Source organism: Centroberyx affinis, unplaced genomic scaffold, assembly GCF_046629955.1.
Source record: "Centroberyx affinis isolate AG114_WGS23_722 - 3 ecotype Tasmania unplaced genomic scaffold, CSIRO-AGI_Caff_v1 ptg000045l_1, whole genome shotgun sequence".
Classification (NCBI taxonomy): domain Eukaryota; kingdom Metazoa; phylum Chordata; class Actinopteri; order Beryciformes; family Berycidae; genus Centroberyx; species Centroberyx affinis.
Genome location: NW_027278758.1, coordinates 4,102 through 292,459, shown reverse-complemented (window position 1 = coordinate 292,459; position 288,358 = coordinate 4,102). Strand labels below are relative to the sequence as shown.

The 288,358-nt window shown below is 42.3% G+C and overlaps 10 protein-coding genes across 15 annotated transcripts in view; 4 read left to right on the top strand and 6 right to left on the bottom strand.

Moving 5' to 3' along the window:
* fam49bb (family with sequence similarity 49 member Bb) overlaps positions 1 to 11,708 on the top strand; it is a 22,316-nt gene extending 10,608 nt beyond the window's left edge. The window contains exons 3-11 of the mRNA XM_071517304.1: positions 1,106 to 1,227; positions 2,655 to 2,760; positions 5,280 to 5,419; positions 7,137 to 7,214; positions 9,512 to 9,628; positions 9,749 to 9,828; positions 9,956 to 10,082; positions 10,161 to 10,231; positions 10,959 to 11,708. Of these exons, the coding sequence (XP_071373405.1) occupies positions 1,106 to 1,227; positions 2,655 to 2,760; positions 5,280 to 5,419; positions 7,137 to 7,214; positions 9,512 to 9,628; positions 9,749 to 9,828; positions 9,956 to 10,082; positions 10,161 to 10,231; positions 10,959 to 11,022 (905 nt within the window). The 3' untranslated portion in view covers positions 11,023 to 11,708. The remainder of the gene's footprint in view (positions 1 to 1,105; positions 1,228 to 2,654; positions 2,761 to 5,279; positions 5,420 to 7,136; positions 7,215 to 9,511; positions 9,629 to 9,748; positions 9,829 to 9,955; positions 10,083 to 10,160; positions 10,232 to 10,958) is intronic.
* Positions 11,709 to 93,912: 82,204 nt separating this feature from the next.
* myca (MYC proto-oncogene, bHLH transcription factor a) lies at positions 93,913 to 96,542 on the bottom strand. Of its 2 annotated transcripts, none has more exons than XM_071517384.1 (3): positions 96,343 to 96,542; positions 95,340 to 96,005; positions 93,913 to 94,901 (listed from the first exon to the last, which is right to left on the bottom strand). In XM_071517384.1, exons 2-3 carry the CDS (start codon positions 95,980 to 95,982, stop codon positions 94,276 to 94,278), a joined length of 1,269 nt encoding a protein of 422 aa, XP_071373485.1. In that variant the 5' UTR covers positions 95,983 to 96,005; positions 96,343 to 96,542; the 3' UTR covers positions 93,913 to 94,275. The 2 variants fall into 2 exon arrangements, with proteins under 2 accessions (XP_071373485.1, XP_071373494.1); XM_071517393.1 differs by having other exon boundaries at positions 93,913 to 94,898.
* Positions 96,543 to 109,482: 12,940 nt separating this feature from the next.
* On the top strand, positions 109,483 to 118,923 carry ankha (ANKH inorganic pyrophosphate transport regulator a). Of its 2 annotated transcripts, none has more exons than XM_071517365.1 (12): positions 109,483 to 109,992; positions 111,221 to 111,437; positions 111,730 to 111,848; positions 112,161 to 112,244; positions 112,603 to 112,773; positions 113,057 to 113,191; positions 113,988 to 114,080; positions 114,179 to 114,271; positions 116,707 to 116,836; positions 116,996 to 117,119; positions 117,520 to 117,640; positions 117,993 to 118,923. In XM_071517365.1, exons 1-12 carry the CDS (start codon positions 109,897 to 109,899, stop codon positions 118,095 to 118,097), a joined length of 1,488 nt encoding a protein of 495 aa, XP_071373466.1. In that variant the 5' UTR covers positions 109,483 to 109,896; the 3' UTR covers positions 118,098 to 118,923. The 2 variants fall into 2 exon arrangements, with proteins under 2 accessions (XP_071373466.1, XP_071373458.1); XM_071517357.1 differs by having other exon boundaries at positions 117,520 to 117,619; positions 117,969 to 118,921.
* Positions 118,924 to 118,959: 36 nt separating this feature from the next.
* Positions 118,960 to 126,724, bottom strand: LOC139642473 (enolase-phosphatase E1). 4 transcript variants are annotated; one of them, XM_071517317.1, is made up of 11 exons: positions 126,421 to 126,724; positions 125,783 to 126,100; positions 124,499 to 125,185; positions 123,985 to 124,185; positions 123,110 to 123,445; positions 122,483 to 122,556; positions 122,232 to 122,338; positions 121,989 to 122,132; positions 121,712 to 121,843; positions 120,859 to 121,128; positions 118,960 to 120,169 (listed from the first exon to the last, which is right to left on the bottom strand). In XM_071517317.1, the coding sequence occupies exons 2-11, from the start codon at positions 125,935 to 125,937 to the stop codon at positions 119,960 to 119,962; spliced, it is 2,316 nt and encodes a 771-aa protein (XP_071373418.1). In that variant the 5' UTR covers positions 125,938 to 126,100; positions 126,421 to 126,724; the 3' UTR covers positions 118,960 to 119,959. The 4 variants fall into 4 exon arrangements, with proteins under 4 accessions (XP_071373418.1, XP_071373435.1, XP_071373427.1 ...); XM_071517334.1 differs by having other exon boundaries at positions 125,783 to 126,009; XM_071517326.1 differs by having other exon boundaries at positions 126,545 to 126,724.
* Positions 126,725 to 127,878: 1,154 nt separating this feature from the next.
* otulina (OTU deubiquitinase with linear linkage specificity a) lies at positions 127,879 to 130,069 on the bottom strand. Its single transcript, XM_071517416.1, has 3 exons — positions 129,880 to 130,069; positions 129,475 to 129,596; positions 127,879 to 128,892 (listed from the first exon to the last, which is right to left on the bottom strand). The coding sequence occupies exons 1-3, from the start codon at positions 129,988 to 129,990 to the stop codon at positions 128,466 to 128,468; spliced, it is 660 nt and encodes a 219-aa protein (XP_071373517.1). The 5' UTR covers positions 129,991 to 130,069; the 3' UTR covers positions 127,879 to 128,465.
* A 10,060-nt stretch (positions 130,070 to 140,129) lies between these two features.
* Positions 140,130 to 204,469, bottom strand: pou6f2 (POU class 6 homeobox 2). The gene is made up of 10 exons (XM_071517439.1): positions 204,298 to 204,469; positions 189,156 to 189,253; positions 188,082 to 188,096; positions 184,779 to 184,998; positions 167,168 to 167,508; positions 154,371 to 154,508; positions 149,207 to 149,416; positions 147,068 to 147,221; positions 144,662 to 144,830; positions 140,130 to 140,637 (listed from the first exon to the last, which is right to left on the bottom strand). Exons 1-10 carry the CDS (start codon positions 204,467 to 204,469, stop codon positions 140,130 to 140,132), a joined length of 2,025 nt encoding a protein of 674 aa, XP_071373540.1.
* Positions 204,470 to 210,938: 6,469 nt separating this feature from the next.
* vps41 (VPS41 subunit of HOPS complex) lies at positions 210,939 to 228,249 on the top strand. Its single transcript, XM_071517294.1, has 28 exons — positions 210,939 to 211,125; positions 211,509 to 211,547; positions 214,747 to 214,854; positions 216,289 to 216,366; positions 218,714 to 218,788; positions 219,815 to 219,877; positions 220,038 to 220,103; positions 221,810 to 221,929; positions 222,054 to 222,200; positions 222,302 to 222,368; positions 222,935 to 223,032; positions 223,141 to 223,270; positions 223,405 to 223,520; positions 223,654 to 223,772; positions 224,108 to 224,189; positions 224,421 to 224,513; positions 224,624 to 224,751; positions 224,857 to 225,001; positions 225,505 to 225,546; positions 225,637 to 225,687; positions 225,776 to 225,913; positions 226,049 to 226,103; positions 226,188 to 226,328; positions 226,437 to 226,573; positions 227,207 to 227,306; positions 227,400 to 227,444; positions 227,537 to 227,616; positions 227,846 to 228,249. The coding sequence occupies exons 1-28, from the start codon at positions 211,105 to 211,107 to the stop codon at positions 227,924 to 227,926; spliced, it is 2,565 nt and encodes an 854-aa protein (XP_071373395.1). The 5' UTR covers positions 210,939 to 211,104; the 3' UTR covers positions 227,927 to 228,249.
* Positions 228,250 to 228,997: 748 nt separating this feature from the next.
* Positions 228,998 to 242,875, top strand: LOC139642530 (uro-adherence factor A-like). The gene is made up of 10 exons (XM_071517405.1): positions 228,998 to 229,037; positions 229,798 to 235,630; positions 235,751 to 235,853; positions 236,295 to 236,376; positions 236,473 to 236,581; positions 237,237 to 237,368; positions 237,748 to 237,837; positions 240,313 to 240,456; positions 240,580 to 240,764; positions 241,269 to 242,875. The coding sequence occupies exons 2-10, from the start codon at positions 229,799 to 229,801 to the stop codon at positions 241,435 to 241,437; spliced, it is 6,846 nt and encodes a 2,281-aa protein (XP_071373506.1). The 5' UTR covers positions 228,998 to 229,037; position 229,798; the 3' UTR covers positions 241,438 to 242,875.
* A 6,703-nt stretch (positions 242,876 to 249,578) lies between these two features.
* Positions 249,579 to 253,342, bottom strand: LOC139642449 (oxygen-regulated protein 1-like). The gene is made up of 4 exons (XM_071517282.1): positions 252,701 to 253,342; positions 251,694 to 251,850; positions 250,069 to 251,198; positions 249,579 to 249,602 (listed from the first exon to the last, which is right to left on the bottom strand). The coding sequence occupies exons 1-4, from the start codon at positions 253,340 to 253,342 to the stop codon at positions 249,579 to 249,581; spliced, it is 1,953 nt and encodes a 650-aa protein (XP_071373383.1).
* Positions 253,343 to 268,210: 14,868 nt separating this feature from the next.
* On the bottom strand, positions 268,211 to 270,277 carry sox17 (SRY-box transcription factor 17). The gene is made up of 2 exons (XM_071517375.1): positions 269,829 to 270,277; positions 268,211 to 269,359 (listed from the first exon to the last, which is right to left on the bottom strand). Exons 1-2 carry the CDS (start codon positions 270,124 to 270,126, stop codon positions 268,452 to 268,454), a joined length of 1,206 nt encoding a protein of 401 aa, XP_071373476.1. The 5' UTR covers positions 270,127 to 270,277; the 3' UTR covers positions 268,211 to 268,451.
* Between the last annotated feature and the right edge of the window lie 18,081 nt (positions 270,278 to 288,358).

Genomic DNA, 288,358 nt, shown 5'->3' with positions numbered 1-288,358 from the left:
ACATGAATATCTTACCATAATATTACAAACTCCAATCTCTAAGTCTTTTCACCCCCCGCTCTCATCTTTTACACTGTGTTCTTCCCAGAGGCGCAGGAATCAAATCCAGTAGTAGAGCCTCGGCGCTTTCCATCTTCCTGCCTCTCCATGCCGGAGTGTGTGTGTAGAATATCAATCAGGGCAGAGTTGCACCAGAGCCCCCTCCTCAAATATAAAGCACTGAAGTTCAGGCTCTGTGTAGCCTAAGGCCCCTCACCGCAGCTTGATCCTATGCCGTGGTATTCTCTCACTCAGCAGACAGTGGGCCCTAGAGAGTCAATCATACCTTCAGCAGAAAGAATAGTCTCATACTAGTTCTGGGTGATATGTTTTTAAAAGTGATATCGCAATATTTATGGACCAAACTTTAATATTCAATGAATATTCCTTGATATTGTAACATTTTCTCCAAACTATTCAACAATGCACCTTCATGTTATTTTCAGCATGTCATCATTTACTGAAATCAGACTTCAGAGTAACTCATACGAAATCTCAAATGAAAAATACTACTGTTACTTTCATACGGTTTGCAACAAAAAAAAAGGAGCATAGCTGCCAATGTGAGTTGTTTTTGCAGGGCTTTGGTTTAGCTGGGGAGCAGGAGTTTGGTGCAGCCCCCCTCATACTTGGCAACATGCTTTTGCTTGAGGCGGTGGAAGGGGTTTGCAGTATTGCAGCTCTTCAAGCAAACTTTACAAACAACTTGGGTTTGTTTTGTATCTGACACTCCGAAACCAAACTCCACACAACATTTGTCTCCTCTCATCTCGCTCCATCTTTCTTCCACACAGCCAGGAAAGTGGGCGGGGTCAAGGCTGAATGGGAAGCAATGGAGAGATGATTTCAGTGAATTATTTTCACTTACATAGTTGAAACATACATTAAAAATAACATTCTTGATATTGGATTTTTCATATTGTTCATTGAAAATAATCATATCATAGCACTAGGCAATATATCAAATTCTATCTCACACTGTAAATTGAGGCAGAGAATATGGATTAGATGCCTCCTCCCAGCAGATGTGCCCCGTTGACCTTGGTCTTGCTTGTGTCCACTGCAGACGCCCAGCCCACAGAAGCAGAGCGAGAGGTGTGGGAGCAGGTGGACGTGGTGCTGAAGGACGCCAAGGGGATCCTGGATGAGCTGCAGGCGTACAAGGGAGCAGGCCAGGAGATCCGAGAGGTAAACCAACAGCTACCTCGCCTTCAGAAGTGGCCACTGTTGGGAATAGTTAACTAGGATAGTACAATTAATCAACAGAATATTAAACCGTGATATTAACTAATTTTGTGCACCAGCCCTGAAATGAATTAAGCTTGATGCTAGAGAAAGTTTTTCATTTTATTGAGGAACTGAGGAAGTATTGCCGTCTCATTTTTTGTTTCCAGTGTTTAAGTATTGAACAAGAAATTATATATTGCAATTCATGCGGACACAGCCTTTTCTTAAAGGGATCAGATAAAATAAAGGAAAACACCCATAGTATTCTCTCTCTAACGCTTTAATTTTGAAGTAACAAAATCACAAATACACAGGCAGCTGCACATACAAGTCATATTAAGTTGAATGCCAGTTAGCAGTATGTGTCAGCCTTAAAGGTGTCTGACATTCAGAACTTTTGTATGAGTTTTCAAAGCAACATGAGACAACTAACCAAATAGCCAAAAAAAAAGCCAAATAGTTGGTGGCTGAATTTCAGGTGCGTCGGTCACAAAAACAGCAAAATAATTTATTGTGATAAGGGGAACAGTCTTGTCATGCATGAACAAACTGCACTGACAAAGAGGAACAGTGGTTCAAAGTCGAAGCTCATCAACAGGATAGATGGACTTAACAGCAAGTTGCTAAACACCACAAACTACGGCCTGAAATTAATCAACGCCTCTTTGATGCTGTTTCAACAAAAACCGTACATCATAAGCTTCACAGAGAAGGTATTTATGGCAGGACTGCCCATCAGAACCTACTTGTATCCAAGGTCAGTGCACAAAGATGTGTGACTTGGTGTGAGGAACACAAAACCTTAACACCTGAGCGATGGAGAAAAGTAATATGGTTTGAAGAGTCGTCTTTCACCCTTTTTCCTACATTGGACAGACTTGCATTTGGAGAAAGCCAATGGATGCCTTCAATCCACAATGTCTGTTGCCAACTGTTAAACATGGTGGTGGATCTGTTATGGTATAGTCGGCCACCTCATTGCTTGGCACGGTCGTGTAACAGCCAATAATTATGAGGCCATTTCACAGGACCAGCTGCACCCTATGGTGCACACAATGATGTTCCCATATTCCAAGATGATAATCCCCCCATACACACTGCTACAAAAATGTGAAAATAGTTTCATGAATACCAGGATGAAGTCAAACGCCTTCCACCGCCTTCACAATCACCAGATCATTGAACCTTTATGGGACGTTCTGGAGTGCAGTGTGCAAATAGATTTCCACCTCCTTCATCTCTTCTTGAAGGAGGGTCAAATATCCGACTACATACAGTTCAGGACATTTGAAGCTGTTGTGAATCTGTCCAATCCAATATCATGACTTGGAGAGCTGTCATGTATTATCAGACTGAACTGATGGCCTTTCTGCTATTTGAATTCCCAGGCGATCCAGAATCCGAACGATGAGGCGTTACAGGAGCAGTCTTGGGCGGCTGTGGTCCCCTTGGTGGGGAAACTGAAGAAGTTCTATGAGTTCTCCCAGAGATTAGGTATGTATCTGGCTGTACCACATATAAAGGAACACTATTATGTATGCTGGGTATGTATCCTTTAGGCCACGAAAAATGATATCAGTGGTTCTCAAGCTGTGGCACACTGGTTTCCTGTGGAGTGAGCTCAGGTGCGCTGTGAGATTTTCCTCAAATGCAGACAAGGCATTTCCAAGAAGTAGTTTAATGTTCCTTTTTATATATAGCATACTTGCCAAAGTGTCAGCCTTGATGCCATAAAGGATGAGAGCCATCGTCCTTCATGCAAAAGGTCATTTATGTGGCCGAAGTACTACTACACTCTACATGAGACAATATAGACACAACCTCCTTTCATGACCTTAATTGTTTGCATGTGCATCTGCAGTATTGGTTGCTGAGCTGCAAAAATTAACACACATGCTCACACACACATACATGCACCCCACGCTTATACAAACATACTTGAACACCCCCACAGCCTTGCATTTATCAGCATGCTGCTTGCTTTGCACTCTGCGCTGACCTCTATGTAGTATGGGGCTATAGGCTGTTTCATTAGGATGGAGATGGGAAGGGGGGGTGGGCAGGGGGGTGTAAGCTTCGTGCTCCCTGATCTTCTTATGACCCTGAGGCTGGGGGTGTGTATCCCGCCATGCCTCAGTGACCTCAACCCCGTAATCCCAGTGGCGGCGGAGAAGGTAGTCAATGGAAGCAGTGGGCGCCAGCCTGCCATGGCTGTTATGTAACGAAGTAGGTCGCCTCCCAGCCAGGCTGCTGCTCTGCTTCGCTGCCCTGACTTTAGGCTCCAGGGGCCACGATGGCCTCCGCAACCTCCTGTCCTGCCTGATACGCACGGAGCTCAAGGACCTTTACTACAGGCTGGTTGAGATGTCTGCAGAGCATGGCTACCATCCCCTGGATGGAAGATGGGCGATGTTGTGGAGAGTAGCTTAGGCAATTATCTTTGCATATGAAATACTGGGAAAGTTTCTTCTGCTGTGTTGTCTTCCTCCTGTTCTTGCTTCAACTATTACTTGATTTATTTACACCCAAATGGGACTTAGTTTTAACATTATTGACTCAACAGGATTGATTTTCTACCTATAGATGAACATTAGAATTCTTATTAATATTCAACACTGTAAGGATGCAAAACATTCAAAACAACCTTTTTTATTAGTATGCTGCAAGGTACAAATCTGAATTTGAGAGTCTGGTGCTTCGTTGATGGAAGGTCCTAGAGTAGATTCCCGCCATGCTCTGACCCTCCCCTCTCTAACGGAGGCGCGCCTACATGCCCGCATTCTGCTTGCCTGCTCTGCCGTGACCTGATGAGATCAGACATCCCCCCTCCTCCCCCGACTTCAGACATACTAGAGTGGCTCATTTCTGAGGGTCTGAAAGCAGCTCCATCTTAACTTCTGTTTTGACTGGGACAGGGGAAAAAAAATGCACTACTAAGGCCATTTTTAATCAGGCACTTCGCTGCAAACGCTGGCCCAAGCAGATGGGAGTCATTACTGAATGGCAAACGTGCTCAATTTACCGCACTGCACTGCCAGCTCTCTGTCCGTCTTCCAAAAACTCCCTCTACGATTATCTTAAGTAGACAGCAGGCTGAATCTGTCTTTTTCTTGGTTGTGTTGACATGCTCTTCCTCATATGTAATCAGCAAGAATTGTAAAATACACTTGGAATAAATATGTCTGAAGTACTCATTTGGAAGTTAGTGATGCCAAGCAGCCTCGTTGCATCAGATGTTTACAGGGTTATGTCATTATTGAAGCCTCTCTTCAGCGTCTAGACTCTGAATTCTAAATACTGTCTGCATCTATAAATAAAAATTCCCTCTGGGCTTTAAAGGTTTTCTTTTTTTTCTTCTTTTTTTTAACTGGATATTTTGAACAAGGCATGGCAATGGAATAATGTTACTTGCATGGAAGGTGTTCAGTACATTTTTCTTAATCTGTTCCTCGTTTCTCTGCCTGTGCTCTTTCTGCATGCTTAATTATGGGGTCTATAGGTATACCATGTCAAGCCATGGCACAGGCTTTGTATTTACTCACTGTCAAAACAATAAGTGTAATCCTGCATGAATGCAACCCCAGTCCCCTACCCCTCTATTTTATGCCAATGAGATAATTAGGCTCATGTCTCATCTCCATCTGAGTAGGAAAGCCTCTCAGCACCCCAAATCCCCCCCACCCCCGCCCCCCTGACTGGCACTGGGCCCTGGGCAGTTTGGGCACCCCACTGCCCCATTATCTGCTCCTGCCTTAATCAGGGCATTTCAGCTGGCTGACATTTTGAAGAAATGAGGAAGTGCAGTACAACATTCACACATGTAGCTGTGGTAGTGATCCATATTAAGAGTGATACTTAAGCCTTATAGCTGTATGAATACTGTATCCTTTCCTTGTACTGTAGAGGGTTGACTGTGCCACGCTGGTACGGATCAAATGCTTAAGTCTGATAAAAATATTGCCAGATGTGTGCTATATTGGTAACCTGTGTGTGTGTGTGTCACTTCCTGACAGAGGCGGCGCTGCACAGCCTCCTGGGAGCTCTGACCAGCGAGACGTATGACGACCCCACTCAGCACCTGGAGCGGGAGCAGGCGCTGGCCAGGCAGTTCGCCGAGATCCTGCACTTCACACTGCGCTTTGACGAGCTTAAAGTAAGATACTCTCTCTACTCCTCAAACATATCCCAAGTTTTCCTCCGTTCAGCTTCCTCCATTTAGCCCTAGCCTCACCCTTGCTGTAAACTTTTGATCTCGATGTGCACTTGTGCACTTTTTCCTGTGATTCGAGTCAAACCTCTTAGTAGCCCAAGAAGCTGCTGATGCCCTCTAATTAGGTTTTAGTGCTGTGCGATGTTAAGTTACAGCCAATGAGCAGATAATTAGCATGTAATTGTAACCTTGATACTGTCTCGGTGTGTATAATGCAGTGGATTGTCAGTAGAATGGACAATAAGATTTATTGTGGGGAAAGAAGTCCGCAGATTGTCATCGTCCTTCGCTGAGGTTGCCGACTCCTATACGAAGTGGCAGGTTTTATAGATGATGGAGGGAAGAAACTCCTAGAATGCATGTTTGTCTGGCGTGAGCACAGCATCTCCCACTCCCCAGAAATTGCTGACGGGCATTCATCTGACACCCATATATTAATCCCTGGTGTTTGCTAGATTACTCATTGTCAAAAACATAATTGTATGAGCACTCGTCTTGTTAGACAGTGGATGAACTGGTTCCCCTAAATCCCCGCTACACCCTCAAGTCCTCAGAAACACGCACTTAAAGCGCACCCCGACGCCCCCAGGCACTCCGCCGCGACGCCCCAATTAGTGCCCACTACCCAGGCTGGCAAGATAAAAGCACGAAGGTAGGGGGTACAAGGTGGCATGCCAGGCCTATTCATCAATCTTTCACTCCATCCATGGGCTTCTGACCTAGTTAAAGTGTCTGCGCAGCTTACAGCCCCTCCCTGGTGGAGCAGCCTGTCTCTCCTGACATTAAGTGGACACAGACTGAGTACCAGTCTATTGTGGCAGGATTACCCTGCTGCCAGTATAGCTTTCACTACAACAGGCTAATGTACTGCAGGAATGAGGATAATTAGCCAGATGATGAACCGTCATTGGTGGAGCTTGTTGGTGACATGCGAAGGAGGTTTTTTTTTCCGGTTGGCCAGTTTCTGTTGGAGGGGTCGGTTTGGCTCCAGGTTGAAATCAGTTGATTTATATTTTATACGAAGCCGTGTCAAAGCAATTAACTGACTCCTGTGGCTTTCTGTCTGAGGCTTTGAGTGTGTGTGTAAATGATATGGGAGAGCCACTGTCTGCTCCAGCCAGCGAGGGGAAGCCCACGCTTGTCCCCTGACCCGACTCTGTGAGCCCGTCTCTCTCTCTCTGCTGATCTCCCTCCTGCTCTGTTCTCTATACCCTCGCCTGTATGTTTAACGAGAGCCTGTATCCCCCTTTGTCAGCCTGATAGTTGTTGACCCTCTTGTCACAAAATATACTGATGCGCAGCCCTACTGTATCAGGAAAACAACCAAAATTTCTCTGACAAGGGAGCAGGGATGTGGATGTAAAGGGGATGAGTGTCAGTGGATTCGAATCCAGTTCAGCAAATGAAATTGTAATCGTATCAGTGTTCTTTTGATGTCAGTTCCCCCCCGAGCTATGTTTCTGCCTTGTTTGCTAAAACATTGTCATGATGATGGCGTGTTTGATCCAGAACTGAATGTCCTGCTGCAGGCTGTGCCACCTACAAACACACTGGGAAAGAATCTCTCTGCCTCTCTCTGTCTCTCTCACTGTCTCTCTCTCTCTCTCATATCCTGAGTGTCTCTGTATTAAGATGCATATTTTAATGCTTTTCTTTGCAGATGACAAATCCTGCCATTCAGAATGACTTCAGCTACTATAGGAGAACCCTGAGCCGCATGCGGATCAACAACGTACCGGTGAGCACATCAAGTCCCTCTCTTCTCTGGGGGGGGGGCGGGGTGGGGGGTGATGTAATGAATGAAAACAGTCACATAACTTTGGCAGTATGTGCTAACTGTCCAAAATTGAGGAGTTCACCAGAACAATCTCTATAGAAAATTCAGTCCTGTGCACATAATCAGTGTACAGAGTGGTTTGTCATTAATAATGTAATTGTGTAATGTTGACTTTGACTGTCTTTTCATTATTAGATAAAGCAGACTAGTGTCCTTGGATCTATTTGTGATGCCAAGCTATGTTATTAATCCTGAGATGTTGCACTCAACTAAGAGAAAATCACTGCAGCCAGCAGATTTTGTCGACGTAGTTACAAGTTAACAAGGACTGTAAATCCATTAATCATTTTTACTGTCTGACATGTCTAATGAATTAATGTATATGTTAAATCAATGAGTTAAAAATGTATTAATTTAACATGGATAGCAAACAAGGGTAGCATGCGCATCACATCAAACTATATACTGCAAGCAGAGATGATAGCAGAGATCATTTTAGTACCATCATCTTAATATGGGTGTTCAACACGAGTGTAATTTTATATTCCTGTAACTTTTTTATGGCTCTGGCCCTCATCAATTTCTAAGAAAGTGCGTCATCATGACCCGTCTCCCTTAAGGACATTTATGGTCTGATCTGATGTTGATTAAAGCCATCAGTTCTCATTATTATCCTTCCACATTTTGGACCGCATCTCGGGGAAAAGCAGGAATGATGGATGAAGTTTTTACATTGTTGGAGCGCCTCTTGAGTCAGGGGGAGAGTGCGGCAGGCAGCGTCTCACACCAGGAAGTCAGAGTCCCACGGGGAGTTTCAGGGAGTCTGAAGCACAAACTGGAGTGCAGCGGTGCGTAGCGGCAGAACCTGATCCCAAATCAGTAGCGCGGCCCGAATCCTCCAGGGATACAGCTCTTTGCGGGAACAAGACCTTATTTCGGGTCAATGTGGGTTCCATACAGTAGATAACAACCTCAGGGATTAACAGAGGGAAAACCCCTACACCCCTCCTCGCTATCTGCAAGTAGCCACAACAGCGGTTCATGTTACAGATATGCCCATTTCATCCTTTTGTTTTGCACAGTTGCTCTGTAATGGACATTTACAAAAGCACCGTATAAAAGCCATAGAGCTGCCAGTGGGCTTTTACTACAGAAATAATAGTTTTAATCAAATGACATAAAATGGAGGCAGCTCACTCAATGCTGTTCTTGTGTTTACTATAGGGATTGCCCGGACAATAACTTCTGACATATTATGAAATTCAAGGACCCATTTATTCTCCTATGTAGTGCAGGCCACACTTCACCAGGCATATACTGTACAGTACTGTGCAAAAGTCTTAGGCATATGTCAAAGAAATCCATAAAGCGAAGATGCTTTCAAAACTAATGAAATGAAAAGTTTCTGAATATCAAAAATGTACAATAAACAGCAGTCTGACACACTAATGCAGAAAACAAACATCTAAGACTTCTAAGAAATTTATATAAAAAAACTAGGGTGCCTAAGACTTTTGCACAGTACTGTATATGTTCAAGTATACATACTTTTTTCCAATGGCTTTAAGGACATCAAAGAGATACTTGGTGTAGGAGAATGTTACATTTTCCAATATGCATTGTATGAGCAGAATGAGCTGAAACTGCCTGATGTCCTCAAGATGCACGTCTCTTAGTTTTGACCTCTCTGACAGGAGGTTTTATTCCTCATACCAGAATATTCCATTAGGCAAATGGGCCCAGACACCTCGCTGTTGAGACCTGTCACTGATAAAGGATTCTCCAGCCCTTCCTCCGTGTAGCTTAGTACAAGAGCGTTTTAGTCGCAGCTCAGACAATTGAATCATTGAGACATTTTAGATGAAACACATCTGTCCCTGCGGTAAACAGTCTTTCAGTTCATGTGTCAACAGTTTTTTAAAATGTGGGAGATTATTCATATTCATTTTGTGTTCTCTTTATAAAATAAAGGCCAACTCGAGGCAGGGAATGTTCCTGCTATTATTTAAATATGTAGACAAATTTAGAACATGTTGTTCAGGAGGCACCTTGTTCCTCATTATCCGCCCAGTGTGTTCAGTGTCTCGTTCATTCTGAATCGGTAATGGAAGTGTCCTTGAGCGAGACACTGGATCCCTTTCAGCTCCTGTAGTGCTGTTCTGTAACTGACCTCTGACCTCTCTGGAGGGGGGGCAAGAGAAAATGATATTTCCCTATGGGGATCAATAAAGTATCATATTATTATCAATGATTTTCAGGCGGAAGGTGAGAATGAAGTCAACAATGAGCTGGCCAATCGGATATCTCTCTTCTACGCTGATGCCACACCCATGCTGAAGACATTAAGTGACGGCACAACAAAGTTTGTATCGGAGGTGAGAACAAAGAAAGGTGTCACATACATATACATACAGAATATACTATAACAATGGACCATTTGAACAGCTATACAAAAGCATGCTCTCACTCTCTTTTCTTTCTTTTTTTACTTAAAGAATAAGAACTTACCTATCGAGAACACGACAGACTGCTTAAGCACAATGGCGAGTGTCTGCAAAGTCATGTTGGAAACACCGTAAGTGGCACCCTGTTGAAATCACACTGGCAGAGCTGCTTCAGTTGTTCAATACCTTCATGTGTGTGTAATGCTTGGTGTGTGTGTGTGTGTGTGTGTGTGTGTGTGTGTGTGTGTGTCCTGCCAGAGAGTACCGTAGTCGTTTCACCAGTGAGGAGACGGTGTCTTTCTGCCTCCGGGTGATGGTAGGGGTCATCATCCTGTACGACTACGTCCATCCTGTAGGAGCATTCGCCAAGTCCTCCAAAATCGACGTGAGTACCGCCATGTTGGCTCCATGACCCCGGTCCACGGGTTTGCTCTGAATCTAACAGGCTGTTTCTGCTCTACAGATGAAAGGCTGCATCAAAGTCCTCAAAGAACAGCCTCCAAACAGTGTAGAAGGCCTTCTCAACGCTCTCAGGTAAAGCCAGTCTGCCTTTTGTTTCCACTAACCACAATTGAAATTTAATTGTGTATTCCTTCACTAAAGCCCAGCGTGGGTCCATGTAATGTGATTTTAGCTGCAATCTGCCAGCAAGCACACTTTTTTATCTCACCAATTGTGGCTTTTAGTGAAAGGGAGAAAGATGTGGTATTGGTTGATTGATGGTAGCTGCTGTTTGTGAGCAGGGGACCTATCGGTTCATTTTGTCACAGCATCCCTCTGCATCGCCTCTTTGCATCCATTTCAGCACGGTGACTCATTGTTTGCACAGTCCAGTAGGAATTTGGTCATCTGTGTTCAGTGTTGCACATTGAACCCTCTGTTCTAGATTTGGGTTGGGTGCTGAAACCCCCTCAGAAGAGGCTATTGCATCTGACACCTTGTCCCCTTACCATCTCCCAAATTTAAGCGGCTCGCCTTGCGCTCACAGCTGCTCGAGCTGACAAGGCCATTTCCGTGGCAACCTCACATCTGTATCTCTGTATCTCTGTACCGGGGGCCCGAGGCGCGCCGGCGCTCCCCAGCCGCGTGAGGTCACTTGCATGCTAAAGCCCCCAGATCTTCTTTCGGTGCAGTGGCGTTGTGCAAACGATGATGCGTGGACCTGACAGATGATGACAAAATATTTTAGATGTATGGAAAGATGTGTCACATTCACGGATCCGGTCACTGATGTCGGTCTCTGCCCGTCTATCACCTGCAGGTACACAACCAAGCATCTGAATGATGAATCAACCAACAAGACTATCAAGAGCATGCTGCAGTAGGACTGAGCTGCTACAACTGCTTGCCTCACACCCTGCTAGGGAGACGCCACTCTCCCGAATGATGTCGGTGCACAGAATGTTTTTGCTTTTTTAACGGAATAAGAGCTGCAGCTCCGCCCTCTTTTCTAATGCAAAATGCTACTGCCATTATGAACGTCTTTTTCTGTGCCAAAAAGATGTTGCTGAGATGTAATGTTTTCGATAAACGCCATACAACAATGGCAGCTATGAAAGCATTGTGGATTCTGTTTTTAACATGTCTTGTTTTTCCCTATATAAGGGACGGGAGTGCTTTGACTTGAAAATTTAAAAAAGAGAGATATATAGAGAAGTATATATTATTTTTGTTTGATTCGTTATTTAATATTACATCTTCTGCATGATGAAAATGATGTCTTTTCCTCTATTTAAAAACTAATGGTTCAGTTTAATTTGTCTGCTCAATTGTGCATTAAATGTTTTGTTATTGAAATGGTACTTGTCAAAATGAGATTAAGAGTACTGTTTGTTTTATATTTTTTATAGGTTTTAATTTGTGCATTATGTCTTTTTCATAGTTGTGTTGTATTTTTCATTTGAAAACTTTAAACTGTGATGTGTGCAAATCAAATTAAAATTGGGAGTCTGTACTGTAAATGGACAGTATGTTGCGGCTGGAAAAATTAAAACGAGAACTCTTGTTTTCTACAACCGACTCTTCACGTTTGATCTCCTATCTCACATCATCTCAGTGCGGCAGTAAGGAGGTTTTATTGCAGAGGTTTTGTTTTCCCTCGTCTCCTGTGAAAGCAGAGAGACGCACCCTCTCATGCACCAGCATGCAGACTGGCAGTGAGGCAGAGCCAGAAGAGGTCGCCATTTCTTTAAGCTCACAGCTTGATTCAATGAACTCCATGACACATGCATGGCTCCTTACGGGCAAATTTTAAGTCTTTAAATGAGATCAGCATCCCTAAGCAAATAAGCAGTCAACGTTAATATAGCCAGTGTAGAACTGATTCAATCCAGTCTCACGCCAGATGGTTAAATACAGTTCTTTAGTTAAATGAGTTTAGTTAAATGTCCCTCTAATCCTTTGATGTACCTGATGTACACCAGCTTACATTAGCTGCTTTTTCTTCTTATTCCTGCAAGCAAACATGTTATACAAACATCTCCCCGTGCATTTGTCATGCCCTCTTTGCTTTTATGACTGTCTAGTCAAGTTAATGGCTCATTAGGAATCATTAGGGCATGATCAAAATGACAAGTGTTCATCTTTCCTTATAGAAAGCTTTTCCGGATCCATTAATCATTCCTCTGCATCCTCCCTTTTAGGTTTTACTCCTACTCTCATCCCTCAATAAGAATGAATGAAAGACACCAACGGAAACATCCTTGCAATTTACCTTCAATCTCCTAGCACCCATCTATTCTATTTTTTATTTTTTTTTCCCTCCTTTCAATAGTGCTTTAGAGTGAGAAGGCAAGTGGGAAGGGGGCTACTCTTGGGTGGGCACTGCAGCACTGCAGTGTGTTGGAGAACTTCTCAGGGTCAAAGAGAGAGAGTGAGAGGAAGCAGAGTGTGGATGGGTGTGTCCCTTGGCTCTGCAGCATCACTGCACTAACAGACTTGGAAAAGGAAGGAAACGGGAGGGAATGGAGAAGGGAGACGGGAGCATAAAGGAAATAAAGTGGTCTAGTCTTGGGTGGGTTTGAAAGTCCTTGAGGGAGAGAGAGTGGGGGAGAGGGAGGGAGAAAATGGAGCGTGCTGCCCATAGCTGGTCTTGTCTATTTTTTTTGTTTTTTTTGAATGAGTGCAGCTCAGATGCAAAATGTATGACATAGTAGTAGAGCATGCAACACACTCATAGAAAAGCTGCTCGTCACCCTGACAACCTTTCAGTGGGCAGTGGCACGCTCGCTCTGCTCCGGCTGCTCTCCCACTGTGACCCTCAATGCAGAAGCTCCCTGCTCACTCATCCTGTATCTTCAGCCTGTGCGGGGACAGAGGGGAACTATCATATCTGGATGAATGAGTCCTTTCTCGGCGGGGCGTTGCATTTAATCTAACATCGTATTAACCTTTCCCCTCTGGCGTTTCGATCCGCCAGTACCGCTTTGGAGGTGGAGGCGTGGCCCGGAGCCTAAAATTGAGATAAGCAGTTTTGTGACTGGAAAAGTTGCCAGTTTGAATTCTTTAGCTAGGAAAAAAAACTGAGCAGGTAAAAGTGGGCGATGAACGATCTCGCCTTCCTCAGCATCTATCATCGACTTGCCCATGAGCAAGGCACTCGCCTGCCAGCTGTTCCAATGGGGCTGACCAGAAGAAGCAGCAGCTGTTTTACCATTTGGTGTAATGAATTTAATGTTATAATCATTGATCCTGGGAGGGAAATTCTCTTTTCTCTTGCCCCACCTTCCACAGAGAGGTCAGAGGTCAGGCTCAGCTACAGAGCAGCATCTTTTGAAGCTGGTAGAGATTCAATGTTTTGCTCAAGGACACTGCAGCCTGAACCTGAATCCTCTGGTTGAAGGAAGGGTGTGGATAGGAACTATAGGAAGGAATATAGGAATCAGGGCCTTGCTGAGACAGTGTGTGCATGCAGAGCGAACCTTCCCAGGATAAATAAAGGTTCAAAATTTTTTTCTGAGCTTTTGGATTCTCCGTACTTCATGCAAACAAGCCCGGAAACATGAGCTGGAGCGTCCCACCAGAGGGAAAAACACACACCGACACACACAGAGGTGCAGATCCAGACTCCCCCCACCCCCCCGCCCTTCCTTCCCAAAAGGATGAAAGCCCCCCGAGAGGTAAATTATGATGTTGGTCACACCTCGCAGCTAGGAACATCTCCTTCTCATGACCCCGGTGGCTCAGAGGGCGTCGTGAGACTTGTCACCATGTGGCTTACATTGTCACAGCTCTGGTAGAAAGGATCAGATCGAGCTGCTGTGGAATATATTTCACTATGACTGAAAGGCTGTATGACAGACAGTGAAAGGATTAGCCGGGGTCAAAAGGAGCGTTGCCTTTATGCTTTTAAACTGTACGAGAAAACATCCACATTAAAGTCTGCATTTTGCTTTGCAACATGGTTTGCAACATTGAACTGACAGAGTTTTTGGAGGATAAATCTATTTTCTGCACTATGAGATGCACTTTCTACTGTAGCGTAAGAAATCCCTTTCTCAATACACATTCTATTTCAGTGATATATCTGCCAAGTTTCTCGACAATTCAACATTTGGACTAATATGTGCCAAACTGAACTGGCACAACTGTCAGTTATTTCTGAGTAAAGAGTTTCTTCTTTTATTCCAGCGAAAACCCCCAGCACCCTGAGAACTGTGTTCTGTCCATAAACCACAAGGCCCTAACACATTGCTCATCTGTCTCTTGGGTGAGACAAGTTCACTTTTTCTAAGAAAGACAACGGCTATCCCCTGAGACCACCCCGCCCCCCCCCCCGCCCCGCCCCCTCGCACACACAAACACACTCACACAGATGCGGAGCCCCCCCAAATCCCACTTCCTTCTGCACGTTGCTTTAATCGGAGAGTCTTAGTTAATCAGTCGTGTCAAAACATTAACGGCTCATTGAGGATCACATTTCATGCCAGCAAAACTGAACCGTGGGTGCTGTAATCTCGGTCCGTTGGGCAGATAGGGCTATTTGCTTGGGCAAAGCATCGCTGCCTTATCAGGAACTTAGTGTAAGAGAAATTATTGCTACACTCCAGAAAGAGGACAAAAGCCCATGCCAAGTTCCTCTAAAATACTGTCAAAGAAAATGAAAATCTCACTCCAGTAAATGTATTTTTTTGGATGTTTGTTTTGTTGTGGTGGATTCCTGCAGACAAATATCCTTCAGAAACTGGGAAAATAGATATATCACATTTTATTTGTAGTTAGATTTACATTAGCTAGATGTGTTCAGCCACATCAGCATGACGCATTGATATTCTGTGCAACAAAGTAATCTGACCTTGCCATAATCAGATAAAAAACGATCACATGCCACGAAACACTCGATTTTAATGTCCAGCACTTAAAGGAGAATAGGTTCGGACAGCTCAGGTCATTGTGAATGATTATTGCTGCGAGTCTCGATCTCTGCAGCGAGGGAGGTGTTTATATTTTACACGCACACACGTTCATATTTCACACCTTGGTCGGAAGCTGTGTGAGCGCAAAACGCGTGACAGGCTTTTTTTTTATTTATTTTTTTATCAGTGGCTGGTTGAGGGAAGAAACCGTGTTCTGCTTTTCGGACTTGGACGCCGCTGACCTCACGCTGAAGGTCGCCACACCAGCGGTTCACACATGGCAAAACTACAAACAGCAGCCTGTCAGGATGCGAGGGCATGCCACTTAGATTTAGGTCAAAATCCACAGCAGCTTTTGCTCTTCTCTTGCGATCAAATCAAAGACGAGGAAGAAGCGAGTCTCCCTTTGCTCAGTTTTCCATATTTTATAGACCGGCTCTTTATTCTTGTATCTCCATTTTATTTAAAATTTTTGTAATTGTGTTTCTTGTTTTATTACTTGTTTTTTTTGCGTAGTTATTTATTACTGTCTCTTTAGGGGACAACTTGTATTGACTGGGCATTCATGGGGTTAGACACACTTTTATGTAAAATTCTATCTGTTATTAGTTGTACCTCGTGTTTGTTTTCTAGTTGTATCTGTGTATCTCTTGTATTACCTTATTATTTCTATTTCTTATTTATTTTATCAACTTTATTTTAGTTAATAGTGGTACTTTTACATCACTGTCTCTTTGGGTTTTATTGTATGTAAAGCACTTTATAAACTTTGTTTTTAAAAAAAGTGCTACAGGTTACACTTTACAACAAGGGCCACTAAGTTAAGGGTTAGTTAATGCTTAATAAGCATTAACTAACCCTTAATTAATGGTTAACTAATGTGTCTGATAACTCATGTTCATGTTAACTAAGGTATTAATTTATACATTATTCAATAGTCATCTTTATAAACTATTAAATTATGTATAAATTAATATCTTAGTTAACATGAACACCATTAGTAAATTACACATTAGTTAGCTGTTAATTAAGGGTTAGTTAATGCTTATTAAGCATTAACTAACTAATGCTTATTAAGCATTAACTAACTCTTATTAAGCATTAACTAACCATTAACTTAGTGACCCTTATTGTAAAGTGTTACAAATAAATAATAATAATCATTATTATAATGATTATTATTATTTTCAATTGCCCCACTGTTACATTTTCACGATAAAACCTATACTGGAATCTGTTTAAATCAAATAAAGAAAAATATCATCTGACAACTTAATGTAAATGTTGACAGTTGGTTTTTCCCCCAATTGGCGAGCCAGTCACTTGTTCCCTGCAGCTGAAGTGTTGTGATTCAAAGCGTTACGATAAGCTAATCATGACTTCAAAGCTCGGCTAGCATCAGTTTAGATCGACGCCTGGCCGAGGCATTTTTTGTGTGTGTATACAAAACTGTCATGGCCACGTTCATTTCCACTTGCAGTTTTGATAGACCCTGTCTCTTGCAATTTCCTCAGAGGGAGGTCCTGAAGGGAGGCAACCGTTTTCTGTCTGTCTGTGGGGCCATAAATCACGGGTCTGAGTCCTGATGACGGTGCAACTGTGGTTATAGTCTCCAGAATTGAGGTTTGTCTCCCTCCATCCTGTCACTGAGTAATGCCCGACAGAACGGCAGCACATCCGAATGAGAAGTCTGGGCGTGTGAAATCTCCTGGTGTGGTCTAAACCAGGCCAATATGATTATGTTTCACAAAGTTATTCTGTTTCAGTGGTTGTCCCTGTAGAGAAAAAAAAAAAATTGTGAAACAGTTACAGTTTCTTTTATTCTTAGAAACCGAGAAGTCTTGGCTACCGCATTGTGGAAGTGTTGAATACCCTTGTACCTTTTAGTTTAAGGTCAGATGTTCTGTGCGCTGTACTGTGATATGCGATGTGAGTCTGCATGAAAGTGGATGGGTTTGTCATAATTTGCTCATAAGATGCCTTATCTATGATGGTGATTATAGTCAAAGTCAGTTTTGTCTGTGAGATTCTTTGGGGTTTTTTATTCTATCATCTTTGGTGCTCAGCGTTCATTGTTGTGGTGTTTCTGCACTGCACTTCCCACAGATCACCTGTCAATCAAACAGCGTGTCCAGTACTTTGACGTCTTTTTCTTTGGATTTTCTGTTGATGCAGTTTGAGTTTCTCTTTTCTTTGTCTGTTCAGCCATGGTGGCTATCGCTGCTCATGATAACTACCACAGTTCTTCTTCTACCACTCTTCTTCTGTCTTTCTTCTTCTGTCTTAACACGTCACTTCATGTGCACCAGAGGATTATTACCAGGAAAGACCTACCAGACACCGGGTGCTTATCATTAATTGGGTATAGGTTGAACCAAGTCAAGTTGATTTGTACAACGTTTATTCACAGTTGCAGTCTCAAAGGGCTTCACAACACCCACATTTTGCAACAATCATTGAAAATCACTATTGCATCAATTGGTACTAGAGTAGTAAAACTGACATTTATTCACATGAAAATGTTGCAGATTATTATTTTAGGATCACAGATTCTGTCAGATAATTAAGATATTTAGTCTTGTGTAGAAAAGGCGATTTTGGAATACAATGTTCCTGTTAAAGGCTGATGGAGTGTATTTATCTCAAAATAGAAACCGAGCATAGTGTGTATTGGTCTGCTCTCTCTCTGTGTGTGTGTGTGTGTGTGGGTGTGGGATGGGGGTGGGGGGTGCCCCTGACTGTGTGCCAGTCAGCCAGTGCGGTGCGCTGACTTTAGCTGAGCCGAGCGCTCCAGCTGCTCCTGAGCGTTCACATTACTGTAATCAAGCCCTGGCACTAGTAATCTAGCACCAGCAACACTGTTCCCTTTCACCTGCAGTCTTAATACCATGCTTCTCCCCCGTTTAGACTCATCTTACATTACTAGAGAGGAACAGCACGCTGCAAAATATGTCCATCTTGACAAGACTTTTGAGGGAAAAATCCTGCCAGTGGGGTGAGATGGTTCCACTTGATTCCAAGGCAGTTTCAGGAATTTTCTAGGCTCAATATTTTGAAAAAAAAAAGGTACAATAAGGCAGATTTCTCCACTAGCATCAAGCAAAAGAAAATTCTTGAAACAAGTTGATTTCCATCAGAAACAAGCAAAATCATCTCACCCTATTGGCAGATTTTTTTCCACCTTGTTTTAAAAAAAAATACGATTTTAAGGACTAAGTACTAGACTGACTGACTTGTTAAGATGCAGATGTTTTTTTGCAGTGCGCAGCCTTCAGCAGCAGCACTCACATCACTGACCTATTGCTCTGCAGGGCGTGTCACTCCGTACATTTACTCTATCGAGGAAACATCTACTGCTGCTGTTTTCCCATGAATTCGTGTAGGCATTTGACCGACTTAGTAGTCATCGCACAGCCTTTTTAATTGTGAGTAAACATGTCATCATGACGGTGCAGAAATCCACCTCCTCTGTAGCGGCTAAGCAAGGTCGTACCTACAAAGAAAATAAATGATAATTTCACTGACACATCTTTGGCATAATATCCTTTTGACTGATAATCGTGCGCTTGAGAGAGAGAGAGAGAAGGTGTAAAGAACTTTCCAATGTCAAGATCCATTTCACTTATTCACACCCACTGCATAACACTTACACGCCTTCAGAAACACTCACACACTCGGACACACACACACACACACACTTGATCTAGTCGTGGGCCTGCAGGTGGTGCAGTAGCATCAGCTTTGGCTTGCAGCTCTCTGTTGGCCTCTCCCTGACTGGAAGAAGAGGTGCTGACTGTAACACATTTCCTCTGGCTGCTCCTCTGCTCTGCTCTGCTCTGCTCCCCGCTGCATAGGGAAAACACTGATTCAGCTCTTACGGGAGCGCCCATCTCTGGGGGGTTAGCGGGGGCAGGATAACACTGCCACTGCTAAAGACACCCACCCCCCTCCTCCTCATCGCTCTCTGACACACTACAGCACACAGCCACAGAAGAATTTCAGATTTTTATATATTAAATGTATTGATTTTCCATTTAACATGGCTAGACCCATTAATCTGCTTTACACGATCTAGGGCGGCTTCTGGTGACACTGAATATTTTGTTTGCTTACATGTTTTCGAGCATCTCTTCAAAGAAATCTATAATAACAAAGTTATATTTGACATTTCTTTGCACTTAAAAAAAAAAAAGAGAAGAAAATGAATGATTCCTTTGAACTTCCTCAGCCCATAAAAACTCTTTGATATAAAACAGGCTGATCTTCAGACTGCTCCAATGTGTCAGAGCCACAGATTGCTATTCAGTGTGAATGTTTCAGCATTCTGCAGTAGTTGGGAGGGAGATTGTTGTGACTTTGTGAGATCGGGCCTCGGGGTGACGATAACCGACCGAGTCCTGTTGCTGCCAGGAGGACCGTCTCTTCTCTTTACAGCCGGGCAACACCCTGACACCTTCACATCGGTCCCCCTTCCTCCCTTTCCTCTCCTTCCCCTTTTACAACGCCCCTGCCCCCCCCCCACCCCCACCCCCACCCCTGCTCCCCCTCCTCCTCCTCCATCCCTACCCTACCCCTCGTCCTCGCCTGCTACTCTACATGAATAATGCAGGGAGGCCTCCTCGATCGTCGCTACCAACATGCCACGGCATGTTTTATTCACGCCGGAGTCAGACGCTGCCGCACAAAGATCTCCTCTCGCTGCTGCCCGCGTCCGTGAGCCGCTCGCTCGCCGGCCTCAAAGACATCAGCATCCGCTCACTGTGCCTATTCTGTCTCCTTGACCCGCTCATCCCCGTTAAGGGAGAACAACCCCGGTTTTCAATGGGAGCAGGGAATTGGAAGTAAATATTTGCATTCCATTCTGGAAACCCTGTCACATCATGCTGAAAATAAACGCTCTTGATTCAGTCTTCCATTTTCCATTCCATTTAGCCGCTGTTTTTTTTTGTAGCCTTTCAAGGTGAACGGCATTATTTTCTGTGCTCTGCAGTCACACTTTAACAAAGAACATGCAACAATATACTGTATGTCTGGACCGTTGGCCAGGAGTTGAGACGATGTGTGTGCCCCAAACCCGACTGTTTATGTGTATCATTTGCACATGCATGTACCCATGAGTAACCACCTGTGTTCCTGTTTTGAAAATAACACGCTTCCCTTCCTCTAACAGACTGTGTTGCCATATCAGAGTTTTTCACCCTTATCTGACGTCCCAATCACCACCGCTCATTATCTTATGGCGAGTCCGAGGGGGGGCGGGGGGGGCGCCGGTCACACGTTACCGACCCTCCATAGACGTCATCATAGGGGATGACGGCACTTTGATGACCCATTTGTTACCCTGCATGACACATAATGTCTTTGCACCGGTCTGAAGTACTTGATTTATTATTCATTCGTGTGTGTTTGCACGGTGGCTCAGTGGTTAGCGCTGTCGTTTCACATTAAGAAGGTCCTGGGTTGATTCCTGGCCTTTCTGTGAGGAGTTTGCATGTTCTCTCCATGTTCATGTTCATGTGGGTTTCCAGTCATAGTCCAAAGACTATGAGTGAGCTGGACTGGAGAAATTGCCCATAGGTGTGAATGGGAGAGTGAGTGATCGTCTCTCTTATTTGTTTTAGCCCTGCCTTCCGCCCAATGCAAGCCCGTGAAACCTGAATGGGTATACGTGGGTGAAGAAAATTAATGAATGAGCGTGTTTTTTTCGCACTGTGTTTTCAACAAACACGATTATGTTAACCTTCTCCTCCACTGAAGCAGATGAAGCAATCAGGCTTCAGGCAGGTGGTAAAAACACACGCCCAGCTCCATGTCTGTTAAGTTTTTGTTTTGACCAACAATAAACTGCGTCATCCAGTCTCTCCGGTGTACGTTCCCCTAAAATGATCCCTTACCTTTAAATGGTGCAGGGTCCGGATGGCCAGCCAATGGCAGCATCACTGAGAGCTGTGATTGGCTGTTGCTGAGGGGAAATCATTGTTGGATCATTTATTTTACTAAGAAATACAAGCACTTTGGTGAAGTGGAATAACAAAAGCTTTGCTTCATCATCTGTTCTAGTTTTCAGGTGAAATGAAAACACAATTCACTGATGAGGGAAATAGGGAACTTAAGTTTGAATGAATGTCACTGAGGTTAATGGAATATTTTCAATCATGTTTCTCTTTGTAAATCTGTCCTACTCACAAAGACGGTCTCCTTGGCCCACATACAGGTAATTCTTTGTTTTGTGTTGCAACAAAGGCTTCCAGCAATATACAGTGGAGTAAGATTTCTGTGATGAGTTGCTTCTGATAACAAAAATTAGTCAAAAGTGATGTGTTTACATGACTGACTTACAGTGAAGATAGGTGTGTTTATTTTTGTGATACTGAGTTGCAGCCTCTTTTGCACAGTCCACGTCTCAAACGTCTCAAACCATAAAAATCCCCCTTCTGCTTCTTTTTATCTACATCTCCTCCTTTGTGATTGCTTCAGATTTAATAAGGGAAATCAATAAGGGATAATGGCTTTTACCTGGATTCACCTCATCAATGGACTTCATGAAAACAATAAATGTCCCTAACACTTAGTATATTCAGTGTATATCTATTATATTAGGTCATTCAAAACTCTATACAGGTACACCATTAAACGTATGACACTCATACTCATTTAGAGGCTCTTAAAGAACACTTTTACGTCCAACATGCCTCCTTTTATGGCTTGTGGATGCTGAAGTGCCCTCGTGACCCAACAAGCAGGCTCATGGGAGTCGCAGCATCTGCTCCAGCAGCAGTCCATTGGGGTGGGGGGGCGGGGGTGGGGGGCATCCTAAGTTTAGTAAATACAGCCTGAAAACTAATGGTGCTGCTCAGATAGCTATCAGGAGGAAGGAGGAAGGATGGAGGGCCCAGCGGAGCGGTCCTGCCTGACAGAGGTCATGTTCTGCGGTGGGAGAGAAACCGAACACATCAGTGAGCGCTCAGCTTGACCCTCAGTGAGTTATTGGGTTGAGGTGGTCTGGTCCGCAGGGAGGCCCTATACTCAGATCACTTACACCCCCCTTTACCTGTAGAGCATCAGTATACTGTCTAGAGAGGGCAGTACGTCTAATGTCTGTGGGCAGTAACACGGCTATCAAGAGAGAAGCCATTTTTGTTTCATCCACGGGTCAGTTTTGCCTTTTTCTCAAGCCAATTTCATAAAAAAAATAGACCTGCTGTATACGTCAAACTCCTGCCTTTTTCCCCCTGTATGAAGTGTTCCCATCATTCACTCAAAGCTTACTTAACCAGCGGAGTGGAGATGAAAGCTTGAACATTTGAGTACCTCAAGATCCTTTGATGCCCAACCATGAAGTATGTCTTAGTGCTTTTAGCATTCCTGACTCTGGAAATGAGTCAAAAAGATTTCTTTTCTTCCCACCGACAAACACAGGAGAGCAGGGGGTCCTCATGGTGAACGGTTTTCCTGAATTGAATGTATGTTGTTAGACTGTTGAACCGGAATGCACAGAGTCTGGTACTGCAGCGAGGCTCAGTCTAATCTTACCATGCTACCATGCTTGTTGCTGCAGATAGCACAAACTGGACATGCTGGATATCTGCTTTGCAACTGCAAACCGTTGTTAAGCGTTACGGCTGAAATAGACAGAGAACCGCTCGTTTGTGATAATGCACAGCAGTTGTGCATTGTTTGTTTCAGATACAGAGGCTGCTATCACTGCTCTTCTATTCCGAGTACAGCTGTCTCAAACGTTACTAACTGAGTGCTTGTGCCTGTATTTGGATCCGCAACCTGTTGAATAGATATTCAAGACTGTAAGCCAATTTTTTTTCCCTCTCAGAGCTGCTGTTAATTCTGTGGAGATTTGGGTAATGGCTTCCGCTCAGCTTAAGGAACAGCTCTAAGTCTGCAGAGAGACCGCATCTCCTCTCCTCCAGAGGCTTTCCCCATCAAAGCTGAGTCCCAGCGGCGGCTCTGCCTGCCTGGGCCTGGTCTCAGCTGTTCAGGCCCCGGAGAACATCAGGCCCAGTCAGCTGTCTGTTCCCGTCCCCCTGCCCCCCGCCCCCCACTAACTATCGGCAGTATAACCCCCACTAGGATGGGCAGCATCTGTCAGCGTCACTCATTCAGCAGCCTTTTGATGTTTGACCTTTTGAGAGGGGTGTCTACTAGAATTGTAAACACTGTTTGTTTTATCATTATTACCCACTGTTCAGGTGCTACAAAAAATATTACCTCTTGACACGGCCATAAATAACCTCAGTTTGCCCTATCTCATGACTTACTGTATACCGATATATTGCATATGAGTGCATAATAAAAGAAATCACCTGCAGCATCCTTTCTCCTCGCTGAGCCGACCTATCAGATGGGAAAGCAGAGACAGGCAGAGAGAGGGAGCCACAGGGCCGGAGCTCAGCTTATAAAGTGTGAAAGCTTTATGATGCCGGTGGATAAGATCACGCCTTCGCCCCTTTATTAGAGGCATTCACTGATCCGCAGGCTCCTTTTTCCCTTGTGGGGGGAAGTCGTTTGTCAAAGGCAGATCCCCTCAGGAGCTCTGCTGGATTTAGGGGTTTCCTCTGCTGTTCACGGGGCACATTTCCCAGAATTACACTCATTCATGACGAGTGAAAGCATCCAGAGAAAAAAGAACTGCCTCTCGCCTCCATTCACCGGCCCAGGCCCCTAATCTCTGCTGGGACGGCCCACGATGTGAAAAGGAAGGACAGCACTCACTATCAAGCACCAGCCTCTGTAATAATAGCACAATAACAATGGATAACATTTCATGGTATAACATGGAGTGCCCAGTCTGTATGTGATGATAGAAACTTGCTGCTACATTTAAAACAGTTCATGTGCGTCAGATGATTTTACACTGATCTGATCCCTTTGTAATACAGTGGTAATTACTGTATATGTTTGACTTGAGCATAGTACACTCTGTACTACTGTATATGCTATACTATACAATGTACTTATATACGTAAAAAGTACAATATGTGTCATTTTCAGCAAATTTGTGTGTCTAGTACACAGGGGGACAGTACACATTTACTTACTCAACACAACATATGCTATTTACAACATACTGTATATGTTGTCAGTATGTGTTGCTATTTACACATTGCTGTCGTCATGTGAAAACCCTGTGACTCCAATCTTGGTCATTTTCATGTTTTTACTTCACTTGAAGGATCTCTATGGGAATTTCCAAAGAATTTCCACCCTGGTCATAAGAAACCCTTTGAAAACCCATTGGATAATCTCAAAAATGCATTGTGGTTTTTCTTGATTTTTCTTGGTTTGAAAGGCTGACAAAGACCCATGGTAGTGTTGAAAATGACACATCCTTGTTAAGAATGCAGTTGCTTTGGTTCAGTAGAAATCTGAATAGAATTGGATATTTAAAATTCCTAAAATAAAATGATAATGATATAGATCTGCACTTGATTCATAAGTAATTGATTGGTGTTGCAATGTTGCTACTGCACATCAATATTGGTGAACTTCAGCATTCCTGGATATTTTGTTTTTAAAATATGCTCTGGATTAGTTTGGCAAACAGCATGAAAAAAATCAAAACAGCAGCCGGGGAAAAACAAATATTGTCATGATCCAGCACGTGTGCTGGTTGCATAATGAGGTGCATTAACAGATCAGCCAGGGGAAGCCTGTAGGAAATCTGTCCCACACAAATTTAACCCAGTGGCTCAATGACCTGGCTGACACCAGGCTCTCTCTCTCTCTCTCTCTCTCTCTCTCTCTCTCTCTCTCTCTCTCTCTCTTTCTCCTTCTCTCTCTCATTCCTACCACACCTGCTGCAAAACACAAACACATACTTACTTGTTTGTTCTCTCTCCTCTCTCTCTCTTTCTCCCTCTCTCTTTCTCTCTGTCTCTCCCTCTCTCATTCATACCACACCTGCTGCAAAACACAAACACATACATACTCATTTGTTCTTTCTCTCACTGTCTCTCTCTGCATTTTACTCTCTCTGTCTCTTACTCTTACTCTCTCTCTCTCTCTCTCCCCCCTCTCTCTGTCTCTTACTCTTACTCTTACTCTCTCTCTCTCCCCCCTCTCTCTCTCTCTCTCTCTCTCCCTCTCTCTCCACCCTCTTTCTGTCTCTCTCTCTGTCTCTTACTCTGTCCCCCCCCCGCCCTCTCTCTGTCTCATCACCACCAGTTCGGTCTAGTGCACCAGAACTGGTGGCCTAGTTTCTACCAAACAGCCAAACAAAGCCGGAGGAGGATCTGGTAAATAGCAGTAGCCCTCCTAACTGGTGGGGCTCTCCTCTACTGGTGTTGTTGCTAGGAGACAGTGGGTCTAAAATCTGGCTTCGATGAGATGCACCTGCTTCACGGGGTCTGCATGGCACAGGAGGAAAAACTGATTTGAGTTTTGTTTCTGCAGCGTTTTTTTTTTTCTGCTGCGATGTTTTCAGCAATTTGAATCTTGGGGGTTTTCCCTGTTTTCAGTGCATCTCGTGATTGGATAATGATTCTAAGTCGAGTAAATCTCGGGGGACAGATACGTGTGAGTGCAGGTGTTTTGCGCTCTTGTTCCCATACAGTAGAGTTGAACACGTTGTCCAAAAACTACGAGACGTCCTTCCGCTGTCTTTTACGTGACAGTAAACACGGCGTGAGTGAGCTCAGAGTCAATTAAGGACAAAGGGATTTAAAAATCGTGCAGCTTCCGTGACTTTGCAGCTCTTTCAAAGGCGTTGCAGCCGCTAAGCCCCGTTTGCACTTGATCTCTAATAAGTCTGTAAATATGGAACAGATACTACTTTTCTGTGTGAAAATAGGTCAGTTTTTCCCCCCAAATACTGACTTTCAGAAACATCTCATGTGGGATGTGAGCAGAAGTGGCAGGATATAAAAAAAACCCCAAAAAGGACGTGTCATTATATAACCAGGGGTTTATAAGGCTTTGGGGGAATCTCCACTTGCTTTAGTGTTAACCAGTCAGCTGGGACTCAACAGCTGCCTGCTGTGACCCTGTGAGCATCGAGGGAACTCATACTGTACACAGCATCATGAGGGAAAACTGACACTGTGGCACAATCACTGCATCAGCAACCCGCCTGTCCAACTAACCTCAATATCATATAATATATATCTATATCTATATATATCGTATAATTTACAACTGAATCTTAACGTCATTTGGAGTTTATTTGAAAACTTAAAATTAGCCAGACTGTTTCCAGGAATCGGAGGAAAGTGATACTTCTCGCTGTGTATCAAGCGAAGGTGAAAATAGCACTTCGGAAACACTTTGTGCTGCTGCTTCCCCTCGCCGGCGTTTCATTGGTCCCTCTGTGCTGCTATGTGTGTCAGGCTTCTTCTTTGGTTGCTGGGCTCCGCTGCACCGCATGTGTCAGACTGGACCACCTCCAGCTCCAATCTGGAAGATGATCAGCTGGGCATGACAGGGTCTGCGAGGGAACCGAAGCCGACAGCCAACAAATACTCCCAGATCCCCACGCTGACCTGCTAAGCTGCAGAGTGTTAATTGTGGTGCGGGTCATTAGGCGGAGCGTGGGCATATTTCAGACCTGGCCTCTTCGCAGGCTTTGACCTACTGCTGGGCATCCTGGGTAATGCTGGATGTTGCCGCCAGTATCGAACGGACTGGTGTGATGGAGCCACCACGCTAAAAATATCACTTTCCTCATTAATAATAATGAGGACAATTAATAATGATGACCTGTATACCCTTCTGTAATAAGTCATAGTTTGTTTTTCTTTCACTTCACTCTTTTGCTGTTTCTGCACAGCAAGCCACACCCAGAAAATATTTCAGGAACTGTTTGTCATTTACTGGCCATCCGACTCCATTGCTGAAAAAAAACACCTCAAACAAGGGTCAAAGAGAAAGTCAAGATGACGTCATTTTCAAATAAACTTCAATTAATCATCCAACACATCTAAAATACAGAGGATGCATGCTTTAAAAGTGTTATCTTTCTGTCAACCAAAAACCAATTGGTTTGAATCTTGTGCTTTTAATCATTTTGTAGGGGTAAGTGTCACATTTCAACACCTTTTGGACAAGCTCCCTATCCACTACCTCAACCACTTGCAATGTGCAAGTCATGCCAATATTCATTTTGAGATTCCATATTCAGTCAGTATATTCCTCTTGACATCTGGACTGAGACGATTCAATTTGGAAGGTGTCTGACTTTGGAGGTTGAAATACTGACAGTTTATGTCCTGCGCTGATGTGACGTTTATTAGAAGTGACTGGGGTAGATATCAGTCAAGCCAGTGTTTGCTGGGCATGACACACTTACTATAATCTGGTTTCTTTAGGACAGACACACTCCAGTGTTTGTTTTTATTGTGTGGTTTTTGTTTGCACGTGCAAGTAAAGGTTAAGGATGTTGGTTTTCATTGGAGAATCAATGCACTAATAGTCTTTAAACACACACACACACACAGTTGACTCACGACAGTAAACAAAAACACGCTTACTCATAGGTGCAAATATTCACACATACAGTATCCCTGTCTACCCACTTCCCAGTACGCACACACACACACACACACACACACACACACACACACACACACACACAGCTCATAATAGCAGTGGAAGCACCCGTAACTACAGTATGAGAATACTCCAAATTGATGATAATAAATCAGTCAGTTTTATTATTGCAATCTTCAAAGTTATACAGGTATTTACTATCCTGCGCTGTCATTCAGTACCATCCCCCAGATGAATGGGGTATAATTTACTTTACAAGTTCAAGGTAATTCAACACTGTTGCCAAACACTTAGGAATACTACACACTGTTAACCATTGCCAAACCCTATAATTTGTAGACTTACCGTCCAGCACTTTTTTCCATCTAGTCAGAAATGTTGACAGGATACAGTAGCATTCCCTTCTCACATTGTGAAAAAAAGAAAAACATCCAGTTGTGACCCCTTTACCTTGCAGAGAATCCATCTCTGGAAGCCATCACTGTGATTTATGACCCTACTCAGGTCAATGGGCAGCTCCATTTAAGAGGCTCAGTCAGGCAGATGGGGGAAGAGTAGAGTAAAAGACTTTAGGGAAGGCAGGACTCATCCACTCTGGTCGTTTGATGTGTCTGTCTGGGGCAGGGCAGATGATACTTTAGGGAAGTGCGTTTGATGGGTGCTGTACATGCCGCTGGCATTGTCTTCACCATCACCCAATTCTGGGAATATCAACCTGGACCTTTTGTGTTCAAATGCTCAATGAGTCTGAGGGGGGTGGAGTAAAGTATGGCATGAGAAGGATATGGGCCTGAAGTCTCAGTCTTCTTTCATCCAATATCTATACCTCTCCAGGGCTTTGCTCTGTAATGGGCTGGTGGTGGTGGTTTTGTGTGTGTGTGGGTGTGTGTGTGGGTGTGTGGGTGTGTGGGGGTGGGTGGGTGAGTGGGATGGGGATCTGAGCTAAGCTATGATACTGGCTCTGATAAACTTGTGTACGGATACAGAACGGTTAGCAATATTTAATGCAGTTTTTCTATATCATCACACACATTTTACATACTGCTGTGTTAGTGTCTTATTATAAATCAACATCAGCATAGTAAATTGTTCTACAAAAGCAGCTGGTAAGGCTAACGTGTTAAAATTCAGTTTATGTCCTACAAATTCCACTTGACATTTCCGTTCATGGTTTGAACCTCTGGGGTAATACTTAGTAAATGACAGATCAGCAATGTCAGAGACGGTGTCTGTGTTTCTTTTGTCTGAGAGACACTGAGGAGGCTTATTGTCAAGTGCCACTCCCCCTTTTTCTGTTCCCACTGTGGCACAAGCCTTTTAACCTTGACTTCCTCCACACTAAACAGTATTTCCATTAGACAGCGATGAGGACCCTGGTGGTTTGCACTGATGTCACAATCAATCTCCTTCTGCCAGCCAACAGGGACCTTTCACAGCAAAGCACATAGAAATCAAAGACTAAGTAGCTACCTTGAATCCCATCATGCTGAGAGGCTCGTTCAGTTTCACTTCAACATCACATTTAGTATTCACAAATTCTTGTTTTTTGTTTTAACCTGCTAGGAGAACCAAATGGGATATATAGCACATAGTACAATATGATGAGCACCAGAAAATCACAGTAAAATATTGTTGTGGTCATGTGAAAATGTATCGGCAATTTTGATGATTTTCATGTTCTAGCTTCAGTTGATGGATTACATGGTCGTATATGGGTTGGGAAAATTGTCCAACCTCTTTTTCCTAAATTTTAAACCCATTGGATAAACTCAAAAGTGCATGTTTGTCAAGCTAAGATCAAGACAGTTTTTACTGAAGTTGACATTTTTGAGATACAAGGTTTTCACCCGACAGTGAAGATAATTAAAATGTGTTTAGTATATAATCCTGTGATTAACAACTTTCTTAATACTAAGCTACAAAGCTACAAAGCTACAGTAATTGCCTTCTGCAATCTTTTTTTTTTCCTTTTAAATATGTATATATATATATATATATATGTATATATTATTATTATTATTACTACCCAATTTTATTTTATTTTTTCTCCCCTTTCCCCCAATTTCCCATCAAGAGGCATTTGCCTCTTGTCAGGCCTTCAGTGTAAAGAAGAGTTTGTTCTTCATTTACTTGCCTGGTTAAATAAAGATTAAATTTTAAACAAGTCACTCCTGGGTTGGATCAGAAACACTGTCACCTCCTCCCAGCCTTTTTCTGCGAAGATAAATTCTTGATCAGGATGGTCTATAAGGGGCACGTTTCAGGTTACGCCCCTGAGCAGGGTATGTTATGGTTGCACATTCCTTCTTGACTTTTGGGCTTTCTGCCAGAAGGCTGGCATGGAGACCGACCGCTGCCCCATATCCAGGATTCATATATCGCCCGGCTCCTTCTCCTCACCTGCCAACCAACTCTCCATTCCACAGCTTCCATGGAGGTCAGTGCAAGGATCCAATGGTGGTCTTGGTTCACTAAGTCAATAATGACTGTGAGGTAAGCGAGTGTCCGCTGGCTGAGCGGGACGGAGCGCACATGACCTTCGTTGGGTGTCGTAGCCTCTTCCACAGTGAGTAGGGAGACCGACCTTCAACTGGAGGATCAAGGTTCAAATCCACGTGTGACGTGTCGGCAAGTTTCCACCTGCTGAAGTGTCCTTGAGCAACACACTCAATCCCTACCAGCTCCAAGGGTGCTGTACTAGCTGAGCCTGACCTCTGACCTCCCTGTGGAGGGGGGAAGCAAAAAATATATGGGTATAGAGGCTTTGCGTCACAAAAATCCTAGCACCACGTCTGGCGCCATCATGGAGGTGCGGCGGCAAAATTGGCTGTGTGCAAATAATGGCTAAAATATGTAACAACCTGGCTAGAAAAAGAAAACCTGAAAAATGTTGTGATGATGAGTGTAGTAGCTCAATTCAGTAATATTATAAGTAAAAGTGAATGGTCCGATAAGGTAGATTTGTTTCCAAATTTACATTGCTGTGACACAGGAAATTTTAGCTCTTGTCGTCTTGTCCTAGTCTACTCCAAAACACTCATACACTCAAACACTCATACTCAAACACACATATCAGCTCAGTTAAACCTGAACAAACAGCTGGTTTTGGCTTTGTTAGCTAGCTAACTAGCCAGCTAGCTAATTTAGCAAAACAGTTACTGCAACACGCAACTACTAGCCACTTTTAGCGCTAATGTTTACTACGTTAGCTAGTGCGTAAATCAGATGTGTTTACAAGAAGACAGTGATGGGGTATAGCTGCTAGCTAACAAGCTGACATTTAAACACAAAACCGATTGTATCAGTGGGGTAATGATCACTTCCCTGTCAAAAACAGCACGGAAATTAATCATGTCTATTTCAATTATTTTGAGAAGGCCAAGTTGTATGTTTAGAAACGCAACCAACTGTTCTCAGCTGCTGTTGCCCAAGAACTGAGGATCTCCATGTTGACCACCAGAAGGTGTTAAAGCCCTCTGTAGAGGAAGTATTATTAGGATTTTTTCCTGCCAGTCTCCTCATAATATCTGTGCACTGTTATATAAAGCAGGGAAGCAGAGATATGTCCAAAAAGCGAGCCAGAGGTGCACATGTCATGTGCTGGAAACATCTTGGGTTTGGATGCCTGAGTGCCTCTGAACCTGCTGCCATGTGTCGCTCCTTCTCTCTCGTCTGCTCCTCCTGTCATCTGACTGCATTCTGTCTAGTGAGACAGTACCACAATACCAGAGAAAATAAACTTTCAAAATTTGGTGTGAAGTCCAACACCTCTGTGAGGTACAACCATATCCACACCCATGTGTACAAACGGCGTGGTGTGTCAAGTTCTTCTGAATGGCATGCAAGCTGTATGTAAAATATCCTTGGACTGGAGCCAGTGAGAGTTTTACCTGATGTGAAGGTCAGGCAAATTGAGCTGAGCTTTGGAGAAGTAACCTCTGCTTTATTATAGGTCAGTGGGCATGACTCTGCTAAGTTTATTATAGACTCCTTAGAGAAATGCCATGGTTGTGTTAATGTCTTTTCAGAGAAAGCTGTGACGCTTGCTGCACCTTGGATGTCACTGAAAACATTTACTTTAACACTTGAGTGTCCAACTTCATCACGAGTAACAACTGAACACTACTATCTTCTTTTTCAAAGAAAATTGAACTACTAAAAATTGGCCTGTTTGGACAGTTTTTCAACTGCCAACCCATCCCCAATTCCCCTGTTTGTTGTATTTTTTGGAAAGGTTGTCCTGATAACTGTGATAAACTAGCAATAAAGAACAAGTACAAACGTCATCCCCCACAAATGATGCAGGCACCCTGTGGGCCAATTAGCAACAAGATGCATCATTGCTCCAAGTTTTGTTCGAATTGGACCGGTGTTAAGAGTAAGAGTAAAACATTTTGACCTTTAATTATAGCATGCCCATTAGCCCAATCAGTGTAATTTTTTAAACACCAGAACACATGCAGTGCCAAAATGCGTCATCTGGCTAGTTCTGTCTGAAATCTCACATTTTGAGTAAAAAATTCTAACCTTTAATTATAGCGGCCCCATTAGGCCATCATTTGTAAAGATACTGTAGCATGTTTCATGTTAGTCAGGCTTACGGTACAAGTTGGGGCCTTTCAAAGATAGAAATTGTAGCGCCCCCATCAGGCCTATCAGTGTAATTTTTCAAACGGTGGAACACAGTGTGAGGAAGCATCATCCCTCCAAGTTTTGTCAGAATCAGACCCGTGGAGTCTGAGATCTCACCATAGCCTCCCACCCCTCGATCTCATCGCATGGGGGGAAAATATGAGTGGAAAGGTGGCTCGATGTTTGGGTGTTTGGACCACCACACTACAGGCCGGTGACACCAGGAGGTGGTGTGGTACCTCGGCTAATTATCCCAGCATGCCGTAGGAGGTGAATGGCTCCTGTGATTAGTCTAATGTAGCGGAACAGTTGTTACAAGCTCAACAGGGCGTCTGACTCAAACTCTCCTCACACCGGTGCCGTAATGTGAACCATTGTTATTCAGATAATCAGATAAATAAGTCAATATAAGCACCTTATTAGCTTTTCCGGTTTGCTAGAGCTTTTTTTTCCCTGAGTGCAAAACCCTTTGTTGAAATGTCCTGATTGTAGAGTATCCCAGTTAAAGTTGATAGTTGAACTGCTCTTGTGGCTGATTGGGAAGCTTGTGACTCATTGGAACAAACTTAACTTAATCATAACATTTATTTATTTAATGAGGGAGAATAGGCCATACCATTGATCGGAAATGCTTTCCGGTCCGCGTCTTCCAGGCTGTCGCGGGACAAGATGCCAACACGCTCTGCTGAAGGCTTTGACGCCGCCTGTAAATCACATGCCTGTACCACCAGCCACATGTAGACATCTCAGAGCTATTCCGATAATAGGAGTTAATAAGCACAACAACCTAATTAAACTTCACAATGGAGATGACTAGCATGTCTCAATGACACCAAGGGGGGTCCCGCATGAACAATAGGGTGCAAAGCCAGCGGGGTGGAGACCTCCTGACTGATGCCCTGACACATTCACCCACATCAAATCCCTATAGACAAACATACAGACTATACAGCCCTTCCTATACACATATAAGCTTTTAGTGTTTTGTTTTGTTTTTTTTATAAAGGAGAAGCCACTTCCCCCGATATCTTGTCTTTACTGAGACAATGGGCAGGCTGAGGAAGCTACAGAATATTTTTTCAGCCCTTATTTAACCAGGCAAGTTGACTAGGAACACAATCGTATTTACTGGGAAAAAAGCCTGGGGCGGTATAGTTACAAATTGTCTGACGTAAAAGCAAACAGTAAACATAAGTGAATTATGAAATACTATACATCAGTGATCCAAGGAGAGTATGTCTGTTGCTGCTGCTTCTCCATCTTGTCCACATATGGCAAACTAACATTATAGTCCACATTGCAGCATCTGTTGGGGAGGAATTTTTACTGTCCAAATGCTTCATATAGGTGGATAATTTGCAACACACCAGCGGCTAATGGTCCTCTATTTTCCAAAGTTACATACCAACATCTACAGCACTGTGATGCCAGACCAACAGAGAACTGGAACAAGAAATCAAACTGTTTTGACAACCATATTGCCAATCTCTGACTCATGAGGTGTTTGTATGTGAATAAGTGCCACAGGTTTGACCCAAATATATTCCCTAGGCTTCGTCAAGGCGGCAGAACAAATAACAGCCGGTGATCCCAACCTGTTGTAGTGCACTCTGGCCACTCTGCCTAAGGCCATGGTTAACAATGTGCCGTTTCATGTCAGGAACAAAAGAGCCAAACTAAATCCTCCTCATGTGTTCAGGTTGTGGGAATTCCAAGCCCTTAACCTGGCTATTAAAGTTGGCTCGTAATGAAACTCAAGCCTCACCTTGAGTCGGGGATAGTCGCACTAAAAGAGCCAGGACTTGGTTAGAAAATGTGTTTGTGTGTGTGTGTGTGTGTGTGTGTGTGTGTGTGTGTGTGTGTGGATGCACACTGTATGCATGCAGAAATATTTCTATAGATGTTGACATGTTTCAGGAATGCATTCTCAGAGTGCTACCAAGGACAAGTATGCCTTCCATGCATTTGTCAGGCTGTAAGTAGTTTGTGTGTGTGTTTGTGTGTGTGTGTGTGTGTATGTGGGCGTGTGTGTATGTATGTATTTTCTTTTTCCTGTGGCTAGTTCTACTTCAGGATACCCGGCTTTGTACCTGGCCCTATTCTCAGCCACTGTGCAGTCCAGCATGTTTCCTAACTAGCTGATTTATTGGCCTATATGAGCATCATACAAACCCAAACCTCATGTGAGTTAACCCCCTTCTTTCCTCGGGGCTACTCTTTTCCGGCCTCTCATGCCCCTTATAGAAATATGCAAAGGGCTGTGGGGTCAGCAAATTCATTGCACTGAAGGTGCTACGAGTGAGCGCGACCCGTTTGATCTCAGCATGGTGCTTGTCTCCAATAAATTAACCAGCAATCGAGGCTATTTACTTTGGTTGGGGGCCATTTGCGCAGGCATCATTAACTGGCTAAATTCAAGTATTTATGGGAAAACGTGTGCTTTGTCCTCATTTAAAGGATTGAAGCTCTTTGTAGAGTCTGAATGTGCAATGCAGGGGTTCTGGTTAAGATTGCTGTGACTCAATCCCCGGATGATGAACTTTCAGGAGAGAAGTATAATAACTTTTTTTATGAACGCATTGTGGAGGTAGTGTTCTTTCACTTCAAAGCCGTCCCTCCCCATATAAATGAGAAAGTCGAAGGCGCTTATTGCAAACAGAAGTCTGTGCATTATGGTTGTCTCAATACATCCGTCACATTGCAGTCAATAAAGGACTTGAGTTGAGCTGCTATGTCATCATTCGGTCCAGATGCTTGCGGGGATCGTAGCTTTTCATTAAATATAACCTTGTTAATCTTTAGGATGGGAAAACCTATGGGAAAACAGTCCTGTGACCCACATGACCACACAGGGTTAGAGTAAAGAAAATTGCACTTTTATACACATCCAGATTTAAGATGAATTAGGATTGCAGCTGTTAACCCTTTATGATATCCACTACACCCACCACAGACCCACCACTGTCACCTGAGAAGATGCTTCCTCTCTCCGCCGGTTCAGTAATGATCAGAGTGGGAAGCTTCGACACCCTTCTTTTACTGTGCGGTCTCAGGATGTGAGCGGCTTTCATTTGCCGCCAAACCAGCATTTCTGTGGTTTGCCGTCAATGGATTTCACATGGGTTCCTCCGAGAGCTGCCGCGAAGCCGTCCGCCAACACTCCATTACAGGTGGTCGAAGCGTCTACTCGCCCACGTCACACAGCGGCGGCATGCGGCCTTATAGATTCTGTGTGCTCGACGACAGGGTTTCCATTAGGAGGGAGGCTTACTGTAGCGCTGAAATGTCATCATCTGGCCAGACTTCCTTCCTGGTTATCCATGTGTTTAATGTGAGAATACGAGAGGATGCTGGTGTCGAATGCACAGATTTAATTATTTGCTTGTTTGTTTGTTTCTTGCTCTTGAATGGTTTTCCTTAGGTAATGTGGCCATTTGTTTTTAGACAGTTTTGTTAATTAAATAGGAAGAATTAAATGGTTGCTGACTCTTCTAGTTAAGGGCTACTATCAGGATTGGGCCATTTTAAAAAATCTGTAGCAGTTGCGTGCTAAACTATTGAACGGTCAAATACCTTTCTTTGAGTAATTAGAGTAATTACTGAATATATGTGTGATTAAAAACATTGCAGATCAAACAAACTTTATTTATCCATCATAGTGTGATATTTAAACAGTGCAATACTTACAGTGCAATACTTGCAGTGCAATACCTATATTCTGTATTTGATTCTTATCTTTTTTCTGCTACGTTTTCTATTTGTTTTGTTTGTTTATATTACTGTTTTTATTGGTTTACATTGTTTTCTGTCTTTTAACAAAGTACACAAGCAGCCACTAAGCTAAATTCCTTGTATGTGCAAATTCTGATTCTGATTCTGATGGTAGTGTATCAGCAGGGGACAATAGCCTAACTGGTTGACTAAATGAACACTTATGCCTGAATCCTGACACCCTGATTGCCGCTCCCTGCAGACTTCCACCCTCGATGATGAATATGTGTTATATTTGGCCATCTGACGCAGCCTGACGGCCCGCACAGCGATATGAGTTGGAGCTTCTCTGTGCCGGGGTCATGTGTCCAGGAAGAGGCCGCCTGTTGAGCATGCCACGGTCATTCACAACTCAAGCCCTGCGGCCCCAAGGGATGTTTGTCTTTCATCCGTCAAAACCCATATTTTCACAGCACTGGCTGCGGCTGCTTGTCTTTGTCTGTGTAACTGTCTCCCGCTCAGTGGGACCTGCTGATGCTGTGGCGGCAGCCTGGGACGGAGAGTTCCCTTAACGGGTCGCACTAATGATTTACAGTAGTCAGGAAGGACTTAAACGGGACACCACAGGGGCTGACACGTGAGGGGGGGGGATATGTGTGGCTAATGGGTGTGTATGAGAGAGAGAGGGAGAGATGTTACTTGTTCTGATGAACATACATGTCCCACACCTATAAATACCCATACACGCTTAGTTGTGTGTGCTACCGTATATCTGAAACCAGGTCTAATATGTCTACTTATAGGCGGTACAAGCATATCCATGTATATTTGTCACTGTGTGTGTGTGTGTGTGTGTGTACTATGTACTGTAACTCTAGCCAACAGAGCGTCTCCAGATTCATTCTAAAAATGGGGAGAAGTGAGGGACGTACGGTTTCTTGGAAACAGGAGTTGCTGCGCAGTGTAGTTTGCTAAGTTAGGACACATCTGTCTGCGTTCACACACACACACACAGCAGAGATTTATGAAGCTGTTTTTGTGGAATGTGGAGCTGGCTCAACAATTCCTCACACAACTCACATTGCAACCTAAATAAGTTCCAAAAATACCAAGGGGCCAAAACTCAATTTGTGTCATATTTTAGCCTTAGGTTAAGTAGAGTCAAAGGTCGGTGGAAAGTAAACAGTGAAGTACACGTGTGTTTGAGTGCAGAACAACATGGTAAAATGATGGGTTAATTAAAATCGAAATAATTTATATTCCCACATAAAAACATCCATACTCCATTAAGTATATCCAATAAAATGTGTTAATGACTTAAATGACAGTAATTACTAAGCCAAACAGGTTCGGAGAGTCACCAGTCAAAAGATGTATTGCAGATACAATGTATTTTTACAATCATTTACTCACAGATTGGCTATTGATCTAACCCAAATATGGGGGACTGTTCGGTTACTGTATCATGTTGCATATGATTGGTGTCTTAGGCAAGCAGGTCACACATTTGTGGCAACCGACATGGTCGTGTATTGCACAACACAAAGATTTTGCAACATGTGTAACATGTGGATGGGCAGTCAGTTATGTGGGAACTGAAATGACACAGCTCCGATAAATATAGGACTTCATATCCACATGGCAGAGTCAGGAAAGACCACTTTCACCTTTTACGTTCCTAATAGATGGAATAGGCTTCAGGACTCACTCAAATTGGACCGTCTTGTCTCCATAGAGACGTTCAGGGTGCTGCTGGATGATGCATTATATAGGGATTGCTCTTGCTTCTCTTAGTTTTCTTATTTTGTCTGCATGTGGATTGTCTGGAAATAACTTGTCGTGAATTTTGTTTGTTTTGTTTTCTTCTTGTTGTGTACACAAGGCTCTCTTGAAAATGAGATCTCGATCTCAACAGGACTTACCTGTTTAAATAAATAAAGGAATTGACATGGGCAGCTGCACTTTCATGGCACTGACGGTAATTTAATACGACTGGAAGTTTGCCGGAGTGACACACAACATAAGAAACATGACATATATGCATCGTTTGTAGGGCTTTGAATTTCCAATGGCAGATTTAGGCTATTTGAGTTTCAAAACAATTTAAATTTATGTCTCTCCGACTCAGTTTTCAGTCTTGAACTTCAAACCCGTTGAAGGTGCGTTGGTGGGTTCAGGGTGAGACGTGGGGGCCCGGGGGCCAGCGGAGCGGACGGTCACACTGCGTCCCATCCTGCCCCTCTCCTGCAGTGAGGGCCTGCTTGCTGACAGGGGAATGACATCACCAGGGGGGCCCTTTGTCCCCTTTTTGGGAGCGTTGAAATTTTGCACACAAAGGCCGTGTGGTGCTCTATCTCCAGATCTGAGTGGACACAGCACTTTTGAAAATCCCTAACAAGATTAAACCATAGGGCAATCAGCTGTCAGTCCACACACACTAGCTGCTTCTCAGAACTCACATAGGATCTAAGCCCTGCTGTTCAAACTCTCTATTCTTATACACGCAAAGGCAGCATCCATGACCGTGCCGGGATGGATGGGAGGAATTGACTGCAGCTCTTTGAATCTGCTGTCACTGCTAATTGTAACTTATCTTTTTTATTTGGCTCCTAAACCTTTCCTCCCAAGACAATTACAATTTGAATCTCCTCCAAATAATCTGACTTGCTTTCGCCTCATGTTTTTAGCTGTCTTGATATACTGTAATAAGTGTCTGTCTGTGTTTGTATTGCTGTGTTGGCTGTGGTTTCTTGTGGCCTGCAGCACCTCTAGGTGCATATCCATCCTATTACATCACTGGCAAGCAGCCCAGTGCCCATGAGAGCTGCTGACTACACATAAATCAAGGCCATGCAAGTGGGATCCCTCATTCTCTTTAATTTCAAAGAAATGTCTTTCCTGTCCTGGTACACTTAACCCTTGTGCTGGTCTTTATAAACAGATGAGTTGTTGCTGTTGTCCAGATGTGGTCCTATCTCAGCATTTCTCAGATTGCAACATGATTCTGAGAAGGAGACACATGATGTAAATGAATTTCAGTGTCGCAGGTTTCTGTGTAACACAGCACAGTTATGTCATGTTTTCTTGTGAAACTGCTGTGTTAGACTCTCTCCGGACTAACATGCTGTTGGCATTTTGCCACAATGCAAACAGCTAATAACTGAGAAAATGGTCTTCACTTGTACAGCTCATGTTGTCTCTTCATGTGAATTCCAGTTTTACAAGCTTTGACTTCTCAGAAAGCCATGTGAAGAGCTGTGTGGTGCAACTTTCAACAACAACAGCCCTAAATATAGACAGATGACAATGCAGACCTGGCCTAGAATGTACGGTACAATACAGTGGGTGTTGGTGTGAAACTCACCTGGTTGCTATGACGACCCGCCACTAGCAGTGAATTCTTCAATCTACCATTACTATGTTTATTGCCAAACTGTGTAAATATTCTACTCACATGACTGATGTCCCTAACAGCTGATAAAAAAGGCAGCTGTCATCTGAGTTTTGAGTTTCATAATATAAAATATGGCAGATTTAATTGAAAATATTTAAAGTTGTCTTCCAGCTTGTAAACTCCCAGGGCCTAAAACCTCCCAGGCTGTTTTTAATTAAAAGTGTCTTTTTCGAAAGAGTTTTTAAAGAGTGCCTATAACAGTCTGCTCCAAGGGAAGCTGATTGCCATGATTGCTGTTCAATGCTCGTTTGTTTCCAGACGACCCGCTTTGTGTGTGTGCTCTGACCGTAAACACTGAGCATCCGACGACATGTGCATGTACATATTTACATGTGAATTCAATAGACTGAAAAATGCTTTGAGTAGATATCAGGATATCAGTGGTAATGACACGAGTCTGGCTTTGTTCATCTTTGAACACTGAGACAATTTCTTTTAAGGATCTCTCAAGAAGAAGATGCATTCTTTGAGTTGATTTAATATGAAGCTGAATCACTAATGAGCATGCCGCTACACTTGATTGGAGACAAATGTTTTTAATAACATGTTTATGGCTGTATGTGGTTGACTTATACAGTTCGAACTCTCATTTCATTACACTTTCACTATATTGTATGATTATGATGTGTTGGAGTAGTAAGCTCAAGTTATTTGCTACTGCATTTAAAAGGTAAAAATCTATTCACTAATAATAAAACAACTGTGATACTCATTTGGCTTATGAGAGGGTAATTATGAATGTGTTTTGGGTGTATAAAACTATATTTTGCTGTAGAGTAAAAATTGAACGACTTTTAATGAGTTGATAACTGAATATGTACTGTGATTGATTTTTTTTTTTTCTTCACCAAATTACTTGAAAAATGTGACACTTTCTCTTATAAAATGATAGCAAAACATTTAAAACAACTTTTGGTACTGTAGAAAAGATGTTAATTATCTCAATGCCTTGTTTGAAAAATCTGTATTTTAGAATTATTGAAGGATGAGTTTCAGGTAATGATTTTGGAGTCTGTTCTGTCATTTAGGACCTGAGACACTGTGAGGAGACGAGCTGATGTGAAGACCTTAATGAGGCAGACAAAACAATAGCAACACAAATAGGTCAGCTTTCCTTAATGAAGATTAAGGGCTTCCTTTATTAGCGAGGGCATTTACATCGCTGACAAAAGGGTGTCATTGGTCTATTAGTTTGAAATGTACACACATGCAGCATGTGAGATGTTTGGAATCTAAACAGAAACACCAGCATTTTAGATGTCTCATTAAGTGTTCAATTACTAAACATTAGTGTTTCAAAAATCATCACCAAATTGATATAAAGACTATTCAAGGTCCAGCATCCCATTAAATCAGCATTATCTGAACATCTATGGAGCAGCATGTGCAAAATTACAGGGTTTATTACACAAAAAGGGTTCGAGGATGAGCCACTACACTCCCATTGACAAAAGTACCAGGCTCCGGTGCTTCTAGTGAAGGGTTTAACCTCTGCTGTCTGGAGGTTAACACCATATGCTTAACACAGATGATGGCAGGATCAGACCTGGCTGGGACTTTGCATAGATAAAAAGGCAATTAATGCGGAACACTTTAGGATTATTATCTAGCTAAGTACTCTTTTTTTTATTTTGGTATTCATGTGTGCTTAAAAAGTGTGAAAGATTTGTGTGTGTTTAACCTCTAAACACAATAACATACAATGAAAAGTGATCTGAACCTAAGCACTTCTTTCTTAAATTGCTGCTCTTAATTTTTTTTTATAGTTTGCATATAGAAAAACATCACACAGATATAGACTTTACTGGCAGAATTTAAAATGGTAATGCACAATCTTGCTTGCATCGCAAATGCTGTCTAAAAACATTTAACTGAGAATAAATCTAATGAGTAAACGTCTGTCAAATCACTGGAAACACAAAGTCTTTCACGAATCAAAGACATAAAGTAAGGGTGACTTCCTCGCCCCCGACAGCCTTCTATAGATTGAGCAGAGCAGGTCAGGCGAGTGTCATGCCCTCCGGGTCAAAGGTGATAAGAAGACCAGTGCCATCCTGGAAATTAGACCAAACTAATTGTCCTTCAGTCCACTTTAATTACAGCAGAACCAAGAGCAGTCTCCTTCACCCATACCAAGGCCATGACACCAGTCATGGGAGGGGGACGGGGGTTATTATGGATGGAAAATTAAATTATGTATGCTACAGTGCCCTGGACACAAAAGCAAATTCGCAATTTAATTAACAAACAAAGACCCTTAAACATGAAGCATGCACTGTAGTTGGGTTATGATGCAAATACTGTACAGCCTTTTTCAAAAACAGATTTTCCCTGAAGTAGTTTGCTGTTTCTGCTAGCGTAGTGTGTAGTATTTCCTTAAAAAATAGATAAATACCATTTCAGGTTACCCAGAAAATGAATTCAATCAACTACAAAACTGCATCAGAGTCTGTGTATCATCCAAAAGTGTAAATCACCCACTGATCCTTGTTACTCTGCACACAATATATGGTAAACACAGCTTTACATCAGGTTGAAAGACCTTTCCATGTATTTCCAGTCTGACTTTCAGCCTCATTTCTTGATCTGAACAGATTCACCTTACTGTCTGTATCAATCAATAAAGCTTAACGTCAGCCATGTTTATCATCCATGCCTATTCCAGAGGTGAAACATGACCTGTGTTAAATTGCTCATTGGCTGGGCTAAATCCCTGTTGCCACCAGGGAAATGATGATTAGCATATTAACATTAGCATATTAGCATGCTTAATGCAAGTTAAGAGTCCAGCAGATCCTCCAGTTACTCCCACTGCGGTCTGTTTAACTCGGTCAGCAGCAGGAATCTCCATCTGTAGACAGTGAGCGCTCCCTTGTTGAGGGGTTTAGTGCACTTGCTTTGATCGGATAAATCCTCATGCCAAAGGGTGCGCCACGCCTTCCTCTGTCTCGGCCGCGTTTCCAACACATGCTGGGTGAAAAGGCCGTTATGGCATAACCTCACACTCATTACCGCAAATTACACACAGACACACACACACACACTGTAAATCTAGAAATGCTTTGCCATCTTATCTTATCATTCGCAGCGTGTTTCTGAGGCAACAACATGTAAAGCACTTAACCATAGAGATGTCACAAGTGCTCTTCAATCTGTAGAGCTTTTTCTCTTGAAAGTGCAAGGGGACTAAGTAGTAGAATAGTGTGTGTGTGTGTGTAAGTGGCTTTGACATGCACGCAGGCTCGTGCTTGGTTGTTTTGTTGACCCCAATCCATAGATATGCTACAGTATACTCTAACTTTGTTGTGCTCATATAGCCAGTGGGCTGCATTCCTTATCTCTGGTCAAAGTTTGCCCACCAAGATTTGAGCCACGTGCGGTTCTGGAGAGCTGCTATAGAATATCATCCTGCAAGCAATTCCTCACAGTGTGGAATGCCTATTTTTGGCTGGACCAATGCATATTTCTGCATGGAAAAAAAAAATGCTGGGGTTTTTTCAGAGCCCTCTTGACAGCACAGACTCGAGCAGTCACAGCCAGCTGTGGAGTGTTGCTTTAAAGCACTCTGAAACATGTGGCCGCCTTCTTTAAAACAGGCTATTTGGGTCTACGTAATTACAGTCTAGACATGCTTCTGCTTTATACACTGGATCTGGAGTAACATCTGAATCTACAGATAACACACACAGGCTTTGTGCAGTAAAAATACAGACTCTTGTGCCTCGAGACTGTGGAGACTGTGCTTTGTCACTCAGATAGGGGAATAAGGGGAAAAAAGCCCATTGGCTCTAAATGGAAAGCCCCAAGAGATTAAGAAACGGTGTGTATTGATGTGCACAAATATTCTGTGGCTGTTTGTCAAGGGGTTCAAATCATGATTGCTTTTCATGTAAAGGTTCCAGATCTCATGGATTAATATCGTTTTCCTTTTATTGTAAAGGTGTTAGTGGCCCAAGATGGATGAAGCTCTAAGAAATCCTCGGCATGCAGTCAATGTGTAATAAAATTTAAGACATGAAAAGAAAAAAGATGAATCAATAGCGTTTCCTCTTAAGGATGCCTTTGAACTGACTGCCATCCTGAATCATTTACATTTGAATTTTGGCATTTAGCTGATGCTCTTACAAAAAAACATCACATGAAAACCCACATGTGAATTCAAAGCACATGTGCTTTTTGGACACATTTTCATATGTGAACATGTGAAATTTCCCACCCCATCATATTTTCACCTGTGAATTGTCTCTTTACGTGTGAAATTGAGTTTTCATACGTGAAATTTTCACATCTGAAGTAAAAACTGACACATGATGGCAGAATAAATTGTTCACATATGATAACCAACACGTGTCCAAGAAGCACATGTGCTTTGAATTCACATGTGGGTTTTCACATGTGACTCTTTTATCCTGAGCAATTTACAATGTGTGCAACCGTATAATAAACTTAAATTCCTAGATTACAAACATTGCAAGCAATCAATAGTTAGGAATGCAAGGACAAAGCAACAGCATACAGCCACCAGATGAAACAAAATTCCTGCGTGCCCAGAGTATTCATGAAGAATAGAAAAGTGTCTGGTGAAGAAATAAGAGACAGACAGAAAAAGTTTTATTTCTACATCACAGGAGCAGGATCAAGTCCAAGTAAAGAATGAAGGTAGTGGAGAGAAGTATGTGAAGTGTTTCTTGAAGAAATGAGTTCTCAATTCACAGCGGAAGAGACGGGATTGGAAAAACTCATCAAATGCATGATGAAAATTCACACTCTGAGGAGCTCGAACATCGCTCAGACGTACAACAACGTTCTCCATAATCTTCTACTGATGTAGTAGTCAGGTAAAGAATCATAGCATGTCATCACTCAAGTTGTGATCTCGGTTTTACACATTAGCTACCAATATTGCATCTATTAAAAACATATGGCGACGTTTAATGGCTAGCAATTACATCTGAAAGTTAAATCTTCACAATAATAAATCTGTCTATAAAAGAAGGCTTGAACATGCACCCGAGGGAACCAGGGAACAGTAGGTACACTCAATGCCAAGGATAAATCAGTAACATATGGTGGTGATATAATCTAAGTGTAGACACCTAAATAAATCTGCTTGAACACTCCTATTTTCACATGTGGAATGACTGTACTTTGCCATAATCAAGATATTCAGCTAATTCTCTTGTCCTAGAATATACTGACAAGTTACTGTACTGTACATGTAGTTCTGTGGGCTTCATAGTAGTGCAATGCTAACAGAATAGTGCAATGGATGGAAACTCAGGGCCATCATTAACAAGTTGAGCATGTTTGCCTTTATAAATCAATTGAAAGGAAAAAGCTCCCACACACTGTCCACTTCACCTGCAAATAAATAGATTTTATTAGGAATAATGTTTCAGTGCAAAGACCTTCCTCAGTCGCTGCATTTCAGTCCTCTCCTACGCACCTGCCTTTGAAACATTCAGGTGTGCAAAAGTTTTGTTTGCCTTATAATTCAAAAAAAGGAAGATCCTTCATTGGGACAAAGTGAACCAAAGGGAGACAATTTGAATCGCCAATACCAATTAGAAGTGTATCCATTATCTCTGAAGAAACGCCCCACACTCACACTGGAGCCACGAACACTATGATGAACCACATCCTCTTGTACACCCGTGTAAAAGGGAAAGTCCATCAATCAAAGTGTCCTTTAGGGAAGCTATGAAAGGCTTGACGTTACGCAAACAGTAATTTGACTCGTCCTACCTCTGAGGGGCCCGAGTGGTGTCACGTTGTCCCCCTGTGCTGAGGTTCACAGCGGGGGGCTATAGAGGGATGACCAGGATTCCTGCATCAATTTGGAATTGTCTCCTCGTTCGGAGAAGAGAGGCCTAATGGGAAAAAATGTACCACCTCATCACCACCTCCCAGGGTTGCCATAATGGAGCATCCATGGTCATTAATGGAGCGTACCTCCCACCTCAAGAGTCTCTATTCACTCTCTGTCATCATTCACGGCCATCACTTCCTCAGAATTTAATGGTTTCAGAGGTCCCTTTTATCCCATTGTCTCTACGCCTCTGTGTCCCTTTTCCCATTTGGAAGCCCAAACTAGAGGACGGGCCTGTTAGTGGGGCGTTGGGGCTGACCTCTGCACCCCTTCAGTGGAGACTCCTTCAGCTTTGTTTTGGGGCTCTGTCCCCCTTGCCAAGGCAAATCAGACCCCAGGCGGGTCATGGAGAGAGGGAGCCACTGGGGGTCTCATTGTCTTCCCATTCACAACATAGACAAGTGGCCCAGAGTGGACATTAGACGCTCCCTATAGCCACACACACTCAAGGGACAATGTCCACACAAAGTGACAGCTCCTATTGGGAGAGGAATGCATGTGAATTGAGAAGGTTCAAAGAAGCACGCCAGTAAACCAACGACATGGGAATATTTGATTGCCAAGCGCTATTTCTCCCTCTTCTATCACCTTATGGCGTTCAGAGTCCTTCATCTAACAATGAAAAAGATTACAGTCAAAACGGTTTACTGTAATGTAATGTTCATCATATAGCATAGTTAATGTAATTTTCCATACCTATGTGAAATGCTGAGCAGGTTGCAGGTGGCACTATGAATGTAAAGAGTTTAAAAAGCATCCAGCGTTGCCCTGATTTTTACTTTAAAGCTGAAAGGCTGGATGTAAAATATGGGAATGGGCACATTTGCCTCAAAGTCACATGCTTTATTCAATATAAACGCTTCTGCGAATTGGACACCCAGCGATCCACCAGGACTGACCCTTACCAAGGGGGCAGTCTGGCTGGTTTCTCCTACTGGCTTCGTGCTTTAGGGGGCAGGAGAGAACCAGGGGAAAGATTGGCCGGACCGCACAGGCAGGGCCGTGGGGTTAGAGCGAGCCTGTGTAAAGCAGGCTGGGGGGAAGATTAGGAGGCAGCTGAGCGAGGGCACGCGGCCGTCCTCCTGTACACATTCCCGCCATGGCCCGCAGCCAGGAACTGGGGATTAATAAAGAATAAAGGCAAGGTCGGGAGTTGGCAATCATTTCCATGTATTTTCAATCGCCTCTCTGATTACATGTATGCAAATTGGGGTGCAAGGATTAATTTAGAAGACTGTGACAAAACTCATGCTTTGCTCATTTAATTACAAATTCATTCCATTATCCTCTTGGCTACTTGCAGGTTTTGCACACTTGCAGATCCATATGAAATATTGGATATGCTGCTATTCTGTGTATTCTAATTTACTTTACTGGTTAAAAGACATCAGTTCTTTACTGAGTGCGTCACAGCAAAGCGTACTGAAGTCTGCCGCCGACAGATACATTTTCTCATTACTCTTTTTCTCATCTAATCTCAAGTAGGAGTGTAGGAAGATTAGAGTGCCAAAGCCTCCTGTAGATCTATTGACAAACAGAGTCATCGGCTCATCAGAGGACATATTGCTGTTTTGTTAGCCTTGTGAAAAGCAGCTTAAGAGGTTCATCCTTGGTGATACCTGCTGAGGGTTAGGGCTGGACCTGAATGGCGGTGTCTGTAATAGTCTTCCCAATGCCTGGAAGAGGCGCCTTCAATGTAAGTGTAATCACATCTACAGAGCAGGAAACTATAAATCTGTGTTTGAGTGCCAGGTAAGTGGGAATTAGTTTCTTTTGGGTCTGCTTCCTATTATCTCCTTTTTGATGATAAACAGGGTTGAGACTGGTGATGAAGAAGAGGCTGGGGGGTGTGAAGCCAGAATTACTCTTACATTACATTTTGTTTTCCTCTATAATTTTAGGCTATCATTTAAAATATTGATCAATTTAAGGGAAAACTCTTCTAACATAAAGGGTTAATGTTTTAACAGTGAGAAAAATAGCAAAGATTTTTTAACAAAAATGGTTGAGAAGCTGTCGAAATGCTTACTTGTCTTCCTCAGTGATTTATCATATCTACTTGATATAATATGACAAGTAGTAGTTACTTTGCATCGATGCCATAGTCTCACCGAAAGTATCAAGCTCATATCAGCTGTGTAGTAACAGTAATGATATGACTGCTGATTGAATCAGATCAACAGAAGCCTGAATAATTAGATCTTAACACACTCCATTCATGCAGGAGGCACACACTGGTCCTGGTCAAACACTTCTGCCTATCCAGTGAGACACAGGGAAGATAACCAGAGAAATGGCCTCCTGTAATTAGAAACCAGGCTGTTTTGAGGAATCAAATGCAGGAGGCAATGATGGATTTGAAGCATGATTCCATGTAACATGTTCTGGCCTGAAGGTTAACAAGGAGGACTACTTTCGGATACATTTGCTCTCTTGAAGCGATATTTCATTTTGGTCAAACATTTCAAAATATTTACACCCTGATGTAAATTGATCATCAGTTTGCTTCTGACATCAGCTGCACTTCAGATCGATAGTCACCATCAAAGTCAGAGCGTTCAGGCTTTTCCCTGACTCCTGTCTCCCTGCTTAGGCCACAAGATTGATTTACTCACATTCATTTTTTTTGAAAAGCTAGTCTGCAAAACATACAGTGAGTGGAACTTTTTGGATGATTTTTTGTCTTCACAGTCATAATTTTCAATCTTAATGGAATTAGCACAACACTTGTATTTGTATTTGGTTTGTTTACATGTCATGCATCCATGTTTGTTTGACCACAGGGGACATGTCATTTATTCATGGCATGAAATCTAGATCTAGCTCTTTATGAACTACTGTGTGATCAAACCCCAAACTTTTCATTCCTGCTATATCAGCATCTGCATCCTTATAGGTTATATATGAATTAAATGTGTTTTTAGCCTTGGGTTTAAAGCAAGTGAGGGGAAAGTCAGCTGATGTTTGTCCAGCTGATGTTGACAGTTGACTGTTCGTGAACCCAGACAGGGGGTATGTGTGCTTAATAAATGGGAAACTTCATCACATCAAAATGAAAAATTGATTTTATGTGACTTGTTTTCCTTTATTTAATTCCCCTTGCGATTCTCCGCTGCCTGGAGAGGATCAATTGAACACACAAAGCACAAATGATACTGCGGTCTCTGAGTCCGCCCCCTCACTGCTGCCTTTTCACTGTTGCCATTTCACCGTCATGGAATGTATGATGTCATCACCAGAACACACAGAGCACACACTTTCACCTGGTTTCCGCGGCAACGAAACCACAGCAGTTTCCTCCCTGCCTATGTCGCAAGATACATTCAGTGAAAGGCCTCATGCATACCTGGAAAAAGAGTCTGAGCGAGGAGAAAGTCATGGTGTTGTACATGTTACATGGACAATCGCTTCCCTTTGATCTTGTCTCTTTTGTCTCAAACTCGTGAGAACTCTGCCTGCCAGCGTGATTGACAACTGCTTCAAATTACTTCAAATTCAAAACCGGTGTCAGAGCAGTTACTTGAGAGTCAGCTATGTTTTATGTAGCGTTTGATTTCTTTAGTACAACTGCACATAAACAACAAGAAACCTAGAATTTTTGTTGCATGCATCCAACATTTTGAAGCCTTTTAATACCTTTTGATGACTTTTGAATTAAAATCAATACCAATACTGACAATCTATACTGCTAATACCCAGCTGTAACGACATGCTTTTGACATGCTTTTGACTTAATAATCATGCTATTTTTATCAAAGCAAACATTTCTCTCAAAGTCGATATTTCAACTAACTTTTCCAACTTTTCCATTGCACAAACCTCCTTAATTCCCTCCATAAATCCCAACAGCAGCCATAGCCGGAGAGCTGGGCTCAATTGTGCGATCCGAGCCACGGCACAAATGTCACAGGTGTCATTTATGTCAGCGAAGACTATACAGTAGCTTCATCTTGGAGTGAGCCTTTGTCCTGCCTGGAGCCCCATAAGTCCTGTGCCTGCAGGCGGGATCGAGGGCTGCACTGCTGATTGAGACCAAAACAGCATGTTCTTGAATTAGACAAAGGGGGACAAAGTTTAACTGACTTTCGCAAACTCTGTTAAACACACTATGTACAGACGCTCACACACACACACACACACCGACAAATACTGCACCCTGCTTAAAACCACTTGTATGAACTGGCTCTGACTTACAAACAGCTGGTAATGGCAGTTAATCAAGAACCTTTTCTTTCTTTGGCAGTTGACAGACCACACGGTTTGACTTTTTTCTCTCTAATAATACAGACGCACACATTAACATGCACACACACACACACCCACACACACCATACACACACACACACACAGGCATGCACATGCTCACTACACACTGCCTTCTTGGCACAGTGCCAGGCCTTATGTGTAACTGGCATGACTGGTTATCTCCATGGCAACGGGAATGTTGGCCCTGGCAGTGCCAAGAGAGCAGCTGGTAGGTAGTGGCAGATTAGTCTCCAAACAGATTTACAGCCAGTCAAGTACTGCATGCCCTTTGAATAGAGGAAGAAATTATAAAGAAGCTATTAGATTGAAAGAAAACAAAGAGGGGCTTGTAATACAACTGACTGAGTCTACTGAGCGAAGGCAAACCCTTTTCCTAGTCAATCTGCCAATTCGCTGGAGGTGTTGAGTGCGAGTGAGGAGCATGAAGCTAAAACCAAACAATCAAAGACAAGCCCCGGCTTTCTGTGAAAATAATCCAAGAGAGTTTGCTTAGCTTCCCGCTGTGATTCGGTAGTGCGAGGTCTGCTACTGTGGGGAGATCTCAGACCAACTGATTATATTAAGTTGGGATACTACTCAATTATGTTTCAGGCAATTTGCAATTCAGATTAAATTTATACCTGTTCTCATGCTTGTAGATGAGTCATGCACCTTGGCTGTTATATTTCAGCTTTAATTTCTTATTAATTTCTTATTATTGTTATTGCTTGCTGTAGCATTCTGCAGCTCTAGCAAGAAGTTTGAAACTGATGCTACTCATGTTTTAACATTAAGTCCAGACTCAGTACATTTCATTGACGGTTTAAATGCGACTTTTAGTATTTGATCACATCTAGATATATTAGGTGACAGGTCTGGGCGCACAAAAATCAGATTTTTTGCTCATATTGCTATCAAATCTTCAAAACCAGATACTGAGGTGGTCAGGTTTGCGTTGTGATTGGAATTATACGTAGTTTGAATGTAATCCAGCCACAATGTGCATACAGTACAAGCAATGTAAAGAGATGCAGAGGGAAAGTGGGAAAAAGGCACATAATTAAATGAATGCAGCCACAGGAGATGATAACAGCAGTGTGAACGCATTTGAACTCTTAAAAACTTTAGATTCAGATCTCAAAAGTCACAACAAAAATGACAAGTGTAACCGTTGTCAGCATCATGAAAACAATCCAAAGAAACCTATTTTGACCATTTCAACCTGTGCAGTTGCTGCTGACTTCAGTTCAAGCAGGAAGTTTAAGGCTGGTGTTTTGTGTCGTGTTTTGTTTGCGAAAAACTAAACGTATTAATTTAGAATTCAAGCCAATGCAGCATGTAATAATGTTATAATGCCATCTCAGGTTCGTATACTTTTACATATGCAGTTGTTTTTATGACTTGAAGAAGTCTCATACTGGCCTCAGATGAGACAGGCTGATTCAAATTCAGACAGAGTGAGCCTGTCTCGGAGGGGTTGGTGTCCATTAGAGTGTTTTATGTCTGCTGCTGTCATGATTTACTGATTTTTATAGCATCCTCACAAAAACGTCTTAGGGTATGTGCTATAGTCACCATAATATTGAGGATTGCTGTTACAGAGTTAATGAAATCCTTAAATGTGCTGATAGGAAGGATAAAGGTTTTAAATTGATGATGTGCCCATTGTAAGGTGTCACAGACAGCAGACAGCAGCAGGTTTTGGGTTTGACTGGATCCGTGTTAAGTTGTCCATATTATCTGACACCTCTATTTTATCAGCAACGACATGCATAACTGAGAGTTATTGCCCGGTGAAGGCGTTCATGTAAGACAAGACTAATACTTACTGGAATATCATTTTCTATTTACTGCCACAGAACAGTTTTAAATCACAGCGGAGGAATTACCTCAGTCATGCAAATTACTCCGATTGTGTCCACCCACTTTAGCATTAATGATCTAAGGAAACATATTAATTAAAAAGCAGTGGCAGCCCTTGAGCTCTTGACTCGTTTTTATTTTTTTAATTCATTCTTATTATGAATATCACACCAAATAAAAATGTCTGATGCAGCTACTATCGCCAAGCCCTCCTTAACCAATTAGGATAGGGCTGATGTTTTGGTGATTAAACTGATTCGGTGAGACTTGGGACCGGGCCGCAGTATTCCCATCCAGTCTGACTCAGGAATATCTCTCCTCACTAACGAGACTCCATTTCTGCCGAGCTCATCATGTTAACACTCCGCTGCACGCCCAAACAGCTTGTCGCCCACAGAACAGATAAAAGGGAGCATAACCAACAATGAAGGCGGCGATTAACATGTGATGTAAGCCCTTGTTTAGCAGTCAGAGTTCGTTTGTGCAACTTTTATGCTCGTGTGGAAATGATGGTTAATAATGTGTGTCAGTGGGTATCAGGCCAAAAACACTTCGCAGCCCAAACTCCTGAAATGCACTTGACATTCCCTCCAGTTGATCTTGACTTGACATCGTTGGTGACCTCATGTCCGCTTAGCAAAAGGTAATCGCCTTTTTGCCGAGCAGCGACACACACCAGTGTCTGCTCACCGATGGGAGACAGAGGAAAAATGGATAAGGATTAAGCAGGATTGGAACCCCCCAATGCACAATTAGGAACAAGTCCAGGCACGTCCAGCGGGCGCCCCACTGCCATCCCATCAGTGGGTGAGTGCAGCATGAAGCCACTGACTGTTGGGAGTTTAGACTCTTTCTACAGACCAGCAGCTGCCTTGTGCAGCTGTCTGGGGATGCAGCCGCGATAGATGCAACGAAATCGGTCAAAACAAGACACCAAGAAATCAGAACAGGTGATAAAAAAGTGGTATTTTGCCACCACAAGGAGGCTCGCTGGCCAGATCCATCCAAGCGACCAGTAACTGAAAGTATACTGTACTTGCAAAGGGAGTGCCAGTTTCTTATTAAGCATAACAGGATCAACAATGAAGCCATTTAGCTTGAGTTCATTTCATGAGCCTTAGCCTCAAGACTCCTCTGCACAGTACTCATCATGTATCAATCATGAATCAAACTGTAAAATGAAAAATTTACAACACGGAAAAACACACACAGAAAAACAGCCACTGACTCTTAAACCCTCTCTTATGTAATTCTATAGCTTGTAAATTGGCTCAGTGCTTCCAAACCTTATGAAAGAGCTTACAGAGGAGTTTGGTCATCATGTAAAGAAAGCGCTAAAGCCACACTTTGCATGCTTTTAACTTAAACTAACTTAAAACTAAACCTCAGAGGAGCAGGAACAATTGACTTTCATTTGAAATGGATTCATACAGAGCATTTCAGAGAGGGATAAGTGAGGTAATGTCAAGCTCTTGCTATTTCTATACTCTGGCAGAACTGCTGTATATGAGGAGGGCTGGCACCTTGTCAAATATTTGATAAAAAAGGAAAGAGCTTGACACTCACATACTGTAGTGTGACCAGGGGACCATGGCAAAACTAAGTTGTCCTATTGGTATATAGAGTATCAGTCACCCAAAAAAAAAGACTTTCAAGACTGTGTGGCCGTCCTCTGCTGGAAAGATCCTGCTGTTGCTGTAAGTTTCAGGAAAGTGAGTCATGTTCCTCTTGAATTCATAATAGGGTGAAAAGCCAGAATGGTGTTGTTTGATTTTATTTGATCTGACACCTTTATTTCATTATTCCAGTCCGCTTGTCGAATTCCCCCGTAAAAATGTTCCCTTTTGTAAGAATACTCTGTGAACAAGTTGGAAAAAAATAAAGGTTATTACTTTCTGTACGATACAAAATATATTTCAAGAGGGGGGGAAAACACGAAGGAACACATTTTACTCTAAAGTGCTCAAACAATCGCTCTAAACAGTGGCTCTAAATGGGACAAGTGAATCAAATTTAATAGTTTCTTGTAATTTGTTCCGTTTGGTAGAAGCTGACAGTCAATTGCTTGCAGAATTTCCACATTTAGATATTCGTTCATACTATGAATCAGTTTAGGGGTTGCAATATGAAGAAGTATAACACCACGGTTTCAGTTTGCAGTAGTGGTTAATAGATGAACAATAGACAGCATTCTGCTCTCTCCCTCCTCTCCTCTCCTTCCTTTTCTTTTTATAGCTCTCTTTCTTTCTTTTTAATGCCTTTCTGGCTTCTCCTTTGACAGGGTTTTAAACCAAGCCATATCATTAGGGAGTCAAGAGCATCTCTGCTGTGCCTGTGAGGTTTCCCCTCTCGGTTATATAATGATCTTCCCGTAGGCCTCTTCTCATGTTGGCGGCACTCCCTGCTAACCCGGCCCAGCTTGGCCCGGCTCCAGTCCAAACAGAACCCACTTTGTCCTCGACTCTGTTTTTGGCACCAGCTGTTGGTGCACGACTCCAGCAGCTGACTCCTTTGTTTTACTTACAGCCGGCTTTTTATTCTTACATCACCTTTTTTCCAGTTTGATGTGTTTTTCAGGCCTGCTGTCCCCCCTCTCTCTGCCTTTCTCTCCCTCTCTCTCTGTTTCTTTTTTTCTCATTTCTATTGACATTTTTTCCAGCTCTTGCCCCAAGCCTTTCCCCCCACTGTCTGCAGAAGAGGCTGTTAGCGCTGTGATGTATGAGGGCAGCTGACGCCCACCTGCTTCCCAGCAGTCAGTCTGGAGGGTGTTTCTAAGCTCCACCATTGGCTATTGGCTATTCACTCAGCTCTGTGGATGAATCAATACCAACTGTCACACCTGTCACAGCTCCTGGTAAACACTGGCCACGCTCACTGCAGCTCCAGCCATTAGCAAAAATGAGTAATGAAGATATAATTATATACTTTGGCGCTGTGAACAAATTGTCATAATTGGTTACTCTTTTACAACTGTGTAATAGTCCACTAATGCTGGATTAAGATGCGTTATGAGGAGGAACGACGGCAGCCTCATTATGAATGATTTGTAGCCTCAGTAAATGCTCCTCACTGCTTATATTGTGGTTAATTTGAAATGGTAAAATTCATATTCAGTGAATAATTGAGAGTCACTGAGAGAGGAGATTTAGTGGATTCACTCTCCTGTCATTGGCAGAATAACTGATCGTCTTCCTCATTGTTATCTCAGCATTGCACAGGTAAAAGAAGCGGCTGGTGACCTTCTCCTCACGGTGAATAAATGACTGGTGCTGACTGGTCCGTCTCCGCAGCTGGCGATGAGCGGTCCTAATAACGCCCCCGATTCAATTACTAGAAATATTAATTGTTCACCCAGTTTCTGTCTTACAAATACAGCTAACAAAGGCATTTCAATGGGAAGCTCTTCGTCTCGCCCGGTGGATCCGGCGAGCAAGTCGTCTGGTCGCTGCACGAGACTCGCAGAAAAGAATCAATTATCATAATAGTTAAGCAGCACTTTACAGAGCCGGGAACAATGTGCAATTAGAGTCGGCGCTTCTTAGCCTCAGAAGCTGCCAGAAGCTCATTTCCACTTTATCTCGGGGGCAGAAAAAGCAGCCCGGGCTGATCGACGGCACAATATCAACACAGAGGTCAGGTGTCACCCCCATGATGACTTTATTATTTCCTCTGTACATGTTTGGACAAAATGTTGACATCCTTCAAGGGGTAATTGAACAGAAGGATATTGATTTGATGTCCAGGCTAATTCTGTGTCGGTGCTGAATAGCTGCGTAACTGCCGGGCTTGACAGGTTTATTATGGGGCAGTGATGTATAAAGTTTGAGTAGTATATAGGTCTGTCAGATCAGGCTGTAAGACGAACGGTCAGCTATCCTTTCTGTAAGAAGTCAATATGTTCCATTGATTTGTGCTCCAGGCGTCTGTCGTTCCTGATTGATATTTACGTACTGCAACTGCATGTTTTATGCAGACGACACCGTTATTTACTGTTATGCATCTCAATCGACCTGCAGCTTGCTTTGGTTTCGATATTGCACAGTCCCAACTTTATTAATGGACGCGGGTCTTAAATGCAGACAAAACAATACTGTTTGTCAACTGTTGAAAGAAACAATCAAATCTCTAAGGGATTATGGATCGATTCGTGTCTGTCTGTCTGTCTGTCTGTCGAATGTGAAATCTCAGGTGATATCTCAGACCCCACTGGTCCGATTTTGACGAAACTTGGAGGGATGATGCGTCTTCACGCTGTGTTTCAGCGTTCGAAAAAAAATACAGCGATTGGCATGATGGGGGCGCTATAATTGAAGGTCAAAATTTCAAACTCAAACGAAATATCTCAGACACCACTGGTGCGATTTTGAAGAAATTTGGAGGAATGACCCGTTTTGGTGTTGTGTTCTGGTGTTTAAAAACATAACACTGATTGGCCTGATGGGGGCGCTGTAATTAACTCAGAGGGATGATGCATCTTTTTACTGATTGGCCCAAGGAGTGTCTATATCATTCGTGGGGGACAACATGTTTACTTCTTTATGTTTCTTTGATTACATGGATCTGTTGTATGTGAATGCATTGCTTAGTGTTGCTATTTGCTGGATATAGTTTAGCATTGTGCTCTGAGATTTATTTCTGCCACATATAATTGGAAATTGTATTGCAGGGCTGGCTGGCTGTCTCTGTGCATGTGCAGACTTAGTCACTGGTACTACGTATATATATATTTACAAGGCCATTAGTGGGAAAGCTTTTTTAAAGGACGTGTTTATAGAGCACAGAAATGTATGTGTTAATCATACAGTTAGGGTCTGTAGCTTTCCCAGGAATTAGATTTTCTCGCAAAGTTTAAAGCCTTAATGCCACGGAGGATAAATCAATTAGAGGTAGCTGTTGGTTTGAAATACACTGATTTCTCTCTCTCTCTCTCTCTCTCTCTGCCTGTTGCTGAGTGTGACATAGACTACCGCTGCTATTTTAATGAGTTCAGTTCAACCTTTTGACAAACGTGTTTCCATAGCTCTATCCTTGTTCAGCGCACCAGCAACAGGCTCCAAGCATTTCATTTGCGCAGGGGGATGCGGTGCGTTGCCAGTCTACCCTCGGTCGCGGATAGATGTCACTTAACGATTCGGCGGGGCACTCAGACCACTCAAAGAGATTACGGTGAAAAGGAAACTCAAACACCGACACCCTCCGCTTTGTGGAGACACAGTTATTCCCAAGATGTTGCACTAATGGCTGCCTCTCCCCTCTGTGTCTGTTTGAACGACGCAGCCTCTGCCCGCCCTTGTCTCACTCAGCAGCTCTACTTAGAGACGGAGGAGGAAATGGCCTCTTCCTGATGCACCTTGACAGGAAGAGGGAAAGTGTCTAAGTGTGTGTGTGTGGGAGAGAGAGCGAGAGAGACAGAGAGAGAGAGAGTGTATTTTACGAACATCCACACTCAGCTGCCTGTGGGGAGAATTTTGCTGTGTAATTACAGAGGAGAGAAAATGAGAGAGAGAGAGTGATAGGGAGAAACAGAAAGTGTGTGAAAGAGAGAGTGTGAGGGAGAGGAATGTGCTGATTAATGGGCGATCGAAGGCAGCGTCCCTAAGCAGCTAGCCTCATTACCGGGCAGTTTGACCCAACACTCCCTTCATTAGGCCTTAAAACAGCCCGTTAAAATACTGCCCGTGTGTGGTATCCTCATTAAAGCTGCAGATGATAATGAAACAAAGGCCAGATTCTCTTTGTCAGTTCAGGCTGCTGTGTTTCAGCCAAAAGAATAAAAATAGGCTGCTTTGTGTTGGACCACATAAATGGTTTGGTTTTAGTTTGTTTTTTTGTTTCATGACTGGGTTTGTTTTGGCAATTTTATGACTGGATTTGTTTGGGGCAATACTGAGAAGAGATTCAGCTGATACCTAATTTCACTGCATTTGTAGGGGAATGTTTAAGTGTTTCAGGATGGTTTATTGTACTTTTGAAGGGACCAAGGAGGATATAATACAGCAGAGGTCAAAATGACATTACTGGGGGTTTGTCAATGATGATGCAACACCTGTGACACAGCATGTCTCCTGCTTAGTCATGCCGGAGTAATATAGGTACTTACTGGATTCCTGACCTGATTCCGTGAAAATGATCAAGGATTTGGGGTGAAAGGGACATTTTGGCTGAAGCTGAGTGTTATATATCATTGGAAAGCTCCTGCTGAGCTCTATCTGATCAGGTCTGATCTGGTCAAAAGAATGCATATGTAATCATGAACATAAGTAGAATAAAAGGGAAAATCCAAAAGACTCATGTGAAAACCCTGGATTAAATTTGGTGTAAAAAAAGGTGTAACTGCACTAAATAAAGAATATACATTTCCTAAATCTTAATCTCTGTAAAAGTATGACTGTCTCCTATGTCATGTTGTTTTTTGAATAAAAAAACATGCAATCATTTAAAGTTTTGTTTTTGCTCTGCTCTAAAACTAGGAAAAGGTCTTGCTGCTTTCGCTCTAAACCCTCCTGATCTTTATGAAGATGTTTCTGTAGGTGATGGTGGCAAACTGAATAGCTAAACTGTGAAAGAGGGGTCCAGAGTTTAGGGTTCAGAAAACTTTGGGACTGTCCAGTGACGTGTGCCTGGCACGTAACCAAAACGTCACAGACTCAGTCCCTGCATCAGGCAGTGTGTCACTGAACCTCTACCTGCTCAGTCATTGCAAGTCACTGCGGTTCAGAGCGTCAGCTGAATGCGTAAAATGAAAATGTAAAAACTGTGTCTGGTACCATCGCCACGTCACATCGACCATTTGATCAATCCTGCTGCGGATACTGTCTGGAGGATATATCGCCGTGGTAACAGAGTCGGCTGTACTGGACAGCAGAGGGGGAAAGAGTGACTCATCGCGCTCAATAAAACAAAGAGCAAACAACAAGTGCGTCAGGGATGGATGTGCTGCAGCTATAAATGTCAAAAGCATCATTTCCCATGGAGCGAGGCGGTCAGATCACAACAGAGCTCTCCAGGCGGGACGCTGTGACAAAGAATACGTTACATCAGGTTGACTTCATTTTCATTTTCCATACCTGAAAAAAACGTATCCACTGTGGTGAGAACAGGTAGATGGGGAGAAGACATTCACATGCTACAATGTGATTGATTAGCTCTAAGATACTGACCTTCAGGAATTAGAGATCACAGTGGAGTTTAGAAAGATCATGAACCAGTCAAGATACTGTGTGCATCTTTTCAGCAACTTAATCATATCACTGTATTTCCCCAGAGCAGCTCCCAAACAAACTATCTTGAGTTTCCACACTACAAAAATTATCGTTATATTGAGTGTTAAAATCAAATTTTTCTTGAAACAAGTGCAAATATATGCCAGTGGGTGCCATTAGGTGTGTGATTTAATTTACAGCTTGTTTCATTCCAAATTCCAAGAATCACATTATCTCAAAATAAGGAAAACCACTCCACCTATTTCAAGATAATGTCACTTGCTTCTTCAGATTCTTCAAACAAGCTGAATTGTATTTGAACAGAGGGAAAGTATCTCACTCCATTGGGTTGTTTTTCGAAAAATCAGATTTAGGACTCAAGAGTCTGAGTCATGATCAAATTACTTGTTAGGAGGAAGAGGTTTGAGGTTTTTTTTCACCAGCGAGATGATATGACTGTTTTTCTTAGACTCTGACAGCTATCGAAAGTATTTCTCCAAAAGCATTAGGTGTGGCTGAGCATCAGTCAGAGAGCTGGTGGAGCCAAACAGACCTTCAGTGAGAGTCTTATGCAGCCTCTTTCTCTTTCTCTTTTGGGTTTGGTAGATAGAGGGAGCTGCTCCCCTGTAGTTAGCCTGACTCTGATTGAACCTTTAAGTGTGACAGTTTGATGACATTTCATAGATCAGCCTGTTCTCTTGAGGGTCAGTTATGTCCCAATCACACAGTATTCACTCTCGCCTGCCCTGTATGAAATACTGCGTAGCTCTAACAATGGAGAACCTTATCTTTTAAAAGCATTCTGAATTGGTTTTAGAGTTAATATTCCAGATGTTAAACCAGCTTTCCTTATGTTGAAGAATTTTTAATGACAGAAAATTTGATGGTCAGTCCAAGCTCTTGTACACCCTGTCCTATTACAAGTACTGATATTGCCTTTACTTGACTTGAGGACAGTTCAAATGAATGCTCTGTGCGCTGAATGGCCATCTGCTCTAACCTTGTTTCATCGACCATAAACAGGCCGGCTCCATCAGTGAAAAAAGGTCTTGGCCAAATATTTGCTGCTCTTCGACCCCATTTGGTTTAGTGTGTTCTCTGTTTGCATTTCAATGACCCACGTTCAGTGTCAGAACGATGGCACGTGTGTCCCTGACGAGCTGTCCCCTGATAAGACACCGGCGGAAGAGAAAGGCACTGAGGCCTTGTGGGATAAGAGCAGGGTGAAGGATGGAGCAAATGCAGACAGGCTGCTGGTTCACACACATACACACACACACACACACACACACACACACACACACACTACTCCGGTATCAATCTCCACACAGACATCACACACCCTGCTCCACCACCAACCAGCACTCCGATATCTTCTGATGTCCTGCTTCTCTTGTCCTGCTTTTCCCACCTTTAACAGCTTGTATAATATCCTTGGTTGAGTGTGAAGAAAATGAATTGGGGAGCAATTGTTATTCATTGCTTTATTATCTAAGCGGCACTTGCCGTTTAAGTAACACCTCCCACTGCGCGCCTCTTCAGTCAAGCATACTGCCCTTAATCCCCAAACCTACTAATTATTGCTCATGCAAATCAGAGATCAATGCCCACAAAATATTTTGGGAGAGAGAGAGGGAGGGAGAGCGGATGTGAGGGTGTGTGTGTTTGTGAGAGGATAAGGGAATGCGTAAGCACATGTGTGTATGTGACAGTGTGTGTATGTGTGTGCATGGGTGTGTATGTGTGCATTTGCTGTAGCACTTTTTGAATTGCTGTAGATATGGAATTAGCTGAGGAGGACGGGATTGTGTGGATTAGGCAGAGAGATTTTACCTAATGCGGACCCTACTCCTATGTGTAATTCACTTTGGCGTCCTTGAAATTGCTACTGTGAGAAATTCAGCAGCTGCAACAGCAGCACAGAGAGTCCCCAAATAGGCAGAATCCAGTCCCCCCCCCACCTCCTCCCTCCAAGTTCCTCTGAAACAAGATTGCATGGAAACCGGTGGCAGTGTGAATGCTTGGCTTGGGCTTTGTAAATGTTGCAGCTCCCAAAAATATTTGAGTCTGTGAGCGGCATCAGAGTGTGATATGTCATCCGTTCCCCAGGCTGTTCTCTCCTAATCCTGTGTAAGTGTGTTAAAAGGCTGCTGGACTCCAAACACAGCTCCTCCTGCAGTGTATCTTCATAGTACAGAATGTGGATTTACACTGGCAGGCCTCACGCACACCACCTGAAATATAAAAAGACGATGTCAAACAGAAAGGTTAGTAGCATCAGGCAGCACCGATACACAGCTTAGGGAGTCAGGTGTTCGTAAAACTGTAACATGTGCTCATAAAACATCATTGCATGGCAGTCACAAGATAAAGACTCTTGTATTCCCGGCCAAGGCCACTTACAGAAAAAATTACAGCAATCCTTTTTCTGAGTCCATGCATGGAGCAGCATCTGAACACACATTGGTCCCACGTATTGCTTCCAAGCAGCTTTAAAACACAGAGATGGATGAAGAGGAGTGGCATAACTCATCGTCAACATGGTGCTGACCGCCGCGCCGGTTGACGGGGAATCATAAACTTCCCAGCTGCTGCCGTCCATTCAGTAAAGAATAAAACTGAGAACAAAGTGTCTCAGGCTGTGTGATGAGTAAATTCTGAGGTTACAAACTGCCTGTCTTCCCCGTCTCGATCCCCTCCGCTGTGGCTCTGCGGGACAGCCGAGCCGGGAGAGGCGTAACTGAAGCTCACCTAACCCGTTACAGCAGTCAGCGTACAGTAAGAGGATTATATCACAGATCCTCTGATGTCACCGTCTTAGGGCTTACGTCATGGTGACACCCCCCCCCACCCCCCACCCCCCACCCCCCGTGCAGTCTATCACGATCTGGCAGTGGTGATCGTGATCAATCCATGGGTTCAAACCATTTAGTCTCTGGCGATGACAGGAGCTTCTGCACGCGCTCAGATGCTGGTCTCGTTCTCTGGCTGTCTGAGCGTCAGAACGTTGACTAACTGCCCACAGGAAACAAAAGGCCATATGGTGTGAGCAAAGGTGCCGTATAAAGCCATCAGGCCATTTGTTCTTTCACCAGATTGACACGGAGATGCTTCTGTTTGGGTTGTAAAGCATTTTCCCTGCTGACGCCCGTCATGTGCTCCAATCATTCACGCCGCACCGTCCGATCCCTCACCGGAAGACTTTCTTACTGATCATCAGCTGTGCTCTTGTGCTCTATAGCTACAGCGTGGTTCACTGTTATTGTCAATGTCAAAGACAACAAGGAAGCCCAAAGTCATTCTCATTGGCTCACCTTGAACTGTGAACTACCGTCCAAGACCCAGCTTTAGCCCCCCGTCCAATCCGGTCCTCTTAAGCACAGATGGCACTTAAGAATGAAGTCTGCCCGGTGACTAAGGCCCTTCAGGGTTTGCAAACTCAGCGTTTTGGTTGAGGTTAAGTGAAGGCTGTTCATTGTACATTGGGTCCCAGCGTCTGACTTTTACCTGGGATTATCTCCTCCATTAGTTAATAACCCTCACACTAAACCTCCTAAGCCCACCGCGCCAACAATAGAAAACATCTAACGCAATCAATCAGCATTTTACTGTGGTACTCAGGGAGATCACTGTGCCGGGCTCCACTGTATATGTATGGGCATTAAATTGGTCCTCTCTGCTGTGACATCTGCTGAGTTTTATCACACGCACTCAGAATGATGTCTGGCATCCACATGGCGGACGTTTTAAGCAAATTACAAAACATATTCCCCCCCCTGGTGTGATCACTTTATTGTCATTAAAATGGTTTGTCACTTTGCTGTCTGAGGCTGTGATGCGGTATTACTCAATAAATGTCCAGACGTGGCAGTTGTATGATTACATAGGTTGGGATAAGAGTTTCAGGTTAGGATAAGACTTTCAGCTCTTTCGAGATAACAGGCCTGAATCACTCTCCCCCAGGTTTGACCTATTGCTCAATTGCTCAGGTCTACTGCCAGTGGGTCATTCTGACCAGATGGGGTGGATACACGAAAAGGACAGGCGAAATTCTGAAAACATCACATCATCATGACCTCATCTTATTCGGCAATGATTAATGGAGCTTGCCCAGATATCATGACACATTCACCCCGGAGGTTCACTTTTCCCCTTGTTCACTTTTGTCACAGTCACCCAGACAGACGGCACCTAGCAAAACGTTTACAGTAAAATGTCAGAAGTGGCGATGACACATCAGTCATTTCTGATTAATTACTTTTGTATGACACAACAAAAACTACAAATTGACTGAAACATTTCCTGTCAGAGAGCCGCTAAAGTTTAACAACACCGAGCTCTGTCTCATTCCTGCTGTGCTTTTCCAAAGTGAGAAAAAAATGAGCATGGGAGAGCGTTAACTGTCTTCAGTAGAGCCATTCATAGTCTCTACCGCTGGAAATGCTGGTGAGGAATTCGGGGAATGCGACTTCTCGGCAGAGATCAAAGGGGTTGAACATTAACTGTGCTGAACTCCTCAGCCCTCCAGCGCTGCTCCCAGGGACTGACTCTCAAGTTCAAGGGTCCCGCAGGAGCCCGCGAATGCTCAGTGTCAATAACAGGTACGTCACATGGAGCAGTTACACGTGAAGCCTCAGGTCCCCCCACCCACCCACCCACCCAACCTCCTTACCCACACATGCATATATAGTGGCAGACACACAAACGATTGGGCGTACACACACACACACACACCTGCCACTGCCACTATAGGGAAGCCTAGGGGTAGCGTTTGACACTTCTAGAGTGATAAACACGAACGCTTTCACTCGTACACACACGCACCCGCGCACATGCACACATACCCTGCTCAAATTTCTGGAAACAGTCAATAGCACTACTTTTTCTCTGATGGAAACTAGTACAGGACGGACAGACACAGGCAGACACACACAATCTCTCAGAGATGAAAGACCACCGGCGCGCTTACGCAACTTTGTGGGAATAAATGACATTCTCAGGGTCAAACACAACACACCGTTTTTCCACAGTTACCTAAGCGTTTGTCGTTTTGCAATAGTTGGAACAGTACATGGATTTTGCAAGAGCAGCCAGGCCCTTAACCTGAGGTGACAACTGTTCTCCAGATGAACGCTCAACACCAGTCCAACACCTGCAGGATTTGAGGCCCCTGGGGATTGGTTTGAGAAATTCAGCGTGATTCTCATGGGTTGTCTCCCTCGGACGCTTTGAATAACCTGAACGGGTGCCCCCCATATCTAAGAACTGTCAGAGCGGCCTGCAAATGAGTAGGCCTGAAGATAAATCATCTAGATAGGAACCATAAATAAGTGCTCTTTGTACTGAGATGCCTCTAGTCTTTTCGTCCCACCTGCTGATGGCAGTTAAGAGCAGTCGTTCAAACCTCATTAGTTAATTAGCCAATCAGCGAGACAGCAGCGGTTGATTGATCCGAACAACATCAACTCAAGTCGTGCATCTGCTTGCATGCATGTATACACACACACACACACACACACACACACATGCACGCACAATATAGCGCAGTAGGGATTAGTGCCAACGCTACAACTATTGTACATACAGTATCTCTTTGCGGAGGCCTTGGCAGCTGTCCCAGGTAGTAAGCAGCTACTACCGAACAGGACTTTGGGTGGGTGCCATGTTTTGACAGTGAGGGATGGGGACAACCATGCAGCAGCTGTGGGTCTCTGTCACAGGGTTGGAATGGGAGGTAAGAGGGTTCACTGGGTGATGGTGCTGCGGGGGCACCCTGTCCTGTCAGGGGCTCAACCAGCTTCCTGCAGGGGGCCGGGGCAGATTTATGACCCGGCAATGAAATGCAAAGGTCCTGGCTGTGCCAAGGAACCGGAAGCTCGGGCGTCGGTGTGTGTTTGTGTGTGTGTGTGTGTTTGTGTGTATGTGTATGTGTATGTGTATGTATGTGAAGGGTGCGATATTAACTTTTTTGTCACAGGGCTTTTTTGGCCTCTGTTTTTAGAGGCATTTTGGGGGGCAATTTCATTCAACTATGAAATAATACATTTGAATTGCATATTGGTAAACAAACACCCAAATTACACCTCTTAGATTTGCTTTATTTTAAATCATAATATACCGTCACATAAGCAGAGTAGCAATCCGAGATATTTTCTACTGCGCTGTGCTGTGTACTTTGTTGTTTTCTGATTAAGAAACGCTCAATTTTTCTCACCCAGAATGAACTGGAAAGAACTACCCACTCACAGCCTCCCACGAATCACCTATGGCAGCCCCAGGGGACAGCAGTCACATTCAGGTGTGAATATTTGACAACTTGTCAAAGAAACATGTGAACAGGATGAAATGCAAAAAAAGGGCATTCCTAATTATCAGGGGTGATTTCTGCCCCTTCATTTTTAATTACACATTTTTTGAACTTTCAAGGGCATTTTTGCCCTGAGTCGCTGTTAATTACTCATCTTGTTGTGTATGTGTGTGTGTGTGTGTGTGTGTGTGTGTGTGTGTGTGTTAGTCTGTCTGCTTTATTCAGTTATCATTCAATCAGCTGATAACTGGCTAAGAGCATCACAATTGTTCTGACAAAGTCTCAGACAATGGGCAGAGACTGCAGGAAACATCTTGCTGACAACTACAGGTTTTCACTCAGCATGTACTTTGCCCAATCTCTCTCAATCTGTCTGAGGAGTTTGTACTGCGTTTGCACTCTGTACTGCGAGTTTCAGCACAGGAGAGCGCAGTGTGACGTTGGAGGGTCAAGTTTGTGGACAGCGCAGGTCAGGGCTCAGCTGAGGCAGCCTCAGGCCCGAAGCCCGAAGAGTTATTTCAGTCCAGCGTCAGTAATGAGATGCATACTTGTGTGCACAGCAGAGACACAGAGGGCCCTTCATGTACACAGCATCCCCGAGTCTCCTCCTCAATGAGCTAACACAGCCAGCCATTCACGGTCATGGAGCCCGGCATTCACTGTCTGTCACACTGCAGCACATGATCCTCACACCCACAGCCGGCCTAATCAGCCTATTTATGAATGTGGTGACATATAAAAAAGACATTTCGTCTCGCGGCTCCGGCTGCTCACAAAGACAATAATTGATTTATTCAGTTTCTGTAGTAAAAGCTTTTTCATGAGGTCAAGGGCGTTGTTCCCCCAGAGTCATCATTCCGGAGGAAGTACTTTTCTAAGCATTCTCTGTTGAATCATCATTAGTTGACCTTTTTTAGCCGTGTGTGTGATGTTGCTGTATCCTATCATCAGATAGTAAAGGAAGAAACAGTGAATTGATTTCTCCTTTCTGACGGCAGGGAGAAGCACTCTGTGAACTTTGTTGAGCGTGTGGCTTTTTTTTTTTAGTTGAACTGTCATTTGTGGATGCACATGATTCTACGCTGCTTCTGCAGCACTATACTCATCCTGAACAACAGGCACTATATTAGATGGGAGATGCCTAACGCCAATGCGCAGCAAATTATAAGCCTTGATCCAATTGTGGTTTCTCTGCGCGCGCGCGAGAGAGAGGGTTTGAGACCAGATCTGTTCTGGGTCTAACGTCACAAGGTCTCTGCCCATAAGATCACTAACCCACATACTGGGTGGAAAGTGGAGCTGGCTTTCTGTATACTTGTTGGCTCCACAATGTCTCAGACTCCAGAAGTCAAATGAGAATGCCTTATTTAATAAATGGCCCATTAAAATGGATGGATTTATGGGAGTGACTGTAGCTATTATTAAATCAGGAAGTCCTGTAATGTCATGTTGAATGAACAGTACCTTGAAATCTGGGGATCTCTCATTGGTTATCAGCATTGTCCACATTCAGAAAGGTCAATGGATTATTTCAGGAATTTAGTTTGAGGCACGCTGTCTGAATCACAAAAGGCTTCTCAGACAAGAACTTTAGTATCACTGAAATTGAGATAGATGTGACAGATGCTTGTGTGACCTGCAAAATCCACACATCCTCACTCCCTAGAAAATATATTTTTTTATATTGAGCTTCTCCCACAATTCATCTGAAAATGTATCAGATCTTTCTGATATTTTTTGAAATTCACAAATATGTTTCCCAGGCTGCCCTATAATGTAGAAACGAAGCCCACAAAGCTAAATAGTTCCATGTTCATCGGTGAAGTAAATCCTCCTCAAATAAACTTCAAAGAGCTCGGTCATTAATAATTCTGATTTAGAAATCGGTCCGCTTGACATTTGCAATTCTAATGACCAATGCGTGAACTGAAGCAGTGAACAGGAGGTGAGTGGGGTAAAAAAGGAGGGGGGAGGGGGAATCTCCTACACCAACTTTTCCCAATTAATATCCCAAAATGCTGACACCCCCCAGAGCATCCCATCCACATGGGAGTCTGCTTGAGCCAAATATCCGTACATGGCTCTGAATTATTCTTAAACAAATTGGACTATGCGTTTTGTTAATGCATATTTCATGCACATGTCTGACCTTATTTTCATCAGGGTTAATCCTCTATATCAACCTTTGGCTCATTATGTTTGTCTGTTAATTAGTCTGAACGCCTGCCTAGAAATACAAATGCTGGCGTCTCAAAAAACCTAATGCACTTCAACTGAGCTTAAAGCAAAGCAAAGAGGAAACGGTTGCTTTATTTTAGGAGCAGGCTACAAAGAACATGCTTGACATTCTATGAAGAGGTGACAACCTTCATTCCTAGAAATGTCACTATGGTGACAACCATGCAAGGACGCTGACAAAGTCGACACACATACAGACTATGTCCTGCATTGATATATAGACACACATTAGACAAAGTTGCAGAGACACACTGTATATAGTTGCAGAGCGGTTTACCACAACAGAATAATGCAGGTTGGTTTCCTTCTGAATGGTTTCTGATGCAACCCCCTTTTATGCAATTGAATGCTGATGCTTTACTCTGTAGCACTTTTCAGCAATAAAGATAACCCAAAGGTAATGTGCTTTTCATGAAGGTCCAGCAGAGCTCAATTTGTCAGATTTTTCAATTGTGGAAAAAAAAGTGAAGCTGTGCTTTTTCCTACACGTCCAAGATTCCATCAGCTGTAAATACCGGCGTCAGAAAGCAGCTTTGAGTGATGTTAGTTTGCTTAACCAACATTCACACACCCTTACCGACTGAGAGAGACCCACCGGTGGGAGGGGGGGGGGGGGGGGGGGGGGGGGGGGGGGGGGGTAAAGAGCAACAGTGTCACCCACTAACACAAACCCAGCAGGTAAACAGACCGGTGAGATGTCCCGTCCTCCCTCAGCCACTGTGTTAGCCTTAACAACACATTCTACTATAAACACAGAGAATGTCAGGCGTACACCTTCAGATTCACTGCTGCAACCTGATCCCTCTGTCTTTCCCCTTTCTCATGGCCCCCGTCTAAATGTCAGCATCTGTGTAAACGCAAAGGTAATTCACTTGTTGCCCCCCCCCCCCCCCCCCCCCCCCACTGTTAGCATGGGAAGACCGCTGACCGTTCTCCTCCTGCTCAATGCAGATAGCAGGCTTCTCCCTGGATCAGCTGTCTGCCACGGGCTCTGGTGTTAATTGCTGTTAAAGGATAGTTCCTGTCATATTTAAATGTTTTCTGGCTTGTGAGTATAGACTTAAGCATCAGGTGAAAACTGAATGCAAGGCTTGGTTACTAATACTTATTCAGCTCTAGAATGCACATTTCTGGTATGTGCATTTGCTGCATAATTTAAGAGAAGTCTTGAGTCAGACATGATACTTCTGCCCCTACAGTAGTGCAGAAGTTCATTGAGGTTAACGGTGTGATGGAGAGTGGATGCACACTGAGCTTAGCAGAACTGAGAGCCTGGGTGACCGGGGGCGGCCCCGAGGCAGAGTATGATTTCTACACCTCAGAAGGCAGCACTACTTTTCACAACCAGCAGATATGCATAAAGAGAGTGCCAACTTCCCCTAACGGTGACTCAGAGTGAAGATGCTGAACAAAATAGATTAAGCAAAAATTTTCAATACCCATATTGCTGTACATTTTCCACATTCATCAATAGCATCTTAGTGTTTTCTCTGGAATCTGAAAATAAGGTCTTTAGAGTTTTATGCGACACTCATTATGTGATAGTGTGAAATGAGTTCCATACAGACCGTTTGACAGTTATGATGGAGGCATTTTGTGAACAAGCGGTGGCATTTGGGTCAGAGTTTTACTTTAGGAAAACAGAAACAAATACAAATGCATCCTGAGAGTTACCGGCGGTGAATGGAAAATATTTACACAATGGTGAAAGCAAGTCAGTGCAGTAGCAACACGAACAACGTCTACGAACGGATTGTTTTTTTAGGTCCAGACGGCATTTCGGCTAATCTCTATAAACAGATATCTGCATATGAGACGTCTTCTCTCAACTCCAACTCCATTCTCGCGTCTCAAGTTGCTAATCGGACTGTAAACAATGACCAGCGCACGGAAGAGGAAGTCTTGGCCTGGATGTCCACTGGCTACACTGGAAACCCCGAAATATTGGCCGTCAGAGTCCCCCAGAGTCTAATTCACTAACAAAGACCACGCCACTATGAGATGTATTTAGATGGCTTATTGAGGGAAAGAGGGGTCGAGAATGGAGGGATGAAATAAGGGTGGAGGGTGGAGGGATGAATCAGGGGTCGAGATGAAGGGATGAATCGAGGGGGTCGGATGAGTTGGGGTCGATGGATAGCTCGAGGAACCAGGGAATTGAGACTCAGGGTGGGGGCCACTGTCTCGCTGATGGGGGAGTCTTCTTGGCTCCATCATATCCTCCTGTGGTTCCTGTACTAGAGAGAGAAGAGCAAGGGGTTGGGGGGGGAGGGGGGGGGGATGAGAGAACTGAGACATACGAGAGAGAGAAAAGGTCATGGTTAGGCGCGTATAAATAGGGTGGAGCAGGAAATTGAATGTGTGGATTGGTAATGTTTAGGCTGTTGGTCTACAGTAAGCTATATGGCTGCACTGAGCACCACCGTGCCTCCAATGCGCTTGTTGTCTTGATATGATCCGGAACCTTTTCCCTCCAGACCGACTCGCGGGAACACCGACCCCTTGGCGTTCCGGGACCTCATCATTTACAAATTAAGCAGTGAGTAGCAACACTAATAGTATACAGAGATTCCACATTACAAATGTCAGGCGTCTGCTGGGAGACATTTTTTATTTTTTAAGTTCAATTAGAGCCATACATAGCACTGACTGACAGTGTTCTGGGATAAATTCCATCTAATACTCCGTCATAGTTCCACGTTCAAATGCAACCTCAGCCGTCATGGCAGTGCCAGAGCCTATATTTCAATGCCAGGAATGGGGTGGGCTAAACAGCGAAGCCTTTTGATATAGTGCGTTGGAAATGCACAGTGGTTAAAGTCTATACAATCTGTGACAGCTCTGTATACTGTGGCTTGTTCAGCAGTATAGGGTGCGCTGGCAGCATTAAGATCACTTTCGGTTGTATCATCGTTATTTGTGACTCCGAGCCAAGCCTTTGATTAAAGACTGCTGTTTAAATTTACATTGGAACTTTATAGCCTTTTACTGTGCCTTACTGTGCAGAATGTTATTTTAAGGAATCTTTTTAACCCAAACAAAGTGATGGGTTTAAATGAAATAAAAGTGCCTGGCCGGGCATGGGGACCGGTGGAGCATGATTCCTGGAAAGAGCTTTCCACGTGTGGGCGGGCAGATCAGTTGGACAGGAGCAAGTAGCAGCCTGTGCTAGTGTTTGACTCAGGAGAGGGCATACTTTGGAACACACTCCTGCCAAGTTACAGGCACTGAGAGACCTCCCACAGCTGTCTGACTATTTTTTACACCGGGCCTGGGAACGCCAAGTCAGCTGCTCACCTGCAGCACGCCTGGACATTTTTTTTTTTAATATAGAGATTCACACTCACCACTTCAGGGAGCCCGGGCCGACGAGTACTGTATATCTAGGATCTGCACAAAATGGAAAAAAACACAAAGATCACGGGTGAGATAGTCTGTAGTGGGGGCTGTATAATATTTCCTGATGGCGAGATAACAAGATGCTTTCACACACAAACATGCAAGTGCGCACGCCCACGTGCACTCAAGGCACACACACACACACACACATGCATACACATCAGTCTAGTCAACCTGAACCAGATCCATTAGATAAAGGGATTAAGTGACTGACGGTCTGAGCAGTTATTTTAATTGAAGATTAGCTGATGAAGACATATTAATGCTTAATGGGCCCGTTCTATTTATAACTCACTGTGTACCCTCAGCGACCTATAGAAGTAAAGATACTAGTCTGTTCAGTCACAGCAGACCGGTACTCTCTTTAACAGCTGGGATCCATTGGGAAATTAAGTCAGCTGCTTTGAGAATAATTCTTTAAGCCCTACACATAAAACATGCAGATTTGTTCATTACTGGCCCAGTCTTTTCCTCTGTCATCATTTTGTATGTGAAATCTGATCGATGTTGCTCATTGTTACTCAAAATATAGCGGTGTGTGGATACTGTGCGTCAAATCACTCTCTTTCAAATTTAAACACGCCTTTAAACACACACACACACACACACACACACACAAAACAACACTACATATAAGGGAATTTAATGTTAGCTACAAACCAGTGCCACAGTACTATGTAGCTGATGGCTTGTGAACGTCGACACAATGAGGCAGCTAAAAGGGTTTCACTGTCAACTAATATGTGTCAGCATTAGAAAATAAACCCTTTATACTCAGAATGTGTGACTACAGATCAAAGGCAAAAATTTTGTGGGGAGGGAACTCAACATTTTTTTGCGCGGATTTTGAAGGAATGTATTAGAAAAATCCATGGTTCAACACAATATTTTGCCCATTATTTGGATGTATGTACATTATGGCGTAATTCTGCAAAGTACCACAGTAAAGTAGTGAAATAGTGCTGTTCCGCCTTTAAGATGTGTGCATGCATGTGTTTGCCAGTCCCCTCTGCTGCGACAAGTTGCAAGTCATCCGCTATTCTTGATAGTAGAGGTCCTGCTGGGTACTGTGGGTTCACAGAGTGCAAATTTGTGAATGAAGCTCTCTTCCATTTATGGTGTTCGTATAGAAGTGTCAAGACAGGAGGAACTTGGGAGTATAGTTTTGGTTTCCCCTCTTCAGTTTCAGCTCTAACGTATTCATGACAATGAATTGTAAAGCCACTGAAGCATGTTGCTCAGTTCAGCTCACAACATATTTCTATTTCTATTGTATATAAGTATTTCAGTGTCTGCTTGTAGTTAAGCAAACAAAATACTAAAAGTTTCTGTAAATATTGAATAACTTAATCTTCAATTAAGTTGTTGCCATGCAGTCTGGGATACTTATTAATGAGTAACCAAGCAATCCTTTTAATGTAACCGCTACATCTCTTCAGTAGTTTTTGTCAACAATGATTCATACATTTTTTTGTTTCCTGACTTCAGTGGAAACTCTGTTTCCACTTAGGTTAACTGTTAATTGATATTCTTTTAATGTTAGTTTCCAGACTCCAGAAGCCAGTTAGCATCATGCCATGCCACTTACAAAGCCATGATTATGACTCATTATGAGTTTTTACTATTACCTGAATGATTTTAAAACTAGAATGTATGTAGGACAATGCATCACTAGTCAGTGATTCATGGTTTCAGGTAGCAGACAGAGGTCCTACTTGGTTAGCGGTGCCATTCTGACAGCAGAGCGCCAGGTGTCTGATAGTGAGAGTCCATGTTGAATTTGAAACGTTTGAGTGCAGGTGTGAAGTCACACCTGATTCCTAGTCTGAGCAGAATGGACCCTGCAGCCGAGACTGGGATTCGTGAGGTGTGAATGAGACCGCATGTTTCACACCTCCTAGTGTAAAACGCAAACAATGCTGCTGCTGCCAGGCCAGTGTGAGGGATTTAGCAAGTGGCACGTTGTTGAATGGGAGAGAGCAGACCGCTGGCGCGGGTGAACAAACAGAGCAGCCACATCAAAAGGCAGAGGGCGTGAACTGGGGCTGGACCATGGACTATAAGGTCAGACAGTCAAGCCGCTTTCCTAAATGGAAAAGCTCTACCCAGTTCGTATGTGGAAATGAACCAAACAACAGCGATGATGAAGGGTGTGGGAACTCATTATAATGCAGCTTTAATCAGCTTTACTTATCTATGTTAATACATTGTTCCATGGCAAATCTACAGCCAACTGATTAGTATTTTGCACTGGTTCACCCACTTACTGTATATTCAAACTGAAAATGGGCTGAAAAAAGACCACGGTAACTTCTCATTGAAAACACTGAAACATATACTGATTTCATTTCTTTAGTAATGATTTGGATGATGGATGTGTTACTTTCAATGACTGTTGCAGATGTACAGCTGTACCAGAAAACATTCAGTGTCAACCAAAATTTGCATTATGCACATATACTGTATACCTATACACACAAATACTCTTCACTGTTTTGTGAATGAGATGACCCTGCTGTACTCCTCACACTCCCCTCTTTAGGATCCTTGTGAACATAATGACACGTAAAACATGACAGGTTTACATGGGAGCATGAGATGGCACCACAACATCCCATCATAATATTTCTTTCTCCAAGTAGCTTCCCTTTGTTGCACCGCAAAAAGTGCTTAGATGTTTCATTAAACAAATTTGGAGCTATATAAAACTTGAATTGAAACAAAAAGTGCATCAGAAGCTAAAGGAAGGTGATTTCCCCATTTGAAGCTGAAGTACTTCAGCTTGCATGTATGAGTATGACAGAAATGAATAATTAAGATGTAAAAAATTCCAGGTCAAATGTTCTATCTGGTGTGTGCAGACACCAAAGAGCTGCCTGAGGCCACAAAAATCCCCTGCAATCTATACCACTGTAACAAAGAACCAATGACGAGGGCATTTTGAGTGTATCGGGTGTGTGTACACATGCCACTGTATGTCAAGTGTATGTTTGTGTGTGTTAAACCATCTGTGGCCACCTCCGGTATGATGAGATGGCACGATGGTGGGAAACTCAGTCATCCCTTACCAAGCTGGGAGTCAGGTTGGCCCGAATCGCAGTTTTCTTTGTTTCTTGGTTGCTGGGTGGGCATTCCCAGTTCATTCATTACCTGAAGTCCTGCAGCAGCTCTGAGTGGGCGGCGACGCTTGACGGTGCATTCCTGTACTTCAGAACAGGGAGTGGGAGTTGACAGAGGTTTATTTTAATGAGGTTTCTGTTTGTTTTAACCTTCTCTCTTTCCCTCCAGATCTAACCAAGCCTCAAATGAGAGCGAACAATGAGAGAAAGCGAGACATCTTAACCTGCCGTAGATTGCGGTCGCCCACCAGGTGTTTGTTCTCACTTGTAACAGTTGTCTTATGAGGATACTAAAACAGCTGTGAGTGACCTTTAAAGTGAAAGCTGAAACAGGGAAATTCGAGTGTAGGAGGGACAGGTTGCAAAAGATGTTGTTAGTCAAGGATGATAAACAAAAAGACATGGACTAGTTAGAGGGGGGATATCCAGTTCAGGCACCATGACAAACATGACCGAATCCAATGTTTTCTGCTGGGCAGACAGAACCGGCAAGAGGAATGTAATGTGAAGTTTATGAAACTGACTAACACCTGCTCAGGAGTGATACCTGGAGACACCAACTGAACTGGAACTGACTGTTCTGCTGCTACATCACACGCGCCCCTGAGCAAGGCACTGCTCCCCCACCTGCTCCAGCTGAACCAGCTTTTGATGCTGTGCTGCTGCCAAAATACTGTCATGTGCGCTATATGTACTGATGTATATATGTGCAGATGTATGTATAGGTGTGCAGAATTTAATGACATGATTGATATGACTGGTCCAAGTCGGCAATACAAAAAAACAGTGTATTCAACCTAATCCTTTGAGAGCCATGTTTGAACCGAACAATTTGCATTAATTTCTCTCCTTTGAACAGCAGGGCAACACATGTGTGTATGTATGTAGCTCTCTTTGTTATGGTTAGGATGTTGTAATAGCAGAGATACAGTATGTGTCTTGTGTGTTTGTGTAAATGACCCTTGTGAACCGTGTGAGAAGCACATACTACACAGAGTCAATGCTTTCACTCTTTGTAAAGTTGGGAGGTAGTGATGCGGAAAATCCTGGCTTCAGTGTGTGGTGGAGTGTAATGAGCGCTCTTCACTTGCTTGTTGGGGAAATAAGAAACACTTTCAATAAACATCTGCCAAACTGAAGGATTTATTCAGACAATTGCACAGCTTTTTGAACACACTCAATCGTGCAAAATGCAAAAATGCAAAAAAAATGTTTTACAGGAAGGAAAATAATAAATAAACAGATGACACACAAATGTGCCCAAAGTATGCAAGTCAACATGTATTCATTTAACATTCCTAAGTCTTGCAAAATTACATCTTCTGTCACCTCTACATGTTTGGAAATCTGACTTTGTACTGTTTACTATAATGGTCCTCCTTAATTCACACCATACAGTACAGAAAAAGCCCGGACTATAGATAGACACGGTGCTCACTCAATACAAAGATTTTACTGTATTGCCCCTGATGAATGCTACAGAAAAGACCTAGAAGGGAGAATGCAGTGCACAAATGAATGAATTGGACTGTACTCAGACTGTTCCTTTAAGCCGACCAGCATGACAGTTGTAACACTAGGTACTTCCCAACCACAGTGCAGAGCACCACAGGGGCCCGTTCAGGGTGGGACTGAGAAAAAAGGGAAGTTGATAGTATGTAAATCTATGCAGCCATGTGCCTCCCCGGCCAGGTTATGAGTGTGTGTGTTTTCCATTAAGACACATAAAATTGAATCCTTCACTGCTTCCACCTTTGCATCCTTCCCATTCAGATCCATATCTTCAGTCTTCTCTGGCGGCTGCAGTAAGGCAGAAGGCTGCATGAGGGTCTGCAGCAATCCCCCTGCAAAACAGAGAAAGGGGAGAACGTGTCAGAGTGCTGATATGACTGTTCAAGATCACACTTGCTTCCACAGCGGGACACATGTTAACATAACTGCCATGTCGTTTCACACTCCCAAGTTCTGATGAAAGTACTTTCAGCTCCATTTATGAACCACTCCTCTCACTTTGAGTCTGAGGTCCACTAAACAGCAGTTGTAAAACAAATGAGCTTTTTTGCCTGTTATCTCTATTGATAACATAGGCAAAAGAGTTTTTTGCAGATAGAGAACACACACATAGAACATAAATATTCATTTTCCTCCCCCCCCGCCCCCAACCCACCTTGAGACCATAAATGTGCACAACGTTCTGTCTATGTGATAAACACCTGAAAAGATAGAAGAACAGAAAGAAAGGAAAGAAAAACCAAAAAACAAAGGGACGACTGTATAGATTCTTTTTAATATGATTCATGATTGCTCTCAAGAAAGATCAGCAAATCAAGTTTTCAATAAGTACGAGATCATACAGCCCCAAATAAAGTAGAATTTGCTGGATGACCCGCTAAATCGTGTATTTTATCTTTTCTAGTGACAAGTAAAACAACAAATCATTTAGCCAGAATGATGAATTTGGTGAAAACTATGCTCATTTTCATAGGTATGCAGCTCACATGATAGTTTGGAATAGCGTTCAGCTCTAATGCTAAGGGCGATTTTGGTTAACGACTCAAAACGGCGGCGTTGACGTTGTCTTGAAACGCTCTGCTTTGAAGAGACAAGGAGACATCATCTGGAATGATCTTTACTTTCTCTTTGATTGCTCAGTTCACGTTCGTGCACTTCCTTTCACAGCACCTGATGTTGTGTATGGCTTAAGGGGAAAGTCACTTTGGTATGTGTGTATGCAAAACATGTCATACGATGACGGTGATGAGTCCCCACACGTTTCAATAGGTTGTTTAAAAAAAAAAGAAAAAAAATCACTCCGATGTCTGAGGATGTCACCTTGTTTGCTTGTAAATGGAAAAGTTTTTTGCTAATAACGTAACCAAACATCATGTAAAAAGATTTGATGATCTAGTATATGTCCTCAGAAGGTGTTGGAAGTGAAACAGGCTATTTCTGCATGGAACGTAATCTTTGGGTTCCTGCCTATTCTCTGTGAATCACTACAGTGTCAAGACATCCTGACATTTCCTCAAAGACTATCCTAGACATTTGTCATGCACAATAGCCTGGAGATACTCCAAAAAAGACCTTATGTTCCTCCACACTTAAACCTAATACCAGGATCCGGTGTCATCTTCTTGGTAACCGATGCACCGCTTAATCGGCTGTGTTGAGCGAAAGAAAAAAAGAGCAAGGTTTGGTTGCTGGTGTTGGATGTGAACACGGCTAGAGGGTAGAGATATCACCCAAGGGTGCCATATACAGTAGCTATAAACAGTTGTCTAAATGAACCTTTCAATGACGGAGAGACTCCTGCTACGTATCGTTTTACTACTGACATATTGCCTCCATCATTGTCCAGGGCATTATATGGTTCACACAGGGGTTGGGCTGCTTGGGCAGCAGAATGGCTGTAAAAGTAGGGAGGCCATGCGTCAGTCAAAATGTATTTCCAGGGGGCTGACAGAGCACTGAGAGGAATGTGTGTGGCGAAGGGAGGGGTCGAAAAAGAACAGGACCCAACTGGCACAGTGCCCCACGGCCTCTCACGTGATCTCGCCCTATTTCTGGAGGTTTGGTATCTGAGTGCGGGCCTGGCTAAAACTGGCACTGAGATTAAATCTGCTGTGCAGTAACACAGTATGCCGCTCTCATAAAGTGCACACCATGGACAGGCGGGCGCTGCACACTCATATCTAAACTGATCATGTACTGCACTTTCATTTATGTACCACAGCTATTCATACATGGCAAGCGGTAAACTAAACTTCTTGCTAAAACACTGAGGTATGCAAGAGATTGCAGTGACAAATAAACAGCGACTTTCCTCCACTGTGGGAATTCCCATTTCATTGTAAGCTGATTAAACCAGGTCAGTCACTTGATAACAACGGCGCTGCAGGGATAGTCTCATTTACAGTAGGTCACACAGGGAAGCGTTTGGCTGCAGCCCACGCAGTCTAATTAACAGCTCTAAGGCCACGATATCAGCATGGTATCTCAATGTCAGAAGGTGCCAGAAACACTTGGGAAAAGGATGACCATCAAACATTGAGGCCACCGCCAAGCATCAATAAATTCCAATTTCTTGTTCATCTTTTCATTTAGTATAAGTTCTCATTCATGCCAATAAAACCACCTCATTCGGTAATAGCTCAGTATTTACATTCTTAAGAACATTATTCCCAGTCTAACCACATTCAGAGCCTGGGAGGGGCTGGAGGGAGTGGGATCTCGATCTGCTGTGAGCTGCCTCTAACTAGTTGAATGAAAGCAACGTCAGCCCCTTTAGGTCACCAGTTACTAAACTCGTCAAACTCCAGGTGCTTCATATCTCTGCTGTAATGTGAACCAGGAGGAATGTGCAACAGTATCATGCAGGCAGTGGCCAGCAGGCCGCTCAGGCAGGGCACCACTGATGATCTGCTGCCCATCTTTCATCGACAACAAGCTCATTACCCATAAGCCACTTGACCAGATTAACACCCACGGGGACAACTGCCAGCAGACATGATCCTACAGTGAGGTTAAAGGTCTGACCTGGACCGCGCTGGTTTGGAGGACCTCCCCGGGACGGCGACCACTGTGGTCAGTTCTGGACTGCGGAAACACTCGGTCCTCAGTCCGATCACATTATGAGGAAACGGCGAGGCCGGGACGCCGGGACGCCAGACAACTCGAGCTGCAGATGAATGAACTCCTTTAGAGATTTTATTTGACAGACGTCATATTGACCCCACTGTTGCTCCGGATGCAGCAGGGGAACCTCGTCACTTAGCACTGCACGATGGCGGGTTCAGGGCCAGGCCTTCCTAAACTGCTCCAGGCTCATTAGCGGTCTCTGTTTCAGAGATTACCCACTGACATGCTGACCAACAGCTGCTCCAGAGGAGAGCCAGCGGGCAAGACGAGCTGCTGGGTAATGGAGCACTTCCTGAAATCATCCATAACATCCATAACAACACTGAGATTTCTGTTCATACTGAGATGCTGTTAGTTAGTGTGGATGTGTGCTACAGACTTCTTTCACTGCCAAACCAGAAATAAATTGGCACAGAGTTTTCAGCTACTCTTTGTAATGAGTCAGCGTTGCTAATGCTTCTCCTCACACAGCTGCTAGCCTCATAAAAGTATTAGCCCCTTTTCTGATGCCAAGGACCACACATCTGAAAGACGGGGGGCATTTCAGTAGGCTCTTCCTGCTTCTCTTTGAGTGAAATTCAATAGTTACAAATGAGCGGTGGAGGACCATAGAACAACCACAAGGAGAACTGAATCCACCTATTATTTCTTTGAAATCAGTTCAATCAGATAGGAAACTAACAGCTGATGGAAACGCCATGTCAAATCAGGCAGCTATCAGGTTCAAGGCGCGGAGAGCCATGATCCTCCTCAATGTCTTTTACATCAGGAGCCAGTGATGCCATCACAGCTGCTGCAGCTATCCTATAGAGACAGATAGAGTGAAAGGTCGTCCCTCCAGCTGAGGGCCATAAATTCAAGACGTAAAACGGGAACGACACACACTCCACTCAACAGGTGCAGATCCAGAATGAATGGTCACCCGTTTTTCTCTGAAGGAGTGAGGAGAAAGAGGAGTAAGACAGGAGCATTCAGCCTTGAGAACTTACGATGCTCAAACGGTCTTAATTGAACACAATGAAGGTCCTTCATCGTATCAGAGTCGAAACCCCCCGCAAATTTGAGACGGTCGTAGGAAATTTGTCTTCCCCACTCTTTTTGAAATTGTGGAATTTACTTACACACAGATGTGAATGCAAGATATGAAGGATGCATTCATGAGAGCACAGGTCTTAACAATCAGACACCTATATTTGACATTTTCCTCCAATTAAATACACATGGGGGCTTTCAATGAAAACAGCGGAGAGATCTACACATCGAGAAAACCCTCATGTCTGTTTGCGGAGTGCTGCACTTCTCAACTTCCTTTTAATAAAAGATCTGTCAGATAAGCTGCATTTGATGAAATTGTACTAGCAACAATGGTAGTATTTTTCAGTATAGACTACGTGAAATGAATAATTTATGAATGCTTATTTTGTTGTTTTGTGATTTTCTAACATAAATCTACTGATCCAGACTTTATTTCCACACCACTTGTCAGCTTACTATTCCAAAGAAGCGCGCACACTCCCTATGAAGACATAAGTTTCTTCTTTCCTGTGCGACCAAGTTCACAGTGATGGAGGTTTCTGTGGAAAAAGCAGTGCATACTCTTCTTTAAAGATTTTTATTTTAGGCATTGTATGCTTTATTTGACAGAGATAGTGTGAGAGAGAGACAGGAAGGTATGGGAGAGAGAGAGGGGAGGACATGCAGCAAATGACCGTGGGCCAGATTCGAACCCGGATCGCTGCGGGAAGGACTGAGTCTCATGTGGTACGCGCTCTACTCGCTGAGCCACCGGGGCGCCCAGTGCATATGCTTCTTAAGATCAAACTGGGTCATAGGCTCACTTGATAAATGATGGCCATTGTCCTTGGTGTGCGATGTAGGCTAAGTCTATCTTTGAGTTTCTCTGAAAATGAGTTAATTTCTCTGGGATCTTATGTGACACCCACAGTGGAAATAGTTAGAAGAGGCATATGATTCCTATGGGCAGCTCATCATGCTCACCCATGGTGATATAATAGCCTGTCCCTTATATAAGACCAATTGTTCTGGACCAAAAGGCTACATTCGTGGAATTTCTCCCTGGTTATTTTTCTTTCATCTTCACTTCCAGGCATTACAAAAGCATCCCACACAAATCAAATAAATGAACAACCACCCCTCACATTAGCATTCTGAGGAGAGAGCGTTTATTTCCTGCTATAAGAATGACACTATTATCATTCTCAGAGAGTCAGGCACAAAAATTGAATTTGGGTCTTTCCGTTTCTTAGCTCATAATTTGTTCTGCCAGAGGCAGAGGAAATGACGTGAAATTCTTCATTCATTCACATTCATACATCTGACAGTAGTCTCTTCTACTTTAGGAGCAACTTCATTTGAATGGATTAAAGAACCTCATCCATGTCTGTAAAATGTAACCTGGTTGCAATATCAGCTCAGGCTAAAAACATAACTTCAAATATTTTTGTGGTCTTTTAAGTTCCTCAAATAGGAATAGCTTTTTCATTGACAGCTTTGACATTTTCCATGAGTTCAGTTCTCCTGATTGACGACCCAACCGTTCATGAACCATCTGATGCTGTAGATAGTAAAGATATGGACCTGATTTATCTAAATGTCACAAGCCATTTAGTGCAGTTTTTGTACCCAGAGGGCAGCAGCTGAAATTCTGCCTGCTGAGGAAGAGACGGTGATGGTATGTATTTTTTTTTATGCAACACAGACGTGAAAGATACCAATAGGACACATGACAAATGAGCATAACTTCACCTCGAAGAGAAGTCCAATATGATCCGCATATAAATAGCTGGGAGAAAAGCAAAATTTTGCTGATCCAAATTAAATACAGGGTCCAAACGTAATAAAATTAGGAAGTCTACGTTTATAAATACATAGGCCTATGAATGAGGAAGTCCGGTAATTGCACAACAGTAACTCTTCTTCTCATGGAGCTCCTAAGCTTTACAGGGGTCACGACCTTCCTGACCAGGGTGTCTGGATAGTGGACACGAGTCAGAGTTTGAACAACGGCGACGGCGCTCGTGCCTGAACTGACCCTTCGAGCCCAGCAGCCATGACCTCTCACACTCTGCCCTGCCCCTCCAGGCTGTAACCCTTTCACTTAAACATAACAAGCATGCCTGTCACTTTGAGTAATAACCAATAACTAACCTACCTTTACAGGACAGTAGATCTTCTAGTTTAAATCTGAGGCATGGCATTAATCAACAACTGTGGTGGGTAACTCAGGGGACGGGGAAACTGGATGGCTCTGCGTGTCCTCTATTCCACACTGAAGGCATGTGTTTCTGATTAATCGCTGCCCCGTTTACAATGAAGCCATGGTTAGTTAGGGAGAGAAATAGGTTTAGCGCTATACTGCAGTGAAATTCCCTTATGGACATTCAATTCAGCCTCTTTTATCTGGGCTGAGATAAAAAGTGGCATGTACTGGGAAGTTGGAGAATGTCGCCCATTCATTTCTTCGGCCGCCTTTGAACTCTCTCAAACATGGAAGGCTAAATATTTACACGTCGGCCCTTGCTTGTTTAATGTTAAAGACACACTTGCACAGTAGAGTAAATGAATGAAAAAGCTTTAGACAAAACACCTCCAACGGGTGATGAGTACCAGGCCACTTTACGGCGCTGGTCCCCACAGGTTCAACCTCCTTTTCAGGGCATGGGAGACAGGGACCCAGGGGTCTACTAGGGGGCTCAGTGGAGAAGCACAACACTGCTGACGCTGCTGTCTCTCTGAAAAGAGGAGATCAGTGCATTTAGAGTTGGCTCAGGCCCAAAGAGATTAAACGGAGGTAGGCTGGAACACCATGTGAGGGCATTATAGACAAAGAAACTAGCCGTCTGATCAGCTGCAAGCATACCATTCACCATCACAAAAGAATGAGGTGTACAATAGTATGTGCTAGCGAGTTTTGTTTTCAGAAAGTATTTACCCAGTCACCTGAATGTGGTAATAGATGTGGAATGTAAAAAATGGCGGTCTCAGAGGAGGGGAGATCTGTTGGACTGGAAATACCTTAAGCTGTTTGCCTCTGTGATAAAGCAACAAGTTAACAGTTAACGTGTCGTCTCCTATGAATGAGTTGTAGTGGGGCAAGAAGTAGAAAATGTTTCCTCATGTTTCTTGATTGTACGCAGCAGGGAAAGGGGAAGTGGAGGGGCCATTCATTGGCCTCCAGGATATTGAGCATGATGTACACACAATTAAATGTTGTTTTGCCCCCACTCACCCACCCCCCCCACCCTAATTTATCCAATTTTGAAAATGGTGGAACACAGCAACGAAACGTGTCATTCCACAAAGTGTCAGCAAAACGCGTTTAGTGCCGTCCAAGATATTGTACAGACAATTAAAGTGACAATTAAACTCCCCTTATGACACTTTTCAGCCTGATCACCTGGCAGAATAAAGCCCTGCTGAGCCGAATGGGGTGGGATTCAGAGACATAAGCCATATTTCATATCTGTGTTGGAGGAGAAAGGGAGGCAGTACTGCTGAGGAAAATGAAAGAGAAAGAAGGCGAGAGAACGGTGAAGGGGGAGAGCTGTGGAGAGCAGGATTGACTCCACTCTCTCATTCTTAATCCCTAATCAGTTTACATGCATTTGGAGATCTTGCTAATTCGCCCAAATGAAGCATCTGTTTTACTCGTCACTAATGCCAAAAAGTGCCCCTGTCAGGTCCCTTATAGCGCGCAGAGTCAAACAGAGTTCAGTCTCCACAGAAAATAAATAATCAGGGGGAGGAACCTATTACTAAATGTAATCAAGGAACAACAGGCGGCTGTCATGGCTTTTCTAGATCTGTCATAAATGCTTTGGATAAAGCCTAATATCTATCCAAAGACCAGTTATAAGCCATCACAGACTCCTCCCTTCACATACTATGCTCAAAACAACACCGTGCAATGGCATGCATACAGTACATTCCATCGGAAAAAAAAACATGTCATGTAATGTTAGAGGGAAAACGAGCAATCTCATGCATGGGGACACCACTCTAATCTGTGGTGAATCAGCAGCAACTGAAACAGGCCGCATCCTGCGTTTCCCCGATAGTGAAAAGAGCAACAGCCATCAGCACCAAGAGGAAACAACGTCCAAGTCACTATAGAGTGAGGGTTAGGGTAGGGGATAAAAAAATATATATTCAAGACAGGGATTCTTCTGTAAGCTTCGTCGAAATCTGAGATTAAACAATGGATGCGATTCATACATTTAAAACAATTGATGGAGGAGGTTCAAAAACTGCCTTGATCCATGATGTAGAATTTATCACAAGAATCTCAGGCAAATAATGACAATCTGTCGCGTGAATAAAAGGCTCATGAGACATGGCAAAGCACAGACGATTAGGGGACAGGGAATTTTTCAGTCTGGTCTAATTTGGCAGAACTTGATTAGATTTACAAGTAAAATCATGCAAGCTTTTGTGTGCATAATACTCAGCGAGCAGAAAATTAATGATGTATGTTCCAATACCGCGGCAACATAACATAACCTCTTATACACCACAGTACTAATCTACACGCCGAGTCAAGCTATATGATATATGATAATATGAGCAAAAATCATGCAATCTGAAACCATCATCTCAATATATTGGGTAATTGTGATTGATACCAGAAAATCGGTGATTGTCAATGACCAGACTGAACCACATTTACAGTCTTTCGTTCCGCATGCTACCCATAACATTATCCAACAATTTAGGACTTTCCAGGCCCTAGGCAATGTCTACTGCGTGGATCCGGAAACGTCATCCTTTGAAGAGGGGTCAGCCGATAAATTAAATTAAAGTTATAAGTATTTCTGTTAAGACTTGAAAGGTTTATAAAGTAGGGCTAACTCTATAAGCAGTAATTCTGTATAGGTTTAATGAGACACACACTCCAAATAGACTGTCCTGTAGAGGGGACATGAAATGAGAGGATATGGACTAATATTACTTATTATATAGAAGAAAACCGGCATCCCTATAATGATGCAGATGAATGCCTGAGTAACAGCTCACTGCACGGAAATCCTATGGGATGACACCACTAGCTCTGTCACTCTGCCAGCGCACCATCCTCCTGCTGAGCGGGGACAAAAAAGGAAAAAAGGGAAGCCGTAACAATCTCTACCTGAGAATAACAGAATAATGAGCCGTTATTTTCAGTGTATGTGGAAACTTTGGGAAGGTGGACAAGTCGCAGAGGTGACCTTTAGGTTAGGCTGCTGTGCTCAGGAACCTGTGAAGATGAAGATGGAGGATGCTGAGCTTGGAAGGCAGGGGAGGTGCAAACGAGCCGGGGGCCCCGGGGGGCCCATCTGTTGTGGGCAAATAAACGGGCCTTCAGTCAATGGGAAAACAGCCCTGCTCTTCCCCTCCGAGGCACAGCAGACAGCTCCATTAATCAGGACCAGGATGAGCCTGCTGGGCGCACAGTGACAAGTCAGCAGTGGCACAAACTCTCCTCCTCCTCACACTGTATCTCCATTAGGGGGCTGAGGTGTCAGCTGGCTGCCGCTTCTGTTCCTCTGTTGTCACTACCGATGTTTTCACAACTGTCCTCTAAGAATAACTAAAAAAAAGTGACACGGGAGGAGTGGGGGAATAATTTAGGGCTGCCATTAATCCCACCAACAAATAAACATTTGCTTTAGGATTTGTTTTTTTCCATTTAGTGACCAAATGACCTTAGCCTGACACTCATTCTGAAACAGCTTTCCCTAAAATGGTTTGATGATGCTACAATAAATGACTGAATTATACCAGAATAATCCAATAATCTCTCATTGAACAATTAAACGTTTAAAATGGATTTACCTAACTCACTGTTTCAAGAACAACCATTAGAATTTTTTTAAATGTCTGTGGCCTCAGGTGGCTGGTCCCAGCCAAACATGACCTGACCCAATAAACCAAATTAGAAAACAGTGTACTAATTATGTATGTGCCAACACCATTGCAACATAACCTCTTATACACTGCAGTACCAATATACACACTGAGCAAAGCTATATGACCTTTCAGATATATAGTATGTCTAATAATAAATAAGTGTAGTTCACTGGAGAGATCCATTTAAAGACATTTAAACATCTCCAACTGGTATTCACCCTATATTTCTAAAAAAGGCCCGCCAGGTTCTTAATCCTGATGGGCAGCGAAACATACGGCATCTCTAGCAATAAGATAAGACACATCCTCTCAGCCTATCTTCCCCCACAAAGAGAGAGGAGGGGGATAGGGGTGAGAGGGTGGGGGTGGGGGCAGCGACAGAGGAAAGGAAGATGGAGGAGCACTTTAATAGTATGATTCAGCAGAGGTATCAATTCCCCCAGATGGCAGGCTGGCTCCTATTGACTTACATAGGGGGGGGAGTAAAGAGGCAATCAAAACCACCCTAGGGACGGACAGTCAGCACATCAAAAGGGAGCCAGATCAGTGTGCGCACAGCTCCCCATCAGATCCAAATGGAAAGGAGGGAGGCTGAAGTGGCATAAAGGTATCGCACTGACGGGAGAGGAGCCACCGCACACACTCATGTGATGATTCTGATTCTCCATGCGTCCACTCTAACATGCCTAAAATCAGATTCAACCTGTCTATTACTTTATACAGCCGCTAGTGATTTCATTAAGAGTCAATATAACAGCCAAGTCCTTTCAATGTCACCAACACTAAACACTAACCTCTGTATCTTACCCTTACCTGTATCTTAGATCTTCTGCCCTGTCATGGGAAGACGCATTACTCTGAGTGGTGTGTAGTGGGTTATCTGTGGATGGGTTGAGCCAGCTCTTGAATTTGATTACAAAGCCATCTCTCCCTCTGACCTCAACTCTCACACAGCCAACTGGAGCGCTTGAGTGACAGCCCAAGGCTCTCTGAACAAGGAGCGGGCTGCATTTAGTGAGGACCAGGTGTCAGAGGATGTCCTGTGACACCTAATGACACTGTACTGGTGTGTGTTACGACGGCCGCAGACGTGCCTCTGGTGGGTGGGTTGTTGTGGGGGCCAGCAGCCAGCAGCTTTCACACTTGCTTGCCAGCCGCTTAAAATAACACAAAAACAAGAAAGAGGGCAGAGGAAAGGAGAGAAAGCCGTTCCCACCTGGAGATCCCACGATCTGATCGCTCTACTGAAATGGTTTCCATTGAACTCGTCGTTTTGCAAAAGCTATCCATGACAGTGCATAGGCCACACTCTCTCTGAAGCGACGTCCCGCAGTAAAACGACATTAACCTTTTGCGGGGACTGTTAATCAGCCTAATGAATTCTGCCAGACAGACTGCAGCCTGACCTCCAACCCCTGATGGGCGAGTGATGGAGAGAGTTGGCACTGACAACGCACTATTAATATTTCATTAACGTTGCTTTAATGATCATTAAATTGCACTGTGAACTGGCCCTGTACTGGAAACACGTGATCCCATGTCGTATAGTCTAACTGTTTGCCTCTCTCTGTTATAAATAATGATGAATGGAAGACATTACAGGCAAAAGGGACTGGTATTGAATCCATAAAACTTGTGAATATGTGGCAATACTGGCAACACATGTCAAACTATTCAACATACATAGTTGTCATATATCAAGCAACACCTTATGAGACTTGAAATACACTACCAGTCAAACGTTTGGACACATGCATTTTTCTTTATTTTTACTATTTTTCACATTTTAGAATAACAGTAAAGGCATCAAAACTATGAAATAGCACAAATGGAATTATGCAGTGACCTATCTTATATTTTCCATTGTTTAAAGTAGCCGCCCTTTGCCTTGATGGAAAGGCAAGGCTTTGGAAAGAAATTCATACATAGGCATCAACTTCACTATTTATATTTGTCTGAGAAACAAATTTCAAGCATTTAAGCATAAGCCTTTAGATAAAAATGGCTTTAAGATAATGAAAAACACAGTACATTCAGTCAGGTGTGTCCAAACTTTTGGTAGTGTGTGTGAACTGTGCCTTTCACTGCTGTAGGCAAATAAAGATATCTATCCATAATGTGCTCCTCCTCTGCTCTGTCAGTTCAACAATGGAATTTTGAAACCACTCATTAAAATGTGTGGGTATGTTTCCTTTCAAACACAAGTCCTTCCACTGCCACAGTGGCAGGACACATAAACAAGAGTATGTAGGTCAGTCAAACAGTTTGTGTCTGCTCTCTCCCTCCACGCCTGAGGTAAACTGACAGCAAAATCAAACACATTGTTTGCAGAGTGTGACTCATATCATCCAGAGAACCTGGGAAGTGGAACAAGCTTTTCCCTCCTTCATGTTGCCCTCCATGCTACCATGAATGTTTTTGTACAGGTGGCCCCGTCTCCCAAAGCGATGCCATTGTTAGAGCCACCTGTGTCTACCTGTTGCGCTACGCAGGTCCGCTGCTGCCTGCCTGTCTGACAGCAGGTCAGGACCAACTTTCCTCACTCCTGTGATCAATGGTTAACTCCAACTTCCCGGATGTGTTTATAACTGTGAGAGAAAATTTGCCATTTGGCGGCATAAGCTGTATAGTGAGAGGAGAAAAACTGAGAAAGAGGGGGAGGAAGAGATGGCAACTTAAGAGATAATGTGCCTGGATATCTTGCTGTGAACCCACTGTGACCTATTAAGGCACGTTCATGCTTTTTCACTTTTTTCAAACTGCCAGTGCCTTTTTTTTTTTTAAACACATGAAAGTCAATGGGAGGCAGTTGAAATGAGGAAAGAAAGCAGCCACTTTCAGGCGTCTTTTCAGGCAGAATGCAGCGCTTTCTAACATTGAGAAAACTTTTGAGAGGTGCGCACATGATGTAGACTTTTTGTGAGCCAACTAATCACAACAAAGAAGAGGCAGGGTTTAATGGTGCGCAGGCAGCTGACAACAACAACAAAAAACAGAATAAAAACTGAGAAAGTTACAGTAGGAAAGTTGGTGATAGTTGTTACTGATGGGTGCACATTGGCTGTGTGGTGGGAGTTTCTGGTAAGTGTCTGACAGTTGTACCCAAGTAGTTTGCTGACAGCGGCAGCTGGTCAATATAGGAACAACGTTTGTCACATGACCCGCTTTTTCAAATTATCTGAGGTAGCTCTTTTTCTACAAAAAAGCGGAATGGTGTGAGCGCACCCTAAAGAGGAATAGCACTGATTTTTTAACTTTGAGATGTTATTATTTCCCCAGGTAATTTTGTCCAACTTCCATATCTGTGTCTTCGCAGTTCCATAGTTTTTCTGGTTACATATTCTGGTTCAAAACTACAATAACAGCTCTTTTTGGATACATCTGACAGCTTTCATTTTTAAGAAATTAAAGCTGTCAGATGACATTAGTCTCTTTCATTGCTGATGGAGCACAAACACTGATTGATGAGTCCTGGGCCATAGTAGCCTACCTGCGTTCTTATACTGAGGGTTATTCCTCTCAAACACTCATGCTCTTCCACTCCTACTGGACCCACTCTGTCCCTTTAAACTCAACACTATACTGACTGTGAGACCACAGATGTACATAAGAAACAGATGCAGCCTCTCATGTTCATTCCTAACGTGCAGTTTGAAGTCAGCGTCCGTCACTACTTCTGTGCTTTTGCAGCCATTCATCTGTGGCCTGCTCCGGCCACATCGGTGGTATTTTGGGAATGCGAGTCTCCAGCCTGTAGTCAGCTGCACCGATCTCCACTAAAGTAACACTGGCATCCAGCCTGTGGTCAGCTCTGCCAGAAGTGACGTATTAACACAAGGGTCAAAGATGGCTTGATCTAAGATAGCGGTGTAACTGCCCAATTTTAAACCGTTAGATTATTTGAGACAATGAAGCGTAAACACCAAGTAGGACCAAACCCATCTGTGGACCTTATTCTGACGGCCATTCCTGCATGCTTGGGGTGGGAAACTCTACCTGGAGGAGCAAGTACCATGATGTACATCATACAAATGTTGTGAACCAGACAAACATTTATATTCCCCACTGTAAGACATATTAAAAACAAATGGATTGCAATCTGAAGGGATATAGGTTCACATTTTCACTATAGCTAGCTACCGGAATCTAGCCTACAAAGCTAGCTAGTACCTAACTTGTTAGTAAGCTAGCTAACTTCCCTGCTAAATTCAAACAAATAATCTTTGTAGTTGTTGTTCCCAAGATTGCCAAGTTGATAACTGCCTACATGTAAGCTTAAATTCCAACTTAAATTCTCACTTATTTGTTAAAGTAAGGCTAGTTTTTATACCAAAATTGGGGTAGAGTTTTCCATCCTGAGTGTGACATAATGTCAGGCCACCATGGGAAGGCCAAATACCTGAAGTATGTCACCAATTTGAACTTTTACTGGCATTCAATATACATTACTGCCTGCTGTATCTGTACTGCAACATTCCCTGCTCATTCCCTCCTTCTGGCCCCTTGTGTAAAGACTAACAGGCCAAGCCAGGTCTGCGAACACCATGTCCAGGGAAACTCTCATGGGAGAATTACTTCTAATCCAGTCAGTACGCCACGCTTTGATGAGGATCGTTACAATATAACACATGACAATGCTCTCCACACTCTGCTATGCACTGACATCCCCTGCATGCAAATAGAAAAGGCTGACCGGTTCCAGCTATTCAGCAGCTTTTTTCATCAGCGCTCCATCTGAATGTGGATGGACCAATGGCCTTGAAAAGTTGGGTTGTGACAAAAGGCTTTTCAGAGAGACCTTCTATGAGATTACTGTGGTCCTGTACTAAATGCTATACATTTGAGGAGGTAGAATAAAAAAAGAGGCACTTCCACGGTAGTGTTCCCACTGCTCTCCAGGTATTGTTATGCTAGTAATCTAGACTTCCTTTGAGCTGCACTGCACTATTCTGGATAATATTAAAGAAAAGTCTAGCCCTAAACTGGCTTGGAAACTAAGCATGATTTTCCAAACTCTTGGTTTCTTTTACTTGGTATTTTCTACTCCTTATCAAATTGTATATATTTTAAAAGTGTATGAGGTTAGCAAATGACATCATGCACCAGAGGGACCAATATTGTTACATAACAGCCAGACATGGCTGTGACCGCCCTACAGCTCCAAATGGCTCCTTTCTGGGGCTAATAAGTCAACTTTCTTATTTAAATCTAAAGAAATGAACACTGAAGTCAGATAGCTGAAGGAAAACAAAACCCCGAACCCATTGCCACAGTTGTGTATATTAACCTGCAGTGTGAAAACTGGATTGAAACCAAGTATAGTAGTTTGCCAGCAATAGTCAAATTAGTGAATGGATGAGTCAATGCTGTACCAACCCATACCACCTACAAGGTAAAAACGTGATGAATAACACATGATGATTAACAAAATTGCACAACGGAAACTAAGAATATTGATCCTGAGGCTAGGAATAGCCTTAACCAGCTGTGATCCCATCCCTTCTTTAGTTTTAGGGTGGTGTTGCATTCAAGAGCACAGTTGTCCGATTTCTTGACAACGTATTCCAAGACAGTCTCATATGGTCAAACGTCTCACACTGAAAACACTGTGCAGGCAACTTGGCAGTTGGCAGCCAAACGCAAGTCGCCACCGCCAATAAAAACATATACTGATGGCTGGGAGAAAAAGACAGAGAAAGAGACAGAGAGAGAGAAGACAAACTAGGTAGTGTATTCCCAAAGAGGAAAGTTATGTCATTTGATAATAATGATGCGGTAACATGAGACGCAGCCGGAGAAAAAGGCTCACTGGCGAGCAGCTACAGCTTCGACTTTAAGAGTATCACTGCTTAATCTATTCCAGCTTCTTACTCTGGAAAACACAGATTACATAACAGCAGACCTCCATGTATTCCTGGGCCTCTAAGTATGTGTGCAGCACTTGTGGTGAGGCAGTGAAGTTTGGCACTGGAGTCTCTTTATGTTCTCCTAGAGCACACATAGATCTTTGGGTTACACTCCAAACTACATAATGTTTATATATTGTGAAACGAAACCCGGTGACGAACTAAGAGCATTAAGCCTCACAAGCTTCAAACTAACAGACAAGCCTATAGTCTGTGTAGTCATAGCAACACACAAAATAACGACGCCCTTTCTTATTTGACGTATACCAAGGATCTATGGATCTGACTCTATTCTGATTTGCACACTGCAATCATCAACATTATATTGTATTTTTGCGATACCAGGCAGCATCAGAGGTGAGGATCAATCCCAGGCTTTCTATGCAAAAACAAAAACTCTCTCCTGGTCCAAGGATGATGGTTTTTAGTGATTTTCTACCCTTTTTTTTTTTGACTGAACCCTCCACAATCAGGTTCAGCTACAGAGCAACACCCCTAGAGCTGGTAGGGATCAGTGTCTTGCTCAAGGACACTTCAGCAGGGCAGATGCTTGCTGTGACGGGGGGTTTGAACCCAGGCCATCCAGCTACAGGACGGTTTCCCCTACTGCGCCCCCCCTTTCCCTCTCCAAGAAGACCCACTGACTGCACTTCACCAGCAGTGTGTGGTCTGTATAATCACTCAACATTAATCCCACCTTTGTGGTCCTCCCATGTCTCAGTGTTACTTCACGTCTCAGACAGGTTGTCCCACCAGCTCCACTATAGGCAAAGTGCATTTTTATGATGCTCAACATTCATTGGCCTCTCCCACTCAGGAAAATAAAAGTGTAGTTTACAGCTATTGTGTTCGCTGCACATAAAAAGTCCCACACAATGCAAAAAATAGCCTATAAATTCAGTGCAAGGGAACAGGCATGGAACAGACTGTAACACCATGTGCACTGCATGATGCTATCATAGGTGGCTTTTACCATCTTTTGTTATGGATCAAATCACTGTACCATCACACTGACAACACAGATAAAACAAGCAGACGTCGATGCCTGAAATAGCATCACGTTTTGTGGACCACATAAAAGAAGGAATTATCTAATGTGAGACAAGCTTCAGTACAGAGAAGATACAGTAAGCATCTCATCAATATGATCAGCAGAACAAACAATAGGCTAACAGAAACAGTGCTATAAAATCTCCTACTATAAACTCTACAGTATTAACTGGAGTTGACAGACAATAGACGAGCCTACCGAAAATAACACTTGCCATGAGAACAATAGTTTAACACAGGTTATGACATAGGATGTATTCAAATCAAATTTATCCTAAACAGTCGTTATGATTTAGCCAGCAAACACTGCCTTTTTAAATTAAGTTTTAATCCTATAGATTCACAAAGCCACATATTATACTTATAATAATACCAGCCTATAATCTGTCTAATTAAAGACCTGGTTGACAAATGATGCATCGATAGAAAACGTTGTAGCTCAATATCGACAGCGCTTACCAGTTAATTCAGGCTGGGTGTTCTTGCTGCCTTCATTATATTCCTTTTTTCAGGTGATCAGTCGCGCGTCTTTCAGACAAATCTCGACCTCACTTCCATGTGCTCGCGACCACGCGCTCAATGGAGCGCTCAGGATAGAACGCGTGACGTCATGGCAAGACTGGAAACCCTGACGAGAAATCCTCTATCATATTCCTATGATATTCCCATGGAGACTTGCAGTCCATCCGTGGTACACAATAGTAAGTTTAAAGTAACCTTATCGGGTTTTATGCCATTTTTATCCCCTATTGTATCACTATAATATCACGTTAATTTCTTAAAGTTTTGCTGTGATACCTATAGTATCCTTCTAGAATTTATTATAGGAATGATACAGTCTCTCTAAGATACAACAACTCACAAAACACCAGTGTTAAAATATGATTTATTACCATCACCACAGGCAAATTATCAGTGTTGATAAGTGTTGCATGCTGTCTGTATGTGCTCTCCTGATTTATTGTCATCTACCAAATTTATGTTGAAATCTATCTGACACATATGACATGAAGTGTGTGATAATTTGATCATGTGAGAAACCATGTCTCTGGGGTATGAGCTGGTTTCAGTTAGGCTGTATGTTTAAGTTTCTGTCTCTTAAGTTTCTGTCACATACATTCAAAACAAAACATGTCTATAGTCCAGCTGGCTGAATCCCCTCTCTGTCCCAGAAACAGAAAGGGGCGTTTCTCTGAATAGTCACAAGTTTGCCTAGAGTGAAATATGTGTTCAGCACTCCCAGTAATATAACTATATCTTGAATGACTTATTCTCAAGCTCACCTAGGTCAAACTGAGCCAAAGACTGATGACTTACAGCTGAGGTGACTAGGAACTCACAACTTCCCTATACATAACCAGGGATAAACCGGGATCATGGCTAGGCTTATAATTATTTTCTTTTTATTATTTTCAGCTTACCTTGTCTTCTTTATGTTGATTATGCATGGGGGACTTCTCCAAATTGCATGTTCAAGTAGAGATGCTACTCATTTCTACAGTTAACTCTTTGTTTACATTCTTCTACTGATAAGCTGTCAGAGGGAGAAACTGCTTTCACTTGAAGCACATTAAACCTGAACTTTATCACTTTCCATGGCATCATCTTCAGTACAGGAACGTTTACAAAATATGAACACACTGATTTGTGTGGCTTGTTTATTTTGTTCATTCATTAAAGCATTCCACTATATTGCAACCTGCTCTTATTGAAATCACAGCATGCACATTGATGTAGGTTTTGGCTCATTGTGGAACTATGATCAAATGTGAAGTGTTTTGCACCAGAAGAAAAGACACAAAATTCAAGAAGAAATGTCTTTATATTTCAAAAGAATCTAGGAACATAATGGAAAACCGAACACTGAAAACAACTGGGTCTGAACATCCAGACAATTGAGATCCAAAAATACATTTCTTAGGAAATATTAATTATATACAAAACATAAAAATTCATATTTTAGTTTGGGCACTCAACTTGGGTAGCCCCATTTTTAATATTTTATTAATAAAAATAAACTTTAAATATTTAATCCACCCATAACTTCAATTGAGGCAGTTTTAACATTGAAATCAAACAAGATTCCAAGAAACTTAATCCTTTTGCATTTGCATGCAATATTAACTGTACACACTAAGTCTGAACTTGCATAAAAAACATGAAGGCCAAAAAGTCTATAATTCAAACTCAGGCACGAGAACTCTGCAGCTGTGCGAGCCTCTGCCTCAAGAGTTCACTTTTCCTCCTCAGCTGCTCTTTGAGCGAGACGAGTCTCTGTTCGTCCGACTGCATGCTGTAAATGCACTCTGTAGCCTTCTTCAGGATGACCACCTTGGCCGCCTTCTCGTTGTTGGCCACTTCCGGGATCTCGTCCCGTAGAGCGAAGAAGCTCAACTTGAGCTCGTTTCTCCTCTGGCGCTCCAGCACGTTATGAGTCCTTCTCTTGTCGTAGTCCTCCGTGTCGGACGTCCGGGGACTGGAACACTTGCGGTTGCTGCTGATCTGTTTGAGGACCCTGCTGTGGCCGCCGTGGCCGCCGCTGCTGCTGCTGCTGCTCTCCAGCTTCAGCCTCTTGACAGCCGGCTGCTCGTGCCTCGTGGATGGATGGGCGGCGTAATTATGCTGGTGGGTGGAGACATGGCACCTCTTCAGCACAAGCGGGCTGGGGTGTCTGGTCTCTGACGGGCTGGAGTCGCACCGCTTCACAGACTGCCTCTTCTCCACCGTAACCACATCGATCTCTTCCTCCTCCTCCTCCTCCTCCTCCTCTTCTTCCTCCTCCTCCTCCTCGTCATCATCTCCATCCTCGTCTTCTGAAATGAGATTAAAAACGGCACAAACTGTAAACAATCGCATTCTGCTTGAGCATCAAGGCTGCAATCCATACTCCATCACACACACACACACACACACACACACACACACACACACCATAGTGGGAAGGGAGGGGGAAAAAAAATCTCTGCAATCAATTTTCCACTCCTCCTTCCACATCAGCTGATTGCTAAACATTGCAGCCATCCCCTCCAGCCAGTCTCACAGCAGTCTAGAACAAGGCATGGGTGGGAACAGGGGGATGCCACCACCTCCTGCCTGGCAACCCAAGTGTAAAATACATCACTTCAGTAGAATAACTGTGTGAAACATGCGCTGGCCTCGTTTATTCATATCAATGGGTACTAGTCTTTGCACTCAGCAGAGAGAAATTCCTAATTGCACGATGGGTGTGATTGCATGCATATTCATCCTACCTGAGTCACTGCAACTGCTGCTGCTGCTGCCGCTGTTTGGTGGGGTATCCAGTGCCAAATCCTTAGGCGGTGTCATCGCGCTCGGCTTGGGCGTCTCGGCTATCGGATAGGGGAAAACCACCGAGGGGTCGATGCACTCCGACGCGGATGTGTTCAGATCCTGCAGGTAGTTGCTGTTCAGCCTCCCGGTGGCGGCACACTCCGCGCCGTCGCCGGCGGCCGACTCCTTCCTCGCGGCTTGCAGAGAGGCGAGCCGCTCCGACACCACTTTCTCCAGCTTGGCCGCGGCCGAGAAGCCGCTCCACATGCAGTCCTGGATGATGATGGACTTGAGGAAGGTCTGGGAGTAGTCGGCGTCGCAGATGATGCTCTGGTTGACCACGTCGTCCCCGAGGAACTCCGTCACCATCTCCAGTTGATCCGCGGTGGAGGGGAAGAGGCTGGACAGGGACGGCCGGCGGCTCGGGGAGAGGGGAGGGGTGGGGAGCAATTCAAATTTCTTCCAGATGTCTTCGCTCGGCGCCGGAGGCTGAAGCTGCTGATGATAGAAATCCTCTTCTTCGTTGTCATAGTAGAAATACGGTTGAAGGGAATCGTAGTCGTAGTCATAGTTTTTACTTGACAAACTTGAATTCAGCGGCATGGTGTCTCTTCCTTATTGTGCAGCTATAAAGAGGGCAAAAACAGGGAATGAGGTGATTAGTTGTTGATTCAGTGAACCCAAGCAAAGAGGAGCAGCTGGCACTATTACTGCCTGCAACATGAAGTGTAAGCAACATCACATGGCAGTTCAAAACATCGACCCCTTGCATGCATGCACCAGTGCTGCAGCAGGTGCTTACTTTTAAGTTAACTGGAAAAATTGGTGGCAAATACGTGCAAGGGTAAATCTCCAGTTCGTCTTTCGTAAACGCCTGTACCGTTAAACTAGTGCATTTTTTTTTTTTTAAACTAACCGGTGTGGGATTGTAAATTCGTGCAAGCTCCAGAAACAGCCGCTTACCTTAGATTTGAAATTCTTGGCGAGAGACGTCGGGGTGAAATCGATCCAAAAATGCGAAAAAGGACGACAGAAGTATTCCAGCACGATAGTAACATTAATTCCTGCCAGCAAGGTCTTGCAGTCGGTTTCGGTGAAGCTGTCTGACCAAGATAAAGCATGCATGAAGTTCAAAGGCTGGACCCGGTGAGGATGATGCGCAGTCTGTCATCGGCAGCATGAGAATCACAGCTGAGCGCTCCGCCGGGTTCAATAAAAAGGTTGTTTTACTCTCCCCCCGCCGGTGTATCCTTCCGCACTAAATTTTTCCCGCTAAACGCTCCTCGGCTTTTAACTCTTAACGCACGCAAACATCAATCCCCGCTTTTGTCGCCGAAAATCTTCCCTGCACCCAACAAAGCGATTTACGATCGCGACGAAACGCGTTCGTCGAGATATTTTCTTGGAGATTGGAGGTTTCTTTACGCCGGGACTATTTGGCGTGGAAGAAGACAAAGTGGGAGGGGTTAGAGAGTAGTAGAGGCTTCCATCCATTGACGAGAGACACGCAGGAAATAATAATATAGTGAGTGAAAGATAATGCGGCCAAGTTTTTTTTCTAAACGGCTGTCCCACCTAACAGACTCAAGACCCAACAGTAACTAAACTGTCTTGTTAAATCTGCAGCTCACCGAAATGTCGCAACGTAATTAACCCACTAGTCTACTGTATATTACATTTAACCTAGTTTACGTGCTTTTTAAACGTATAGCCCTGCTGTCTGCAGACTATGCTACTTGTTGAATAGTGCACGAAATAACACGTTTTCCGGTTTACACAACATAATTTGTGCAAGAAGTATGATTCAAATGTAAGTTCACCGGTGCAAGAGGCTCACCTCGCTGAAGCTGCAAGCACAGGGCAGAATTGGCTGCGACAGGTGAATTCAATTACAGTATTGGAAGGAGCGACAATAAATAAGTGTTATTTGTGTGTAACCTCTAGGTTGACATGCACATGAAAGCGAATAGCCAAGCAGTTCCTGTTGCTCATGCAGCTTGGTTTTTTATTTTATTTATTTATTTATTTTTTTAGCTTAGACTGACACCAATTAATTACAGGAATCAATCAATTGCAGAAATCAGACAGGAGAGGCTGCTGCATTTCGATGGACCTTCTCTGCTGTAGTGTGAGAGGAATTTAACGGGCTTAGAGCGCCCTCTGCTGTACAAAGTAGATCTGCAGAGCAGCCAGGCCAGCAGGTCCAGATCAGATGCAGATGCCCATAAACTCCACTAATCATCCACAAACTGAGAGATTATTTTGAATAAACTATGGGATAACACTAAGGAACAATACGACAAAACAATGCTGTTCAGTTACAAACAGGCCAACAGAGCTGTTCATCAGAATGACAGACTTACAACAAAGTAAGGAACAGTGTCAGGAAGATTAATGGGGGGGGGGGGGGGGGGGGGGGGGGGAGCATAGCCTACTACCTCCAGATCTAAAATTGGTGGGGCAGAATTCTGGAAAACCATTGGATAACATTACAGAAAAATCGAATTAATCTTCTTGCAGCCTTTTGGAAAGGATAAGCTATTTATAATGAGCTCAAGAAAGAGGAAAACCTCAGGGAGTATTTGGCAGCAATAGATGATCCACTATTGAAAGGCAAATAATGTCGGTTTAAGTTTAGTCAAGTAAGCACTGAAGAGATAGTGAAACATACTTTGCCCATGAAAGATGACCTAAAGTCACCTAAAAAAAAACAGTTAGTTGTGCTACAAAGTTGTTCCAAACACATTTATTTGGAATATTTTTATCTTGATTTCTGTATAAAGTGCTAAGTACTCGTAAAGTTTTGTTTTATCAACATAAAGACTTTATAGAAATTTATGTGAGAGTATAAAATTCAAACAGAAATGCATGAGTAAGTCTGTTAATCTTTTTGCCTCACTTGGTTTAACTTGCCACACTGGAGAAAAAGGTTCTGTGTTTCATATGTTGCACAGAAGTAATCTTAATGATAGTCTCACATTAAATTAAGGGGCGCTGAACAATATTTTCGAAATTGTACTGCTTCTATTTTTCTTTACCAACAAAGCTGGCCGGGTCCCTGGTTCAATATATGAAGCCTTAGTGGGATTTTAGTGTGAACAAGGGACTCTCCATAAGCACATGGGATGGGACATGTGGTTCACTAATGGGTGGCATGAGCGTCCACTCCTTGAAGTTTCAAAGAAAAAGAAAAAAAATCAATAGTCGAGTAGTAGCAGAGGAGCAGATAAATGGAGGAGGGCAGAGAATAGGAAGGAGAGAAGGGTTTCTTGTACAATTTTACTGTGGACGTTGATGGAGAAACTGGATAAGAAGAATCAGAAATTGGAATTACACGTCCTCTGCTTTCCTTTCATCTGCTGTCTTCGTGTCTTCATCCCTTCTGTCCTTTCCTCTCATTGGGATGCTGCGGAGGATAGTGATCACAGTTACCAGACTCATGTATTGTGGTTATTTGTTTATTGACCCAGGATGTTTCTCATGTTACTGTCTGTATTTCAGAGCAGCTAGACACACAGCAGGAAGCTCTGAGACTGGCTGGCATCATTTCCTCTGATAAGTGCAGATTATAATGAGGTAGGGAGACATTTGATTTTGTTTTCTTCTCCCTCTCTCCTCTTCTCAGTCAGACTGGCTGGTATTATCACCTCTGATTGGTACAGACTGTATAAATTTGCAACCCTATTGGATTACAATACATCTTTATTTTCCATCCCAGGTGGAGATTTACATCAGACTTCAATTGGCGTCCCAAGAAAACATAGCAAATATTGAAAAAATGCATAGTAAACGTTAAAAATACATAAAGTTGGGCCATCATATGCATCAGAATCACTTTATTCAATAAATGTACAGGAATTTGTTTGGGTGGATAATTACATGCAAACCCATATTGTACAGGAATAACTGGACCTCAGTGCAAGAGCGCAAGACATACAGTAGACCACAGACTATACATGTCACTCTACATATTCAATGCATTCAGTTATATGTGGGACAGTTAAATTGAGTTGGATGAAAAAGCAATAATCTGTGAGCATAGAGGCTAAAGCGAAAGTGAAAGGTGTGTTAAACATGCCATACATACAGTAAAAGCAAGTCAAGACATTTGTATATCCCCTAATCACAGTTTTAAGTCTATGCAGTAGGCAACTATGAGTCATACATATTCAGTTATATTCAGAGTTTGGGATGAATTACTTTTTTATAGTTGTTCTCATTTGTTATTGGCAACCATGTGCCTTGGCCGTTTTTGTAGTTATTGTTGTAGCACGAAGTGCACGACTGAGCACAACTAAGTCCATTAAATTTGTGATGAATTTTTGGCATTAAGTTTTCATCATCATGGAGCTGAGAAATGGATTGTGAAATCACAAATGCAGTGATTGAGTGCATGTCATTGTATTTATCAGGTGGGAGCCTCCCATCCCAGTTGATTCACTAAATTACACCCATGACACCTCACTGCCACAGTAAAGTGTGGCATCCCATAAACACCACTCCCACTCCACACCCACACCCACTGTGGTAAATAAAGAGGTGGGTAAACTCCAGTTGGAAATCGCTATAAGACAAGCAATTACACAATTATAGATAAAAATCAGTTATATTTTCAGAAAACATGAAAAAATCGTAAAATCGTAATATTATAAAATCATCAGTTTGATACTAATACTTCCTATGAAGTATAACCATTAATTTACATTATAAAGACTTGTCAGCCTAGAAAGGTGGGTCAGTTCTGTTAAAAAAAGTAAAAAACTGACTAAACTGAGTTTAGATGGATTCACCCTGCCTGTACCTACTCTTAGTGACATACCTGGTTCACAACATTGCACCCAATTATTTCTAACCCTGCGATGTGTTTGAACAACAATAGGCTCATATGACTCTGCAGGCTTGAAACGACCCCTTCAACAGGTCAGGAAGTGAATTGTAGCGCCAATCGGCTGAAGGAACTGCTGACCCTTCTAGATTCAAGTTTCAAGTTTATTTATATAGCGCTTTAAAAAACAAACCAGTTTGTACCAACGTGCTTTACAGAAATTGGTTGTAAAAGACAAGAATACAAATGCCAGAAGTAGCTTGAAGTAGCTCGCTTAGCAGCACAGAAACTGAATTGTCAGCAAACGGTAATTATGCAATTATACCAAGCTGAGAAAGGAGTATGATTACCTACCTCTGCTACCATAGCTATGGCAACATATAACTCATGAGGTAGATTTCCATGGTTTTGGCACCAACTGGTGTCTTTCTTTTCACCCAGAGCTGCTGGCTGCTCTGCTTCAGAGGCTGCCTTTGTTCATTGCCATAATTTCTGACCACAACTCTTAAACTTCCTGTGTAAATTAGTGTGCTGTTCAGCCTTGGCTGCTAGCTCAATGTGTTCCCATGGCCCAGTGAGTTGTACAAAGTAAACACCCCACTGACTATTGGACTACAGTACTAAGTCAGGCTGCTGCTGACTTGAGCGTGTGGTGAATCAACCCAACTAAACTAAAGTAGAGGATGTTCCTTCGAGGTTTGAATCAGTGTGACAGTATTCTGGTTTCCATCTGTCTCTTTCCGTCTCTATCCCTCTCTGTCAGGTTTTCTCGAAAAAGAGGTTGAAGAAGATCCTTCTGAAGATTTTTACTCCCCGTGGACAAGCAACCGGACGCCCAGGGAAATGTACTGTAGCCTTGAGCATACACACACAGATGTAGACACTGGCACATACACACATTCACACAGAACATCAGATAGAGAGACAGACAGATACATTCTCTCACACACACACACACACACACACACACACAGAAAGACAGACAGACAGACCAACAGACACATAGAGACAAGGCTGTGCTCTTGTCATACAGCCGGGACATAATTCAACACGATGGTGTGATGAGATGTTTTTGGAATGGAGTAGAAAATCAATAATCAAGCTGCTTAGTTGGTGGGAGGAGGCTGCAAACTAAGCAGCCACCAAAGACAGCATGGCAGATCAGTCAGGTCGCTCAAGAGCTAATTGTGTCATTAATTATTGACAGTGACAGTTGACAATTATTGACATACCATAGCTACATACAGCCCAACCTGCAGAGCATTTATAGTGATGTATTAAAGAAAACACAGGTATACAGGAGGAAACACAGGGCAATTGATGGCACAAGTACACAGGAAATTGTTTTCTTTTCCACCATAAAAGCAGCTACTTTATCAATTTTTTCAGATTGTTTTGTAGACTGGAATCAAAACCCTGCTGGTCTTGTTTGTGTTTTCTCTCTGTTGTGGCCGTGGAGGCTGTATATGTCATCTCTACTTCGCAACACTGCCAGGTTCGCAAAAAAGGTGTTCTTCAAGGCATGCGTGAAATATTAGCAATTTGGCTGTTCAGATGTTATTGTTGCTGTTTTCATTAGAATGACTCATAAGCCTGATGGCAACACTCTCTGCTAGTATATACTGTATGTGTGAGTGTGAGTGTGTGTGTGTGTGTGTGTGTGTGTGTGTGTGTGTGTGTGTGTGTGTGTGAGTGTGTGCTCTAGTGTTTGAATTAATTAAACCATTTCACTTTAAACAAAACTGAATTGTACTTTCTTGTTTTTTTTTTAGCATAATAGGGAAATAAGCATAATAGGCAATATCCTGAGCTGGCAAAAACAATATTAGACCATCAAGGGAAATTCATGCTGTTCCATATAGAGCCTATTCAATCATCCCTTACTTGTCCTTTTCCTTGAGTTCAGTGTTTGTAAGGCCAAGGTGTGAGGAAAATGACTGAACTAAGACGCTGACAGAATGAATAGAAGCAAGTAAGTAGGCAGCATGAACTTTATTTTGTTATTTAATTTAACAGTGTTGAGGTTGAAGTAATATCGCCAACCTTTATTTCAATCAAATTTATCTGCAGCTAGTAAATTAATGAAACAAAGCATGGAACAGTGGCAGAAGAAAGCACACATGCACAAGCACTCACACATGCATACGGACAGCCATGCATGCATACACACCCATACTCACACACACCCATACACACACACACACTCCCAAAGGCTGGTGCATAGACACATGTAAATAATTAGTGACAACTGCTTTCAACTATGGAAGATTAAAGCTGCACTAGGCAACTTTGCATGCTGGTGGAACCAAATGTCAGCGAGAGGAACCTGTTTGACTTCAAAACCCAGAAGTCATGTGACATGGCATCAGTAAACTACACACTCCTCCGACCTAAACATCTTCTTCGTAGTGTCTGGCGGGGGTGGAGGAGGTGAAGAGGTTCAGCCATGTTTGGGGAGTCCAGCTTTCTCTGGACGGAGCGCTCTCTCGCTGCAGTTTAGAGGCAGTTTTGTATTTTACTCTTAAGTTTTGATGAGTCACGGGAAGTTGCGGAGAAGATTTCCCGGCAGTGACCATACCAGACACCAAAATGTAATTTCGGTAAATAGGATGAATTTACAGGGTTTCAACAGGGGGGCGTGGCTCTGTTGTAGCCCTATTTCCTGATTCAGGCTGATAAAAGGGGTTTATTTTACAACATCTTGTCTAGTGCAGCTTTAACAGGACAAATGACTAAGAAAGGGTGAAACCCAGGAAAGATGGGAGCGTTGGCAAGTATGTCAATGACAAACAACAAGGGTTCATTCACATGTTTTCTTTTCCAGTGAGTACTGAGTCCAGGTCAAGAGCCAGCTTGTTTAAATGGTGTGTAGCTCCTCCCTGCCTGGCCCAGCACAGGTGGACACTGGTGCGCAAATGGTGTGGACCCACAGACTGGTACACTGGTGTGCATACACAAACACACACACACACACACACACACACAGATAGACACACGTAAGCTCAGTGACAGTGGTTTCATCCCAACAAGACCTATAAGGCTTCAAGACCTCATAGTGAGCGATTTTGGGGGAAACTTGAGTATTCCTTAAATCCAAAAGCCTGTAGTCGAGCTAAGATTGTGAGATCCAGTTCAGTTCCATTCAACTTTCTTTATGCATGTAGTGGAATCATCCATCCACACAAGATCTCCATTTTTATAAGGTTGAAACTTGGTATTTCTTCTAATACTCAGGCTCGAGCCTCTGCTAATCACGGGTTAGTAAGAACTTCCCGAAATGCTGCGTTCTTTATTCACAAGTTCAGAGGCATAATAGTTTTGTGGTTTGTCTGTCTCTTTGGGATCCCGTGGCATTAAGAGATTAACATCCAACAGTGAGCGAGGCCTCCTGCCATGGGCGAGGAAATAGGGTGAGTATCCTGTACTGCCGTGTGGGGTAGGTTTACAAGAGAGAACTACTGCAGGTTAAGTAAGTTAAGTGCTCCCATTCTCCTCCCTCCACATGAAGGAATCTAGCCAACTGCTCTTTAGAGTCCTGTTAAATCGTTCAACCATCCTGTTCCCATGGGCATGATAGGTGTAGTCATTTTCTTTATATCATCTGCGTGATCTCTGACTCATACTGCTTTCCTTGATCTGAAAACAATTCCTCTACATGTTCAGGAATGTTTTTTTGTTCATGTAACAACTGTGCCGTACTTTGTAAAGTAGTCTTGTGAAACCATCTACCTGTGGCCACATGTATGACTGGCAGCTCAGTAACGTCAGTACAAACAAACTGAAACAGTTTGCTTGCATTTATGGACTGGAAGGGAGCTTGTTGCTGAGGTACAAGCAGTGGTGGAAAGTAACTAAGTACATTTACTCAAGTACTGTACTTAAGTACAATTTTGAGGTACTTGTACTTTACTTGAGTATTTCCATTTTATGCTACTTTGTACTTATACTCCACTACATTTTAGAGGGAAATATTGTACTTTTTACTCCATTACATGTATTTCACAGCTAGAGTTACTAGTTACTTTTCAGATCAATATTTTATATTTAAAACATTTGATCGTCTTTATAAAATAACTATAAAATAGCATTGTTATAGATTAGACTACCCAAAAGTATAGCTAAATTGTTAAGAGTAGCTTCATCTTGACAACTTTAAAATGCTGCTTACATGTACATGTATGTCAATAAATCAATATTAATATTCCAATAATTTATGAAAAATATAACTCTCTAAATGGGGACAGTTTGCATAATGAGTACTTTTACTTTGATACTCTAAGTACATTTTGCTGCCAATACTTATGTACTTTTACTTAAGTAAGTTTTTGAATGCAGGACTTTTACTTGTAATGGAGTATCTTTACATTGTTGTATTGCTCCTTTTACTTAAGTAAAAGATCTCAGTACTTCTTCCACCACTGGGTACAGGTTTCCTAAAAGGTTCACATGCCTGACATAAATCACAAGTTATCAATATCAGTTCTCATGCTTGACCGGTAGCATATACTCAGGGTTTTCTTCAAAGCGCAGTCAGCAATGTAATGACCTGAGCAAGGGTTACCATGGAGATAATTCAAAGTCTCTGCTATAAGCGCTGTGGGAATGAGCATTTGATATACCTTGTGGTTGCACTGGTGCAATGTGCGCTGTACGGCAGAGCAAGTAATTTCCCAGGGAACTGAACTGCCACCAGTTTTTTCTTGACTTATCTGAGGTGGGGTCGTTGGTGCTGTTCCACCCACTACAGGCTCTATCAGTGAGATCCTGTTCCAGCTGCCAGTAACTGTTTGAAATGTCCATGGTTGAGAAGAATTGAATGCAACCAAACTATCATGAACTCCTGGGAGGGGATGTACATCAGTGATGATGACTGAGTTTCGTTTGTGATAATCTATACAGAATCTATATGTGTTTTTTTTACCATGGCAACAGGGTTGGTCCAGTGGTAATCACTGTCCTCTACAATGTCTTGAGCTGATGAAAGCCTGTTTTCATTGTAGGAGAGGAGCAGTATACCCTCTTTGCAAGGGGAGTGTCGCAGTTGGTCGTGATTTCATGCGTGACCAGGTTTGTCCTGTAGTCAGTGAGCGCGGGCTGAACACATCAGAGAAAGAAGCAAGATTATCCTTCAGTCTTATCTAATGTTCAGTTGTGAGATCGGGGTTTGTTCTCAGCATCGCTACTGCCTGACATTGAGTGAAAAGTTCCTATTGGCATACCGCTGTACAGTGTGATCTCATTACAGTAGCCGATGCAAAACCCACAGATAAGTGTCAGTGTAGTGTGATTCAAACAAACCAGTGTAGCCATTGGGTATGAGTTCCTGAATGGTGTATCCAGTTTGGCTGCAATGACAGGTATAGTAACTGTGGGAGACACTGCAGCATCCACAAGTTTTGGACCATAATAAACCAATGGGACAACCTGCTCATTCACTATTACAGACCTTTTGGTTGTCTAAAATGATGCTTTTGGCAACCAGAAACTCCCATCCTACAATGACAGTCTTAGGGCTGTTTCTGACCACTTGGCAAGTATGTGACATGGGTTGTTGAGCAATACTGAGGTGGACTGACACTGTGCAAACCGAATCCAGTGGGTCCCCATGACTCCAGTTAGAGGAATGAATTGCCTTACCAGCAGTACTTAGCAAAGGGCAGCTGTGGACATTCTGAAGTCCATTTAGAAGAAGATCAGCACCACTTCCCAAAACAGCATGCTCAAGAGTGTCCTCTATCATGGCTGACACATATCGTCTGGTCACATCAGCGCTGGATAAAATGTCTCCAGTAGGTATGGTGGATGAGGATATATTGTCCACTTTGTCTAGGGCCTGGGTAGAATCAGTAGTTGACAACTGCCTGTCATCAATTACTTTGAGTTTACCTGATTGTGATTGGTGTGTGCAGGAGAGTGAAGATGACCTGGGCCTGGGGAACAGTTCTCAATCAGCTGTTCTGAGCCGTTGTTTCCAAGAACTGCGGACCTCCAATATGTCCACTAGAGGGCGTCATATATATCCCCTGAAAGCCCTCTATGGATGCAGATTAATTTACATTTGTGATTAATTTATTGGTATGTAGGAATTGTACTTGTACTTTACATATACTGACTTCCTTGGCATTGTCTGCCAATTGCTGCTGTGGCACCTTTTACCATTTCCCCAAGGGGATCAATAAAGTGCTATCTTGTCTTATCTTAAATCAGATTTATATGAGATCACAATAGTATTGGGCTGTTGGTTTTGCACTGTTTGGGACTGGAAGAGCAAAACCTAATTTTGTTTATAGTTAAAGTTATTTGATTTTTAATCGTTGTCATTTGAAAATGCAGTAAATCTGCAGTTCAGTATTTTACTTCAATAGTGATTTTTCCCCCCCAAAACACAATCATGGTGTTACTTATATACGGTATTCTATTGTATATTACACTGATAAACCTGGTTTGCGAATGGTGGGTTCACAACCATGAAATGAAAAGGGGTTGGGGGCCCACCAAAATCAAATTCTGCTTAGGCCCCCATTAGGCTTGGGGCAGCCCTGCAAAGGCCTACCAGAGTTTTGATATGCATTGCATGTGTATGTTGTTTATTTTTGTAAGTGCATTTGAAACAATACAGGAACACAGACACACACACACACACACACACACACACACACACACACACACACACACACACACACACACACACGTATACAACAGTGTTTGTGTAGAATGTGTGTTTGTAATCAGATTTGCACAAGTCAGACTTTGCTCAAATTTTGCACTGAAGAGGCTGTTGACTCCAGTGTGAATGTGTTATTGTTTTACAAGGCAAACATCTGAGTTGAGGAATTATCTGTGTTCCTTCAGGGAAAAACATGGTTAACAGGGCTTTCCGTGACTTTTAAAGCAACATTCACTTCAGTATACATTACTAGGCATTAACAAGCGTTGGCATTATGTAGTCAATATGTCTACTGACTAAATATTGTTTGGACTGAATATTGGTGTCTGCAGTGAAGTAATCCACAGCTGCTTTAGACTGAAAAGTGATTGCCTAAAAGTGAACACATCACTGGTTTTCAAACCAGTGTTTTCAAACCTTTCTTGCAAGCTATTGCTTAGGTTATGAAATGACACTGACCCTGCGTTTAGATTCCTAATATCCTTGTGTCAATATGGAGAGCGCAGTGTGTCTTGTCAGCTAGTTAGCATGCAAATGTGCTCCCAGTGCCACCATAGACTTGTTGGAGTCAAAGAACCGTAAAAACCATGAAACATCTAAATTATGGTGAACGAAATAGGCATTGATAGTGGGGTGCTAAGACTAAATGTTTTACTCAGCTCTACTAATGTCAGTCTCCTGACTAGATCCTTGCTTGTGTTCTTTTAAAATCTCATATGTACGTCGCTTTAGATAAAAGTGTCTGCCAAATGGGAAATTGTAAATTGTAATGGAAACCCAATAAAGAATTAGTTTCCTAGTCAGAGAAAAACACAAACAGCAAAATAAGACTGAATGTTAAAACCCCTCCAAACCATAAAATTAAATGAGGGGACAAGGCATGGGTTGGCCCCTTGACCAAGAAGGTTTTATCATCTTAGAAACTTGTAAACTCATGGAAAATTTATTCCAAAATCAACATGTTCATGCCAACATCAAAGATCTGGTCCAATGTCACAGCATACGCATGAGTAAACAACACTCCACTGAACTGATTTGAGATCACTATTGATTGATAAGACATTTGGCAAACCCCTATTCTCCTTCACACACATTCATTCGTACACTGACACTCATATAGATCCCTATACATTCATATCTAAGCACTACTCCATGCTTTATTATTCAAATTCGTAGTGAGTTATACGATAGTACACAAAGAGCTAGTATATGTGCTACACTTAAGATAGTTCTGGACTGTTTGCTGAAAAATAAAAAACACATACTTGTCCAAAAGTGTTTTTCTAAGACTACATGGTTTACTCTCCTACCCTACGGAAAGCATTGAAGTTATCTAGTTATAAAAACCCTGAAAAGAAATAGTAGTAGAGTTAAAGAAAATCCTGACATTATAATGGAATTCATTATTTCAGCCTCAGATGAACTCACAGAATGTACTTGAAAGTGTTGACCTGAAGTGTTGAACATCTGACACTGTTTACAGCTGCTGGGTAAAGTCATGAAACTTGGCAGGCAGGAAAACACTGTGCCGACTGTTAAAACCTTTTGAATAACCTCCCTCAGGCATCAGAGACACAAATCACTTTTGTCCTGACTGAAAATTATTCAAAGTTGCAGAGTTGGCTGTCCTCAATGCTCCGCTCTTTATCCAATTGACATTAACTAAAGTAGGCCTACTGAGATAAATACCAGATATGTAACCTTAAAATAGTGTGTGAAAGGGAGCAAGGGGTTGTAGAATATTACTAACAGCCTGGAGATGAAGTGTAACATTGACTGTTAAATCAAATAAGCACGCAGGCAGGGAATGTAGCCTTAATCAATGTCAGGGGATGCACTCTGCAATCTATAACCTCTAGTTACATATAGGCCTAGTTGACTAATAAAACCGCACTTTGTTCTCTTACCACCAATTCCCCATCAAGATGCATTTTGCCTCTTGCCAGCCCGTCACTGTAAACAAGGGCTTGTTCTTAATTAACTTGCCTGGTGAAATAAAGGTTAAATAAATAAAAAAAAATAAGTGGTTGCAAATTAGGTTTGACAACATCTTTAGACAAATTTTGCTTTCCTGCCTGGTCCACCAGGAGTCAGTATTGCACTATCGCCATATCCGGGCTTATCTGATTATCCTCCATACAAAATAAGGCTGGCTGAAGCACATCCATATATTACATGTAGCCTACAATGTAAAAATAAGAATTTAACACAGGGCCTAACTCCTGTGATGCGTGTAGTACAAGTGTCACCAGTGCGTTTGGTGTCTCACTATGTAAATCATCTTACCTTCTGTATCATTCAACATTGCTGTACCAGTCTAGTTTGCTTTACTTAACATTGTTTATATGTTTATTTGTATTTACAGAAAACAATATTGACGTATCTATTCATTCAGCCGGACGCAGTAATTCAGGTGATTTAATCCGACAGCAATCGTAGATGTGTTTGCTGTCAGCCTTGCCATGGCATGGAAATGCCCGTTAAACGTCTGTTCGCATTGTATCTTTACATGCAATAAAAAAGCCAGGTTTAGCCTTGGTGACGTCACGGACGGGGTGCCTGGCCCACGTGCGGTAACGTTAGCGGGTTACAGCCTGGGGAGGGTCGACAGCGAGGTGCCTCAGCACAGGCGCAGTCAAATGCGGACTATAAAACAAACCAAAACCCTCCCTTTGGAATACACGTTTATTGTTTTGATCTAAGTCTTGACCGACATTTTCTCGGTTTGATTCGGCGCTGTTCGGTGTCACCTTTTTATCTCCCCCCTGATGATTTGTGAGGAAGATGCGCTCGTCTGAAATTTCCGTTGACCTTCGCCTCCGCTCAGCACCGAAGCATTCTTACTTTGAACCGCTGCCGTTACAGGAGCGTCCCGACTCCTGCCGTCTCATCTAATCACTTAGACTAAGGTCATTTTCGCTAGAATACAGGTGCTTGATACTGCCTTCTAGCCGGTAATCTTTGATTTTTTTTAAACAATCAAGACCGAGGCAGATGCCCCTCGTTCTGTCATCCCGGCTGTACTATGGTGGAGTTTCCATCTCTCAGTCCCTACTGGCCTCTCCTCCGCTTTCTGGTGCCTCTGGCTATCACCAATGTTGCCATCGACCTCGGGGAACAGGTAACGGTTATGTTTTGCGGCTTGCTTGCTCCTAACCTGCGTTGTTTTGTTGTACGTCAATAACACCGTATAGACTGCAGCTTGCTAGCAGCGGCTAACCGCTCTATTCTGCCTCACAGAATAACGTTTTTGTATCTCATACAGCTGCTACTGGCGAGCGTCATTTTTTTCCGCTTCCAGACTGGGGTCTTGGCGTCTTAAAAACCAATACCGTTTCATCAATTGCTAATTGAACGTTACGCTCCCATTTATCCTGTTTATCCTAACAGAAGACTGGCTTGTGTTGTAGCTAGAGCTAGCTTAGCTGGTAGGCTGAGAGGTAACTGTCCATTAGGGTGGTATAACATATATGTAACGTTATGTATTTAGGAAGGAGAGGCTTGTGAAACCCTCAATTTGAGGAAGGCCCGTGATTATTCTGAGACACAAGGTATTTGCTGAAACAGTCGCTACTCTGTGACCAAAAGCAATCAGCTCTTGTTAATTTCTGTGGCATATCTTCCCATTCTCAGCAGGCAGCACACTACCTGCGTCTGATTTGTTTGCCACTTGATTAATCAGTAAATCTATATCAAGGCCTATTTATAGAATGACGGCGGATCGTCCATACAGGTTAAAAACATTGTGTGTTTTATTTTAATGGTCATTCTCCCGCTGACACACACGCACACGCACGCACACACAAACATTTCCTGCTTCCCAGCCAGATGACCGATCTAGTGGCTGGGCAGCAGCCTGTACCCAAGGGACAGTGGACAGATAGAGTGCAAGTAAAAAACACATTGAGACTCGGAGAGGTTAGGATTATGCTTATGTAATGGCCCTGTTAGCTGGTATAAATAGCACACGTTCCCGCAATGGAAAAGGCAGCTGTAGTTGGTGATCTGAAGGCAAAACTGAATGGGATTTTATTTACTGTAACTTATTTAGTGATTGGGTGTTTTCACATTCTGCTCAAGCTGTTTCCCATCTAGACATTATGATGGCAGTGTGTGCCACTCACAGTTGCACTAGTCAAAGGTCTCATTTTATTGTCATTGTAAGGCAGATACAAGGTTTCATTTCTTGAAACGGCAATTGCCTTTTGGGCTCAGATATAGATAGGCTAAATCACAGTCATGTGGGCTATTGCACGCTGCCAATTTGGACTTCTCTTTTTTTCCCCTATGTGCTGTCTCATTCCTCCCACACCTCCCCCTGCACACCCACCCCATAATATCTCTTACAGGCCCTCAACAGGGGCATAGCCACAGTCAAAGAGGATGCAGTTGAAATGCTGGCCAGCTATGGTCTGGCTTATTCCCTGATGAAGTTCTTCACTGGACCCATGAGCGACTTCAAGAATGTGGGCCTGGTGTTTGTCAACAGCAAGAGGGACCGAAGAAAGGCTGTGTTCTGCATGGTGGCAGCCGGGGCCATAGCATTTGTCCTTCATATCTTGATAGGTGTGTGTTTAAGGGTTGTTTGTGTATACAAGATGACATGTTGCGCTTGCCATTCCTGTAAACCACTTCCTGTAAACACAAAGTTTTGGGAACTGTGGCAAACCCAAGATTCATTACTCTTGCATTTCCTGACAGCCTTGGGCGCAATGCATTTTCTTTCTGGGGAAAATCACCATCACTGCTATTTAAAGAAAACAAAAAACAAAAAAACCCCAGATTAGATAACTTAATATTTTGGGGTTCGTTATCTCCTTACCCTCTAGTCACCTGTGTTTTCCTCCCCTCCCTGTAGCTCACACAGATTTAGGGTACTACATCATTAATAAGCTCCACCATGTGGATGAGTCTGTGGGGCACAAGACAAGGAAGGCTTTCTTATACCTGGCTGCGTTCCCTTTGTTGGATGCAATGGTGAGTATCCTGTATGGCTGGATTTTTCTCCTCCATAACCCAGTGCATGAGTAGTCAGACATATTATCATGCAAGAGATGGATTTAAAAACACCTGACCTAGAAAGAGATTTATTTATTTATTTATTTTTTAAAATCCTCTGCCCATGCCAGTTTCAAGAGATCGCCTATCCGCTCTTTAAAGTCTATCTCACTTCCATTATATAGCCTATCATCCAATTATGGTCGAGAAAATGGCTAAAATAGAGCTTTTGTTTTTATCTAAGGACTTGGTGTCCTGGGGTAACATTATTGTCCATTGTTCTGTTTCAAGGCGTGGATTCATGCAGGGATTCTTCTCAAGCACAAGTACAGCGTCATAGTAGGCTCAGCCTCAATCTCTGATGTTGTGGCCCAGGTAATGAGATCCATTCCTTGATTATATTCTACATTTGAAGAGTTTCATTCAAAAATTAGATGTCTATCCACTATTTGGAAATGGTGGCAATGTAATGAAATGTACAGTATTGTTACAAAATGACTGATAACACAATGTTAAAACAAATTATGGTATACATATTTTTTTTTTTAAATCATAATAGGTAACTTAGTCTTTGGTTGACCAAAAGTTAACCCTTTATTTTAGATGTGTTGAACAGACATTCAGATAATCATAGAAAAAACCCCCAGAAATAATATGGTAACTGTTTCCAATGTGTACATTTGTAGTCCACTTCTTTCGCTGTTGTTGATGATAGCCGTCTTCTTTTTGGTAGATTGTCTTCGTGGCCATTCTCCTCCACAGTAACCTGGAATGCGTGGAGCCCTTACTCATCCCCATCCTGTCCCTGTACATGGGTGCCTTGGTCCGTTTCAGCATTGTCGGTCTAGGTTACTACTGTAACATTCACGACAACATCCCAGACTCCAGTGGACTAGATGTGGGGGTAAGCAAAAGTATTTTGTTAGTTTTGTGACAGTGTGCTATAAGGACAGAGAGAGGGAAATGGGACAGAGTTGAATGAGGGGATTTAGACCCCTGCTGGTGTCGTATACATGATATACATGCTAACTAGTTGAGCTAAAGGGACAGCGGCTTTGGGTTGAATTCTGCTTTTGGATCTAATAATCAGCATGACTGATCTAAAAAAAGGGACATTTTTGACAAGTGATTTATTTAGTTATTTCCCCTTTAGTTCCCCTCTCACTTCGTTGCCTTTAACCCTGCAGGGTGATGCCACCATCAAAAAGATGCTGAGTTTCTGGTGGCCCCTGGCCCTCATCCTGGCCACTCAGCGCATCAGCAGACCCATCGTCAACCTGTTTGTGTCTCGCGACCTCAAGGGGAGCACTGCGGCTACAGAGGTGAGTGTATCAGGTGTCTAATACCCCAACCACACCTGTGCCATTCTCTTGAATTGCGAAACAATGCAAAGATTTTTTTTTTTTACGGGATATTAGATGTTGCTACTCTTTTGTGGCTCATCTGTCACACAGTGTCTAACTATCATATGGGAGTGGGAAGAACCTATTAGTTTCTCAATAAATCAGGGTCATATCAGTATAATTTCCAAGAATTTATTATTATTTATGTCTTAGACTGTTAGAAAGGCTATTGTTCGATATGAACGGTTGGGTATTATTAAGAGAGACTTTACAGCCACGTTAAGCTTGTGGGATAATTCTCCCCTCAAGTTATTGCAGATGAAATGCCAGATGCTAACAATCTCCCTCTGGAGCTTTCTGGCTTGTAGAGACCCTAACTACTAGAGACAATACAAAGCTGTTTACCAGAATGAACTGGAAATCATTGACAACACTGGCTGCCAGTGGTTTGGGTGATTCACCATGTTCATGTGGAACTCAGGGCATGATTACACTGAGTGAAAACATTCCTACATGGCCCTACTGTTCCTGCGCAAAGCCTGACACTGCCTGTTGTTGTTTGTGACACAATAACAAGCCCGAAGCTGTTATCTAATCATAAACTTGTTAAAAACCACACGCCACTGGGAAAGTAACAGACACACATATTGCTTTCATGTGCGCTTTGGTTAGTCACCTGTCGTTCGTTTTGCTGTGTAGCCGTGTGTGCGGTATTTTTAACATTAAACTGGTAGCGTGCTGATGACTAATGGCTGCCGTGTCTTTGTCATTCCAGGCTGTGGCTGTGCTCACAGCCACATATCCTGTGGGTCACATGCCCTACGGTTGGTTAACTGAACTGAGAGCAGTGTACCCTGCCTTTGACAAGGTAAACCACGAACCCCCCAAAGTATTTGTTCTAGTAGTAACAATGTTTATTGTAGATGGCTTTGTTATGTGCCGCTAATGTTGTTCTCCTACCAATAGAACAATCCCAGCAACAAGTTGAATTCTGCCAGCCCAGTCACCAAGTCAAACATTAAAAAGTTTACATTCTGCTGCCTGGCTCTATCACTCACGGTAAGATGAGAATGAATCTTTTTTTTTTTTTTTTTTTGCTGGTTACGCCCTCAGAATATGGTATGAATGTGCTCAAGGCCATCAAACAGAAAGGTGTTGTCAACAGTTTCTCTTTGTCCTGCTGTGTGCGTTCTGTATGGAAAGAGTCCTGAATTTGGGGCTGGAATGTCAGTCGGGATAAGTGGGGTTCACTGAAAGGAGAAAAAAAAAACCCTCAACATGATAATCACCTAACCATTTTCCTCCCAAATTATGGAACTATTTTGACACTTTTCAGGTATTGATGTTATTTAAACAGAATGTTATTTAAAACAGCTACAGCCACCTTGACAGATGACAGTGCTGGTGTAAAGTTCCAGTATTAATTTACCACAATAGGCACTCCCAAGCTTGCAATGTATTTGTTTGCACTTGAAAGTGTCCTCCATTGTCACAGTACTGTGTAAGCCGTCCTAGGTGTCAAGTGTCTTGCCAGTGTCCAACCAAAACCTGTCCAACCAAAGCCTCCCATCTCAAGCAAGTCATCTTTTCTGAAATGCAGAGAAAAGATGGAGCTGTTAGGTTCTTGCAGATCTCTGACTTGGTGTTTTCCCCCAAACACATAACCCAAACTGTCCTCTGTTATGTTTATGTTCTCACTGTGTCACAGATTAGGAGATACTATATGTAGGTCAGGTTTTAAGTGCGAGACTGACGCAAACGGGCATTCTCCCCAGTGTTCTGTAGGAACATGTCTGACATTGTTTTTACCCAGCTTCATTTATGCAATGATGTCAGGTTTCCCACTAAATCATATCTGACCCGCCTTCTTAGCTGAACCTTGTAAACAAAGGCAGATTTTATAAGTGAAGAAAGGTCTCATATTGAAGAAACTTGATTACTTTGGTACACATACATCGATGTTCAGAATGATCAGGTTTTACAACTTTGCTGCAGGCGTACTGAATGTACTTTTCCTTCGCCGTCCCGTCATGGTTTCAGGTTGCAGAGAGAGACAGGGTGGAATTTGTGGGAATTTGTGTGGCCAAGGGGCTTTTGTTTCCCCCTGACACTCCTACCCACGCCTTAAGAGCTTAATAAAATAGGTATTCACATAAAACATATCGGTTTACACATTTAAAAAGCCCTTGCCGTTGTAAATTACTTCTAAGTAAGGAGTGCTGCGGCCGCGTTATGTATGCTGTTGGTGAGTGTTTTTGTTTTTCAGCAGAGTGTTTGGAAAGAACACATGGTTCACATCGGATCATGGAGTGTTGTCAGGCGTAATTTTTCAGTCTGTGTTATTACGATACACAGTGAATGTCAGTTAAATAAAAGATGGCCTTTGCCCCAGATTCACATTAGTTGTCTAACAACTTCAGTAAGAAAAACAGGAAGTTTGTGGCCAAGGTTGTGTCTTTTTAGGAGGAGGAGAACGGCAGACCAGATGTGGAGTCCCACAGTTGTAAACATGTGTGTGGGGGCGTATGCTAGGCACGGCTCGATCGACACGGAGGTGCTAAAAACACAAGCTCAAGCTGACAGCCCTCATGCCAAAACTTGTTCTGAGTGCATCCCAAGGAATGACAACAGAACTAAAAACAGAGAGGAGAGAGTTGGCACACAGGAGCATACTCAGATATAAATGCATGACTCGGGTCTTTTAAAAAAAGACCTGAGTAACGTACAGCAGCAAATAATTGTATATCATGAAAACAGAACTTGTTGAGGAGATTCAGGCAGGTCGTGTGGATGTCTCACCTTGTTTAGGGAAACCACAGATGATTCAGGGGAGACGGCGGTTTGGTTTGGTTTATTTCCTCCATGCTAACATAATGATAGATGGCAGGTCCGCACCAAATGAAATCATCAGAAACCACATCAAATCCATCTGTCCAAATTGATAATTTCCCACAACATAACAACTAATTCTTCAAGAAGAGTAGGTGAAAGTATGGTGAATTACAAATTAATTTGGTACGAGTGAATTACTCTACGCGGTTTGGTTTGCTCAAATTATCATCAGAGCTTTCATATTTTGTGGGTTGTCATCCCTTCCCTCTCCCTTCCTCTCTTTTTACCTCAAAGTATGACTCAATGTGTACTGTACATAAAAATCTTATAAACAAATTGATATATTCTTTTTCCAAGTGTTGGTACTAGGCTACATTTAGACTAGTTTCACAGTTAAATAAGAAAATCTTTGAGGTTGTTTTAGTTACGTTAGATTCGAGATGGCTTTTGCAATGCTGCACGTGCCTAGGCGACTGCTTCTAGAAACAATAACATTGTCCGTTGTACGCTTGCTTGCTTGTTTCACGCGAGCTTCAAAGGCCCCACATTCAATGTGAAACCCCTTGATTTAATGATCTAATGAATTCTAATGAGGCGTGCCAGGCTGCCCTATTGTGGCGCCGTGAACGCAGAATTCATTCAGTCTGTTTATGTTTGCCCAGCTCTGCTTTGTGGTGTTTTGGACGCCTCATGTGTCAGAGAAGATCCTGGTTGATGTCATCGGAGTGGAGTATGCTTTCGCTGAGCTGTGTGTGGTTCCGCTCCGAATTTTCTCCTTCTTTCCTCTGCCAGGTAAGAAGCCTGATAGACATTATTCAGCGTGAATGTCCAACTGCATTTTCCCCTCTCTGTCTCTCTCTGAGCTTTCTACTGTGGCTTTAACCATGCTGTAGCTCAGACCAGTGGGGTGATCTTTCCACTTTGTGTGTGTGTGTGTGTGTGTGTGTGCAGTGACTGTTAGGGCTCATTTGACTGGATGGCTCATGACCCTGAAAAAGACCTTTGTGCTGGCCCCCAGCTCGGTTCTCCGCATCATTGTCCTCATCACCAGTCTAGTTGTGCTGCCTTATATGGGGTAAGTCAACACTTCAGAGAACACAGTCGGTGTCACAAGGGTCACTTCTGTGGCTGAGGCGCACTGCATTATTTAATATGTCATATGGCATTTTATTGTGATAAAATGCTAGCAAGCAGCAACTCTGAATTACTCTCTTTGCCCCGATGAACAAAAAAGTCAAATTAAGAAACGTCTGTGTTTATTGCTTAGCATTTCCTTGTTTTTATGCCTGACAAGACCAAACAAGTAGGCTAGAAACTGTCCTTCCATTGTAAAAATAAATGCCTTCACTTAATCATTTGTAAAACAATTTTTATAGTAGGTAGTACCTGCTGAAATCGTTCCATAACGCCTTCAGCACAATGCAGTACCAAGGCAGGCAGGATTGTTGTCTGATGACTCTTCTCATGTGTTTCAGGGTTCACGGGGCCACACTCGGGGTTGGATCCCTCTTAGCTGGTTTCATAGGGGAGTCTACTATGGTTGCCATAGCTGCCTGCTATGTTTATCGACAGCAGGTGAGAAGACCTATGGAGTTAGTGGGGAAAATATACACCTTTATCCTCTGCTTTTCTGGTCACTGCTCCCATCAGCAGCCATTTTGCACCAGGCATTTTGTGTGCCTCCCTTGTAAGCATTCAGTTTAATTGAGTTGTGATTCAATCATGTGATTGAAAGCAACCCGTAGATGAAGACATGTTCATCTAAGCCCTGATAGTGCTTTTTCCACAGAAAAAATAGAATGTAAATTAAAACAAATGTGATTTCATTTCATACCGCTACAAGGCTTTCCATAGTTAGATGGCGTGAAGTGCAAACGCCCTCCAGAATACGTGTTCATTTTTTTCTTGACTGGCTTTTCCACAGAAAAACAATGAGATGTCCAACGAGCTGGTGGTGGAGGGGGAGGACTCCGCCCCCATGAGCGAGGTTTGCTCCAGGACTCCGATGGACGCCATCGAGGAGCTCCAGGAGGAGGAGGAGGAACAGGAGTGAACTGTCTGAACAGAGGGGAAAGTGAAGCTGACTTCCATGTGGAAATATTGCTGAAGAGGAGACCATGGAGTGTTACAGTGCTGGAAAGGGAAGAGGACCTGAGTATGGTTTGGTTTGAGAGGTTCTCCATATAGAATGAACTATCTATAAGAGTGACAGGGTCTTCTACATGTTGACCTATCCACCATTACGACGCACACTGTAAAGAAAGCCATGCACCACAAAGTGTTCATTCATCAGTGTAAATACCTTGATGTCTTCCAATCTTCTGGACAGTTTCCATAGTTTTGCATCATTACATCAGAGAGGGTGTATTAACCACTTTCATGTGTTTACTGGTAAATGAACAAGGGAAAACGACACAGGAGAACTTTTCCTCCTCCGCAACAAGAATGAAATGTCTGTTGAGTGGTAGTGGAGTTGCCGAAATACAGATCATTATTTTATGTTATATTATTTTATCAAGATTAAGCAACAAGGCCTTGCTTGACTTCAAATATAGGGATATCTTGTGGGACTTGTTGGGTTGTGCAATCGTATTTTACATAAAATGGTGTACAGATTATTGTTGTTTTATATAGGTGATGCAATGTGTATATTTAATTGCCCAGAGGGGTCAGGAATCCCTCATATCATTGCGTGTTACAGAATACAATTATTATTGTCTACTTTCCATGCAGTCTGGGAGTCCATCTACTTTGTTTTGCCAAGCACTTCTATTTTCCTGGTAGCGTATTCAGACTGTCGTATGTACTGTATATACTGTATAGGCATTCTTATTTGGCAAATAAATTGCTTTATTATTAACTTGTCTAGAGACCTCAATCTTAATGACAAGTATAGGGAAATGAAAAAAGACTTACAAAAATTGTAGTTTTATTTTATTTAAATACCATCCAAAAAATCTGACAAGAAGTGCAAGAACATTTCTGCAAATGGCATAATCAATGTAAATTTATCACCTTCTGCTCAGGAATGAGGGCAAGGAAATGGCCTCTTACCACCAATTACAAACGTTCATTCTTATTGTACATTATTACTAAGGCAACATGGAGGACCAAGCAAGGCTTAACTACTGTAACCCAGTGGCTGGTGGTTGACTGTTGCCAGTATTTGTAGCAACATTGGCACGTTTTTCTCCAAGAGCAGCTTGGTTAAAGGCAACATGTTACACATCAAGTGTCTCACACACACACACTGGCACACACACACAGACCGAATCATGCCTCTGACACAGACGGCGATTAATTCTCCAAGTCTCCTTCCAATTTTCATCTGGTATAGGCTACTGTTAAACCTGATAAAATCACACGATTCATATCGGAGCAATTCAACGGTTTTACTAATGACCTAAAGACTCTCACACTGCTTAAGTTAAAATGCATGATTTATGTTACTTTTAACATAACGAAAAAAAAAGAATATATTACTACGCAATTCTGAACCAAAAAATGGTGCCAAAATTCCAGTGTTAACACCAAAGATCTGTTTACTTGTGAATTATATGGCGCTGTTGGCAGCTGCATTGAGCGGTTTTGATCGTAATTTTACAAAGGAATCAAACACACTCAGTTCATTCCTGGTCGGAAAATGCATGTGCTTTTTCTCTGGTTGTAAACTCGTAATTACACCTTGCAAACTAATTTAGACCTGGCCGAGTTGAACTATCAACATCAGATCCAAATATCTGTACACATACCCAAATAGAAAACTCTGGTTACAGTACAGTGTGCACAAAATGGGTAAATCACATCTTGCACGGGGTCTCAAATGAACATTTTTTTAATTGGCATAAATCTATTCATCTTAATCAACCTGAGGAGTGTTTCATGTGTATGGCAGGAGATTCTCCGCAGAGGCGATCAGCTGGAGGTGGGTTCCTTGTGTAGGTCTGCGGCCTCGACCACCGGGACGTTGTAGTGGCGGTCGTCCTCTGTGACGAGGCACACAGACGGCCAGTCTTCCTTATGGTCGTCTGGGTAAAACGTGACAAACTCCTCTGTGTCGGCCATGTACAGTCTGTAAACTTGAATGGTGCACTGCAAGGCGTGCCCCAGAAGAAACATCTCCACCTACAGGAGGTTACAAAGTCGGGAGATAATGACACAGCTGGAAAACAGCCTAGATATACAGGCACACTTCGTGACAGCGCAATATTTAGTCAGCCAGTACAAATAAATGATATTTATGGGTGGGGTGAGTGTCTATATGGCAACAGTGCCATACCAGCGTCAATGGCAGTAGTAACCCCTTAATTAAGGAGTGACAATAACAATTAAAGCCATTCAGTGTGTCCTCCCAGAATCCTCCTCTCCCCCTGAGGCTGATGATGTAGCGTTAGTAAGGACCCAAGAACAGGGAGTACAGCGCAAGTATTGGCATGTGTTGCTGTTAGGGGTTTGGATTATGGGAAGGCTACACACACACCCAAACTCATAACATCCATTCTTGATTGTTGTTTTTGTTCGTTACTAAGTGTGACTACAGGTTATGCAGCAAAAATACACTGTTGGATCTGAAAGGGTCTGAATACTACAGCAGCCAACAATAAGTCTTTTTTACCTTTTAAGGGTAATGTAAATGCTCTCGGCCTGCTAGGAAAGTACTGTATGTTCCTAATAAAGCTGAGAGACTTTTCAGTACTCGTCTTTAAATTCCTTTTCAGAGGAGTGAGGGGTTGAATGGTAAACAAATAAAAAAAAAAAGGGACTGGTTACCATGTGTGCTCACCGAGGGCCAGATAGCACATGGTTTCTCTTACCTGCTCCAGCCCCCCGCTGAAGCCCACGCGGCTGAGGTGGTTGGAGAGGAAGGTGCGCGGGCACTCGGAGGAGTCGCGGGCGAACAGGAGCCAGCAGAAGAACGGGACGTCCCCCCCCCCCTGCATGCAGCTGTGCAGCTCCACCGCTCTGCTCAGCATCAGCAGCTTGAGTGCCTCCAGCAGCCCCAGCTCCTCTTCCCCTCCCTGGAACACGCGTTCACACAGCTGCTGGCGCTCCTCAGCGGTGGAGCAGCCCACTGCGGCCTTCCACTAGACAAAATGACAACAATGGTGATTATGTCTTCTATATATATATACATACCAATGCTTGTGGACCTGGCGATGACTAGAATAACCGACGCTGAGAGTCTATTCAAAGTGACGAAGGAATCCACAATGTCAAGCTAAGAAAACAGTGGAGTTATGACTTTGAAAACATTTGTGAAATAAACACTAGAATTCCTAACGAGGCTCCAGCAGCCATTACTGACAATACATTTTGCCCGGGGCCTCATGTTGTTACAGTAAAGTGGTGCTGCAGTTTATGTCACATAACTGTTTGAAACAGTTTCCTTGAGGTTGAGGGTCCATCTATCCCTCTAAACCCCTTAAGGTATTATTAGACTGCTGTAATGACACACAGAAAACCATGAGGGAGCTTGCAGTACGGCACTTAAAAAACACTACAACCCTTCAACATATGGAAGCAATCACAGCCAAAAGCTGTGCGGATGAATATCAATACCCCCAGTGTCCACGGAGAGCCTAAAAATACTGCAGTGGTTTATGTGCCTGTGTCTTTAAAATACTTTCAGACTGTATATATAGTTCTTGGCAGATCTATAGCCAGTACCCTATTTTGCAGAAGTTCAATGTATCCTTTTAGCCGTTGGGCGGCATCGTCTGTCCCGTCTCCCTGTTGGCATTCTCCAGGAAATGTCCACTGACTGATCAGCCCTTCCCGGGCCTCCAGCTCCTCAGGCAACTGTAAACACAAGGCATTAAAACAGGTCAGATTGAAGCATCAGGCATATTCACAGCAGCTGAGTATTAAAATATATAAATTTATGTGAGTCAGTCAATTTTCCAATCAGAGTTTTGCATTATTTTCGCGTTCCATTTGCATTTACCATAACAATGTCTTCCTGCTGCAGCCACGCTGGCAGCTGGGTGCTGTGACACAGCACTTGGAACAGAGTGGCTCTGAGGGCACAGTAGTTATCTCCTCTCACTCTCCTCAGGCTGCCAAACATCTGGGACATCTCTTTATAACCCTATAGCACACACGGATACCGCAGGAAGTGACTTGGCCATGAAAAACACAACTGGCCATAATCTGAAACGCATCCACCAAAAGAGCGGCACGCACTGACCTTCCTAATGAGAGTACTTTTCGCAGTGTTTCCTTTCCACTCCCTCGCGCTGTAGGACAGAAGATCCACTGCTGGGCCCAAACTGCATCTGTCCTCCACCTTTGGAACTAAGTAAGAGAGGAGAGTAGGAGAATACAACTGACACAGCAAAAGGACGATTGTGTGTGTTTTATATGACAACACAAAAGTAGTATTGTGCATGTTTTGTTACAATGTGATGACGCAGACGTTTATGTTTTGGATGTACTGACGTGTGATTTCTGGTCCTGCTTCATTAACTTGTGTTGCTGAAAGCTCCTCGGCTCCTCTGTACAGGTCTTCATCACTAAGAGGAAACACAAAAATGGGGTTGCGTTGTGACTTGAGCTCCAGTTGAACAATGAACATTATAAGCAGCTTCAAACGATAAACACTAAACCCTGTGAGCACACTATTTCAAGTCACAATGAAATGTCTTTTTCGCCTGGTTAGCTAAAAAACAATACATGATCATGAATCATATTTTTATATCAAAATCCCATTGCTTTTACGCCCTTACTTACTGGAAAACGGTGTATTTTTAGTGGTTACTTCCTGGCATACCAGTAGGCGTACATCAAAATTTCCACATCACATCTTTTTTCAACAATGTCCCTGTGACTGGAATATATTCATTTTGAAGAATCCAAAAATTGTCACAGCTCAAGATTATGCGCAATGCACCTAGTCATTTTCCATTATTGCGCAACCTGCCCACTTTTGAACAGTCTCTCCCTGCATTATGTCCCGCCTGAACATCCTGTTTCAACCAGAAACATGTAGAATTACAGAAAAAAAACACCATCGAAATGCCGTTTTCCTTACGGACTATAAAGTAACCAAAAGTAACCTTTACAAACCTGTTCTCAATGCCGTCTTCAGCCAAGTCCTCCTGCTCCACTGTAGGCGGCACTTCACCCTCGACATCAGCGGAAGCACTCCCCACCGGCTGCTCTTCTCCAGTTAGGTGCTGCACCTCTGCATCTTCCCCAGTCATAGTCACGGCCTCGGTGGAAGCACTCTTCGCCTCTTCCTCCATCTCCTCATTCTCCTCGGCTTTGGGAACATCTCCCTCTTCTTCCTTTGCTTCCAACGCTGTTTCCTCCCCAGCATCCTGCACAAGGTTCTCCAAGGAAGTGACCTCCTTCACGGTTGTAAACTGAACATCTGGCTTTGCATCCTGATAGGACTTTGAACTGGAGAGAGCATACATCCAAAAACATCCTTGTATTAGATCTGTGTGCATGTATACAGGCCTTGCATTGTTATGAGTACAACAGAACAAGAAGATCTTGCTTGCTTGTTATGGTGTCTTGTCGCTCTTCTCTGTTTATTTACACTCTAATCTATTATTCAAGTGTTGGTACAAATAATACAATGCTATGACACTCAGTCTGCCTCTGCTGGACCATGCTTACAGCATGAAATGTTTATTTAATGGTACAAAAGATTGTTTTAGGAAAGCAGGGAGGAGGTAACTCGCACAGAAACAGCAGAGTGCAATTGAAAACATTTTAGACTTGGGTTTACCTCAGGCGACCAATCTGGTTAAGACATAAACATTACATACCATGAGTTCTTTCATGCAAAACGTTAGGGGTGAGTCTGAAAATGATGTTGTTACTGCAGTGTCTACACGCCCCCTAGTGGTCATAAGAAGACTAGCCAAAACATAAGGAACCATTTTTGAAAACAACCTTCTTGTTTTGCTGTCACGAAATCTAAACCCACTGACCTCTCGCTGGCTGCTGACGGACTTGTGGTCACTGGCTCCCTAACGGCGCTGGCAGAGTCAGGATCCACACCACTGTGGTTTACTCCTGTGGAGTCGGAGCCAGGAGATGGCTCAGAAACATGGCTTTTTATGTCCTCAGGACCGGCCTCCTTCTGCACCAAACAGCTCCCATTCTCTGGATCGCTCTTCTTTGCCACAGCGCTGGACACAAGATGATAGGAGAAAGATACCAGTTTCTGTATAGCAGGCCAAGTCAAGTTTAATTATAGCACAATTCATACCAGGGCAGTTCAGAGTGCTTTATAGACAAGAGAGATTAAAAAGTAAGAAAATAAGAGTATATAAATACACCAATTTCAGCTCATGCTATGCTATTGCATCTTTCTAACCAATTTTCCTGTCCCTGTTCAATTTAACCATTTTAAAACTGAGTGACAGGAGGACAACCTCTCATTGCACAATAACAGAAGTTGAAGTTAAGCTGCTGGTCTTGTAGTCTTGCCATGTGACTTACCGGCTAGGAGATGCAGAAGAGGGGGAGGGGGAGTGAGGACCGTTTCCGGTAACTGACTCCGTGCTGACCTCCTGGCTGGACAACACCTGACAGGCTGCCGCAGGGAGCTCAGTGTCTGGCAGACATGACACTTCGTTGCAGTCAGAAAACTCCCCTGAGGGCCTGGACACAGCATTGCCCACGGTCGTTTTGGAGCCACGATCTTCCTCTTCATCATCACCATCACTGGCTGCTTCTTTTGTAATGTGCTCTCTCAGTATGTCAGTCGGGAGGGAAGGGTTTTCAGGGCAGACTGCCTCAGCTGCTTCTGTGATGCCCTCAGGAATTTTGTCCTGCACTGCGGCCGGATGTTCCTCCACTAGCACTACATTAGTTTCTGTAAACACCTCCTGATCGTTTGTAGTGCATTCAGTCTGCGGGGAGTCTAAAGTGCATTGCAGACTTTCAACGGGTTTGTGGTCGGCGGCAGTTTCCTTCACATCTTTGTCTTGTGCTCTGTTGGTTGAGTTTTCTTTGAGTTCAGCCTCTTTGCTGGGAGACGGCGTCGTTGTTCGTATGCATTCCTTCTGAGCGGGTCCGTTCTCCTGAGTCTTAGCGGGCCCCGTCTCTCCGGCCTGGGGGCTCTGCTTCACCTGCACAGTCACAACCTGGTCCTCCTTCTTGATGCTGGCCTCATCACTTTTTTTCCTGAGCAACATCACAAAGAGGACATCAGCAATGTTACATAATACAAAACAATACAACACACACACCCATCAAGACCTCAGTTACATCATAACTCACTTAGATCTTTGATGTCTAGAACAGGGACCACCAAATGACAAGACAAGGGCCACCAAATAGATATGTGTTAGACCACAGAGAAGATTGTGCAGTTAGCTGTGATTTTTTGTAGAATTGCACTACTTTCTGTACTGTTGGTGGGGAGGATGCAGGGAAACCTACGATCAAAAGAGTCATCCCTATACAATATTTCATTGTACTAACCTCTAGAGAGTGAAATAACTGATTCCTGGAACCCTGAGAGACCTCTGGAGGTCTTCGGACCCCACGAAGCGAATCATTATTAAGAGCAGGGGTGTCAAATCATGTGCCACAGAGGGCCGAGAGTCTGCAGGCTCCAAACAAAAGCTACACCAGGTGATTTCACTAATTAACACACCTTCAACCAGACAGGAAGAACTAATGAGTGAAATCAGCTGAAAGCCTGCAGAATCTCAGCCCTCCATGGCACATAGTTTGAGACACATGGATTGAGACACACGATTGAGATGGTTGTCTTACCTCGTGTCATCGTCTGGTTCAGGACTGCGCTGGAAAGCACCCACCACCCCTGTCTCAGCTGTGGGTGCTGTGACCTTTGAGGCATCTTGCAGCAAACCACTTCTCTCTTCCTTGGTGTCACAGGGACTGGCAGCAGTGCAGCAGCAGTTCCCCATCTGCTCCCTCTGTGGTGAGGGCAGCTGTGGGCTGAGTGGTGACCTCTGTCCTGCCTGATGAGTCGCTGAAGCCTGAGATTTCAGCAGTCCATTACGAAGACAGATCAAACTGGCGCTACAGCCAGGAAATAACCATAGTCATGCCGCATAATATGGGGAATACCTAAAGGCAAAAGATGGGAAGTTGTGCAACATTATTGAATGGTGAAAGTATTCCTCCTTGTGTGATGTTTAAGGCTACTGATTGGTACAAATGATGAGCTTTTCCAGTATGTAACTTTCATGTAACTACGTCTTAACAATACGCATTTAGTGTAACATTAGCTTATAACAACATCACACATCTAGCTGAGGGCGGCTAACGTCAACGTCAACACCAAATACAGGGAAGTGATTATAACAATATTGTATTCCATATGGCACGTTCAACTATTATCATTGCCACGTTGAGCCGAAATAGTGAAAATAATAACGTAACCGTACCTGAATTGTGAGTGTTATTGGAGACAGCCTCCACAAAGTTTCATGTAGGCGATTTGTGTTTCACTTTTGTATTGCTTACAGGCTTAACAGTTAGCTAGCCAGCTAGCTAGTATGGTGAACTTACAATACAAACATGCGTGGACAGTGATCGCCGTACGTTGAAATCGCTGCTGTCACTCCTGTTACCTTCAATACTTGCAAAGCCAATATCGTCTAACACAAGACATTTCACACATAAATGATACCGACTGTACTATGGGACACAGCCGTTGGTACGAACCCTAGCCTAGCCAGAGCAGGGTCATGGCTCGGTCCGCATTTTGTCAAAATGACGTCATACTCATGTACTCAGGAACTGATGCTGCGTTCATGAGCTCCTCGGAAACTCGACACTCAATCGTTCTAGTGGATTTCGACCGATTTCGACACATGTAAACAACACAATGTATACAAGACCAAGTAGGAAATGTTTTTTTGGTACATGTGGTTTAATCACATTTTAATCTGGAGGGTTTTTTTTTTACTTTAAGAAAAGGGCTATACAATCATGTAATACCAATATTCCACTATCCCTCATGATATATGATACCGTATATTATTATTATTATTATTAGTAGTAGTAGTAGAAGTAGTATTAGGCCTACTAGTATTTCGATCCTTGTTCACTGTTTCCACATAATTATCTTGTTATTACAGGAAAGAGCTCATTGCGAAATGCAGCTGTGCTCCAAATTTATTCTTATTGTTAATGGCGAGGAAAGTTTTTCAGCCTCATACACAAAACATGCTGGTTTTATTCACGCCAGGATAGAGGCTAACCAATGCTGATTGGGTAAGATGACTTGTGAATAACTATGAACATTTTGACCTACCTGCAATTGGAAACATTAGTTGAGAAACGGTGCCTAATGAATATTTATGAACAAACATAATAATTCAGTGAGTAACTAAAAAAACTGGGCATTTCAAACATAGTGCACTTACATGGGTGGGACTACATGATCCTCCCTTCTCACTGCAGTTGCTTCTGATACTATTCCTTATGATGTTCACGGCTCTGTTAATGGGGAACTTTTTGAGACTTTTTCCTCCCATCACAAAGAAAATGCAAATTTGTTTCTCACCATCTTTGACAAACAAAACTATCACAGCACCATACCATATTTAAAGCTAAAGTCTATCTGTCAGGTCCGCGTTGAGCTGTCAATCTGATAATAGGAAAATTCCTTGTGGTTTTAAGTAGCGGGCCATGCTTTTGTTTACATTTAATATACAGATAGGCCCTTCAAATGGATTCAGAGATACATGGTTTTCAAAAAAGGTTTAAATTTATAACACTTCTCCAGTGTAATACCAGAGGTTTTTACAGATAATTAGATGATAAAACAAACAGTAGGCTAAATCAGGAGTAATATAAATGTGTTCTCATATAAGTGGACAACAACGTAAGTTACAGTAAATCCATGTTTATTTTCAAGCACACTTCAATCATCTTATAGAAATTATAAAAATACTGAAATGCAAAATCATATCTTACATAATATACATCAAAGTACATCATATTCAGTCTTGTGTAAAATATTCACTGAAGCCTGTTTTGTTTCACAATTTATGTGCCAGATATTGACACTGTCCTTACGTGAAACCACTGTGATTCTTTTCTGTGAGTTAAGATTCACTCTGATGTAGGTGTGTGTGTGTTTGTGTGTGGATGTATGTGTGTATATGTGTGTATGGGTGTGTATATGTATATATAGATATATATGAATGTATTTCATTTTATATTATCCCTACTATTATTATGTTTGTTTTTTTTATATGCATGTGTGTATGTATGTATATGTGTGTATATATGTTTGTATGTGTGTGCATATATGTATATTATTATTAATGTTATTATTGTTATAATTTATCTTCATTGTTTTTTATTATTATTATTTCGTTATTTTATTTATTTATTTTTCTTCCTCTGATTCATGTCAATGTCAAGGTACCTGCATCCCTCACATTCAGAAAAATAAAAAAAAACTTGGCCACAAAAAGATTCACTCTGTGGACTTCAGCTCCTGCAGATGCCGAATCAGTTCCTGCGGCAATCCAAGTTCCAACACTATATCCATACAGTACTGTAGGAGCTGGTTTAGGTTTTCCCCTGAGCTGGACCAGCTGTCACTGGAGCTCGAACGGAGGGTTTGTGGCTGGTGAGGAGGATCCAGGTCCATTTTCTCCCCTCCCCTGCAGCAGTCTGCCTTTTCGCACGCCTCTCCCCTACAGCCCGGACCCGCCTGGGCGACCCCCAGGTCCTCCATGCTCTCTGAGACATCGACCACACTGGGAGGAGGGTTCTCCAGAGCGTTCTTAATACCAGCCATGATCGTGGCCTCATGCTGCACAATCCGCTGGAGCAGGTCAGTCACCGAGGCCGGGACGGGCCTTTCCGGATGCTGGATCTGGCACCAGCACGATACAGCACTGTGACGTGGGACACAAAGAGGCAACAGTTTCAGACACAATGGGAGAGAGAAGCGACTGGGACAGGCATGTGCTGAGCAGAACAGAAAAGAGACTTCAATAATGGCCAGTACAAAGAGGCTCATGATGTTTCTGCACAAGAAAGAGGGCAAAGTCTTTACGAGAGAACATTATACCTAGAAGTGTGACTTGACTTGACTTTTTAAAGAGAGTGAGAGAGAAAGATGCGAAAAAGTGGGGTTGAGTGGTGTGTGTCTTTTGATAACAGATCACGCATCTCTATTTGAGGATTTTCTCATCCCAAAGCATTTGACGCTGCTAAAGGCGGAAAAATCTGCCTTGACATCACTGATGGAGGTGTGGACAGAAGGTTTCAGCCCATAGAGAGCAGTGCAACAGTGATTTTTCTGCCCCAGGAGCTTTAAACATATGTAGACATGTCTTCCCTATAGTGAATAGTATAGAAGCCATATAACCATCTTTACAGCTCAAAAAACGTGGTTTAGTGCTGATTTGCTGAAGTGAATGGCCCGGAAGAATAACTACAACGTAATTTTGAAGATAAATCACATTTGTGTTTACCTCACAATCCCTTTGAGGCGGCCGACACCCACAGTCTTGGCCGCTCCTTCCCTGTGTCCAAGGTTGAAACCGGCTTGGAGTGACGCATCCTCCCCGGCGTCAACACCATCCACGTAACCATCCTGTCCACAACACAGCCAGGATCATTCAAGAGGGAACCGTTAGCGTTTTCGAGAGCAAACACAACACAGCATTCATATGACATTATATAAGTTTGAGGAATGAAGAGACAAGCTGGCAAGGCTGAAAATAATGAGCTGTATGTAAACACACAAAAGATACACGCAGTATGCTGGGTGTGAACTGAACAACGTTATTTATTTTATTTTTTTTTAATAAATCTGCTTCTTTTCAAGTCTTAACCTCGCTAACAAGCTACTCACGTTTGCAAAGCCTTTAGCTTACCCTGACTCGCTTCTTCATGTTGGACTGCCACTCTTTACTTTGCAGGCTCAAGTCATCCCCGTCTTCGTCGAAGACATCTTCGCTGTTTGAAATAGACTTAAGCCACGACATTGTGAGTTTAAAATTAAACTTTCTACGACGGACTCTTGACGTTTAACCAGCATCAGTGTAGCTAGCCACCTCGCTGCCTCAGTACATAGCCAGTCAACAGCAAGGTTGCGTCATCATAGTGCGCCGTAGTTACCGTTTCTTCTATGGTGAGTGATTGTCTAAAATGTGAACCCGTGGTGTATACTGCCATCTATCGGCGTAAGATGTCAGATACTACTGTTTTTAACCTGCAGGGGGCGCTACATCCTTGTAGAAAACTGACTGCCTGCACACATTAAGTACTAGTGTCATTGAGGCGACGCATCACCCGTCCACATAAACGCTCGTGCATGCTTAGGTCAACAGGGGATGGGTGACGCGTGATATCAGTCAAAATCCATCCAACCCTAAATAGGCCGTTGGTTCTTCATCATCATCATCATCTTCTTCTTCTTCTGAAGTTAGTCTACTTGCTGAGAAGTATATATTCTTTTGTTTTTGTCTGCAGTATCCTAACAGCACCAGTGTTTTCCTTCCCCTCTGCATTTGGCTTGTTTGGACAGTCAATTTTCTTGAAAGGCATACTCATTATTCAGCAACAATATTATTGATAGAATTAAACTCATAAAACGAACATTATGTCCATTTAGACCTATGATTTAGACTCAATCTAATATGGATGGAAGATTATTTTAAAGCGGTTGATCAATAGAGTGATATAAAAACTGTAAACTAAAAAATAACAGGTTATTCAAAAGGCAGTCTCTTATTGCAACTCATAACTGTGGTAAAATAAAGCATTACAGGAGTGTTGAATGTATATGTCAGCTTGTGTCATCAATGTAACTTTTATTAATTTGCATCCAGCCAATCAAATCAAATCAAATCAAATCAAATCAAATCACTCACATTACTTTTAGGCTTGAATTTTCAAGGCTGAAGTAAACACTTCCTATTCTATTGCTATTCCTATTCCTTTATGAAATGATAAACATACAGTGCTGTGCAAAAGTCTTAGGCATATGTCAAAGATATCCATAAAGCGAAGATGCTTTCAAAACTAATGAAATGAAAAGTTTCTGAATATCAAAAATTTACAATAAACAGCAGTCTATTGACACACTAATGCAGAAAACAAATAAACATCTAAGACTTCTAAGAAATTTATATGAAAAATCTAGGGTGCCTAAGACTTTTGCACAGTATTGTATATATGAAATAAAACAATGAAAAAAAAAAAAAAAGACATTGTTAGTATTGTATTATTATTATTTTTTTGCTATCTTAAAATGTATACATGTTCTCTCCATGTTCTAGACAAGAATAATGCTAATCAAAAGCTAATTTCAGTACACTTTAATAATATCTTTCTGTAAACATCTACAGCTGATGAGTGAAACACTTCAAAATGAACATTTCCAGTGTTTTTAAATTACAGACAAACAAAAGCAGCTTATTTGTTGTGGTCAGAGACATTTTGTTGCGGTGCTACAAATCGTGTCTCGTGCTTTCTCTATGAAACACTTGAACATCCATACAGATGTTTAGTGCAGGTTGAATGAACTGGCTGTTCAAATCACTGTCCAGAGCATCTTTACAGCTTTCTGTTTAAGTTTTCATCCATCATGACAAACACATTACTCATTCATCAATAATGCATTTCACCTCCCTCTTTCTCACTGTTGAGAAGAGACAGAAAAAAAAAAACCTCCTTGTTTTATTTTCAGATTTTCTCATTCTTCATGCCATGCTTTATGGAAAACACAGGAGAGATGGGAGGGTGGGCAAATGCATTTCACCTAGGTGGAATGCATTTGCAGCTGCCGGACAACAATGGCCCTGAGAATACTGCGAGGCCACGGCGGAGTTGTCTCTGTTCTGGAAATGGAGTCGGCCCGCAGGCCTCATTCACGGCAGCCACACCTTCAGTCCCCTCGCTCAAAGAGCAAAACAACCAACCAGGGCAATCACCTGACACATTTCCATCCAATTTCCACTGCAGAATGTGTTCATTTTCAGGCTAATGGCATGTCATTTTGCTGGAGCCTTTGGTCAAGAATTAATCCTGGAATCAAAACAGATTTTCCGGGGAGCAATCTTCCATCAAGTATTGATTTTTTTACACTCACAGAGCCTGTACTCCCTAATTTAACCTGACAGCCAGCAGCACAATGGACTGGGAGCACCTTGGCATCTCACAGAGGGAACTCTCCTCCTCCTCCTCCTTCTCCTTCTCTCCCTCTCTCTCTCTCCTTCTCTCCTTCTCTCTCTCTCTGCCCCTCTCCACGAAGTGAAAGAGAGATAGGGAAGGAAAAAAAAGATGGACTCCCGGACGTATAAAACAAAGAGCATTGGTTACAGAAAACACGGGGATAAAGCTTCCGTCTCTCTGTTTTACCTCTAATTATGTTTTCAAGTATAGTGCAACTTGGGCAGGTAAGGCTGAGAGGGAGAAGGGGAGAGAGTGTTGTGTGGGGCCATCAGCTATCATTATGGGCCTGTTGACATCTCCCTGTCTTTGAGTGATTCTCATCTGTGATTTCCCCCCCAGCCATTTTCCACAGATGCACCGAGAGGGTTTCATCATGGCCCCATAAAAAAGGCCAAAGTGTCCGTACAGGGCCTCGCTAATAAGAAAGCAAAGATGTGGCCGGCCGTGTCACTCCTCTTCCATCCATATCTGCTCTCTTGATGCCTTCAGATATGCAATCACTCTCTTCCTCCCTCTCTCTCTCTCTCTTTCTCTCTCTCCCTCTCTCTCTCTCTCTCTCTCTTTGCTGTAAGTATACTATACCGTATGTAGAGGTCAGCTGAATGAGAGGACGATGGAGAGGTTCACGTTTTTCCCACACAAATATCTCATCAGAGAGCAGCAGTTATGTTTTGAAACATCTCCGGTCCGGTCATTTTCCTCTATAGCTCTTCAAGCCGCTGTGACCCCTTGTGCAGAGGAGTTGCACTTTGCCAAAGGGGTTTTTCCACACACTGCTTACAAAACTACAGTGTTCGTCTTGTGTACTTTTTTACTTCACGGGTTATTATTTTTTGACGTTTTAGAATAGGCATCACATATTCGCCACGTTTCCTTGCCTATTCTGTAGGTGTGTTTTGTGTCTTTATAATGGCAAATGAAGAATGCTGAGGCTAAGCGAGGTGATGCTGTAATTCAAGTCTAACATTTCATAATAGGGTAAATATTGTACTGAATGGAGCTCAGGAGTCATGTATATATTCTGAAAAAGACCTTCATACTTCCATTTGTGCCGCTAAAAGCCATAACTGTTGCCTAGTACCGGATGTGAACTTAACATATGAAGTGTTATGAATGATTTTCTCACTTTATCTCCAACAATACAGGAATCTACCATGCGTAATTGCAGGAGGCAGGTGAAAATAAGCTTGAGTTGTGACAGCTGCTGTTACAGACTCACCTGTGTGGTTGTGAGACTTGGGGAAAGATTTCAGCACTAAGCGAGACACTAAGGTCCAGTCTGAATGCTGATAGAAAACAGAGACATCACCAACTAAGGACATGCATTCGAAACTGGGCCGGTGCAAAGTTAAATGGACTATGGGTGATGCAATCTGCTGCTCAAGTCAGACAGCCATCTCCGTAAAGACCTGGGCTATTAACTCCTCTACCTGCAAATACCTCACACTGTGTCATTGCTAATACCGCTGAAAAAAAAAACAGAAACAACAGCGAAAGCAAAAGGGATCATATGCATGGGCAGGCTCAATTGCATGTGAGGATTGGTAATTGCACCCCCAGAGGCATCTGGGTGTGCAGAGCAGCAAAGTGGGAGACGCCTCAGCAGCTTGGGCTTCACAGTCAGTGTACCAACATCTCAACCTTGAGGAGGAAGTGAAAACAAGAAGGCGGAGGAGTGGTGGGTGAGGGATATACAGACAGTTCATTTACCCAGAACATCAGCCCACCGCGCATTGTCTGAAAGATAAGGAAAGTGAATGCTTCATGCCTGATGGAAAACAAAGGCAGCAATTTAAAACCATCTGCATCCAACACATGCACTCTCTCCCTCCACCTTTCTCTTTCTGTGTCCTGACTGATATTGAAACATAATCCATTTGGAGCGCCGACATGTCATAATATTTCTATCCAACCCCCTTTCCCTTTCAGGACAATTTCAGTTGTTGCAAGTTGAACAGGAATGTTTTATTTCAACAAGTCAGACAGTCAGCTGAAACTAAAGAGTCTCCAGTTTGCTTCTTTCTCAGGAAAAAACCCCAAAACATATATATATAGAGAGAGAGAGAGAGAAGGGGGGGAGAGAAAGAAGCAGATGCACATTAGAGTCTTACAGTTTAGATACTTTAAAATCTTTCTTAAGGTTACCTCAGCTGCGTCTGCTTGCCTCTGTACATTGTCAGAAACAATGAAACACTAATGTTAAGGGGTTTCCTTGCAGGGTGAGTGGGAATAAACATATATCACAACAGCTTGGGTTTGAATCCTCCAACTACACTGCAGCACATCTCTGCTGATAGGTGAATAAGTAAAATACTGAGGGAAAATTTGGCTGTCCACAGAATTGTGTTGAGATTCATTGGGGAACAATTGTATTCAGTGACCAGTAAGTGGGTCATATATACTGGGATGACATTAGATTTACGATTAGAGAATTAAGCTTTTGGGCAGAATATTGCTAGTTTGATGCAGGTAAAGGAAGTTAAAAGATGGAGATGGCTGATTCTTTTGATCGACCAATACTAACATTTCAGGACATCAAGTCAATGGGGAGTTAACACCATGACAGATGTGGATGAGTTGGGTCATGTGTGATCACAACAGAGACCTTTGTCTTATCAAGGGGTTTATTTTACCACCAGGCCGCATTCGCTGATCATTGGAGGATCACTGCAGGAAGGTGTCACCATGGAAAATTTACTCAAATGTATGCAAGTAAAAGTATCAAGAGGCTATTGTTTCAGGAAAGATTCCTAAAAAATCAACAATGTTAATAATCCATTTCGGCATGCATTTTACAGTGCTGAGAGTTGAGGAATATTTAGACATAAAATTAGGCTTTTTAAAAATCAGAATCTGGGTTGGAATGTAATTTTTTATCAGATTTAGCATCACAGAAAACTGGGCTGGGATGATATTTTTCACAAAAAAAAGGAGCAAAACTTCTGTGCAAGATTCAAACTTCAAGATTCAAGATTCACATTCAGGACTGATGGATAAAAAAGCCAAAACACTGACATTTATTCAATAATTTTGCTTTACGACGCCTTTTAACTGTGCTGTTAACTCTCTTCATTCAGAAGCATTGTTATGCTGCTGCAGAGGGAGAATGTAAAGTAAACTTTTATCAGCAACAAACTACCAACAGTTTGAGACATTGAAAAACAGATATGGGTCAGGAGCTGCATCTGCACAATTACATTGTTAATGGAAAAAACAATGAAAATGGTGCAGAAACAAAACAAAGGAATATCAAATAGCCCGAGCCACGTACACCTCACCCATCACCACTCAAAAATACATCTTGTGTTTTGAAATGAAGGGGAAAAAAGCTGAAAGGAAGACGAAAAAGCATCTTCAACATCAGTTTTCAGTCTAATGTTAATAATTTATGTTGTCTGTGCTTTTTATTATTATTATTTATTTATTTACTACTTTCTTTTCGGCAGCCAGTCTGTTTTCAAAGGCATCGTGGACAGGGAAGCTGTACCAAACTTTTGAGTTTAGTTTCAAAAGACTTTCTCCCAAGAATATATATTTTTCTTCGTCTTACACTTGTCTCGCTGTTGTTATTTTGTAAGGCAAAGACATGAAGCATTGATGAGAAGTAACCCTGACATGTATTGTTTTTCTATTGACCCTATGGAAATCTAAATGAATTTCGAAGTATTGTGGCAAGGTCTTTGTTGTAGCGTCTTCTCTCGATGAATACATCACATGCTCCACACTGGGTGATTTAGGATGCACTTGACCATGACATAACAGTAAGAAAAGGTCAGTAAAAGTTTTATTTTAGTTTTCATTCTCAATAAATGGGCTCACTGTATGTAAGTCAAAAAGGTTAACAAAAATAAATGATTGCTGTTTTCACAATATTTGTATTTTACTGAAATCTTTGAAATCTTTAAGCTGCCTGGGCTGCACTTACTTTTCATTCTTGTTTCATTACTTATATCATGTTTATATGACACACATGATACATTCCCAATTTATGTTAATTATCAATAAAAATCTTTTTTAGTGTATAATGCATTGTGAAGGAAATATAAATGTAAATTGTCAGATAGATAACCAGGCGCTTAGTTGTTTTTTCTTAACATCTTGGAAATTATGAAATATAAATCTTCTATAATCAGTGCTGAATCATTTTGCTTTAATAAATGCACAATAAAATGTGTGAGATATTTTTAGGTATGTGTTTTATGAGGCTATCTATCTATCTATCTATCTATCTATCTATCTATCGATCTATCCCAATTATTGCATGTTTCCCTCGATCCCACCTGCAACTACTCCTCCATTCTGTTGCTGTAAATATAATAAAATGTAATGTAATGTAATGTAACAATATGCTCTTAGTCAACTTGCCTGCTTTAAAAAAATCAATCCATTAAAAACAAGACAGACAGTTCATGTCAAACAATTGTTTATTACTAATTATGGTACAAATCAATGTGACAGACTTGAAGCTTTTTAGAAATACACAAAGTGCTGCTTAACTGACCAAACAGATATTGCTCTATAGATTAAGTACAGTTTTCAGTCTATAAAAATTAAAACCAACCTCTGCAGGCTCTTCAGCTTTGGTTTCGAGTTCTTTATTATTAATAAAATGTCAAACCAGTTTGTCTGTGAGTCGGTGTTCATAAAATTTCAAAAGCATTGTCGTTTGAGGTGATTATCAATTATTTGTTCTAATTGGGAAAGATCAGATCAGCCTTGATTTGTCTCCTATATGCAGGTTCATGAAACTGAGAAGTGTACCTCACAACACCAGAGGGGAACGAAGAAGAAATAAAGCAACAACAAAAGTCACATATGGCCCAGAAAACCACTCCACAAAAAGAAAACAATAATGTTTCACATATTCATTGTTCAAAACACAACCCTCCTCCTCCAAATTAGAAGTGAACTACATTAACACACACAGTGCATGAGTAATCTTCTGTCTTTTTCTACTGACCTGGTGTTTGTATGGCATTTGTATGATACTCACAATGTACAAGGACAGTACTGAGGTAAACCTTGAATGAACTACATTTCTACTTCTCTTCAATTCTTTTTTTTTTCTTCTTCTTCTTCTTCTTCAGATTTTAAGATTGTCAACATCATGAATCTATTTCTCTGTACAATGTGCATAACTATAGAGCTTTGGTCCAGCATTGAAAAGTTGAGCAAAGGCATTACTCCTTTTCTGCGTCTTTGTTATTTTTTTTTTTTTTGGTTTTGGTTACAGCTTCATTGTTAAGCCTCAGACCGGATCCGTATTTTACCTGGAGCCCGTTGTTTGTCATACATTTATCTGGTGGTCGGTCAGATAGTGAGGGAACACACACACACACACACACACACACACACACACACACACACACACACAAGTTGTAGTATTTCTTGGCCAGAGATTTGCTTGAGAAACGAAATAAAGCAATTTCCTCTTAGAAGCTAAAATGAAAATGTACACACTTGCCGTTGCCGTTGTAAAATCTGATAAAAGGTGGTGCAATAAAACATAAGTGAATCGGTGGGACAAGTAGGTGGTGCTGCAGACATGCGGATGCAAAAGGCCTGCGCAGACGACAACATAGTCAAACCAGTGCATACTTATTTGGGACGCTGTAAAATTCCTGGTATCTGGCATGTGCGTTGTGCTCTCTGCTTAATATTCACCACATATCTTAATCATGTTTTTTAATCAATCATGTTTATATTCAAAATGCATCAAAAATGGAGCTAATCAGGGGTTTTTTTGTTCACCCATATTCATTTGAAATTGGGGAGAGAGCTAAATAAAACAAATTAAAAGTCTCTGTGCCCTAAGGGAAGTGAGTCTGTGCTGCCTGGGATACAGTTACAATGCAACATCATTGTTTTTTACACAGACATCTAAAGCTTTTTTTTATGTGTTTTGTAACATTTACTGAGTGGCGTGTATTCCAGGCAGTTAAGAACACAGCAATGCACCGGGGAACTGAAAGACTGAGTTAACCAATGTGACATGTAAGGACAGATATTGAGCAGACACATGATTCTGAATAAATTGCATCAAATTTCAGCTCAGTTCAAATTAAGTTCACTCGTTCTGACATCTGACACTTATTCTCAACATTCACTTCTTTTTCTGTGAGGATTTACAGGAGCCAAGCGTTTATAGCGAAGGTCTGGAAGGTTTTGTCTGGTCTCGTCTCACCATGTAACACCATGTAAACTCAACAGTTCAGCACACAGTAATGGACAGAGTCAATTAATCAACACATCAGTGGACTGAAATGAATTTCTTGGACCCCCCCATGCAAAATCCAGATCAGAAAAATCAACATGGATACAGGAAATCTCGCAAATCTTCCCTCTTGTGACGTGTTCGCCCTACCAAAGAGAATCTGCAGAAATGAACCTTTTTAAGAGAGATAGTAGTTTACTGTCGTATAAATAAATTTTACATAAGAAAAAAAACCCCAAAACACACACACACAGTTCCACTAAAATTGTGACTGTAACATCTGTAAACCTTCACTTTAGCTGGGAGGAATGCAGAATACAAAGTCCAAAAAAAAAAAATGAAGAAAAGAAAAGCACATTTGAGTTAAAATATTCAGATTATAAAAATAGTTTGATTGGAATGAGCTGAGTAGTTTGGTCAGCGGCAACATATGTGCAGGCTTCAACCACACATGGTTACTGGATTTTAGGGAAGTGCTCTATAATTAAAGGGTTTACCAGCTGAATAATCAATGGCGTTACTCAAAGATGTGTAAATAATAATTTTATCACTGGATTGCCTACTGACATTTATTTGTTTGCTAAGACTCTAAATGATCCCTCTTCAAATCGATTTGAAACATGCAGAGGCAAATTTGTTATTTCAAATGAAGCAACCCAACAGAAAATTCATCCAACACGTTTTCTGTATTGCAATAAAAAGGAAGAACAGCAGACACTGTGGTAACTATTTGACATGACAGTATAGTGGCCTTTTTTTGTTGAACTTGATATACCCACAGAGTAAAACACTTTAGAAAAGGGGAGAGAAAGCCATGTCCAAAAAAATTAAAAGGTAAAATCTTCCCCAGTCCTTGAGCTGAAGTTATGTGTTCTTTGGCTATCAGGCTTTGGCAACAGAATGACATAGTAGCTCAAAACGAAGCTGCAGTAGACTTGACAGACACCGAAACCCCTCATCATATGACAGTCCTTAGTTCACTATCCCTCCCTCCTCTGAAACAATCTCATTAAATTATTAATAAATACCTGTAAAAGTTGTACAAAGTTACACTGTGACTGAAAATATCTGCAGATGAAACACAAATCGGAGGCAAACAGCATTATGCAATTGTTTAACAGCAAAGGTACGTTTTTTTTTTTTCTTTCCAAAAGAGAACTTTGTCAGTGTGATTTCAATTCGAAGACAGTATTTTTTTTTTTTAGATATTTACATACAAACAATGAAGAAAAAAGTAAGCGAGACAAAGATAAAATGTATACTCAACCTCACACATATAGCTTAGATTTGCCAGTACAAATGTAAAAATTTAGAGCACATTTACATTACAAAATTATTCTTAGTACTCAGATGCAACAGACTTTGGTAAATAGTGTTTTGATTTGGTATGATCTCTTTACTAAATCCCCCCTCATGGGAACCAAAATTTGGGCAATAGTCTGGTCTGTAAGGCCAGAATCTAAAACTCTTTGAAACAGCACACCGTATGTTTGTACATAATTCTCAGATATTAATCTCTTTTTTCATGTTTTTGGTTTCGCCAAGGTCATTTACATAACTGTGGTAATCACACTGACAACACATAGTTTTGTTTGCAAACTCATGACTGTCCATCCAGGTGACTTCGCAAAAGGAGAGGAACAATTTTTCAGTTTTCATTCCATGATGGGTCGATCCACCTTGTTGTTTTAATGGTCGCCACTTTTTTCACTCCGCTTTTTTGGGCGAGCCCGTTCATTTCGGGAGCTCCTCTAGAGAATCGGTGAGAGGGTCCATGGGCGCAGCCGGGCCGAGGTCAGGCTGTTTCAAACGCTTTATTGTGTTTTTCAAGGCTTGCCTCTTGTTGCAGAACCAGACGCGCACCACCTCTCTGTCATAGTTCAGCTTTTCGGCTATTTCCGTCATTTCCTGTCCGGAGGGGTGCGTGTTCTTCTCAAAGTGGCTGTTGAGGATCTCGAGCGCCTGCGGGGTGAAAGAGGTCCTCCGCTTGCGTTTTTTCGAAGGCTCGCTGCCGATAAACTCAGTCAGGTTCTGCATGCCGGATCGGTGGCGGGCTTCAGCCTCGGCCATCCAGCGCTCCAGAACAGGCTTAATCTTCTGGGCGCTTTTAGGGGTGATGTCCAACTTCTCAAACCTGGCAGGATATAAAAGGCCAGGGTTCAGTTTGCCTGTCAGACTGCTACCTATAGTGTTCTCTTGGGCTTCCTGTGGTAGGAAAAAGTGGCTTCTCAGGATGGTGTGTCTGGGGAGAATTGAGAAAGAAGAATCTTACTTAGGTGCCCTGCCAGAACAAGGGATAAGCTGCCTGCCTTAGTCAAACGGTCTCCTCAACCAGAATGCCACAGGGACAGAGACTCCCAACATCCAGAGAAGCATCCGAGCCAAACTGTGTTCTGCAGCTGGAAACACCACAGCTGCAGCAGCTGGAGGAGACGGGTTCCAGGAGCAAGTTAATTTTCTGGAGGAGACTGTGATTCTCTGTCCCAGACTGGCAGTAGTGGAGCAAGGAGACAAAGCCAATGGCTAGAAATTATGTCCAATTGCACCAAAAACATACCAAACACCTGACTAAAAGTATTAAATAATAATAATGAAAAAAAAAAAAAGGTTTCATCAATCAACAAAAGTAAAAACAAAACAAGAATTACTCCCATATCCCACACTCTTCCTTAATAAGGCTTTGGCAAAATAAAAAATCACCAATGCATGCAGTTAAATACGGCACTATAATTTATTTACAAAAGAAGCTTGAATTATTAATCAAAATGTACATTTAATACATTTTTCAAAGTTTTTTTCATCCTCCACCAACCAAGCTCTCTTTTTATATTTTATATGAATACATTTACACACTCTGTTGCATGTTCCTGCAGGTTTATGGATGCGTGACTCATAATTCTCATATCATATGCTGTGGATTTTAGCGAGTTCCTCTAAGAAGTGAGAACAAAGCTTTTCCTAATAGGCTCTGAACGCTGCTAGCTGGTGGCCCAATGTCTTTGTCAGGTGCTTTGCGTGTGATATGAGCAGAAATATGCCGTTTGAATCGGATATGATGGAAATGATAGCCTAATGTCTGAAGGGATTCCTCTCATGCCTGTAATGTAATGGGGTTCATGTCTGAGTACGGTCTGGTGTTTTAGTTGAAGGAGAGATAACTGTCCTGAGATCAGTTCATCTAAATGAAGAAGCAGCATCTGTCTGGGTTTTAAAGGTCCCATATCATTCAGTTTTCATGATTTTGTTTATTGTTCTGGATAAGAATAATGTTCTTCATGATGTTTTGCAAATAAATGTAGTTTAGTTAAAAGGTGAATTAGTTAAATTGAATGACTTTGAAGATTAAGTCCTCACAATACTGGACCCTGATTGGCTGACAACACTTTCCAGTTCCAGTGCTACCCTGATTGGACAGATTTCAGGAATTCTTTAGTGAGGAGAGCCAATTAAGTCCAAGTCCAGCTGTGATGCGTTTACTGGAGTTAGTCTGAAACTGTCTGTAAAAAATGATGGATTTTGGAAAATGCTTTAAATTTAATCAACTTTTTAAAAAATTTCTTCATTAAACATCTGTAAATAGAGGAACATTTTAAATCTTATAATAGGGGCTCTTTCAGACCTGTCCCTGGTTGCCCCAAAAGAAATGTATCAATAAGCTCAGATGAGTCCAGTGAAAGCGATTGGGACAAAGATGAGTGCAAAGTGTCAGGATGCTTTTAGTAAACCAAACCCCGGACTCAGAATGGACTGACAGGTCTGATGGACCTTTAAAGGCAGATAGCAGAGAGCTGGGAGGAAGCGCCACTCTCTCCGGAACAAACAATGCACAAAAGACATTTTTAATGGCGAGGTGAGTTGCTATACACCACACTAAGGAAGAGATGCCCATGCATGCATGGATTCTCTCTGTTCCTACACCTCGTTGGTGCATTACGCCTCGTCGACAGGCGGGATTATTTATAACCCCGTCCTCCTAAACAGTGGAAAGAGGAGGGTTCCATACTGCAGGGAATACATTAGTAAATATGAAGAGTCACTAGAGACAGGACATTTCATGGATCAACAGGAACCAAAGATACTAAAATGAGTTGAGAGCTGCTCAGCTGGTGCATGCACTCCCACCACTAGTGCATAACCACGAGGGAAAAATGCCCCTGAATGCACCTCTCTCTCTTACTCCAGCCTCTCTTGCTGTTCTTAAAAGTCCCTTCCAATGCTTAGACATGCCTTGTGTTTAGGCCTGAGTTACAGTTTGCCCAAGGCTTTTGTGTCATGAACCATATAGTTTTAAACAAACGTTTCAGTGAGAGCTATCTTAGAGGTATAGGCTTAAAAAGCCCGGCTATGATGAATTACGACTGCGTTTTTGTTGTGTATATGTTGAATATGTTGAAGTATGGATTTAGTGCAACGGATTCTTTGTATTTTGGGTTGATTAAAAAAGTACAATTCTTCTCAAAATCTATGCTGGGTCATATGTGTTATATTGTAATCAAAAGTATGTGAAATACTAAATAGTGCTGTTTTAAAAGGTTTATTTCAATATTTTAAAGCAAGTTGTTGAAATTAGATTTGGGACGACCCCTCTTTAATCCGATTCAGATTCTTTTTCATGAGATTTTTTTATTCATAACTGCTAAAACAAGTCAAGCCAAGCGAAGGCAGGACACACTGGCACATCATCGGTTTGATGATGCCCTCATGTAATGCCTGTGCCTTTTTAGACGGACTAATATAGTGTTTGGAAACATACTGAGCAATGGAAGGAGACAAGATGGAAGTATCTGTCACTGTCTGTTGGCTGTCTGGGTTCAGACCGGAGCCCCTGAGCTACTGCGAAGCCCCGCTCTCCTCAAACTTCCATGTCTCTGTTGATGTTAACTAAACTAAAGCATGTGAAGTTTGCCCCTCTACTTAAAACATCAGGAGATGCCTGTCATGTCCAATGTCATACAAACAAAAAAATTGTCTTAACGGCATGAATAACAAGCCGCAGAGTGTTTATTTTTGAAGCTAATGGCTTTTAATGTATGTTATAAATATTTGAATTATGCCTGGTTGTAAATATTTCATGTGTGATTTTAAGACTTTAAACATTAGTCAGAGAGGGCTGTGCCTCATAAGAACCCCGGCCCCTGTACTGTTTCACATTTTATCGGCCGTTTGATGTTGATGTGATGAAATTTTTAGAAGTGCGTGGCAGCGCTGTGTCACATAAACAGCGCAGGTCATCAGCGAAGCACATGCATTTCAGAGGGACATTAAAATGAATACAGGAATAAGATGGGAGCGTTCTGGTTAAAACGGAGGGGGAATAGATGTGAAAACTGATGCGAATCGAGCTACGATGGTGTACAATTCTGTATGTTTTTAAGCAAAGAGCAGGTGAATCTAAAATAAGTTAAGCTTGGCCACATGAACATCAAAAAAACAAATCCCTTGATCAGATTTTTGAACAAAGACATTAAAAATTTAGCTGCATTTGGCAAACTACTGAATTCCATTGTATACAGTGGATTGTATTCTGTAAACTCTGCAGAACACAATGATTGTACTCTATTGTCGAGTTCTTGATGCAGTAATATTTGGACCTGGTGTCTCCCTATTAGCCTGACTTGAAAAGGAGATGAGGCTCATTTGGTGTCTTCATGCAAAACGTCAGTCAGGTGGAACAACAGGACAGAAAGGGGTGAAACTCTGATTGTCTCATGAATATATAACGCACCATTTATGACTAAACTCCTGTCCTTATGGCACCGTAAAACATGGCAATCTTATTAACAGATCATTCCCATCAAGCTCTTTCACGTTAAGGCAGACAGGCCTTAGTAATTATTAAATGCTTTAAGTGCTTCGTGTAATACTTGTATATGTATTTTGCATAAGTAACACACGGCTGTCATGTCAGCGGGGGAGAGGGAAGGGAGAAGAGGGAGACTAAGTACTGAGACATGAGCGCTTAGTTTGTCAGGGCGATATTCAATTATGTATTTTAATATCTTAATAATGTGTGTTAAAAGATGAAATGAAAAATAGATTAGCAGTTATGGACACCAGACAACTCATTGAGGCTGTAAGGTTGAGTGCCTTCATCTTCATCGGGTTTTTGTTTGACAGAAATAGGACATTGATTATAAGTAGTATAATATAACCATCGTATCATAATTTGTTGCTTTTTTATTTTGTTACTAATCACTGAAACAGCACGTCTCTCACTGGGTACAAACATCTTGATGTTTCTGCGGTGCGTCAGAGTTTCTCCTTACCTGCAGATGGCAGACTGGCTGTAAGCCGGCCCCTCGGCGGCGCTGAGCGCCTGGCCCACCTGAGTTTGTGTCAGGCCCAGGGACAGGCGGCGGATCTTGAATGCTTTGGCGAATTCCCGGATCTCCTCCAGGTTGACCCCGTCCACCTCGCTGGGGGCGGTCTGCGGGTCTACAACACAACACACACGTCTCATTTCATTAGCCCTCTGCTTTCGATTAGTTACCTCATTTTCTAGAATGAATGAAGCAAATTTCCAATCTTATGTGGCCGTGATCGTCTCTTAAGAACTTCAAAGAAAGACGTGCCCTTGGTCAGAGATTATTATTTCTCTTAGCCCTCATACAATCCTGTAAACTACATGTATTTGATAATAGATGTTTTGAAGAATAAATTCCTGTGGAGTGTGAATAAAGGCATAAAATTGCAAGTGTAAGTCTTTAATCTCCCATATAAAAGCATATGAACACAAACAGACGGACACAGGGCTTGTCAGTTCAATCGGTAAATATGGTGCAGCTCCATTGCCATTCTTGGGTTTTCTCTTATTTTTCTCTTCACAAATTCTATGTATGAAAACAGACATTCTCCCGGTTACATGAAAGCAAGCTTTCTGCAACATACATTAAAGAATGTACATTAAGGAATCATTTAATTCATGCCTCCCACACATGCATGTTGATAAAAATAATATCCAGCTCCATTCCAAAGAATCCACCTTTTATGAAGAAATGCTGTTTGTAAATCACTGCTTTGCCGACCACATTTAAGTGGATTTGAAAAACTTCACTGAAGCATTTTGAAGAATTTCCCTGCTAATAAAAAGTGATTTCACATTGTACATCAATGTCAGGTGCCCTGGCATCCTGCTTACTAAAGCAAAGTTTGTGCCTCTGAATTATTCATCTTGGTCATTATCAATGAATTATTAAAGGAATCCTCCAAGCGTATTTAAGCAAAAATCTATGGGGCTGCCATCTCGTTGTGCCTCATAAGTGACGTGCAGCATATGCGGCATGCTCCAGACGTGTGAACACTCGGAAGATGAGCGACTAGAAACTCCAACTTGACTAAATGGGAGGGATGAGCACTAACAGCTTCAGGTCCCATCATCTCCACAGTGATGAGCAGCTCTTCATCGTTCCCAATGGAGCCGCTCTGCTTAGTGATTTGAAAGACTAATGGGGTGTCTTTACTCTCTGATTTAAAAGTGGGGCAGCGGCAGTCTAGAGGTTAGAGGAGTGGGCTTGAGACTGGGAGCAGGCCAGTTTGAATTCCCAGACCGGTTGGGGAAAGTGAACAGCTCTCCCTTCCCTTAATAACCGCTGCTGAGGTGCCCTTGAGCAAGGCACTTAACCTCTATTTTGCTCCACTGGCCTCCAGTAGAAGAGTCTGGTAATACTGGGCAGCTCCCAGGTGTCAATGTGTGTAAATGTATGAATGTGAAGCAGGCGTCACTCGAAAAAAGTTGACTTTCCCTGGATAGATAAAGCTTAAAAAAAGACTATCTCTAATGCAAAACACTGCTGCCCTTTTTCTTTTTTAATTACATTTTGCTGAGCTGATTATTTTAAAACTCAGTAACAGATATTGTCTGCTCTTTAATCTGTTACTTTCTTTGTCGCCAGTGGATGCAATGACATTTCATCTTCTGTCCCGTGCAGATGAGATTCTGTCATGGGATTTTGTTTAGTGTGTGAATGCTGTAAGTGATATTGAGAGGAGATGATATGGCTCATACTCAGCATAAAGCATTAATTCTATTTACTAGCAGAACCGAGCCACAATGATTTTGTGCAGACTCAAAAATGGTTTATAAGATATTTGCCAAGCTACGAGTAAACATAAACTAAACACAATGTCTACAACAAGTTGATCAATGGCAACTTCTTTTTTATTAAATTCCCTGGCTTTGTAGCTGCCTTTGAAATGAGTTTACCTGGAGTTTAGGGGAATTGACTCTGACAAATGAAATTTATCTGAATAAAACAGAGTTTTTAAGGCAATGGGTGCATGCTGACAGGCTGTGGCCTAGTGATTTATAAGGCTCTGCCAAAGGCCCACGCACTAGGAGAATGAAACTTATGTTCATTACATAAACACGCCACTTTTGATCGTCTAATAAACCAAAGAATTGACAGTCGGGGAAAAAATAACCCGCTCTTCGGAGGCGGAGGATCAGTCAAAAGCTTTCTACACTGAGAGTAATGTAAGTACTATGTGTCCATCATGTTCAATCTTCAAGCAGTGACGTTAATGTACAAGTTTACCATCACTGTCATACTAACACTGTCATACCAACGCTACAGTAAGCTGTGTACAGTCAGCATTGATCTTTATTACGTGTATTTGTAAGGCTACACGGTGCATTTTGCCTCGTGTGTGTGTGAGCTGCGCCGGACACTTACTGCTGACCAGCTGTCCCACGCTGAGAGCCGAGGAAGAGGAGGAGGTGGAGGAGGAGGAAGAGGCCTGGTGGAGAGGACTCTGTCTGTGGGGCATGTGGAGCAGGTTGGGCTGAGACGATGCGGGGCCTGTCTGACCCTGCTGAGCCTGAGGCAGCTGGACACACACACACACACACACACACACACACAAACAGTTGATACAATATATTGACAGCAAGCAAAACAAAAACATATCCATTATTCCCTCAGTACAATATCATTACTTGCCCTTTTTGGATAATAATCATTCACAGTAATCATGTCATTATGATGACTGGGGCACAACAGTATTGCTATTCAATGACAGCTATTAGATTAGACACTTAACAGCTGAACCTAATGAGATTTACCATATACCTGATGATGAATAAATGTTAATTACTGCCTGCAGTATTTAGACTGACAGAGCAGAATATAATGTCAATAGTCTGCTCAGTAGGCTAAGAGAGCCCATGCTCAGCAGCAGTTTCCTATTGTAGGAGACAGTGTGTGAAAGGAGGTGGATGCTGGTTGTATGAGCTTCATAATCCCTTGCCTACAGAAATCAGCTCGGTTTTTAAAAAAAACAGCTCATGACAATTAGAGTGTTTCCTCTCGTCATCAGCCTGGTGAGGATCCTAATAATGGCAGTCGGAGGGGGAAGAAAACATGTGGACACAGCAGTCCCCATATCAAACATAATTCATGATCCACCAGCTATGTGCTCTGATGGTGAAAAAACGATGTATTTTCATGTTTTATGCACATTTGAATTGCTTTTACAAGATCAAGATGGTACGTCTTCACTTTTAAAGTGAAAGCCGTCTCCACCATAAACTCGGCTGGCTTCTCCTCTCCTCTTTGCTATTAATTATTTTTTCTGTGGCATGTGTTTGTTTGGATGGTGGGGGATGTCAACAGCGATGCACACACTGTCAGGACTGTTGACAGGCTGGGAGAATTATCTAGCTTCACTGGAAATATTCTAGACTGCAGGCTCTGACAACCGTAAATTATGCCCATGGAACAATGTGTACATGTGGCTTTGAAGTGGAGACAAAAGCATAAACATTATTACAAATGCATTAATTCATTCAAGAGTATGATCTGGTGTTTCGTAGAGCGACAATTAGGTGTCCATCTGCTGAGAGTTCATCCATTCTACACTGCATAGGCCTTCACTATGAACTTTTACCCTGTAATTCTGCACTGACATCGTCATTATCAAGTCAATAACATTTTGAATGTCATGTGCGTGCGTCTGGCTCCGCACTTCTGCACTGTATAGATCCTAGAACGAGGAGTAAGGAGGCGTTTGAGCATTTCTAAACCCCCCAAACCCAAGACAAAAGAATGGACCAACTTGTGTGCGTGTTTTTTTTTTTTTATGTGCAGGAGTGACATTCTTCTTTTAAATGTCTGATCAAAACAAAATACTTCTTGTTCAGGTCAGAGAGGACAAATCGGAGGGCTTGAGAGTGTGATTGAAGGAGGGATGGAGAGAGGGAGGGAGAGAGGAAGAGCGAAAAGGAAAAGGGAGGAGGACAGAGGAAGGAGTGTTTGAGTTTTAAGTGGGGTGATGAAAAGTGTTGTTTTTTCGTTGGGCTCTGCAGGGGTTCAGCAGACTCCCTGAGACTGAGTCTGAAAGGTTTCCTGACAAGTGCCTTCCGAACACACACACACACACACACACACACACACACACACACACCGGCATACACACAGGAACATGCATACACACACACAGAATGTGAACAGTTGTACCAAAAGCAACTCTTTTACAAATGAAATGGAGCAAATGAGAGTTATGACTTTTGAGGGAAGAAAAATTGAGTTGTTTAACATAAGAAGAAGAAGACATCCAAATCTGGAAATATATATATTCCTTTAATGAGTAAACACTGCTGTAGTCTGACTCTACTAAGCGTTGCTCATTCAACAGTTCAAGCGGGTTCATAATCACTATAGATCATTAGACTGCGCATCTGAGGCAGTGGGTGTATCAGTTTGGGTATATAACATAATATGCTATATAGCACATGATATCTGCCTTTGTGTGTGTGTGTGTGTGTGTGTGTGTGTGTGTTTGTGTGTGTGTGTGTGCATCCGTGTATATGTTACCTGCTGTCCAGGCTTGATTGGTGACAGCGTGATTCCCTGGGTGTTGATGACAGGCAGGATCTGATTGCCGATCACCGTGGCGATGATCTGGCCTTGAGCGTTGGTCAGAAGCTGAGGTGTAATTGGCTGTACCTGCAGTGCTGGGTTGCCACCCCCTGATTGGCTGGAGGGCCCTGCAGAGTTGGGCATCAGTGGGATTGTTCCAATTATCTACAAAGGGGGTAGAGAGGAGCCAAAATCAGCTGGGTGGTTTTAAAAGAAGAGGGAGCAGAGGGGTAAACGCTATCAGTCTTAATGATCTCTGCTGCTGAGATTCTCCCTGCTTCTGATGGGAACTAAAAGTCATCAGAAACAAAGCATAAGCCAGTCATTTGTTATGAGTATAACCAGGGGCCTCGGCTTTTGAGTTGTTCCGTGCGTGTGAGTTGGAGAGGGTGGGGTGAGAGAGAAAGTGAGAGAGAGAGATAGATAGAGAGAGAGAGAGAGAGAGAGAGAGGGAGAAGAGAGAGTGAGAGAGAGAGAGAAACATGTAGAAGTGTCCACTGATCATCTGTCACTGAGGTGGTTTTACAGGCTGGAGCAAGTGAAGCCAAAGCAGACTGCTGGGAGCGTACTGCAAAGGTCAGCTCTGAATACCTGTGTGTGTGATGGTGCACACCAGTGACTGTATTATCCATCACCAGGCCAAGACAGGGATGAGTGTGTGTGTGTGTGTGTATGTGTGTGTGTGTGTGTGTGTGTGTGTGTGTGTGTAAGTGCGTACAGAGCTTTTGCTTAAGTGTCTTTGTCTGTCTCTGTTGAGAAGGAGTGAGCAATGTGGCCACTGAGAGAGACCCCCATTTCACCCTCTCACACACAGATATGTAGACACACACACACACACAACCACACCCACCCACCCACACAAACAACCACACACACTCAGAAAGAGGGAGAAGTAGTAGAGAGAGAAAGAAAAAGAGAGAACAAGAGGGAGAAAAAGACAGCGAGAGAGAGAAAGAGAAAGAGAGAGAGAGAAGACCCTGCATTTCTAATTTGACTCCCAGGGTCCCAGGGGTACTTCACCCCTCCTCCACCCCCTTCATCCCCAGCTCTCCTCTCCTCTGTGGCTGTAATCAGGAAGGGCAGATCAAAGGGGGCGGCAGAGTGTCACTGCAGCGTTTTAGCTCTCAGAGCTGCCAGAGTGTGGCCAAGAGTGGCGCTTTAGGGGGGACTTAGCGCCTCTTCACCATGATGAAGGTTAATGTCATCTGGGGACTGGTTCTGGGCAGCTCCTGAGCAGCAGTCGTCCCTGCCCCCCGTACCCCCCCCCCCCCCCCCCCCCACACACACACACACACACACACACACACACCCCTCTCCCCGCTGACAGCGCTCCTCCACCAAGCCTCATTACACCAGAGAACAGCTCCCGCGGACGAGACGCCCATCATTCTAAATTCTGTTATTTGGACCGGGTATGGCAACCGGGCAAAGAGCTACTTTACCTAAAATTGCGCTGTGTCTCATGCCTTTGAATATGACTCTTCTTTGACACAATGAGCTTTAACTTTGTATTTGTCTCCTCTGCTGCACATCACCCCAAAGACAACAAGATTTTACGTACAGCTTCCACATATTTACATAGCATTAACCATGTTTTCCCTCTCCCTCTAGTCCACAGCATCGCCCCGCTGCCACCACTTCTAATCTGATTCTGCTCCTGGTCCGCCTGCCCCTCCTCTCTCCCCCCCCGTTCTTTGACATAATAGGGAGGGATCCGTGAGAGAAAGGTGGGCCGACAATCTGTAATTCATCCCTGCCACGGCTCATTTGCTTACGCTGCTTCACATTAGGGGAGAGATAATTTATCTCTCTCTCTGTGTCGCCTCTACAAATTCCCTGTAATGCTCTCCTGCCACTTAGCATATTTTATTGCCCCGCCTGACGCTCGTGTCTCCCGTGTCCCACTGATCCCGCTTTGCATGCCACTGTGGCGGGGAACTTGTTCCGCTCAATTATTCATCGTCATTGGACTAAGTGGTTGTTCTATAAGCATAATAAAAGAGCAAGCAGCTGACAGCTTAGCTCTCATCCCTGTCCCACGATGCAATGCTTCTCCATCTTCAGCCAGATGTTTCATGGCAGTGTCACACGGATCCTCTCAGGCTAGAAGGGTGTCGTTTTTAGAGGAGTCAATTGTCTGAGGGTTAACTTATAGATGGATGGGGATGCTCTGTTTTAAAATAGCCATTTCAAAGTAGTGAAGATAGTAATATTAAGGGTTACAGAGAAGCATTCAGAAACTTCTCTCATTCACTGCAACAGGATTCCTCTCTGTTATCTTTCTGTCTCTCTGCCATTTTTCAGCTTCCTGTTTTTGTTTTCCACTCTAGGTGGTATGGCATGTCAGGAGCGCCGTCCTCCCTCTCTCAACCCAGCAGAACTCATTAAGATTATGCTGCTCTTGTTTCCACAGAAATGTCATCTCATCTCTGCAGCCAGGGCAATCTGTGACTTTAGCCATGGTCGCCAGGCAATATCTCTGCCCATTTTCTCTCCTCCGCCGTTCGTGTGGTGAATTGAGACCCAAGTGGGAAAATGTTTGGAAGTTTTACAAGTACACAACTAAGCATAAAGTTCTGAGGACATTGCACACAATAGAAAGTTGCTAAGAACTTATTTTATTTCATGATGGACAGAGCGTTTTTGGCAATCATTTCCCTCTATATAAAGGGAAATTTAATTGCCACAGGAGTATGGAAAGACACAGGTGATCTCATCAACCTGATATATGTGGAAACAACCTTCAAAATAATCTATGCAATTTAAACATACAGGATCTAATCCCGACATCAAGGATCATTGTGAAGGTGTAATTTAAAATTGTGAGTAACTTTCTATTGTGTGCGATCCCATACTTTCAACTAATATGATCTAATAATTGGATACTGTCCGAGCCAATCAACGATATTTCCTATCCCAACATTTATTAAGTCTTTATTTCCCAGCTATGAGAATACAATAGATGCACACTTTGAAGGGCAGTGTGAGATTTTACTGTGGTTACTCTTCAACTATAGGGGCTAAAGGCTTCCATCTGTACACAGCAGTGTGTTTGTATCACGTTGAGCTTCGCAGGCTTTACAGGCTAATTTGCTTCAGGTTAACTGAGCGTGTGTTCCTTACCTGTTGTTCTCTGTATTAGCACCTGCAGTGTCTGCCCTGGGGCTCTAGCCTTTACCAAAGGCTGGGACCAGGAGTGAAGGGGATGGATGGCCCCAATAGCATAGATTCAAGGGGGGTTTCCATACCACAAAGATGAGGCACCACAGTTAACAGTAAAAGTGAGATTTCCCACACACAAACCATTTCAGGGGTGTCTACACCTTCCAGGACATGGTCTACATGAAACAACCTTTAATGTTCCTGTTTCCCACCTCAGAATAAAGCTGGAGGGAAAGTAAAATTTGTACTGAATAGAAGATGTTCACAAAAATACCGCAGATTCATAAAAGAGAAAAAAAAAATCAGTAGTGAGAGTGACTAACAGTATTCTGGCTTTTATCCACAGCCTTAATCACTGTTGTAGAGGCAGTGAGGATAAAAGAGCCTCATTGATTCTCCTTGGAGAATAAAAAGACTGGGACCAATATAATTAAGCTTTAAAATGTTGTGAACATATTGAACTCTAAAAGTCCATCAAACCTGGCACGTTTCAAGGTCTCCAGAGCCGTCTTTCATGAAAGGGTCTCTTTCAAGAGAGTTACAGAGGAAATTAGGAGGTCAAAGACTGCAACGTGTTTTAAATTCAAGGAAAGGTGTGTCACATTTACTGTGAATTTTGCTACATAGAGCACAGTGCTAATAATAATTCCTGAAATTCATAATATAATACACCGTGTTTCAAGTGAGCTACAAACCAAAGTTTGATAAAAAGCTGTTCTTTTGTCTCCTGTTATGGGGATTTTCCATGCCGATGAGTTTTTCTTTTACGCTGTGAGCCTCTGAGGGTGTGTTTGTTGGTCCTGCAGCCATGTTTGAGGTATGTATTAGCCTGTATAATCTCCCCAGTGTTGGGGGGTGGGGGTGGGGGTGGGGGGGGGCCCCTGTGATAGGGTGGTGCATGTTACAGAGCCCTCCGTCTGAATAATGCTGTGGAATAATGAGGTGGGGAGCAAAGGCTGTAGCCCAGGGCTTTGACCGTCTCAGTGACCTGATTATGTCAGGGAGTGTCAGCCGCCAAGACACTACAAAAGCACAGAGCATCCCATCAAGTCCATATCCATAGTGATCTGTCCCCAGCGCTCCAGGCACCTTGTGAGCCAGGGAAGTCCATACTGTCTCATTAGCGACGTTTAGCATCAAGGGCTTGCACACACACAACACTGTACTGTAAACAACGTGGGACGGTTTCACTGGTGTGCTGGCACTGGTACTGAACGTAACTGCAGTAGGCTAAATGTGTAGTGAAACATTTAAAAACACATTTTTAGAATGAGTATTTGTATACACTCAAACACAGGTCAGTGATATAAAATGTCACCAACAGAAAATTGAGGTATTGGTTGCATTGTATTTTAAGTTAGTGCAAAGCGGACAGTGTAAGTGTTAAAAGATGAAACGGGGGTTAAGGTAAATAACACGGAGTGGCATGAAAGGGCACATTGTCCATACAATTTTCCTTTAATATGTGCTGTGTGCACCTGCGATAAGATGATTCATTAGATAGGGCCCCACTATGACAAGCATCATCGTTCAAGCCTCTGGCTACTGATGGAACAATTCTGCAGCCACCCTGTAAATATGACAAGGTCAGCGTTTTACTGCGACAGGCGCATGCGGATAAGAGAAAGAAGGGCTTTGTTTATTCCCAAAAAGCTTAACATATGGCAGGATGGCTACCATGCCGCAGACAAACAGCTTCCAGACGACACAGAGCCACCGCCAGAAATCTATGAGAAAAGATCAGAAATACTATACAAATACTTAATGATACTTGGAACCGCGCGCTCACACATGATAGAGTATGCGGCTCTAAGGGCCAACAGATTGTGCCAACAAACTGTGCGGACCCGTTACCAAGGAAACTGTTTTCTCTATGTGGTATTTAATTAGGTGTATATATGATTTATTGTGCACAATGTTTTACAGCATGCTAGCAGCCCATGCAGAGCTCACTCACCTGGCCTTGTGCATTGGTGACCAGCTGTCCGGTGGCTCCTTGCAGGTTTGACAGGGTGTTGCCAAACACCTGAGAGCCAGCGATGGAGCCCATGGCTGCTGCTGCCGCTACCGCTGCCTGGCTGGCCAGAGGATTCAGCTGGTGGGGGCAAAGAAATCATTCATCAAAACCGCATCTATTAATGTCACCGATGTCGATCTTTACCATTATAATGCATATTCGTGAAAGGTTCAGGAAGACAACTAACACAGGAGCTCGGTGTGGGGGCTTCACACAGTACAGCTCCAATTCTTTGTTACCGAGGCCAGAAAAGGCCAACTGCAGTGAGGGCTGTATAGTCCGGTAGCGAGGGCTACGCAGTCCATCATACAGATCCCAGAGGTCTGTGCTCCCGAACCCAGTGGGAGGCTCGAGGGTAGGGAGGTGCAGTGAGAAAGGGAGGGAGGCTGTGAATAAGTGGCCATTTTACCACTCTAAGTGCTTCCTCTGGCCCCCGGGGCTCCCCATGGGCTGAGCACGGTCTTTCTACCAGGAGCAATGGCCCCACACCATCTAGCTCTCACAATAGAGGAAAGCAATGTGGCCATGCATCACTGTATCGTCAACTGCTTCAATACGCTTCGACTCAGAATTACTCCAGCGTCATAATGCACTACCATACTGTTACTTTTGAGAGAGAGGAGGGTTAAAATGACCATCTTTACCTCTGCTGTAATGGACTCATCTGGTCTGGCCTGTGGTTGTGAAAAGAGGCTCCCTGTGTCGGGAGAGGCTGTGGAGCCCAGCCACATCGCTGAGATTACCCATATAAATCAAGCTAACCACTTATTAGGGGGCTGAAAATGCACTGCTGATTTGGTTGTAGTGCAGCAGAGCAAAGTCTTATTAGGTTGAGTAAGTAGATCAAAGACCAGGCAGAGATAGGAGACCTCCCAATTACTCAACAGAATAGAGAAATAATAGAAACACTGCTTAGAAACAGACTGCCTACTCCTAGCTGTTAATACTGGTGGGCTAATACATATTCAGAGGAAATCAATCGAAACTGAAAGTAAACAATGACTGCTTAATCTGTTTACACAAAACATTTAAAATAACTCAAAGTGAGCAGCATGTGTTTTATATGTATTATCCATTATATGTAAAGCACTTGTTATAAAATCCAATGGAGCAGTCAAGTCAGCAGGAATTCTTTTACTGAAGGCATAAACTTTGCTCATTTTCTTTCCACACTTTCTGCTCTCTGTGGGGAATTCAGCTTTGTTCATTTGAGATCATTCAGTTGCCATTCATCTTTTATCTTACCCCACCACCATATATTATTACACTTTCTGAAATCAAATGATGAAAAAATGCCACAGAGCGATCAATACTTTTTCATTGACAGTAAAGGTTAAGCACATTAAGAATGACACTGCATTTGTCTTATGAAATCATATTTCATGTTGGTGGCCTCAAATTGGCCATGATTGATATTGCCTCCTCTCGTCTGAAAGTCATCCAGTTTTTCCTCGATAATCGCAAGATTGTCTTTTATGTGCCGAGTGCTTGTCCTTCTGAGGAACTTAAGTCTCGAACGTTAAAGAAGCATAAGCCTGCCTGACTTCACATTGACAGAACAGAACAGGATTATAGAATCGCGTTCAACTTGCAATTCAAAATTTGATATTGGTCAACATTTGATAAGAGATTTCCCAACCAATATTCACTCTGAGATACGTAAATTTGGTTATTCATGCTCTAATAATTAAGGAACATTACATGTACAATCAACTGAATTGTATTTGGCATACAGTATTTTTTCCAAAACATGTCATTGCACTGCGATAGATGTGCACTAAAGTAAACCTGTCATTTTGGATATCTATTTACAGTGATATCTACTGACATCTAACCTTCTGAACAAATTGTACTCATTTATGATCACATAAGAGTTGATGTTGATAGAGAGAACAGATAGTTTGTTTACTATGGGATCTTGTGAAAAATCAGCTGCAGATTTATCTTCTCCCAAAGATGAATTTGCTTACCAAGTTGCCCTTTTTTCCCCAAAATGCCTTGCCAAATAGTGAGGTTTTAATTCATCTGGAGATCTGACTACACAATACAATGCAAATACTACAATACACAAAAACTACATTGGCAATACTTTCTCTATAATGCAACACCATAATGAACCCCATCATTATTAACATGCCACCTAAAATGTGGTGACTGACAGAGATGAGCTGCTTTCTAGAAGGGACAGGGAGAGTTGGGTGGTGAAATCAGTCAGGAATTGCATCAGCAGATAATCAGCCCTTCATTCAGACTGAAATCTCACTGTTGAATAGAAGTAATATGACCTAGACCAGATGCTATGGCATATTTGGGTGAAAGAGAGGATTTGTTAATGTAAAATAAAGGCTTTAAGCAATTTCCTAAAGTGTGTGACGATGAGCCGATTTGACAAAGGGAACCTATAGCCAGATGTCAGTGAAAATACGATACTGTGGGTGTAATGATAGCCTGATAGCTGTGTTACAGTGAGTGGGGATGTTGAGAAAGCCAACAAGGCCTCATGTGGAGTTAAACAGAGACTCCAGATCAGCACACAGATAATGCGATCTGCTCAGACAAGCACATCCAGAGTTTCCTGCAGATCTGTTGGGCTCGGTGTCATTGTGTGAGTGATAGGTTGTTGGAGAAGCTTTCAGATTTATTTGAAATATTATCATTGTGTTTCGTTCAATGATAGCCCTTTCAGATGCTATGTTATTCTGGTAAATCTAGGTGAAAAAGAGAGCAGGGTTTATTGCTGCATCCTTTGGCACTGGGTAATATGGATAGCAGTTGGAAGGAGAGGCAGGAATAAGGAGAGGCGAGGCTGTGTTCAACACCTAAACAGGTGATTTTCCGCCACGGTGACTCCTCTCAACACCTCGGCGGGAGGCAGAAAATGACAGACTTGCCCTAGCATTTGTACTGATTGCATGTGTTGGAAGAGATAAACAGTGATCTTCCAGTTTGCAGAGCCTGCATGTAAACCATTGTGTTTCATTCTTTTCATTGCCCATGAATACGGCATAGAGATTTCAAGAGTATAGACCGCTCTCGTCGGTTGCACAATGGTGTGGATAACGCTATCATAAAAACAAACAGGAGTCTGATTATTAAAGAAATGCTGAGACCTTGTAGGAGAAGCTGAACAGTGTAATATAAAATACAATATAAAATACTGAAGCATGCAGAGGAAAGGTATTCTTTTGTCCGCATTAGATTTCCATGTTATGTATAGTCCAGGAGCAGCAAAACCTTAGCGCTGTCTGAGGCTCCATTACACCGTGTGACATCATCTTGTCACCTTTAAGTCACCACAACTGCTATCACTCTCTGCACTATCACGCTTTTATATAGCCGAATATACAGGGCTACATAGGGGTCAGCAAATACAAAATAAATGTCCGTGACACAAAAAAGCCTGCAAATTGTTAAAAATGCATCTTTTCTCAGGCCGGTATGAAGGGGAGTGAATCTAAACTGGCTCTCTGCTGCCTGTTTGACCATGAGGGTCACCTGGTGCAGCAACCCGTGTAATCTCAGGAATAGAGGGAAAAATAGCGTCCCCGCAACCGTGGAGAGGCCCCTGGAAGCTAAAATTGTCTGACACAAACTAACTGGAGTTTATTCTTGGTTTGCTCTTTTCATGTGGCCGTTTTAAACTTAATTGGTTTTCTGGCCTGCACAAAACAAAAAGAGCAAAGATAAATGGATAAACTGGTGCAGACACCAAAAGTAGGCAGATACTGTGTATCCACTCTCAGTCTTCTGTGGTGGGGGAAACTTATCACCTACTCATCTGTGACTCGACAACAGAAACACACAATGAAACATATCAGAGAAAATGGTAAGAGAATATATTATCATGGGGAATGTAATTGTCACCAGTTGTTTAGCTAATAAGTGGTCCTAACTGATATGGTTGAAATCAATATCACGATAATCATAAGGATTTTTTTCGATAATGATATATATCATGATATAGCTTACATATGCAAAATCACATGTTAAATAGTCAAATGAATTTTCATCCCATTGAACCGAACGGTAACGTTTTCAAAATATATTCCTATATTCCTATATTCCTATATGCTTCATACCTCATTTTGTCTGTTTTTAAATAAAATTAGCTTATTCTCATCAATTTAGACAGCAGAATTGTGCATCACAATATCTCAAAATCACAATATGATTCCACTGAAAGACGATAAACGATAATATTGAATTCTCGCCCTAGTCCTAACCCAAAGAGTCCTAACCACCCAAAAAGGCACAGTAATGTTGTTAATTGGCAGTGAATGCAGCTCCATACAGTAAACTGGTGTCCAACATGGGATTGAGACTTGGGTCTCATCCTGTCCAAAAAGTCTCTCAGATGTTCAGAAGTGGAAGTAAGTATGATTGCAGCTGATGGAAGCGCGAAAAGGTGATGCAACCGAATGCAGCCAGATGTGAGTCATCTGTCAAAGTCTCCCTGCTTTACTTGTCATCATTCAGCCAAAAGTGCGGCAAAGTGGACCAAGCAGGCAAAATGAACAATCAATAGCGCTATTGCTTCTGGATGAGAAGAATGTCCTTTATCTCCAGAAGAACATGGAAGTTTCCCTCGCTCATCGCGCCCGCACATCTCTGTCTCCTCCCTGCTCTTTTTCCCACTCCAGAGTGAATGTAATCAGCTGTGACATGAGAAAACACGTTCTCTGTCTGTCAGGACTCTGCTAGTCCTCCGCTGACAGTCCTCTGCTGGCTCCCCCAAACAGCCCCCCCACCCCCCTCCTCTGTCTCCCCTCCCTCACATCCGCTGTGCTTATGAACATCAAAATGCCATTAGGCCCTCCAAAACACCTCTGGTCCCATGGTTGGCGGGGCCTCGCGCTGTGGTCGTGCACTTTGAGCCCTCTGAGCACCAACTATAGCTCACCACTGGGCCTCTGCTGCAGCCGTTGTGAAAAATAAACCTTAAAACGAGCCATTCTTGAGGAAAAGTATTGGGAAGTGAAAGACAGATAGAACAACTGGGGCAGATAACACCCCGCGAAATACAATAACGGTGCATCAGGTGACGGTTGGACATTGTAATTGCCGAGGGCAGAGGAGGGACGGCGGCGGTGGTGAGGGGTGGCGGCGGGTGTGTGGAGGTGGCGGTGCAGCGGGTGCTAATGGAGTGATGTCATACGAAACTCCGGAATGACAGCTAGTTAACTGAGGAGGTTTGGCTGATCAAATAAAATGCATTAACTCCAGGAAATGGATATCCCAGGCAGCCTCAGAAATGGCCATATCTAATGAGGCAAAATGCAAATGAAGGAAGAAAAGAGTCGTGAAAACGTTCAAACTAACTATAAAGGAATGATGGAGTGCCGGACAGTGGCCGTCAATCTCTCCTCTCATTACCTTCATGTGAAATTAACAGCAGCTTTAATCATTACATAAAATCTGCTCCGGCCCATTTGTTGATAATTGTGAGGCACCGAGGTTCAGAGTGGGTTCTTTGTCATCAATCACGGCAGCAGTATATTTCCTCTGGTTAGGGGACACTCTATGAGTAAAAATATAAGTTATACTACACTCCTGTTACACTATTTCTCTTCCTGAGGAATGATCTATAATATTTAGCTGTTTCCAGATGTATTAAATTTGAGACTACTTGGTGATTAAGTATCTGCAGGAAAGTGCTGACCATTTCAGCTCATGATGTGACATATTTGGTGCAGTTATTTCTGTACCATACCAGTGTTAGGTTGAGAATCATAGCAGCTTTAAACCAAGTGTTGCAGTAAATGTACCGCTGCTCTGGCTATGACTGTAAAGTGGATACCTGGCATGGCTGCTTTGTGCTCCTTTTTTTTTTTTTGTTACTGTGTGTGAAAATGAAAGCAGAAAGTAAAAAAAAAAAAAAAAAAAAAAAAAAATTACAATCCATAGAGTCACAAGATCAGACTATGAAGAAAATTATGAACACTACTATTTTGGTATACAATCAAAGAAGCTACCTTCAAACGACAATTACCTAAACTATTACTACTATACTATACTATAACTACTATAAAACAATAAAACGTCTTTCTTGATTTTAGGAATTCTATTTCAAAATACATTCCATTCGTTTTCATTTAGGGGGAAATGCCATCTCTTTTCACTCTGCTGTTGTTTGACATATAAATATAGCATTTGAATGACTTTAATATCCTCCTAATCAATGTCCAGTGATCTTTTGATGTCCTCAATTCAATATAGGAAGGGTCATCCATGCCGCAGCTTTATAAACACAATAAAGGTAAATGATTACTCTCCACTGTGGTGTCCAAAAATACGGCCAGTAATGAAGAGAAATGGAGGAGTTTGAGGGGGAGGCCTGTCATGTGTCATTGGCCAACTCTGAGCCCTAAGATTAATCACAAGAGAGGGGCTCTGTGGCTAAGATGTGGTCACCCTTGATCGATAAATCAGCCTCCCCCTCTTTCTCTCTCTCTCTTTCTCTCTCTTTTTCTCCAAAATATACACAGTCTTAGGCACAAGCTAAATCAGCATAAGTGGAGAGATGAATTGATGACATTTACAGACGTCTGCGTATTGATTACTCGATTTTTGACTTCCGAGGCTCCCCTCTTGGAGGAGTTGACTTAAGAAAATGCACTGTTCTTGCATTCTAGTCTAGTCCATTTACAAAACCATCAATTTCACATTCCCTTTCCTAATCAAATAGGGCATAAAATCATCCACCAGCAAAAATGCAAAATGCTCCTCACATTGCGCCGCTTGAACTTGTGGATTAGCATTTCAGAGTAAGAGTTCAGAGGAATTTCAGTTCACGCAGCACACTATACATTACAAAACATACACCAAATAAGCCTCAGCTAACCATGCCGCCCCAAAAACATTGTGGAGAGAATTTCTGATAATATTCTGCCGGGACCACAAATGGGACTTTTGACTCGGTCTATGAGGAGGGCATAATGCAATAACATTGCATTAAAAGGGTCTTTTTACGGCGTGGTAGCGCTGAGCGGCTGTGCTCCTTGTGTGAGCCCGGTGCTCTGTTTGCGGTCACTAATGGGCATCAGAAATTACAGGCAGTGGAATCGCGCCCCGCGGGGGGACTGGCCTCCTCAGCGGAGCGGAGCACTTAGACAGTGTCTGGGAGGCTGCTGGAGGAGGAAGGGGGGAACTCAATGTCACAGCCCTGCCTCATAATTAAAGAAACCCTATTCCTTATCCACTGTTAGGTGAGCCCTAGCTTGGTGCTCCATCTGAGGGCTCCCCTGTGGGCGTCTAATGCGTGTTGCCCCCAGTGTGCATGTGGGCTGATCAGGGAACTGTGCCTTTCTGCTGGGTGTCTGAGCTGGAAGCCCTCTGCCCACCCGGAGAGTTACGATGCCAGGTATAGAAAACAGGAAACAGACATCAAAAAGCTAAGAAAATATCAACTGTGTGAGTTCTGAAAACAGAGCCAGAACAGAAAAGTATGCGCAAGGTGTAGCTTTAATTTGAAAAGTGAAAAGCGACAGCCTAAAATGCCTATACAGTAAAACAGAGCACATTCCAAATGATCCTGTTAGTCATTCTGAAATATGATAAATTTGAGTTCCTCCTTATTCAGAAATTCAGGGGCCATCGTTGGTCCTTAAGTCTGTAGATTTTCTCCCTGCCTAATCCCTCATTTGAAGTAAATAAAAGTAGTAGAGCTGTCATGGTCAGGTTGTTTTCCTCATCTACCTCCTGTGCTTTATAATTATTCATATGAAATGTGGTGCTGTTGATGGGCAACAGTCTTATTTTCTGCTTCAGTCAACAGTGCACATTTGTATTTCTAAATTGTGGAGCGCTTGTTATGTAAGGCAATTTTCTGCCTTCTTAAGAGCCGGATCTCCTGTGCATTAATAAGGGGCTAGGCTGAGCTGCTGGAGAGTTGAGGGCCTGTTCATGCTCTAAACCACACAACCAGCAGCACTGCTATTTAAATTAAGTCTCGTCTCGCATACCATTTTCTAAAAAGTTTTATCATAAAATTGTGATTTTAAAACAGGTGTTATCCTGATAATAGTTAGATGTGAGAATGCCCACTTAAATATACCTTTACAATACAACTTTACATGTATAAGAAGATAAATGTTTAACATAAATGTAAAACACAAGAATACCATTTTGCCTCAGTCTTTTTAAAATTAATGCACTCTAATTAACAAACATGAATAAACACTATTTTGCAAGCTTTTCTAAATATTAAATCCCTTATATCCTGATGAGCACTAATTTATTTGATATTCATTCACTCAATTGTGCACAGTAGATTACTACATGTTATGAAATTACTTATGCATTCTCCATCCATAAAATGTCACAATTTTCAAGCAGAAAAAAATCCAAAAAGAAGAAAAACGCATAAGTGCATGGTGAAGTTTACCAATACTGCTAGGAAACACTTGAAAAGGCATGGAATAGATACAAATATAAATTTAAGGTTTCATTATAGTAAATTCTAGCATCTTATTCCAGTGCACTGATACTACTGATGATTTCTAAGAGGTAGATAATGGACTCTTTCTTCAACTTAAGTGTTGCCTGTCTCATTGACAAGACACAGTATGAGCCATTGGGTTTATATTTAAGCATGTCATTTTAATTTTGATTTAATACCCTGTGGGATGATCGCGGCCTGTTTCACTAAATTGAATAGACGTGTAGCTGATCTGGAAAATCAATTAATCGATGTGCAAGGCTCATTTAATACACATGTTAATATAATGGGAGACACACCCACCACCCATAAAAAGAGACATTGGGAGCAAATTGGACAGTGGTGATTTTAACAGCGGTTGACATAAGTAAAAGTGCACTGCAGCGGAAAACAGTGACATGGGTGTCTGAAGGGGCCTCAGCTGGAGACAAAAGCATCTGAGATGGGTTTGAGACTGAGGAGGACAGTGGAGGGAGCGGGAGGGGAGGAGGGAGAGGAGGAGAGGAGGAGAGGAGAGATGGAGAGTGCAGACAGCCAGGCCTCTGAAAGGCCGTTGTGGTTGGCAGCCGCTGACCTTGGTGACGATGGGTTTTCACCAGAGGCTTCTAATGAAGGCTGATTGCCAGGGAATAGTGAGGGAGCCGAGGGGTAGAGAGAAGAGCAGGGGGAGAAGAGAGAGGAGGAGAGAGTGAGAAGAGAGGGAGCGAGAAAAGGATAGAGGAGAGGCTCAGGTAATTGCAGCACTTGTGGGTCTGAGGCCCCGCGGTCCTGTGATGTCGGGGTGCAGTGGGGAAAGAAGAGAGATGTCTGTGGACGTTTTGGTGGTAAATTGTGGAGCGCAGGGATAGGAGGCAGGCCCCTAGGCTGTAATTACCCCCGTGAGTGTGTGGATGGAGAGTGGACAGGCCCGGTGTGGGGTTCTGACAGCGACCGAGGAGACGACCGCGGAGGGGAGCGAAGCCAGACACACAGACAGACGGCGGGAGTCTTGACGGAGGAGGAAGACAGGACGCCTCCGTCTCCGCCAGGCCCCCGAAACCAGCCGGCCAGACACTGGACCAAGGTCAGAGGCTATTAGTGAACACACAACATGCCAGTGACAAGACAGCCATGACAAGAACGGCAGAGAGACGGGACAGCGCAACACAAGACGCTGCTGTGTTGCTCCCAAACAGCAACAACAGAGAAGGGATGGATGGAGGAAAAACACAATGTAGAATGATTTTGCACAGTTTTATTACAGGTTGCTTAAAAAGGAAATTAACAAAAACACAGGCAATGAAACAAAAAACAGATGAAGACAATAAAAATGTTGTATAGTGACTAATTAGATCAGAGAGAGAGAGAGAGAGAGAGAGGGACAGAGAGAGAGAGAGGAACAGAGAGAGAGAGAAAGAGAGAGAGAGAGAGAGAGGAACAGAGAGCGAGAGAAGAGAGAGAGAGAGAGAGAGAGAGAGAGAGAGAGAGAGAGAGAGAGAGAGAGAGAGAGAGAGAGAGAGAGGAACAGAGAGAGAGAAAGAGAGAGAGAGAGAGGGAGAGAGATGGTGGGACTCCACTGGATGGCGCAGCGGGGTCAGGCGGGTCTGAGCGTACAGACTGGAATAAGAGAGTTGATAGGCTGGCCTAAGCTTCCTGCTGCCACGGATCAGTATGTACTGCCTCTCCTCTCCCTGCCTGGGCCGATGTAACTCACTGGAGTGGCAAATTACACCAGACCTACAGCTGTAGCCCGACATTATGATTAATTTGATCAGTAATTTCTCCTGTTTTTCATTTTAATCGCCGCGACCATTCTGCTGTGGCAGGTCTTTCAGATCTAATTAAGATCAATTCCGGTGTAACAGACTTGGCGAGCGCCTTTACCCCGTCAAATCCCTGAGCTCTCTGGGCGTGGAGAAAACCCGCAGCTCTAATCAATCAACTTCCAGCAAAATCCAGCGGGCTCCCGCAATCAGCCCATTAACACACTTAAGCAAATTTCATAATCTCCCCCGTCAATTTGTCATCACTGTGGTGGCTATTTGAGTCAGCCACAGGCCGCGACTCACTGTACTCTGCATGATGGGGACGAGAGAGAGGGGAGGGGGGGGCGGAAAGGCAAATTCTTACTCCATTCCACCAAATTAGCGGTAGTAATCTGAGTTTAGACCATTGACTCAAAGAGACACAGTCAGTTGTTGTGTGTATTTTATTCTAATAGGGATATTAATGAGGCAATTAATGAATTTTGTCTCACAAATTAAAAACACCGAAGACTCAAAACCTCTAGGGATGTAATGAATGCTCAGGATTTCTTCACCATGAGTTTACCAAGAATATCACACAACTCCCATGAGAAGAGAATTACAATGGGACATTAATTGGAACATAATGAGTGTTTGTCTCTCTGTGGCTCCGCACTGTATTTTCAACAAATAGTTGAATGGCTGAGTGCTCTTGCGTGTCTGAATAATGACAGTCTGAAATAGGGGTGTTATCTGTCTAATAGTGATTGTATTATGGTAATTATGACTTGACTTTGCTGCATAGACCAGTTCCTCTGGGTAAAGCGTGGGGCTCAGAAATACTCTACACTGTCTTCAATTAAAACAAATAAAAAGCCAAGACTAGACTCTTCCTGGATGGAAACTTCTATGGATTAACCAATGAGATGCTCTGTGATTGTGTGACTGAAAATCCAATCACTGGCCCAGGTACAGAGGGTGCTGGGTGCTGAAAGGAGGCGATGCTGGGGTCTAAATCCTATTGCAGCCTTGGGTGGGTGCCGAGGCCACGGCCTGTCCTTGGGAGAGCCCCTCACTGGGTGACATGGCTGCATACTCTTTGACAACCCCAGCACTGACCCAGAGAAACTAAACCTTTTACATCCATCCTGCTACTCCCACACACACACACACACACACGCACAAGTTCCTTAATCCTATTTGATGAGGCAATATCTTAATGATGCCTGATGTGGCCCCTTTGGCCCCCCTCAAGGGAGGTCTGTCCTCAGTCATCATAATCAGCCCCGCTGCTTCTTTTAGAAAAGACAATCTATATAAAGCTAAGGGTCTCAGTCTGATCCATGCAGTGAGCTTGTCTGAAATAATCCTGCTTCTGCTGTGTGTCTGTGTCCGCTACTGTGCCACAGGAAGATATTCAAAGATTCTTGAAAAATTTTACAAGAGTTTACAAAAGTGGTGTTTTCTCAGCAAACCACAAATTGATGAGTAAGACAGTCTGATCACGGTGCATCTGGTCAAAACTGTTATCTATCATCTAGAAAGTGAGGCCTTTGTACGCAGGCTGAATGTGTGAATCTGTATGTTGGTCAGTAGCTCTTGTTCCCATGGCCGGAGTGGACAGTGTGTTGGTGCGAGGCAGCAGCTAGCCTTTGGAGGCCATTAAATCCAAAGGCTGTTTTTCCTGCTGAGTCTCACTAGGCCGTGACAGGGCCGGAGAGGGCTGCAAGGGGGAAACAAATAGCCCAACTCATCCTGGCCATAAAGAAGGTTGCACCACAACCCAATAAGGGTCTGACGCTGATGAATGTGACCAGGGACAGAGAGGCGACCCTGGCCAGTCTCCACCAGAAATGAAACCACAGGGATATAAAATAGGTTATTATCGTCACACAGTGACAGCCAGACGGACAGAAGGGGGGAGATGGATGGACAGACAAACTGACTAAAAAGGAGGTTGAGTAGGAAGAGCAGCAAAGATAAAGGGACTGATTACGGCTGAAAAGCACAAGGATAGATAACCTCGGGATCCCTGTTGAATCAGCCGTAGGAGGTTGTGAATTGCAGAGAGGTTTGATGTGCTTAAGCACGTCTTCCTGTATCAAGGCCTAGGCAATGAGATGCATATTCTAATAGCTCCATATAGACAGAAGAGCTACCAGCCTCGATTCAAATACTACCACTTGATAAAGATCAAGTGTTGACAGTGAATCAAGTACTGGGTGTACTGCTTAAGCACTGTGTTTTCTCAAGGTTGACCTGCCCTGCTACAAAATCACACCGTCATCAATGACACTTTTCATATACACAATCCACCTCTTCACTTGGTAGCATCACATTTTATGAATATTAATTACATATCTCATTTCCACTCTTCAACTGTAATTTTCAAGTGAAAGATCAAGATAAAATGTTAAGATAGGTGTGTTTTTTTTACAGTTCTAGTAATGTAACATCTAATGCAATGCCTCACAAAATGAAATAAATGTGCTAGAGGTAGCTGATTATTTTTGAGAGACTTACACTCATGTAAAGCTGCTGTATTGATATCATTAGCAAGTAAACACTGAACTCACCTGCAAAGGCATGGGCGGGGTGACGGGCGAAGGCAGGCTGCGGGCCGGCGACTGGCTGGGCCGGTGGGGCGGAGACTGCGGCGGCTGGCCGGAGGTGGAGGAGCAGGCGGAGCCGGGGGAAGGGACGGAGGACTGCTGCTGGCTGGGCGGGGTCATGTGATGCTGGGACGACAGCTGGTTCTGGGCGTGGGAGTGGGTTTGTTGGTGGTGGTGCTGCTGTTGCTGTTGATGTTGCTGTTGTTGCTGCTGCTGCTGCTGCTGCTGCTGCTGCTGGTGGTGGTGCTGCTGGATCTGTTGGAGCTGCTGCAGGTGCTGGAGCTGGGAGTTCAGTGATGAGGTAGCTGTTGATGGAAGGGGACAAGCTGTTTGACTCTGGAAGCATGTCCTCTTTTTGAAATTACTTTATTTTTTTCATAGTCAAAGAATCTTGTCTTCCTGTTGCCTTTAACCTGAATTCTGAGTCTGGAGTGCAAGGAACAAATGAACTCGGACAATATGTGTTGTAGCACGTCAACATGCTCAGCCATGAAGCGCTCATTATTTGAAGGGGCATGTTCACACCTCAGAACAAATGCATGTGCACATAGAGGTGTGGGATGCACAGGGTGAAGAGTGGCATATACATGTAAATTGCATGGTGCCACAACAAGGTCCTCCAGGATTGTTAGCCTGTATGATGGAGTCAGTGAATTTAATTTAGCCAGTTGGAGGACAAAGCTATCAAGATTGACTGATATAATTGCTCTCTCTGGAGCCAAAACTCTTCATTGTCACTTGGAGAATGTCAGAATCTTTGGTTTAATGGCTTAAAATCTCATAGGAAAGAGACATCCATCTTGACTGCAAGACTTAAGAAATAAACCCATTAACTAATTGGATCCAATAATGGCACACCATTAGAACCTCATTTCTACATTTCAGTGCTTATAAATTTTTATGCACTTTTTTAAAAACTATTAACAGACACTCAGACTCAGACTGGCATATGCTGCAGCCACACTAGCATGCAAACACTGCCATGGACCCAGAGTGTATTCATCTAAAATGAAAACATCTTATTTATTTTGAACATTGTTCGGGTGCACCATTGTGCACTTCAACTTTATAAAAAACAGAAAAAATGTGAATACAGAATTCAGTGGCTCTTGTATCCTTTCCCACAGACATTTTGTGTGAATGTTCAGCACTTGTAATCAGTCAGGAGAGAGCACAAAGGAAGCAACACAAAACCAAATAATAATATCATGAGAAGATTCGAGCCAAAACTCACTGTCCTTGCTAACCTTCTACAACTCCTTAAATAAAAGAAAAGACAAACTGAGTTTCCATAGTGCTATGACGGATAGAAAAGTTGTGTGTGTTTTTTTCTTTGAGCTCAGTCCTGGCTGTGTTTGGCCACACATTCAGGAGGCTCCTGACAGGCTGACTTCGGTCAAGCACTCTATAGAAAATCCTTAAAGACACTGTATGACAGCTCTATATAGTAAAATAGAGCTACACAGAGGTACACAGCATCGCTACAAGGTTAATCACAGGTCATGTCAAATATAAAAAGTATTAAATAAAATACCATTGAGTTTCATTTAAATAGCATATATTATTCCTATACTGTAGGACTGTTTGGTTTCCCATAGCCAGAAACAGTTCATCTGAGTTTGTGCTGCCGCTGAATCTGATGTTACACAGCTCTGTATGGAGAGAAATGGAAAAGATGAAACAGGTGACCATGACAGTATCCCAGATGATGTTCTGTGGATTAAAAGATAAGACAGGCTTGGATGGGGTAGTAGACCTGAAGGACAGACCTGTATGCTGATATCTGACTGGATTTCACTCACTGGACTGCACTCTGCGAAGAAATTCCTGTTGTGGAATTTGACAAATTTACCTAACAGACAGTTCCACAAGTAATAATGACAAAAAAATAACAACAAAGTTTTAAAAAAAACCCAGAATATAGCCATGTCAATGAGCAATAATGATATGCATATTATTATTTATTCTGTTGCTAATTTGACAGATGTAGGTCACTCCTAGAAAAAAAGGTCACAAAATGCCAATTCCATTTTTAATGCCAAATATTGGCAGTAAAAATAATACTGGATCGATACCGATAGTCTACCGATATATTGGTGCATAAAGAATATATAGTGGAACTAAATTAATCAATCTTGTTAACTGAGGAAATAAGTATACTGTAGTATTATCTATTAGCCTGGCTTACCTACATGAAGAATTGCCAAAACTGGTATTTCAACAGGACATTTAAATTACTGAACAGTTAAAAATGATTAGTAATAACATTACACAGGAGGAACTACTAATATTTACTGCACTCATTCCTTGCTGACAGAAATAAAATAACCAAATTGCTCTCTTGCTGCATTTAAAATCCCCAATTATAGATTTGATTGTGAGATCTGTTCATGCTGAAATATACTAACTGGACTATTGTGCACCATGAGAATAACACATTTGAATTTGTAAGTGTTTTACACACCACATAACAACCTACAAACTACAGCGTGTGAGGAAGGATTTACAATGGGGCTCACATATGCAATAAACTATTAAAATGACTTCAAAAAATGGAGCGAGTAGCAACAGAACAATGGTTCAAAAGAGTGTTTGGATGTCTATTGATAATGCAACCGAGCAATTGTGAAAAGAGGGGTAGACAAGCTTGTATACATACTGAATCAATGCACTTAAATAATTTAAGTGTGGTTGTCTCATAAAAGATGAATAAAACATCAGGGCAGACAAGTCTTTGATTAGCGTGGTCACTAAGACTTCAGGACAGGCATAGATGAACATTTGATGAAGATCATCTCCCCCTTTCCTCGCTGTAAGTACAGCTGCAGAAGCACAGCAAAGAAAGCCAGTGTCTCTCGGCCAGTAAACAGTACACTTTTACATTTCTTCTACCTCCTGACACATTGACACCTCTCTCACACCCCACCATGAATTATATATCATCTGTGCTCACAAACGCCAAGAGTCCAATTCTCACTTGAAATGTTGGGGCAAGTTGTCTAGCAAGCCCCGAGTCCCTGACAGGACCGGCGCTTTTCCTTTGCAAGTGCACCACGACAAAATGTTAAGCCCTATTTAAAGATGGAATAAAAGGCGAATGAAAGGGAAAAATATAGAGACGAGAACGAAAGAGATAAAATGAGATTTCTGTCAAAAAATTATCGAAACCAGGGGAAGATCAAAGACGATTGGAGAATTTCCTCCAGCACCAACCATTAGGCAGAGGAACAAGAGGCACAACAAAAGAATATGAGGCAAAAGAAAACAAATACAGAGGGAATATGGAAGAAGCCCCATGTGGCCTTATTATAAGGGCTACACCGCAGGTAACTATATTCTTTAACAGCAGTGCTTTATAAATTCTGTCATCTTGTTAAGACTGTCAGGACCACTGACCCTCCCTTCCCCTCTAACTGGGCAACTGGCATTTTGAAGCTCATTCTTTTAACCACAGCTGTCTGATTGCTTTGGCTGAGCACATAATCCAAACGGCCTGTCTCAGCTAATTGTTTGTGCTCCTTCCTCCAGCAGACACAGGGCCAAGGATGAGAGTGGGAGCTTCACTTATGATGGAGAGAGGGCAAAAGGGTGCTGGGATCCTATAGTGCTCATTATATCTTCCACTGTCTCTTTGTTGTGTTTCGTACTCGCTAGTCCTCCGACTGCGACAAAGCAGCTCTCTCACTTAGTCATCACGCCCGAGGGGTAGAAGAGCACGGTCCCACTCTCACTGTTGTCACAACCAGCCCGAGCTAATGTTGATAATGAGGAATGAGCCAAATCACAGAAAGTCACACAGCCAAATGATCACATGAGTTAAACTGTGGCATTTTCAGCATAATTTGAACATTAATAACGACGAAACACCGGTGCAGAGGTGTTTAAGGCCTCCAACCTCGCTGCTTTGAACCCGTCTACCGTGTCTCTTTCGGGGCTTTTTCTTCACTGTAGTGCCACAGCCCAAATCAACCGTTATCTTTGACTGTCCCGGCCCTGGCTTCTGAAGAACTGAAGTGCGAAGCGAGACTGATTGTCAGAGGTCGAAAGGCTAGGTCAAAGCTGGCTCATTCGTCAGACAAATGCTATTTTTGTTTCCTGTGTGGTTGAGGAGTGAGGGGAAAAGAAGCAGCGAGCTCTCTCATTACCAGCGCTATCTCAGTGGTCCCTGCCAACCCCCCTATTACAGCACTTTTCTCTCTGGGGCTGATTCTAGCTTGACTCCTTGTTTTTCTCACAACGCACAACACCTACTTTTACAACTATTCCCTACGTGTTATGTTGTATTGTGCCTGTGTGTGTGTGTGTGTGTGTGTACAGGTGTAGTCATTGTAGAAGTCAAACTTTCTACATTGATGCTCCACCTGAAGGAGATTTGTGTGGAACATGCAGGAGACTAATGCTGAATAATTGCAGTGCTAGGGGATTTCTACAACAGCCACAGCCACACAGTATGTGACCATGTGTGGACGCATGAAGATATACTGCAATTAGGGATGGGACGATATGCTTATCCCATGATACGATTTGATGTGATATGGGGTTCACGATTCGATACAACCACAATACGATGTAATAAGTAAACACCAATGACAACAAAGTCTGACTGTGCAGAATTATGTTTATTTCTGAGCCACAAATCTATCTAGCGATGCCATTGGAATGTAAACTACAATTATAAAAATGTCATTATAAAGTGCAAATAATATAATTTTGATATAGGTTAGAGCTTATGAAACTGTGATGATCAAGCCGTCTCATTTGTGATTACTACAGAAGAATAAAATGTAGCTAATATCGCGATTCATTTTTCTGATCCAACGATATGTATTGTAAAATTGTTGTACTGCGATATATTGAATTTCGATATATCGTCCCATCCCTAACTGCAATGTACTATATGTATGTATATAAATGTATTTTGGCTACATACTGGTATAGGATGCAGGTGTACTTTAGATATACTACATTGGATACAGTACTATACAACATGTCACACACGATTCACTGCAAATCCAGTGAATTAAAGAAATGTAAAAAGAGCTACTAATGCATTTAGTTGCTCTGGCAAGCCTATAGAATGAAATCCACCCAGAGGTTGGCGTTTATGAGTAGATAACTATAATTGAAAGATGAGACATTCACTCTGATTCCATCATGCTCATCTTATTATGGCCCTTAGAAAAGGCCCAGCCAAGGCCAACATACAGAGCGGCAGTAAAGTAACAGTAATCATGTCTATACAAAAGGACTTTTGACTGCCTTTCAATCCATCAAACTGCATGTATTCTACACAGTATGAGGCACAATCCAAAGCAGGCGGAGATGATCGTCTTATGCTGAAGGAACTAGAAGTTGTTTAAGAGTACAAAAAATGGATACTCTCTAATAGTTCATGACAAACCTTGAAAACTTTCACGAAGCTGAATAAAATCTACAATTTGTGTTGGACTGATAAACTGCATGTGAAGGGTTTCATTCCAAAATGCTATATATCCATTTTGGAAAAATGTTGCTACCTGAATTTGATCAGGCAATATTTGAAAAACATAAATGATCCTAACCTCAAAAAGACATTAACTATTTTATAAGCAAACGTGTGAAGTCGACTCCTGCCAACAGTCAATATGGGAGAGTGGGTCTCATTTAAAAAAAAAAGGTGGATATCTAAATTTGAAACAAACCTCTTTATGTATGTATTTATTGTTTGCTTTGTTAAAGGTGTGATAATTGCTTTTGAAGCGGTCGAGTTCACGCAAAATTCTGGTAGTTTGCGGTGGAACATCAGCATCACCTCAAGTCACCTGATCAGCTCAGACCCTCCAGTATCTGCGCATAATTAAACTGCGAAAAGACGGCTTATCTTCCACCATCACTCTGCGGACCAGCGTTCAAATCATTCCTAACTGCTGTTGCGCTGTCTCTCTGTCTCTGGCGTCATTAAGGAGTGTCGTAAATTAAGCTCTAATCGAGAACTGCAGAGGAGCCTGTCAGGAGTTAATGAAAATGTCCAATGTGACCCACCCTGTATTTTTAGGAATTGCTCCAGTCTAAACACAGCTGTCATTCCCTAACAAGAGAGTTGAGAAGGGACAAACAACGTCCCTATTACTGCTCTGCCTCACGTTCCGCTGTGGGAGTCCATAAACCACTGTCTCAATTGCCTTTTCAATGAGTCACACTGATAATTACTCCAGTGGATGTAAGGAGATTTAGCCTCTATGAGATCTGGTAATTATGAAGGTGGTCAAAGGAAGGTCGTTTTTACTCTGTGGATTAGATTGGAGCACTCACAGACTGATGAAGTGGATAACATGACTATTTAGTTTCTTGATTTCTTTCGTGCACTGTTAGCTTTTTATCAGCGTTGGTCACTTTTGACACAGTGGCAACACAAATCCATGCACTCCAATATTAATTACTGACATATTTGTGTATTTTTCAGACATTGAGCAACTTCTAAGATATCCTTTTTAACACTGAACATATTTGGACAGTGCAGGACACACTTGAGTTAGTATTACATGATGCAAAGATAAAACACACACACAAAAAAAGATTTCCTTAACACAACTTGAAACACAAATTTGTTTTAGATTCTTTTTACTAGCAAATCCACACAATTGGGAATCATGTTAAGGGCATGGAAAATAGATTTTTGCCTTGGCAATGGTTGGAATAAACATGGGAAAATGAAATGATAGGAAAAAAAACTACTGAGCTACTGAATAAAAATATTACTCACAGCCACTGCAGACAGTAACAGTGTTTCAGTCTTGCTTCAGGAGGGACTCACTGACTACAAAAAAATATAGGCAGTTAAGATTTGAGTGGAGTCGTGGAGCCACAGGATTTTAGGGAGTAAACCACATCGCTTGTAGGGATCCAGAGATAATGCTTTCACTTTGTGATGCAAGGCAATATCAAGCTGTGTTGTACAATTCTCACTCTGGGGGAAGTATTTCAAAGAACCAAATCCTCTCCATGGAGATGTTAGACATACAAGAAAATCCCTGTGTACTCAATAATGCTGCCCTTTTGGTTTCGCGTACTCTCGGTTATTGATTTCCAAAGTGGGGTCCGGGGACCTCCAGGGGTACCTGAGAGGGTTTCTAGGGGGATCCAAGCAAAATGAGGTGTAGTTTAATTTCACTATTATTTTGTTCCTTATAGGTAAGCCCAATGAGAGATGACTGTTTTGAGTCTAGCATTCCCTGTCCTCTAAAGAACTACAGTATGGACCAGTGTTGTCCAATAATGTGCCACGGAGGGCCGAGAGTCTGCAGGTTTTCCTTTCAACCAAACACTACACAAGCTGATTTCACTGACTAGTTGGTCCCTCTCTGTTTGAATCAGTGAAATCAGCTGCTGCAGTGTTTGGAAAACCTGCAGACTCTTAGGCCTCCATGGTATTTGCTTGGACAACACTGGTATGGACAGTTTTCCACTTCTGTTCTAAATCAGATCTAAAAATGAACATTTTCTCAGATGGGATTCCTTAGGACAAATCTTGTTAAATGTCAGTCTGTGGTCTAACGTACATCTATTTGGTGCTCCTTGAAAACATTTGGGAACCCTTACTGTAGTTCTGAGGGGAAAACTCAAGAGACAGGCAGTGGGTCTTGCTTTTCATTTTTTTCATACATTTCCTAGAAGTTGTAATTTTCAAGAAATTGAGGCAAAACCTTTTTTTTTTTTTTACCACACTGCTCCATACAACAGCCCAAAGGGCTTATAAAACCACGTCTCTACATTCAAATCATTAATAACCAACAGCATTAGACTCCCTCCCAGTCCCTACTGTCTGAGACTGAAGACATAGACTCACACTTTACAGCAGTGGTTCTCAACGTGGGGTTCAGGGACCACCAGGGGTCCTTGAGGGAGTTCCAGCGGGTCCCCAGCAAATTGATGAATTGTTGTTGTTCATTTACAAGAAATTAACACAATTAGAGAATGTAGAAGAATTACTATTTTGTTCATAGTTTCATTACCTCTCTACCTACAATACAGATAGTCATGGAATTCTGGACAAAATCATATTTAACAATAAAAATATTCTCAAATTTGGGTCCGAGAGACAAATTCTCATTAAATAGGGGTCTCTGACCCTAATGTGTACTAAATTTGGGGTCCTTGATATGAAAAAGATTGAGAATCACTGCTTTAGAGGATAGGTGGACAGTATCTGACACTAAGCGGTCCCCCTCTGGCTTTTGTCCTTCAGAGTCCAGAAGGTACTGGAGTCTGCCCCCCCACCCCCTGACTCCCACCTACCCCCCACCAAAAAAAAGGCCTGTTTGCCTGGCAGGACAGACTGGGTTATTACAGCGTGTTCATGGTCCCATCATGTGTCGTCAGACCAAAGCGGAGGCCGCGAGTAAAAGCCTCATGCAAAATTTATGTTCATGCGGCTGTTTCAGTGGGTGGAAAAATCAATATTGCGGGCCTGATGCACGGAGATGACTGAGTGCTCTCTGACTGACAGTAAAAGCTGAGAGAGATTGAGGGGCTACATTTACTGCTGTAGAAATGGAGTGGAGTAGAGTTGCCCTAATAGTCTGTTCACCTTAAATTTGAATTTCATTGTGGATTATTTTGGTAACAGTTTTGATTGTGAGGGTCTGAAGAAATTACGCCGTCGAAAAAAAAAAAGAATGGACTCAGAAAAAGCAAGCTTGTTTTCAAATCCTCTAAAATATATCTTTCATTGCGGTTTCTGAACAGCTACAGTACTGTACATTATGGGGTGATTAAGCCTTCCCTTCCTCTCCAACTTACACAGATATAAAATGATTGTAGAATAATCAAAAGACAATGTGGGTATGAGTAGGACATCATAGGGCTTTTGTTCTGTGCTGCTTCGCTTACATGTGCTTTTGATAGTGTGCCACATACCCACAGTGCATTTGGGGAGGAATGTGAGAAGAGAGCGAAAGAAAGTGAGAAAAAGAATTCAGTGGGATGAAATAACCCCAAACAATGGGATTTGCTTTCCATTCTTCTGCCTCCATCTTCTGTCTTTAATTATTCCCTTTGGTTGTCTGAGGGAGCGTGTAAGCACTTTCACACAGCACAACATGCCCAGCAGCACAACACTGTCTGCCTTAGTGATGTGGAGACTTCTGAGTGACACTGAGCCTCTTGTGATTATTAATGCTGTTTAATACAACACAGAGCAGCCACTATGATTGAGGGAAAAAACAGATTTCAAAATGCATGCATTCAAAATACAATGTGAATGGAATTATGTTCTACATGAGCACTGCACTGGAGATACATTTTTTTGCACTACATAAACAATGTAGTGTACACCACAAAATGAAGGCTAATGTTTTGTAGATGCAACATCGAAAATGTGTATTTGATAATAGATACCAAGTGTGCTATATTTTGTACACAGCGTTTAATGGAACCTCAGCTGTTCCTGGTGGGATTCTTTGTGCCGGTTTAGTAGTTTCTTCCTGAATCGCATATGAGATATTTGAGAGCCCAGAACGATGTATGATGAATGAAGTAGCATGCTACTTATACGCTTATCGTGCTCACTGACTAGCAACAGGTTCAGCAAAGGGCAGCGGCAGTAAATGAAATTCCCCACCGGGACAATATATCATCAAAAGAAATGTATGCACCCGAAACTTACAAGCCTTCTTCAGATGCGGACAAGGTGCCTGACGGGGTGGGGGTGGGGGGTGGGGGGTGGGGGGGGGGCTAGTGGAGAGAAAAAAAAAGGAGGGTGGGGGGGTGGGGGGGGGGAACTGGGAAAAGGGAAGGAGAATGGGGGGGAGGGTTGCTGCCGGATGGGTGAGGAGCAAGCAAGGAGAAGCAGCAGATTTGTTGAATCAGTTCTATTTTCATATTGGCTGATCTGTGTCTTTTAACCATTTCACTGCAGCCGGAAAATGAAAGTACCAGGGCTAATTTCACAGTGAGAGCCCACTGAACAAAACCCCCCGCGGTCTGTGGAAAAAGGTGCTAAGTCTACTTTGTCATTGTGAATTACGGTGGTGTAATTCAGGAAACGGGCTTGCAGGAGAGAGAGAGGGAGAGAGAGAGGGAGAGAAAGAGAGAGAGAGAGAGAGGGGGAAGAAAGAGTTGAAGAAGTGGTAGGAAATGTGTTCAGAGAGAGGCAAGAAAAGCCTATTTCCACTGTTCCCTGAGATGTACTTAGTGATGTTCTCTTATGATCTGTAAGTAACAGATATCTCTCTCCAAACACGCCGTCCTGTACCGATGCTACAGGATCCATCTGTGATGTGTCTGCAGTTAGTCCAGGAATAGCACCCCGGGGACCTACACACTCCTCAGGCCTCCTGCGGGACCTTTTAAGCTGCACTGATACTGATAAAAGCCCCCGCAAATCTGGCCCCCAGATACCCAGGCCATTAATTAAGGTAATTAGGCCCTGGTCAGCAATTAGTAACCGCAGATAGCTTTTAGCAGCGGCTCAGTTGTTCCCCGATGGTCAGGGGTTTGGTTCCATACCATCTGCTGACAAATGTCACCACAGACTCTTTGGTTTCACGGACGGGGAACTGGAGAGCCATGTTTAATAATGACCTTTGAGTGATCCAGCCTGGCTCCTGAGACTCCCACTGCCTCTTTGTGCCGGATCACTTTGTTCTTCCCAGTTCGCGCTTCTTTTCGCTCTCAAACATGGAAGACCAAGCACTGTGAAAATCCATACATGCTGTACCAGGCCACAGTGCGAATAGGAAACGTTCACTGCACAGGGGTATTGATCAAAATTAAAAAATCTGCGCTGAATGCAAGTAGTATTGATTAGTAGGTGATGATATATTGATTTGCTTGTATGATTAAGTTGATGATAGATCTGTATTGATAATATGTTGGTTTACGTTTATAATCTTATGTGCATTCATACTGACAGTGATGATATATTTAAATCACACTGTACCTACTTCTCAACTAATCTTACATCGGAACTGATCTGCGCAGACATTTTCAATATTGAAAAATGGTCATAATAGTGAAAATTGTCAAAACACAATAGTAACTGTAAATTGATTGTATGTTTATAGAGGCCAGGTCTTAAGACGTTAAAGATGGAACAAAACTATGCTAACAAGACAATGTAAAGATACAATCATGCCTTTTTGTCACATACCCTTAGCTTTTTGTGATTTCTCTATATTTTTATCTGTATCATAGAAGAGATTTAAAGTGATCCACCATTTAACCTTTCATTAAATCTCTTTTTGTCAATGAAGTCCCTGTAATACTCCATGTGCACTTCATAGAAAAACAGGAAGAGCAGCAAAGCCCTACTGAATAAATGTGAGAACCATTCAATAACCAATGCAGCTCTTTTATCATACATTTCAAACCTCTGGCCAATAGATCTGAATGCTGTAGCAACCAATATGAAAACACAGTAGTCTGTGTATTTCATCCTTTGGCAAAGGTGTGTGTTATAGGGGCTCTGAGTAGAACAGACTGATAAAAATAGGCTGAATACACACATTCAACCTTAGAGGACAGATCATGCAATAACTCACATTATTGGGGAATGGGAAATAAAGGATGCAGCTGTGCTACTTTACACAATTCTACATTTGAGGCAATCTGTGATAACACCATTTTCATTCCAGTTCAGTCCCATAAAATTACCATTAACATTACAACTCATGCAGAACACAGATAAATGTAAAATGTCACCCAATTCTGCCAGGCGGGAATTCCAGTTCCACAAGATTACCATCTCTGTCTGCTCTCTCCCACTGCACCTTGTCTAATATTTCATTTACAACATTTCATAAGTTCATTTTCCCCTCACTGACCATGTAAATCACAAATCAATTTTCATTTAAAATGCTTGACTACAGATTGTTCCTGAAAGCTTCTGAATTGCGCCTCAGCAATATGGCAGACCTTTAATGTGAGGGGAGCAAATCTTTTGGAAACCGTCTGGCCGGAAAGTAAGAAAGAAGTGAGATGTAATTCTACAAAACAACTGCAGGCCAAGTGGTCAAGTCATTTACTAGAAACATTACACAAGTGTTGAAATATCATGAAAACAATACAGTAGCAACATAACCTATTATGTAAATTATATCATATCCGTTACAACCTCATTTAGTGAAACATCAGACTTGTGATCGACTGGTTTACTCAACAGGAACAATGAGCAAATCACGTGTCAGCGCAAAGGTAAACTGCATTGATTGTGCATAATTGTTGGGACTACTGTATTGATATATGCAACTATCTTAAACTATCTAAAATATTGATTATTCCATAAAGAATTTCAGTGGTCAGAATATTTCATTCTACTTCTGTTCCCAGCAGGTTCGGATAATTGAGGTTTTATTACAATTTTAATATTATGCAGTCGCAAACTGTAAATCTTGTTGAATAGACACAGCAATATGCGTGTTTTGCCTTTAAAAACTTGATTGCACCATAGAGAGGGTTATTTGTTGTTGATCGAATGGGTACCAGTTGGAGAAAAATTGACAAAATGCTCCAACGTATTCATATAATTGGAAGCTAATTGTTGGAATATCAGCCAACTTCTAGCTTAGAATAATGCATTGTCCTACAACAGTGCAAAGTCCCTGAGAGCAAAAGACACACTCGGTACAGTCAATAAAATGTTTTGAAATAACTGCATTGCAATCTCAGCATTCACAGTGTAGATACAGTATCTAATGTAGGGAAACTGCTGTGCAGACTGTGTGTTTATGGCAGGGTGTTTGCAAAATGTCTCCCTCTGTGTTTACCAGTGGGGGCAGATGTCAGGGTCTGCTGTGGTGGAGCAGACACAGCCATGTCTGATTAACAATATTATTGTCCTCCTCTGCACCACCATAAAGACTCATCCCCCCCTCTTCTTTCTATCTATCTCAGGCTCTGGCAGCCTGCTGTCCTGCGGCGTGGCCGAGCCAGAGTGACACCGCCACCGTCCACAAAGCAAAACACGAGTCAACAGCCAGTAGGTTAAGACAAACAATGCTATCTCACCAGACAGAAAACAAACACTATTACACTCATGAAAGACGTGGGCGTTATACATAAAAAAATAAAATAAAATCTGGGAATACATATAAAAAAAAAAAAAAAAATCATACTGTATATCCAAATGAGCTGTGCATTTGTACTGTCATTTTTGCACAATTATGAAATGCATGTAGCTGAAATTCAGAACAAATCATTAACATGTCTGCAACAAGTGAAACACCAGGGGGTAAAATTTACTTACATCGCAACTTCAAAACAGACATGAGTTTAAATGGCGAGTCTCGGGGGAGCGTGCCTGTGCGTTCGCATGCCCACGTGCGCGTACAGTAAGCCTGTGCGCGAGATGGGAGTGAAAATGTGTGTGTTTGATTCTAACCTTTTGAACACTCTTCTGTACATTTTGATTGGTGAGTTATTTTTTTCCCCCTGAACTGTCACAAAGGCAGTAACCCCGCACGTTTCCGAGCTGCTTATTGAAGACAAACAATAAACCACTGGCAGATATCAATGGCAGAGATGAGAACCTGGGTGCCATATCTGCTGGGATTGCCTAGCGAACCTGCCTCTGCCTGCGCTTCATCTCCAGCAGCACCTCTCACTCTCAATTATTTGGCTGCTGTCACAACAAATCAATCAAATTACCGCTCCAGGACTGTGTGCAGCTGCTCCTATTGCATCGCTAGTTGCATTAGCTTTGAAATGTATGAGGTCTACATTTTATCACTGTTATTTATTTAATGCAACTCTCTCCCCTGCGAGTCATCTTACAACCACAGCAAAGTTAAATCATTAAAGGACGACGTGGAATACATACTGCTTGAGAACACTTCAAATTAAACAGCGATGGGGGAGAAGGGATGGGTTTGGCCTCTATTGTGTTTAGATGGCAGGTGTTGACGTGAGGAAACGTGGGCTGCTTAATACTCTACTGTCCGAATGTACATAATCCCTACACAAACAATAGCTTATTTCCATCTCAGCTCAAACCGATTCAACACATATACACATAAGGGGGAAAAAACCCCACAGTGATCAAACAGTGTGGCTATAAGCCGACACAACAAGCCTGAAAAGGATGTTTGAAATTCACTGACTGTGCCAATAATGTAATGGGCAAGAGACAGAGAGGCATTCCCACAGCAGACAGGGGTTAAGTCAGTGGCCTGGCCCGGTGAGCTAACCTCTTAAAGGAGCAGCAGTCAGCTGAGGCAGAAGAGATGGAGGCTGACATGTCTAACTAGTGTGGAAACATTTGGCTCTTCCCCCAGGAGCCCACCCTTTGGTGCTGTAATGAGCAGAGTGATTTCCCTAATTTGTATCATGCTAACACCCACAACCTGCGAACGATACCGCCGAGCGTTTTCATCAAAACGGCAGACATGGCTTTGATTGGTACTGACACTGGGTCTCATTACTGCAGGTGAGTGGGATGCCGACCTTTATCAGGATCCTTGAGTGCTGTTTCGTGTTTCCTGTGGACGAGTACAGAGGAACAATGCTCTCACCTCACCATTAGAACTCGGCTCTCTGATGTGATGCGCTGCCTGGCTTTTTGCTGAGAGCAAATAAGATGGGATATGCTTATTAATATGAAAGAGCCCCAGTAAACTAGCTTCTTGCATTACCTTTGAGTGAGTCATAGAGAACAGCAGTAGACAGATGAGAATTTGTTCTGTTTCCTCCGATTGAGTACTACATGTGCAGTGCTTTGATACGACTTGTTCTACAAGTATGGTAATCACGCTTTGCTTGTTATAAAATCATGTGAAATGAAAAACTATTAATACAGCAAAAAGTTAGCATGCTATATGGCATATCTAACAAAAAATGTGCGCATGATTTGTGTCTGCGTCCGTCGCATAAACATATATCTGAAATTGTGAAAATCATGTATGATTTTTTTTTGTCATATGAGCTGTCATATTTACAGACCTCTAGCATGACCCAACCTAGTTTTTGCCTCTGTGAAGTCAGCTAGAATTGTGTGCACTCTGTCACAAAAGATAACTTTCTCCCTTGTTTAGTTTCATTGGGAATTTGTTTTTACTGCATGTTTGCAGGCATAAATCATTCTGACAAATAACCAGTTACACTGGTGCCTGTGTTTACTGAGTCTGCCACAAGATGCTGCTCAGTTTTATTTAAGCAACTGCTCCAACTTTACAGCACAACCCCATTACAGTGATAGTTATTCATCACAGTCTGAGAGAGCTGCCCTCCTAAAGCGCACATCTCTGCAGCCTGTTCTCGCCTGTCAACATTAGTTCTTACAGAAAGATCTTTGATTAACGTCACATGATCAAAAAGTGTGATCAAAGATGCTTAGCTGCAACTGCTTGGCTCTGATTTTTTTCTCTCATTAAGACTGCTTGTGAAAATGTATCTAATAAGCGAGAACAATGTGGACTGAAATACTTAATCCTGATAAAATATAACATACTCAAACATTGCGTTCTGGCTGTGGATAAAAGCCTGAGACTATATGCATCCCGGCTCTTATGTAAACTATACTATTTCTCCACCCTCAATCCCCCCATTCCCCAAGACAAACAGCCTTATTAGTTGGTCATTAGCCGCCTCATTACATTTAAATACAGCCATTGCCTGGGCTCCTCCTGGAGTCTCATTACTGTGCCTCGCAGTTGTCTGTGTCTGATCTGACGCTAATTAGCTAGCAGCATGAGCGCTGTAAAACACACTTGCTCCTGAGGTCGTGAAATGAGCTGACTGGTCCCCGGCGACAGTGAGGCGCTGTATTATATGTGTGATTAATCAGGCCGGGAACCCGGGGGCTCGGGAGGGGAAGCAAGGGGGGCGTGGGGGCAGAGGCCAGAGCTGCAGTTGTCTGACAGAGGTGCTGTGCCAGCAGGCCTCATTCAGCAGAGCTGTGATGAACTCAGACAGGGGAGAGTGGAGGAGCGCCGCGTGGCCAGAGGGGCCCGGACACAGTCAAGACATTTAGCTTCACTCGTGACTTGTGTCACTTTCTCTCCATGGAGGTCCCTTCAATGCATCCCCTTCAGATAAGAGGACGTGTGAACAGGCGGTCTGTCAGTCCACACGCTTAAAAAAGATCTGCCAAAGAGGCATTTCTCCAAAACAGTTTTTTCCTCTCTTTCATGGATGGGGAATTAAATCAGGACGCTGAATTTCTGACTGTCTGTTGGTTGGTTAGACAGTAGACAATGAGAATGACTGAGAGGTGTTTGTTTTGTTCTCTCGACATCCTGACAATGTGTTTGTCGATCAGTTATCACTGTGGGCCTCTGGGTTGTCCCTCACACACTAGGAGGAAGATCTGTTGAAGTGTGAGGCAGACGGGCCTGCTGGGCCCATTATCGTCCACTACTGACGGATACATTGAAGGCTTGGCTGGCTGGATGTGGGTTTATTAAAAGCTCTGCCCACAGCGATGGCTGCTGTTATTTATGCATGTTTGTGTCCATTAGGCTTCTACCTCCACATTTCCTCACTCAAGGCATCTGTCCATCCATTTCCCCACATGAAGGGAGCCTTCTCTGCACTTTGTGCTGCACTGGCATTATTGTAATCTCCATCCAAAAAACACACTGCTTTACATGTAGCCTGGCATCTTTTTACATTAGTGAGGCTCTCTCATCCAAGATTTATGACTGACGGTTTCCCCATCCATCCCTCAATCTAATGGTATAAAAGAGACAATGTTTTAAACATTAAAATGAAAACCATTTACAACTATGATCAAAAGAGAACACTTGGGCATTAAAGTTTAAAAGGCAAGGATAAGTACAGCCATGTGGATGGACAGATGAGGTGGAAAAGAGATAAAAAAGTGGAGTACAGTGCACTCTTATGCACAGGAAAGAGGCATAAAGTGCTTTTGCGCTGCACTGCAAAACGCTGACCTGTAATTAATATGGCTGTTCCTCCGGGCAAGATGAGGATACCGGCTTTTTGGGATACAAACCCTGGAAGAATTCTTACCTGGTCGGGGGCTTTGTAGAGCAGTTTTATTTGAAAAAAAACAACAAAAAAACAAAAGAACTCAAACTGTGTAACACATCATACAATGAACGTACAACAAACTTTTGGGTGATTGCTAAAGCTGTTGGGAACAGTATTTGTCACATTTATCACTAACTGTCATTGGTCCAAGAAATAAATATGAATATGAATATGCCTCATGTTCTGTGATTTCTGCAAAATATTGGTACAGAAAACCAATGTGTTTTGGCGGAAAGCCTTCATTAGAGTTGTATGACAAAGACACAATGGATCTTAGATACCTTGCCAATATGCCCACTTCAGACAAAAAACAAAAAAGTGGCCATTTTGGAATCCATTGTTTTTTCTGTACCAATAAAGACAGTTTATTAGAACATGCATCTGCCTCCAAGAGTAGCTGAATTTATTCTTTCATTCTACTTTCTTCTAGTTCATGCATCTTGGTTGGTTTTTTTGTGAATCCTGTACAATAAGCAAGTTAATCACTACCAAGGATCTTTTTGAAACACTGCACCACCTTGGTATTACACTTGTTCTCTCTGACTCTCCGTTATCATAGGGATGAGTCTAACTGTAGCTGGCCTTAGCTGTATCTGCATGCCCCTCTTACCTTGCAGGTTCTGGAGGGGGAGCGTCATGATGCCCCCTGCAGCGGCAGCAGCCACCAGGCTCTGGATGTTGGCCGTAGGGAGGGAGAGGACCAGGCCCTGCTGCCCGCCCAGGTGTCCGCCTGCGTTGAAGGGGATGAGGATGGGCTGGTTCATGCCTGGCGCTGCCCCGGACATCACCCCACCTACTGCATTGGCCAGCTGTTGGGCCACCAGGAGAGACTGGAGCAGACAGACACACACACACACACACACACACACACACACACACACATACATGCATAGTATCATGGGTTATGGTCATCTAGGTTTCCAATATATAATCAGGGTTGGGTAGGTTACTTGAAAAATGTGTTCCATTACAGTTAATACACAAGACGTCATTTCAACATTGAGCCTATGCTTTAGCTCTCACAGAGCCTGATCTTTTTGGGTATATACAGTATAGCCCAGTTTTAGACCAAGCAGTAAATACATTATTACATGTTTAAACAGCTGTAAATATCAAAAATGCACCAGAGAAATCCATATGTACAAGATGATGATTTATTTTTGTATATACCCCAGAAGACGTAGTGTAGCCTCATTTTAGTCTAAATATCTATAAACCATTTGGACATCTTTTAAATGGCTAATCAATATAAAATTGCTCAGTGGGTAGATACCTTCATAACTACAACCAGCAACATAATCCAAGGCATTAAACCAAACTCAGTAACATTGTTGAGGAACAAAGGTACAGATAAGAAAAAGTTCAGAAAATTTATTTCAGGTTTGCATAGTTCTGTGCCACATTTTGTATTTAAATGATGGAATGAATTTCTTCCTTTCACTTTAACAGTATTCCCAGAAAAGTATTCCCTGTAATAGATAATGCCATTACTAGTATTCCGTTACCCAACACTGTGTATAATGCATATTGCAGAAGAGTTGTTTTACACGGATAAAATATTCCAGAATGATGGCATCATATTTCATTGGTGGAGAGACACACTGTTTTATAGCCTGGGAAACTAAATTGAGATAAGCAAAGAGGAATCAATGGGAGGATAAGGTCAGCACACCCGTACAGTAAAGCAGATGTCACCCAAGTGTCTGAATCACTAATCAATGTGTTTTGATGAATGCAGTTGTTTTGCTGCTGACTTGTGTGCTTTGCTGTGTCACAGACTGACAGTCAAAACACAGTGTCGTTGGTATTGAAAGAGATCAAATCCAATCCTTGTGATAGCGCTGAGAATTTTCCTTTCAGAGAGATGCAGAGTGATTTGTGTTTCATCTCATTGAGCAAACCTCTGGTACCATAGAAATGTGCTTGAAATACACAGTGCTTTCTGAAATAAAAAAAGAGTATCAGCACTTTACTCTTTTGGTGGGGGGATACAACACATCACTCTAGTCCCTTCATGTATCCATTCATTCATATTAGTTAAAGTGGAATCTGTGCAGTCATACCCATAGAGGAAAAGATATGTTATCAGAAGTATCGCTCTGAGATATTTTGCACAGCAGAAGATCTCTTCAAATGTATTTTCCGAGGAAGTGGGTTTGGAAATACACCAACACATTTTTCATCGAGAGCTTTGAGCCAGAAGTGGGAAGGTTTATATCATGGCTGGAATCCCTGAATACAGAGGGAATGACATCTTAAATTTCATTCATTCTGATAAAACCTTTTTCAAATTATGTCAGCATCTGAGCATGTCAAACTGAATTTGCCACAGGAGGAATGACGCAGGAAATACTGTAGATGTTGCAAAATATTACAGAATTAATGCTTTAACGTAGCTATGAATTCTTTGGAATAAACTGACAGTAAAAGTACGTTGTCAGTTTGTGTTGCGGTCCATAGTAAACCAGCCTTTAGACATTACAAGGTAAGCCTGGCTGCACTGTGGCCACAATGTTGACTCCTCCACCGTGACCTAAGCCCACAAGCCTTTAACTCCAATTGTCAGCTATCTGCTTCTGTTTTGCATGGTGTGTCTGCAGCTTGCGCAGGATGCAGAGGGGGCCGACTGGTGCGAAGACGCCACCGTACTCCCAGGCCCGGTGCTCCTAGGTGACAGGCGTGTCACTATGATAACCCTGCATGGTGCGGAACGCCAGCACCCGCTCCGACATACATGCGATCACAGTTTAAGAAATGTGAGGTTACGTGGGTTTAAAGCCACGAGGCTCGGAGAGATCTCAGGGCAAAAATATCTGCGCTGAAAGACAAAATGAATACCTGTTTGTGTTTGTAAGCTGTTAAAAGTAAGAAACAGGAGCATGGAGAGGTGATTGTTGCTGGCAGTAGTAATCATACGTATATGATTCGTCTCTCTCAACATTTGCTTTGATGTACAACGACGGTGCATAAAAAATGACAATAGCTGACGGCTTTGAAAGCGTTCAAAATGACATTTGCCATTAACTTTAAAAAATGAATTAATAATTCGAGAGCTCAAAGAATCCTCAAAGGACAATAACAAAGGCGACCCGTTTGTCAGCTGCAAGTGACATATGTTTAATCTTGCTTTTTAAACTAAATTTAATCTAGAATCGAAGCAGCAAATAATCAAAGACACGCTTTGAACATTTCATCTCTGAGTCAAACCAAATGAGATTGCCAGGCTTGACACCGAAGACAGCCTTACATAGAAGGGAATAACATTAAAAGACAATTCTACAATTATCAGATGTAGCCCTGATTTATTTATCATTACAGGCAGCTTTGGAGAACCAGGCAGCTGTTAGGCACACAGGCAGCTGCAGAAAGAAAGCACTTCAAGATCTTCAAGCACGCAAGAGCTCTTGGTCTTTAGGCTGTTTGTTGTGCCAGTTTAAGGATGATTAAAATCTCCATCTAAGATATGAACACCATGCATGCCCACATGAAAATCAGAGATAAGAATACATTTAGTTGGAATATAATTAACTTGACTCTGCAGCCACACAACAAGCAACGCAAATATTTAGGGCGTCAATGCAGCTTTCGCTAAGACAGAGAAGAGAATCCCCAGTTACATTCATCTAAGTGTATGAGTGGTTCACCTTCTCCTTTTCTTCTGATACTCTCTCCCTCTGTGTCTCTCTATCTCTCTCTCCTTCCTCCTCCTCTCCATAGGTGCAGTTGGAAATGCACAGTGTACAGTGCTTGGCAGGCCTGACAGCTGAGTGTTGAGAAGTGGTCTCCTAGGGGCCACACAGACACATATGCTGGGTGTGTGTTGGGGCTGTGGATGGGGAAGCAGCCCAGCTCAGGACTGGATGTGGTACCCAGCCTCTCTGCCCATCAGGGGAGAATAGGCCCTTCTATCTGCCTGGCAGCTCTGGCACTGAGAAATTGCCCATAATCACCCAGATAGCAGACTTTTGTCATCCTAACTGCGAGCGGGAAACAGAAGGAAGGTGGATTCATGTTGGGTAAACTACCATCGGATAATGGTTGTTCGAACAATATCCGGCTCTGGAGCGAGAATCTATCAAAACATATTGATCCTGGAACAAGAGAATTGGGTATGGCATGCGGAGCGCCTTTGTTTCTGAAAAGTGTTAGCTTCACAGAGACTGTACTGACAGCATTAATATATTAGATGGTGACTGTTGAGGGAGCAGCCTGCTGAGGCTCAGACTCTAACCGCTGGCTGCTCGAGATGCTTTTCTTCTTCATGTGTGTATTTCTTATCTATTACCAAAACAGCGGCCGCGAACAGCAAGCGTATTTATAATGAGCAAAGTGATTTTAATTAGGCCCATTCTTTATTTTGACTTGCGAGAGAAGCGGAGTGACTCATTCATCAGGGAGTTCACACTCTAAAAACCCGCCCGACAAAACCGAGCGGCTCTCCTCCCCTCACGTTTCCTCTTTTGTTTATCCTGATGAGGATTGACTGTCAGGCCCTTCACTGAGTAACACTGAGTGCTGGGAGAATGACCTTATTAGAGAGGGTGTTTGAGTGTTGAAGGAAACCTGACGCTCTGTGTATGTGTATGTGTGTGTGTGTGTGTGTGTGTGTGTGCGGTGAGTGGTGATACTGAGCAACACTAATGAGATAGATGTTCATTAAACATCGCCGAGCCACCAGGCCAATAAATCCAATCAGATAGGACAATGCCTGATTGAGCTATTAACAGGGCTGGAGGCTGGCGCTCTTTGCTTTGCGCTCCTGCTTGTTTTGACAAGGGTTGTATTGTTTGCTCATTAGTGCCACTACTCAATCACTTTGTGGGATGATGTGCGACGACAAAATAATTTATGATTTCACGAGTTTAGCTGAAAATGAGTCATAGTGTAGGCAGTGCGGGAGGACATGAGCATTCAGCGAGGGAGCTTTGTGTTTTTTCATTGTTCTACTTCAAATTTGGGTTCAATTGGTTAACAGCCTCCCACTCACCTGTGGACCCATTGGGTATCCTGGGTGAGACTGACCCAGTTGACTCTGCTCAGAAGGACTGCTGCTGGTGTCGGACTGGACCGAACCGTCACGGGTTCCTGAGAGAGAGAGAGCGAGAGACAGATCCATGTAGAAGAAGAGAGCGAGAGAGAAGGAGAGAGAGAGAGAAAACAAAGAATAAGAGGAGATTCACCCCTATATCAACACAAACAATCTAAGCAGATAAACATGCAAGTGCGCACAGAGCGCCACGCTGTGATATTACAACACAGAGTCTGGTACGGAGCAGAGGAGGGCAGCAGGGAGAGGGGGAAATTTGTGTTTAAGTGCTTTATCAATAACCGCCGTAGCACTGAATAAATTACCACCCGGCGGAGAGGCTCATTGATGGGGGATGATGCATACTGGCGGGTCCCCGATGGCCCAGATTACCGCTGAGAGATGGAGCTCAACCACAAATGCTGGGGCCATATTATTCAGCCATTTACATCACTGAGTATCACTCATCTAAACCCCCCCCTCCGCTCTCTGCGCCTGCAGCTATGAGACACAATTAGACCTGTTTGCTACGAGGGCAGAGCAGAGCGCAGAAGACAGGGACATGATAATAAGCTTGCTGATGGCTGCAGGGAAAATAAAGGACACTGACTATTGGATATCATAACACTATCTCACAGAATCTCTCAACAGTGCACAGTGTGTGGACTGCTTTAAAAGGTCTGAAAGGCTGCTTTGACCTCTACCCTCTGACCCTGACGATATCTAGACGGCATGATGCCTCACTGTTGACACAGAGGCTTGTGGGATCCTGATGAATATTACGCAACTTCAAATATATTCCACAGTCACTAAGGGAAAGTTATCATATATAAGAACAATTAAAATCAGTCAATCAATCAACCAGTGTTAAAAATAGTGAATCTTGCACAAACAACTGCCTGAAAAAAATAAATCCCTCTTAGCCTTTCTGCCTAGATGAAAAAGAAGAACACCACTTGACTAAGAATTACTTTTGAACCCTGATTATCTTTGGGTGTATTTGTTTAAAAGTGAAGAAAACTGGATAACAGAATGCAACGTGAAAAGCAGTCTCAGACACATTAGATCTTACTAAAGCAAAATCTACACTAAATTAGAACTGACATAATATCCAGTAAACCAGTCCAGATTTGTGCAAACTTGGAAAAAAGAGAGCGGGTGTCCAGGGTGATTTTCCATCATTTTCTGGTTAATAACTGTTTACACTTGACAACAAACATGCTGTGGGTACACAAGTCAAAGTTGCATTAGCAACGGAGCAGCTCCAACAAATGCGTTGAAAAGAAGTCGTGATAAGTACGGAGGACGCATGATTTATGAATAAGGTGATGAGGGTGAGGAAGGCCAGCCTGGACTTCCTGGAAGTAGTGGTATAGAAACAGATCTTAGCAAAACTATCTGTTATTGTAAACAACAACCTCCACTCTCTCCCTGACATGCTGTCAATACAATGGAGCATCTTTATTCACGACTGTGTCAATAAGAGCTTCAGGCTTTCATTTGTGTCAACTGCCATCCGGTGCAACATCAGCCTCAGCCAGCTTGCGTGAAGCAAATATAGTAGTCTCTAACTGTCCTTAAAGCGGTAGTCCACAGCATCTATGCATTTTTGATTTGAAGTTTCTGCACATAGAGATCACCTGTCAATCAATCAATATGTCCAGTTCTCTGACGTCTTTTTCCTCTGATTTTCTGTTGATGAAGTTTGAGTTTCTGTAGGTGGCGCTCTTTTCTTTGTCTGCTCAGCCATGGTGGCTATCGCTGCTCATGCTAACTACCCAGTTCTTCTTCTGTTTATTCCAAGCAAACTGTTGTGGAAACGGAAATTGCATCACTTCCTGTGCGCCAGAGGATTTTTCCCAGAAAGTCCTACTGGGTGTTTCGAACAGCAAATGGCTATAGGTCGAATCACTATTGTGTTCTATCAATCGGCGAAAGGGAGTAGCAAAACATATCATTTATTTATATGAAAATGCTGTGGATTATTAATTTAAAGGTCAAATCATAATCCTTGATGTAAACGAATGGACAGCCACACCAGAGCAATGTAAAACATGGATTGGAGACACATGTGTTGTCATTCTCTAAAACTGACATCTAAATATGAGTTTTAAACCAAGGCCTGCTGAGAAACTGCATAAAATGTGTTTCTGTTACTGAAGAGAAATAATGGAAATGGATGGAGAAATGGATGCAAAAAGCAATTTTCATCTGCTCTTCAAGTTAAATGTTAAATGAGTTAAATGCTACTTTATGAGGATTTGAAAGCCATTTTACCACTGACATTGACAGTGCAGATGAGTGCCTGCTATTGATACTTGTTGAGGCACAATAAATGTATCTTTTATTTTGAAATCCTCCATATAATCATTTTACAAAAAGGTTACATATCATCTGCCATGTATTATAAGTCTGTTCTGAATGCATTATATAAAGCCCTCACAAAGAGCTAATGAAATATCTTTTTAAATATACCGTCTCTGTCGTACAAGAGCTCTTATTCTGAAAAAAATTAAGTGGATTTTCTCGATGAAATCAAGGCAACCATGTGGGAAAGCATTTGAAGGCCACACAACCTGCTTAAATCATACAATGTTGGGGATGAATAAAAAAAAATTTAATCATATTTCCACCGTAAGATCGATTTTCTTAAATGGAACTTCATGGCTATTAAATAAAGAATAAAGTCTTAATGCATTGTGTCTTCTTATTCACAGGTGGCAGGGAATCTTTTTTTCTCTCTTGAATACCTTTTTTGTTAACATACAGTGCATGCAATAGTTTCCAGTAGTTCTATGAAGGCTTTATACAAAACGCACTATTGAATAGCCTTGCCAGCGAGATCTCATCGCCTGTCAAGTATATTTAAGCATTACATTTTAAACTCCCCTCCGCCAACTAAAATCATTTCATCTTTACATAAAATCCAAATAATTGGTGAATGGCATGACCTACCAAATGAACCTCAAGCATTTGATGGTTGATTTGAAAGCCCAGGGGGAAGCCCGCTTCCCTAGCTGGTTCCTACCTCTGGCTGGCTGGGCCTGCGTCTCCATAATGGTCCACATCCTCTCGCTTATCAGCCTCACAAGCAGTAGGTATTTTGACAGCCCAGTCTCTTTTCACCAATTATTTCACCCATTATGGATCATACACAGCCCCACCCTGTGGCCTCAGTATCTAGATTTAGGATCAATCTGAATATGCAGCGAGGACTTTGACTGTATCAGATTCAACATGCAGCCGCAGATAAAGAACCGTATCATCATAATCTGCTGTATCATTTTAAATTCTAGTTTTTGGAAAAGTGGGAAGTAGATTTTATGAGGTGATAAATGTGATTTATTGTATAGGTCGTTCAACAGGATTTTACTTTAAAGTATTATCTCTTAAACAGAGACTTGCATTTGATTGTTTCTAAGCAGTCAATTCTCACTTTAGATGTTATCAAATTAACATAATTTCTCTCCTCCTGACTTAAAACAGTCTGTTTTTCATTTAAAATTTCCCTGCAGACTCACTATCTCAATGGCATTCATCTAAATACAGTTGGCACACCATGATAACAATAATCTACCCAGCAGTTTCAGTGAGCAACTATTATGCCAGTGGCTTATCTAGTTACCATTAAAACACAATAACAATGCCAATTAGCTGAATTAATATACTCCATTAATAATGAGGGAATTACAGTATTGCAAAGTGCCATATAATGCCATCAAAAAGCACTGCTCAGGACAGTATTGCTCATGAATGTAGTTAAAATATTGGTTGTGAATAATGTATTCTATTTGATAAACAGAGTGGGAGATGGCTTACTGAATAACGATTACTCGAAGCCTTTCATTGCATCATTTCACAATAACTTAGAAAGCTTTATCCCCTTGCAAATATCTGTAACGTTAACACGTTTATCGCTGGGGGAAAGATCGATAATAAATAAATACACATGCACATCTTTCCCCTAAGGATTGGTGTAATTTCTTTAACTAAATTAAATAGCTGACAGGAGAAATATCCTGGGAGTCAATCTTCAATCCTTTTTTATTACTAGATTCTTGTTTTTCACTTGTTTTTTCTTTTCTTTCCTTAAAAATCTACTTATCCAATGTGAATGTTTCTTAAATGGATGTCCAGATGGAAATTAATACTGGATACAGAAAAAAAAAAAGAAAATATCTTGATCAAACCTTTACTAAAAAGAAAATCCTTTGATGCTGTGATTATACACAGGTCGCACAATGGATAAAATGGAATGAATGGATGTATTGATGTGAGGAGAGATGAAAGAAGAGGCCAAAAGGATGAAAGAACAGGTGATGCACATTCAACATAGCTTTACATTTATCTAGCACATTCAAGCATCGTGTACCTTTTTAGAATTTTCTAAGCACTTAAATTACTGCTGTAACAGTACAAATGTGCTCAATCACATCTTCACTTTGAATAGCTTAACACTCTTTAGCCCATAAATGTACAGTTCAGCAAATGATCTTTGCCATAGCCTTGAATGGATAACTATAAAGGGGATGAAGTAAGTTCACATACAATGAGATCTCATACAAAAAGTTTAATTGCAAAACGTTATGTATCCATTTAGGAAAATTTGCTATGTGAAATCTGGCATTATTTGAACTATTTTAAAAGGAAATGTCTTAAGATGACTCTGAACTTCAATACTAACCCATAATGTGCTTAACTTCCCTACTAGTAGTCAATAGAGTGGATGTCTTGTTTTTTTCTCATTTTGGAACAAAACTCAACAAAACTGACATTTTCACCGAAATTACTTCAGTTGTATACATCTCTTTTGTATTTCACCAAAATAATGAACTCTATTACGGAGCTCAGAGTGTGATTTGATGTGACTTATGTCATGGAAATATTGCCAATATCGTCCACTATATAAATTCTCTTTCATTGATCACCAAAGTGGCCACTGGAGAGCTACTTTCAATGCCACACAAGGCATAAGGCCTTTCTGTGGGCGGGGGGGCAAAGAGCTATATTTATTTGACATCATTCGGCCTGTCGTAATGCAGAGTGCCCCAAGGACTAGACTACAAAACAATTAGCCTGGATTTCATAAAGCAATCAGCATGCCACCTTGTCTAATGCAACCGCTTCATACATTGACAGTCTGAATAAAATGGGTGTTATTGAAGGCTTTGTGTTCATGTTAGCTTTCGCCTCAGTGCATTTATGAATCAATTTTTGCCCATAAAAGAAGCTTTAACACTTAAGCTATTTTAGTGGAAATGCATTATGTAAGTTGTCAAATGTAGGAGAGAGGCCTGGTAACGATTCAGGCTATTCAGAATGAACAGCCAACCCCCTTTTTATAATGGTCCTTTTGAAAATGTCTGGCTGAGTGCATCTGTTTGCTATTTAGATGGTGTCAATCATTCTCCATTGAAATCTAATACATATAAAATGATTTCACATGCGGACATATATAAAAAGGGCTTTAAGATTACATGTTTATTATATTTTGGATTATTATATGATTATGAAAACAACAGAATCATCACAGTAGTGCAAATTACAATGCATGTGTTTTGCAAAATCATACAAAACAAACAATATGATTTTCATGATTAAATGTGTGTTGTGCTGGCGATTCAGAGCTTTCATGCCGGACCGGGATCTGTGAGGTGCTCAGGCATAGTGGATGTTCCAGATAAACAACAAGTCACATCATACACAAGGTTTAATTCCATCAATACACAACCAATTGTCCCAGATTGTTTGACCATTGATTTTGTTAATACCACTTGGAAACCTGATGTGGCATTGGGGCTGTTATGAGAGAGAGAGAGACAGAGAGAGAGAGAAAGAGAGAAGAGAAAGAGAATTTTTCTTTTATTTTCCTATGGTTAATCTCAAGCTGTGTCAAAATACACATTAATAAGGTCAAAAAAGTCATGTTATGTACTGGGCGGAGCACTGTATAGTACAGTGTAGCCTACAGTATGCAGTGTGTGCTTTATAGCGCTTGACTTAACTCCTTGCAGAATGCAAGAGAGGCAGAATCACTAGTGATTTAGCTCTGTGTTTCATTACTCCCACCAAAGCCCTCAACAATAACACAGGGCATAATCTGCTGCCAATAACTCCAGGTGCTCTTAGTTAGATGGCTCCCACTGGACCTGGAGGGAAGTAATACTCTGTTTAGAGGCTGGGGTGGAGAGGCTGCTAGGGATAGGTCAATAGTGTTTCGGGGATAGAAACTCGCCAGAGACTGACTTTTGAGTGGCTGCCTGTAATACTATTAGCTGCATTATGGCTACTGCTGGTGCTGCTGCTGCGAGGAGAGCTGTCATTTCCTTAATTAAGAGCCCGGCGCGGGGCGGCAGGGGGAAGACGCAACGGCAATCTCTCCGGGCCTCAACATTAAGGGCTGATTTCTCATGGCCAAGGGCATAGACCTTACAGGCAAAAAAAAAAAATCTATCTCATTCATTATTCTGGCAATAAGTGGAATCATGGAGTTAAGGAATTACATAGGAGGTAGTGCCCCGGACTGTGCCGAACAGAAAGGATTTTACACCTCAGCAGTTCTGCGGCTATTTCTGAGGCGATTGTTAAGCCACACTCAGAGCGGGCGAGATCCAGAGGACAGAGAGAAAGAAGGACAGGCAGAGAGGAGATGGAAGTGATGGGTGAAGAGATGTCTCCATTGACAGAAAACTGCAAAGTTTTAAATGCAAACAACAGAAAATGACACACTTTGGTTTGCATGAAGAAGCCCCGCGTTTCTGATGAATGGAGGGAGTATGGAGAATCTGTATGTAATTTATGCTTATAGCAGTAAGGGCCTATGCTCCCATACTTATGCTCTTACTCATGGCCACAGGTCTTCACCAACAGGCTCTTTGAGATGAGAGTGCTCTGCTCCTGCTCTTACCTGTCTCTCCCTTGATAGTGGAGTGGAGATGGAACCAGCACAAGCACAAGAGGGACCAGAGGGAGCTAAATTGGTGAGAAGAGGCAATGCCCATTTCAAAGGTCAAGAAGGAAAGATGGTGTGATGGAGAGAGGAAGAGGGGAGAAGGGAAGAGGAGTGGAGAGGGGGGGGGGCTTTTGTGCTGCTCTCGGGGGACTGGAACACTTTGCACATGAGCACATCTGTTGTGGAGCGTTCTCCTCATTCCCAAAGCAATGTCAACCTGATTAGCTCAGGGTTGAAAGAGGCAAATAACAATCCAAATTATTCTTCATCCTTTTATGGCCATCGGTGAAGGCGGGACGGTGAGATCAAGACTAGCTTTAGAGGAGCTGTAAGCCTTTTAGGGGATGCCTGCCACACTATTGCTCCTCCTCTTAAATTACTTAAATGATATTTGTGGTAAATAGGATTCTGTCGGATGCCCCCTACATCCCTGTCCTGAAAAAGGCCTTCCTCTCACTCTCTGTATCACCCATCTCTAGCTGTTCAATGTGTTTAACACGAGGCTCTTCTGACTTTAGATAAAATCAAAGAAATCATGTTGGTGAATGATGTGATCGCAGAAAGTCCAATAGTTACAAGCAGTAAATAAAATATGAAATAAAATTCAAAAGTTCTTTAGCTAATGACCTTCAGACTGGCCTGTATTGACGATACAAATAGTCCCTTTCAAAGAGAGTCCATCAACCTGCGTTGCATCTGGCCAAGCGCGAGCAAGTGCAGGACATTTAGAAGTAGCCAGTGGGGTGTGAGGGCGGTGGGGAGCGGGTCCGGTGCGGCGTGGGGCGGGGGGGGTCGAGACACCCACATGTCATGCCTGACACATCAGCCTGGGCCCCCCAGGCTATCCAGCACTAATGCTGCCTATGTCCCACTTTCTACCCCTTGCCCCTCAAAGCCTCCACCCCCCCACCCCCCCTCGCCCGTTCCTTCTGTCACAGAGGTATAATAACAATGGATCACACTCACACTGCAGCACAGGCTCAATCACTGTGGCATAACATCAGGTGATACAGGAGCGTATCTTACCTCCATCTACCCAAAACTAAACAGAGTTTATCTAGAAATGAGAGATTATCTGGAAAACTTCCTGCACTAGTTGTTACTGTAGTCCCCTCCTGCAGAGATATTTACAGAACTCAATGGGTACAGGCGGAAACAAGCAAATAATCATGTAGCTAAAAGACCCCGCTCCCCCCCACCCTGCACACTATTCTGTGGAGCAGCCACATAGTGGAAGGAGGAACGTCAGGAAATAGTATTGCTTTGAAGCCCATAACTCTATTCTGCAGAAAAGAAGCATCACAGTGTTATTCCACATCCTCAGATATAAAGGGAAAAAACATAATAACTTCTCGATAGCCTGGATCTCCACTGCCCTATACTACCCCCACCCCCCGCCCCTGCCTCATCCACCATACACCCACTTCTCCTGCCTCAATCTTTGGTTTCAAAGGAAGCGAATCAGCCAGAAGGACAGAAGGTTATGCATTAGTACTGGTCATTGCTCAAAGAGCGAGCGTTATAAATAATAAAGGCTTGTGAAGGACACAGGGGCTGTGGGATACATCTCTGGTTCACGCCACACAAGTCAAAGACAAGATTGTAATTTCTATTCCGAAAATGTGACCCTTGCAGCTTCAATTACATCTCAACAACACCAACCGTGTCCGTGCCAGGAGATGTGATGCTTCTTTGTTAGCTCTACATGAAAGGCTTATTGATATTGGTTATGGAGCCCATGCTATACGACATGTACGTTTTTTTTAAAATGATTTCCGAACTTAAAAAAGTGTGCGGTGATTGTAAAACTAAAATAAATGCATACTGAAATTCAATTTATTTTCTCCACAACTGTCCACTTGTAACGCCCTTTGCTTTGGAATACTTTCTAGTCAAGGCAACAATAATCCTCTTCGATTTATTTAAATATACAAGCAATGGGGAGAATTATATTGCCAGTATTGTGTGTTGCTCAAAGTCATTCTTGCATAACCAAGCATCCGTGAAACCTGATGACCTTTGGTGTTGTTTACATTTAAAACAAGGAGACTGTCTTGCGCTCATCCTCTCTCGCTGTCCTCAGTGCCATCCGAGCAGTGATTGTGTTGCTGTAGCCACGGGCGCTACGGGCACATTAGCGAATGTATTACACCTGCTTTATAGGCATGCATTAAGCTTGTTTTCAAGTTTGCGCAGACAGCTGAAATCCCCATAATGAGATCCACCTCCTGGGGAGAGACTTGTTCCCCCTCGGTCTCCTTTATCCACTCTTATTTACTCAGCGCGGCCCATTCAGCACTGGGGTTTGCGCCACTTTATTACTTAACCCCACCACACAACATTACGAGGCTCTTTGCATCAGCAAGCAGCCTATCCCACCATGCATCCTGCTCACTAAGCTGATTACACAAAAATAATAAGAACCCGTGCCTCCAGCGGTGTGTGTGTGTGTGTGTGTATGTGTGTGTGTATGAATATGCAATGGCCAAAGAGAATTTCGAACTCAAGACTTGATGAGGAGGCAGCTACAGCCCATGTAAGTAGGAGACGGTGTTTAAGCTGACTCTAATTTCCACAGCTCAACTGATCTCAATATTCATGATGCTAACCCACTGTAGAAAAAATGACTGATGAAAAGTCTGTATTATAAAAACTGTTTAAAGCCACGTTTGAAGGAGAAGTAACTTTTCTCAAGACATAACTCTCCCAACTAAAGGCTGTCCTGTGTGGGTGAAATATTGAAGTTGCAGATGAACAGATCATTTCACTAATCTACTGTACAATCTGATTGTAAATATCTCAATGGAAGCCTAAAAAAACGTAAAAGCAAGGTAGAGAATTACAGCAGATATGGCATTCTGTGTAGGCTTTTTGTTCTGAATGACCTCCAATACCAGGAATCAATAAAAGATTCATTTTGCTCTTTTGGGGAGGGGGTCTGTAGGTGACCTTTGTGAAAATGTTCCACCATTTTGGCAGAATCCGTATAAGTGCAGGCCATTTCATGTAGACAGTAAGTGTATGAAATGAGTGCTCCTGTCGTTCCAGCCTGGCTCTCTTTGACAGCATGATGATAGAAGCGTCACATCCTTGGGAGAGTAAATGCAAACTGACAAGAGATGAGCCTTTGGTTGCTGAATATAATACGGAATTGTGCTCCGAGTGTCTTATTATCTTGTCTGTTGATGTCTGAAAGGGGGAGATTTGCTTGAGAAGAGAAGACAGAAACTGTACACATCCAACACCATCTCGTCCTCTGAAAAAAAATTGCTTGCCCTACTAACCACAGCTTTCCCACCTAATGTCCACTTCTCCTTGGAATAAATACAAGTCGGCAGGATGTTTGTGGTGCCTCATAGCCCCTGTTAGCTGGAGTGGAAGACTATTTGCACAGGCAAGCTTTTAGGAGGAAAGCGACCCTTTCACCACTGCAGTAAGCATGAGGTGGGTGTAGAAGGTGGACAAGTTACTGTAGACAAACATTGGCACGACTGTCATTGTCTCCCGGTGAATTCTCCCTCTCATATTACCACAAACTCCAGACACAGTATCAAGACGCTCCAACTAAAGGCATAGGCAGACTAAGCAGGGAAGAACAGGTATATCTGGCACTGTAAATATAAAAACACAAACCAGACAAATGCATTCACATCTCAGTCAAGGCCATACACGCACCAATCCTCATGTGAAAATTTGCAGCAAAAATTGTACAATACCATCAGTCCAATGGGTTTTTGTGTAGGTGCATAGTGAGAAAATAAGATGCAAAGTTGTAGAAGGCAGAGAGAAAAATAAGAAACACTCTCAGAAAATAAGGTACAAGAGTTGTATAAAACTCTATGTGTAACTCTTACGTTATCTATCCTCTCCGTAGTTTTAGTGATGGACCAAAAGATGCACACTTGCTCATTCAACTTGCTGTGTACTGTGTGTGCATGCGTGTGTGAGTGTGTGCGTGTGTGTGTGTGTGTGTGTGTGTGTGTGTGTGATGAGACTGTTTGATTAGCTCAACCCTTTCAGGTACAGTCACCTCCTGCTTTTCAACCCAGCAACTCTTAAGACGTAAAAGTCGGTAAAAAAGCAGCTAAAAAAGCAGCCAAACAGCTAGGCAGCTCTTTACACTACCTCGCTTTTATACTGAGTAAAGATCTATTTAGTTTCACTGCCTTCCAGTATAGGCTTTTATAATGACTGCATAATAGATACAGTATTCTTGAGAAGCAAATTATGTCGTGAAATGATTTGTGTATCTGTGAAACTGTAAATGTATGTCTGTGAATGTGGCGAGCATGCTTGACTATTATCATACTGCAGCGCTCTATAATAGAAATTGTGCAAAACAGCAGAAAAACAGAAGAAATTCTAATGTTTCAGTCCTTTGAAACAGGGGATTCACAAACCAAAGGATTTCTTTACCTCTTGCATCTTTACCACAATACATGTCAAATGAAAGATGCTCAATATTGTGGCTTCTGCACTGTACAGCACCACATTAAAATACTACTGACTGACTTCTAATAAGGCAAGGTCTAGTTTAAAGGCTCAATCAAGGGTTTTTTCACATATGAATATCATACATGTTGATACTAGAATGGTGAGAGTTGCAGGCTTTATATAATATCTTTGTAACTATGAGATTACACTGTAAATAAGAATACAAGCCAATTTTGCTCCAATGTCTGCAATGTAACGGTAAACAACTCAAACCAGGCCGGCGTACCAATTACAATTTACAGTTTCAAAATATAATTAAAGCTATTGTCTCATATTGTCGATCCTTGTATAAACTGCTCAGTCATTCAATTGCAAAGTGTCAAAAAAACCCACAAACATATCGCTGTTGTCGGAAAACCTCATATCTTCAAAATGTCAACTTTTTTTTAGAGTTTATCTAATTGGTTCTGAAAAGGTTTCATGAACTGAAGGGTTGAATAATTTTCTCAAAACAGGATCATGTCATCCTTCAACTGAGATTAAAACATGAAATTCACCAAAATTTCCATCCGACATCAGCCATATGTCTCAATAAGACCAAACAGAGCGTTCTTCGCAGCATAGGTGCCACCATATCATGCTTCTTGATTGAGCATCCTTTAACAGTCACCACACCATTCCCTTTATTCTGCTGGCATGTAAGGAAATAAGATGAGAGGAGGTGAGCGGTGAGTATGTCTCTCTTCCTCAACTCCCCGCCTCCCCCTCTCTCTCTTCCTTCCTATCTCCCTCCAGTAGAGGACATGACTGTGCCTCGTCTCCTCTCGCTCTCTGCCTCTCTCTCTCTGACAGGTCATGTGGCCGGTGGATCTCAAAGCCAGCCTGCCGAGGGCGCAGCCCAGGGCTCCGCCACCGGGCACAGAGAAACCATCCCCCAAATTTCACAAGACACACCAGAGCAGCTCCAGCCAGCCACATGCAGACCTTCAGCAAGCTTCTCCTCTAGCGAGCACAAAATGGACACCAATGGGAGACGTAAACATACCACAGAAAAATAAAATTATCTCTATCTTATTCATTAAGAAAGTAGAAAAATCTTTCAGAAACTGCATGTTAATTGCATGTTTTTCCAAAGTAATTCTGCTTTGACGAAAGCGCATTACTTAAGTACAACTAAACTGGCTTGATTTGATACATCAAAACATATAACAACATATAAGTGTATGTGCATGACAGCATGAACAAAAAAATAATAGCAAAGAGTGAGAAACAGGAGAGGCAAAGATAGAGACAGACTGATCAGATGGGAAGAAAGAGAGAGAGACTTGATGCTTATTAAACTAAATTGCAACACTTCTGAGACAAATCCTACAGTACACTTTCCTTGTTTAGAAGACTCTAGCCTAAGGATATTCTAGAAATAAGGATTTAAAAGACAGCCGAACTCTTACTGATCATGTTTGAGTGAATATTTGGCAATCCCTCCCACAAACTCTTATTTTATTTTCTACCAAGTCACAAATGTTCAGCCTATAGGCACTTAAACATACTTCCTATCACCACCAAAAAGAAACACACACCACACACACACAGAAAGAGGGGGAGAGAGAGAGAGAGAGAGAGAGAAAGAGAGAGAGAGACAGAGAAAGAGAGAAAGAGACACACACACACACACACACACACTCTTGTTCCATTAATAATTCTCATTAAAATAGCAGTTGGGGTTACTGTGAAGTGCCGTAAATTAATTTCTAACAAAAAAAATCGAATTCCATAGTAGCCTACTCTTAATCACTCAATCAGGTTTTTGACATGCTCATCCCACCACACACACACACACACACGCACACACACACACACGTCACACGCACACATACACACGCACACACTGGTTAACTTCCACAAATGGAAAAATGGAGAAAAACATATTGATGACAAACAGACCTTCACAAACAGAGGAAGCGTAATGGGTTGTGTGACAATCTGCACCACAATAGAAGAAGAGACATCTAGCTTACTAAAAATGCCTATTCAAAATAGGCTACATCTATGTAGGCTTTAGTCACTTTGTCACCAACATTGCTTCCACATTAAAATTAAATTTGTTCCTCACCACAATTTCTGTATTTCAACAACAGCCTCTCATAACAAGCGTTCCACTAAAATTTACTAAGGAAAAGTTCAGACAGCCAATCAATTTTCTCAGTGAGACAGCGTTTCAGTGTAGAATGACACATTTCACGTGTATAGAAAGACTATGGTGACACATAAATTCCTTGAAATTAAGTACACCAGTTCATGTAGAATTCCTTTAGCACTCTCTACAAAGACAAACCTGTTAAATCTGTAGCTACTGGACATTGTAATCTCATGCGAATATAAAATATTTTGTAAAGATATTTCTAGTAATAGATCTGATGTAAAATCATGACCAAGAAAATCATTTAAAATCTGTAATATCTTCCTCAGAAAAAAACCCCTAATAATAATTATAATAAGGGCTACATTACCCTTTCAATTAGACTAAATCATTTGAAAATTTGCTAAAATGGTAATTTATATCATTACTATTGATTAATCACTGGGCCCAGTGATTAAATTAGTCCACATGACTGAAATAGCTCATAATAAAAACATACTAATTAATTTCGACACAACTGAAATAGAGCCTGAACACACAATTAACGAGAAAACTGAAAAAATAATGAGGCATGCTAATATGGAAATTGGTCTATTTTAAAGATCATTTGCGACTTTAGATTGCTAAAAAACTAAAATAACTATGAGAAAAGAAATAACTATGAGAAAAGAAGACTGTAATAAACTAGAAACACACAATATTATATACTACTCTCACCATCACATTATTTACATTTCAAATATAATTTTTGGAGCTGATGATAAATATATGCAATAAGCTGGAGATTTTAATTTCAGTCAGCATTACACTTCCTAAGAGGTCAGTGACTTATCTGCATAATTTTCAGATATTTCTAACAATGTTTCTAAGAATGTTCATGACATTTTCTACATTAGCAACAAAGAAAAATACTTAATGTGGCCAAACACTGCCAGGGTGTGAGGGAGGGGGGTGGAGGGGTCAAGGCGTCTCTCAAATCAAACTGACTAAACAGTAAAAGTTTTAGCGTTTTACTGGTGAGTTCAACTTTTATATAGCTTCTGCAAAAGTCAAAGTTACACACAACTGCTGCCAACGAAGACACAATACTTATAAAGCGTCAAAAACGTGCCAGGAATACTTTGCAGTAAATATGTAGAACATGCAGTAAATAAATATGTGTTGCATATTCAAAAGAACATCTTTGCAACACAATTACCTGTTGTGTTGTCTCATGTTCACTCATGAATTGTTTGCCATTATAGTTTCAACTGATCAAAACTGTCCCACACACTACAAAAAACAGAACCAACAGTACATGGAGGCAGCAGGTGAATTGCTTCTCTAAGAAAATATGAAGTGTTAAGTGCATGAAGCATCCTCATCCTCCCCAAAAAACACATGAAATACTATAAATGAAGCAGCACATTAACTTGCTCATTACACTTCAACTTAAGTTTGCCGCCTGACACTGCTGACACCTGTCCCAGCACTGGAAGCCCTGTCCCTGCACCTCACAGGACCCGAGCTCACCGCCGCCTACCCCCTCTGAAGGAGAAGGAGAAGGGGGGACAACTGACATGTATGTGCCGACTTACCGTACAGCTTGCTGGGAGTGCCCTCTCTGTCCGTGGCCTCGGAGGACAGGAGCAGGGGCTCGTCGTTCAGATCGCTGTCTGGAGTGGCCGCTTTGTCCTCCGCCCGGAGTTCTGCCGCGCTCATGTCGCTGCGCAGGGAGAGCAGCGGCTTGCTCAGCTGCCCTGTAATCATCGGATCCTGGAGGGAGCCGGGAGCCCAGGTGGGAGGGAAAAAAAAATGAAAACACCCCGGTTAGATGTGCCTCGCCGTCTCACTCTCACTGGCTCCTTCTCTCTGTCTCTACCCCTTTCACTCACTCTCCCTCTCTACCCCAGCTTCTCCCCTCTATCGCTCACTCATCACTCTCCCTCTCTCTCCCTCTCTCTCTCTCCCTCCCTCTCCAGCTCTCTCTTTTATCTGAGGCTGGTGCTACCCCGCTGATACTGCCGGCTGCTGCCTGGTGAAGAACTGTTACGGATCGCATGGCTTTACCATTATACCCTGCAGTCTTAAAGGTGATACATCTCCAAGGGCTCATTACTACATGACATGTGCCTCATCTTCAGCAAACACTACGCTGACAGCAGTGTACAAACACATCTATGGGCTACATGCTGATAGTTAAATGAAATAAATCTAATCCTACATCTTGTAAAAGGACGACATGAGCGAAAATACACACCACTTATTACATCAATTTTCATTTAGTGTTGGGAAATAAGAGAAACCAAAGATGACATCACTCAGCAGAGTGTGAGGCGACATGAACTTTAGGCCTGTTTTAACCAAGAGATGAAGCTGCCCAAGTCGTTGCTGCTTCCCAAACAGCTTAATATTTTCTTCCCATTAAATTCATTTTTTGCCCGCACTTAGAAACTAAAATCAACAAAATCTACAAGACTTGACAGTGAGTAAGAGTTTGAGGAAGACGACACACTGTACAGAGGAATTTTATCTATCTGAACCTCTCGGTATAGAAGCTATTCAGCAGAGTGAAATATTAAAAACTCTGAAATAAACTGAAACATCAGGGATTAAAAGTACAAAAATGGCATGTTTGAGAACATTTTGTATAGCCTCATTTGCAGTTCTAACGCTTGCACTAGGAAAATTTCACGTCTAGGAAAAACACTTGCACATAATTAATAAAAATACAGGCTATGGCTAATTTTTTTTTTTAAACTTGTTACTCGCAAACGACATTTACTGAAAGGCAAGTTCTATATAAGACACTTGAAAAAAGTATTCTTACCTAAATGGAGCTCCAGAGAATAAGAGAAAATAGGGTATAAAAAGGGTTTTCAGAATGTCCAAAAAGTCAGTGAGTCAGACAGCAGCTAAAACGCCCGCCACAGCGCAGGGACCAGCTAGTACATGCTTGCTACAGAACCAGAAGCAGTCTCCTCGACCTTTCGTTGTATCTGAATAGCCACTGCAGGTTCAAGCCTGAGGTTGCTTCCAAACACAAGCACTGGAGATGTCACCTCCTCTCTCTCTCTCTCTCTCTCTCTCTCTCTCTCTCACACACACACACTCCCTCCCTCCTTCACTTCTCTCTGTCTCTCTCCTGTGTCTCTTCTCCCTTGTGTCTCCTGACTGGAGAGTTCCTCAGACAGTGTTCACCCTCCCTCAGGCTTCGAGACACAGACACAGAGCAGCAGGACTACAGCAGGCTGGAGCTACGGCCCTCTCACGCTTCCTTATTTATGAATCAGGTCCAACCTAAATATGTCTGAGCAAAGGACAGGTGACCAGCGCGCATGGGGACAGAAAGAGGCAAAGGGGGCGGGTGAGTCTTGCCCTCCCACCCTTCACCCCCCCATCCGCCCCCACCTCTCTATCAGGGTGGTCGATGGTTTCCTGCCCAGAGGGGCCTTTTTAATGCGCTCATCAGGGGAATCGGGCCTCTTTGATATGACACATGATAATCTATGAAAATGTTAATCAATAGAAATAGTTTAAGCTGTCATTAAAAATGGGAGCCGGCTGGTCAATACTCATATCCCTGGTAACAATGTCGCTAGTCATCAGGGCTTCATTTGCGGAGCACTTAAATGTGGGACACTGCGCATCAATGCACCTCTCTGCCCGGCGAGGTAAACACATTTTCCCCTCTGTCTGAGCCTGGCCACACTCTGCATGCATTTGGGTCCACCCCCACCTCCTACCTCCTCTCCTTTGAGTCGCTTGATAGGTCCACTGGAGGGCAAAATTAATACCTAATTGAATCTTGCAGTCATCAAAATAATCAATAGTTTTTTATTATTTATTCTTCACAGTCTGTTGACTGTTTGAAAGCTCAGAGGGACAGCAGAGAGCACAGGCAGCTCTGAAATTTCTACCGTTTCACAATGTAATTTTCACTGGGGCATGAGAGTTTGCAAGACCTATAAAAAATGAGAGCAGTGGTTTTTGTTAGGAGGTGGGGGTGAAAAAATAAAAGGAAAAAAAATGGGAATCTTTGCCCCAACAGCTACGATGAAAAATAGAATAAAGAAGCTACTGACACTTCAGAGAAGGGCAGGGTCTTTTCTGTCCATCCCTCCATCTTTTTCCTTTTCCCCTTTTCTCCTTATTTCATCATATCAGGAGTGTGGCGGTACCTCTCTAATGCTGGCATTTCTCTTCCTGACAGACTCCAAACAAGTGCCGGGAATGAGATCAGAGCTCTAATCTTCCGCTGGCCTCTGAGGCTCGAGGAGAGGAGGGCAACACATCTCTCACCATCTTACACAGCTGTTAATTACTTTATTTCAAAACAGCTAGCTTTGGCCATTTGCAATCGCGCAGCCAAATTGGGTGTGTTTATTAATTTAAGCTTGGGGAGTAATGTAATTATGCATAATGGGATAACAGTAATCTTATTATAAAAATCCGTAATAAAAAAGGATATTAAAAAAATTACAAAAAGGAATTACATTACTGATTCTAATTTTAAGCAATGCGCAGTGGATGTGTTAACGGATTAGGTTCATTTTGAAAGTAACCCGCAGAACCCTGATTACAGCAATAATGTGAGTGTGTGTGTGTGTGCGTCTGTGTGTTTGCGTGTTGAGAGTGTGTGTGTGTGTGTGTGTGTGTGTGTGTAGGAGGGCTGGAGGGAGTAGAGATGTTTTGGATAGAATGGAGTGAGTCGGGGGAGAAAGGCCTGTCTCATTTCTTTCTCTGTTCCCTCAGCCCGGCCACAGCGCAGGAACGGGTTGCAGGAACAAGGAAAAGCACTTGATCCCCCCCCCCCCCCCCCCCCTCCCACACCCCCACCCCCCATCAGCCCCCCCCCGCCCTGCACCCTCCCCACCCACCCCTCCTGCTCACCCAACACCCTCAGTGGCCAGAGAGTCAGTGGTTAGCAGAGAGTCCCAAGCGCTCATCAGATATCCATGCTAATAGCTAGTGTTCTTACCGCCGCTGTCCCAGTATCCCCCTGGGCGAGAGGTTTGGGCCTGTGACCAGCGCTCCACCCCGACACTCAAGGCTGCTCTGGTCAATGAAGGGGAAAAAACAAAAAAAATCAATAATCGTTATCATTTTCATAATGTTTCTTTATCATATTCAGAATGATTAGCAGCATGATCCTTACTACAGTAGAAGACAACATGCACTGCCCAAACACTCGCTAAAATTTATAATCTATACAAAAAATATTATAATCAATGAGATTTATAATCTACACAAGAGAAAACCAACTGTGTTATTTGTGTCAGAATGCTCCCTCAGGCTTAATTTATTCTTATGAATGTTAACCTATTGTATGGTTGTCATATCAAGTGTTTGAGTGGCATGCTTCATTCTATAGAAAATGGATTACATACACTGCACAGATCATCTCTAGAAGGCAAAACAGGATATTTTTCTCTGAATCATAATTGCTCTCCATGAATTGCATTCATTGTCATGTCTGTGACAGCTTTATTTGATATCACATATTCTAAGTAGCCTCCTGTCTAAACAGTAAATATATTACTGTTTTTCTGCTTAATCCTTATGAGGTAATATTTCTACTAAAGCCTGAGTAATATAAGGTTTTTGGGTCAGATACAGACATTGATAATTGGGGCAAAAAATTATAATAACTACTATCTGCCAATAAAAAATATTTTTTCTTTGGTATAGTGAAAGATATATGCCTCCTTCCAAAGTCTCTCTTGTATTTGGTTCTCAAAGAATAATTGTAACAAAAGGCTACAATGAAGGCTGATTGAGTCCTAAAATGTAATTGATGTATTTATTTATATAAATCCTGATTGTAATCCTCTGTACACCAAAATAATTCTATAACACACACAGACTGGGGTTTTGTGTAGAATTGTTATTTTTCTCAAAGGTGTAAATGTGTCCATCTTTAAAATGAATTAAAAGCGATTGTGCCACAACCTTATTTTATGTGCAAAATTTTGAGAGTGAAATATGTGGCCGTTCTGATGTGAAAGACCAACACTGACCAATAATTCTGGTGCACCAATATATCTGTTCTGCTGTGTTAGCCTATAGGCCTAATACTCCAGGACCTCCAGTCTAATGTGGTATGGTAGATGATGATTTGTCTCCCCCTTAGGGTTATTAAACAAACTGTTCTCCTTTCTCTTAGTGTGGAACTTCCCACAGAATGTAAGGCACTAATATGCTCTCTATTTAGTTTTTGTTTACTTGTTTACCTACCTTGAACCATCCAAAAATATACCTGGTACCAATATGATTGACTGTGATTTAATGCAGCAGATTTGCATTATTTGTAAAATAACTTAAAAGCCAATCTGGCTCATCTCTACATCTACTGTAGACTCTCTTGGAATAGCAGGCTAGTGGAATCAAGTGATACGATTTTTTTTTTTTTTTTTTGCCACATTACTCATTAATATGATCAACTGTTATTACTATCCACCACCACTACAGCTAAAATGCTCCCCGGTGGATTGTTGGTGGGTCAGTGGAGGCTGAGGGCTATCAAAGCAGTGTATTAAAAGGAGCTCTTTGAAGCTTGTAAACCACGGCGCCCAGCAGGTCCACAACAAATACGAGCCTCTGATTGGTCAGGTGTGTGTGTGTTTTTTGCTAAATCGATCCACAGAGCTGACATTCTGGAGCATCAAAGCTTTCAGTGCGCTAATCTGACTCCTCCTAAGAGGGCAAGGGTTGTTTTTATTATTTTCTTTTTTTTCTCCATGAAGTGCTTATACCTTAGAGGGGCTCAGACATGCTTATGATATGAGACTGGACTAATCATGTGTTCTGAAGGTTTGAAAGGGAATGAAAGCAGATTGAGATAACGCTTTGACACTGTATTTATCAATCGATAAATAATGCAAAACATATAGAAAGCGGTGGAGAGAGAGATGCAGGGAGCAGGGAATCACAGGGCCACCTTTGGGCGTACCATTGGCATTATAGGAGTGACACCGCAGAGACTCACACACACAGCTCCACCCTGGGCTTCTCCTCAAAGTCAGTTTCCCCTCACTGTCTCCAGAGACCCGCGCCACATACACACTCATGAAAGGTGTGAAAATCTGATTTCCCAAAAAGGATCGGTAATTCTCTATGAGGGTGGAAGCCGCAATCAATAAATCATTGCTAAGTAGATTGTAAAGAAAAAATTATTCCCCCTCGGTGTCAGTGCATTAGGATTCTCCTGAGGATGGATGAGGCGAGATGGGGGTGTGACACAATCTCAATAAAGAAGAGGCAAATCATACCTTTAGCATTCATCTGGATTCAGGCCAGCACTGCCTGCAGGGTGAAGACGGGACAGGAGAGTCAACTGATGTCAGATGGTTTCATTTGGACACCATGTCCATGTGCAGCCTGATCACACTTTCCATTGACTTGAAAACAGTGTCAACATGCAATACCTGATTAGCTATTTTCATAACATGCATGAACACAGCCTACTAGACGTGGCAACTACAGGTTTTTCTTTTATAAAATCAATGTTAAGGTTTTGATCTCTGACTCTGACATTTAAAAAATAATGATATAAACAAACAAAAGGAAACAACAGGTTTGTTTATCAGGGGATGCAGAGGATTTTTTTCCACCACATAGCTGATAGGTTTAGAAAAAGCTAGAGACAGCCATCAACTGTCCTATCCACTTGGGGGAAGTTTGGAAGTATATTAGCCTTCTTCAGGATTTATGAAGACATGATATTACACTTTTTTTTTTTTTTTTCAAAATCTTTTTATTGAATTTTCTGCAGACATGACTAAATCAGTTCAGCAATTATAGGACATGGCAGGGTGTCTGTAATAGAGGAATGATATTACACTTTATAGATTATGCCTACCTGTAGTTGGCAGCTTTAAAATTCATACCAGAAAAGAATTGGGAAGTTGGAAAAAAACTGGAGTATTTTCCAGTGGGTTCAAAAGGTGAGAACTAACGTTACTAGCAAAAAATGCTATTAGGAGAGTTAAAAACAAGTAAAAAAAAAAAGTAGCTTAGCGCTGCTTACGTGCTTGTCAGTTGAGAGTTTTTGGCAAATGGAAATATAACAAAGAAATATATATATAACAAAGAAAAATAAAATCAAGTTCTGACCTGATATTGATTGGCAATCACGCTCACTGCTACAATAATTAGTTCGTCGTCATCTGCCTTGTTGGATATTCCAGGAAGACTTCATTTCCCATAATGCCTCACGGCTTTGTTTCGGTCATGTGATTTTACTCATGACAGTGGCAGCAGGTTCTGTCAACAAAGAGCACTTTGTTGTATATATTTGGATATTTTAGCCATCTAACTCATTCCACTACGCTAGATCGCCCCTTTTAGCATGCACTTCCTCACTTTGTATTGAGAGATATATTCCCTTTCGATATAATATCACAATGGCGGAAGTGGAGGATCAGGTAAGCACAGCATGCTAACGTTAGCTGGCTAATGGTAACGGTTATCTGTATTTAGCTAAATCTAGATAGATGAGGAATGTCAGTGATCGGTGAATATCAGTTGCCATTGGGTAGATTTGCTATTTGATTCAGTTAACTTGTTGCACGTTAAGGAAAGCAGCAGTTTGTCGCTGGAGTGATGTGATTTCTGGGTGTAGCCTTCTGTATAGAAATGTCACAGCTGCTGCAGTGCCCTGCCTGTTTTATACACCTCCGCAATTTATTGAGTTAAAGCGGTGTCAGTTCAAGTCCAAATGTGACACTATTCTATGGTTTGGTGTTTTAATTTATTAAAAATATTTAATGCCAGATTGTTGATAGCCATTCAAAATCTCTTCATTCAGGACAGGAAACCAAGTGAGGAATTCACAGATGAGTCTGAGGTAAGAAACACCTTAATATCAATTTGTGCTGCTCTCTTTTTCTCCTACATAAACACAACTAGAGAGCAGTACACATCGGGGTTAGAGCAGGTATATACTGGGAATTATTTTCTTTTAGTAAGCAAAATAGTTTACTGTTTTTGCTTGGATGAAATTACTCCTAAAATTCTCATGCAATTCCGTCAGTATTCCGTCAGCTGATGCCAAAATGCATCAACAGTAACACACTGTCTGTGTCTGCGGTGTGCATGGTGTTGTCAAGCATGGGTGATGTCTGAACTCAAATAGAGCTTGCTGCTTACTCAAAGGGCTGTAACTCATAGCCAGCCTTTATCAAGAACGCTTGATCCCAGAAGGATCTTTGTCAAACACTCATGAATTACAGATAGCTCTCCGGATCCATCAGCATTATGATTGAGCTCGAGCATGTAGCAGTACACCTGTGCTTCTGAGAATCACTAGAAGGCTAAATAAAATATGGCCTGACACATCAGCCCAGTAGGAAGGGGATCTTGTCTTTTTAGGAAGCAGAGAATAGAATGAAATATCAGGGAAAGGCTGCATTGGACAATTGCATCCCACTAAAGAAAACAGTTAAGAGTGGGCAAAGGGAAAATAGTACTTTAGCACACTAACACACTGAACAAGCACCAGGGACTGTCTCCTCTGAGTGGCTGCAAGCTGCTGATTATTTACTTAAGCTACTGCAATGTAACTCGGCCATTCTCTGTGCCTGCTGCAGCCTTACTGGATACTGGATCTATGTGCTGTGGGCTCTGCTAGGACAGAGAGGAAATGAGCAGGCTAACAGCTGTCTGTCCAGGTTCAGAGAATTCAAAGCCATGCTCAGCTCCAGGTCTCTAATTTGGCCAATCTAGTCATTAAATGTTTAGTAATGACATTAGAATAGGCTAATGTCTAATCCTGGTTGTCACAGTTTTTGTTCTGTTTTGATTTTCTCCCACGCTTGATCTGTCTAGTCAAGGGAATTAGGATTCATTTAAACTTTGGGGGAGCACACTCTGTATCAAACCCTGAGCAGCAAACGACACCGGCATACTAAGTTGCCTAATTGCAACTCAGTTTTCCCTCACTTGATCTGCAAGATTGTAACAAAAGATACAAATTTACACCAGAAACTGATCCAGGTATGAGAGAGAGTGACAAGAGAATTATTGGTCAATGTGAAATACAGTAAGATAATGCTAAACTGAAACCCTGATCCAAAGGTTTTTCCCTAGTGAAAATGTAGCCTATTTTCTACAATATTTACAATATGTGAGCTCAAACCAAACTTTTAAAGAGGGAAGGGCTCCATTTTTTAACGGGGTTTCTGCGCTTGTGAAGCCAATCACAAATAAAACTCACATGTGGGAGGGCAGCAATTCATCTCCTAATATTGAGGGGGACATTTGCCTCACCCCCCCCACCTTTATCCTATCCTATATCTTAATCCTAGATGGAGACACAAGGGAGATGTTCAGCCTGTGGTATTACATCTGCCAATAGGCAAAAATATGGGGTGACAAAATTGGTTAACAGCACACAAGGCAACTCAGTAGTTGACAAAACAAAGGGCAACTTACAACAAATGGCAAAAGTTTGAAAATGGGTAGTTTCTCTCTGGGGATGAAGTTTGCCTTTGTTGTTTGATACGCCTTTGAAACCCGTGACAAATGCCCTCGCATCAGAAATCTCACAACCAGAATACACAGGAAATAGCCTAGATATGGCGTTGTTGAGTGGGAAAGGATTGTTTTTGAAAATAACATTTTTTCCACGCTATTGTCCCCCACCTCCAACCCAGTAGCACATAATGGCAGACAATGTTTTGAGTTGATGCACCCTCTGGGCAGCCACAGACTGTGCAGCATTGGTTATAAACTGAATTATGAGTAATATTCAGGCTGTGACTGGCCGCAAATGTTGGCTCGTGCTGGAAAGTGTAGCATAGTAGAATACACTAAGTTTGGTTTATGAAAAGACCAAATTCATGTTTTTCACTGGGGATGAATGGTCTCTTGGAAAGATTAAAATTACTTTATCTTAAATTTCACACAAGGTAATGGGAATTTGTCTCTGTACATACAGTATATCTCCTGATACACACACGCAAAGCCCCCTACACATACTGTATGTATTTCTCCATAGAGGCGAGAACAGGGTCGGCCATAGTGCAGTACCGCTGGGTTCAGTGTCTTGCTCAGCAGCACTTTGGCAGTGATGGTGGGCATCGTGGATGTAATACCAGCCTCCTTCCAAAAATAGATTAGTTGCATGTTGCTGTCGTGTGGAAACCCTGTAACTCCAGTTTTTGTGATTTTCATGTTTTAACTTCAATTGAAGGATCACACATTCCTCAGCGGATTGAAAAATATGTACGGCCCTTGGGCAGATGAAACTCTTTCCAACCCCATTGGATAAACTGAAAAATGCATGGTGGTCAAGGTGAAAACAAGGCTGTTTTTCCTAGTTCCTGAGAAGTTCACATTTTGGAGATACAAGGTTTTCACCTGACAACGACAATGGACTGTTTTGGCGTAATATATCTGTCACATATTACTTGTTGATGATTTCAGATTGTTGTAAGAATGAATGAAGACTATTAAGGACTCCCTGTTTATGCTGTATACTATGGGATTTTGCAATTGAACATTATAGCTGCCATTTCATTTTCAAGATCGCTGTGCTATATATGGAAAAACTATAACATCAGATTCTTATGATCGATCTTATGAATTTGCATGATTTTATTGCTCCTATTTATTAATAGGACTAGTTTAATTTTGTATTCCGTCCTAAACTCTTACCTTTCTTGACATAAGTGAAAATATGTACCAACAGGTTGAGGTAATTTCACTTGTTTGTAACAATTTCCTTGAAATGAGTGACAAAATCTTGAAATGGGGTAGATCACTCCACTTGTTTCAAGACAATGTTACCTGATTCAGTACATTGGAAGCAACTGAAGTTATCTCACTGCATTGGCAGACGTCTTTTCACTTGTTTTACTAAAGATCAGATTTTAAGACTGAATACAAGATTAAATGACTTCAGAAGGACATTTTTTGCATTGTCAATGCCTCTTAAGAGTATTATAGTCTTGTTTGGGAGGGCAACTGTTCTCTTTAATGAATTAGTATAAGAAACCTTAAAGTGAGGGTCCATCTAAGGATACTAGTACTCCTTTTTGCACCAGGAGGAGGACAGCGAGGAGGAGCCCAAGCTGAAATATGAGAGGCTTTCCAACGGGGTGACGGAAATTCTCCAGAAGGATGCAGCCAGCTGTATGACTGTCCATGACAAGGTAGAGGTCATAATCCACAAGCCACGAGGGAAATCCACACATCTCAAGCACAGATTTCACATTGTTTATGTACACATTTGAGAGATGTCCTATTCAAAGTCAGTTTCCATCCCCTCTATTCGATCTGTAAAGGCAGGCCATTGTTTTCTCACCTTCCCTCTATTTTCTCTCTGGGAGCTACATCCAAAGACACCAGGCGCCATTGTCTTCTCCTCTTTTTATTCCCACTCTTCCATATTTTTCGCTCCTCTCCTCTGTTGGTTGCATGTTGATATTTTTAAGAGGGCCACTCTCGGCGAGATGGTTAATCGTCGTGGCACCAGGCGCACACATGCACGCCTGAGCAGAGCACGAGTCATACCCAGTTATGTCTCCTCACCTGATGTTTTATTAACCGCTATTGATTTTCATTTATTTATTTTTACTTTGAGGATTTCGCTCCCTCTTTTTCTCCCCCACTTTTGTTTTTTTTCCTCCGAAAAGCAAACCATGCCACGGTGAGAGACATTGCTTTGCTGAAATTCTAAATTTGATCTGACTGTCTTTCTTCCTGGGATTTCTTGTGCTTGTGTACCTGCTGCCATGCAGCTACCTGTACGGTCACACAAGCCCCCACCGTACCAAACTCCAGGAACCTTAAAGCCACCAGCAGCACATATTGCCTTATGTTGCCTCATATTTTAAGTGCCTGAATCGGAATTTCATTTGAACAATTCCATTCTGATAAATCCCTTTAAAAGTCGCTCCGCCTCACAAGGTTGACCCCTTTATTTATTTATTTTTGGTTATTTTATTTGGGGAGATTGCAGGGGCTCTGTCTGACATGCTCAGCTGTGCCTGTAAATATAAGCATTTCATTATAGACTGCACTGAAGCATGGTGGGCTCACCGCACATCCACATGCTGGTCTGGAGGGGAGGGGGATTAGGAGGAGGGACTGGAGCGGGGGCTGGGTGGAAGAACACACACTTAATCTAATGCCAAAAGCCCCCAGTTTCTATAATTTTTTTGTCCCAGTGGACCCACACACACACACACAAATACGCACACACACTTCTGCTGAAGCACAAAACATGGAAACCAGTTGCTGCTCAGTAGAAATAATAGCTCTATGGCGGGGCAGGGGAGGAGGTCGGGTTGCATGGGAAGAAGTCAGATGTACAGTGCATTTATTATGCTTAAGCATTTTAATTTGAGAAAAAAAAAATGCCATTTCACACTGCCTGCTTTAATAAATAGGGTTTTTCCACCCCCTGTAATTTCACAGTTTTGCCTCCAAGCCCACCCAATCCCCACTCCACCCACCTCCCAGCAGCTCCAAGAAACAGCTTTTATCCCCTTCCACAGCCTTCATCAGCACAAGATTTTTCCAGAAATTTGAAATGTTTTCAAGTGTCTTTTCGTTCAATTTACATCACATTTATCCCATTTCAGTTTCTCGCCCTGGGAACCCATTTTGGAAAGGTCTTCCTGCTGGACATCCAAGGAAATGTAACTCAGAAGTTTGAAATTGTGAGTATTTTAAGAACCATTATGCTGAAGGTTTTTTACAGTCCTTTGAGGCTGGATGACTAAGAATTTTTGGGCCTAGCGTAACTTCATTCCATTGAGGGCAGAAAAGAAATATTTTGGGCTGAATTCCTTCTTTGCAGCTCTATATTACTTTGTATGATTTATTTTTACTAACAAAATGATGTTAACACTTTCCTTGACTTCTGGTTTCTAACCCATCCTCAGTGTCTGAACAAGACCCTCAAGCTCTTTAACATTCATGAATACTGACACAATACTTATGTCAGCTATAATTAGGTGTTCCTGTGATACATTGTAACACATTTGTAACCTAGTAGTGGAATGGTGTGTCATCTTATTAAGCAAAAGTTTCAAAATATCGCTGTTCCTGCCTCCATGTCCTTCTGGGTTCTGTGACCATGAGTGTGAATGCTCATTATGTTTGTCAAAATAAGACGCATTGTCAAATCATTCTAAAAAATGTGGACAAAAAGAAAAAGAAATTCCCAGTGAGATCCCCTGAACTCAGAATTTCTACGTTGCCTGTCTACATTACTCTGCTTTCTTTGTTTTTAAGTAACGATTACCCAGTTTCCCCATGGGGATCATTAAAGTTTCATCTTATCTTAAGTTGCCCAGTAAAACACATGAACAACCGAGGTAACAGAATTAGAGTTCTGTGAAATAATGCATGCGATGTCCACCAGCATGCCATTCAAGGCTCCATTCAAGGTGGAGTACAAACACCAGGGAATGAGATTAATACTAAGGAAAAATAACTCACTAATATTAGTTTTAGTTAGCCAGTTTACTAGTTGTAAACACTCATTAGCTCTCAAGATAAGTAAGCTGATGACAGGCAATAGAAGTCTAATGTTCACCCATAAACGTGACCAGATTTTCGATCCCTTTTTGACACTCTGAAAAGCCCAGTCTCAGACATCTCAGTGAGAAGTTGGGTCGGATTGTATGTTTCCAAATACCTTGGCACAGTACAACACAAGTATGACTATAATAAAGACAGAATGTCGAGGCTCCAGTGTATCGGCCAAAATCGCCCTGCTTCCACTGTACCTTGAACTGTATACAATGCCAAACCTCTGCAGAGGAGCTGTGCTTGGCTAATTCTCCTGTAGCTCAGTAGGAGGAAATGCAGGCTGTAGAGACACTCTGTAAGATGAGACATAGTGGTAGTGAGTGGGTAATAGTTTTGACCTGGCTGGTACACAAACTCAGGTGTGGGACATTTATGCAGGCATTGTCACTCCATGTAATCCACACACTACCAATTTACAGTATGAGAGTCCATTATACTGTTGAGATCCCATAGGTGTGCATTCAGATGCAAAAGGCGGCATTGGGGGTTTTACAGAGTACCTTGGAGGAAGATGTCAATCATCTGGTAATGCTGACATGTTGCAAATTTCACACAGTTAATGCATGTGTGGGATATATAACCAGAATTGGTCTTGCATATCTCATTAAGGCCCACATTTTCACATTCCCCATATATTTATGTTAACTTGAGATTGGAGGGAATGACTTTGACAGTGGATATTTCTTCAAAAAGTATTTTAACTTGCAAGGAACAAAAATAGTCATCAGTGGTTTGCTACATCTCTTTTCATCAAAACTGCAAATTGTATGAGCTCATAGCACGAAGGAGCAGTTTTACTTCCCTGTCCCAGTGCTTCTGACTGTAATGTTCCTGCTGAGCACATTGATTCAAATGCTACTTATCTGGGAACTCGCTGCCAGTTATCAAAGTCATTGCATGAAAGAAACAAGGAAGCTATTTCAATGAACAAAAGAGACGCAGCTGAGTTCTCAGTGATGGATTATGGCGCCGGATTGGCGAGTCGGTCGGGATTCTGCGAACGGCGGAACATAATTTAAAATGCAAACCTCATGACAAACTGACACGTTGAACAAATGCCCAGGTAAACCTAATGTAGTGGAGAAATTGTAAATATACTGTATGATAAGCCAAAAAAAGACAGTTTTCCCTTTAATATTGATTTATCCTTTAGCTTTAGCATAATATCAAGGTAGCCCTTTATGGATAGGTGTTAGGTATGCCATAATTTATGCCATTTGGTCGATCTTTTTATCTAAAGTGCCATGAGTGCATAAAGTGAGAAAGGAAGCTCTAACCCTCGCGGTGTTAGTGCCATGCTCTGTGCATTGATCCACACGGGACCACACACCTATTACAGCGCTCAACTTTTGCCTTTCCCCTTTATGGCATTTCAGTTTGTGAGGCAAAATGTCAGCCAGCCACATTTGGCCAGCCACAAGGATATTTGCCTGCCTCTAGAAAAGATGTCATGATATTCTGTCTCCGCAGAGCTCAGTCAAGATCAACCAGATCAGCCTGGATGAAAGTGGAGAGCATGTGGGCATCTGCTCCGAGGATGGGAAGGTGAGATCTCTCCGCTCATCACCGCTGGTTACTGATCCTTGGGCCTGGCGCAAAGAATCGCCAAATCACTGTTTTTCATCTTTCATAATTCGTCCTCAGATTACTATTCATATAAAACTCATCTTATCAGTGTTAAAGGTTATGCTAATGATGTGGAACCTGGGAGGGGTTTGGCATGCCAGTAGTTATTTCCAAGAGCAAATTTTTTTAGAAGGCACTTCTTTCACTCTCGGAGTGTTAAACCCAGAGTTTTATCTTCCCCATATCTGTACGCATAAATCCACATTTTTTCATGATGTGGGAATTTATAAAAAGCTTGTGCCAATTTGAAGAGTGGGGAAAGGATCGTACTCACATCCGTTGAGCTGTCAGTCAGCCATCAGCTGTCTGTGGATACCCTCTCCATGCTCTCCACCTTGCTGTTATCTTGTCTCTTCTCATCATTACCACCATCCTTCATGGATTTTGCAGTCAAGATATGCTCTCTGATATCACCCCCCCCCCCAATTCTAGCACTCTGGCGGCAAAAACAAGATCTTGTCGCACAAAAAGTGGAGCAGACAATTAAAATCGATGCTACAGCAATTGTTTGCCCTCAACCAATTCAGTTGGCTGTTAATCCTTTGAAATCTAACTTAATCCTTAATCACCAGTGCAGTTCAAAAAGGAGATTGCAGCAGAGCATCATATTATTCATCCTTTAAAAAACTTTGTCTTCTTTTCGGGGGGCCTCACATAAAGAAAAGCTGGCTGTTATGTACTAGTTGGTACATTAGAGTTTGCTGTAGCCATCTGAGGCAGTGGTTAAGTCAAAGATTAGGACCCTTGTTTCTAAACCCCGGAGGGTTCAAAGAATCAACCTGTCCACTAATTGGTGACCCGGCGGAGAAGTAGGGAGCCAATCAAAGTCTTTCCTGACCACAATTCCCCCCGCTGGCCTCAGACAGGTGCAGACGCAGCAATTAAAGCAGAAATGTTGAGTTATTCGCTTTTGCTTGCCATTCTGCCATCTTGTCTCTATTTCAGGTTCAAGTATTTGGACTCTATACGAGAGAGGGCTTCCACGAGAACTTTGACTGTCCCATCAAAGTAAGTTGATTTCTCAAGTTTTAAAAATATATCCTTACACAATGTCCTACTATACTATACATCTGCTGCCATTACAGGCATATGGCAAAAAAAAAATCACATTTCAGAGTCTAAGATAGTTAAAACATGTTTTAATTGGTCCTTGTGTATTTTTCTGCAGGTGGTGGCATTACACCCTCAGTTCACCAGATCGAACTACAAACAATTTGTCACTGGAGGCAGCAAGGTAAGTTTGACTACTATTTTTATATATCCAGTCATTATTTACAGGTATTCACCATTATTAGCCATTTCCTGCCACAATAATTCATTATGTTTGTGTGTGGGAGAAACAGAATGCGGCAAACCTTCTCACTTTGGCTTGGCTGAAGGCTACGCTGGGCCTTTGTCTGGTGTGAAAGGCTCTTACTTTTCTGTCTCTTTTCTGGAGTGCTCCCGGGAGAGCAGCCCATTTTCACAAAGTGCTGTTCGCTCAACAGTGTTTGAAAGGCAATGCTTCACAAGCACAGCAAATAGATGTCATTATCAAGAGGGTACATAGTCTTAGGATTTCCGGGCACATACAGTGATCTCTTTCATGAACGTCTTCTCTGGTATGTCAGTACGGAAGGTGAAAACTATATCAGTTTGTTATTTTCTTTTCAAAAATAAAACCAAAAATATACATCGCCAAATACCAATTACATTATAGAAAACTGCACTGGCATGGCATCAATGCTAAACCATCCATAAATAAAGTATATCGACATATATACAACACCGGGGAGGGAAAAACTACTTTTTTTTCTTGTGAAACCCCCATTGTTAGTGTTACTTTACCATTTTCTTTCAATTGGCGCTGATTCCTCTCCATTCCAAATGGTGAAGGCCTCCACAAGGTGCCTGTGATGAAAATCAATAAGCCTCAACAGGAGCCACATCCTGTCAAAGGCAATTCAATTCGCCACAGTTCCTTTGTCATATCATCTCACTGTGGAGCAAACTGTTTAGTATTAACATAGCCCGACTGCTGAATTAAAGAGGTTATGCAACCTTCTCTCCACCACCTTGGTAATAATATTCACATTGCCTTTTATATATCAATTTGTATGGTGAAGACGGTAAAAATGCAGGGAATTTGAGTGACAGGCTTTGTGCTCTACAGCATGTACAAGGCCTGAACATAAAGCCCTGAACTGCAGTTGATGAAATGGCACTGTGGCCGCCCCGCCACACTGCACTGGGGATAAAAACACAAACCTCAAACTACGCTCTTGAGCATAGTTACTGGGTTTACGCACCTCTGTGAGGAGAAAAGCATTAACTGCTAGACAGCAGATAGTAATGCAAAAATACAGGATAGAGTTGGGTTCAAATACCGAGTTGTAATTTGCCCATAATGACTACAATAAATGGTGTGCAGCCTGAAGAAGTCGTAGCCATTATCGTGAGAGCTGGAATGATATATGAAATCATGCTTGTAATGTATCACTTTTTCAACTCTTTCTCTATGGTTTTCAAATCATTTTGTACTTGCAAATTACATCGGCCGTATGAATCTGAAAAATGACTTCTTCCATCACTGTGAATGTGAAGCTAATGCTTTCTCATCGCGATCGAGTCTAATGAGAATCTATCTTTATTGTCTGTGTGCCTAAATGCTCTGAAGTGGAATCAGACTTTGCCTCATTATTAGCAGAGTGAATGAGAAACTTCCCCACCATTTGAATCTATAAGGCAGCTTCACCCATTTGCCAGACACTTCCTGACTGTAGCTGCTCCTATGCAAAGCCATGCACTGTTCATCTACTGCCCTCTACTGGTGAGGACAGCACAGCTGCGGTCCTCGCCAGTGTTTGCTGAAATAACTTGATGATGCACTTTTTTAAACGCAAAGATATGTTAATTCAGATGCTGTGCTGTGTTAAAACTTTTCATTGTTTCCTCCTTAAGCTGCTTCTGTATGAAAGGAACTGGTTGAATCGCTGGAAGACGTCTGTCCTACACGAGGGTGAGGGCAACATCACCAATATCCAGTGGAGAGCGAACCTCATTGCCTGGGCCAACAATGTGGTAAGAGTCCTGTGACAGTCATGCTTACAAAAATACAATCTGTGGTGGTGTGAATGTACGATATTGAGCGTAGAGCGCATGTATGTAAATGTGCTAATGATTTGTTCCTCCTGGTTTCTGTTAGGGAGTTAAAATCTATGACATCAGCACGAAACAGCGGATTACCAACGTGCTGCGGGACAACGTCAGCCTGAGGCCTGACATGTACCCATGCAGCCTCTGCTGGAAAGACAACGCCACGCTCATTGTTGGCTGGGGCACTTCCATTAAGGTTCGCTGTTCTTTGTTCACAGGCAATATTTCTTTGTCATTAAGCACGCCAACTCTTCGTGGTTTATCAGACATCCTGTAATTGTTTTTATTCCTCCTCAGATATGTGCCGTGAAAGAGCGAAATCCCACAGAGATGAGAGATCTACCCAGCCGCTATGTGGAAATAGGTGAGTCTTCAATACACTACCCGTCAGGATGCCGGATCACTTTATCTGACAAATATAATAAATGTACAGGAATTTGTCTTGGTGTCACTGGTGCAGGAACATATTGACAACAAATGCATAAGCACATTCAGGTGACAGTGGAAGGAATAAAAAAGACTATACATGCTACTCGACCTAACTGTATTCACTGTTGTCACGTGAAAACCTCATACTGTAACTGCAGTTTTGTTGATTGTCATGTTTTCACTTCAATTGAAGGATTGCATGGTCTTCTATGGGTGGAGAAAACTCTACCATCCTTGCGCTGAAACCCTCTCAGACCCTATTCGATTAACTAAAAAAAAATGCATGGTGGTCAAGCTAAAAACAAGGCTTCTTTTTTTTTTTTAGATCCTGAAAAGTTTATATTTTGGAGATTTTTGAATTTTCACCCAACTGCGACGAATACATTCAGTATTAGGATGATCCGTTTGTCTTCAAGCCTCATGCATAAATGGACAGAATGGAACATAATGGAGGGATAATGCCTTTGACTTACCTTCTCTTTCTGGGTCTCTTTCAAACAGTTTCTGCATTTGAGACCGAGTTCTTCATCAGTGGCCTGGCACCGCTGGCTGATCAGCTTGTCACCCTGTACTTTGTGAAGGAGAACTCCGATCATATGGTAATGATGCTTGTTTGCATTTATATTGGAGGGGCAACTACGGTAATAGAGTTTATAGCTCATTGTGTGTGTGTGTGTGTGTGTGTGTGTGTGTGTGTGTGTGAGTAGGAGGAGGAGTTCCGTGCACGGCCTCGTCTCGACATCATCCAGCCTCTGCCAGAGAGCTGTGAGGAAATCTCTTCAGACGCGCTGACCGTGCGCAACTTTCAAGACAACGAGTGCAGAGACTACCGACTCGGTGAGACTATAAAAAACCGCCCTCGAGGAAATGTCACACAACCTTTACTGCGCTCTGATTGCATTATGCATCCACTATCAAATGTCAGCTTTGATGCACAGTACGCAGAGGCATGAGTGTATTTTCATCAACAGAACATTCTGAGGGAGAATCGCTCTTCTACATTATCAGCCCCAAAGACATTGTTGTGGCCAAGGAGCGAGACCAAGATGACCATATTGACTGGCTGCTTGAAAAGAAGAAATATGAGGTTCATGTTGTTGAATGGTGTTGAGTTTTAGGAATGTTGCGGTTAGAGTTTATCGTCACTTGTCATTCTGTGATTTTTTGTATAAAGATTTCATAAGTGAAGAATTAACTTTTATGTCCTTTTCCTTTCACAGGAGGCGCTGATGGCCGCAGAGATCAGCTTCAAAAACATTAAGCGACATGAAGTTCAGAAAATTGGAATGGCTTACATCAATCACTTAGTGGAGAAAGGAGATTATGACAGTGCTGCGAGGTAGGATTTACATAGCAGATTTGAACAAAGTCAGAATGAGGCATATGTTGGATATTTGAAACCCTCAGACTAGGAGTCAAGTGTCTGTTTTACATTTTCAGATGAGTAACGCTTTCAAATTGTGGGGTGATGCAGTTGGTGTGCACATTCAAAGCTAAAGACTGTTGTTTTTGTGCATCCATGTGATGTACAACATTCACATTCCAAATAATCTGAATTGACTATAAAACAGCAAGTATCTGCACTGCTAACACTGATAAAAAAAACGAAAACAAAACAGGATCATTGTTGTTGTTTTTTCTGTCTGAATGATTCATGTTTTTTCTCCAATTCAGGAAGTGTCAAAAGGTTCTTGGGAAAAACATGGAACTGTGGGAGAATGAAGTATACAGGTTCAAGACCATTGGCCAGTTGAAGGTAGGTCAGGATGGCTATGGTTCAAAGTATTCAACCAACACACATTTCTGTAACTTAATTGTACTTTATGATTAAAGTGATTTTGGTTATGAATTGATTCTGAAATGGTAATGCTACCATCCCAATGTGGTGTATTCTGTCTGGCAAGTTTTGTCTCCTTTTTTCCTTCCTCCAATATCAGTCTCCCATCAATATTGTGCCACCTCACATTCTGTCTCTCTCCCATCCCAGGCCATCAGTCAGTATTTGCCCAGGGGGGATTTGCGTCTTAGACCGGCCATCTATGAAATGATCTTGCACGAATTTCTCAAAACTGATTATGAGGTACTTTGTCCCTGCATAGTCTTGACGTTGTCTGACTGATCCAGTGTTAATCCATCGGTTGATAAACGTCAGCTGACGGTCCGGCCTACTCTCTATGTTTTCCTGCAAAGGGTTTCGCCACATTGATCCGCGAATGGCCAGGAGAGCTCTACAACAACATGGCCATTGTTCAGGCGGTCACCGACCACCTGAAGAGGGACCCCACTAACAGCACACTGCTCACCACTCTGGCTGAACTGTGAGTGAGATGTACTTAATTGAATAACTCGAACATAACTAGCAACATAAGCAACACCAAATTGGATGAATTTATTCGTTGTTTGGCCTGTTTTTGCCGTTGCAGGTACACATACGACCAGAGGTATGACAGAGCCTTGGAAATCTATCTGAGACTGAGGCACAAAGATGTTTACCAGCTGATCCACAAACACAACCTCTTCTCATCCATAGAAGACAAGATTGTACTCCTCATGGACTTTGATAAAGAGGTAATACGACTGAACATAGGCTGAAAACATGTAGAATGACAAGTATGTGTATTTTAATATCGACTTTACCTTGTCACTTTATAAGCTAAATGTTTTTTAAAGCCAAATAAATGAGATTGGCCTACACTGCGTTCACCCGACTTCACGTCTCCGTTTATATGTAGTTTAGTTGGATGCGTAGAACCAAATGATTCACACAGAGCTTGGAAAGGAGGTCGAAACTTTGATGAAAGTTTCAAGTCTCCAAAATGTCTGCTCCCTACTGCCATTAATAAATGTGTTGAAAAGGTTTTGAGCTCTTGAGTATCTTTGTGAGTGCTCTTAAAGACAAAGAAAGAAAATGAATTCGTATGATGTTCCTGTTGCAATCAAATCATCTGTAAAAATGCCATCCATAATTGCATATGGAGTTTAATAGTATTTTATAGCACTGCTGCTGCATCTCTGTAGGGAAAAGCTGGTCTATTTCTAGCTGAATTGTGTCTCTTAATTTATGTTGTCAGAAAGCTGTCGACATGCTCCTGGACAACGAGGACAAGATATCGGTATGTGTACCTGGCTCGCCTTGGTCTTTCATCAAGTATGTTGTAAAAATACACCGTCCACTGATCCTGCTTCTGTCTCCTCTGCTATAGACGGACAGAGTGGTGGAAGAACTAGGGGACAGGCCCGAGCTTCTGCATGTGGTGAGCTGAGGCCAGTTTTTTCCTGTGATCACATTTGAATATTATAAATTCACATCTTCACTTAGTCGAGCGATTTTTTTCCCTACAGTACCTCCATAAACTGTTCAAGCGGGACCATCACAAAGGCCAGAAGTACCATGAGAGACAGATTGGCCTCTATGCCGAGTATGACCGACCAAATCTCTTGCCTTTCCTGAGAGATAGCACCCACTGCCCACTGGAAAAGGTTGAACATCATCATACCACGCATCCAAGTTTCCAGAAGTTACAAGACATGAGCTACAAATCATATCTCACTTCCTATCTCGGCGTCTTTCTGCTGCCACTTTTCTGTCTCTCCCTGTCTCTCTCTCTCTCTCAGGCTCTTGAGATTTGTCAGCAGAGGAACTTTGTGGAGGAGACGGTCTTCCTGCTCAGTGAGTGTTAATTAATTTCCGTTTGCCTAATGTAAGTGCTTTTGAAATGATAAAAAGGAAGCTGATCGAACATGTTGCTCCCAGGCAGGATGGGGAACTGCAGACGAGCTCTGCAGATGATCATGGAGGAGCTGGGGGACGTGGACAAGGCCATAGAGTTTGCCAAAGAGCAGGATGATGCTGAGCTGTGGGAGGATCTCATCTCTTACTCTATTGACAAACCACGTATGACACAGTCTCCTGTCTAAACCCCTGCCCAGCATTTGTTTGTGCTTTGCTCTTTCTCTCCTTCTTACTATTTCTTTATTTCTCTCTCCGTCGTTGTCTCTTCAGCATTCATCACTGGCCTCCTTAATAATATTGGGACACATGTGGATCCCATCCTGCTCATCCATCGCATAAAGGAGGGCATGGAGATACCAAACCTCAGAGATTCACTTGTCAAAATCCTTCAGGACTACAATCTGCAGGTTAGAAACGCTTGCCTTAGATTATCTTAGATTACTGTCACTCACGTAAAATCAATAAAGGGGCTAGCAGGTTTAATAATATCTGTGTCAGTATTTTAGGCTTAGATTATCTTTTACAGACAATTAAGTCCAACGTGATGTAAGGCCATTGAAAGTAGAGGCAGCAAATTGTGAGAAATGAATATTCAATAATAAAGCAGTTACGAAAAGGTTTCCCTGCTGCCTCCTCCACATTAGGAATGGCTTGTATTTTTGCTCTCCCTATTGAAAACACTGTGTAATCACTATTAATAATTTGAATGCCACTGGCTTTTCTCTATTATTATTATTATTATCTATTGTTGTTATTATTATTCTGTTGTTATCACCACCTAAATACCCCCTGTAGCAACTCAGAAATCTGAACAGTTAAATCTCTAATGTAGCCACTGGCTGGCCATTTGCATTAAACAAATTGTTTTGTGGTGATGGTATTGTAACTGTAAGACTGTGTCAGCATAGGAAAAGAGACAACTGGGTGTTGCCTTTAAATAGATGATTGTAATTAGCATTTTGTTGTTTTGTTAATTAACCAACTCAGATCAACAGTTCAGTCTTTTCCCCTGAAATGCGTTTTGTATCCTCGTCTCTAAGATTCTGCTGAGAGAGGGATGTAAGAAGATCCTGGTGGCCGACTCCCTCTCTCTGCTTCAGAAAATGCACCGGACACAAATGAGAGGAGTCCGGGTGGACGGTGGGTGCATTTTTATGCGGAAGCAGAAGCAACGGAGATTAAGTTATTTGAAACCGAACGCGTAAAACTGTTGTTGCTGGTTTTCTTTTTCAGAGGAGAACATCTGCGAGTCGTGTCATGCTACAATATTACCATCAGGTGGGCTCTCGGTGAAGTCTCTCTGTATATGTCGCATTGCCTTTGTTAAATATTTATTGATCGTACATTCATGCTTAACATTTGTGTTTTAGATATGGCCAAGCCCTTTAGTGTGGTCGTGTTTCACTGCAGACACATGTTTCACAAAGAATGTTTACCATCTGCAGGAACAGTAAGTACCTGAACAATATCTGCACTTCTCTGTAGCTTTCACACTCTGTTCATGTCCCTGCCACAACACAAAGGGTGCATATTTATCTTTGTGTAATGTCAAGTTACATTCATCACATCTGCCCACCATTTTCCTCCCCAGTCTCTATTTTACCAGAGAACTTTGACCATGACAGGACTGTCTTGACTGTTTTGAGGATCCTGTAACTTTCCCCTCTCCCCCCTCTCAGATTCCTGGGGTGCAGTTTTGTAACATCTGCAGTGCAAAGAGGCGAGGGCCGGGAAGTGGAATCCTGGAGATGAAAAAGTAACAGGAACTTATGCACACACTGTATTATTATTGATGCTTTGTCTCACCCCTATCGCTGTCAGTTCATTGATCAATAAATATCACGTTCCCTCAGTCACCGAACCGTACACTGGCAAAATGCAAAACATTTTTATTGGATTAGCTCTGTATGTGGATATCTAACAACTGTACAATGCAATATTTATTCTGCTTGCCACTAATTTGATTTGGTGATGAAATGTCTGCAGATTGAAGAATAAAATGCTGTCACATGAAAGCTATCCATTTTGTATCTGATCATTGTCTTATCTGTAACGACCCAGTTGATGTCAAGTCAATCAATTAAAAATGTATAAGTAGAATTCATTTAAGTTTCCTCAGAGGTATTTCAGAGAGTTTTATCTTAGAAACTGTCAGTTTAACAAGTGTACAGGTGTATAACTGTGCATTATCTATTACATTAAACAATATTTGCCAGCAATTCTTTGATTCATTAAAAGGGTTTTAAAAAATAACTAGAATCTTTATGAAGAGCACCGTCCACAGTACACAACGTATCTTGTCATTACATTAAAGATTTCATTCAATAATCAATTTCAAGTTAAAGCAAACATTACAGGTTTAAGGTTAGTGAGGGTTAGGTTATGTTAGGCTAGATAGGGGTAGGCCTGTTATGTTTTCCAACACGTTATTTTGTGTGGTTTGTTTAGTTTTAGTTTGTTTGTAGACTGCATTCCACCATTTTGTTTTGTAATTGATTGTTGATTTGTAATGTTTAGGTAGGTTTGTTCCTCGTAAAGTCCTTTGAGACATGCTTTTGTGATGAAGGGCTAAATAGATTTAACCTGACGACTTATTTGTCCTTGTGAAATTAACTAGCAAAGAAAATTTAATTACATTTGCACTGCTTTTTCTTTCACCCAATCTATAGCGTGTATCTTTCAGTAAAAACACATGACCAACGCATACAACAATCTCAGTAATAAAGTTTATAATGGGCCTAAATAAACTATTTTGGTTTTGACTCGAGCCACAAAATTACGCCACTTCCGCTGTTTCCCTCCGGAAGTACAGTTAATTTTTATTCACAGGAAAGAAAAAAACAGCTGTTGTTGGAAAAAGAAAACATCAAAGTGAGTTTCATTGATGAATGTCGTTGTCTCATTGTTTAACTGATATTATGATCATGACGACTACTCCTCAAACATTTTGCTCTCTGTAGCTGCTCTTTTGACTGACTTGGAGCAGCGAATCTCATTTCGCTCATTTGTTGCGAGTTGGCTAGCGTTAGCTCTCATCACTGTTGACTTCTATGCTAGCATATTAGCCACACTTAGCTAGCTAACTAACCATTTCTGTCTACCTACGTTACACAAGTCCGCCTCATAGCTGTTGCTGACCTAACGTTAGCCAGCGATAACATTCATTTTCTAGAGACTGTTAACTAATCAGTTAGATAATGAATAAAGGAATAAATGAAGATCGCACACTGTGTGAACAGCTAGCCATCCAGTTTGACTGCGATTTATGCCTGTTTACCTCCAATGTTAGCAAACCTTGTTGCTTGCTAGGCAGTATAAGCCAGCCAATGCGATGGGAAAAGGGTCGTAAAAAGACTCAATATAATCCACACTAATATATAAGCCTTGCGTTTACTTAACAGAGATTGCACACAGATTTATCATTTTTGTAAAATCATTTGCAAGCATGTTCTCGATATACAGGAACTTCACATCACACTTCAACACTGCTGGATCTCAGGGCAAAAATACCATAAAGCATAGCCAATGTTATTGCACATTAATTGTAAGATTCAGTTATATATGTACTGCTGACCAGACATTGTCATGCCCAATGTTGTAGTGTGTTTCATTTTGTCAAATATTTTGACAGAATGCCAGCCCCAAAGAGAAGATCAGCTTCTCATGATTCTCAAACCAAGATGAGGAAGCTGGATGAGGATGGAGAGGCTCTACCATCCAAAACTGCACCAGCTACCAAGAATACGTCCCACAAAACAGGAAATTCACAAGAAAGGACAGCAACCCCGCGAACCAAGAAAAAAGGGTCTTCTTCAGTGACAGAGGAAAATAAACCAGCTAAGTCTAGCCACCCTTCATCCAAACAGAGCTCTCCTATAAAAGATTCCAGCAAAACCATGCCTGACCCACCTGTCAAAAAAGCCAAGCTCTTGAAAGCCACAAGTGCCTCCTGTGGAGCAGCTTCCTCGAAGAAAGCTAACTCCAAAGCTTCCCTGAAGAGACCAGCCAGCCTCTCGCGAACAGCCTCCACAGAGTCAGATGACGAGTTAAGTAGTGACAGTAGCAAGATTGACCTCTTTAAAATGAGGGATGATGGAGACAAGGCCCGGTGCATCAGAAAATATTCAAACCGTGTGAGAGCCAAGCGCAAAGCTTCAGAGTCATTGTCTGACCCACAGGAGACTAGCCAAGCATCATCAGCCTCACCGACGGACCCTGTACAGATGGACCACAATTATGGTCGATGGTCAACCTCTCCAGCTGTGGATGAGGCTAATGAAAATGAGAGCAAGGACTCTGTCTGTCATGAGTCTGTCACTGAACAAGAGAGCCAAGAATACGTAGATACTGCAACGCTAGCGTTGTCAAAGGAAACCTTAGACTCTGTAACAGGGAGCGTGAAGGATGGTATAAAATTTCAATGTGAAGCTGAAGAAAGTGAAAGTAAGAAATGTGACAATTTTGAAAGCCAAAAACATATAGATAATGAAACACTAGCATCATCAAAGGAAACAGTCTGTGTCGTTGGGAACGAAAAGCCTGTCATCACATCTGAGGGTGAGGCTGAGGAAAATAAAAGAAGGGATGTTACAGAGTTCATCACTGAGTCTAACAGCCAAAAGCATGTAGATAATGAAACACTAGCATCATCAGTGGAAACATTAGATTCTGTTACGGGGGATGTGAATCCAGACTGTGAAGGTGAAGACCAAGTAGATGAAAAGAAGGGAGTCATAGAATCAGCTTGTAAACCAGAAGGTATTACAGATCTGAACATTGAAACTCAAGCAAAAGAGATCCCAGACACAGGACCTGAAGAGTTGAAGCCAGATATAAAATCTGAAAGTAAGGGAGGAGAGCATGAAAGACAAGGAGTCATTGAGCCAGCCGACGTCTCAGAGGACCGTAGAGATGCAGGTATAGAAGATCAAGCATTGTCAAATGAAACAAGCCCTGTCCCAGAACAGATAATGGTAGTAAGTAGTAATCCAGAGGATCAGAGTGAGGAAAATCGAGTGACAACAGTGTCCGTAGGCAGTCCAGAGAGTCAAAAAGAACTCACTGTCAAAACTCCAGTTGCTTTTGAGGAGGAATCAAAATCTAAACAAATCACACAGGACCAAGTGAACCAGGAGGTGTCCGATACATTTACCAACTCGTGTTATGGAGTGAACACAATAATTAGCAAGTCTGAAGATAAGGAAAGTGAAAGAAAGGAAGTCGAACTAGTGTCCACTGAGTGTGTCGCTGGCCCAGGGTGTTCTGGTGAGGCACAGCAGAGCCAAGGCGCTCAAGAGGTGATAGACAAGACAACTGCCAGCTGTACCTCTGAAGTACTGACACCAGATCGTGAGGCTGATAGTGAGGGAAATCAAAGAAAGGTGATCTCTGAGTGTGTCACTGTCCCAGAGGGTCAACTAGACACGGATATGCCGACTGAAACAACATCAGAAGAGACGTGTGACCCACTACCTAAAGAGGATATACAAAACCAGGAGAACCAGGAAGGTAATGACCACACTACAGACGTATCTATTGAAGTTCAGAACGATCTAATGATTGCAAATTCTGAAAGTAAAGAAAATGAAGACAAGGTGATTGTTGAATGTGCCGCTGTTCCTGAGAATCCAATAGTAATGGATGTGCAGACTACAACAACATTAGAGGAGATTTCTAATCCTGCACCTACAGTGGAATTACAAAGCCAGGAAGTCAGTGAACCAACTACAGACATATCTATTGACGTTCGAAAAGATCTCATGATTGCAAATTCTGAAAGTAAAGAAAACGAAGACAAGGCGATCGTCGAATGTGTCACTGTTCCTGAGAATCAAATAGAAATGGATATGCAGACTACAGCAACATCAGAGGAGATTTCTAATGCAGAATCTACAGTGGAAATACAAAGCCAGGGGAGCCAGGGAGTCAGTGAACCCACTACAGAAATATCTATTGAAGTTCAAAAAGATCTAATGATTGCAAATTCTGAAAGTGCAAAAAATGAAGACAAGGTGATCGCTGAATGTGTAACTGTTCCTGAGGATCAAATAGAAATGGATATGCAGACTACAACAACATCAGAGGAGATTTCTAATCCCACACCTATAGAGGAAATACAAAGCCAAGGGAGCCAGGAAGTCAGTGAACACATATCTAATGAAGATCAGAAACATCTTTTGATAGCTAATGCTGAAATTAAGGAAAATGAAAACTTGGTTGTCACAGAGGCTAACAGTGCCCCGGAGGTCCAAAGGGATATGGATGTAATAACTGGATCAATAGAGGAGAGGGCAAATTCTGTTCCAGAAGAGGAAATGGAGAGGCAAGTGATTGATGAGGTCAAAGAAGAAGACACATTCATCTCTAGTGATAAGGTTAACAAAACAGTCAGTAATATTGAAGGTCAAGGAGAAGCAAATGGAAGAAATGAAGTAATAGTTTTTGTTTGTGGCCAACAAGAAGACTTTGATATTGTAATTCAAGCCTCAGCAGAGCAAATCAAGACAGTTAATCAGTCAGAAGGTGAGCTACATGAAAGCCAGGTAGTGTACGAGGCCATTAGTAGTCCAGAGAGTAATACAGATGTAGAGGTTTGTACAGCATCAGATGAGAAGCCTGATGGTGTTCCTTTACTGGAGATTCAGAGCAAAGAGACACAGGAGATAAAAGAAGATTCACCAACCTTCTCTACTAATGAAGAAAACTTGCTGATTAGTAACCCACAACAGGAGAGTGAGGAAAACAATGGCGAGAAGCTCATTTGTGTCTCAGACTGCCAAGCAGCCATTGAAATGGAAATAGAGACTGTCAGTGTGGCAGAGAGTTCTGCCTCTGCACAGTTGGAGCAGAGTAACGGGACTGTGGATGTGAAACAAGTCGCAGTGATTAGCTCTAGTGATGATATCAGCCTGCCAGATGGCAAGTCAGAAGATGAGGGAGAAAAAAATGAAAGGAATGGATTTCCAGAGTCCATCAGTGCCACAGAGTTTTCTGAACAGGTGCAGGAGGACATGGGACTTCAGGAGGTTGTAGATGTCACAGTGACAACTACAGCCACCACAGAAGTTGAGATACCAGACAGTACATCTGAAGATTTTGTGATCTTGGAACCGATCAGTGCCCCAGAGAGCGAAATTCACATTGATATTGTGACTCAAGCAGCAGCTGAATCAGGACTGTCGACTTCACTCTCAGAACGGATGAATCCAGACAGTACATTGGTAGGTGAGCATGAGGAAAGTAAAAGGATTTTAAACTTAAATGGTTCCCAACAGAGCTTCGCCTCTGAGACAGAAGTGCAGCCATGCCAAAATACTGATGAGGTGAAAGAGGATACAGTGACCAATTCAAGCGAGGAATTAAGTGAAAACTTTGTGACCAAGCCTGGGGCAGAGATTGCATCACCGCCGCCTTCAGAGGAAGATTTTCAAAATTCTGATCATTGCGAGCAACCATCATCTGACATAAAAGACTCTAATATCACTGAGATTGAGATGGCAAACTCTCATGTCCATGAACCTTTTGAAGGCCCGAAGGAAGAATGTGATGTGGTGACGGAGAATGTTGAAGGTAACTTGGACGTACAAGAACTGCAGATTCTTGAGGACATAGAGATTGGCCATGAGATTGTTGTGATGGTGGATGAGAATGAGGCGGAAGATAGTGACATTACGATAATAGAAAACTCCCAGGAAACACCAGAAAAAGTCCCTGTTAAAGAGGCAGGAAAAAAGCGTAATGAAGACAAAAGTAAAGATGAAACTCAGAGGTGTGAGACTGACTCAAAGCAAAACAGCACAGCTAGTGAGAAGACTGAAGATGATAAAAAGGAACAAGAGGCTATAGAAAAACCCAAGAAACAAGAAATGAATACACAGGCCAGAACCAAAGCCCGCCTTGCAGCTCTAGCTGAGCAAAAGGCTGCAGCCTCCAAGAGAACAGCAAACAGACAGCAGCTGAACCTCTTAGCCCTATGTGAGGAAATCGCAGAGGACATTGCCACAGACAGCATGCTGTTGAAGAGAATAGAGGAGGAAAAACAAGCTGCAGCAATTAAGGGTGAAGCCAGTAAGAAAGAAAGCCCACCTGTTAACAAGCAGGATGCAGACACTGTTAATGTTGCGACTCCCGCTGGACCAGAAGGGTGTTCTCCTTCAGTGCCCCCTGCTGATGAGGCCCCTGCAGCCACACCCACGACAGCTGATTCAACTGAAGCCAAGCCTGCTACAGAGTCTGCTACAGAGCCTCCAAAGAGACGCTTCTTCATCACCCAGATTACAGTGCCACTGAAAGCCCATGAGAAAAAGAAACTTACACGATATCAAAGATTAAGGCAGGTTGAACTCCAGAGAGAGAAAATGTCTTGGACACGCGTGAAGAAGCTGAAGTCTGAGCAAGCAAATCAAATGATGTTTTCAGACATAGACTTGAAATCGTCTCTGTCTGTATCATCTCCTTTTTCACCGGCACCTGTGACCACACCTCCTCCACCTGCAGCCAGTCCATCTAAAACAGCTCCACCAAGTCCTGCTTCAGCCAGCAAACCAACACTCAAGGCAGAGCTTCCCAAGGCTGAGGCCCCCAAAGCTGAGGCCCCCAAGGCTGAGGCCCCCAAGGCTCAGCCCATCAAGGATGAACCCCCCAAAACTGAAACGCCCAAGGTTGAAACTCCTAAAGTAACCCCTACTCAGGGGCCCACCCTTAAAGTGACCAGATCAGCAGCCAAGAGGGCCCTCCCAGCTGTACCCCCTCCCATGCCCAACGGACTGACTACTCAGAAGACGACGAAGCCTGTAGTGGAGTATAAGCCATACAGACCCAGACCCAAGTATTCCTTTGATGACTTTGAACTAGATGATGACCCAACACCAGTAGTTCAGACAAAGCCCATGCTTCAGTCAAGGCCCACAGCACAGACAGGACCTAAGCCTCAGTCCAAACCCACAACACAATCTAAACCCACACCTCAGTCAAAACCCACGGTTTCATCACAACTCCCCAACCAGACCAAACCCAAAGCTCAGACAACACCTGCTGGACAAATCTCAGGTCAGTCAAAGCCCACTGTTTCAGCCACAGGTCAGTCAAAGCCTGTTGTTTCCACCGCTCCGCCGTCAAAGCCTGCCATTGCAAAAAAAACCCAGTCAAAGACCACTGCTACTACTGCAGCTCCGTCAAAGCCTGTTGTCTCAGCCAAAGCTCAATTAAAGCCTCCTGTTGTGACCACACCTCAGTCAAAGGCTGCTACTTCAGCTCCAGGTCAGTCAGAGCCCAGCAGTTCTACTACGCCCCAATTAAAGCCTGCTCGTGCAGCTACAGCTCAGCTGAAGCCTTGTACTCCAGCAGCAGCTCAGCCTGCTGTTTCGACCACAGCTGAGACGAAGTCTGCTGTTCCTAAGGCAGATGTACCTTTGATGCCTCTGAAAATCCCAAATCCTCCTCCATGGAAAAACGGGAAATGCGAGGTAACTCTGTCAACCTCTCACTCAAAGATAAATTATGCCATGATATGCGTCTTAAAACAGAATTGAAGAATATCAAACCGTGAATGTGACTATTCATCCCCTCTCTCTTTCTTTACCCAGGACTCCACTGATCCAGTTTCATTGTGTCCCACATCCTCCCTTCCTTCTGAAGAGTGCCTGAAAGTTTCTGATGGCACACAGCAATGTGAAGAAAAGCCTGCAGGTATGTAATTATTTGCAGCTCCCGTGATTTATTACACGTTTCTGTCCTATTCAAGTCACTTCAGGATACTGCATCTGAGTGCGACGGCCAAGAAAAGTAGATTTGATTAAGCACTGTTATAACAAGCATGAGTCCAGAGAAAGAGGGTAAGAAAAAGATACATAAGTAGTTTATATAAAGGTATGATGCATGTAAGTAACAGCCAGACACACAGTAGGCTATTACATGACAGCCTAATTAAAGCTGACAAAGTTTGAGTCAATATTCATGATTGTGCCATGTAGCTGTTATGAAGTTGTTCTGGCAATGGGAATGTGCTATAAACTGTTAAGTTTGAGTTAAGTGATGTCGTGTTTTTTAACAGGTTTGTAACAACTTCTCTGACATACTCTACATTTTTACAAAACCTACTTGTGAATAAAGTCTTTCTTTTTCTTACAGTGACTGATATTAAGCCATCTCCAGAGAATAAGACAGAAACAGTCAAGACAGATGAGAAGACATCAGAAAAGCTTTCTGAAGAGTAAGAAGTTGCTCTTAAGTCGTTTGACATGTTTTCCCTTTTAGAAATGAAAAGCAATTGAAACCTGAGCTAACCTGATCTGTTTTTGTATCGTAGCGGAGCAGTGAAGCCACAAGGTGATGGGAGTCCTCTCTCAGATGCTTGTCTGCAAAAAGAAGTCAAGAAACTAAAGGAGGCTGACAAAGATGGCAGCCAAACTATCATTGTGAGTTATCAAGATCATTCCTCCTGCGATTTGAAATTGAGTAATCCTAGTCATGTCAACCCTGCTCCCACTTCAACTTTATTGTCCCAAGGGAAATCTGGTTTCCAGGCCAGGGTTTAGAATAGTCTTAAGAACACATAAGACAACAAAAAACAATAAACAAATAAAGTAAAAGACATTGAAACCAGCAAATATCTCAGACTTTGATCAATTTTGTGCATCTGTCTCTTACAATATACAGTGAATACTAAGTATGCTTCAATGTATCAGTCGGGGGTCAGCATTCACTTTTGTTGCTTTTGCTGGTCAGAATGATATCAGATGTGGAAATTATGGGGCAAAGTGTTGTGGGCTATACTGTATTTAAGCTTAAGGCTAGGTGCAGTATCATTGTAGTCTAGCTGAGCTTAGTTGATTGTAACTCAGTGCAGATAAAGATGGGACTACAGAATTTACTGTTGAACCCTGTGTAGGTGGTGTTTGTGCACTTGATAACTCCAATAGCATATACTCTCACACCCAAACTAAGCTTTTACACAAGGGCTTAATCCTAGTTTAATAGCACAGGGGATAGTTATATAAAATGCTGTATATTGTTGAATATGTTCCTGCATGTGAGGATTAATCTGCTGTCTGTGTTTCCTTTGTCTTCCAGGACGCAGGACAGAAGCACTTTGGAGCAGTGGCCTGCAGTGTGTGTGGGATGCTCTATTCTGCTGCCAACCCTGAGGATGAATCTCAGCATTTGCTCTTCCACAACCAGTTCATCAGCGCTGTCAAATATGTGGTGAGAGATTCCATAAATTACATGACTGTTAATGTGCCTTGCCTACTGTCGCAATCTGCAATTCTGTCCATTGATTAGGTGAAATGCCTCCTCAATATATGAGCTGCAGAGCACATTTCCCAAGTGTTTTTCTAATTACATGGGAAGACAGGTTACAAAAACTCTGTCCAATAAACAAAACTAGTCGATGCGATAGGGCCATGATTCAGAATTATGGTGATGTTCCTAATGTTTTATTTATTTATTTTGATTTATTTGATTTTTTTTGCACTTTCTCTCTATTTTTCTCTCACTTTTTGTCGTTGCCAATTCCTAATGTCGTTGCCCCCCCACACTCACACATTATGCTAATGAACATTTATTTCTTTGTTTTTTTCAGGGATGGAAAAAGGAGAGGATCCTGGGGGAGTATCCTGATGGCAAGATCATTCTTGTCCTACCAGATGATCCCAAATATGCTCTGAAGAAGGTATGTTTACAGGAACTAGCCTTGGCCTGAATGACGACTATTGGGGATTACAAAAGTCTTGTCAGTATCACCGATAGGGGCGTCCTTGCCAAGGCAATTTAAATGTAATTAGTGTAAAAATCTAATATATGCGGATTATTAGAACTTTTTAAACAAACTACTCGTATCCTAAACATCTTTTAATGCCAGTATTTTAACACAGTTGGCCATTTAATTTATTTTGGTAAGGCTAAATGAGGAAGTGGTCTGTGTCTGATGCAAGTCATGCCAGTGTCTCTAACATGAGCTCAGCCATCCTTTTTCCTCATGTTTTTTTATGCTTGCCAGAAGGACAAGCATCTACATGTGTTGATGTCGCTAAGAGACTGTAGGATTTTCTTGTTGAACTGCGCTTGTCTGAAATGCCTCTGATAGTAAGCTTGTTTTTGTTCCCGTGGCGTTTTAAAGTGAATGAACAGGAAATGAAGGTTCATGTTTACAAGAAAGCCTAACTTGTTTCTGTCGTAATAATATGAATTTCGCCAGTGGTTTGTCTTGTGTTCTGTGGATATCACCCAGAAAAGATGTATACCAGTGCCTGTGAAAGTAATGGGTGCAATGAGAGACTGAGATTGTGTTCATGGAACAGTTGGCAGCTAAGACGGCGTAAGTCCTCAGGAGCCCTGTTAGAAGTCTCTGGTTCTATCATAACATTTCAACTGGCTAAAACATAGCCACTGCTGAGTGTTGTGTTGTGTTAAGTGATCTATCTGGAGTGTTCTCTCTCTCTGTCAGGTGAATTCCTGCTGCTCCTCACTCCTGCACTGTAGTCGTCGCTTTTTTGATTGGTAATGATGTTGTCAAGATAGATAGAAATAGCACACACACCACGGCGTTCTCTCTTGTGGTGCAAGGAATAAAATCCCCTGAAATTGTTAATCATTACTAAAAAAAACAAAAAACAGATTCCTGCACTCATGGATCACCTCTGCATATTTTATTGTTGACGTTTTGGCTTCTTGAGAAGCCAAAACTTGAGGTCGAACAACCGAAACGTCAACAATAAAATATGCAGAGGTGATCTGTGTGTGCGGGAATCTGTTTTTCGATGCCGACCCAGCTACAAAACATTTTTTTGTGTGTGAGTTTACTTAAAAAGGGGTAGTACAGTTGGATAGTACAGCTTTTTGAATCAACTCTGACATTGTGATATGACTTAATTTTTCTCATATTGACTTATTTTTTTCATTGGTTTTCAGACTGAAGATTAGTTTGTCCATATATGATTGAAATATTGGTTTAAAAGCTGAAAATAATATTTTACAAGATACTCTGCACTGCACTTCAACATGAAAATACAGAGAATACAGGCAGCAGTGGATTAATTCCATCATTTATTTTAAATATGCAAAGATCTAATCATTCATAACGTTTGGACTATAAATGATAGAAACATGGGGATTGGATTATGCATTACAAATTAAATCCTCTCTCGTTTAACTATGTTTTATTGACCCTTAAATGAAATAAGGCAGATGTAAGTGGGCAGGACACCCTAGATATTGTTGGACTTCGTCATTGTAAGTGGGCTTCCTTTGTTGATGATGTCATAGAAGGCCTTGCTAAGTCTGTGTTAGCAGTAATGTGCATTGTTAAGTTGCAGTAGTGAGTTGTTATTATTGGTGATTTTTATTTTTCATTATATTTTCATTTCCTAAGAATCACATTTGCTGGCTATTTCTTAAAACTAATCTATAATGATAAATGAATTAATTTTGTATTTATTAGTTGTAAGCTATTCTGATTTAAGCATAAGAAGATTAATTAACCTAAGTGATTCATTCTTGACAGTTGTTGGTGAGTAAGAGGGAGACATCACCCTCCTTCCCTCCTTAAGAGCTTCAGTCTGGCACTGAAATGCTCTCATTAACACATAAAAGAAGTGTTTAATTTCTCTCACAAAACAATTAGCATTGATTGACGGTCCCATTTTGTTCTTTTGACAAGTGGTGCACATTGTATAAGCCTGATAGTGCTGGCTATCTGCCTCAGCTGAACTCGGCTTATTGCACAATCCGCGTTACTTAATGCTCCCCGTTATGTACCTGCTGTACACATTGTACGGCCTAACAGAAGGCAATGTTATTACTATTTTTTGCTGGGACAAATAGGAATGGTCAAACGTATTAAACATAGCAGTATTCCCTGAATTAGTCATGTTATAGGTTATTGTTTTGTATTCTAAATAGGCGATGTAGTAACTGCTTGTGAACCTATGGAGTTATACAACAATCAGGTTGAAGGCGATAATACGATACAGTACATTTAGATAAATTGCTCTACATTACATATACAGGGTGTATAACCTCATAAATAATGGACGGTTTTGATTCATAAACGTAAAATTGTTATGAATTAAATATTAACCAAGCAGCCTCAAGCCACCACCAGCATATAATTCCTCTGCTCACGCTGCAGTAACTGCTTGTTCCTCAGGTGGAGGAGATCAGGGAGATGGTGGACAACGACCTCGGCTTCCAGCAGGTGGAGACCAAGTGTCCCTCTCAGACCAAAACCTTCCTGTTCATCTCCAATGACAAGAAAGTGGCTGGATGCCTTATAGCAGAGCACATTCAAGAGGTGAGAGACTGCCGTTTCATATCAGCCAGGGAATTGTGTGTCCCCACAGGTGTATGTTTATGATGTAAAAACAAAACTTAAATGTAGACCGTCAGTCATCTGTGTATTTGTAAATGCACACAGGGGTACAGGGTGATTGAAGATCCCGTCCCAGAGGGTTCGGAGGGGGAGAAGGTGATGTTCGAGCGGCAGAGAGCTTGGTGCTGCTCCACCACCCCAGAACCTGCCCTCTGTGGCATCAGCCGCATCTGGGTCTTCAGCATGATGAGACGCCAGGGCATCGCCTCACGCATGATCGAGTGCCTCAGGTCAGTCCGTCTTCAAACAGCCGAGACCTGATGAAACAAAAGTCCAAGGTGCTCTTCTTTGAAACACTTTAAAAAGCCTTCATTTTATGGGCTCATCTAGAGACATTTAGAAACATCTAGGGACATTTAGAAACACTTACAACGCTCCAATGTGTTTCGGCATTGGCCTTCGTCAGGGAGCTTCAAACAATTCATGTTCAAAAACACGAATTGAACTTTTTGAACATGAATTGTTTGAAGCTTCCTGGTGAAGGCCAATGCCGAAAAGCGCTGGAGTGTTGGGTTTTTAAAAGTCCCTAAATGAATCATTAAAATAAAGGTTTTTTTTTAAAGTTTTTCAAAGAGGAGTGCCTTGGACTTTAGTTTCATTCAGTTACATACTCCAAACCAAAGAGCACCTAGTTGTTGTTTTTTTGACACTTTGCACCATTTTTCTCAATCCCAAATTACCAAAAAAATCAGTTGAACATAACTAACTCATGCTTCTTTTGTTTTCCCGGACAGGAACAACTTCATATATGGTTCATACCTGAGCAAAGATGAGATCGCTTTCTCCGACCCCACTCCTGATGGGAAGCTCTTTGCCACACATTATTTCGGCACTTCTCAGTTTTTGGTTTATAACTTTGTTAGTGGAACACGCTCATCCCAACCCAAGGCTGAGGCAGTGTGACAGTCTCCAGGAAAGGTAATGATGGATTGGACTCGTGTAGGATTTAACTGAGGCGCTCACTGACCAATGGGACCTGCCCTCACTAATCAGTATCTGAATCTTACCATTGACACAGTGTCTTTAATTGCATAGCTAATCAAAAACGACTGTAAATTACTACACATTGGTTTTTAATCTCAGGATGAAAACAACAAGGTGTTGTTGAAAAAATGTTATGAATTCACCCTTTAATCCCTCCCTGCATAGTATTTTGAAATAAAGAATATTTTCTTTATACATTTTTTAAGTAAACAAACTGCTTTTATTGGAAGTATTAGAGTTTACATGCATGACTTGACAGCAATAGAATACAAAGAGCATTTCACTATTCAGTATGTTTTTTTATATTGAGCCCCCCAGAAGAAAAGTGGTGAATAAGATCAATGGACTGCGTTGAATTAAATGGTTATTTTAGAATTTTGTCATCATTCTGTTGTAATAATGCTTTTCACTCTTACATACTGTAGTATATTATGTGTACATCATGTGTACATTGAGGGTCCTTTCATGTTCATCTCCTTACAGTCAATAGCGATGCTGCCGGAGCCTCGTTGTGTTCAAGCAACACTGATAATGGTTAATGTGTCACAACTGCACAATTTACATTGAGTGGTTAACGATGACATTTTTCCAAATCATACTTTCTCAATTTCGCTGTCATGTTTTGTTGTAACATTTCAAACCAATCATCTAGATCTGATGATTTAATTGGAGGGAGATGTGGGTTGGAACTGTAGCTTGGGCATTAATTGTGTGCTCTAATTTTCTTGGATCACATTGCCTCAAATGTTTAGGTTTTCAAGCTGAGCCATATACTGTACACCATTTGGCAGAACATTGTAGCCTATATACTGTATGATTGACGTCTGTTTTAATTTTAACAAGTCTGTCTATTGCTTTGTTTGTGCCTGAATGAATGATGTGTGGCTTGAGATGTTCATTTTTTTATCATCATTTTTCAGATTGTTTTTTTTTTTTGTCTCAGCCATGTGCTGCTTAGCAGATGATACTTTTTAATGAGTTATTTTTGTTAGTATAGAGTATCATCATCCTATTCCTTAGTAACAATGAATAAAATGTATATCAATTTATCAAGTAGATTTATGCATACTATAACAAATTTTATAATGAAAGAGATGGGCAAGGTCTTAAAGCTCAGGTGTTAAATGGTATTTGAGTGATGGTAAATGACATCCACATGTCAACCTTTGATTGGAAACGGGAATATTCGCTCAGTGATCAACACACGGGGTTGAGATGAACCTCTGTCTGTCTCTCTCACCACACCTATCTACAGTATCATTGTAACTCATCCATTATTGTTTTCTTCTTCCTTCTTGTTAAAGCAGTTGCTTTTAGAAAGATGTGTCATGTGTAAGAAAAAATTTGATTTATACGAAGCTGTTATGTAAATATTTATTTAAATAAACAATTTAAAATACTTTTGCTTGCTCCATTTTCTTCAGCAGTAGATTGTTTTTTACAGAGAATTATAGGTAATTGTTAAATTATGCAAACTCTAAGCTGAAGGAAAGAAAAGAAGAATAAAACCCCACAAAATTCTACTAAAGGCTAAAATATTGACCATACCATTTGTAAAGTGTCATTTACCCTTACTTTGTTGTGTTGATGACCAACGCCACCTAGTGGCCAATGTTAGAGTACAACATCAGGGACTTTTTAGATACTTTGATACCATGCATTATTTTGCTGTGAAATGTTACTTTATCAGAGATAATTATGATCTCAACAAGTTGTTAACTGTTAATGCATATAAACTGCAACAACTGATGCTATATCTTTATAATATGGCATAATGATGTGGGAAATGTGTGGCTGCCTTGTTTTCTCTTTGTAGATGGAGATGTAAACACTCCCCTCTTAGTGCATTCCTCGGCTCTCCTGTCACAACACCGGCCAGCTCGATGGTAACTTCAGAGAAACAAAACAACCTTACAACAACATGGATACTTCCTCAGACAGAGAGTGAGAAAACAGAGCTCCCAGTTCCTCCTCAGAGATCTGATACTGATCAGCAGGAGAAAACAACTGAGCTGGCCTTTCCAAAGGTATCTTAACACCAGGTTCACCTAGGCCCAGTGACTTTCAGTGGCACTAAGATTATCTCTGTCTGATTCCCCCAGTTGTTGAATCTGCCTACAAGGGTAAGTCCAACTAAGAGATCAGAATCCATGGAGATCATTTGGATTGAATTTAGCTGTGGTGCGCACCAACAAACAATTTGTATAAAAAAAAATAAGAGGGAAACAAGATTTGGAAATACATGCTTTTATTGTCAAACAAATAAATGAGACAAAGTTGTCACAGCTGCCGTATTTTAAAACATAAGACTGTTAATTTAAACTTAAACTTTTAAACTTTAAATTTAAACTTAAGCATATATTTAGCTATGGTAATGAGTACAAATCTATAAATATATTATTTACACCTTGTACAACCAATAAACAAAGCAATATTAGATCAGTTGTCAAACGTACTATCTATGCTGACAGTTAATCTGTTTTATTGTCCAACAATCAGTTCAGTTGTAAGTAAAGAAACAGTGTTTCCACCTCGACACCAGGCCAAACCTGAGCTGAGGCCATGCAGTGACCTGTTCACTGAGTGCAGTGGGATTGGCCTTATTGCCTGACATCTGTGGGGATTTGATCTGTTTTAAGAGTTTTAAAACAAGATTACAGTAATGCTCTGGATGCTCATTCTTTGGACAGGCCACCTAAAGGAGATAGAGCTGCTCTGGAGGGTGCATGGCAAACACACAGTTAAGGTGTTACTGTGTATGTACAGTATATGCAGTAACACTTTTTGTATATATGTATATACAAAAATATTTACAAGTTTTACATAGAACAAGGAGCATAAACTGCTAAATTGGTTTGAATATGCATCCTAAAATGTTAAGGTGGAATAAAGGTTAATCCATTGGCTTGAGTATGTGTGTTAAATTATTACAAATTCGGCAGTTAGCTCAAATTAGTTGACATATGATAGCGTATTATGCCAAAGCTATGGCAACATTGAAATGTAGGCACCAAAAACAAGGTAACATTATACTGTAGCCCAGCGATGTACACTTTTTTAGACAAAAAAACCTTAGTCATTGTTCTTTAAATGCATGATTTCTGTTGAAATATTAGCTTCACCCAAAAGAAAGTCATTGCTGAATATAGCTGATCACAGGATGGGACAGTGCTGACCACAAAATGTGTACAAAATATCCAATACATCAGGCTCTGGAAGTCTTCTGTTAACAACACCGTGACTTTTCCCAGGCTGCACCACTACAACCTCAGCAGGCGGACCCTCTATCAGCGGGTGCACTTTGTTATCCGGCATCTTAAAGTCAGCAGTACCGACAGCGGGCAGCGTGCCGTTCCTCTCCGCCCACGTTTTGGTTTCCTCCGAATCTTCTTTCCTTTCTGCAGCGCTGTCACCGTTCGCACTGCTCTTGCTTGCGATGCTCAGGTCATCCTGACACGCGTCTGAGTCACTGGCATGGGGCAGAGAGAAGTAGGTACACTTTGTTGAAACAGACTTCCCTTTGTCTTCCAGATCAGACTTTGTACTGAACAGGGAGTAAGGGGCATTCTCTTTTGTATCCTCACACATTTCCTCATCTTGCGGAGAGTTTTCACAGCTCTTGTTTATTCCAACTGGGTCTGAGGCCGACTTTCTGATCAGTGTGTCCTCTTTGAGGAGCCATCTCCCCTGATCAATCGGGACGCTGTCTCCAGGCCCGACCTGTGCATTAAAAGCAATGCATCGCGTTGCTTCACTCAATGTGTCCAGCGTACTGGTGGAATTGAAGTAAGACAAATCAGACATTACTTTGGACCGAGCTGTGTGGAAGGGAGAGAAAATGCCAGAACCTTCTTTCTTCTCTTTTGGTGCAGATGGGGGCCTTTCACTTGCAGCCTCATCAGCATTAGCATCTTTCTTGCCATAAAGCCTTTCAATTGTTCTCCTCACAAAGCCTTTAGTGATGGATTTCCGGGATGAATCGTCTTCGCCGCTGGACAGCTCAGTTGAAGTCTGAGATTGGTAGCCACCGCTATCTGAAGTCTCTGGCCTGTAATCAGACAACTCTGATGTGTTTGGGCTTTGGAAACTTTTTTGTCCATACTGAATATCTGCAACACTTTTTGCCAGGAACATTTCCTTTATTGACTTGACTCTGTTGCCCTCAGGTTCTTTGGTTATAATGGCACTAGAATCATAGCTAAAAGATAATGACGACTGAGGAGCTGATTTGGTGCACAGACCCGGCTGCGATGTGTGCGATTCAGAGGTCGAATCCTCAACGTCTGACACATCTTTCTTTGAACAATGTTTGATTCTCGAACTCCCGGTCGCGTTTTTGCTCTGGTGTGCATCAGCAACTTGCTTTTCCAAAAGACTTACTCTCTCTGCGACAGACTGCGGTATTATTTCTTCAGATGACTGTTTTTCCACAGCCTTTTCACATTGTGTAACGTCTTCAGGCAGTTTTCCTGTCGCATGCGTTTCCTGATATTCTGCATAGCTCTCCTCTATGTATCTGTCTGTATGTGCATGCTCTCCCTCTGAGCTTGACTCCTTCTCCTCGTAGCTAAACTCATCCTCAGATGAGCTGTTCTGTTCATCTTCGGCCTTGGGTTGTTCCACCTCATCGGCTGGTTCTTCACAGCTTCTGTGGTCATTCCCACTATCTTCATCTACATCAAAACCATAATGCTTCTCTAAATTGTTAGACTGTTTTACCAAACTGCTGCTGTCTTGTATTATATATGAATCCTGATTTTCTATCAAAATACTTCCTCTAACTGTATTCTGACTTTTGTCTGCATGATGTTCCTCATCTTCTAAACTAACCTTTTCCTCCTCGGCTGTATTTTCTCTCTCTTCTCTCCTAGCCTGTAACTCTGTACATATTTTAACTTGTTCCTCATGACTTTCCTGGTCATCAGTGTGATCTTTCTCCTCCTCCATGCTATCCTGCTCTCTCTCAGTACCAGATAAACTTTCCTCGATGATAACGTGTAGCTCCTTACATCCAACCGTTGGCCGGTGTTCCTCTGGAGAAGACTGCTCCTCTCTGCTTTCCTCTCTGCTTTCCTCTCTGCTTTCCTCTCTGATGACATTTAATCTCACACAATTGTTGGATGGCAGCCACTCTCGTTTCTTACTTGCAGGGTCGGACAAGGCAACTTTGATTGGCTCGTTCTGTGCTTCTTCATGGGAACATGTCTCATCATTAGGGATAAGTTCATTCTCAGGGACACACATGCTTTCCTCACCGTTCATCTGCAGCTGCTTACCTTCCATGTCTGGCTGCTCTCCCTCAGAGCTACACCTATTTTCATCAAGATTTTTCTTAGTGCTAACTTTTACATCTATATATGCAATATGTGCTTTTTCTTGGTTTGATTTGTCTTCATTGTGGGATTGCGGCTCTTTCTCCTTCCCTTGATTTTCTTCATCCCTACATGACTGCATGCCCTCACTGTTGTCTTTGTCTTCTACATTGTGAAGATGCCCTTCTTCATTATGGCCAATTGGTGGACATTGGGCCATACATGTCTCTTCTAAAACTTTCTGCTCATATTCACAATCCTTGTCTTTGTGCGGCTTGTCAGTTTGAGCAAGCTCCCCGACTTCAACAACGTCTTCTTTGGAGGAATGGGAGAAGTTGGCATCAATATTTTCCTTTGGTGACAAATCCCCTTTTCCAATAATTCTGGCAGCCACATTTCCTTCACTGTCACTCTCAGTTATTTTACCCACAGGAAGAGCAGCCAATTCCTCCTTGAGCATTTCAGGTATGTCAAGTTCATTCATTAGCTCATCAATAACATTTTCTTCAATGTCACAGTCTTCCACAGGACCAGGCTGCATTAAGAGTTCTTGCTCTGAATAATGTGGTGTTGAGCTACAGCTCTTGCATTTGTCACTGAGTTCCTGAAAGCCCTTCCAACTTTGCAGGAGTTGTTTCGAAGTTGACTTTTGTAATTTTGACAGACTAGTTTTCAAGTTGTGGGAATCCTCGATGCTGGCGATTTCTCTGAGAGAATCTATCATTTTTAAAGCCTCAGCACAGCTTACATTATTTGCATTAAGCTCATGCATGTTTACATTTGTTATGCCTTCCTTTAAGGTCATGACAGATAAGAAAGCAAGGAGAGCTTTGGATGATGACCCAAATGTGGAGGCTACATGAGAGGAAAAGTCAGGCAAGCTGTTGGACTTTTCCAGACATGATGGACGTTTGTTCTGTGTGATTTGTCTAATTGACTTAATGGAGTAGCAAATCTTCTCAAGCACAGGTTGAATGTTTGGCTGGTTTGCAATTTGTAATGGCTGTGGTATTATTTGTGCTTCTGTCAAGGATTTCTCTTCATCATCTGTCTTGTTCAACTTATTTTCATCACTCATGAGAACGTCACAGGTTAGTGTTTTGTCCAAAGATGAATCAGGGAGTTTAGCTGTTGATTTTTTTGATGGCGATGGTGTTTGATGATGTCTTCTTTGGGTTGGTGTTTTCTTCAGTGTCTCATCTGTAGGCTCGATTGCATTGTCTGAGGAGAGGTTTCTGGAGAGCGACTTTTTATTTGACTTGAGTCTCATAGGAGGTGACACCACCTCCAGTGACTGAGAATAAGGAGAGAGTCTCTTTTGCGATAGGGCTTTCTGAGGCAGCAGCTGCCTCTCACTAGAGGGACTGCTGCTTGGTGCTGCAAGTTTTCTTATTCCAGGATTTGGTGATGTAGTTTTATCAAGAGAGTGGTTATGTGATGACGCTGATTTCAGAGGAGGACTGCTGGATACTTCAGATGGATTGCTCATTAGTTTTACTTTTTTCACCAGGGGTTTAGGTGATGATGCCTCTTTTTGAGTGGAGAGATGCGATGACGTTTTAATCGCTTTTGTCTCTTTAAATGGAATATTAGATGGTGTTGGAGCCTCATTTGATGAAAGGCTGGCCGATGAAGCTCTGCCTTCAGATGTTAAACTAGTCGGTGATGCAGAAATACATGATGGACTGCTCGTTAATGAGGGCAAATCCAAGATGCTGTTTGATTGTGGCGTCTTTTCTGGTGGAGTTTCGCTCGGTTGTTGTGTCCCTGTGGACGAGACACTGTTTGATAGCATCGTTTCAGCTGCAGTGTTGATGGGAGCAGATGATATAGTGGTTTCCAAAGAAGCATCATCGCATAAAGCAGATTTATCCAGAGAAGCCTTTTTGAGAGACATTTTCCTTTCAAAGGAAAGATTACTGACCAGCCGTGCCTTTTTCACTGAGGGATTTCTTGGTAAAGGTGCTTCGCTCAGAGTGGAAGGGATGTCAGTCTGAATTGGTGTGTGGTCAGTAGGTGAGATGGCCTTGTCAGATGTAGCACTGATAGATTGTGGTTGATTATCTGATGTTAGAGTGCTCACTGATGAGATCCTGGGTAATGAACTACTGGCCACTGAAGATGCATCCATCACACAATGCTCAGTGTTTGATAGCTCTGTTTTTTCCACCGGGCTTTCAGCAGAAGGAACATTTTGAACTGAGATTTTTACAGGTGTCGATTTCTTTTCCACTTCACTGTCTGACGGCATTTCTGTCAAGGTCTCAGTAGGTGGTGGGTTAGTTTCAGAAGAGGTATTGTTTGATAGGGGGGTTATTTCTTCTGTGTTATTCTGAGCTAAACTGTTGCAGTTTGCTGGATTTGTAATTGTGGTGTGAGTGATTGTAGTTCTCTCCAGTGATGGACTTGGTGCTAATTTGTTTTCAAAGGACTGGATTCTCTGTTTCACTTTAGTTGCAAGCAAAGTATCAGGCGAAGGGCTAGTTGTGAGAGTTGGACATGTTTGTATTTCTGTTTTCTCCTCTCCTGACATCCCAACCTCTGTTCCCACCTGAGTTACTCTCTCCGCCTTTTGACTTTCTTCATCTGGGTACACAGTGGGGTTAAGATGGGCTTTCTCCAGCCAGTTCTCTACATATTCATTAGTAACAGAGCTGGAGGAGTTGAAGGCAGGCAGTGACATGCTTTCGCTGACATCATACGTCTCATTTTCGCTCTTTCTCTCCTGATGCATGGATTCCTGCCGTGTCAGCGTTCCCCTTGGTTGGCTTCCTTCAGTGGGTGGAACATCCAAAAGAGCTTCAGAAGAGACTGTCTCACTTTTATTTTCTTTCGCTGGTGACGATATGTTTGGGTCTTTGATAGCGCATTTAATTGAGTCATCCGACAGTTCTGAGCTCTTTGTTGTAACGCCCCCATCCCCGTTTTGTGTTGGTCTCTTTTTAAGCTTAATTACGCTTTTTGCAGGTTTTGGTTTATATCCATAAATTCTCTTGATGAAACCAGCACTAGAAAAAGGCTTCACCTTCTTATGATTCTCAGGCGCTGCTGTGATATTTTCTTTTTGTCTTTTCCCTGGTGACATAATCTGATGAACACGTTTCTTGATCACTTTGGGTTTTGAGTATATCCTCTTAGGTTTATTGACCACTCTTTGTTGGGGTTTCTCTGACAACACCTGAAAAGACTCTTTGCCTTTGGTAGGCTTAGGGATATGTTGTTTCTGGACATTTATTACTTGTGGTGATGTGTAATCCGCACCAGCCTTCAGGGATGGCAGGGTAAAATCAGTTAGTGACATGCTCTCAGCCCTCCAGATGCTGATGGACTCAGAAGCTGTGGAGGGTCGTCCCAGCTCAGTTTCAAAGTCATAATTGGAGGAGAAACATGCCGTACCTGAAGTAGCAGGCCTACCGTAAAGAATCCCAGACATAGACAGACCCTGGGCACAAAAGTGACTGTCTGCATGGAAATTGTCCTGGCAGGTCTGCTGTTCATATATGTGTAAAACCGTTTCAGTGACCTTCTCCCCACCAGCTTCAATCTGTAGGATCTCTGCCATCCCTGCTGATTTGACTGTGTTGGCGTCCATAGAGCCGAGTCCTCTGGGTTTGGGCACCGGTCTACTGCTGCTCTGCTTGACCATGCAGTACTGCTCCGTCACGGCTCCGTTTTCCGTCTCCTCTCTGTAGGAGTATGAGCCAACCATGCCTTCCTGAATCTCCTCTGCCATCACTGATTTTACACTCTCCATCGATGTCTGCTTTGTTCTAATTCGCCTGGGTCCCGGGGTAGGAGCCCTCCGAGGGGATGCTGCATCCATCTGTACTTGGTCATTCTCCTCTTCATTACCACTCTCACTGGCAATTCCTTTATCCAGTGATGGTGGATCATTGTCATCGTCATCTTTAGATTCTTTCCTATCTGCAGAGGCAGTGGGATTTTGTGAATCCAGTGGGTTGGATTTAGGGGAGACACTCTCCTGCTCAGACAGAGACTCAGGCTCAGGCTCAGGCAAACAAGTTGTGTTACGCTGATTGGCTACACTGGACCTGGACAGGGTGGTCGTCCAATGGACTGTTTCCTCTTCCTTAATCGTCAGTCGCACCCTCATCTCCACTGTCATGCTGCCATCTTGGTTCACCCGAAAGGACTTCTCGATGTCGTCCTCAGGAGTTTCTCCATCCTCCGTTTCTGCTACTGACTCCAGTATCCGGCCGGTCTCCAGCTCAACGGAGTCCGTTGGGTTACTGGGAAGATCGCATAAACTGTCTGCGATGGAGCTTTGAATCCGGTTTACGATGTATCTCTCGGAAGACAGGGAGAAATTCCTTGCCTTAGAAATACTAGATATGGACTTCTGTTTACCTTTTGAGTCAATCAAAGGAGGCAGTTGAAAAAAAAAAAAATTGAAATGTGAAAAATGTTGAATGTTGAAAAATAAAGTATAAATGTCCCCAGATTTAAGGCGATGATATTTCAGATTGAAGAGAATATCCAAGAAGCATGAAAAGAGAAGAAAGAGAGAAAAAAGTTAGAAAAGATATTGAATTAGCACAACAAGAATGACTATCCACATCTCATAATGCACAATAGCCCACAGCCACATAGAGAGTGTATGTAGGTCATCTACGGTATTATGTATGATATTATTGCCTCAGCACTTTGCCGCTCTTCATCCCTTGACAGCAAGTAGATTATTCACAGACAGGTAGTAGCGCTGTAGCTGTCAGTTGTAATTCTCATTGACACGCATATTATTGAATATCACATTTAAGCATATGCATATAAATGTACAAATAAAACGGGGAGAGAGAGTCCACAGAGAGCACAGCAAAAATCCAAACTGATGAATAAACTTACGGTTTACTGCCTTTAGTCTTCTAGGACCCATTGGTTTGGTGGGCTGCCATGTTGGAGCAGGTGCTTTCTGCACATTATAGTTTGCAGACCTGAACGGCTCCCTGCCTGCAGCCACTACAGTCCCAGAGCACAGGATCAAGGCTGGGAGGCCATCCACCTGCACAACACAGAGAAACAAGGGGATGCTTCACTGTCACTGCCTTTCACTATGTCAGCACAACAAGAAAACATTTTAATATGGAAAGAATCAGCTAAGAGATTCACCTAGATTCTGATGTGTATGAAAAGTACATTTAAAAAGTCTAAAATGGATGTATTATTTGTTTAAAATGGCACCTCGCTATACCAGGAGGCTCTCAATTTACAGTAGATCCTTGACATAATAAGGCCTTGCAGTGCGGTATCCCAGAATGCCGTTCCAGGTATTAGGATGAGTTGCCAAAGAAGCTTATCACTTTCTCTCCTCATGTGACGGTTATTTACAGTCCAGGTTCTAAGTCGCTCTATTATGGGTCAGTAAAGATGCTGCCAACCAGAAAATTATACACTGTTTGTGTGATATGAGTTAAATTCTTAGTTGGATTTAAGCCTCAATTTGATTTTTTTGAACATATTAATTATAGAGAAATGTATATTGGTACAGGGCTTGGAAATAGAAAATCTCCAGCTGTAACTAAAAATACATATAGATCCTCTTTACCTCAGTGTTTACAAAATTGTTGGAAAGATGTCTGCTTACACGTCTTGTAGGCAGACATTCACAGTTTCATTAAGAATTAAATATTGCATCTAATACAGTGGTTATGGTTTTGTGTGGTGAGGTTGGGCCTGAAATAGTGAAGGCCAATCTGTTCGTTAGATTGATTGATTATGTGCTTTGGTAGTTGGAGGGGAGGGTTTGTTAATAGTTTATGGCTGTTTTTTTTTTTACCAGTCTGTGTAGTCCATGAAAGAAACACAACTGTCAGAAATGGATGCATCATGTATGGACAGAGCAAAACACTCACACGTCTGCCATCAGGTGTGTGTAGTTTCACCACATGGAACTGCATCAGCTCTGAAATGAAAGCCAGGAGGGACTCGAAGGTGGGTGTAGTCCTCTTCTGAAGCAGCACAGCGTGTCTCACAGAGGGGTCACCGTTGCGAAAAACCAACAGCTTCTTTGGTGTTCGCACCGCCACGGGCTCCTGCTTGTGTGTGGCCCGGCCGGGGGAAAACCTGGCCAGCTGCACGGCCTGACGGCGGGCGCTGACCGGCCTGGCATGGTACCAAGGTGGCAGCTTCTTGCTGGCCAACGCCAAATTGATAGGTTTTACCTTCCGCTTGTCAGAGCAGATGTAAGATTTCCCATCCTCGAGTTCATCCAAAGTACGGACTGCGTGGACGCCCCGAGGGGTGGTGATGTTCCTCACCCCGAACGGCAGGGGAACCTTTTTCGACAGACTGTCCAGGAGGGCGTCGAAGGTTTTAAAGGTGCGGTTGTTGATGACCATGTTCAGGCCGTTGAACTGAGGGTCTCCGCTTTTGTAGAAGCAGACCCGCTTAGATGGAATAAGGTCGGTGAGGTTGGGGTGGCGTGAGGTGCCGATGGTGTGTCCGCTCCCTGATGACTGGTCAGGGGGGATCCTCCGAGGGCCTGACTCATTCATCACAGCTGATTGGCTGGAAGGGGAGAAATGCAGAATTATAGCCTATACAGATATTAAAGAAGGAGACATTCAGCAGGAACATGGAGGATCCCTCTGCTTTCCATTGACTTCTAGGCTCAGTATGTTTCAAATCCAACATGTAGCATACTCACAGTTTAGAAATGGCAGAATAAATGGTACAATAATGATATTGGTTTACTCACAAGTAAAGATTTACTTTACCTTTTACATTTTTACTATAAACAATAATCTTCACAAAGAGCAGAGATCTTTTATTTGTTTTGTTCAGCTTTATTTACATGAAGAAAATAGCTGCATGGCTTGATGGCGGGCTTAAATAAGCTGCTGATATTTAAAGACAAACAGCTGTGTCAGTGATGCTGTATTAAATAGCAGTGAAAAGATGAAAACAAGGTTGATCATGTTGTTGTAAAAATGTCCAAAGAGACAAAATTGTGCCCGATTGGAGTTTTGCTTTACACTGAAGCGATCCACACACAAAAATAACCCACAAATCCATGTTCAATGATTTATGACTAACTTATTTGTTGACAGCAGAATGACGTCTTGCAAACATATGTTGTTTATCTCGAAGGCCTGTGCTCATCAGGTCACACAGCCTGACTGCTGGACGCTCGCCAAGTGATTGACATGTTCAATTACTTGATTACCTGGTTTTAGCAGCACAATAGAACAGAGTGTAGGCTATGACAAATTGCACAGACTAGGATAATTAACCCATTTTTTATGCATTAGTTTTCTTTTATTCTTTAAAGAAAATTAGTATAATTGTTCTAGTTTATGAGAATAATTTTGTGCCACATTTTAATATCATGCTTTTGAAAAACGTAGCACCTACTTAATAGGAGAATTAAAGCCCTCATAGGATATCATGTTATCAATATCTCAAAATACTTAAATCAAAACATCTCAAACAATAAATAATTATTTTTTTGTCACCTGAAATATTGAGGTACACTTTTTAAATCGAGATTTTTATAGCATTTTGAAATTAAACCACCACCAGGCATTTGAAATGTATTATTCAGTATTGTTTAGTAAAGGAAGCCTGTTTTAGTTATTTGTCAATATACCAACATCTGATTAAAAAAGGTGTTTTTTATTTTTCATATTCAGGATAAAATAATTATAGTAATTGTTGGTAACCTAAAAACAAAATTAGGTGAATATTTTATGCCTGTATTACATCTCTAACGCTACAAGAGTAACACACAACCAGCCATTTACCTGCAGGCTGCGGTAAACAGTAACAAACAAGTTATACAAATTAAATGGCCAAACAAAAACACAGGAATTCAGATTTAACTATGTGAGATTTCAAAATGAACTCACCTATGTCAGCATCATAAAATTCCCAACTGTTTTGAAAGTATCCATAAAATGTTATTCCGTGCCCTACATGATGACTGCTGTTCAACCAACTGCACAGCAACAGTTTATTTCGGGAGGCACCATCATGGTTAATTTGCTTAATCTTTGCTCAAAGTTAATCTCCGCTACAACTGTAGTGCTTGAAAATCCTCTTCAGAAAGGTGTGGCACAAATGCGTGTAATGCTGTTATAGCAGGCCGAAGAATGGGACCAATGCACCTGAGATTTATTACTTTTATATGTTATGTTAAATAGGCTTAAAATAAATTTTTCTTAGGGGAATTCATGGCTTTATTTCCTCATATGTACCTTACATGACTGGCAAGGAATATCACTAGTATTTGTTTTTTTTTAGGTTTAAAATACATTTCTGTAGAAATAATTCCTGGGAATATATTTTCAATGGCAGAAGCCCTTTTTTGCCAAACCATCACAGAGATAAACATTTTCCAAAAAGACATAAGTTACAGTGACAGTGAGACAGAACTGGAAAATTAGCAATTAACTAAACTAAACTAAACTAAACTAGTTTATGATAAACTGACACAAGTCTTAAAAGAGTTTTAGGCCACTAGCATTATAATAACACAGAATAATCATGTGTTGCTTTGGAACTGGCAAGGAGGACTAGACTGAATTAACAGCACAATCAGTTGTAATGTAATTGTGGAATATTATACTTCCCTATTATACAGGAGGTTTTTATAACCTGTGAAATGAGAGCAGGTTCCTCCAGCCTGACCAATGGCAGCAGATGGTAGGTGGTATAGCCTACTGGTAACCGGTTGTAATTTTCGTGCAGGGTTTTAATCTCATTGAGGACTTCTTTAGATAATACGGATTAAGGGACTCTCCACTCGCAGGACCCTCGGACAAGGACACTGTTTTCAAGGAAAGAGGGGAACATTCACCTTCCTACCTCTAAAGAATAAGAAAGCAGATGAATGGCAACTGAAAAGCGGTATGTAGGAGGTGAAGAGATAAAATTTGCTTTATACTTGTGTCATCTGAAGATACTGTACATGTCAGTATAAAATAAGAAAAATAAATACAGTATGATAACACTGTGACAATTCCTTTAACACTGAACTCATTTAGGGCCAATTTTTATAGTGCTTATAAAAATAAACCTGTATAAAAATAGTGCTTAGTCCAGAAAGACAATTAAGTTCAGAAGGGTAGTGGAGTCCAGTAGATTAGGTTGCACAGTATTACTGAGGGTATTAGCTGGTCATGTTGATGCTCAACAGCGAACTATCACTCAGGGGTTGCATAACAGCTACCAAAACCGAGCTGAAGTGAGTCTATTTATATAGTGAAAGGGATTAGTCTACATGGGATGACTTCATTCCACAGTGAACCTCGAGGTGAAGGTAAGGAACCCAAGGAATAAACAAAGCAAACAAAAGAAAGATGACATGCTGACATACTGTAAAAAAAAATATTTCAGGTGTGTGTGTATGTGAGAGAGAGAGAGAGAGAGAGAGCTACAGTATGTGTTGTAGGAAAGAATTCCTGCTGAGTCTGACCAGACAGAGATGGAGGAATTCAGGAATGCCACAGCGGGCTCCCATGTGCCGAGCCCATGACCTGTTCCCAAAACAACACTGAGCACAAAAATGTGAAAAATCCTTAAAAGGAAGCCGGGGCGAACAATGGAGGAAGCCCTCAGAGTAAACAGGTAGGCCCGAAGCCCGCGTGCCCCTCATTCCAGCCCCCCCACCCCCACCCCGACTCCAGAGATAAGAGACTAGCAAATGTTGAAATATAGCGGGTGAAAACGGGTGGTCACACAGATAGAGCAGCACGGATCCTGTCACACACTTGCCAAACATACCGCTTTCATACTGAAAATAGGCCTGCGTCGAGGCTCTGCACTCAAAGTAGCATGACAGGTAATAGCAACAAACGTCTGAACTTCCATTTGTCGCATAACCTTCCCCGTCACAGAGTTATAACGAACCAGCTGGCGATATGAATACTGTTATTTTCCCTTCACATGATTACACGTGAAATCACACGCCGCCATGACAGAGATATCCGTCTCTGCGTTCCGGGTGCATTGCCACCCCTACCATGCTCTATTTTTAAGCCCTAGCGCCTATACTGCAACTAATTGGCGCCAAGTTAGATTCAAACCTATGCTGTTAATGGGAAAAAATGTGTGATATGTTTTGGCCCTTGTCCCCTTTCTATATTTGGCCTAGTGTCCTCTATGCAGCTGCTCCAGCAGATCTGTCTGCCTGTGCTCCCATCAAACACCTCGCTCTACTCTGCATATATTGCCTCAATTCGAGAGTACGAAGCATCTCTGCCAGCTCGAGTCAGCTCCTGCTTAAAAGGGCAGAAACACATCGGTGACTACATTGAAAATAGCATCAGTTTGCTGCCGTTCTGCAGTATTTAGCCTCTGTGGTGTCATTCAGAACACAATACCCGTCTTGTTTCGTTCACGTTGCGAGAACGGGTTGACATTCCCGGCATCGCAGCTGTCAGGAATTCAATTATAAGTCATACAGCTGCACTGTGACCAACAGCAGTTTTGAAAATTGACTTCAATTAAAAGCCAAGCAGCTGATTAAGTTCTCCTCTCTGAGATTTCCCCAGCAAAGGTTAATCTGCTTGAAGCTTTTCTGCCACCCCAAAGCATTCTTTATTCCTCAGTAACTTTTAAACATGTACAGTAACAGTGTAAATTCCTTTTGTCCTTCGGGATGATTGAGTGCCAACTGAAAAATGTGACCTGACCAAAGTGATGTCAAAAATATGCTTGCTATTCAAAATTCCATTCGGGTTACACGGTTACATCTTTTTTTCCCTCTGAACTTCCAGTGGAATTCCCAGTTTTTGAATGAATGTCTGCCAAACAGGACTCATAAGGTCACTCCACCTCCTCTCCCCTCCCCTTCCCGCCAACCACACACACACACACACACACACACACACACACACCAGTCAGAGGTCCCCACCCCATCCATTTTGAGCGCTCCGTATCAGCTGTGCCAAGCTTTTAATCTGCCTGGTGACATCCCAGTGTTTCCTGCATGGGACAGAGGGAGAGATAAGCACACTCCTCTGTGCGGTAAATCACTCCGCACTCCCACTCATTCACTGATATCGCCATTATTCAATTAGGCTGCACTCAAAGCGTCCACTGTTCTTGTTAATTACAATGAGACGCTTAGGGTGTTTTCACGTATACTCCTTTTTCTTAAATAAACCAAACTCAGCCCTCTGAACAGCGTCTGCTATAATTGGTCAATGACACCCATCTATGTTTGTTATGGCAATAGCTGCTACACTGCAAAAAAAACTCCATCTTGGCAAGTCATTTAGTCTCATATCCAGCCTTCAAATCTTATTTTTCTTAAACCAATAGAAAAATTCTGCCAATGGGTGAGATAACTTTACGTGTTTCCAATGCAGTTTCATAAATGAGTGTCAATATCTTGAAACAAGTCAGAATAAGGCAGTTCACTGCAACTATCAAGAAAATGACACTTGATTCTACAAAACTCTTGAAACAAATTGATTTGCATTGGAAACATGTGAAATTATCTAACCCCATTGGCAGATTTTTTTATTTTAAGACTCAATGATAGACTAAATGACTTGTTAAGATTTTGTATTGTTAAGATGGAGATTTTTTTTGAGTGTACGTGCATCTAGGACTGTGATGCTCTTTCTTGTTGCTTTTCTTATGACTTTTGAATGTCTGTGGAGCGAGTCTACCACTGAACAACAACACAATAAATACTGATGTAAGACTGATATGTGCAGCATGTGGGCCACATTCTCCAGGGGGTGGTGGCAGTCAGAGTCCTGCTGACCGAAGGGCTCAGCGCCACATGGCTGTTAGCTTTGGAGGGCACGGGCGGAGGGCCAGTCCGCTGACGGGACAACCTGGCTATGCGCGGCCCAGATAGCGTCCCGGCGGGGCGAAGAGTGATTTATCCGTCTGTGCCTCACATCAGACAACCTTCCTCTGATTAAGGGCTAGAGACTCAGCGGCCCGCGCTGGAGCGGAGCAGGCGAGACACTGGCATCCTGAACGCCACGCAAATGGACTTTCCAGACACTGTGAACAGCACATGCATGTGTACATGGAAACACACACACACACACATTTTACACACTCATTCACTTATGTTTACTGATGGGCATTTACACAGGAATGCGCACGTAGGCTGCTCACTATTTCTCATCTCTCTCTCTCTCTCATACACAGAGGCTGACACACGCAAGCACACACACACACACACACACACACACAAAGCCAAGACCCTGCCTTATTGAGTTGGCCTTGACATTTTCTCAACCCGACAACAAAAGGATGTAGTGAATCTCCGTCACCCACTGTTTGCCTTGTCTCTGTGGGATGTTAGATCAGTGTTCCTGATGTTCAGGGTTCAAAAACAGGTTACTGCCTCCATCAATTTCCATGGAATTGATGTCTATTGTATGCATTTTCTGTAAGGCAATTCAGCCACTGAATTATGTACTGACAGAAATTATGCTGGTGAGAATTCACTTGAATTTACAACAAAAGCAATGATTTGCATCTTGTTTTGTGATACTTTTGATAGTACATGTACAACATGATAATAATGTGATACTTTATTGATCTCTGTAGGCATTTTTGGTAACACTTTATAATAACCATCATTAATAAATGGTAAATTGATAGTTAATTAAACTTTAGCTAATAGTTATTTTACTGTTAACAAACAATGAAATGATCATTAATAATGTTTACTAATTATTAGTAATGCTATAATTTATGTTATTTTATCATTCGTTTGTGTAATATAAAATCATTTGTTTATAAATTATATATTGTATCATAGCTTTTTACCCTTTTTACCGTCTCTTATCAGCTATGATACAATATATCATTTATAAACAAATGATTTTATATTACACAAACTAATGATAAAATAACATAAATTATAGCATTACTAATAATTAGTAAACATTATTAATGATCATTTCATTGTTTGTTAACAGTAAAATAATTATTAACTAAAGTTTAATTAACTATCAATTTACCATTTATTAATGATGGTTATTATAAAGTGTTACCGCATTTTTTGTTGTTGTTGTTGTCTTCCCCCTGCTCCACAGGGAGGTCCGAGGTTCAGCTACAGAGCACCTCCTGGAGCTGGTGGAGATTCAGTGTTTTGCTAAAGGACACTTCAGCAGGGGGCTTGAACCTGCGACCTGGTTGAAGGACGGTCGTCCTTCTCACTACGCCACCATGCTGCCCCATTTGAAATGTTGTTTGATTTACTGGAGCTGATGCATATTATATCAGTCATTTTGACCAATATGCTTTTTTTCTTTTCAAATACATTTACAGTATTGTTTCTGAGAAAGTAATTCACAGATTTTCACCCCCAAAAAAGAAGCAGATGGAAATAGTTTCCCAGCCATTGAGGGAAATGAATGCTAATCAGTACCGATTAAAATTTGAACAATACACTGTAAACTGTCCACACAACTAGCCTACCATCAGCTTGTTCATAAATCTTACAGCCACAATCTACATCTGATTTTTACATTCTCTACAATATTCAGGGAAACAGAGGACAAAGCCTGGAAATATACTGAATGATTTCAGACAAGACAAAGTTATACACCATATATATATATGACTTTCCTTTACTGTCCATGAACTGTTAGCAGCTCTCTGCTCTCTCACACTAGGACAAAGAGTTTTGATTGATCTGTGTGTACGACTACACCAAAGAGTATGATGTATTATAAGTAAATAGTTACGATTTTATGGTCATGGATCCTAATTAAACCAGATTTGTAGCACCACACAATGTGGCTTGTCATCATACACACATCATAAGCACATTATTATTACAGCATAAGTACATCAGGAAATGTTATAATATGCTATAATGCATCATATAACATTTACTTCATCATAAGCTCCTCATAGGCATATTATAATTACATTACAATTACGTCATAGTGGTATCAGAAAACGTCATAATACACTTAAAATGTCTCATGAACTTGGTGTGACAAGGTTATGAGAATGTTATAAACAATGTATTCTTATTAGTGTTCCACAGTGTCTTATAAATAATTCAAGAACTCATCCTTATATCTAAAATGACATCAAATGATATGATGAGTCCTAACCCTAACAACATGCATTCACAGTCACTATGAACTGTAAATGTCTTGTAGTTAGTGACATCTTCCTAAACTCATCATATTGCTGAAACATACATTGTAGTGTATTCTGACACTTTCTGATGCACTTGTTGTGTAATTATAACGTGCTTGTGATGCGTTTACGACGACTCACAGTGTGCTATAACCAGCGATTAGCGTGCAGTGTTACCACCCAGGTAGTAGTAATGACAACAGAGCTGCGGCTGAAACCAGGATGTGCGTGACCACACCATGACTTCTGTCAGGGATTACTGGGCCAAGCCGCCCCCTCACCTGGACCCAGATGGGACTCCCAGCAGGCTCACGTGTGTGCACTTTCCCTCACCCTCTTACCTCTTCCCAAGGACTCTGCTGCGCCCTCCCTCTGCAAATCCCGACCCACAAGTGGAAGTTTCTAATTACGACTACAGTGGGAGCTTTTGCGTAAGTCCCCCCCACCCTGCATCTACCTGGCATTAGTACTGCAGGATCTTCTAAATTATTCTTCTTGTGGTTGGAGCATAAGCACAGCAACAGTGCACACACTAATTGCTATTTCTATAATTATAAGACAATTTGTCATCCAGTTTTCTTAAATTTTTGGCCTTTGATTTTTCTCAATGTAAATACTTTAAGGATAATGACACATGAGTTTGGCAGACTGTGAGACCACTTATCCTGAAAACCCATTGTTTTTCTATCAACCACATTGGCAATGCTTTGAGCAAGTCAGTGTTGTGAATTGCCCAGAAATGATCCATACCACCAGAAAATAACTGGTGGCTCTGCAGCAACTGATACTGTCATAAAGAAATGTCCCTTTAAATGGGTTGAAAATGTAACTTGTTAATGTAATCACATTACTACATTAATCGGCCATTGTGACGTCATAAGGGGTGTAACATTTTTTAACTGATGATGTAATAATAACGTTGCACAAAAAAGTTATATTGTGTAAGAATAATGAAAGTATAATATTATTACATCATTAAACAATAATATTATTACATCATCAAGTACAAATATATCACACCCCTTATGAAATCATAATGTAATACTGTAATGTTATGACGTTATCAGGGAATTTATTGAGTTTTATTACATTTTCATCCCATTTAAAGGGACAATTTTATTAGATTTTGACAAGTTATCACATTATCTGTCAGCTTTTACATTATCTGTTGCTGAAAGGCCTCACCTGAGCAAGGTTCAATTTGAGTGAGCTTCACATAGTCCTGTGCACAGCTGACCCCTAGTGGCAGTAAGTGACATTGCAACTGACTTAGAACATGTCCAGCAACTTTCAGTTAAAGAAAACACATAAATAAAAAACATTAAATCATTGCTTTGTTCTTATCCAATTCAGGTAGGCAAATTTTGCTGATAGCATGACTGTGTGATTCATAACTGAGTGTAATTGATTGGCTCCAGCCGGCAGAGCAGGTCCAGCGAGAGGAGACAGGGCTTGTAGAGGGAGGAACACATTGTCAGCTTTTGGGGAACTGGAAGTCAACTGTTTGCTATTTCAGTGGAAATGTGTTTGATATTTGTTTGAAGTTCATAGCCCAATAACATAAGCACACATACACTTCCTGTGTAAAAGACAGCTTCTGTTATAATCAGAGCGGGATTGATGGGGTTTTGTGTTGTTGTACAAATTAAACAATTGAAAAAGAAAAAGACGTAACTGTATCTACAGCACTGCACTGCTTTGTTTTGCTCAATTAAATCTATTCATAAAAATATTATAATACAACTAAATGGTATAGATAGACTAGTTCAGTTTAGTATAGCAGGCATTGATGTTTTTCTATTATAGTGAATGCCTTCAAAATATTAATTTATAATGGTTACACAACTGTGACAAAGGGTTATTCAACTAGTGACTATGATAAACATGTAAACAGCACAATAAGTACATTTTCTAAAATGTAAATAGGCAAAACAGTGTGAGCAAGCAGACACACAGACACAGACACAGACACAAACACACACACACACACACACACACACACACACACACAAAATACAATGAAAAAACAAAGACGGCTGACCCGGGTCATGACACTCTGCCCTCTCCCCCTTTATTTAGACTATATTTTCATGTATTTTTATTTTTTAGGAAATCCTACCGGTGATCCCAAAACGGTCGGAGTGGTGTGAATTTCACAGAGCTCGGTTTCCTCTTGGATGGAGGATGTTCCCAGCCAATCTTTCATGGATCGAGCAAACAGGAGTCATCGGAACAAGGAAGTGGGGACAGGTGCTCTCAGGAAGATTCAAAGATCTACAGAAAAAAAAAAAAGTACATAGACAATGGCCCGCATTTATCTTGTTAGCAGTGAGCCTGAGCCGCTGAGTATTTTATTGTATCATTAAATGTATCCAGATTCATGATATATGATCACATTTTTACAAAGGTATTGTATTTAATAATTCATTGTTAATTTATTTGACATCATACAAATTTACCATAATGCCTTTTCAAGGAATATTAATAAAAATATCTTTTTATTTAAACTTCCCAAATCACATTTATTTGATCAGTTTACCAGTTATATTGTGTATCACTGGCATATAATCAGGTCTTCAGTTCATTCAAGGTTTGGTAACGTCAAACCTAATACAGCTGAAAGTTAGTCACTAGTGATGTTGAGTTAGTCACAGTGTGGCCTTGAACAAATTCTACAGTATCTATGCTACAAAACATTGCTCACTCTTTCCTTTGCATGTTCCCTAAGAAGGGAGGTCTGGACCCAAGAGGGATTCCTGCAATGAAAAGATACTGGACTCAGATATGACTATTAGAGCGAGGTGTGGGTGTAGGCTGCGGTCTTATTTCCCCGTGCCCCCACGGTTCCAGCCCTCCAAAGAAAAACAGAGTGGAAAAGGAAACTGACTGCTGATGTAGTCATCTTCTGCTCACTGCCCGCCTGGACAGGAGCTAAAAATTGTCCTGAATGCCATGAGGGGATTCAGACAAGAGAGCGGAGCGCGGGGCCGATCAGGAGAGCGCTGGAATTTATTCAACTCTCTGAGTCAATTCCTGACTGTGAAACAAATGTGCCAGCCTCGAAAAAATGTTCTCTCACACCAGACAACTGTTTTAAAAATCAATAATAGCTTCTGCTAGTTTTATTCTACTTATCTTTGTTGCAACAATTTAATTATCCTGGCATATTGGCAGCATGTTTTTTTCATTTATTGTGAAATCCTGTTTCATAAAGTAAGTGTATGTATATAAAGTCCTGTATCAGAAATTCCAAATTAAGCTGCATGTCAAAGAGTGAAAATGAGTCAAAAGGACTGAAAATGAGTGCTGATCCAAAGCTGTGAAGTCTTTTTGCACATTATGCTATTTTAGCATTGTAGCAAATGTCATGCAATGAAAATACTTCAGAAACTGTGACTAGTCCCAGTGAATTTTGACACAGCAACTGATATCCAAGCAAGGAAAGGGAGACCTGCTGGACTTTTTCTACATCCACACCCGCTGCGACAGAGCTATTTATAATTATATGAGACAAGACCAGAGCTAGAATCAGAAGAAAAATAAACTATTGAGTCACTGAGTGGAGATTGACTAGATCTGTGAAACTATATATAGTGGGAGCACAACTGGACGGCGGTCTGACAGGCAGGGACCATAAAAGCGATCAGGCCAGAGAGGGACAGCATATGCCTGGGATTATGAGCAACCCTCCAGCCGCAGCCCCGCTTTAGACGAGGGACACACCCGCTCCTGCAGCTGTCTCACATACTGTATATGCAATCCACTATCAATGACTTAATCAGTTGGGTCCCTCACAGCCTCTATCTCTTTCTCTTTCTCTCTCTCTCTCTGTCTGAAGTTGAACAGTGAGGGGAATCTTTACTTTTTTTGCACACCTCGACTAGCAGAGAGTATTTTTTATGTGTGTGTGTATGTGTCTTACTGGGTGGCAATTATGATAAAACCACACACACCGCATTTCAAACACGCATTCAGATTTTGATCTCGGTGCTGTTTTATGTGCATGTGTGTTTTGTTGTCATAGTAACGCAAGACAAGGCCCGCGCTGTTTGCCAGAAATTTCAAGACAACAGAATTCAACACGTCTCTCTTGCCATAACACAAAGAGCGCATGAGTAATCAATAAATAGCTGTTTGAAGTTTGATATTGTGTCTCACACGCTGAACGTACAAAATACTAGGGACATGTTCCTGATATTGAGCTGCAGCCGCTTTTGCACAATACACATTTAAATTGTCTCAGAGCTTAAAAATCCTTCTGTAACTCGTCTGCTTCTCTTTATCTACATCACCTCCTTTGTGATTGGTGTAGATTTATGAAAAATTTAAGAAAAATCAACAAGAAATAATGGCTTTTACCTGGATTGACCTCATCAGTGTAAAGTGAAACAGTGAAAAGAGTTCCCCTAATATTTTATACATTCAATTTGGGTTGTATATTCAACTAATGCCAGTATAATGGTAGTAAGTGAATACAATTTCTAACTTAGCTGCATCTCAGTTGGCCAGATAAAGCAGATCTTGATCATTTGTTGGAGGCTGAGTAAAATGAACTGCTGCTGACTGTTTGTGGACAGATGAAGCTGCTGTGTTTGTCATTGTGTTTGTGAAAGGCAGCTACCTGAGACGAGATTAGTGCAGTGCCATGATTAAGTGGTCCTGTGTTAATGTAGCCAGCCGTCCCGCTGTAATCTGTGACTGCCTCTCTACAGACCGCTGGCAGCGTGGCCCGAGGACACACACACACACACACACAGTCACACACACACACACATGCACACACACACTGTCACAGCAACAGGAACACCATGAAAGCCCTGATTTCCTAGGCTTTGAGCTATGCTTTCTCTCTCTCTCGCTCTCTCGCTCTCTCGCTCTCTCTCTGTCTGTCTCCCTCTTTCTCTCTCTTTCTCTCTCTCTCTCTGTCTCTCTCTCTCCTTATTTGCTCTAAACCACAATGTCTTGCTTTTATCTAGAAACATCTTTTTGGTGTTGTGGGATGCAAACATGTATGTTTCAAAACCTACACTTTCAAGAAATTAAAGGTAAACAAAACAAATGCATATTTTCTCATTTCAACAAAGGGTTTTAAAAAGGTTTTGAAACTCACTCCACACCTAACTGATCATGTAAACTTATAATTCAAGAAACAAAGACAAAATCAGCAAAATTGCACTGGCATAACTTATTTTGTGACGCTAGTGATAGTCTGCTATTATTATTATTTTTTTTATCATCACGTTTCTTTAAGATGAAATTCGAAATGCCAAATTTACTCGGTGATCTTTTCCTCGTCAATTAGCCCAAATCAATTAGTGGGTGGAGATAATATCACGGCTGACATGGGGGTCTGTCCCTCCTAAGTCTGCGCAGGTGACCCCCACCCACTCTGCTGCTGCCCCGGGGATCGAGGTCTGAGCCTGTTGTTATGCACCCATTAGCTACAACAACAGAGAGGATAAACCTGCCACTCAGCTGCAGACTGAATTTAAACACATTCACACCAATTACAGTGGATTCATCTGCATGGCCCAAAGGGAAGTATGTCACTTCGGGGGAGAGGGAAGCAGAAGAAGCTCGCAGCACATTCCACCTCTCAGGCGTATTTGTTTGGGGTGGAAACGACTCATAAATGTGTGTGTATGGTGCACAGACTCAAGTTTATTTAATTACATGACAGATGTCTTGTAGCAGTATGCAAATTAACTTAGGCTACAAATGTTATGATATGCGACATCAGACTATTTTTTTTAAAATGTTCTATGTCTATGTATCTGTCCCTATTCAAATAAACATTAAACAAAGAGCTTCAGTTCCTGCTAATATCAATATTTTAATAGGTTCATATTTAGAATTGAAATAATTGCAGTATATTAAGATATGAATAAGATAATGTATGGGCTAATGCAGCATTGAAGAGCTCAATATTTGTAAGATTTTGAAACTGGAATTTTTTTTGGTTTAGATTTCTATAGACTGAAACTAGGAGTGACATCACCGTCACGACCGTGGGAAGGACCGGCCATATTTACCTTGAGATACAACCTCAACTTCTGCTACATAAGAGATTAGTTCAAAACATTCAGCATGAACAAAGCACATGAATATACACCTCTGGAACATGTTTCCTCTGAAGTGCTAAAAATGGACGGCGGGGTCAGGGTGATTGACCCCGCAGAGAAGAACCCCTTCCTTTTAAAAGAGGAAAAATCTCTATTTATAAAGTGGTACCCTTTCTCAGCTATAAATACATCTAAATCATTCTCGAGGTCTGGTCTAGTCTCTGGTGTTTATCCAATAAATGTGTTATAGACAAGGCAAGAGAACATCATTTACTGTACATAGATGACTCTATACCACAGCCATCTGTTTTAGGTGCAGAAGTTGCTATTTGTGAGTAGAAATAAAACCTGAATCGATCATTATGTTCTTGTTATTCATACTTGGAGGATGGATATGGAAGTATACCTTATGTTCAGCTATGCAAATACACAAAATAAAGAATCACCATTGTTTAGAGGAGGTGTAGTACACACAGTGATTTTTAATGGCCCCCTACCATTAATCAGGAGAGACTAAATCGTGTACAGACAGGATGTCCGGAGCATAAACTGCGCTCCCATGCTGCGAAAACAAGGCGCCATGTGTATTGCAGACAGTGAGATTACCTCCACTCCATCCAGGCCAGGAAGCCGGGTCGGAGCCCCGCGCCACGGACAGACCTGCTCTGCTTCCAGGTGAGCAACTCTGCTGCCATGAGCCCATTCAAGTCCATGTGGAAGTGGGAAAAAAACACAGATATTGGAGTGTAATAAAGAGCAACTTGAATGGACAGTAGTCATTTTGTCCCATGTGGAAAATTTTCTGAACAGTAAATACGCTCTTATTCATATTCAATATATTTTTATTTTGTTATTATTATTAAATAACTGACCAGATAGTGTCTACTTTTGGATGTTTGCTCCTTCTGATGAGGCAACCCTTTGATTTAAAAATTAAAACATAACTCTCAAGTAATAATGAATGTGGTTTTGGAGTGAAAATCTACTCACACTACCTCCAGCAGAAGTAGAAAGCTTCATCCAGTGTTGTCATAAATAAAAACGGTGTGAATAATAAATACAAGAGAAGATGAGTCTATTTTCAAAAATTTATTTCTCAAAAGTGCAAAAGTATAAAACACCTACAGTATATACATAAACTTTAAAATAGTGACTGTACAATATTTATTATCACAAAATGTATTCATATTCCTGCAAGAGAGAAAGGGCAAAGTTAAAACCAGTGTTCAAATCAAATATTCTATGGCTTTCTATCAGTGTTTTAACAGTTTTTTTTAGAGAGGTACATCAATCTTCTCCAAAGCTGCATTTTAAAATCTCATGGGCTTTCTGTGTCAGTAGCAACAGAATGAAAAAACAAAAAAAACAAAACAACCCACTGTCTTTTTTTTCAAATTTAGAGACAAAAGATTTGAGGTCAGCTCATGTGTGATGGTGCTGCAGCAGCAGCCGGGCAACAGGCAGGAGGAGGTTAGGAGTTGTTGAAGTTACAGTAATACACAGCTGTGCTGGCGTCTGACAGCACCGATGATATGAGGCTTTCCGGTCCCTGCATGCCGGCCTCGTGCGGCGCGTACGGCAGGCCCGCCATGTCCCCGCGCGCCGAGGACGAGCTCAGATACTGCTCAAACTCACTGCGGTCTACCTCGCCCAGCAGCTCCGAGTGGTGCATCTGCTCCACGCTGTCCGCCGCATGGGGGTGAGAGTCAGGCGGAGGGGAGAGCTGTCCCGCCCCGTGGCCGGCGTGCCGTTTGGGGTGGCCGGGGCTGCAGTGCTGGGTGTAGTACATGGCCAGAGGGTTGGGGCATCCCACGTAGGAGGGGGGCAGGCCGGCGGACTGGGGAGCCTGTTCCGGGGCGGAGGTGAGGTGTCTGTGCAGGACGGCGTTGCTGTGGTGGTTGGAGTGGGGCTCCTGGGGCGCGTACTCCGCCGCCTGGGAGTGGTAAGCGTAGGCAGGCATCATGTGGCAGTCCTCCTGCGAGTGAGGAGGGAAGAACATGGAGTCTGATTCCACGGCGTCCAGCGGAGACGTATCGGGGGTGGGGAGGCTGTAGGTCTCGTAGGAGGGGCCCCCGAGCGCCTGGGCGTCCCGGTAGTGGCCGAGGGCCTGCGGGGGCAGCTGGAAGCCGTGCTCGTGGTAGCCCAGGCCCAGGCTCTCCATACACACCCGGCCGTCCCCGGACATTGACGAGGCCTGGTGATCTGACACGCCGTGGACCAGAAAGCCGGAGTCCAGCCTCTTAATCCTCTTCACCTGCTTCCTCCGCCTGGGCCGGTACTTGTAGTTGGGGTGATCCTGCATGTGCTGAACCCGCAGCCGCTCGGCCTCCTCCACGAAGGGCCGCTTCTCTGTAACAGGAAGGGCTTTCCATGATTTCCCTGTAGGTCAAGAGCAGAACGCACATCAGAGACACGCCAGCAGACACGCAGCCTGGTGATGCACACAAAAATAGCTCACTGCCATTTTAGGGGGGGGTCCAGGATTTCGAAGTAACATCTCTAGCTTGACTCAAGTACAGTAACTTTTGCATAGTAACATCACATAATGTTCAGTAACTTTTATGTAGTAACATCATAGAATTTACATCACTGGGACCATTAGGAAATTACCTGTTGTTTCATTAGAATTAGACAATAAATAATTCCATGTGAAACATAAAACTAAAATTACAAAGCCACTAAGTAATTCTAATCAGGAAGGTTACAAGTGGAAAAAATATTTTTTGTGGCTATCACTCTGTGATAACTAGTATTGGTTTGCCACTTAAAAACATTTGGGTACATAATCGAACAACGGCAGTAATGCGTGCCCCGGTTAAAAAAACAACATTCAAACATTCATGCTTACCCAACATTTTGCTCAGCTCCGCATTGTGCAGGTCCGGGTTCTGCTGTGCCAGTCTCTTGCGCTCATCCTTTGCCCAGACCATAAACGCGTTCATGGGCCGTCGGATCCGCGGTTCACTCTTCCCACGATTCTGGTTGCCGGAGCTGGACGCACACGGCTCGTTTTTTACTTTGGTGTCCCCAAGAGGACTGAGAGGGTCGGCCCACTGGCAGTGTCCCATACCAGGCATCATGACTGACATCGTACACCTTGCCTGGGTCTGATCGTCGCTGGCGTAACCCGCATCGGGACTACTCATCTCTGTCCAGCTGCGAGGTATGGAGAGCCACCGGACAGCACGCAGAACCAGAAACACTCAACTAGCGATAACAGATTAAAAATAAAAATGAAAGTGATCAAGGCAAGTTCAAATGTTTCAGGTTTTCGGAGTGGAATTGAAAGCAATTAGTCACATCCATTAGCCAGTTCCTGAAGCCACGGGACTGAACGGTCGACTACTCACTGTTGAGACTGAAGGTTGATGCGCTATAAACGCACAGGCGACCAATCACCATGTGGTGGGAGTGCCCACTACTACAAAGGTGTAAAAAAGTTGAGAGTACCCCGCCTTCAGTCCTTGTTTGGAGCGAGACCCTCCGAGGAGAGAGGCAGCATGGTTTCAAATAAGCAAAACTCTAAATGATAAGAAAAGCCTGGTGTGCACGGATTTTACATTAAACTGCATTCAGCAGTCAGTCAGCAAAAAGAGATTAAACACTGACATATTTTAGTTCAGGTTTTAGTGACAAGGTGTATTATTTTGCCAAAGTTTTTTTTAGGGTTTTTTGGAAGGGAAAGGGAATTGGAGACATGGTAAACTCTACATTGCATTATAACGTTTATTTGAACAGCCATTGTCCAGTCCACTTATAATTCTCACCCCTGTATTAGACTGTTAGTGATGTTCAGACAGCAATACGCGTCAACATTAGTCTGTGTATTGGGTGGTTAACAGTATTAAAATCTTGAATATCAGGTTTACGCGTGGAGATAGGCTAATAGTTCCCTCGTTCACAACTTTACGCATTGTCTCGACAGAGACTGCGGCTTAATGAGAAGCGCTGGACAAAAGGCGTTAATTGAGGATTTAAATGTCCTATTTAGTGAATTGGAAATACACAATAAACAATCGATATATGTTAATAATAAATAAACAATATATAATAAACACCCATTCCAACGCTAATTGAGACATGAGGCCCCTGACAAAGTTTTCTGATGACTAATACGCTTCTGTCTCAGACTGTGGCGTTCAAATGTCAAATCAGTTTCTCCTAATTTGAATAAACTAGCTTTAACAATGCAAATCCTTTGCAAACGGGTAAAACATAAAGAAATCTGTCTAGGATGTAAATGAGCCAAACAAACAGCTGACTGCAAGTCGGGGGCTTGAAAACATTTGCTTGCATTCATGTAAGGGACAGACAGACAAAAACAAACCGGACAAAAACAAAAAATAAAACAACATTTACTCTTACCTTATCAGCACCAGTGAGCCCAGTGACGCATTGGGCATGGCGGGAATTATGCCCGTGAAGCCTGTTTGGATAATTTATAAAGGAGCGAAAAAATCCAAACTGTAATTGTGCTGTGAGATGCAATAGCTTGAGCAATGACATTACAATGTAAGAGAAGTAGACCATTTAAAAGCATCAGAAAATCACTAATTTGTATCCACTCGATGCTATTTAATCTCTTTCAACAATTTACATAAAACTTTAAGGTGCATTTCACCTAAAATACATCTGAGGTCTGTTTTGTCTCAGCCATGATGGAACTGATTCAATATTATATTTATGTTAATTCCGTTCATTATGTTCTCTGGTTTAAATTCATAATTAGCATGTAAGTATGTCATGTTTTGCATATTTTCCCAACAATATCCCTCCATGAGACTTGAGGACATGCTGGGTGAAACTCCAGGACTGCCTCACTGAGCAGCGTTGTGTCCATCAGATGACATCGACCAGTAGACAAATTCAAACTCTATGAACCTTTAAACCTGATTTATGTGTGCAAGACTATGTTTTACAGCTTGTGAGACTGTGTTCATAGTAACTCAGCCTTGTTTTGGGAGGAAGTGACCCTCTGACCTTGCTCCTTGCCGGCTCAGGGAGAGGGAAAGGTCAGAGCAACCTGTTGCACCTATCTCCATTCCCAAAGATCCTAACTTGGTATGTTTATGCAGTGGAGAATGAAGCCATGTTTGTGGTCAGAAATCCAAACATCACCCACAGGCTGCAGGTCCTTATCAGTGGCAGCAGACCCTAACCTGTCAGCTCCGTCTTTTCTCCGCCTGTCCTCAGGCCGTTCTCTTCATGTGGGCTACAGTCCGATACGGCGTGTCGGGCTGGAGCCTTTCCTCTGACATGTCAAAAAGAGCTGACAGAAATATGAGAGATGCTTATGCAACCTTTTCGTGCCCCGTGCAGATACTAGCAGGGAGTCCAGAGTGTGCTGGGCGACCCTCTGAGGGGTTGGTGGGAGGCGGCAGGGTGTTGGAGGGGGGTCCGGCTCTGTCCCGGCCCAGGACTGGGACAGGATCTGGTCTATAATACTGTCATCGTCTATTTTACCACTGATGACCTGATAGGGTTTTCCCCCTCCAGTCCCAGGAGAGCGGAGAGAGACTGTGTGTGTGTACACGTATATGTGTGTGTGTGTCTGTGTGTATGAATGTGTGTGTGAATGTGTGTGTGTGTATGGGGATATGGGTGTGGGTATGAGTTTGCCCTGGCTCTCTCTCTCTCTCTCTCTCTCTCTCTCTCTCTCTCTCTCTCTCTCTCTCTCTCGCTGTGTGGGAGTGAAAAATCCTGGCTTTTGATGGGAGAAGTCATAAAGTCTGGAGTCGCAGCCACATTTCCTCTACAAGGTGAGGTTCAGAGTCAACCCAGAGGAGGGGAGGGGGGGGGGGGGGGACGAGGGGAGGGGACACGCCTCATGCCCCCCCTCCTCATCCCCCCACCCCTCCGAGCGCCCCCGCCCCGTGCCTGGGGAGTCTGGGGCTGGGTGGGGGCCGGGGCGCTCGACGCCAGCCTCTGGACTCTGCGCTCAGGGAGAGGTCACTTGGCTTGCTTACACAATGGCATTATCTCAGTTCCAGCCTCGGCTACTGCAGCGGTGAGCACTTCCTGTCCCTCCGCGAGCACTTCCTGTCCTTGGCGCAGCAGCACAAACTGTCCGCCTTCCAAGCCAGTTCTGACACACAGTTGAGCTGCTGGTCGCCAGTCTTGCTGTATAAATGTCTGTGGGTGGCTTTCTTGGGAATTGCACAATGCGTTTGCTGGCTCCTTTGTGTTGAGCGGCGAGGCGGCAGTGTTAGTTTAAATCACTGGGACGGAAGGTGTATATATGTTAGCACTCTGCACCGATCCCCAGAGCCGCTCGGGCTGCAAAGGCCTGAACTCTGAGTCTGCAGCAGAAGGGCAAAGTGTTTCAAGTTCAAACAATACTGCTAATTAGCAGCCAGTGTTGTTGCAGGTATTCTGTACTATCTTTAAAGTTATGAGACATTATTAGATCATAGTTCACATCAAACCCTCTATTGTAAGTAGCCAATTGATAGAAAAAAAAAATAGCAAAATAAAATTGGAAGCCGTACAGTTTGGACCCGATCTGGAGGTGTGCAGACATCTGTCATTATAAGGGTAAGATAGTGAAGGTTTAGATTGTTTGATTAGATTATGACTTCCTCTAACACCTGCTGTGGGGAGCGGAAGGTGTTTTCAGGATGGGGGGAAGGGCTTGTCAGCAGGAGAGAGTGTGGAGGTTAAGGAGGGAGCGCATAGCAGGTGTTCAGAGAGAGACAGAGGGAGAGGGAGAGAACCTTCCCGTCTGAGATTGATTCTGTAAATAGAAATCACACTTTTCTTGAAGCCTCAACATTTCAACAATACTTTTCAAGCTTCAACATTAATAATGTCACTCTGGAATTCAGAATGAGTTTCCATCTTGCCATCAGCTGTCACTCAAGCTCTGCAGAAGCCTGTTGAGGACTAGATATATACGTCTGAATAACTCAAAGCTCAGGGGAAAGGTGTAGTGCTTGAATAAATCAAAAAATGTCTTTACTGATAATTCATCTATGAACAGCTAATTACTGTTTGGTGACCTGAAAATGACACCTAGAGGGAGATAGCAGATATGAGAGGTCATCCTCAGCACGGTGTGGTTAAATTATGTTCACATGAAGGAAGTGAAACAGTAAACTTGTGGTCGTGTTTTTCCCCAGGTCACTCTGCAAGACTCTTTGGCCACCGAAATTGTGGGCTTGAAATTCCAAAAAACAGTGAAACTGATCATGCTGTCTGAACCCTTACTTCAGTCTCTCTCTCTCTCTCTGCCACATTCTCTCAGAAACATATACACACTCACACACACACACACACAGACGTTTCTAAGTGTTATTGGTGGTAGTCTTCCCCCTCCCTCAGGGGATTGCTGGGAAAGTTTTCTTGCCCGGGAGCACACAGCTCAACCCTGAGGAAAGGGGAGCACTGGGATGTGGTATTCCTCAGACAAGTGGGGACACAGAGGAAGCCGTCTCCACTCTAGTCTCATTGTTCTGCGGGCGTTAATCTGTCAGGGATCTGCTGGGAATCAGGTGGGAATCTCCTTGGCCGAAGAGAATATTTTGATAGCACCTTTTCCCCCCGTTCCCCTCCCTCCGCTCCACCACAGTCCCACTGCCTCCGCCCGATGTCGCTGCGCTGGTGAAACTATTTCTTGTTTACTTCTGCGGGTCGGGGTTTGGAGATGAGCGCATCCGCCTCATCTCTCCGCCTCGCCCTCCTCCTCCGTCTGTTTGATTAAACTGAGTCCTGGATCCAAGACAGATCTTAAATATGCCTTTAGTCATGCTAACACGAGGATGTTTGGAAAACTTTTCACCACAAGTTGTGGCGACCTCGGGGTTTGCACGCTGCCAGGGGTCAAGCAACAATAAAACGGAAGCAACAAGTAAAATAATCAAAGTCTCTTTCCTGAGAACATCCATGGTTCAGTCATTTTATTCAGGCGACTAAGAGGACGCAACAATTCATCTTTTATATATAAAGCATATGATGTTACATTTCAAATCAGTGTGATATCAAAAGGCGGTTGTGCATGCATCATCTGAGGTCATTTTCAAAATGCTATATATCCATTTAAAAACAAAAACAATACCTGAATTCATCATTCATATCTCAAATACATAGAGGAAAGTGTTATAATTTTGTCAACCAAGGACTAAGTTACCTCTTATCCTTGAGAAAGTGCTGTAGTTTTTTTTAGTACTATCAAACATTTTGGAAGAGTAGATGTCAGTTTTGTGGTGGTTGATGTCTCATTTTCATACAAATCTGATGATTCCTTAACTCCAGTGAATGTTAGATTCTTCCACTAATGAGCCTCAAGTGGCTTTCAAGGTTCCTTTAAATGTCAGGAATTTGTAACTCTGTTCCCAGTTCTTCACCCCAACAACGCCGGGAGAAAGCCGAACAAATCTATTAATAGAACTTCTTGATTGACTGGTGAAATCACCATTAGTAAGCGGGGAAAGGGAAAACCCATGCAGGTTTCCTTAGTGAAGTGAACAGGGAGGTCGGCCGCATGGGAGACCGTCTCTTTCATCTCTTCACTTTTACTGGCCTGACCTTAATACTCTCCACCACTGACCAGCACATTGTCTCGACTGGGGCTAATTGAGACCCGTGTTTATCATTTTTATGACTTTATCCGTGAAGACAGAGGTATGGTGGACTTCCTGTTCTCCAGGTTCCTTCTCGGACCGATCACATTATTAGGGTCAAGCTCAGCTCCCGTCTCGTCGCGGCATTGTTTTCACTGCTGCAATGACCATTCCCAAACTGATAAGACTTGTCTATTTTGGGGCGTTTTGTGATTTGTCCTTGACACATGAGTATGAACCTGAAATAACTTTTTTTAGTTCTTTTAAAGAGCTTCACCCACACACACACACATAAATGCACACAGACATCAGAAAACATTAGAAACTGAACCATATTACTTAATAAATTGTTATACAACTCATCTACTGTTTGTCTTGACTATTCAAATCTACAGTATGTGTGTTTCAAAACCTTCAGATACAACCATGATCATACTGCTTTACTAGAACAAACAGCAGTAACTATTTTGACTAGTCATGACTAGATTTCATATCACCTGAAATTACACCTGTAAATGCTTCTAAACATATATGGTCCACTTCTGTACCAACAATATTTTTGGTCGGATAAGAGATAAATACTAAAGTCATTTTTCTCAGTTTCAGGACTCACACAATTACTGCATTCTGGCTTTGTGTGGCAACATAGGGAACTGCTTCATAAGTATGGGTGAGAAGAAAGAAATGATAGATTGTGTTCAAGCAGCATTATTGTTTTTCTGTCACATAAATACTGCTCTCCACAACTTGACCTGCATTTGACCCCTCCGCCCCAAAGAAGTCCCTCAATTCATCTAATCTGTTGTACAGCAACACGATGCATGCTGGAAGTTTACCACTTTCACTCCCCAGTACACAAGTAGTGCGGGTATATCAACACAATATCCAGACTTTGAATCAGTGTTTGATGCTTCTGTGATGAAAGCTGATGAGTTAATTACTAATCAGACTATCCAGACTAGGTTTTTGAAAACGAGGGGAGAGACAGTGAGGCCTTTGTATATGACAATCAGGGTGTGAATTGATTCCTCAGGCGGTCAAACACTCTGAATCCTTTCATGTGTGGCCTTTGCCTTGTTGAGGCGCTAAAGCGTCACCGCGGAACAAAACGCAGATACCCCGAGGGTGCTAACAGAACACCACGTCGGCCGGGGTGACCAATGTCGATCAATAGTGTGTGATCAGTGGCATCGCACCTACCTAAGAATCTGGATCAATACGGCCAAGCAAGGGAGCTCAACGGGAACAGTTATCTATCTCTCAAACAGAAGATAAGAGAAAGACTGCAGCATCTGGATTCCAATTCTCGTCTACTTAAAGGCGCCCTATTATAAGAATTCTAATTTTCCTCTATTTATACATATATGATGATGACATATAAGATGTTGCATCCCTTGTTTTTTACAAGCAGTTTCAAACAACATATCCTAACTGGACTTGGTCTTGATTGGCTCCCCTCATTAAACAATTTCTAAAATCTTTCCAATCGGCAACTTTGCAGTATTTGAACCGCAAACACACAGCAGGTTTGCTTCATTTAAAATAAAGGAGTTGGTGTTGTCTGCGAATCAAGGTCCAGTATTATGACTATTCTGCCTGTGAAAGCCTTGAAATTCATTCAATAAATAGTGTCTGTGTTATTCAATACATGTCAACTAAACTGCATTTATTTGCAAAACATCACGAAAAACATAATTCTTATCCTGAGCATCCTGAGTATATTTGAAAACTGGACAATCAGGTACCTTTAATAGTTTTTCGTGCTGCGACATAATGCACCTGTCGTTTTTGGAGATTACAGAACAAATACCTCAAAACTCATTTCTACAACTTCCTCATAGACGAGGCAAACTTCTCCTTTGGTGGACTGTGGTGAAATGCTCCTTGAAACTGTTCTCCCACATCCACTTCTACTGGTGATCCAATAGTGATGCAAGACTTTCATATAATGATCGCACTGCCATTGCATTGTAATAAGACGAGTACAAAGACCTGACAAACACGAACATGCATCTTTATTGGATACAGTTACATCAGAGGCTGCAGTGCATTGAGGCTGCATTGTCCTTTATTGTGTTAAAGTGAGAGAAAAGGCTGAGGAATGCACCGTGTGTGTTGTTTTCACACAGCTGTGGTTTTATGGAGGAAATGCACTGTGTGTGTGAGTGCTTCCTCCCTAGGTTGTTCCCTTTACACTAATGGTGTATAGAAACAAGTATCACTGATAGGAAGAACCTACCTGCCTTTAATCGGTTTCACATATACAGTATATTCCACAGCAGAGTGATATCATTTCTTTAGGCTGCCAGAGCAAACTTCCAACTTTCTCGCTCAAAGCTCCCATCAAATTAACGTCCCATCAAATTAATTCTACCACAAGGCAGATGGTTTGGTGTCAAGTAACGATTGTGGGAAAAAAAACAAAAAAACATCAACCTGACCTGTGAAAATTTTCTTTTCACCTCATTTCCCTTTTTAATTTCACTTTTCAGAGCAAAGTGAAGGTTGATATTAATCTGTTCCCAAAATACTTCTTTAAAATAAGCAGATCTGCCTCTATTGACTAGTATCAGTCTTTTTTGGGGGTCGTAGTGAAACGTACACTCTGAGATCATTTTATCAATACATTATCTCACATATCTTTACTATCTTACACCTATCTTACATCCTGTGTTTGAGTAAACCTCTCAATGTCTGACTTCACCTGATGGAGATTATCTCCCCAGTTCATTTACACACAATGGTCTGGATCATCAATATCAACTCACTACCCTCCCCAGGTTATAATGCAATGCACCAAAGGGGCACCGCAGCCTCAATAAAAAGCTGTCAGCTCATTGTCAGCATGTGTAGGCCGACATTAAGAATGCAAACTGAATGATGCCAGAAAAACATGGTATAATAAATACTATTACATCAGAACAAATATCTGAATAAAAGCCTCTTGGTTAACTTTTGACCTTTCAACCTAATCTCAGTGGTCGACGTCAGCTGATCAACATCCCCCCTGTGATATTCTCATAAGATAAGATGGGAAACACTCATATCAGGGAAACTTGGGAAAGTCCCTACTGATATCATCATAAACTGAATCCACACACACAAATGCCTACTACCTCTCCTGACATACTGTATGAAACAATGGAGACCCCAGAGGATGCGATCCACAGCTGAATAATGGCATCTAGGTATTCTGATCAATGCCCATCAAGTGGACTTTGAACTTTGGAGTGATTGTTGCATTCTGTGCAGCGGCAGGTTATGCTTTTCTGGCTCAACACCATCCAAAACATGACTTATCGCTGCAGGCTGTGGAGTATGGCGCCTTATCAGATGGCCTTGTGGCCTTACAATAACACAGGCTCTATCACGCCTTAGCAGACCCGTATCTGGCAACGGTGTCATACAACAACAATAAATACAGCATGCAAGCTATGCACATAATGTTACACACACTCAAGATGCTCCTAACCTGGGATGGGCATTTATTAAACCAGAGGTGACATGCTGGCTCATCAAGCTGGGGAAGAGTTTATTTGTATAAGAAGTTGGTATGACCATAGACATTTTGCATGAAGGCAACCCCAAGAACAAAGAATAAATCCTCATTTTTAAAGATCTTCATGTTAAAACTTTAGGGTCTAAGGTTACACCAAAATGAGTGTGACCCCTCTAACGTGATGCACAATTTCTCCACAAACCAGACTTCACAGCATTTGCGTTACCAGATCTCCTGCCGCTGTATTATAAAGGCACAGATTTACAGAGTAAATCAAAGCGGACGATTTCCTCAGCGCAGAGGAAAACCCCTTAGAGGAGAATGAGTTGATAATGTCCCAGTGTGCCCACGGCTTCCTCTCAGATAAATAAATACATAAATAAAAACACGTCCGACCACTTCAGATTTATTGTTCCTCCGCAGGCTGTGAAGTAGAGGCTATATTGTTTATAATAAATAAGTCCATTAACAGATTTGGCCCAGGTGGGTGACAGGGGCTCTGTGATATCCCAAGCTGTTCCCCTCACCCCCCCCCCCCATTCACCCACCCACCGCCTGCAGGCACCTACACCCCCCGGGCCCCAACACTTCCATTTAAGGCGGTGATGGCCAAGGAAGGGGGACTACAGAGGTTAGTGTTGGTTTGACTAGGCTGAGCCCCTGTCACGTTTTCTGGAGTGATAAGAGCGGGAGCAGGAAGCTGCGAGAGGGCAGGAAGGAAGAGAGCTTGGGCCTGGAAGGAGAGAGAGGGAGAGAGAGGGAGGGAGAGAGAGAGAGAGAGAGGGAGAGAGAGGGGAGCTGTGGAGAAGGAGGATGAGGGCAGAGGGAGATGTAGGAGAGGAGAGTGGAGCAGCAGAACATGTTGCAGATGAATAAAAGAGCCGAAAAGGAGCCGAGGCAAAGTATCAAATCAAGTAGTTTTTGCTGGTTTATGTGGTATTTGAGGCATTCGCTGTGTGTCACATGCAGGCAGGTGGGAGGGAGTGAGTTCTCTGCTGGGAAACCCAGAGGGAACCTGGAGTCCGGGGGGAAGTGAGTGGATGACTAAATTTGGTCGGAAAGCACTAACATACACCTGCTTCCCGCAATCAAGCAAGCCACACAATGATGGCAGTATCAAGCATTAGGCCTTTGTCTCTCACACACCAGAGTTAGTAAAGCTAGCAGTAGCAAAAGGTGCTGACAAGAGGAAAACTGAGGTTTCCCCTGTTACTTTCCCTAAAAACTGCATCAGTTTTAAAAAATGATTATTGCTCAAAATGAAAGAGAGTTCAAAAGAAAGTGGGTTCAAATGGCTTCTGAAAGACAGCTATGGAAGTGCGAGCAAAACAAAACAGGTTTCTGAAACACACCGCCATTGTTGTCTGCTAGATTTGATCAAAGGACAAATTGATGAAAAACTTGCAGAGGAGAAATCAGGAAATCATTAGAAGTGTTGTCATAAACTGAAGGGAATCAAAAAGCATTGCCTTCTCTTGTGGAATAGCTCAAATAAGTGAGCTACTCCAGTGTCAAGGCTGTAAAATGAAGCAATGTATTGGTACGGTTTCAATAAGATCGAAGGTGAAGCACATTCTGAGTGGTGATCGAGCTCAGGAGCACCAAATCAAATAGATGGGAAGTGCAACTTGACTTTCGCCATGTGAGAAATACCAGGTGAGAGTGTCAGGAGCTCAGTTCCACCACACACTCATCTTCTTTTCCTTTTTAATCAATCTGTTCATCTAAAAAGGATTTCTCTATTTTGAGGTTTTAATCCAGTGTCTGTGTTAATCTCTGAAACTCGGGGATTGGAGGAGGGGACGGACAGGGCATCAAAGCCACTCAACTTCAGCCCGCTCTCACAATTACACACACAAGCATCACGGCAACCAATAAATCAGGCTCTCATAATGCCTCTCTGAAAATTAATTTTGCGAGGCTTGGGGCTTGGTCATCTAGGTCAAATAGTCACCGCTGGTTTGGGTGCTTTCCAGGCATTTTTCAGTCAGATTAAAACCCGCAAAGGAAACTCCTGTAAAAGATGGCCATGCCTCCAGCAGGTTTGTGGAGTTTTAAAAAATAACAGATCAACTGTATATAAACTGTGAGGCTTGACCTTTAGTCCAAAGCAGTGGAAGGTGCATGTGCACAAAAGTATTCATAAGTGGAGTTATGAAGGGAAATGCAGGGCAAAAAGAATGGGACTCTTTGACTGACGTCCCAAAGTAATGTTTTTCAGTTCATGTTCATCTATTCCTGTGTATCGGATCAGCAGAGCTACTTCACTTCTTCCATAGCTGGTTTATGAACGCTGTGCTATTTGGACAGTCAGTACAACAGAGTGAGCCCTCCACTGGACTTCACAGGTATTACACATGACTCCTGGTAATGATTAGCTGGATTGCAATCACCAGCTATTTGTATTGGGTAAGATGTAGCTACGTGACATAAAGTGTTTTAAACAGAGTGTTTCAGAATCTCAATAGAAGGTACCATACTTATATCACGTTCTGATTTCTGATATGCAGATATGTGCAGCATTAAAGATGCACTGACAAACCTTTCAACAATGCAAAATCCAATTGTAAAACTGTTAAAAAGACTTCAAAACAAGCATTTCTTTTATAATGAAGATGATTAACTGCAGAATTTTACAATTTAAACTATTTATTTGCATGAGTGTTGTATTATTATATACAACGCTCTCATTCTCATTGAATCAAATGCTATGCTGAGTGACAGCTATATATCTCAACATAATAAAGATTTTTAATAAGAATCATGTTAAGTTTTTCCACTCCTCCTTGATAGAGTGAAATTATAATCACAAATTTAAATGTGTCTTCTCAACTCATCCAGCATTTCATTTGCTTGGTTTGAAGAATTTTAAAGTCATGTCAAAATACCTTCAACCAAGAGTGAGCCAGAGAGTCTAGCCTCTAGTTGCCCTCTGAGGCTCTTTATTAGAGGGTCTATTACTGTAAAGCTGCTATCAGCTATGGGGGTCTCCCTGGCTGCCACTAAGCAGTAAATAAATATGAGCCTATTGTATTCTTGTAGCCTAACTGTCCTTGCTCTCCCATGCTGAGTAAACGCACACATACAATGGGAGGCCGGACTGCCTTGTCATTCCTGATCCCCCTAGATTGCTCCTCTACATCCCCAGCCTGGGAAAGTGGCAGCTGAGAAGAGGGGAAGCAACAAAAAGAGGATCTGCCATTAGAATATTCTATTATGCTGCATGCCAGAATTTAGCCTGAAGTTGACTTGATCTAAACACTCACAGTAAATTACATCATTTGATAGACTGCGACATGCCCAGTGTAGCTGTGGATCACCAACAATGTGATGTGATGTAAAATCATGAAATCGTTGTTGTGCATGGGTAAATTTGTTCTTTTATGTACAGCAGATCTCTACAGAATCTGTCATTTGTGTGAGTGTGTTCAAACTGAAAGGATGAAAGGGAGAAATTGAAAGTTGACGGTTGCTGGCCACCTCAGGCTGGTGGAGCTTCCTCTCCAGTTTCTCCACAGGAAGAGTGCTGACAGAGCTGCACGGACTCACACAGTTCCTTGTGTGGAAGAAAAAGCGAGGCCTTGAGAGAGGAGGGGTGCGCAGAGAAGCTCCCATGGGAGAGCATTATTCGGACCTGGCCCTGCCTCCCGGGCCCGGGCATGAGCCTGCCAATACCAGGCGCAGGCGGGCGCTGCCGGCCCGTAATCACCGATGACATACATGAAGTAGTTTTCCAGATAGGTTTTCCTGTCCTTCCAGCTGCGAGTGGGGCAAACAGCACAGGAAGAATAACAGAAGTTGCAGCCAGGCTGAGGGAATGTGGCCTTTACAAACACAGCACAAATAAAAAAGTTAAAAGGCACACTGCTCTCCTCCTGAGAGCCTCTGAGTGAGGGAAGTGAGGCTACGTCCTGAGAGAAGGTCCAACCTTCCTCAACACCCCCACAGCCTCAACAATACCCTGCCAATCAAACCTACACTGTTTTCTACCTGCCGGGACGGGGCACTCGGCTCTAGTCTTGGTCTTGAGTCTGATTTCAAGACCATTTCTCTGACATCTTGAGCTTGTCTCGGACTTGTCTTGATCTGGGCCATTATCGGATGTTGACTCAACTTTTTCTTGCCTATCTTAAAGTTTGCAAATATACGTTTTTCTCCAGCTGGTCCACCTTCGTTTAGCCTATTTTCTCCCCAGCACCGCAAATTATTTTGGATTACACCTGTCTATTCAATTCAATTCAATTCAATTCAATTCTTTTATTGTCCCCAAAGGGAAATTTGCTTTGCAAGCAGGTTTACAAAAGTTAAAAAAACACAGTACACAAATCTCACACAATACGACTCAACAGTCAACAAACAGTCATGAGATTAAAAATGGACAGGAGACACCTAACCCTAAAAGTATGAGTATGTAATTGTCCTCAAACTTCTACTGATTAGTCAAAACCTCTGCATTAATTAGTTGGATGTTGAAGGATATACTGTAGAGCAGAGCTGCTGCAGATGGATCTACATCTCTGTTGATCCTTAAAACTCCTTGAGGTTTGTGTTTACATTTGGAAAAATGCTGTTTATTTCATATTTTGGCCTTGGTCTTGAATAGGACTTGATTTGCTCTGGTCTCGGTGTTGACTTGGTCTCGACCCGCTTTGGGCCTGCTCTTAGAATTGACTTGGGCTCGACTGAAGTGGTCTTGACTACAGTCCCGCTACCTGCAAACACCTCCACACAATCCATCATGCAGTTCTGCCAACAGACTGTCATTTACTCCATTTACATTGAAGCCAAGATGTAAAAACCAAGTTGTATTCGCTGTTGCAACCATATCAGAGCATAATATGCTAACTGAACTTAAAGCAGTTTAGCACACAATGCGTTCCCATCAGGTGCCACCAGCTTGCTGCACACAGTCAACTACCTGCTGAGGGGCTTGGTGAGCTGTGTGTAACTCAGGCTTAACCAAGCTAAGTCAATAAGCAGAGGTGTTAAAGACGTCACGTCAACACACACTAACAGGTGCCCAACGCTGACAGGCAGCAGGACGAGGAAGGAGAGGAGGAGTGGGAGGAGAGGCTGGATTGTATCTTATATACAGTAACAGTGCTATTGTCACTGTATGGAAATGCTATGTAGTCACACACACACACACACACACACACACACACACACACAAGCACAGGCGCACACACACACACACACACACACAGACGGAAAACTTGAGACAGCTGCATAAATAATAGATGCATATGGTAAAATTACACAGATGAGCAGTACTCCATGTTCTTCTTGCGTGATATCAGTGACCCCACACACACACACACACACACACACACACACGTGCACAATTATAACAGTCAATTATAATATGAAAAACCATGTTTACACAGTTTACGCCATAGTAATTGTCTGAGCCTTAATCCGCATACACCTTTAACAGTGAGTTCTAGTTTTGAAAGCTTAGTGACTATTTAACAATGATTAACACATAAAACGTATCTAAAATGTAAATGAAAAGTAATTGTAAACAGTGCAGAGTTTAATCCCTAGTCTCAACTGTGATGTTTGAAGATGCATAAACTCAAAGCCAAATTGAGGTTTATTTTATAATCTGCAATCCATCCAGTTGATTTCTTTTTTGCAAAATTAGTGTAAATAATTTTGTTTTATTTCAGTGAAAGGGGTTGGTAAGCAATAATAGTAGTGAAAAAAAGGAAATATACACTTAAAACAAAATATTGCAATACAATGGCGTCTTGAAATAGCTGTAGGTGTGTCTTGGCCAGGTGGAGACGAGAATGAATTCTTTCCATTCTGTGTTAGCACAGTATCTGGAATGATCATTTAATCAGAAAAACAATTACGCACACACGCACAAACACACACACACACACACACACACATGCTCATATACATACTCACAGACTGAGTCATAAAGCACCATGAGACACTGAGGAAGGGGTGTGACGTTATTTCCAGACAAAACAGCTCAGTAGGAATGGTGCTGAACAAACACTCCACATTGTTGTTCCTTACGATTAGAACATTTGATGCTAAACATGCTATTAATAATTTTCATAAAATTGACAGCAATTATTAAATATATTTATGTACAAATATATCGCATAACATGCATTTAAAAATATATATATAAACACACGCCCAGACACAAACAAACACATTTCCAGTGTGTTTGAGGATGGTGTGTGTGTTAATCATCCTGTGAGTGTTTGTTGACAGGCGTTAGTCTCTTTGCTAAGGGACTCTGATAGAGTATTGTATCGGCCCAGCAGGTCATGGGGCCACACCCAGCTGCTCTATTCTATTCAGTGTGTCTGTCAGACTCCATTACAGTAATCATCTGTCTGGCGGTCAGTGGCTGTCTGTCTGTCTCTGGGCTGGAAACATGTCTTGGGTCACGATAACCACCGATGGCTGCTCTCTCTCTGACATTATGTTCCCTTCAAAACTGACACTAACATTCACACAAACAACCACCCAAACGCACCTTAGCTGCCTTGCACATTTCTGTGTAAAATGTCTATCGGTGATATTTCTGATGTGATTTGATATAAGATAATACACTTGCATAAGGAAGGTGAAAGTCAAAGGAAAAGAAGTGAAAAAACAGGAGTGTCCAAAACTAGAGGTCAAATTTGTGCAAGATGTAGAGAAAGTGGGACTCCTAACAACCGTGTGAGAGCTGGTAGACCAGCAAAACTATTACCATCAAATAGACAGTAAACTTTCATCTTTGAGAGAGAGGAAAAAAATCAAGCTCCACTCTTGCTTCAGATCTGAAAACGTCTCCCGAAAACAATGGAAGCTGTAATAAAGGCAAAGGGTGGACACACTAAATACTGAAAAATTTGATATTACATTTAGTTTTGGATGTTTTTGTGTAATTTTGTGTTAAATATATGTTTCCTGCATTTTTTTTTCTGACAATAAATAACTTGCACTTAATGGCTGTTTTGACTTGAAATTAAATAAACAAAATGGTGCTATCTGACTTTTGCACAGTACCGTATATGAATGCAAAGAAATATATTCATTAAAAACCTGATTTGTGGAAAATGACCAGGGTTGAAGTTGTTAAATTGCATGTATGGGAATGTCTGGGTCCCATCTGAAATAACACAACTGTTGAGCATGCAAACCTGTGAGACACACAGGTGAAAAGCCATTGAAACTCGGAGGCCAGGACTCCCCTGATGAGGTTATAGTAATCTGATAGGCCCAATTAGTGCTTGATTAGGGTTTGTGCAGACTGACTCATAATGAAGTGCTGCTATCAGATCATTTTGCTATCAGACAACAGACATTTGATTCAAGCAGAAATTCATGCTAATAAAATTCAAATCTGAGCTCAAGTAAATGGCTGAATATTTGTTTCATGCATTTATATTGTCCATTTACAGACGGGAATCAGTGAAACCTTCACTGTAGTTCATTATTAGAAGAGCCTGCTTTAGGATAAGAAACCATGGAGTGTCTCACTTCAGCACTCTTCCTGTTTGAGTTTCCTCCTCAGCTCCAGACAGAGAAGACGTCCCTGCAGGATAATACTCGGATGAGCATTATCTGCAGACAGCAGCCCCGAATTTACCCAAAATGCACCCTGGTCAGGAAGTTATTGATGACCTTCATGTAGGAGTTAAGAGAAGACAAACCTAATTATGGCTCACAAAATTTGAAGAATGCAGCAAGTAAGTGAACGCGAATCTATTTTTAGGTTTAATATAAACCCCAGCTATTCGCATGTCAATATTGGACATACAGAGCTGGCATATTTACATATTTAATCTCTAACAGGGAAACTATTTTATTTTTGAGGAATGTCTCCTCTGGATTACAACATGTTTGACATGTTGAGATTCCACACATTCTTCGCACAGTCGATAAGCTTGGCCATTCCTCAGCGAGCTTTCCAACTGATTTCTAATATAAGCCTCAATTCCTGGTATATTCACAGAAATAACTCTAATAGAGATGTAGATGACGTCAATGATTTTTTTCTTTTAATTTGCACTCTACACACATAACATGCAATATGAATAATTCCAAGAATTTTTTTTTTTTCATGTGATCCTTTGGCCTTAGAATAGCCTAAGAAGATGAAACTTGAATATATCTAAGGAAAATGTATCCTCTAGTAATGCTAAATGAATGGCAGTCAAAGGGGGAAACCGTGACATATTTCATAAATATAATAACTTAACTTAATTAAATCACCGCACTTGCACTAAATGAAGAAGATTTTGCCCAATATTTAAATAATGTCATAATTGTCCTAATGATTTTAAAAACTCTATTTTGCTTACATAAATATAACTAATATAACAACTAAGAATTAATAACTAATAACAACTAAGTATTCCACTTTCATCTTAGTTCTTCCAAGTTAAATCTAAATTGTTTTATATTAACATAAAACTGAAGCATCCTATAAATACCACTAAAACCCATCTTGTAAATATTACAAAAATCGTGAGTTTCATCAGTGTAACAAAGATATCCGACTTGTCCCACTGCCATCTGCACTGCTGTTTATTGTTGATCATATTTTCACCTGAAACACTGATATCATCCAATTGTTTTCCCTTCAGGAAATTCCTGCAACTGGATATTAAATGTTGCTAAGAGGCCAAAATACAAGAAAACACACAACTTGAACTAACAGCTTTGAGTTCATGCTACTAAAAGAGGGATTTAAACCTCAAAAGATGCAGAATCAATTTTACTGTCATACTATCGTATCTCTGTCTTGCATCACGCCACACTTCTCCATTACACTCTGCAGTGTTTTGCATTACTGTCATGGGAATTGAACTGACGTCAGATTTCTTCCGCTCATTCAGGTGGCGTTGGACTGGAAGGTCTTCGCATTCCTAATCAGCTCTTCTGCTCTCTGCTCCGGCCAGGCCATCCTTCCCTCAGCCTCTGTCCTGATCCATTTCCTTAACAACAACAGTTTAAGATCTGGTTGACTCATATTTCCCTGTGCAGACTCATTTCCAAAGGATGCTGCTAATGTCTTTGCTGCACCTGACATGAGTTTAATCAGCTTTAGGCCTCTGCCCTGAGTGTGAGTGTGAGCCCAAACTCTACGCTCTGACAGAAAATATAGGGCAGGGAAGTAAACATTTTCATAAACGGGTAAACATTTGGCAGCCAAAGTCAAATGAGTTTTGGAGATTTGTCGATATTTGGCATATTTTTAGAGCCTTTGTGAGATGTTTTAAAATGAAACAGGAAGTTGGGAAGTTTATGCCCCTGGCGCCCGCCCTGTTTCCCTCCCGCAGCCAAATGGAGATAAAACAG

Bases quoted from the DNA above. Each gene is read 5' to 3' on its own strand.
- myca (XM_071517384.1), bottom strand. From the start codon at position 95,982: ATGCCGCTGAATTCAAGTTTGTCAAGTAAAAACTATGACTACGACTAC. The intron at 94,902-95,339 runs GTAGGATGAATA...ATCTCATTTCAG, and splicing joins CAGCAGTTGCAGTGACTCAG to AAGACGAGGATGGAGATGAT.
- ankha (XM_071517357.1), top strand. From the start codon at position 109,897: ATGGTGGAGTTTCCATCTCTCAGTCCCTACTGGCCTCTCCTCCGCTTT. The intron at 114,272-116,706 runs GTAAGATGAGAA...ATGTTTGCCCAG, and splicing joins GCCTGGCTCTATCACTCACG to CTCTGCTTTGTGGTGTTTTG. The intron at 117,120-117,519 runs GTAAGTCAACAC...CATGTGTTTCAG, and splicing joins GTTGTGCTGCCTTATATGGG to GGTTCACGGGGCCACACTCG.
- LOC139642473 (XM_071517317.1), bottom strand. From the start codon at position 125,937: ATGGGGAACTGCTGCTGCACTGCTGCCAGTCCCTGTGACACCAAGGAA. The intron at 121,844-121,988 runs GTAAATGCAAAT...TTGTGTTTACAG, and splicing joins AGCAGGAAGACATTGTTATG to TTGCCTGAGGAGCTGGAGGC. The intron at 120,170-120,858 runs GTAAGAGAAACC...AACCTCCTGTAG, and splicing joins TCAGCGGGGGGCTGGAGCAG to GTGGAGATGTTTCTTCTGGG.
- otulina (XM_071517416.1), bottom strand. From the start codon at position 129,990: ATGTCGTGGCTTAAGTCTATTTCAAACAGCGAAGATGTCTTCGACGAA. The intron at 129,597-129,879 runs GTAAGCTAAAGG...TGTTGTGGACAG, and splicing joins ACATGAAGAAGCGAGTCAGG to GATGGTTACGTGGATGGTGT. The intron at 128,893-129,474 runs GTAAACACAAAT...CCCACGTCACAG, and splicing joins CGCCTCAAAGGGATTGTGAG to TGCTGTATCGTGCTGGTGCC.
- pou6f2 (XM_071517439.1), bottom strand. From the start codon at position 204,469: ATGATTACAGGGCAGCTGAGCAAGCCGCTGCTCTCCCTGCGCAGCGAC. The intron at 154,509-167,167 runs GTGAGTTCAGTG...TGCCCCCACCAG, and splicing joins CCCCGCCCATGCCTTTGCAG to CTGAATCCTCTGGCCAGCCA. The intron at 149,417-154,370 runs GTGAGTGAGCTC...CCCCCTTTGTAG, and splicing joins TCACCAATGCACAAGGCCAG to ATAATTGGAACAATCCCACT.
- vps41 (XM_071517294.1), top strand. From the start codon at position 211,105: ATGGCGGAAGTGGAGGATCAG. The intron at 214,855-216,288 runs GTAGAGGTCATA...ATCCCATTTCAG, and splicing joins GTATGACTGTCCATGACAAG to TTTCTCGCCCTGGGAACCCA. The intron at 224,752-224,856 runs GTGAGTGAGATG...TTGCCGTTGCAG, and splicing joins CTCACCACTCTGGCTGAACT to GTACACATACGACCAGAGGT.
- LOC139642530 (XM_071517405.1), top strand. From the start codon at position 229,799: ATGCCAGCCCCAAAGAGAAGATCAGCTTCTCATGATTCTCAAACCAAG. The intron at 235,854-236,294 runs GTATGTAATTAT...TTTTTCTTACAG, and splicing joins ATGTGAAGAAAAGCCTGCAG to TGACTGATATTAAGCCATCT. The intron at 240,765-241,268 runs GTCAGTCCGTCT...TTTCCCGGACAG, and splicing joins CGCATGATCGAGTGCCTCAG to GAACAACTTCATATATGGTT.
- LOC139642449 (XM_071517282.1), bottom strand. From the start codon at position 253,342: ATGAATGAGTCAGGCCCTCGGAGGATCCCCCCTGACCAGTCATCAGGG. The intron at 251,199-251,693 runs GTAAGTTTATTC...TTGACTCAAAAG, and splicing joins AAGACTAAAGGCAGTAAACC to GTAAACAGAAGTCCATATCT. The intron at 249,603-250,068 runs GTAATAAATGTC...CACCCACTGAAG, and splicing joins CGGATTACACATCACCACAA to GAAGCCAACCAAGGGGAACG.
- sox17 (XM_071517375.1), bottom strand. From the start codon at position 270,126: ATGAGTAGTCCCGATGCGGGTTACGCCAGCGACGATCAGACCCAGGCA. The intron at 269,360-269,828 runs GTAAGCATGAAT...CTTGACCTACAG, and splicing joins GGAGCTGAGCAAAATGTTGG to GGAAATCATGGAAAGCCCTT.